The 288,358-nt window shown below is 47.6% G+C and overlaps 5 protein-coding genes and 2 long non-coding RNA genes across 16 annotated transcripts in view; 4 read left to right on the top strand and 3 right to left on the bottom strand.

Annotated features, from left to right (window-relative positions):
• LOC310681813 (tubulin beta-4B chain) overlaps positions 1–4,576 on the top strand; it is a 19,105-nt gene extending 14,529 nt beyond the window's left edge. For both annotated transcript variants that reach the window (XM_083449759.1, XM_083449760.1), the window contains exon 4: positions 3,514–4,576. In XM_083449759.1, coding sequence (XP_083305885.1) covers positions 3,514–4,574 — 1,061 coding nt within the window. In that variant the 3' untranslated portion in view covers positions 4,575–4,576. The remainder of the gene's footprint in view (positions 1–3,513) is intronic.
• Positions 4,577–4,721: 145 nt separating this feature from the next.
• LOC310681815 lies at positions 4,722–7,501 on the top strand. Of its 4 annotated transcripts, none has more exons than XR_014513645.1 (3): positions 4,722–4,833; positions 6,422–6,517; positions 6,752–6,840. It is a non-coding gene; the product is annotated as an uncharacterized lncRNA (long non-coding RNA). The 4 variants fall into 4 exon arrangements; XR_014513644.1 differs by lacking the exons at positions 4,722–4,833; positions 6,752–6,840 and adding exons at positions 4,862–4,920; positions 7,414–7,501; XR_014513646.1 differs by lacking the exon at positions 4,722–4,833 and adding an exon at positions 4,862–4,920.
• LOC310681814 (tubulin beta chain-like) lies at positions 5,585–5,950 on the top strand. The gene has a single exon (XM_083449761.1). It carries the CDS (start codon positions 5,660–5,662, stop codon positions 5,909–5,911), a length of 252 nt encoding a protein of 83 aa, XP_083305887.1. The 5' UTR covers positions 5,585–5,659; the 3' UTR covers positions 5,912–5,950.
• On the top strand, positions 6,978–7,270 carry LOC310681890 (tubulin beta chain). Its single transcript, XM_083449883.1, has one exon. It carries the CDS (start codon positions 7,030–7,032, stop codon positions 7,267–7,269), a length of 240 nt encoding a protein of 79 aa, XP_083306009.1. The 5' UTR covers positions 6,978–7,029; the 3' UTR covers position 7,270.
• A 127-nt stretch (positions 7,502–7,628) lies between the features above and the next one.
• LOC310681402 lies at positions 7,629–7,921 on the bottom strand. Its single transcript, XR_014513248.1, has 2 exons — positions 7,843–7,921; positions 7,629–7,663 (listed from the first exon to the last, which is right to left on the bottom strand). It is a non-coding gene; the product is annotated as an uncharacterized lncRNA (long non-coding RNA).
• A 6,151-nt stretch (positions 7,922–14,072) lies between these two features.
• Positions 14,073–33,808, bottom strand: GPR20 (G protein-coupled receptor 20). The gene is made up of 2 exons (XM_083449079.1): positions 33,659–33,808; positions 14,073–15,976 (listed from the first exon to the last, which is right to left on the bottom strand). The coding sequence occupies exon 2, from the start codon at positions 15,953–15,955 to the stop codon at positions 14,918–14,920; it is 1,038 nt and encodes a 345-aa protein (XP_083305205.1). The 5' UTR covers positions 15,956–15,976; positions 33,659–33,808; the 3' UTR covers positions 14,073–14,917.
• A 68,355-nt stretch (positions 33,809–102,163) lies between these two features.
• On the bottom strand, positions 102,164–223,906 carry PTP4A3 (protein tyrosine phosphatase 4A3). 6 transcript variants are annotated; one of them, XM_083449107.1, is made up of 7 exons: positions 223,636–223,906; positions 203,360–203,482; positions 139,885–140,736; positions 131,340–131,432; positions 113,090–113,220; positions 110,993–111,067; positions 102,164–107,845 (listed from the first exon to the last, which is right to left on the bottom strand). In XM_083449107.1, exons 3-7 carry the CDS (start codon positions 139,987–139,989, stop codon positions 107,728–107,730), a joined length of 522 nt encoding a protein of 173 aa, XP_083305233.1. In that variant the 5' UTR covers positions 139,990–140,736; positions 203,360–203,482; positions 223,636–223,906; the 3' UTR covers positions 102,164–107,727. The 6 variants fall into 6 exon arrangements, with proteins under 6 accessions (XP_083305233.1, XP_083305238.1, XP_083305236.1 ...); XM_083449112.1 differs by lacking the exons at positions 203,360–203,482; positions 223,636–223,906 and adding an exon at positions 198,548–198,654; XM_083449110.1 differs by lacking the exons at positions 203,360–203,482; positions 223,636–223,906 and adding an exon at positions 181,302–181,573.
• Positions 223,907–288,358: the final 64,452 nt, after the last annotated feature.

Genomic DNA, 288,358 nt, shown 5'->3' with positions numbered 1-288,358 from the left:
CATCCAGCCCGACCCCCATGGAAGGGACCATAGAGAGGGACGGGACCTCTCTACTTTAGGTCCTCCTGGCAGCGAGGAGGGGATCATAGAGACAGAATGCTCCGAATCCTAGAAGGCTCGAGCCAGAAAGGAAACCTCCAGGTCCTCCAGCCTGACCCCCTTGAAAGGGATTATGAGGCAACCATAGAAACTTGAAGGCACAAAGTCCAAGAAGGGCTCAGTCAGAAGGGAACCCTCCAGGTCATCCAGCCCGTTATTAGGGGACCATAGAGAGGGAAGGGACCTGTCTATATCCTCCAGGTGGTTCTGAGGGGATCACAGAGAGGGAAGGCCCAGAATCCTAGAAGGCTCGAGCCAGAAGGGAATCCTCCAGGTCCTCCAGCCTGACCCCCTTGCATGGGAATATTAGAGGACCATAGAGAGGGATGGGCCCTCTCTAGGTCATCCATGCGGTTATGAGGGGACCATAGAGAGGGAATGGGCCCCTCCAGGTCCTCCAGCCCAACCCCCTTGAAAGGGACCACAGAGAGGGAAGGGACCTCTCTAGGTCCTGCAGGTGGGGATCATAGAGACAGAATGTGCAGAATCCTAGAAGGCTCAAAACAGAAGGGAACCCTCCAGGTCCTCCACCCTGACCTCCTTGAAAGGGATCATAGAGAGAGGGAAGGGGGTCCTCCAGGTCCTCCAGGCGGTTCTGAGGGGATCATAGAGAGGGAAGGGACCTCCCGAGGTCCTCCAGCCTCACCCCCTTGCAAAGGGTCATAGAGAAGGAAGGGGCCTTCAGAGTCCACCAATGGGTGGAGGAGATGGATGGTGGTGGGATGATGGTCTTGATGATGATGATGGTGGTGGTCTTGACGATGATGTGATGAAGGCCATGATGATGATGATCTTGATGATGATGGCCTTGATGTTGACCATGGTGGTGACCATGATGATGCTGATGTCCATGATGATGATGATGATGAGGGCCATGATTCTAATGATGATGATGTTGACCATGAAGACCATGATGATCATGTTCTTGACGATGATGTTGATGGCCTGGATGTTGAAGGCCACGATAATGATGACCATGGTGATGATGGTGGTGGTCATGATGATGATGATGTTGGCCATGATGATCATGTTTTTGATGGTGATGTTGACCATGATGGCCATGATCCTGATGATGATATTGACCATGGTGATGTTGGCCATGATGGTGACCATGATGATGCTGATGGCCATGATGAAAGCATGGTGATGGTGGCCATGATCCTGATGGTGATGATGATGGTCATGATGGTGATGATTATGTTGACCATGATGATGACCATGATGACCATGACAATCATGTTTTTGATGATGATGTTGTTCATGATGACCATGATCCTAATGATGATGTTGACCATGATGATGATGACCATGATGGCCATGATCTTGATGATGATATTGACCATGATGATGATGTTGACCTTGATGATGATGATGACCATGATGGCCATGATCTTGATGATGATGATGTTGACCATGATCCTCATGATGATGATGTTGACCATGATTCTCATGATGATGTTGACCATGATGTTGACCATGATGATGACCATGATGATGATGATGATGATGATGTTGACCATGATGATGTTGACCATGATGGCCATGATGTTGACCATGATGATGATGATGATGTTGACCATAATGATGATGACCATGATAGCCATGATGTTGATCCTGATGGTGGTGATGATGATGATGATGTTGACCATAATGATGATGACCATGATAGCCATGATGTTGATCATGATGGTGATGATGTTGACCATGATGTTCTCCATGATGATGTTGACCATGATGATGTTCACCATGATGATGATGATGTTGACCATGATGACCATGATGTTGACCATGATATTGACCATGATGATGATGATGTTGACCATGATGATGATGATGTTGACCATGATGACCATGGTGATGATGATGTTGACCATGATGATGATGTTGACCATGATGTTGAGCATGATCATGACCATGATGATGACCATGATAGCCATGATGTTGACCATGGTGACAATGTTGACCATTATGTTGACCATGATGACCATGATGATGATGTTGACCATGGTCATGATGACCATGGTGGCCACGATCTTGATGATGATGATGTTGGCCATGATGGCCATGATGATGATGATGATGACCATGATGATACCTTCTCCCCCAGGCCAAAGCGGCGCCGGCAACAACTGGGCCAAGGGCCACTACACCGAGGGCGCCGAGCTGGTGGACTCGGTCCTGGATGTGGTCCGCAAGGAGGCCGAGTCCTGCGACTGCCTCCAGGGCTTCCAGCTGACCCACTCCTTGGGCGGGGGCACGGGTTCCGGCATGGGGACCCTCCTGATCTCCAAGATCCGAGAAGAATACCCCGACCGCATCATGAACACCTTCTCGGTGGTCCCTTCCCCCAAGGTCTCCGACACGGTGGTGGAACCCTACAACGCCACCTTGTCGGTCCACCAGCTCGTGGAGAACACCGACGAGACCTACTGCCTAGACAAGGAGGCCCTCTAGGACATAGGCTTCAGGGACCTGATCATGATCCTGATGGTGATGGTGATGATGATGATGTTGACCATGGTATGATAGCCATGATGTTGATCATGATGATGATGACCATGATGATGATGTTGACCATGATGATGATGATGATGATGATGGCCATGATGTTGACCATGATGGCCATGATGTTGACCATGATGGCCATGATGTTGACCATGATGATGATGTTGACCATGATAGCCATGATGTTGACCATGATGATGATGACCAAGATAGCCATGATGTTGACCATGATGATGATGATGATGACCATGGTGATCATGATGGCCATGATGTTGACCATGATGATGTTGACCATGATGATGACCATGGTCATGATGACCATGATAGCCATGATGTTGACCATAATGATGACCATGATGATGATGATGTTGACCATGAGGATGATGATGTTGACAATGATGTTCTCCATGATGATGTTGACCATGATGATGACCATGATGGCCATGATGTTGATCATGATGGCCATGATGTTGACCATGATGATGATGATGTTGGTCATGATGATGTTGACCATGATGATGATGATGATGTTGGTCATGATGATGACCATGATGGCCATGATGATGATGTTGACCATGATGACCATGATCTTGATGATGATGATGTTGACCATGATCCTCATGATGATGTTGACCATGATGATGACCATGATGGCCATGATGTTGAGCATGATGATGATGTTGACCATGATTTTGTTGACCATGATGACCATGATGTTGATGATGTTGACCATGATGATGATGATGTTGACCATGATGGCCATGATGATGATGTTGACCATGATGACCATGATCTTGATGATGATGATGATGTTAACCATGATCCTAATGATGATGTTGACCATGATGATGATGGCCATGATGTTGACCATGATGATGATGAACCTCATGATGATACCTTCTCCCCCAGGCCAGAGCGGCGCGGGCAACAACTGGGCCAAGGGCCACTACACCGAGGGCGCCGAGCTGGTGGACTCTGTCCTGGACGTGGTCCGCAAGGAGGCCGAGTCCTGCGACTGCCTCCAGGGCTTCCAGCTGACCCACTCCTTGGGCGGCGGCACCGGCTCCGGCATGGGGACCCTCCTGATCTCCAAGATCCGAGAAGAATACCCCGACCGCATCATGAACACCTTCTCGGTGGTCCCCTCTCCCAAGGTCTCCGACACGGTGGTGGAACCCTACAACGCCACCTTGTCGGTCCACCAGCTGGTGGAGAACACCGATGAGACCTACTGCATAGACAATGAAGCCCTCTATGACATCTGCTTCAGGACCTTGAAGCTCACCACCCCAACCTATGGAGACCTCAACCACCTGGTGTCCGCCACCATGAGTGGTGTCACCACCTGCTTGAGGTTCCCCGGACAACTCAACGCCGACCTCCGGAAGCTGGCGGTCAACATGGTCCCCTTCCCACGTCTCCACTTCTTCATGCCAGGCTTCGCCCCATTGACCAGCAGAGGTAGTCAACAGTACAGGGCCTTGACCGTCCCAGAGTTGACCCAACAGATGTTCGACGCCAAGAACATGATGGCCGCTTGTGACCCACGTCATGGGAGATACCTGACGGTGGCCGCCGTCTTCAGAGGTCGCATGTCCATGAAGGAGGTGGACGAGCAGATGCTCAACGTCCAGAACAAGAACTCCTCCTACTTCGTGGAGTGGATCCCCAACAACGTGAAGACCGCCGTCTGCGACATCCCACCGAGAGGACTCAAGATGTCCGCCACCTTCATCGGCAACTCCACCGCCATCCAGGAGCTCTTCAAGAGGATCTCGGAGCAGTTCACGGCCATGTTCAGGAGGAAGGCCTTCCTCCACTGGTACACGGGAGAAGGCATGGACGAGATGGAGTTCACCGAGGCCGAGAGCAACATGAACGACCTGGTCTCCGAGTACCAGCAGTACCAGGACGCCACCGCCGAGGAGGAGGGGGAGTTTGAGGAGGAGGCCGAGGAGGAGGCCGCCTAGGAGGACCCATGATGACCACCACAACCACTGTCCTGTTGTCCCTTCCATGCTTTCCTTTAGATGTTCCTCAGATGTTCCTCATAAGTTCTTCAGATGTTTCCTCCCATGTTGTCCTTCAGATGTTCCTCAGATGTTCCTCAAATGTTCCTCAGATGTTCCTCAGATGATCCTCAGATGTTTCCTTCCATGTTCTCCTTCAGATCTTCCTCTCATGTTCCTCAGATGTTCCTCAGATGTTCCTCAGATGGTGCCTTCCATGGTGACCTTCCATCTTCTTCTTTACATGTTCTCCAGATGGTTCCTTCCATGCTCTTCTTTAGATGTTCCTCAGATGCTTCCTTCCAATGTTCTTCAGATGTTCCTCAGATGTTCCTCATGTTCCTCAGATGGTTCCTTCCATGGTGTCCCTTCCATGTCCTTCAGATGCTCCTCAGATGTTCCTCAGATGGTTCCATGTTCCTCAGATGGTTCCTTCCATGCTCTCCAGATGTTCCTCAGATGTTCCTCAGATGGTTCCTCCCATGTTCTTCATCTGTTCTTCAGATGTTCCTCAGATGTTCCTCAGATGGTTCCTCAGATGGTTCCTCCCATGTTCCTCAGATGTTCTTCAGATGTTTCCTCCTCCCATGGTGACCCTTCCATGTTCTTCAGATGTTCCTCAGATGGTTCCTTCCATGTTCCTCAGATGTTCCTCAGATGGTTCCTCACATGTCCTTCAGATGTTTTTCAGATGTTCCTCATGTTCCTCAGATGGTTCCTTCCATGGTGTCCCTCCCATGTTCTTCAGATGTTCCTCACATGTTCCTCAGATGGTTCCTTCCATGGTGGCTCTCCATCTCCATCCTGACGTTCCACCTTGCTTCCATGTTCTCACCAGGATGTTCTTCAGATGTTCCTCAGATGGTTCCTCCCATGCTCTACAAATGTTCCTCAGATGGTTCCTTCCATGTTCCTCAGATGTTCCTCAGATGGTTCCTTCCTGATGTTCCACCTTCTCACCAGCTTCCATCTCCTCCTACTTTGTGGAGTGGATCCCCAACAACGTGAAGAGCGCCGTGTGTGACATCCCACCGAGAGGTCTCAAGATGTCCGCCACCTTCATCGGCAACTCCACCGCCATCCAGGAGCTCTTCAAGAGGATCTCGGAGCAGTTCACGGCCATGTTTAGACGGAAAGCGTTTCTTCATTGGTACACAGGAGAAGGCATGGACGAGATGGAGTTCACCGAGGCCGAGAGCAACATGAACGACCTGGTCTCCGAGTACCAGCAGTACCAGGACGCCACCGCTGAGGAGGAGGGGGAGTTGGAGGAGGAGGCCGAGGAGGAGGCCGCCTAGGAGGACCCAGGAGGTCCCAGAAGAGCCACAACCACCACTGTCCTGTTGGCCCTTCCATGTTCTCCTCAACCTGCTCCTTCCATGTTCTTCAAATGTTTCCTTCCATGTTCTCCTTCAGATGTTCCTCTGATGTTCTCCTGATGTTTCCTTCCATGTTCTTCTTCTGATGTTTCCTCCCATGGTGACCCTTCCATGTTCAGATGTTCCTCACATGTTCCTCAGATGGTTCCTTCCATGGTGGTCCTCCATACTGACCTTCCATGTTCTTCAGATGTTTCCTCCTCCCATGGTGACCCTCCCATGTTCTTCAGATGTTTCCTTCCATGCTCTTCTTCAGATGTTCCTCAGATGCTTCCTCCCATCTTCTTCAGATGTTCTTCAGATGTTCCTCATGTTCCTCAGATGGTTCCTTCCATGGTGTCCCTTCCATGTTCTTCAGATGTCCCTCAGGTGGTTCCTTCCATGCTCTGCTTCAGATGTTCCTCAGATGGTTCCTCCCACGTTCTTCAGATGTTCCTCAGATGTTCCTCAGATGCTCCCTTCCATGGTGGTCCTCCATCCTGACCTTCCATGTTCTCACCAGGATGTTCTTCAGATGTCCTTCAGGTGTTCCACAGATGGTTCCTCCCATGTTCTTCAGATGTTCCTCATGTTCCTCAGATGGTTCCTTCCATGGTGTCCCTCCCATGTTCTTCAGATGTTCCTCAGATGTTCCTCAGATGTTTCCTTCCATGCTCTCCTTCAGACGTTCCTCAGATGCTTCCTCCCATGGTGACCTTCCATCTTCTCCTTTCCATGTTCTCCAGATGGGTCCTTCCATGTTCTTCAGATGTTCTCCAGATGGTTCCTTCCATGGTGGCTCTCCATCCTCACCTTCCATGTTCCCACCAGGATGTCCTTCAGATGTTCCTCGGATCTTTCCTCCCATGTTCTCCATCCAACCTTCTCCAGATGCTTCCTTCCATGCTGCTTCTCCACCCTGACCTCCCACCTCCTCCCCACCCAAGTGTCTTCTCCACCATCTCCATGTCGGACCATCAGACGCTGAACATCCAGAAGAAGACCTCCCCAACAACGTGAAGACCGCCGTCTGCGACATCCCGCCGAGGGGTCTCAAGATGTCCGCCCCCTTCATCGGCAACTCCACCGCCATCCAGGAGCTCTTCAAGAGGATCTCGGAGCAGTTCACGGCCATGTTCAGGAGGAAGGCCTTCCTCCACTGGTACACGGGAGAAGGCATGGACGAGATGGAGTTCACCGAGGCCGAGAGCAACATGAACGACCTGGTCTCCGAGTACCAGCAGTACCAGGACGCCACCGCCGAGGAGGAGGGGGAGTTGGAGGAGGAGGCCGCTTAGAAGACCGGAATGACCACAACCACCACAACCCTCCACGTTCTCCTCAACCTTCTCCTTACGATGTTCTCCAGATGTTTCCTCCCATGGTGATCCTTCCATGTTTTCCTCTAGATGTTCCTCAAATGTTCCTCAGATGTTCCTCAGATGGTTCCTTCCATGGTGTCTCTCCATCCTGACCTTCCACCTTGCTTCCATGTTCTCACCAAGATGTCCTTCAGATGTTTCCTTCCATCTTCTCCTTCAGATGTTCTTCAGATGTTTCCTTCCATGGTGGTTCTCCATTCCGACGTTCCACCTTGATTCCAAGATCTCACCAGGATCCCCTAGAAGGTCACCTCTCCCCTTAGTCCTCCAAGGCATCCTAGAAGGTCACCTCTCCCCTCGGAAGGAACCTCTCCACGCTTTTCCTGGTTTCCTAGAAGGTCCTGCACCGACGGCTCCATTTTCCTAGAAGGTCACCTTTCCTTGGTGCTCCAAGGCAGCTTGTGTTTCCTAGAAGGTCACCTCTCCAGTCCTCCAGGACGTTCTCCTCCTGTTTGTTTCCTAGAAGGTCACCTCTCCCTCAGAAGGAACCTCTCAACGCTCTCCCTGCTTTCCTAGAAGGTCCTCCACGGTGTTCTCCGGTTTCCTAGAAGGTCACCTCTCAGTCCTCACATTCCCAATAAATAAATAAAATAAAACCTAGCTATCCTTCAACATTTGCATTTCTCTGAATTTTGTGATGCAGATCCCAGCCAGGATACAGATCCCAGCAAAAATGCATAGATTTGGTGAAGATTTGATGTTTTCATCCCCAAAATGTTTTTGATTTGAGTTCCTACTGAAGTGAGGCTGCATTTTAATGTTGTACTAAATCTTGTTTTTAAGTTGTATTTTAATCAATTGTTTTTACCTGGTGATAGCTGCCTGGAGCCCAGTCTTGGCTGGGGAGGGCAGGGTATAAATAAAAATTATTATTATTATTATTATTAGCTTAGTGCCCCCAAAATTGCATATATTAGGGGAAATAACATCCCACAAATGCATTATGTTAGGGAAATTGCTTTGCAGAAAGGTGCGAATCAGGCATACAAAAACGTGTATATTGGGAGAACTTTGCAAAACCATCATATTTTGTTTTTGTCTTGTGGACTTTTTTAAAAAAAGATTGCTAACTGATGCTGAGAACTGAGGAATAATAAGGAACAGAGAGAAACCAAAATTGACAGATTTGAGCACACATTTGAGTGTGTGTGTTTATTATACACATATGTCATACATACACATCCTCTGTCAGTCAGAGGAGACAATACTGTTAGCCACCTTCCCATGTTAGCCAAGTCAGTTCGTGACAAGGAAAAGAGTTTGCAATTCTTCCCAGCAGAGGGCAGCAGTATACATTCTTCACCATTTCCACTGCTCATACCTGCTAGAGCACAATCCGCCTGGACATTTAAGGCTATGAAAACCTGAAACGGGAACAGCAGTGTTCAGCTGCCTGTCGACTTCTAGCATCTAATCAGACTACGATCTTCTTCTTTGGCGATCACTCGTAGCTGAGTAAGATTGTCTTCCATAAACCATAGCTGTCAACTTACAGATTTGAAAATAAGGGACCAGCAGCCTCGAAAATAAGGGATCAGCAGCCAAAGTAAGGGATCAACAATTACTTTTGTAAAATTCATATTTTGTTGCGTGCAAATGGCTTTAGATACCTATTAGGTCCATAAATTACCATATAGCATATATTCAACACAAAAAAAACCAGCAACAATTTGTTGTTGACAAAGCAAGCTGGACATAGAAAGGGCCCCATTACCTTCAGTAGGTTAATTAAGAGACATCATCAATAAGGGACAGCAGCGGGACATGGCGCTGGAATAAGGGACTGTCCCGCCAAATAAGGGACGCTTGACAACTATGCCATAAACATGGTTGTAACAGTGAGTCCATAAGTGACTGTGGAGGCCAATTCTGGATCCACACATCCTTCCACAGTGGGGACATAGGTTTCCGGGAAGGAGTTGATCCTGGTGAGGATTTGCCAAGCGTGCCTTCCTCTTAGCATGTTTCTCCCTTTTGTCCTGAGTTAGAGTGTCTTCAAAGTCCATGACACCTTTGGTAAAGGCTGTTCTCCATTTGGAGCACTCGCAGGCCAGTGTTTTCCAATTTTCTTTGCTTATACTGCATTTGTGGTTAACAGATTGAGGTTGAATCCTGACAAGACAGAAGTACTGTTTTGGGGGGGGGACAGGGGATGGTCAGGTGAGGAGGACTCCCTGGTCTTCGGGTAACTGTGCCCCTGAGGGACCAGGTGTGCAGCCTGGGAGTCATTTTGGACTCACAGCTGTCCATGGAGGCACAGTCCAATTCTGTGTCCAGGGCAGCTGGTTATCAGCTCCATCTGGTACGCAGGCTGAGACCCTACCTGCCCACAAAGTGCCTCGCCAGAGTGGTGCATGCTCTAGTTATCTCCCGCTTGGACTACTGCAATGTGCTCTACGTGGGGCTACCTTTGAAGGTGACCCAGAAACTGCAACTAATCCGGAATGTGGCAGCTAGACAGGTGACTGGGAGCAGCTGCCGAGACCACATAACACTGGTCCTGAAAGACCTATATTGGCTCCCAGTACGTTTCCGAGCACAATTCAAAGTGTTGGTGCTGACCTTTCAAGCCCTAAACGGCCTCGGTCCAGTAAACCTGAAGGAGCGTCTCCTCCCCCATTGTTCAGCCCTGACACTGAGGTCCAGCACTAAGGGCCTTCTGGCGGTTCCCTCATTGCGAGAAGTGAGGTTACAGGGAACCAGGCAGAGGGCCTTCTCGGCAGTGGCGCCTGCCCTGTGGAACGTTCTCCCATCAGATGTCAAGGCAATAAACAACCATCTGACTTTTAGAAGACATCTGAAGGCAGCCCTGTTTAGGGAAGTTTTTAGGGAAGTTTTGATCTTTTATCATGTTTTCAATATTCTTTTGGGAGCTGTCCAGAGTGGCTGGTGAAACCAAGCCAGATGCGCAGGGTATAAATAATATATTATTATTATTATTATTATTATTATTATTATGCTCAGCTCCTGTGTTTGGGCTTCCCCTTGGGGCACCTGAGGCTGTGAAAACAGGGCATTGGACTAGATGGGACCTGGGCTCTCCTATTGCTCCTACCATGTCTTACCATTGGTCCACCTTGTCCACTATTGTTCGACTCAGATTGGCAGTGTCCAGCTCTCTGATCTGTGCTCAACTGGTGATGCCAATGATCAAACCTGGGACCCTGTCATAGCTTGACTTCTGAGCTCAGCTGTTTTCCCAAATAGTAAAAAGCATGGGTATTCCTTAATCAATCAAAGTGTGCCTACAGACAGAGCGAAGACTTTGAATCTGCATTGGTATGTTCAGGGCCGTCTTAAGCATATATGGCGCCGTGGTTCAAAGACCCCTCCGGTGTGCCCCCCCCCTTTTCCCAGAGTTGTCAACCTTTTCCCAAGCCTCTGCGGGGATCGCTCTCCTGCGGAGGCTTGGGAAGGAAGCTGCACGCCTGCCAGCCATATAGTTGGCAAGGCACAGCATCCATCCTAAGTCTCTTCAAGGGATCGCTCTCCTCCCGCGGAGGCTTGGGAGGCAAGCTGCACGCCCGCCAGCCATATGGTTGACAGGGCACAGCTGGCGGGCACGCAGGAGGGGAAGGGGAGGCCTCCTGCAAAGCCACGCAGCTCCCCCACTCATTGGGGTGCCCCTGAGAGGCCGCGCCCTGGCACATCTCGCCAGTAAACCCAATGGGAAAGACGGCTCTGGGTATGTTACTAGACAATAGCATGCGTTTCAGATTCATTAATCTGGACCGATAGAGTATAACTGAATGTCAGCTGGGTAAACTGGATTGTGCGACGTACGTACATGCTGGCTCATCAACTCTGATATATGCACTTGGGCAAAAAAAATGAGAGGCACAAATACAAGATGGGTGACACCTGGCTTGAGAGCAGTACATGTGAAAAGGATCTAGGAGCCTTGGTTGACCACAGACTTGACATGAGCCAACAGTGTGACGCGGCAGCTAAAAAAGCCAATGCAATTCTGGGCTGCATCAATAGGAGTATAGCATCTAGATCAAAGGAAGTAACAGTGCCACTGTATTCTGCTCTGGTCAGACTTCACCTGGAGTACTGTGTCCAGTTCTGGGCACCACAGTTCAAGAAGGACACTGACAAACTGGAACGTGTCCAGAGGAGGGCAACCAAAATGGTCAAAGGCCTGGAAACGATGCCTTATGAGGAACGGCTAAGGGAGCTGGGCATGTTTAGCCTGGAGAAGAGGAGGTTAAGGGGTGATATGATAGCCATGTTCAAATATATAAAAGGATGTCACATAGAGGAGGGAGAAAGGTTGTTTTCTGCTGCTCCAGAGAAGCGGACACAGAGCAATGGATCCAAACTACAAGAAAGAAGATTCCACCTAAACATTAGGAAGAACTTCCTGACAGTAAGAGCTGTTCGACAGTGGAATTTGCTGCCAAGGAGTGTGGTGGAGTCTCCTTCTTTGGAGGTCTTTAAGCAGAGGCTTGACAACCATATGTCAGGAGTGCTCTGATGGTGTTTCCTGCTTGGCAGGGGGTTGGACTCGATGGCCCTTGTGGTCTCTTCCAACTCTGTGATTCTATGATCCTATGAGTCTATATCTGATTCCCAAATATATAGCATTTCTAGTGCCAAGTCGGACACGACTAAACAACTGAAAAACAACGGTGTCATAGAGGCAAGGCACGTAGTTGAGGTCCAATCACTGGCTGAAATTGCAAGGCAACGGATCAGTTTCTGCCGCCCAGTGTTTGAAAGAGAGGGAAGCTGGGCTCCTGAAGTGGATTGCATGAGCTCCGCTGTATATAGTAGTAGGTCAATGGGGTCAGGCAACTGAGAACTTGGTTTGTGCAGTAAGCACAAACTGCCACTACCTGCTAAACAGGACATAACTCATGCCAACAGTTTCCCAGCAGTTGCTCAGAGCCGTTGCTGTGAAAAGGCCGCAAAGGTGGAGCAAAGTTCACTTGACTGAGGCCAGAGCACCTTGAGAGTGTTCAGGATGAAGCATGAATCAAAATGCTGCCGTTTTCCCCACATTCAACGTAACCCGTCAGCTCAGTCTGCTGCTTAGGAATGAGAAGGGTTAGGTGCAATTACTCCTCAGAGGTTCTAGCTCTTAATGGCTGCCTGATGGGTGGAAGCTCAACAGGTGCAGCTTCTGCTATTTTTTTTGACTGGATGGGGAAATCGGTGTCATTTTGCCTGGCATGATAACTGTTTAGAGACACAGAACCCCTCTTGGAAACTAAGAGGGCAACTCTTGGCCCTGATGCCTGATTTGACGAAGCAAAATCCTCTCCGTTTCGTGGCTTTTCCTCTCCAATGTTTTCCACTGGCCTGTTGCCACAATGGCCTTAGATTGTCAGGACAGTGAACAAAGCAGGAGGTCTATGGAGGCTGCCAGTTGTTTAATTTCCTGCTATTAATGGAGCGTAATCTAAACACCCATGGCAAATATTTACCTCTGCGCTCCCTCTGCTGAATGTCCTGATGGATGATGGACAGCCCTCCACTCCTCTTCCAATCTCAACGGTTGGACTTATTCAAGAACCCGGGAAGAGTGTGGGGCGAAGGCTTCCTCCCATCATTCAATTTTAAGACTGCCAACTCTGATTGTCAACTGAATTGGGCATGGGAAACTGGTCATGACAGCAGGGACAAACCAGCTTCCTTTGTTCAATTTTTTTAAAAAAGCATGATCTTTTAAAGCAGTGCTCCACTGGGCTAGCCATTGACATTTTAGATTTTCCACTATGCTCTATTTTGATGGGCATTTGGCGGGAAGGAGGTGAGGGATGGAGGCAGCCAGCAGGCTCCCTCTTTTTTTGTGGCAAAGTCCACCCCCACAATGGTCTTTGGACAGGTGCGGTCTGGCAAATCTTAGATGGCAGTGGATGACCCAAAGGAGAACTTAAAATTTACTTTGAATAGTGTCTGCAAAAGCATGTACCAGTTCAAGTTGCATTGCCCTTCTTTTTCTATCCCCCAGTTGCCCTCCTTTGTTCTCAGTGATGTCCTCATGAAGCCAAATCTAATTGTCTATGTCATGCAGTGATATCATCCCTTCACCGCTATGTGATCGCTGATTGGCTGGGTTTATGCTTTTGAATTTGGTTGAGGTGCTCATCTCGCTTTCAGGCCAAGAGAGCTTTCCAGGTCATGTGGCCAGCAGGACTAAACCGCTTCTGGTGCAATGGAACACCGTGATGGAAACCAGAGTGCACGGAAATGCCGTTTACCTTCCTGCCACAGCGGTACCTATTTATCTACTTGCACTGGTGTGCTTTCGAAAAGCTAGGTTGGCAGGAGCTGGGACAGAGCAATGGGAGCTCATACCGTCATGGGGATTGAAACCACCGACCTTCTAATTGGCAAACCCTAGAGGCTCAGTGGTTTAGACCACAGCACCACCACCTTTACCTTCCCTAACTACCCCCAACTGATTCCCTACAAGTTGACACAAGCCCTGCAGGGATGGAAATCAGCTAAGAAGGGAAACTGCAGCAAAAAAATCAGCAGGCAGAGAAGAGGTTAAGAATTCTCCCTCCCTCCCTCATTTCTTTGCGGAAATATCCTGGTTTTACTTTTTATCCCCAAAATAGTCCACCGGGGTCTTTCTTACATCTGAGTGCCTGAAAAACACTGTTTGCCCACAGCTATCTTGGGTGACTTTTTCCAGAAATAATAATATTCCTGAGAAACAAGTCTCATAGTTAATCGTGCTTATAAATCTCTTGTTTATTGCTCTCTTGACTTTTTGCATTCAGTTGGGATATACATTAAAAATAATAATAATACCACCACCAATTTCTCAAAATTGTTCATCTCCTTTATTATTATCCTTCAAAGTTCTAAGTCACTGGTTGCTTCCAGACAGCATCCATTCTGATTTATTTGTGCAAAGTTTGTCGAGTGGTGAGACCATAGTGACTGCTTATTGAGCATCCATTCTGATTTGTTTGTGAGGCGATTGTACAAACATTGCATAAAACAGTTGTTATCTCACACTCTCCACTGCCTTTCCCCATCAATCTCCTTATTGCATAAAATTAACGATTTTGGAGTGAAAAGTGGATTTGCTGCATAAGAAGGCCAAATCAGCTGAAATTTGCCGGTCCACGGCTGACTTCCACTTGAACATAGCAATAGTCTGGAAGCACCCATCGCTAACATTTCCTTCTGTCGTAGTTGAAACTGTCTATAGGAGTGGCATCTGAACAACAAAACAAAACACCCTTCTATGTTTCAAGTTCTCTCCAAGTGATTGTGGAGAAGTGGACAGACCTGCCAAAATATGTAGCTGCGACTGTCCTTTGCTCTGTGGTTCCCAGCTTGAGGGAGCTGGTGCTGCTGCAAAGTCGGGATGCAGACTCCGTCCTGGGGTGCAAACCCAGGAACTGGCAATGAAGTGGAGACCTCGCCATATCATTCCCACAAGAGAAAGCCAGCCTGCCATTCTTGGTGCCACTGGAGAACCCAAGGAGTGTTGCTTCATATTTGAAGGTCAACGTGATGTTCTAAATTACTCTTAGGAAAGAGAATAGTGTCGCATATTCTGACATTTACAACAATGTACATGGGGACGCACCAGCCTTTAGGAGCTCGCTGTACTATTTGGTGAGGGCAGGGCCAGCGGGGTCCCTACAGCATTTGAGAAGGCCATAATGGCATTCGAGCCCGAGCCCTTGTTTACGCTGATGATGTCTCCACTGGTCTGCTCTGGCTCAGACTTCCTGAAGATGTTCTTCATGGTTGACTGGAAGTTGTTGGTGACAAAGCAGTAGACGATGGGGTCCATGCAGCTGTTGAGGCTGCTCAAGGTGACCGTCACGTGGTAGACGATCAAGCTGATGTCATTGGGCATGGCTGGGTTGATGGAGATGGCCAGTTGGCGTACGTGAAAGGGAGTGAAGCAGATCATGAAGATGATGAGGACCGTGATGAGGAGCTGCACTGCCCTCATCCGCCGCTCGCGACTCTGGTGCATGAGCGTCGGCTTGGAGAGGGCGCACATGATCCTGGTGGTGAAGAAGGTGATGATGACAAGAGGGAACAGGTACTCGCAGACCATGAGGGGCAGGATCTGGGCGATGCAGCACTCTGAGAACTGCATGGCCATGGTGAGGATTGAGAAGGTGACCACTGTGGCAAAGACCCAGATGAAAATGCAGATGCCTTTGGCATAGTTGGGGTTCCTCCACCGGCGGGAGGCTTCCACCTGGACAATGGCCAGGTAACGGTCGATGCAGATGCAGGTGAGGAAGAGGATGCTGCAATACATGTTGACGAAGTAGGTGAAGATGTGGACGAGGGCACACCTCTGGCAGTTCCTGGCGCTATAGTGCATGATGATCCGGATGGGCAAAGAGAAGCCCACCAGCAAGTCGGTGATGATCAGGTTGATGGTGTAGATGACCGAGGTGGTTTTCGTCTTGGTGCGGAAGCAGAAGACGTAGAGGGCCAGAGAGTTCAATACCACGCCCACCAGGAAAATGATGGCATTGATCACCACCAGCACTATCCACAGGGTATAAAACGTGTCCGACAGTTCTCCATCGAGGTGGACAAATTTGTTGAACAGGCTGTAAGTGGTGTAATTGGACGACACTGTGGAGTCATTGGAAGATGCCATGGTCGAGTGTTTTACAGGCACCTGCAAGACACCAAGCAAAGAGTCAGTCTCAGTTTCACATTTGCACAGAACTGTAATGTCAGGACCAATTGGTGTTAAAGAAAGATAGAACCTTTTTTATGTACGCCACAACAGCAGCAAGAATACTCATTGCAAAGTATTGGAAGACACAAGAGCTCCCCAGATGAAACTGATGGACTGAATGGCAGATGAAACTGATGGACTACATGGAAATGGCGGAAATGACTGGCAGAATCCGAGACCTGGGAGAAGAGTCGATGGAGGAAGATTGGAAAAAATTCAAAGTATATTTACAGAAATATTTCAAAATTAATGAATGTTAGAAGAATATTGGAATGAACTTACATGGTTTTAGCACAAGTGTTATTAAGAACTATATGAATATTAATTGTAAATGTGTTAAAGTGGAATATTTAAAGTTAAATTGTGTTAGGATAAATTATAGAACAAAAATTGAAGAAGAGGGAAAGGATTTGTTGAATTAGCAAATTTGAACTAGAATACAAAAAAGGGAGGTGCGAGGAAGTCGAGGAAATAAGCAAATGAAAGATATAGACATGAAATTTGGATGTGTGTTTAAATGTTTTTGTTTTGTTTTTGTTGTATTGTTGTATTGTATTTTTTATTGTTGATGTACTGTTTGTTGAATCTATGTATTGTTTTTCTCTATTGTCTCTCTTTTCATAACTATAAAATATTTAATAAATATTATTTTTTAAAAAAAACAAAAGCAGAACTGTAATGTCAGATGCTGGTGGTGGTTGCTCGTGAGTAACCAGGCAGGACTCCGACCTGTCTTTTACAGGTTTTATTTGTGCAAACTATTTACAGTGCAGATCCACAAAGTTCATGTCTGTCTTAGTCACTTGCAGAATCTGGGCGTGGCCCCCTCTGGTTTCTCCCCCAACACAAGAACTTTGGTACCCCAAGCCTCCTCCTCCCCTCCTTGCGTTTCACCCCTCTGCGCAAGCTGGGCGACAGAAGGGGCATGCGTCCCTCCTGGCCAGCCTGGCTAGGTGAGGCGCTGGGGCTCTCAGCAGCATCCTCAAGCCCTTTCCTCGCTTGGCTGGCCCCTTTGTGATGGCCTGGGATTCGGACTCGGACGCTGAACCTGAGGGATCCCAGCCTGCACAGGATTCTCCGCCTCCAGAACCAGCTGAGCCGGGGCTGGGGCATGAGCCTGAAGGTTCCTCACCTGTGCTAGACCCTCAGGTGCAGGCACCAGCTGAGTCTACTCTGGCTCCTGAGGTGATGGAGGACCCACTGCCTGCAGGTTCTCCACTCTCAGCCCCTTCAGAGGAAGCTGAGGTTGCCTCTGGGTCCGGTAACCCTCCAGCCGCTCCTGAGCTGCAGAGAGGCGGAGGGAACTAAGTTCCCGCAGGAGGAGTGCTCGCCTCCAGGCCAGGAGAGGCGACTCACCAGAGGATCGGGGCTGCACTATGCCTCAGGGCAGATAAAAGCCAGCCAGCCTGCCCCAGTCCCAAGTTGCGGGAGCAACATTGTTGGTTGCTAGTTCCTGCCTGAACCCTGTCCTGCTTTTTGGACAGAGCTCCTGACCCGCCCTGGCTCCCTGTTTGCATGCCTGTTCCTGACTACACCCGACTCCCTGCCCTGCACCCAGCTTCAGCTACTACGGACTGCCTCCACGTTGCACCTTTGACCACGGACCGGACTTGGACCTCGCCTCTCGGGTAACCCACCGGACCAGCACACCCAAAACTCAGGAGTTTTGGAGGCTCTCCGTATCCCAACGGGCCCCTGCCTCCCTCCCCTGTTCCAATGGCAGTCTGCTGACATGTAATGACAGTAATTCATGTTGAATCCCATGATTCTTTTTCGAAGCTGGAGATGCGAGGACTCAAAGCCTAGCCTGGCCCTACCCTTATTTCCAGATATGTCTGGATGCTCAGTGGTGAGGGAAACAGCAATTTGCACATGCCCATGAAACTGTTGTTGCTGTTGCCATATTGTTCTTACAGGAAACAGGTTGCAGGGCTTTTGTAGGGAAGCTAGGCTCAAAATCAAATCCTGATTGTGCAAGGACTCTGGGCCAGACTCCACACAGGCAATTGAGCTGAACATGTGGTGCAAAATCCCTCTACTTCCATGTGCAAATCTTTCTGCCTGAATAACAGTGCATGATTTTCGTATAAGGAACTTAAAATGAGGAGGGTCAGTTGGGGACAGTGAGAAATGTCCCTATTTACCTTTCCCGCCCCAACCTGGCCACAGTGATCCATGCGGCGGTTACTTCCAGGCTTGACTACTGTAACTCGCTCTATGCGGAGCTGCCCTGGAAACTGCCCCAGAAACTCCAGCGGGTGCAGAATGCTGCAGCGAGGCTCCTCACGGGGTCCTTGCCATGGGAGCATATTCACCCAGTGCTCTACCAGCTGCACTGGCTCACGGTGGAGTATAGGGTCAGGTTTAAGGTGCTGGTTTTGACCTTTATGTTGGTTTCTGTTTTCCTTCACTGTGCAGCGAAAGGGCTTGTCACGAGACAGGTGTTTACATTCCACAGTCTGTACTGTACTGTTGGAGTTTCTCACGGGAAAGGGAGACTGGATGTGTCGTACACTGGTTTCCTGTTTTTCACTGTGTTGTTTTCTCTCCAAGCTGTCGAGGAGAGAGGATGCTTTTCTGCTCCGGCAGAGGCAAGATGTCTTTCTGTAATATAACTGCTTTGAACTGTAAATAAAGCAACCAAGAGTATGCAGCACGTACTCCTCATCCTTCCGCAGGGCACGGAACTCTGCTTTAACCAACACGTGGTTATGGGCTCCAGAAGTCGAATCGGAGTGCCGGCAAAGGATCGGAATGCAGAGGGACAGATCGGATTGGAATCTGCTCTGCGCATAAACATGATTGATGAGGTATGTTGCTACTGCTCCGGGCAGCCTGCCAGCTTCTAGTTAATGGCTTTATGGCTGGACTTTGAACTTTTAAAGCCGTTTTGCCGGGAATAGGAAAATGGCTCCCAGGCTCAAGTTACTATGCTGGGGAAATCGAAAGTAACTTTTAAGTGCGCTTTTGGAATAAAGCAGGTGCAGCAGTGACGCAGCAAGATTTAAAGCAGCATATATGACGCTGAAGGCTAATGCCAGAGTCATGATGGCCCTTCAGGATGCTTGTGGGATTCCTAAGCTCAACAAGAAAAATTATGCCGACTGGGTTTTGTATGCAGAGGCAATTCTGCGGAAAGAGGGTTTGTTTGAGGTCATTACAGAAACCCCCCCAGCTCCAGTTACAGATGCATGGAAAGTTAAGGATTCCAAAGCACGGGGAACACTTACATTGATAGTATCCCCAGAAGAGCTCTGTCTATTGCGTGATAAGACCTCAGCCAGAGAAATTTGGGATTCTTTGAGAGAGGCTCACTTAAGGACAGAAGCTGGATCTACTATGTTTTACTTTAACAAGCTGCATAATATGGCTCTTGCTGAAGGTGGAGATGTGCGTTTACATCTGATGGAGATGCAAAATCTGAGACATGAGCTGCAACAGAGAGGACTCAACTTTCCAGAGGCTGTGTATTCTTTCATGATACTACAATCTTTGGGTTCAGGTTGGGAGTCTGTTGCAACCCAGATTGCTGTGCAGCCAACAGCTCAGCTAACAGTGGACTTTGTTACTGCCGTGGTGTTAAATGAAGCAGATCGCCGGGGTGCTAGCTGCATGGGCAAGGGGGAGTCTTCACAGACGTCATCCCATAGTGCAGTGGAACCACCAGATGGCGCCAAAGCTTTGAAGGCAGTGAAATGCTACTCGTGTGGACGTCTAGGCCATATGAAGAGGGAATGCAGATATCCCAGGGCCAAGACAGAGCAGCGCAGCGAAAGCTCATCGCGTGGAAAAGGCCGAGGCAAAGGCAAAGGTCCGGTGTCTAGGACAACGCAGCACAAGGCTATGGTTTCACGCTTCACTCCAAAGGTTGCAGAGGTCCAGAAGACGTCTAGATCTTTCTTCGTTGTTGATTCGGCGGCGACCCACCACATGTGCAACGATAAGAGACTTTTTGTGTCTTTTACACCGCAGGAAGGTGCGATTCACCAGGCGGATGACCACACTATTCCCAGTAAAGGCTACGGAACTGTTGTTCTTCACAGTTTGGACTTATCGATACAGAATGTCCTTTACGTGCCAGACGCCAAACATAATCTGCTCAGCGTTGGACAACTGAATGAGCGGAACATTGACGTTTCCTTCAAGAACAAGAAGTGCATCATCACAAAGAAGAATGACTATGAATTGCATGCTGAATATGTTGATCGTTTGTTTGTTTTGTATTATGATGATGTTGTGCAGGATGACACTTGTTGCATTGCAGGTTCTAACAAAAGTTTGCATGCAGGATGTATTCATGATTTTCATCGAAAATTTGGTCATTTGCATTTTGAGGCAGTATCTAAAATGCCTGCCTTGGTTGAAGGTATGACTATTAGACCCTGCAGGTACCACATGAAGTGCAAAGCATGCGCAGCAAACAAGGTGAAAATGGCTGCGAAAGGTAAGGTGTCTAGTAGGCAAGCTACGGAACCATACCAGATTATTCATGCTGATTTGGTTGGACCACTAGCGCCCTCTTTGGGTGGAAATAGGTACTTCATGGTTCTCATTGACGCATTTTCTAGATATATTTTTGTGTACAATCTCAAGCAGAAATCAGAGGCTTTTCCTAGGTTCAAGGAATTCTGTGCTTGGTTGGAAAATGTGCATGGTAAGAAGATAAAGACTCTTTTCAGTGATCGCGGGGGAGAATTCACTTCTCAGCAGTTTGAAGCTTTTCTGACTGAGAAAGGAATTCAACACGATTTGTCTAGTCCTCGCTCGCCATGGCAGAATGGACTTGCGGAACGGGCAAATCAGACATTGCTTCAAGGGTTAAAAACCTTGCTGCATGATGCCAATCTTCCAGAGAGTTATTGGGCCGAATCTCTCTCGTGTTTTGTTTACAGTTACAATCGCAGGTTATCTTCAGCGATTGGTTGTACCCCCTATGAGAAGATGTTTGGCAAGAAGCCATACATCAAACACATGAAAATTTTTGGTTCTGACATGTGGGTTCATTCACCACAAAATTCAAAGTTAAACAAGCGTGGATTGCATGGTATCTTTCTAGGTTATCAGAAAGGGTCTTACAGAATAATGATGACTGACTCTAAGACAATTAAGCTCACGAGAAGTGTTGAATACAATGCAAAGTGGGGGGAGAATGTGGGAATTTTCCAATGTTATCCTGATGACAGTGATGAGACTGAGGATAGTCAGAAGCAACCACAACAACCCACACCCACTGATGAAGGTTCTGAGTCTGAATCTGAAACTGAATCGGGTGATTCAGAGGATTTCAAGAGTGCGAAAGCCTCTATGCGACCCTCTGAAAGCTCTGATCAAGAATTGGAAGAACCATTGTTCACAATAGGTCGTTTTTCTCCTAAGAAGGAAGAGGAGAGTGTTGAAGACTTAAGGCTAATTCGTAGGTCACAGAGAGCCACAAAAGGCAAACCTCCAAAGAGATTTGCTGATGAATTTGCTACGATAGCAGTAACAGCTGTTAAAAGCTCCAAGAAGGTATTTGAACCTTCAAGTTTCCAAGAAATCCAGGGTTTGGATTCAAAGGAAGCTGAACCATGGTTAAATGCCATGAAGACTGAGCTTGATTCCTTGGAAAGGAACAAAACATGGGAGCTAGTTCCAGTAGTTCCAGGAATGAAACTGCTTGGAAGCAAATGGGTCTTCAAAGCGAAGACTGATCAAAATGGCAAGATAGTCAGACACAAAGCCAGATTGGTAGCCAGAGGTTTTGCACAAGTACCAGGTGAAGACTATCACGAGACCTACTCACCCACAGTGAGGTATGAAAGCATTAGGCTTATGCTCAAGCTAGCTGCAGAGGAAAATCTACACATTAGTCACCATGATATTAATACAGCTTTTCTGTACGGATCTCTGGATGAATCACTTTATATGCTTCCACCTGATGGCGTGCAGGTAAAACAGGGATTTGTTTGTGCTCTGAAGAAATCCCTTTATGGTCTCAAACAAAGTGCACGGTGTTGGCACACAAAACTCACTGAAGTATTGTTTTCTCTAGGTTTTCAGCAAGGGAAAGCTGATCCATGTGTATTTGTCAAAGAGGAGGGGCAAAAGAAACTGTACTGTTTGTTTTATGTTGATGATTTATTATTCTTTTGGAAAGATGTCGCAATGTACAATAACGCCCTAGCTCAACTGAAAGAGCACTTTGACATGAAAGATCTTGGTGAGGTAAACAACTACCTATCTCTAGAAATAGAGAGAGATCAAGATGGTAACATTCTAGTACACCAGTCACGGAAAATTGCTGATGTGTTAAACAAACTAAACCTGATGGATGCTAACCCTGTGGACACACCGATGACAACAGGTTATCAGGTAGATGACACTGGAGAAGCATTTTCTGACTCTACACTGTACAGAAGTGTGCTAGGCAAGCTAAACTTCATTGCCAGATGTTCAAGACCAGACATTGCTGTTAGCTGTAATTTGCTAAGCAGACAAGTCAACAATCCTAGTGTCAAGGATTGGAAAGCTCTGAAACGCATAGCGCGGTATTTGAAAGGCACTATGCATTACAGACTGAGATTTAACAATCAGAAGTCTGGTGGTCTTGAGATATTTGCAGATGCAAGTTTTGGAAGTGACACTGAAGACAGGAAAAGTACGTCTGGAGTTTGCTACATGTACAATCAGGGTCTGTTTGATTGGTCATGCAAGAAGCAAACAACAGTTAGCTTAAGTACTTGTGAAGCTGAACTGAATGCACTGTCTTATTCACTTAAGGATTGTGAATGGTTGATACAATTGTGCAAAGATATGAAAATTCCTGTCAAATGTCCAATCCAGGTTTACCAGGACAACAAAGCATGTTTGGCTTTGCTGAAGTCTGAAGGTTGTAAGCAAAGCACGAAGCACTTGCAATTAAAATTGCAGCATGCTAGGGAATGTATTCAGAAGGGACTCGTAACGGTGTCCTATATGCCAGGTAATAAAATTCCTGCTGATGTATTATCCAAGATTGTATCAAGGGATCAACACTGTACCTATGTGCAGAAGTTGGGTTTGTACTGATATTGTACGAACACGCTGCCCAGTGATGTTCACAGAAAGGGGGAGGATGTTGGTTTCTGTTTTCCTTCACTGTGCAGCGAAAGGGCTTGTCACGAGACAGGTGTTTACATTCCACAGTCTGTACTGTACTGTTGGAGTTTCTCACGGGAAAGGGAGACTGGATGTGTCGTACACTGGTTTCCTGTTTTTCACTGTGTTGTTTTCTCTCCAAGCTGTCGAGGAGAGAGGATGCTTTTCTGCTCCGGCAGAGGCAAGATGTCTTTCTGTAATATAACTGCTTTGAACTGTAAATAAAGCAACCAAGAGTATGCAGCACGTACTCCTCATCCTTCCGCAGGGCACGGAACTCTGCTTTAACCAACACTTTAAAGCCCTATGCGGCCTAGGACCCTCGTACCTACAGGACCGCCTCTCCTGGTATGTCCCGCAGAGGACCTTAGAGGTCCTGGGCCCTAAGGAAGCCAGACTATCCTCCACCAGGGCCAGGGCTTTTTCAGTGATGGCTCCGACCTGGTGGAATGCTCTGTCCATGAGACCAGGGCCCTGCAGGACTTGATCTCCTTCCGCAGGGCCTGTAAGACAGAGCTATTCTGCCTGGCCTTCAATTTGAATTAGCTTGATCCTCTATTCCCTTTCCCCCTTTACTCTTCTATGAAGAAACCCTCTCTGGGACCCCATATTTAAATTCTTCTTTCTTTCTTTCTTTCCCAAAATGACCCCTGAATTTTAGAATTTTATTGATATTGACGCTGTATTTTATGCTGTTTTCAAGCCGCATTTTAATCAACGTTTTATATTTGCTGTTAGCCACTCTGAGCCCAGTTTTTAAACCCGGAAGGGCGGGGTATAAATAAAAAAATTATTTATTTATTTATTATTTTGGTTTGAGTTGTGTCGGAGGGTATTTGCCTAACCCAGAGACTGTGAAGATGTGGAGGTGCTCAGCTCCTGGCTTTTCCAGCTGCAAGGACCTTAAAAGGTAAAGGGACCCCTGACCATTAGGTCCATTAGGTCCATACCCTCCAACATAACTCAGATCAAAACAGGGACATCTCTCACTCTCCCCAACTGACCCTCCTCATTTTAAGTTCCTTATACGAAAATCATGCACTGTTATTCAGGTAGAAAGTTTTGCACATGGAAGTCGAGGGGTTTTGCACCATGTCCTTCAGGGTGGTTGCAGCTCCCCTTCCTGCCTGGCTCTGATTCCTTTCTCCCAGTTTCATGCAGAGAGTCTCTCTTCTGCTCTTCACAGCAGCCTCTTCTTCCTGCCTCTCAGCCTTCATCAGGGGCACTGGAGGAGCCCTCTCTGAAGGCACAGCCAGCCCTTCTCACTTTCCACAAAAGTAAAATACCATATTTGGCCAATCTGAGCTGGAGCAGAGCAAGAACTTGCCAAGAGACAAAGCGAACCGTTTGAAAGAAAGAAAGAAAGTTTTAACCCTTCATTTATAAATAAAATGATAAATCACTGGGAGAAAGTTTAAACACAGAGGTTTTGGAGAATTAAACAGGGTTGGGATTTTTTTTTTTGCCCAGCAGCAGGAGCAAGGAAGAGGTAATAATAGTAATAACTTTGATTCAAGTCTGGGAGATGCAGGAAGCCAGAAACATTAATGCAGACGATTTGTTTAAATTGCGCTCTTTTGAGTTTCCATGCCAGGAAAATGCATCTTTGTATCTCGCCTTCTTTCTCAGGAATGTAGGAAAATGTCTTATACTTGAGGCTGTGTTCCCACCATACATTGAATTCACTCCGATACCTTTTTAAGCAGTCATGGCTTCTCCCAAAGAATTCTGGGAGCTGCAGTTTGCTAAAGGAGCTGGGAGTTGTTAGGAAACCGCTGTGCCCTATGCCATTCTCAGAGTGGTCTTACAATCAATCCATCTAGTCCAGTGTTGTCCAATAGGGAGCTGGATATTTCAGGTCCTTAAGGTCGCGGGTGGCACTGTGGGTTAAACCACAGAGCCCAGGACGTGCCGATCAGAAGGTTGGCAATTCGAATCCCCACGACAGGGTGAGCTCCCGTTGCTCGGTCCCTGCTCCTGCCAACCTAGCAGTTGGAAAGCACGTCAAAGTGCAAGTAGATAAATAGGTACCGCTCTGGCGGGAAGGTAAACGGCGTTTCCGTGCGCTGCTCTGGTTCGCCAGAAGCAGCTTAGTCATGCTGGCCACATGACCCGGAAGCTGTACGCTGGCTCCCTCGGCCAATAAAGCGAGATGAGCGCCGCAACCCCAGAGTCGGTCAAGACTGGACCTAATGGTCAGGGATCCCCTTTACCTTTAAAATGTTTTTGTTTAGACAAGCCTACCTAGATGTTTAGAAAGCTGGTGTGAGTTTTAATCTGTTTTTCGTCTATTGTTAGTTTAACTTTTTGAAAGTCTTGTGTTGCGTTATTCTTGCTAAGTTTTCTTATCGATAATAGCATTGTTTTATCTTTTTTATAAATCGCTTTGCAGGTTGTTGTCCCCCCCCCCCTTTTTAAAGTCAAGTGGTGTACACATTTTATGAAATCAATCAACAACAGACGTCTAGTGTCCAGTACAACTTATTACCAAACTGAAAACTATGGAGAGACCTGGTCTGAATAGAGATATTGGATTCTTGTCTCATTATACATGCTAAAGCTATTTTTGGTCACCGGCATACTATCCCTTGCTTTTTCCTGTAGGACTAACTGCAGTCATTATCAGTCATCAACAGATTTACCACACCCATTGAGCCAATCACCCATCTCCTACTACCCTTCTGAGAAATACCCCACCCCACCCTCCCACTATATATAAGGGTCTGTTTCAGTGTATCTAAAGAAGTGTGCATTCACACAAAAGTTCATACCTAGATCAAACTTAGTTGGTCTTTAAGGTGCTACTAGACTATTTTTTTATTCAGTTCAAGGGAAGTGATAGTATCACTTTATCCTGCCTTGGTCAGACCACACCTGGAATACAATTCTGGACACCGCAGTCTAAGAAGGATGTTGACAAGCTGGAACATGTACAGAGGAGGGCAACCAAGGTGATCAAGGGTCTGGAAAGCAAGCCTGATGAGGAACAGTTGAAGGAGCTGAATATGTTTAGCCTGGAAAAGAGGAGACTGAGAGGAGATATGATGACCATCTTCAAATATCTCAAGGGCTGTCACATGGAAGAGGGAGCAAGCTTGTTTTCTCCTGCTCTGAAGGGTAGGACCTGAGAACCAATGGCTTCAAGTGACAAGAGATGAGATTTTGACTAGATACCGGTATATGGAAGAGATTTCTGGCAGTAAAAACTGTTTGACAGTGGAACAGACTCCCTTGGGAGGTTATGGACTCTCCTTCCTTGGAGGTTTTTAAGCAGAGGTTAGATGGCCATCTGACATGGATGCCTTAGTCGAGATTCCTGCATTTCAGGGGGATGGACTAGATGATCCTGGGGGCATAGCTGTCAACTCCACCCCCCTTTTAAGGGAAATTCCCTTATTCCGAATAGGATTCCTCGCAAGAAAAGGGAAAAGTTGACAGCTATGCCTGGGGGTCACTCCCAACTCTACAATTGTATGATTCAATCCATCAATCAAAATATCACAGAACTTGCTCCAGAACTTACCTTGCAAAAACCCGCTCTTTAAAGCTCAACTGGAGCAAACACAAATCTGTTGGGAATCCGGAATGGAAATTTGATCCAATTCAGCTTCAGAGAGTGGCTTTTTGCGGGAAAAGCTCTGATCCAAACAACCCACAGACTCAGACATGGAACATTAAAGTGGGGAGCTCTCCCTGGAAAGAGCAGGGAGTGTGGCTAAGTCCTTCTTGTTGGGTTGTGCATTTGGGGTTGTTGTTGTTGTTTTTATCTCCCAAGCTTTGTCTTCTCAGGGTACTTTCCTTGCTGAAGTCACAGCGGCTAAAAATATTCCCTTGATTTGAAGAGCTCTCTTAAAAGAGACACTGCGTCGGGGCTGAGTGGAATTGGTTCCTCACTCATCTCTATATTTATCGGCGCACACACTTCAAGCCTCGTAAAAAACATTTTATTGGGGAGGCTGGGACAATTATATTGTGTATACACATCCCCTCAGCTCCCACACACAAGCCCATCACAAGCTTTGGAAGGAAAAGTCAGATAGCAGCTCAGGGCCAAAACAGGACAGCCTCTAAATGTGTCACATTGAGCTAGAAATCTTGATTTTTCTTCCCAAAGTAGAGGTATACATGGGTTGGGCTGGGGGAGCAGGGAAGGATCTTAATAGGGAACACAGAGCGGGAGGAGACACATATCTCTTCCCAGCACAGTACAATTGATTTCAGTCTCCAAACCAGGCCAGGCACCAGTGATGGTCACCAACTTGGATGGCTTCCAAAGAGGATTGGACAAATTCATACAGGAGAAAGCTATCGATGGCTCCTTGCCAGGATGGCTGTGTTGTGCCTCCACTGTTGGAGGCAGCAATTCTTCTGAATACCAGTTGCTGGAAACCACAGGAGGGGAGAGGTCCCTTGAGCATGAATCCTGCTTGCTGGTTTTCTGCAGGCATCTGGTTGGCCACTGAACTAGGTGGGCCATTGATCTAATCCAGCAGGTTCTTCTCGTGTTCTATGACGAGAATGGGTCCAGATCATCCATTTTACGCAAAAACACTTGGAACCTCACGGCCACCACCTATCGGAACACCTTGCCCCCAAAAGGGAGGTTGACCATTGGCCAATAGTACCCCAGATCTCTTTCCCGCTATTGGCACCATTTGTCGATTGACTCTTTTATTTTGCTGCATTCCCATCCCACCTTCCCTGCAAGATCTCAGGGCAACTTGCATGGCTCTCCTCCATTTTATCCTCCCAACAACCCTGCGAGGTATGACAGACTGAGAGGCGGTGATGGATCCCTTGGACAAAAAAACAAGGACATCAGCCAGGAATACCAAAGCAAAACAGCAGCCAGTAGGCTTGGTCTTTATTGGAGACTGTCACGACAGGACTCCCACCTGCCACAAGGTGGAACAAGATGGAAGCCCTGAACAAAAGAGAACCCAAACTTTTATTAGCTGCTAATCTCCATGTTACACCCCCCCAAACCACATCACTCATACATCACGGTTACATCATGAAAGGGGAGGTCTGGTGGCAGTAATCTGAGCATCCTGGACCCTGCCCCATGGTTCTCCTTGCCCTCCACCAAACACCCATCAAGTGTAACAAAAAAGATCTTTACATTTCCCTGTTTCCCAGCCAAGTTAATCACACCCTTGTGTCTTCATCTGGGTTTGTTATTTCTGGAATGGCTACCTGTCTGGCACTCAGGTATCAGGATGCCAGGGATTATCACTCAGGCAGACGGGCTGCTGAGTAACTGAGCTCACATGTCTATATGAATTTCTGAAGTTTTCCCTGTGAGCCAGTACATAGATACATTGATCAGTGAATTCTTACATTTGATATCATGCAGCAGAGGCCCTTGGAACAGCTAGGAAGAAACTGTGATGAAGTGTTTTGTGGGGACAAATCACAAAAGTCACAAAAGTGATTGTGCTGATTTTGGTAGTGGGCTGCATGTGCATGATATCTGCTGGAGGGGCAACCCCCCAACCTATACATAAATTCCTGCAACACACCCAATGCCCTTCATTGTTGAAAGATTCAGTACACACATAAAAGGAACTGGTCCCCCCCCCCTGCAGTGCAGCAACTATGGAACTTCCTTCCCCAAGAAGCAGTGAGGGCCACCAGTTTGGATGGCTTTAAAAAGAGGATTGGACAAATTCATGGAGGAGGGGAGGGCAATTGATGCCTACAGGCCGTGATGGCTCTGCTCTGCTTCTGGGTACCAGTTTCTGGAAACCACAGAAGAGGAGAATGGTCTTGTGCTTGAATCCAGGTTGATGGTTTCTCACTGGCATCTGGTTGGCCATGGTGAGAACAGGATGCTGGACTAGATGGGCCATTGGCCTCATCCAGCAGGCTCTCTTCATATTCTTACATAGCACAAGATGCTGAGACTCCATAAGAAAACCAGAGCCCTGCTGAATCAGACCAAAGACCCAGCCAGTTTAGTGTCCTGATTCCTACATTGGCCAACTTCGCACCAAACACGAAACCCATCTAAGCCAATGAGAAGAAGAAGAGGAGGAGGAGGAGGAGGAGGAGTTTGGATTTGATATCCTGCTTTATCACTACCCGAAGGAGTCTCAAAGCGGCTAACAATCTCCTTTCCCTTCCTCCCCCACAACAAACACTCTGTGAGGTGAGTGAGGCTGAGAGACTTCAGAGAAGTGTGACTGGCCCAAGGTCACCCAGCAGCTGCATGTGGAGGAGTGGGGAAGATTATGAGTCCACCGCTCTTAACCACTCTTAACAACTACACCACACTGGTTCTCGGTGCTGCATCCTTTGGTACCGAATTCTGTAGTTTAACTATGCCAGGGGTCAGCATTTTTTTTCAGCAGGGGGCCGGTCCACTGTCCCTCAGACCTTGTGGGGGGCTGGACTATATTTTGAAGGGGGGGAATGAACGAATTCCTATGCCCCGCAAAGAACCCAAAGATGCATTTTATATAAAAGCACACATTCTACTCATGTAAAAACACGCTGATTCCCAGACCATCCGCAGGCCGGATTTAGAAGGCGATTGGGCCACATCTGGCCTCTTGGCGTTAGTTTGCCTATCCATGAACTATAAAGAGGTGGCTCCTTTCCCTCTCTCCTGCATCTCACTCTTGCATCAGAATAAATACAGCACTGTCTTTCAACCACCAACAGGGCATGAAGGCCATCTCTCCCAGAAATTTGGGCGCAGGGAATCCCGGCCTCTTGACGAAGAGGTTCCATCTCCCAGTTAAGAGCCGCTGATCCTCCTCTGTCTTCCCTTTGGAAGACGATGTGATGCTTAAACAATTTCCGCGCTCCCAGTTTTGTAGCACGGCATTCAATGGGGAGCGTGGCTTGTTGCCATATGGACAAGTTACCCGAATCCAGCTTTGAGCGGGGGGAGCGGGTAGCCCCCACCCTCACACCAAACTACATCTGGTCTCCTCGAGTGTAACGAAAGGTGTTTATTCTAAGGACACAGTGGCAAATACACACACTGTAAACATCCTCTTGCTGCGCTAATCCCCGGACAGATGTACTATTTATATAAAACTGTTAACTGCCTAATAAGGGTGAAATGACACCGGGGAAGATTTACAGACACCACACGCACTCTCTCCCTCTCGGCTGAGCTTTGAGAGGACACTTTGCAGTTGCTGCAAGGCTGCTGACTTAAAGATACAAGGCTGCTGTGTTAAGAAACAACAACACAAACATCAGCACCCACAGGTTCCTCTGAGCTTGAGCAGTTTCTGACGTACCCACAGCTGATTGCCTGGGGGGCAAAGATGGAAAGATTTAGAGCAGGCTAGCATAGTATAGTTAAAGCTATAGTTTTCCCAGTAGTGATGTATGGAAGTGAAGCTGGACCATAAAGAAGGCTGGTCGCCAAAGAATTGATGCTTTTGAATTCTGGTGCTGGAGGAGACTCTTGAGAGTCCCATGGACTGCAAGAAGATCCAACCTCTTCATTCTGAAGGAAATCAGCCCTGAGTGCTCACTGGAAGGACAGATCGTGAAACTGAGGCTCCAATACTTTGGCCACCTCATGAGAAGAGAAGACTCCCTGGAAAAGACCCTGGTGTTGGGAAAGGAGAAGGGGACGACAGAGGACGAGATGGTTGGACAGTGTCCTCGAAGCTACCAGCATGAGTTTGACCAAACTGTGGGATGCAGTGGAAGCAAGAGTGCCTGGCGTGCTCTGGTCCATGGGGTCACGAAGAGTCGGACACGACTAAACAACAACAACAACAAGCATTAATGGTGTGACCCTTCAAACCGAATACCTGCAGCGGATCATGCCCTTGACAGTCTCTCTGTTTGTCTAGGACCAAGATCTGCCTCACCCAGCACCTGCACACCAGGTGCCCAGGAAAGGTCACAACAAGGCATGTGCTAAAAACCCATTGCCGGGCACTTGAGGGCAAAAACACAACCCCAAAGGCCAAAGATGGAAGATCTCAAACACAGCCAAGTACAGGTATTTGGAGGCAGGGGTAGGATTCCAGACTAGTCCTGCTTCTGTAGCCCTCTTCCTCATCTCTTACAGCAGCTACAGCAACAGAAGCCAAACTCCCAGGAAATGCCATGGATTTGGACAGCTGGCACCTTCCTGTATTACTAATATTATTATTCCATTGACATTCATAGCCTTCAAAGAACCTCAGGACGTAGGCATGGATTTCCCCCACTAAATCTTATATATATATATGTATATACACACACACACATATCAATTCCAACAGTCATACAACTTAACTTCTCATCTTATACAACATTTTAGACTTCCGTCAACACCTCTGATGATTTTCGGTTCTCTATCACTAATTATGCATTTCTTAATTTCTATATTACATTTAATTATCTTTAACTAATAATTCTTTCTTGCAATATTTCAAATAGTTCACCTTACAAAGCTTCTTGCAATCCTACTAGCATAATCTGTTCATCACAATTGCTTTTCAAATAGTTCGTAAATTTACTCCAGTCTTCTGAGAATCTCTGGTCCCGCAGGTTTTGAATCCTTCCTGTGAATTTATCTAACTCTGCATAGTCCATCAATTTCATCCTTGGATTTCCCCCACTAAATCATCACAACTGCCCTTCTAGTTGCTAAGTTGGACTACCTGATGGTCCTTCAACGAGATTCATGGCTGGATGGGGTTGTGCACAGGTGAGGAGCCAACAGCATGTGTTTGTGTACAATGGGGAGGGAACCTTGGAAGGTGACTTGGAAACGACAACTAATCCAGAATGCGGCAGCAAGACTGGTGACTGTGGACTGTTGCCTGGACCATATCACACTGGTTCTAAAGGATCTTCACTGACTCCATGTACGCACAAGTCAAAGTGTTGGTGCTGACCTTTAAAGCCCTGAACGGCCTCAGTTCAGTAGACCTGAAGGAGCGTCTCCACCCCATCGTTCATCGTTCACTGAGGTCCAGCTCTGAGGGCCTTCTGGTGGTTCCCTCACTGCTAGAAGTGAAGCTAAAGGGAACCAGGCAAAGGGCCTTCTCGGTGGTAGAGCCCTCCCATCAGGTGTCAAGGAGATAAAGAACTACAGTGGTACCTCGGGTTACATACGCTTCAGGTTACAGACACTTCAGGTTACAGACTACGCTAACCCAGAAATAGTACCTCGGGTTAAGAACTTTGCTTCAGGATGAGAACAGAAATCGTGAGGCAGCGTGGCGGCAGCAGGAGGTCCCATTAGCTAAAGTGGTGCTTCAGGTTAAGAACAGTTTCAGGCTAAGAACGGACCTCCAGAACGAATTACGGTAAGTTCTTAACCTGAGGTACCACTGTACACACGTTTTAGAAGATATTTGAAGGTAGTCCAGTGTTAGGAATTCTTTTATGTTTGACATTTTATTATGTTTTTATATTCTGCTGGAAGCTGCCCAGAGTGGTTGGGGAAACCCAGCCAAATGGGTGGGGTAATAATAATAATAATAATAATAATAATAATAATATGATGCATGTTCTCCTCCACATGCAGGTGCAAGGCTGTTCTGGAAGTGGCTGTCTAACGTGCAACTCTAAACCATCTTCCTTGCATGACCCACCTGGTTGCGTCCCTGATTGGCTCACGGATGGAGGATCTGCACAAAAACTTACTTCTGGTTTCTGGTTGGCTCCCTGGAGAAAGCTTTGCTAAGGGATACTGAAGGGGAGCAGCTGGCATGGGGACCAGGGTTTAAAGGTAAAAAGGGATGGGTTATGATGATGCTTCTTGTCAAGGTGAGAGGTTTGTGGAGTCCCTGGTAGTTTCACATGGGATTTTAGAAGGGATTCAACACACATTGGCTACTGTGGATAAAATCAAACCATCAGCCCCCACTAGTCTGCTGTGATTTGCAGAACCTCTCTTCCGCTAGAGATGGGGAAGAAATTTGGTTTACCTGATTTGCACATCCTGAAACACCGTTCTGCATGTGGCTTTCAGTAATATAATACATTTTTTGCATATTACTATTGCTAACATAATGCGTTTGTTCCCCATATACCCCTGTTATACACATTTTGGAGTTGGGGAACTGCGTTGGAAATTTTGGAGAAATGTAGAAGCTGCATATTGCTTCAGCTAATAGCCAAATACTGGCGACGTTCTTTTGCATTATTATATATCTATTGTAAGTTGAACACACTATACCCTGGCCAGTTTAAGGGGGAGAAGTAGCAACAAATCAAAATGTAAATAAAAAAAAAAAAATCAAAACATTATTTTCCTTGGGGGGGGGGGATGTTAAATTAAAACCAGAAGTCATTTCTTAAATGGGAAACAGAAAGCAAGCTGAGGTCTCTGACCGGGGTCAGATGAGGACATTCTTTCCCCCAACCAAAGGATTCTGGGAACTGTAGTTCACCCCCACAAAGCTGCAGTTCTCAGCACTAACTACAGCTCCCAGGGTTCTTTGGGGTGAGGGGATGTGTGCTTTAAAAGACCAGTGTCCATGCATTCTGGGCTGTGGAGAAGCAGAGACAGTAAAAACAAGAATAAAATCTTACCTATGGAATCGGTGCTTTTCATTCAAGATGCTTGGGAGTTATTCCAAATGGAAAGTAATGCCTCCAGAAGAAGAAGAAAAATTCCCCCTCTCTTTTCTTTCTTTCTTTCTTTCTTTCTTTCTTTCTTTCTTTCTTTCTTTCTTTCTTTCTCCTTCTAAATATAGCGATTGGACGCAAAGACAGGCAGCAGAGTGTGGAATAGGCACTGGAAACCGAAAAGAGAGAGAGAGAGGGGAAAAAAATGAAACTCCTTGTCTTCTGTCAGTAGTCCAAACTGCTTTGCAAGTTCCTGGCTCGCTGCCTCAAACCTCTGGAAATTTATGAAGTGGCATGGGACTTGCTGAGTATTTAAGGCTTGTGGGGTGGCTTTATAATTTATTTATTTATTTATTTATTTATTTATTTATTTATTTATTTTATTTAGGGCCAAGGCGTGGAGGGGGGGGGTCAGAACCCTCTGTGTCCCTTTGCTTGTGAGCGAATATGCTCAAGGTGGCTTAGAGAGACACAGAGAGATACGAAGTTAAAACCCAATAAACATTAATCTAGAATCCAAACACACACACACACACACACACACACAATATAAAGAGGGAGGCAAGGCTTAAAATCTAGATTCCAGCAGCACGAAGGCAACCGGAAAAGAAGAATGTGCTTCTGGTTTTTCTGAATGGGCGAGTGAAACAAGACTGGGAGAGGGTTCTTTAAACAACGGGGGCCACCACTAAAAAGGCTTCTGTTCTGGAAGAACTGAAGTGAATCTCATCTCAGATGGTATTATATTTATTTTTATTTATAAACTGCCCTATACCCGGAGGTCTCAGGGCGGTTCACATAAAAAGATCACAACATACACAAAAGCATCTCTCACTGCGGAGGGTATTTGGGGGAATATGTTCTCTCAACTATCCTGAATCCATCACATCTTTCTTTTTTAAAGCAAACACTTTGATTTTAGCCTGGAAACTAAATGCTAACCAGTGGGATTCTTTAAAAACTGATGTCATGTGTGCTCAGCTCAGCATGAGAGCCATTTTGTCAAATTGCTGCAAGTCACATCACCACCTTGCATTTAAAGTACATTTATGGTGCTTTTACAGTCCTGGCTTCCCCCAAAGAATCCTAGGAGCTGCAATTTATCCTTCACACAACTACAGTTCCCAGCACCCTTAACAAACTAAAGCTCCCAGGACGTTTTGAGGGAAGCCATGTCCTTTAAATGGGTGTTGCCAAAGTTCCCGAACTGTCTCCAAGGGCAATCTCATATAGATCACATCACAGAAGTCAAGACGAGAAGTTAGCAAAACAATAGTGGGGTTTTTGTTTCCCAGGAAGGGGCATTGCTGGGATATTCAGCATTGGAAGAAAGAGTTTTTAGTCACAGTACTGTCTGTGCATTCACAAGCACTCTAAGACTCTCTCTCTCCCCCCCCCCCCTCTGTGTCTGTGTGGTGCAACTGTAAAAGGTAAAGGGACCCCTGACCATTAGGTCCAGTCATGGCCGACTCTGGGGTTGCGATGCTCATCTCGCTGAAGGAGCCGGTGTACAGCTTCCGGGTCATGTGGCCTGCATGACTAAGCCGCTTCTGGCGAACCAGAGTACAGTGGTACCTCGGGTTAAGTACTTAATTCATTCTGGAGGTCTGTTCTTAACCTGAAACGGTTCTTAACCTGAAGCACCACTTTAGCTAATGGGGCCTCCTGCTGCTGCTGCACTGCCGGAGCATGATTTCTGTTCTCATACTGAAGCAAAGTTCTTAACCCGAGGTACTATTTCTAGGTTAGCAGAGTCTGTAACCTGAAGCGTATGTAACCTGAAGTGAATGTAATCTGAGGTACCACTGTAGTGCATGGAAACGCCGTTTACCTTCCCGCCGGAGTGGTACCTATTTATCTACTTGCACTTTGACGTGCTTTCGAACTGCTAGGTTGGCAGGAGCAGGGACCGAGCAACGGGAGCTCACCCTGTTGCGGGGTTTTGAACCACTGACCTTCTGATCGGCAAGTACTAGGCTCTGTGGTTTAACCCACAGCGCCACCCGTGTCCCGGTCAGTAATAACACAGTCCAAAGTTGACATTGACTATTAGCCGAAACACGATCTTCACCGACTTGGTTGAGTGTCATTCCTAATGAGCACAGCAGCTCATTCCCAGTGGGCAATCATAGACTGCGCCAGCAGGCAGCCATCTCTCCTCCACCCTTTTCAGGCCTCTCCTGGTGCTGGGAGACAAGGTGGGTACGGGAGGAGAGGGAGACACCCATGACTCTTCATTAGACCGATTCATTTCTGCGTCTTCACTTCCCTCCTCTCCCTCGCCTGCTTCAGCTTCTGCCTCCCATTCTTGACTTCTCTCTGCCACAGACTCTCCCTGCTCACTAAACACTGTTGCCCCTTCAGCTTCTACCCCTTCTCCCTGTCTTCTCCCTCTGCCCACTCATTGTCATCCCACCACCACTCCCCAGGCTCTGAACCTTCTTCCCTTAGGGTTCCCCAGCTGGTTCCTCCCAACTTTCCTCTGCATCCAACCAGTCCATGACAGTATGCACCCCTTTCCAGGACAGATATATTTACTACCTCGGCAGCCAATGAAACAGCTGCTGTAGGCATCTCTGTATTGTAGGAAAGGAGATTCAGTTTATTCCCTTTCTGGTCCATTATTCCCTTCCTGCTCCACCTGCTTTTGATGGAAAGAGGAAACAGCTAGACTTCATCAGCGCTGCCCCCAAATCCTCTGATGATCTCTCCCAGTGGATTTATAGATTTACGGACTTTTGTCGGCAAGGCGATGTCTCTGCTTTTTAACATACTTAGGGCCCGTTAAGTCACTAAGAAACTTGCCTGGCTCCTTCAGCAATGGAATTCCCCCAGACTCACAACACTACTGTATTTTTCGCTCCATAAGACGCACTTTTTCCCTCCTAAAAAACAAAGGGAAATGTGTGTGCGTCTTATGGAGCGAATGCAGAGGGGAGGCAGGCGGGAAAAGCCCCCAAGAGCCGCAAACAAGCTCCGTGCAGCTCTTGCAGGCCACATCAGTCCCTTCTCCCACCTTGTAAAAAAGCCTGCAGGAGCTGCACAGGGACGCGGGTGGCGCTGTGGGTTAAAGCCTCAGTGCCTAGGACTTGCCGATCGAAAGGTCGGCGGTTCGAATCCCCGCGGCGGGGTGCGCTCCCGCTGTTCAGTCCCAGCGCCTGCTAACCTAGCAGTTCAAAAGCACCCCTGGGTGCAAGTAGATAAATAGGGACCGCTTACTAGCGGGAAGGTAAACGGCGTTTCTGTGTGTGGCTCTGGCTTGCCAGAGCAGCGATGTCACGCTGGCCACGTGACCCGGAAGTGTCTCTGGACAGCGCTGGCCCTTGGCCTCTTTGAGTGAGATGGGCGCACAACCCTAGAGTCTGTCAAGACTGGCCCGTACGGGCAGGGGTACCTTTACCTTTTAGCTCCCGTGGGCTTTTGTGGGAGGTGGGGAATACTCCCAGAGCTCCCCCCCCCCAGCCACGATAAACTCCTGAGCAGCTCTGGGGGAGCCCGTGAAGCCTCCGCAGGGCAGCGGGATGAAGGCTCGTTGCTGCCCTGCGGAGGCTTTGCGGGCTACCCCAGAAACCAGAACAGCTGGAGAGAGCACTGCACAGCGCTCCCTCTAGCTGTTTTAGCTTCTGCCTTAGTGGCGCAAAGCCTCCGCAGGGCAGCAACGAGCCTTCATCCCACTGCCCTGTGGAAGCTTCGCAGGCTACCCCAGAGCTGCTCAGGAGCTTATCGGGGCTGGCGGTGGAAGCTCTGGGAGTATTCCCCACCTCCCACAAAAGCCCACAGGAGCTGCGCACCCTTTAAGGAGGTCACTGATGGCTTGCCCTTCTCCCTCGGGGAAAAGCCCCCAAGAGCCACACACACACTCCATGCTGAAAGGGAGCACTGAGCAGAGCCTGTATGCATCCCAGGCTCTGCTCAGCGCTCCCTTTAAATAATATTTTTTTTCTTGAACTTCCCCTCTAGAAACTAGGTGCGCCTTATTATCAGGTGTGCCTTACGGAGCGAAAAATATGGTATTTTACAGGGCTGGAACCAGAACGTCTCTCTTCCAAGTTCTCGGAAAGTCAGATCTCAGAGAGTCACCAACAGCCCTGAGTTCCACAGGCCTGACTCAATATAAAAAAGACAATGTTGTGCCTGATTCAAAACAGCCCACCGACCTCTTGACTCTCAGCTTCTGTGAGATCCGGATGGCAAAGTGTTCTGTGGAACACCCTATAGAAGCAGTTTGTTGCAGCAATGTCCAAAGTTGGGCAGCCCCCATCTCTGGCGTTGCGTCACTTATTCCCACAAGTTCCGTCTTGCTTTTTTGTTACGACGAGCCATAAATATGCCTGGCTGGGATGTTGTTGTGGTCCACTCCTCACGGAAGGAAACCCAAGGGCTCTCGTTCATCTTAATTGGTGTCACTGAGGGCTCCCTCTTGCTATGTGCTCCAGAGGCAGCTAAGGACGGAGTCTGTTTACCCAACCAATTCCGATGCATGGAAATCCATTTATCAAATTGCTGCTACTGGAACTAATGCTGTGCTAACAGCCCCCAGGCGCTTCGCTGTCCTCACTTGATTTCCCAGTACAAACGGAGGACATTAGAAATGACCTTCTTTCTGTTTCCAGCCGTCTGCCCCTGGAAAGCTTATACAAAAAAGGAAGACTGTTCTCAACTACGGGCTCATCAACACTTACTTTCTGTCCTGTACTTTCTAAGCACAGGTCCATGTTTTCAAGCTCTGCACCTGACTGCTTTTTCTTTCCTTTCCTTGGAAAAACTGCTCTTTAATGCTGAATCGGAACAGCAATTCAGGTTATCCATGAATTGCCATTTGCTCCACTTCAGCAGTAAAGAGCAGGGTTTTTAAAGATCCTTAAATAATAGGGACACGGGTGGCACTGTGGGTTAAACCACAGAGCCTAGGACCTGCCAATCAGAAGGTCAGTGGTTCGAATCCCCATGACGGGGTGAGCTCCCGTCGCTCGGTCCCTGCTCCTGCCAACCTAGCAGTTCAAAAGCACATAAAAGTGCAAGTAGATAAATAGGTAGCGCTCCAGCGGGAAGGTAAACGGCGTTTCTGTGCGCTGCTCTGGTTCGCCAGAAGCGGCTTAGTCATGCTGGCCACATGACCCGGAAACTGTACGCCGGCTCCCTCGGTCAATAAAGTGAGATGAGTGCCGCAACCCCAGAGTCGGTCACGACTGGACCTAATGGTCAGGGGTCCCTTTACCTAAATAATAATAATAACAACATTGGACCATCACCATAACTTGAGACAATGGATTCCATATATTAATAACACCTTTGCAAAGGGCCCCAGGCTGCATGGATATGCACATGGCTGCATTGTTTTCACACAGCTGTGCAGGATTGTAACCTGGGGGAACAGCATTACAGAACTGCAGCTTGAGAATTTAGGGACGCGGGTGGCACTGTGGATTAAACCACAGAGCCTAGGACTTGCTGATCAGAAGGTCGGCGGTTTGAATCCCCACGACGGGGTGAGCTCCTGTTGCTCGGTCCCAGCTGCTGCCCACCTAGCAGTTAGAAAGCACGTCAAAGTGCATGTAGATAAATAGGTACCGCTCCAGCGGGAAGGTAAACGGCGTTTCCGTGCGCTGCTCTGGTTCACCAGAAGCGGCTTAGTCATGCTGGCCACATGACCAGGAAGCTGTACGCCGGCTCCCTCAGCGAATAAAGCGAGATGAGCGCCGCAACCCCAGAGTCGGTCACGACTGGACCTAATGGTCAGGGGTCCCTTTACCTTTAACTCCACAAATTAAAAATAGTTGATAAAATAATTGATTTTGTACCCTCAGGTGGTGCAATGGGTCAATGTGTTTGGCTGTTAATCAGAAGGTTGGTGGTTCAAGTCCACCCAAGAATGGCTGTGGGCAGGATTCTTGCATTGTGAGGAGTTGGACTTGATGACCCTCTGGAACCCTTCCAACGCCACAAATTAAAAAAAAAAAGTTGATAAACTCCCAGGAGCTGGGTGATTTGGGAAGCTGCAGTACCTCCTTCCCACCAGTCGCACTGGCGGTGCCCAAGAGCAGTAGGGCAGCAGCTCCCTCTTGTGGTGAAATGTCACAGTTGCAGCAGGAGCACAGAAGAGGAAGGGGGAGGGTTAAGCACCGGTGCTGTCCCAATGAAGAGTTGGCAAAGCTCCAAATGCATTTGGATTAGGGCTGCAAGCATGCGTCTCTTTGACAGGTAGACTGAATCCAGGACAGTGCAGGACACAGTATGCCAGAGCAGGCAGAAAAGGACTTCCAGAGACTAAATCAGGGATCATAGAGTTGGAAGGGACCATGAAGATCAATTAAATTAAATTAAATTAAATTAAATTAAATTAAATTAAATTAAATTAAATTATAATTAAAAGACGCCAGCTTCTTGGGAGAAAAGCGATGGCAAACCAACACAGCATCTTAAAAAGCAGAGACATCACCTTGCCGACAAAGGTCCATATAGTTAAAGCTATGGTTTTCCCAGTAGTGATGTATGGAAGTGAGAGCTGGACCATAAAGAAGGCTGATCGCCGAAGAATGGATGCTTTTGAATTCTGGTGCTGGAGGAGACTCTTGAGAGTCCCATAGACTGCAAGAAGATCAAACCTCTCCTTTCTGAAGGAAATCAGCCTCGAGTGCTCACTGGAAGGACAGATCCTGAAGCTGAGGCTCCAAGACTTTGGCCACCTCAGGAGAAGAGAAGACTCCCTGGAAAAGACCCTGATGTTGGGAAAGATGGAGGGCACAAGGAGAAGGGGACGACAGAGGACGAGATGGTTGGACAGTGTTCTCGAAGCTATGAACATGAGTTTGACCAAACTGCAGGAGGCAGTGGAAGACAGGAGTGCCTGGCGTGCTCTGGTCCATGGGGTCACGAAGAGTCGGACACGACTAAACGACTAAACAACAACATCAAAGTATGTTAGTAGAATAAAGGAAGTTGCCTTTTGCCGGAGGGCAAATGGATGGGCCCTCTTCCTCACCTGGCTGGTGTTGAGAAAGATTAAAGCCAGAATGTTATGTATGTGAGAGCTGTGCTAGGAGCAGGCTGCAGGCAGAAGCCTGAAAGTGAGAGCCGTGCTTGATTTCTGCTTGGTTCCAAGGCTGTAGCTTTGGGAGAAGCAAGATATGGGATGCTAATGCTGTGAGCCTCTCCATCAAAGGCTATATCTGTGTAAATAAACCATATTATCATAAAGACACCACAGTCTCCGCTGCCCCCCATTCCAAGGAAATAGAAATTTACTTAAACACTTGGAACCTCTAGAATCTCGTACCTCTGAGAGATTGGGGTAGTGTGCAACAATGTTCTGAGAGATGCTCCAGACTGAAGCTGGGACACTGGGCATGTGTATATTAGGAGAAAATCAGGCTAAAATGTCCTGGGTGTCAGAAAAGGTTATTTATGTATGCAACAACTGCAGACCGTGTTTCGTTAGCCCCCAAATGGAAAATGAGTGAGGTCCTAACCAAACAACTGAAGTTGACAGGGTATGCGCAACTTGCAGACTTAACATATTAAATAAGAGAAGAACAAGAAGAACATATGTTTAAAGAAGATGTGAAAACATTTATTGAATATGCGGAAAATAATTGTGTGCAGTTGAAAACGCTGGTAGCATTAAGACAAATTCAACAGGGTGAATAAGTTTTGATGGATGCAATAATGGAAAACCGGTTGGTATAGTTTTTGTAAAATATGCAGGGATTTAAGGTATGTAAAATGAACCATGGAAAGAGAAGAAGAGAAGTCATTGATATCTTAAGGATGTAAAATGTGTATTTGAAATTGCAAACAAGAAAATTTAATAAAAACTGTATTTTGAAAAATCAGGCTTAAACGCAGGTGCATTTTCATGTGGTTTCTTTGAAAAAAAATGGCAGATTTTTGCAGATATGTGGAGACATGAATTTAACATGAAAAACTGAGAGAAACTGGAATTAACAGAATCATCCATCCCTAGGAACCCTGGATCCATTTGTGGCTATAATTATTCAGATTTTCTGTGTCTGGGGAAAGTTTCTTAAGTTGTTACTGCCATCTCTTCCAGGTGGGCTGGAACCACCTGCCTGGCCCTGGTTCAGCTGGCCATCCACTCCCTCCTAGATTTGAGCAGCCACGAGGGATAAACACCAAACATGTACAAAGTTATTTACTCCAGTCCGGGTACCTCACCCCCATCCCAAAGCTGTAACAGCTGAAACTCGCACAACACAGCTTCGGACGGAAGGACAATTCTGGAATCCAGAGCAAGTGATGTTACAGTGGTACCCCGCAAGACGAATGCCTCGGAAGACGAAAAACTTGCAAGACGAAAGGGTTTTTCGTTTTCTGAGGTGCTTCGCAAGACGGATTTTCCTAAGGGCTTGCTTCGCTAGACATAACGGCCCTGCCTCTCGTGTCATGGCGACGGTCACTGCACGCACGCACGCTCGCTTCCCCGCTCCTCCGGCTCCCTCCCACCTTCCTGCTGATGGCTCCTCCGGCTCCCTCCCACCTTCCGGCTGACGGTTAGTGCCTCGCGCCGCTGCCCACCCCCCTCGCGCTCTCCCCTCAGAGAGCCGTTGCCGCCAGCGCCTCTCTCTCCCTGGAGTCGCGCTCCCGAGCCCCGCCGCCCTCCAGCAGCCGCATCGCACGGTGGCCACAACGTGCGGGTGAGTCTGAGGTACCAGCTGCGGCAGCTGCCCTGCTTCTCCCCGCCCCTCCCCGCCATTGTCAATGTTTAAATGCAGTGGTGCTTCGCAAGACAAAAAAACTCGCATAACGAAAAAACTCGCGGAACGAATTAATTTCGTCTTGCGAAGCACCACTGTATCCTCAAAATGCCTTGCACACAATTCATGGTGGGAAAATGACAACATTGAATTGGATGCATGGATAAAATTATGGTATAAAGGCATGAAATTTACGGCATGTATAGCGCTGAAAGAGAATTCAATGAAAATGATTTATAGATGGCATTTGATGCCAACAAAGTTGGCAAAAATGTATAGGATGAGGGATAAAAAATGCTGAAAATGTAAAGAGGCAGATGGAGAATACTATCATATGTAGTGGACGTGTGACAAAGTAAAGACATTTTGGGATTCGATCTATAACGAGCTTAAGAAAGTACTAAAATATACCTTCCCCCAAAAGCCAGAGGCTTTCTTACTCGGCTTGATGGGAAAGGAGGTTAAGGCAAAAGATCAAAGATTGTTTATGTATGCCACAGCTGCTGCAAGGACTTTGTTGGCCCAAAATTGGAAATCTAAAGAAGTTCCTACCATTGCAGAGTACCAGAAAAAAATGACTGACTATGCAGAATTGGCCAAACTGACGGGAAGAATTCGGACGATCAGAGATTCCAAGAAAATTGGAGTAAAATTATTGTATATTTAAAAGACAGCTGTACAAATTTAAGGACACTAGCAGGACTGAAGTAACTCCTACAATGTAAATGAAAGAAAATGAAAAAATAAAATACGTGAATGGATATGATATGGAATACCATGGAAATCAGCCCTGAGTGCTCACTGGAAGGACAGAGCCTGAAGCTGAGGCTCCAATACTTTGGCCACCTCATGAGAAGAGAAGACTCCCTGGAAAAGACCCTGATGTTGGGAAAGATGGAGGGCACAAGGAGAAGGGGACGACAGAGAACGAGATGGTTGGACAGTGTTCTCGAAGCTACCAGCATGAGTTTGACCAAACTGCGGGAGGCAGTGGAAGACAGGAGTGCCTGGCATGCTCTGGTCCATGGGGTCATGAAGAGTCGGACACGACTAAACGACTAAACAACAAAAGGCCGGTAAAGAAACTATAGTTAAGATACTGACAGGAATATTATCTGCGAAACCATAAACTTGTCTATGTTTGTAAAATAAACTTGTATTTTTGGTTCACTTTTAACAACTGACTGGACTCAGTGTTTTACCAGAGAGTAACTGGTTGGTGGCAGCGGGGAAGCAATCAGAGTGGTGGCACAGGGATAAACAGACCGTTAAACATCCGGGGACCCTGTGTGATCGCCACACCTGGCCTGGTGAAGACAGCACCACTGCCCCCATGTAGTCCTCCTGAAGTCCTTTAGAAAGGATTTGTGCACCCATGATGAACAGCTGCGCAGCTTCAATCTGGCTGTTGAGGCTCTGCCAAACGAAGGCAGGATTCCCAGGCTATCATGCCTGACAGATGCCAGGCATGTGGGAGGAGACAGAGACTCCTGATCTGCCCGCAGCTCCCAGGGCCGGGTGGGAACCGTGGAGGAGCCTTTGAGGGGCAGAAGGGAGCTGCTGTTGGAACATGGTCGCCGGCAATAATAGCTTCCAAGAGAAATGACTGATAGGGCTTAAAATACATTTCTTCCTGCTTGACTGAAACAGAGTCATATCCAGCAGTGTCTTGGAGATGTCATAAGGCAGTGTGTGTGTGTGTGTGTGTGTGTGTGTGTGTGAGAGAGAGAGAGAGAGAGAGAGAGTGTACCTTTCCCAGACTGAGGACCGCCTGGTCTATGGACACGGGTGTCGCTGTAGTCTAAACCACTAAACCTCTTTGGCTTGCCAATTGGAAGGTCGTGGTTCAAATCCCCGTGATGGGGTGAGCTCCCATTGCTCTGTCCTGGCTCCTGCCAACCTAGCAATTCGAAAACACACATAAAAGGTAAAGGGACCCCTGACCATTAGGTCCAGTCGTGGCCGACTCTGGGGTTGCGGCGCTCATCTGGCTTTATTGGCCGAGGGAGCCGGCGTACAGCATCCGGGTCATGTGGCCAGCAGGACTAAGCCGCTTCTGGCAAACCAGAGAAGTGCATGGAAACACCGTTTACCTTCCCGCCGGAGTGGTACCTATTTATCTACTTGCACTTTGACGTGCTTTGGAACTGCTATGTTGGCAGGATCAGGGACCGAGCAACGGGATCTCACCCCGTCACGGGGATTCGAACCGCCGACCTTCTGATCAGCAAGTCCTAGGCTCTGTGGTTTAACCCACAGCGCCACCCGCATCCAACATAGTGCAAGTCAATAAATAGGTGCCGCTGTGGCAGGAAGGTAAACGGCATTTCCGTGTGACTTGGCACTGGTCACAGTGTCCTGTTGCGCCAGAATCAATTTAGTCATGCTGGCCACATGACTTGGAAATCTATCTGTGGACAAACTCTGGCTCCTTTGACCTGAAAGCGAGATGAGTGCCACAACCCCATAGTCGCCTTTGACTGGATTTAACCATCCAGGGGTCCTTTTAAACTTTTTTTTTAACCACCTGGTCTATTCATGCCACCCACGTATGCAGGGCTGATGTACTGGGCGAATTAATTGGTTCAATCAATCAATTGAAAGAAATGTGCTCTTGCTGGTTCTGCTACCCTCATACGTTCAGGGTGGTGGTGGTGGCCCAGAGGGGAAAGGCCAGCTCTGTGGTAGCCCCCAAGTTGTGGAATTCCCTCTTCACAGAGGTGAGTCTGGCTTTTTCACTATACAGCTGTCGACTTCACTTTGACACCTGATATGTGTGTTTTTGACACCTTGCCAACAAAGGTCTGTATAGTTCAAGCTATGGTTTTCCCAGTAGTGATGTATGGAAGTGAGAGCTGGACCATAAAGAAGGCTGATCGCCAAAGAATGGATGCTTTTGAATTCTGGTGCTGGAGGAGACTCTTGAGAGTCCCATGGACTGCAAGAAGATCAAACCTATCCATTCTGATAGAAATCAGCCCTGAGTGCTCACTGGAAGGACAGATCCTGGAGCTGAGGCTCCAATACTTTGGCCACCTCATGAGAAGAGAAGACTCCCTGGAAAAGACCCTGATGTTGGGAAAGATGGAGGTCTGTATAGTTCAAGCTATGGTTTTCCCAGTAGTGATGTATGGAAGTGAGAGCTGGACCATAAAGAAGGCTGATCGCCAAAGAATGGATGCTTTTGAATTCTGGTGCTGGAGGAGACTCTTGAGAGTCCCATGGACTGCAAGAAGATCAAACCTATCCATTCTGATAGAAATCAGCCCTGAGTGCTCACTGGAAGGACAGATCCTGGAGCTGAGGCTCCAATACTTTGGCCACCTCATGAGAAGAGAAGACTCCCTGGAAAAGACCCTGATGTTGGGAAAGATGGAGGGCACAAGGAGAAGGGGACGATGGAGGACGAGATGGTGGGACAGTGTTCTCGAAGAGACCAACATGAGTTTGACCAAACTGCGGAGGCAGTGGAAGACAGGGGTGCCTGATGTGCTCTGGTCCATGGGGTCACGAAGAGTCGGACACGACTAAACGACTAAACAACTAAACAACAACAACAACAAATAGGTGAATATCAACAGGCAGGAAGTTCCAAAGAGTAGGTCCTGCTACACTACACGGTTGAATTATTACAAATACAGAATGGGTTTTTTGTTAGGGCTACCATTCCCGGACATTCCCAGGATTTCAAAGGTGGAAGTGACATCCAGGGGGACGTCTGGTTTGTATTGGATCTTTGGCATGTTAACTGAAAAATCGCAGGTCTTCCTACTTCCAACTTTTGGGGTGTCCTGGTTTTTTACTTTTTGAAATATGGCAACTGAAGAAGTGTCTCTACCCCCATCGTTCTACCTGGACACTGAGGTCCAGCACCGAGGGCCTTCTGGCGGTTCCCTCACTGCGAGAAGCCAAGTTACAGGGAACCAGGCAGAGGGCCTTCTCGGTAGTGGCACCCACCCTGTGGAACGCCCTCCCACCAGATGTCAAAGAGAACAACAACTACCAGACTTTTAGAAGACATCTGAAGGCAGCCCTGTTTAGGGAAGCTTTTAATGTTTGATGCATTACAGTATTTTAATATTGTGTTGGAAGACGCCCAGAGTGGCTGGGGAAACCCAGCCAGATGGGCGGGGTATAAATAAATTATTATTATTGTTGTTGTTGTTGTTGTTGTTGTTGTTGTTGTTGTTATCTTATGTGTCACCTGTAATGACGATGATAGCAACCACAACCACCACCAGCAGCTGGTTTCTTTTTAACTTATTTGCCAGCGACCTAGCAAATGCTGTTTTATTCCAAATTGTTATTGAATGCTGTCTTGTTGTTGCATAGGAATAGTGGTACAGAAGTAGGTGAATAATGAATTAGGGGACCTTAAAGATAAGTCATAAAGAGTACTCAGGCTTCCTCAGACGCCTTTAGTCGCAGTCCAAAGTGTCGATTGTAACATCTGGAGTGTATAAGCCAGATTCTGCTTAATCTTCTAGTCATAGCTGTCAACGTTTCCCCTTTTTAAGGGAAATTCCCTTATTCGGAATAGGATTCCTCGCAAGAAAAGGGAAAAGTTGACAGCTATGCTTCTAGTCAACAAACACCAACTATCTTCTAATTTTTACAGGAGTGTTAAGGGTTGTTGTTTTTTTGCAGCAAATGAATGAGAAAAAAGTTTTCTGGGATGTTAAAGAGGAAACTATTATAGCATGAGTATTCACGTTTTTCAGTCCCACCAGACGCACAGAGCGTTATCCTGAGTCATAAGAATGTAAAACACATGGGTTTTGGGCGGGGGGGGGGGGAGCGGTTGTAAAAAGTGAGGTCAGAGCGAAATGAAATCCAAAACAGTACAAACAGGGATGTGTACATACTTAGCAATTGTCATTCACAAGACAGTTCCTGTTGACAAAGCCATCCTAGGGTTGGTAAGCCTAAATTTGTTTTGGCTCAGTCCATGAGTGATATATTATTATTATTATTTAATTAAATGTTTATAACGTCCTGTACCACACAGAACTCCAATATAAAAGAAACAAGATACATAATAAAAACAAAAACAGAAACAACCCCAAAATCACCACTTCCACAATGTCTCAGGGTCCAGGTAGGTGGTCCTTAAGGTATTGCTGTCCTGAGCTGTAGGATTAATATAGGTTTGTGGGCAGGCTTATCTAAGCAAACATTTTTTGAATAGGTGCCAAAATGAGCTCAGTGCCTGATATCAATAGGCAGGGAGTTCCAGAAGTGCAGAAACGCTCAATGTATTGTAATTCACATTTTACACCCCCACAACCCATAACCCAGGATAACACTCCATGGATCTGGTGGGTTGTAGGCCGCGAAAGCTTACGCCGCCATCTATTTATCTCTCTCTTTTTGCAATATACCGTATTTTTTGCTCCATAACACTCACTTTTTTCCTCCTAGAAAGTAAGGGGAAATGTCTGTGTGTGTTATGGAGCGAATGCCTACGGATGGCGGGGGATCTGCTGCAGTCGTGAGCAGAGGATCCATGGTTCCCCTTCCTTCCCTCCTCCGTGGCTCGCTTTGAAACAGCCTGGGGCCACAGTGGTGCAAAAACGTGGTTACAAAGCATGGATCCCCATGGATCCTCAGGATTTTTGCATTGGGCTACCCCAAACTCACTGTCAGATCACATGTCTGTGGCCACAGCATGAACCACAAAAATCATACATCCACTGTTTCGTTTAGAATATATTTTTTCTTGTTTTCCTCCTTTAAAACCTATGTGCGTGTTATGGTCGGGTGCGTGTTATAGAGCGAAAAATACGGTATTTACCTTTAACCTTCTGCAAGACTCTATGTCTTTCTCCTTGCACTAACAGCGGCAATGATAAAAATTGCAATCCGTTCACAATTCCTTTTCACTGAAAAAAACTCTTGTCTTCCTATGAGACCCAAGTAGCAACCTCAGTTCTTAAGGAATTCAGGAATTAGGGCACAAGACATTAGGGCAATCTCCTCATTGCACTTTTCTCGTGATCTGATCTCCAACAACTTTCTGCTCGAGTAAATCTTTTCCACTCCACGGTGCACACGGCACGTTTAATGGATGTCCCCCAGCTTTGCTATCTCACACACCAGTGGTTTAGTGATTCAGATACCTTTCTACTAGTCCTTTGTACCTTAAATGATGAAAATACACAGCAGAGGATGAGGGCCTCCAGACTGTCAGTATTTCACAGAAAGCTCAATTGGTCAAGCACGAGACTCTTCATCTTGGCAGCGTGAGTTCGAATCCCACGTTGGGCAAAATATTCCTGCATTGCAGAGGGCAATATGAGTCTTGTTGCCCCTTCTGGCTTTGCTATGCTACAATTCTATGAAACGCACACCAGGAAATCCACGTCTGTGGCACACTCTGTCACCCTGGGGCAACACATACCCTTTTAAAAAATAAACTGACTTTCAGCAGTTTGGAAATTGATGGGGAAATGTGCTGGGAAATGTGGGGTGCATGAGTGACCAAATGTAGGATTGGGCCCCAATGGTCATCTAGTCCAACCCGCTTGCAGTGCAGGGATCTCAGCTAAAGAATCCGTGACAAGTGGCCATCAAAGCTTTGCTTAAAAATCTCCAAGGAAGGAGAATCCATCACTCCCCCCCCCCCAATATTTTTTATTGGTTTTCCAAGTTTATAACAAATATAACATACAAAAGAGAAAAAGAGAAAAAGAAATAAAAAACATACAAATTAACACTTAATCCTTCTAAAAATCCAATTTAGTTTTCGTTGTTAACTGACTTCCTCAAATCCCCCCCTAACTGAATTCCATTGTATCCCCTTGTAACAGTTTTCCAATATCTTCTTTCTAACAAAATTTACTTTTTCAAATTCCTTTCTTTACTTCTTTTCATAGTTTCTACCATAATGTTTTACAGTTTAATCATGTTCTATTCCTAAGCCAATTTGATAAATTCAGGTTGCTTCTACTTGTCTTATATTACAATATTTAGCTAAGTAATCTTTAAATTCCTTCCATTGTTCCTGGTGGAATCCACTGCTTTCCAAGGTAGCATGGGCGTAGCTGGGCGGGGGCAGGGGGAAGCTCCCCCCCCCCATCAAGTAATTAAATAAAAATACTTAACTAAATGTAGAAATTGCAGAAAGATTTTGACAGATTTTTTCCCCTGAGCACGCAAAAGAAAGTAATTTAAAACAACTGCTGTTGAGACATTTCATCATTTCGAAGCTGATGATGACTGAGGGGTGGGATCAGACCAAGGTCCCATCCAGTCCAGTGCTCTGTTCTGATATCGGCCAACCAGAAGCCCCCGAAGGAACCCTGCAAGCAGAAACATAGCACCACAGCACCTTCCCCACCTGTGATTCCCAGCTACTGTTGCTCAGGGGCTTCTTGCCTCCGACAGTGGGCTAGCAGTCTTTGATAGCCTCATCCTCCGTTTTTCGCTCTAATCCTCATTCAAAGGCCATTGCTGCCTCTTGTGGAAGTGAACTCTGCTGTTTAGCAAACCAGGATGAGCACAGGGTGAATGCCCCTCGCCCTTGCCACCTGCCCACGACCAAATCACACCAAATGCTCAGTACAATGGAACCACCACAAAACCAAGCAAATCAGCACAAACACTCAATAAACAAGTTTTCTGGTGCAGCCACTAATCTCTCCCTCTATTCTCCTCTTGCAAACCCAGCTCCCCACATACTATCCAGAGAAGATCACAGCCCTTACCTGTCTATTCAGCTTGATGGAGAAAGCTCCGCTCTTGCTTCCAGATCCCTGAGTCAGCCCAGCAGGAGTCCCCTGTTACTCCAGAGTGCTAACTCAATGCCGCCGCAGCAGCCAGACTCCTTTGGTTTACTTTGACATTGACGTCAGAGTCCTTTTTCTAGCGTCCAAAAAAACTTTGGCAAAAGGAAGGGAGGGAGGAATAAATATGCCTGCTGCAGAACCGCCTTTACGACTCTGAGAGACGTTCGGCCATGTGGGGGCATTTCCAGAAAGCAGCATGTCTAATCTCTCATGCAAAGGGTTGTTATTTATTTATCCTGTGCCCTGGTCTGCGGGGAAGTCAGAAGCAGCTTAGAGTGGGCTCCTTGGGCAGATTCCAGGCCCAGCCAGGGACCTGCTTAGTTTTAGCACAGTAACAGCTTTGTGCCGTTAGCAAGCCTTTTTTGTGGCAACGCATCTGAAAAATGCACTGCGTCAGAAAATATGGAGAGCGTAGTCCCGGAAATGGCAGAGGAATGGCCAACCCAAATGATCAGGATAGCTTCCTTATGAGGAAAGGCTGACACCTTTGGGGATTTTTAGTTTAATCGGGCAGAGGGAATGCCTGAGGCTGCAATCCCCTTCTTCTTTGGTGAACCCCCGTAGCCGAGTAAGGTTGACTTCCATAAACACGGTTTTAACAATGAGTCCGTAAGTGAATAAAGGTAAAGGGACCCCTGACTGCTAAGTCCAGTCCTGAACAACTCTGGGGTTGCGGCGCTCATCTCGCTTTACTGGCCGAGGGAGCCGGCGTACAGCTTCTGGGTCATGTGGTCAACATGACTAAGCTGCTTATGGCGAACCAGAGCAGCGCACGGAAATGCCATTTACCTTCCCACCGGAGTGGTACCTATTGATCTACTTGCACTTTGCCATGCTTTCGAACTGCTAGGTTGGCAGGAGCAGGGACCGAGCAATGGGAGCTCACCCCATCGCGGGGATTCGAACCGCCGACCTTCTGATCGGCAAGTCCTAGGCTCTGTGGTTTAACCCACAGCGCCACCTGTGTCCCTTCCGTAAATGAATGTGGAGGCCAATTCTGGATCCACACATCCTTCCACAGTGAGGACATTGGTTTCCGGGTGGGAGTTGATCATGGTGTGGATTTGCCAAGCGTGCCTTCCTCTTAGCACATTTCTCCCTTGCGTCCTGAGTTCGAGTGTCTTCAAAGCCCATGACACCTTTGGTAAAGGCTGTTCTCCAATTGGAGCGCTCGCAGGCCAGTGTTTCCCAGTTGTTGGTGTTTATACAACATTTTTTAAGATTTGCCTTGAGAGAGTCTTTAAACCTCTTTTGTTGACCACTAGCATTATGCTTTCCATTTTTAAGTTCAGAATAGAGTACAGTGGTACCTCGGGTTAAGTATTTAATCAGTTCTGGAGGTCCGTTCTTAACCTGAAACTGTTCTTAACCTGAAGCACCACTTTAGCTAATGGGGCCTCCTGCTGCCACCGCGCCGCTGCTGCATGATTTCTGTTCTCATCCAGAAGCAAAGTTCTTCACCCGAGGTAATATTTCTGGGTTAGCGGAGTCTGTAACCTGAAGCGTATGTAACCTGAGGTACCACTGTAGTTGCTTTGGAAGACGATAATCAGGCATCCACACAACATGTCCAGTCCATCGAAGTTAATGTTGAAGAATCATGAGGCTGCAATCCTAACCGTGTCTACACAGTCAGAAGCAAGGCCCACTGAATTCAGTGGGGCATCCTCCTTAGGTAAGCAAAATCATGAGCGCCGGCCGTATTTTTCTAACAAGTGTTTTATGCCCAGTGCTTTAATGGTTAAGCAGTAATGAATATTGCCAAGAAAGAGTGTAGAGAGGTTCCTTCTTTCTTCTCATCTCTAGGGAACATCTAGCTGGCCAGACCTGACCTGCCAGTGGTCCCAATGAAGCTCATGAGGCCTTTAGTCTCAAATGTAGTGGTGTCCGGTGATATTTTAAAGTGAGCTTCCAATTGCTGCTTTGCTTGGAATAAGGGGTGACCTCACTGTTCATCAGCTGAGAGGCAGAGAGGAGTGGGAAGCCTTTCCATCAAAACCGCTGCTAAATCTGAGATTTTTCTTTGCATGGCTTTTTGATGGAGGCACCCCCGCACCTGGAAACAGCCCCATTATCTTTCAACTGTGCTCCAATTTACAGCCACTTATTTAGATCTCTTTTATCTCTCTTTATTACACAAACTATATATTACGGGACGACAATCTGGAATGCAGGATATGTTTCTTGCTAGTCACCAGAATGGATTAATTTGCGACAGTGATGAAGTCCAGGAACTAGGCTGCAGTCATCTCATTTGCCATACTGTTCTCCTTTTGGCGGGTGGCGTTGTGGTCTAAACCACGGAGTTTCTTGGGCTTGCCGATCAGAAGGTCGGCGATTTGAATCCCCACAGCGCAGTGAGCTCCAGTTACTCTGTCCCAGCTCCTGCCAACCTAGCAGTTCAAAAGCACACCAGTGCAAGTAGATAAATAGGTACTCTTGTGGCGGGAAGGTAAATGGTGTTTCTGTGCGTTCTGGTTTCCGTTGTGGTGTTCCGTTGTGCCAGAAGCGGTTTCGTCATGCTGGCCACATGACCCGGAAAGCTGTCTGTGGACAAACGCTGGCTCTCTCAGCCTGGAAACTGAGATGGGAATTACAGGAACAGAACTACCCAAACTGTACAGAAACTTATTCATGTATGCTACTACAGCGACAAGAATGTTGCCCAAAAAATGGGAAGAAGAAGGAAGTCCCAGCAAAAGAAGAATGGATAAAAAAACTCATGGAATATGCAGAAATGGCGAAACTTACTGGGAAAATAAGAAACCAAGACAACAAACTTTTTATAAAAGAATGGGAACGGCTTATTGAATATTTACAAACAAATTGTCAACAGATAAGAACATGGACAGGTTTATTGCAGCAACCTGCAGTTTCATAAGAGTATATATTTAATGCAGATGAATAAAGGAACAAATTGAGTTAATCTGGATATGCAGAAAATATTAAAAATACATTTAAAGAGCTGGAGAATGAGGGGCGAAGGAAGTCAAGTTTTGAAATGTTAAAAGGTGTAAACCTGAAACAAACAAACAAACAAACAAACAAATAGTGAGATGAGCGCCGCAATCCCATAGTCGCCTTTGACTGGACTTATCCTTTTACCTAGCTCCTTATCGATGGGAGTTTCAAAGAGTGAAGAAGAACAGTTCCTAATCCTTGACTATTAGTTATTTAATTTATACTCCACCTTTCCAGCCAGTGTGGTGTAGTGGTTAAGAGCAGCAGTCTCGTAATCTGGTGAACCGGGTTCGCGTCTCCGCTCCTCCACATGCAGCTGCTGGGTGACCTTGGGCTAGTCACACTTCTCTGAAGTCTCTCAGCCCCACTCACCTCACAGAGTGTTTGTCGTGGGGGAGGAAGGGAAAGGAGAATGTTAGCCGCTTTGAGACTCCTGAAGGGGAGTGAAAGGCAGGATATCAAATCCAAACTCTTCTTCTTCTTCTCTTCTTCCTTGGAGGAAGCTCAAAGCAGCAATATTTGTGAAGGCAGGGAAGGAAGCAACAGTTTGGGGGCCGGGGGGCTGGCAGGCAAAGGGAGCCATTTAAAGTATGGTTACTAGATTTTCTTCAATGAATCCGGAGACACTTTTTTAAAAAAAAGCTGAATAGCAACAGGGAGTAGTAGTGGGGACAGTGAGGCAAAAGACTCTGGGCACAAGCACACACGCATATTGTATAAAGGGGCAAAGCCCTTCTTTCGCACCCTGTGAAACATAAATCCGCAGAGTTTTTTAAAAATTGGGCAACGGCCAGCCGCCCGCAACTCCCGAGCCTCCCCCATCAGTTAAAACAAAGTGGGAGGGGGCAGGAGATCTGTACCGTCAGACGTCTCCAGTTCCCCTTCTGCAGTGGCAGTCAGCAGTCAGCAGCCCAGAGCCAACCTGGTAGCGCAGTTGGCTCTGGCTGGCTTCTGGAGCTGCTTGCTGCCGTGGCGCCCACCATTTTCCCTCACTGGAAGTCCCCATATGATCTGTTGCGCACAAGACACATAATACAGTGGTACCTCGGGTTACATACACTTCAGGTTACAGACTCCACTAAGCCAGAAATATTACCTCGGGGTAAGAACTTTGCTTCAGGATGAGAACAAAAATTGCGCGGCAGCAGCGGGAGGCCCCATTAGCTAAAGTGGTGCTTCAGGTTAAGAACAGTTTCAGGTTAAGAACGGACCTCCGGAACGAATTAAGTATGTAACCAGAGGTACCACTGTATGGGGACCTCCGGCAAGGAAAAATGGCGGGTGCGAGCAGCTCCTGAAGCCAGCTAGAGCCAACTGCAAGACCAGACTGGTTCCAGGCTGCTGAGGCTGCCGCTGCCATGTTTCCCGGTGACAGATTTACAAATCCGGGGACATTCCGGGGACGGAATTTGTCCGGGGACAGATTTGCAAATCCGGGGACGTCTGGTAACCCTAGTTTAAAGGAGAGTAGGAAGTGCTTCAGGGCAGTGGCGTCGCAAGGGGTGTGTGGGGGCAGTGTGCCCTGGGTGCCATGTCTGGGGGTGACAAGAAGGCACCCCGCGGGGTGCTTGCCCCGTCACCCCTGGCCGCTGCGGCGCAAGCAGCCACCGTGCCACCGCTGCATGTGGAGGATCCCACCACCGTCCGTACGGTGCTCGGGCGCTGCCACCGGCAAACCACTACATACAACGCATGCACGGTGTTGCATCCAAGAGCTGTATGTAGCAGCGCCGTACATGCGCTGTACATAGTGATTTGCCGCCGGCACTGCCCGAGCACCGGACGGACGGCAGTGGGATCCCTCTGTTACCGCTACAGCTGTGAGCAGAGGTTCCCACCACCACACGCCAGTGTGGTGTAGTGGTTAAGAGCGGTAGTCTCATAGTCTCGTAATCTGGGGAACCGGGTTCACGTCTCCGCTCCTCCACATGCAGCTGCTGGGTGACCTTGGGCTAGTCACACTTCTTTGAAGTCTCTCAGCCCCACTCACCTCACAGAGTGTTTGTTGTGGGGGAGGAAGGGAAAGGAGAATGTTAGCCGCTTTGAGACTCCTTAAAGGGAGTGAAAGGCGGGATATCAAATCCAAACTCTTCTTCTACTCTTCTTCTACGTATGGTGCCCGGGCGGCAGCGCCAGCAAACCACTACGTACAACGCATGCGCGATGTCGCATGCATGCGCTGTACGTAGCGACGCTGCACATGCGCCCTACGTAATGACGCTATGCATGTGTCGTACGTAGCGGTACAACGTGTGCGCAACCGGCGGTTTGCCCCGCCCCAGGTTTCAGTTAGCCTTCGTTCGCCCCAGCTTCAGAGAGCAGTTTGGCAAAGCGCTCTGTGAAGCAGCCCCCCCAACCTCCTGTAAAAGGGGGTGGGGTGAGCTTTAGCCAAGGGGTCGGCAAGTTGAGTGAGCGGTGGCGGCAGCCCCCTAATATGTGTGTATTTCTCTGCTCCAGCTTTTGTCCGGGGATTTGCTTGCAGTGAAACTTGCTAAATATTGCCTTAAATGCTCAAACAAGTCTGCTGTTGCGATTTCATCCACAGGGTTAAAAAACAAAACAAAATGAAATGAAATAAGGAGACCACTACTATGTAATCCTTTTCTTTGCTTTAAGCTTTTTCTGTGATGAATTGCACCCCTTTGTGTTTTGCCATCTTAAACCTAAAACATTTGAGTTTATTGCGCTCTGCCAAAAATGTTATTACAGCAGCTTTATGTTTCAAAGGCAGTTTAATTCTTTTCTTCATAGTGACCTTTGGTTATTTTTAAGCAGATTTCCCCCCTCGCTCCCACTCTTGTCTGGCGATCGTCAGCTCCTGAAATGAAGCTTTCAATGCCTCTAGAATATTTTTGTAAGAATGGTGGGGGAAAGGGAGAGAATTTTCCAGGGTCCAAATTATGTATGCACTTCTTGTTGTGGCCAATAAAATGCTGACTCCAAACAAATCAAAAATAACCCCACCACCTCCACATATTTTTATTCCGCGTGCATGATGATTTGCGCTCATGATGGTATTGGAGTGGTTATATGTAATCCTGCTTTCATTTCAATTCCACTATTATTTATTTATTTATATTTGTATACAGTGATACCTTGGTTTGCTTATGTCTTGGTTTGCATACGTTTTGGATTACAAACAAGTCAAACCCGGAAGTGCATGTCCCGTTTCGCAACCTTTTTTTGGATTACAACCCATTTTTTAGGGGGATTACGAATAAATATTTTTGGGAGGCCCCATTGGCGAAAACACGCCTTGCGTTACAACCTGTTTTGGTTTACCAATGGACCTCCGGAACGGATTATGGTTGTAAACCAAGGTACTACTGTACTACCCTTCATCCAAAGATCGCTGGGTGGTTCAGAACATAAAAATACAGAACGGAAGCACAAAATATACAATATCAAAAAAGAAAAAGGAAAAAAAAAGAGCAAAGCAAAACAAAACAAAACGACAATATCTCTCCCTATCCAGTCTTCTTGTTGTTTTTTAGTCATTTAGTCGTGTCTGACTCTTCGTGACCCCATGGACCAGAGCACGCCAGGCACTCCTGTCTTCCACTGCCTCCTGCAGTTTGGTCAAACTCATGCTGGTAGCTTCAAGAACACTGTCCAACCATCTCGTCCTCTGTCATCCCCTTCTCCTTGTACCCTCCATCTTTCCCAACATCAGGGTCTTTTCCAGGGAGTCTTCTCTTCTCATGAGGTGGCCAAAGTCTTGGAGCCTCAGCTTCAGGCTCTATCCTTCCAGAGAGCACTCAGGGCTGATTTCCTTCAGAATGGATCGGTTTGACCTTCTTGCAGTCCATGGGACTCTCAAGAGTCTCCTCCAGCACCAGAATTCAAAAGCATCCATTCTTCGGCGATCAGCCTTCTTTATGGTCCAGCTCTCACTTCCATACGTCACTACTGGGAAAACCATAGCTTGAACTATACAGACCTTTGTTGGCAAGGTGATGCCTCTACTTTTTAAGATGCTGTCTAGGTTTGTCATTGCTTTTCTCCCAAGGAGCAGGCGTCTTTTAATTTCGTGGCTGCTGTCACCATCTGCAGTGATCATGGAGCCCAAGAAAGTAAAATCTCTTACTGCCTCCATTTCTTCCCCTTCTATTTGCCAGGAGGTGATGGGACTATCCAGTCCATGGGCTCAATGGCTAATGTTACAGACTCTGTAACACACTGCAGTTTTACCCTAAATGAGGTTGGCATGCGTCAGCCAAAGATCCAACAGCATTGCTCATTCTTGCAAGTCTTGAGAGCCTTGTGCAGTTCTTAGACCTGCGATCCAGGCACGGCCAAGGGCCAAAAATCACTTCCCTTGGTGGGGCGTGTCTCCTGTTGGTAAGACTGAGAAAAATGCAGATGAACTGAGACTGCTCTGGCCTTTTGCTATATATAGAGGATCCAATGGCTATTTTTAAGTTGATTATTTGGAAAAGAATGGTAGCAGCGAGTCCCCTCTTGGGAATGTGGTGGAGAAAGAATAATAATGAGATGAAGTGGAGATAATTTAACAATGGAACTTGGGGCAAAGGCTGCCACCTAAAACTTTAAACAGACGATCTTTCTTAGGAGACACAACCTAGATCTACTGGAGTGGCAGTCTTGAGAGTGCTGTCTAAAACCACTGAGCTGTCTAAACATGCATATGTCGGAGCTATGCTGTCCTATGCCCCCTGCATGGTTCCAGGTTTAAATCTCAAAGGTTCAAAGCCAATATTCTCCTGAGCTCACAGTGCCTATCTGCAGTGAAATATACTCAGAGTTGCAAAGTGATTTCATGCTCTTTATTCGCAAAGTGATTTCATGCTCTTTATTTATGGTGAGGAGGAATGAATGAAAGTCCCCTCAAAGTATCTGCTTTATATACATTATTTACACAATGGGCTGCACATGATTGGCTAATTCTGGAATTCTACTGTAAGCCAATCAGGTTGTGGATTCACTTATATATGGAGCATGATTGGGTGGTTCCTGCCAACCAATCATGCTGCTGCATTGTTCTAGGACCAATCAGACTGCTGCATTCTGAATCCTATTGTTCTAGGACCAATCAGACTGCTGCAATTTGGATCCTATTGTTCTAGGACCAATCAGACTGCTGCAGTTTGGATCCTATTCAACTCAGTACATAACATGCAGGCCTGTCTTACATGGCTGTTGTGACCAAGATAATGTACTTGAACTGTGTCGAGCGGACTTCAGAAATGATAAGGACGATTATGGAGTAGTTTTCACCCTGGCAGCATGGGAATGATATACAGTGGTACCTCGGGTTAAGTACTTAATTCGTTCCAGAAGTCCGTTCTTAACCTGAAACTGTTATTAACCTGAAGCACCACTTTAGCTAATGGGGCCTCCTGCTGCCGCCGCGCTGCTGGAGCACGATTTCTGTACTTATCCTGAAGCAAAGTTCTTAACCTGAAGCACTATTTCTGGGTTAGTGGTGTGTATAACCTGAAGCGTATGTAACCTGAAGCGTATGTAACCTGAGGTACCACTGTATTTTTTTTGTCCATCCTGAGGACTGTGATGATGATGATGATGATGATGATGATGATAATAATAATAATAATAATAATAATAATAATAATAATAATTTATTACTTATACGCTGCCCACCTGGCTGGGCCTCCCTAGCCACTCTAGGCGGCTCCCAACAGAATATTAAAAACATGTCAAACATTAGAAAAACTTCACTAAACAGGGGTGCCTTCAGATGTCTTCTAAAAGTCAGATAGTTGTTTATTTCCTTGATATCTGATGGGAGGGCGTTCCACAGGGTGGGTGCTACTACCAAGAAGGCCCTCTGCCTGGTTCCCTGTAGCCTCACTTCTCGCAGTGAGGGAACCGCCAGAAGGCCCTCGGCGCTGGACCTCAGTGTCCGGGGAGACGCTCCTTCAGATATAGTGGGCTGAGGCTGTTCAGGCAGGGCCATCTTACCCATAGGCCCTAGGGGTGCGGGGCACCCGGGCGTTGGGCTCTCAGGGGCGCCAGGCCAAGAGTCTGGGGCCCGAGAGTTGAGTCCGGGGAAAAGCCCGTCCGTCGGTCAGAGCGCCGCGGCAGGTTCTTCTGCTGCAGGCAGCTCTGCGCCGCAAGTTCAGGGGCGACCAAGCCAGTGAGATGCTGAGGCGGCCGGCTGGTTCCACCCTCCTACGCACCTGGGACTGGGCAACCGGGGAGGGGCACTAGGTGGATCTTTGCACCCTGGCGCCACATATGCTTAAGACAGCCCTGTGTTCAGGGTGTCAGGTGTGTGTGCAGGAGCCAGGCCCTGTGGCCAATCGGACTCTGCAGGACTGGGGCCTTCCTAAGTTTGTTCTGGAGAGGCCAGGTGCGGCCTCACAGGTGAGGCTGATTGGTAACTCACAGCACCTGGTGGCAAGAGCCAGGAAGGGATATAAGGTCAGCATTTCCCTTCGGCTCTTTGCCACAGCAACACATTCCCTACCCTGACTCCTTGCTTCTTGATCCTCAGACCCCTGACTTCGTGACTCCTTTCTTCTTGATCCTCGGACCCCTGATTTTGTGACTCCTTGCTTCTTGATCTTCGGACCCTTGACTTCATGACTCCTTGCTTCTTGATCCTCGGACCCTTGACTTCATGACTCCTTGCTTCTTGATCCTCGGACCCCTGACTTCGTGACTCCTTGCTCCCTGGCCCTCAAACCCTTGGTTTCTTGACTCCTGGCTCTCTGACCCTCGAACACTTGGCTTCTTGACTCCCGGCTCTCTGACCCTCGGACTCCTGGCTTCCTGACTCCTGGACTCCCATTCCTGCTCCCACCCCACCATCTTGCCCCCGGTTCTGACGTCCCCTGCCGGGACTTCGATCGCCCATGAACCGGACCACGACACACGGCTTTAAAAGTCAGCACCAACACTTTGAATTGTGCTTGGAAATGCCCTGGGAGCCAATATAGGTCTTTCAGGACTGGTGTGGCTCCCAGTGGCCTCTCCCTGTGGAACTTCCATCGCTTTTTACAAGTGTAGAAAACGAGCCAGCCAACTGCTGGGACTTGGGCTTGGAAGAAGGCTCGCCTCTTTCGAAAAGGCTTTACAAAGCATTTTCAAACGGGCTCCGAACCCCCATCCATCAAGAGGATTCAGCACTCCCGCCCGGAAAGTTGGCAGAGGCGAGGAGACCGGGATGATTAAGCAGTTGAGGCACCATTCAGATAGCACTAAATCACTGTTTAAGCCCCACTCCTTCCAGTGGGAGTGAGTTAACTGCATAGTTCATGTTCCCATTGAAATGAACAAGGCTGACGTGTGCTCTGGATTGGCCTGGATCGTGTCCCAACAACATTTAAGGGGCGGCCTTTGCTCTGCATTGGGCAGAACGCAGCAGGAGAAACTGCAGCCGTCAGGGTCAATAAGTGACATTCCAGGTATCTTAGGAGGCATTAAGACCTAGGCTGATGGTGCCAAAAGCTGTTCTCTTCTTCAGATCTTTAAATAGGCACTTGCATCAATTCCTCCCATTGTGATGATGATCTTCTAAGGTCAAATATGGCCTGTATGTGGCACTGGGTCAGTTGATGGGTTAGTGGATTCAAAACCTCCATATGTTGTTGCATTAGAACTCTCCTACTCCCTCGCCAGTCATTGGAATTGGGAAAGGAGTAAGACAAGACTGTATATTGTCTCCCTGCTTATTTAACTTATATGCAGAATTCATCATGCGAAAGGCTGGGCTAGATGAATCCCAGAAGAATTGCCAGAAGAAATGTCAACAACCTCAGATATGCAGATGACACAACCTTGATGGCAGAAAGTGAGGAGGAATTAAAGAACCTTTTAATGAGGGTGAAAGAGGAGAGTGCAAAATATGGTTTGAAGCTCGACATCAAAAAAATGAAGATCATGGCCACTGGTCCCATCACCTCCTGGCAAATAGAAGGGGAAGAAATTGAGACAGTGAGAGATTTTACTTTCTTGGGCTCCATGATCACTGCAGATGGTGACAGCAGCCACGAAATTAAAAGATGCCTGCTTCTTGGGAGAAAAGCAATGACAAACCTAGACAGCAACTTAAAAAGCAGAGATATCACCTTGCCAACAAAGGTCCGTATAGTTCAAGCTATGGTTTTCCCAGTATGGATGTATGGAAGTAAGAGCTGGACCATAAAGAAGGCTGATCACCGAAGAATTGATGCTTTTGAATTATGGTGCTGGAGGAGACTCTTGAGAGTCCCATGGACTGCAAGAAGATCAAACCTCTCCATTCTGAAGGAAATCAGCCCTGAGTGCTCATTGGAAGGACAGATCCTGAAGCTGAGACTCCAATACTTTGGCCACCTCATGAGAAGAGAAGACTCCCTGGAAAAGACCCTGATGTTGGGAAAGATGGAGGGCACAAGGAGGAGGGGAAGACAGAGGACGAGATGGTGGGACAGTGTTCTCGAAGCTACCAGCATGAGTTTGACCAAACTGCGGGAGGCAGTGGAAGACAGGAGTGCCTGGCGTGCTCTGGTCCATGGGGTCACGAAGAGCTGGACACGACTAAATGACTAAACAACAACAACTAAGGCTAGTGGGGATAGAATAATAGAATCATAGAGTTGGAAGAGACCACAAGGGCCATCGAGTCCAACCCCTGCCAAGCAGTCACAGTCCTGACATCTGGAAGTGCAAAGATCAGAGGATAACAGTGCCAAAAACAGGAGATAAGCCTCTGCTGAACAGGTGAAAGACATGTGACAACCATATGTCAGGAGTGCTCTGATGGTGTTTCCTGCTTGGCAGGGGGTTGGACTCGATGGCCCTTGTGGTCTCTTCCAACTCTATGATTCTATGATTCTATGGGTGCTAGAAAAGGGGCCAGTTCTGGATTTGACTCTCTGGCTGACAAAGTTTCCATAGTATAATTTTAAATTAATGTCCTGCTTGTCCTCATTATTCCTCTACTTCCTGTAGCTTCAGGTCTGCTGCTTGGTAGCAACTGGGGGGGGGGGAATAATTGTCACACGTGTAGAAGGCTTTACCCAGCTCATTCTGTTGAATGTTAACTAACCCAACTGCAATGGGTTAAAGCCTCAGCGCCTAGGGCTTGCCGATCGATAGGTCGGCGGTTTGAATCCCCGTGGCGGGGTGCGCTCCCGTCGCTCGGTCCCAGCGCCTGCCAACCTAGCAGTTCGAAAGCACTCTCGGGTGCAAGTAGATAAATAGGGACCGCTTACTAGCGGGAAGGTAAACGGCGTTTCCGTGTGCAGCTCTGGCTCGCCAGAGCAGCGATGTCACGCTGGCCACGTGACCCGGAAGTGTCTTCGGACAGCGCTGGCTCCCGGCCACTTGAGTGAGATGGGCGCACAACCCTAGAGTCTGTCAAGACTGGCCCGTACGGGCAGGGGTACCTTTACCTTTACCTTTTAACACTGGGGAACAATTTTTTTCATTTTCTGTGGCATGAGATTTTTGTATACACATTTTTGTCTACTTGAAGAAGCCATGGTCCGATCTGAAAAATAAAAATATTTAGGTTTCAAAACTGTAAAAATAAAGAAAAATTCATGATTAATTAATGTTTGCAGAACAATAATTACCATGTGGTTAGGATAGATCAACGTGTCAGTGTCCACTTATCCCCAGTGTAAATATGACATATCGGCAAAAGTTGGAAATTGGAAGATAGCTATAGCATGTACACGAAAATCGATTTCAGATTTAAAATCAGCATTGCAAGAACATGTAAGAACAGTTGAAAAATCTCATGCAAAAAAACAACAACCAATTGTTCCCCAGTACTGTATACTGTGTATCCCAAGGGAATACATTTTTTTTTTTTGCATACCTCCAACTGTACATAGATATACGTGTCATTTTCAATGCTATACATGTCATGTTCAATGATATATAAGTCACTTACATTTATACTCATATTGTACTACTTTGGCTATGTGTTTAATAAAATATTGAATTCTTGCATTGTGAAAAACAGATTATGGTGAAAAGTGAAAAACATGAATTGCAAAAAAGGTAGAGCTTACAGAACAAAACCAACTTCAGATATGAAATCAGCACATTGAAATTAGGTTAGAACAACTGCAGGTGTCAACGCAACAAATGTTTTGTTCCCCGGTGAGAACAAAATCCTTCCTTCCTTCCTTCCTTCCTTCCTTCCTTCCTTCCTTCCTTCCTTCCTTCCTTCAGCATATTTCTGACACTTATCTGAATCTGATAATTTTGGCCTCTAATTTTTCCTTAAGTTAATTTCTCCATGTTTCAACAACCGCTTGCAATAAATAAATAAAACAGTCCTCCTGAAAATTCACCAGCATTGTAGGGGAATTTCTCCGAACAGTTTGGTGTGCAATTTTTTGCAGAATATACACATTTCTGCAAAGCAATTTCCCCTTACCATAATGCATTTTTAGATGCCATTTTCACTCATATATGCATTTCTATGCACGCTTTGCCTTAGCACGTGCAAATTTCTGTACGTTTCGCTGGGCTAGAGAGCGGCGTTGCAAAATTAGGAGTGGTGCGAATTTTGAAGGATGGCTGTGTTTCAGTTCGCAAATTGCGAATTAGGTAGTTTCACTTTTAAAAGGGGGGTGAATTGAATCCATCCCAACTCTGAGGAAAGGTAGGTAAGGGGGAAGATGTGGGGAGGGTTTATCTTTCCATACCTAGGGGCCCCTTTTTGTCTAAAATTGTCTCTCCAACTCCCCTATTTTTTTTACATAGTTGGGGCTTGCTGCTTTTCCAACAGTTAAAATCTGGACCAGAAAGTTAAGCTTTTTGGGGGCAAGGCTGTTCTACCCAAAACTGTTGAGCTTTACAGTGGTACCTCGGGTTACAGACACTTCAGGTTACAGACTCCGCTAACCCAGAAATAGTACCTCGGGTGAAGAACTTTGCTTCAGGAGGAGAACAGAAATCGTGCAGCAGCGGCGCAGCAGCAGCAGGAGGAGGCCCCATTAGCTAAAGTGGTGCGTCAGGTTAAGAACAGTTTCAGGTTAAGAACGGACGTCCAGAACAAATTAAGTTCTTAACCTGAGGTACCACTGTATTGGCAAAATAATGTCGTTTTTTTAATGGAAAATCGGCAAAAACGGGACTGCCAACTTGGGCTACCATACTGCCAATTTTTGTACCAATTTCCATCCGGACACTGCTGACAACTGCAGTAATCCGGATATGTCCAGAAAGTCATGGACATATGGCAAGCCTATGCTTTTGTGACAAGTCTTGTGCAAACCTCCTAGAAGAGATTACTGTGGTACCTCAGGTTACAGACACTTCAGGTTACATACGCCTCAGGTTACAGACTCCGCTAACCCAGAAATAGTCCCACAGGTTAAGAACTTTGTTTCAGGATGAGAACAGAAATTGTGCGGCGGCGGCATGGCAGCAGCCCCATTAGCTAAAGCGGTACCTCAGGTTAAGAACAATTTCAGATTAAGAATGGACCTCCAGAACGAATTAAGTTCTTAACCCAAGGTACCACTGTAAAGGCAATGATTTTGCAGCAGGAAGAATCAAGAACCAACTCCCAGCAAAAGGATTTTGGGTTTTAGGCAGACTGTTGGCAGAGAGGTTGCTGAGTAGACCCTCAGTGGACGGGACATTTCGGCGACATGGAGGAAGGCTGTGCCTGCCGATCTCAAAGGCGATGGGAATTTGGATTAAGACTTTGCACAGGATTGCTTCCCGCAGACTGGATTCTTTATCACCTACTTGATCACTGCTTTTGCCAGAGAATTTGACAGAGGGTAGATATTTCTCGTTTCCCACCACCAACCCCTTTTCAGGCCAGAGGTTTCGTGGGACTGGGCCTTTAATGATGTCTGCTTGTCATTCACAGCTGAGCTTTCTTCCTAACTCTGGGTGGATTTCATGGAATAAAGGCCATTTATCAGTCTAGGTAAGTACAAGGCCTCATCTTGACTTCTTACAGAGTTCAGTCTCACGAGAAGCAGCGGGGGCCACCAAGTTGAGTTGCCTTTAAAAGAGGATTAGGCCAGTGGATAATCACAGGCGCCAGCGACAGTAAGCCCTTGATAACACTTGCTGGGAATCACAGGTGAGGAAAGTGCTGTGGTGTTAAGTTTCTGCTTGCAGGATTCCACCAAGGGCCAGGGCCTTCTCAGTGATGGCTCCAACCTGGTGGAATGCTCTGTCCCATGAGACCAGGGCCCTGCAGGATTTAACTTCCTTCCACAGGGCTTGTAAAACAGAGCTATTCCACCTGGCTTTCAATTTGAACTTGCCCTGTGTTATGGGCTAAAGTTCTCACCATGGGCCAGCAGGGGAAACTGTAGATAGTTTTCACTCAGGTCCACATATGCAAATAAGGGATTGAAAGTGACGTTCAGTGATTGGATAGTTACAGAAAGTGGTTACTGTTGCTTTGTAGTGGAGCTCTATATAAGCAAGCTGGCTGAACCCTTCAGTTCAGTTCTGTTCTGGCCTGTGAATAAACAAGAGCTGTTTGAAGAATCGCTGTGTTGTCTGATATGTTCACCCACAACTTAACAGCCTGATCTTTTATTCCCCTTTCTTCCCACCCTCTCCCCTTTTTATGAAGATTACCCGCTCTGGGATCCCACAGCTAATTCTCCCCTGGTCTCCTCGCTGGCCCAAATTGGACTCATTTAGCCAGCTAGCCCTGGTGATCATCTAATGTTTATTGGATGGATTTCCCCCCTAAACTGAATTTATTGTTATTCACATTTTATACTGTATTTTATGCTGTTTTTTGTTGCATCAATTAAGTGTTTTAAATTTGTTGCTAGCCTCCCTGAACCCGGTTTTCTGAACCAGGAAGGGCGGGGTATAAACAAAAATTTTATTATTATTATTTATTATTATTATCTGGTTGGCCACCATCAGAACAAGGTGCTGGACTGGATGAGTCATTAGTCTGATACAGAAGGGCTGACAGTAAGAGCTGTTTGACAGTGGAATGGTCTCCCTTGGGAGGTTGTGGAATCTCCTTCCTTGGAGGTCCTTAAGCAGAGGTTGGATGGCCATCTGTCATGGATGCTTTAGCTGAGATTCCTGCATTGCAGGGGGTTGGACTAGATGACCCACGGGGCCCCAACTCTACACTTCTATGATTCTATGACAAGCTCTGATAGATCTGATGAAGGATCCTTCCAGGGAAGCCCACAAACATGGTATGAACCCTGTCCTCCCGAAACTGGTATTCATTTAACTCAGGGGTCCCCAAACTAAGGTCCATGGGCTGGATAAGGCCCAAGGGACTCGTTTATCCGCCCCGTGGGCCAGATAAGGCCCGAGGGACCCATTTATCTGGCCCGCGGTGACCCCTGCTGCTCACTGCCTGCTCTTACTGGCGCTGCGCTGTGCGGCTGCCCACTTCCGGGTCGGAGGAGCACCGGAAATAGCTTGTGCATCTGCAAGCGTTATTTCCGGTGCACATCTGGGTCGGAGGAGGCCTGTGCACATGCGCACAAGCTATTTCCGGTGCTCCTCCAACCCAGAAGTGCGCCGGAAATAGCATGTGCACACTCGTATGGGCATGTGCTCCCCCGCCCTCCGGCCCACCGCGCGATCGGCACTGGAGACACTGGCCTGAGGCCGGTAAGTTTGCTGACCCCTGATTTAACTGTTGTGACTAGTACCTTCTCCACGAACTTGTCTTGTGCTTGAATCTTGCTTGAGGGTTTGCCAATAGAGGTATCTGGCCACTGTGAGAATGGGGTTTTGGACTAGACGGGCTTGATCCAACAGGCTGTTCTTATGTTCCCCGGAGCCGCAGCCACGTCCAGTGGTTTAAGGCTTCTTTGGTTTTGCTTTGCGTGTTTTCAAAAATTGAAATAAATAATTGGGGGTCCTTTTTCCTCAGCCCGATTTTCGCCTTCTACCTTGGAAGGCCACCTCTCGCCTTGCTTCAAAGAGCTCTCTGCCTACTCTGTGATGGAGTTTCGACACCGCTGTGAAGATCTGCCAGCTTCTCTGCAGCTCAGCCACAGGGCAGAAAACAGGGGCACATTCCTGGCCAGCCCAAGATAGAAAGTTTCCCATAACTTGCAGCCAGTGGGAATGCAGCTATTTACGAGAGCACCGCTACATCTGAAGTTAAAATAATCACAGAGAGAGAGTTGAGATCCACTGAACTTGTCATACGCAGTGTCTTTCCAAGTTCTTTCAAAATCATTCTATTTAGGAACAGAATATTGCCCAATATAAATGCCAGGGGAAGGGCAATAGCCCTGTGGTGGAGTATCTTCTTTGCATACAGAAAATCTCAGGTTTAATCGCAAGCATCTCTAGTTACCGGTGGGCAAATCTGTCAATCTGGGCTATTGTCAGTTTCTGACAGGAGTGAGCCAGTGGTAAATTACACTGAGCAAGTTGGAGTCAATGCCATGTTAGCAAAAACAGGATCTGCACAGGAGTGCTCGGCCTAATGAGCACAGCAGCTCATCTTCGTCAAGTTCTGCCCCCATGAAGCAGTTGCTGAGTTGCTGAGACTGAAAGTCCCTGCCTCTCCTCTCCAGGGTTTTCCCCAAGCTATCTGAGACTCCATTAAGTTCTCCTCTGCCCTTTAATGTCTCTTCTGCTTCTGGAAGACAAGTGAGGAGTAGAGCTTGTTGCAGTGGGGGGGACAGACACCCATGACTCTTCACCAGTCTGAATCATATCTGCCTCATTTTTTGGCTCCACGGTCTGTCAGTCAATGGCAATGGTGCGAGGTGCTAGGTGCTTTGAAGTCCCAAAATCGGGACTTCAAAGCACCTTGCAAGGTGCTGCTAAAATGGACTCTCCGCCTTCCGTTTCAGCAGGGTATTCCATACAAACCCCTTCCTAGAAGGGGAATTTGTTCCGTAGTTTGTTGATCTAGAGCGGTAAGACACGAGCAACGAGAACAAATGAGCAACGTGGTCGTGTCAGAGCCATTACTTCTCCATCTGGGCTGAGGCAGCACCGTTTGACGTCTCCAGCAGCCCCGCGACATCTTGCCGAATGCGGAAAGCTGTGTTAGGTTGCGACCTTGCGCGTTTCCTGCTTAGACAGGTTGTCAGGCAGACACAGAGCAGAAGAGAATTTCAGGGCTCAAAGAGTGAGAAAAAACACTGTTTACTGACAATGGCTTTGTCAAACAAGATAGGGGCAAGGCAGGCGGGTCACTGGGTCGGCTGCTTCAGAGGAAATGGTGATGAAAAAGCCAGTTCCCTTCCTATCAGTTGCTCCTGCCTGGGGACCTCAGAGAGAATTTGGGGCCCCTCAGGAGTCCCTAATGGAACAAATCTTGCATTTCCCACTGGACAGAGAAGAATGGGTTTATTTCCAGCGTTTGAACAGGTGTTTGGAAAATAACATTTCTCTGTTTCCTCTTCCTCAATTAATCTCTCACTTACCACGGCTGTTCTTCCAGAGGTGCCTTTGGTTTAAAATAAAATACAATCAATTGCTATTAATAATATAAATTGCACAAGGCGTTGTGGAAACTCCCATTCATACACATCAGCTCCGGAGAGAGATGCTGTGAATTTTGGCAGCTGTGGGAGAGCTGCGCATGTGTTTTGCTAACATTTTATTCTAGAAGGTATTGTGCGGCAGAGGAGGAAAAATGGAAACATCATGGAAAATGGGGCGGGAAGCTGATAAGACACAAATGTATTGCGTACTGAAGTATATATGTTAAACTTTTGAAAATTCTATAAAAAATGTATTATAAAATAGAAAAAAGAGGATAACATTTTGTTCTCTTGCTAATTAATCTAGCCGCAGGACCCTTCTTACGTTAACACTAAAAAGAAACAACCCTTTCCTGTTTTTGTTAGGTAATTCACATACTGTATATTCTGTCTTAATGAATGACAGATGCCAGGAATCAGCTTCATCGGAAGAACTCTGTTGCAAGGGATGGGATGTTGAGTGTTTTCCTCCTCAAGCTCTACACGCAACTGCTTGGGGCACGAGGGCAAAACTCCCGCACTGATTGCTCCTTAGAGGGGAGGAAGTGGCAGAAAGAGAAACGGTCATGGAAAAAGTGTATAGCCGCAGTTTCATTCGAGGGCGAAGGATGGAGTGTGAGAACCCTGGCAAGATGGATGTTGAAATAATAGACAAATGAGCCTGGGAACGTATAGAAGTGTGGAATGATACGCAGGATATCTTTCCCCCTACTGGGGTTTCCCGTCCATGAAATTTGCTTTCAGGTAAACAAGACAAATGTCTGGATGTTGTGCCGTTATTAGGGACTGATTGCGATTCCCCACCTCTTGCGAGGATTTACCCTGGGGCCAGCCCCGAAGGGACCAGCCTCAGTCCAAAATATCCGGGTTCTGTAAGTTCCAACTCTCCACTGACTTAAAGACAAATTCCTCCCACATTCCATCTCCTTGCGGAAGAGAGACACTTACTTATTTTTAAAAATGGGATTCGGACAGTCATGGTGAGACTCTCAAGGGGAAAGTCCCCTGGCTGTACCCAAATTAATTTGCTTGACGTCACAAGCCGCTGTCCGCAACAACCCTGGCACCATCGCAACTAGGCCTTTTGAAGATCTTGGGCGTAGATTCAACAAACAGGTTCTGCTAGCTGCAGCCTTTCTTAACCTGTGGGTCCCCAGATGTTGTTGAACTACAACTCCCATCACCCCTAGCTAGCAAGGCCAGAGCTCAGGGATGATGGGAGTTGTAGTCCAACAACATCTGGGGACCCACAGGTTGGGAACTGCTGGTAGCAGAAGGACTTGTGCAAGGACTTGCCGTGACACAATGGGACTTTCCTTCCTCTTCAACTCGCATAAAGGGACCCCTGACCATTAGGTCCAGTCGTGGCAAACTCTGGGGTTGCGGCGCTCATCTCGCTTTGTTGGCCAAGGGAGCCGGTGTACAGCTTCCGGGTCATGTGGCCAGCATGACTAAGCCACTTCTGGCGAACCAGAGCAGCGCACAGAAATGTCGTTTACCTTCCCGCCGGAGTGGTACCTATTTATCTACTTGCACTTTGACGTGCTTCCAAACTGCTAGGTTGGCAGGAGCAGGGAATGAGCAACGGGAACTCACCCCATCGCAGGGATTCGAACCACCGACCTTCTGATTGGTAAGGCCTAGGCACACAGTGCCACCCACATCCCTCATCAACTTGCATGGTCCCCTCCCCCCCCAAAAAAATTGTCTGTGGTGTGCCAGAAGAAGCCCTAGAACAACACACAGGAAGAGAAGAGGGGAGATCTTCTTAGATCTACATTGAATTCCTCTTCTTCTTGTTTAATTTTTTTCATACGAGAAATATACAAGAAGTTAAATATAGATATAAATATCATATTTCCCAAGTGCTCCAGAACAAAAAGGGACATCCCATTTTTTCACATGAGATCACAGCGGCCATTTTGGGTGCTCTGTTATACCTTGATCTCACACGGTTCCCCAAAATGTGCATCTTTGGGGCGCCTCACAAGATATCACCCCGGAAAAAGAGCTTTTCTAGATTGAGAGCACAGCATGGGTCACAAGACTCACCCAGGTTTTGGCTCCGGAAAAGTTGGAGGGGATGAAATACGAATAAATCACAGCTCTACACATTTAATACAGTATGTGGGCCTGATAAATATTGTAATGAACAAAATGTAAATATTTTAACCATCAGTCAGACATGAGCTTTCCTATCCCTACTCAAATAAATCACACAATTCAATTGACTTCATGTCTAAGAAAAATATTACCTGATCTGTACTCCCAACTGATTATATGGAAATAAACTTCCCGCCCCCTAGCAAAGGGCATAGATTTGCAGAATCCTGAATTTCATTCTCTCAGTAAGAAATAAGATCTTGTGACTTTAGTCCCTGTGGAATGAGGCTGGTGGTTTCAGTACTATGCTGTGCTTGTCTCTCTGTGCTGGGGTTTGACACAGGGTTAGGTTTTAAAGGTTTATTATGGATTTTCTATTGTATTACATTTTTAACCGATCCTGTATGCTGCACAGAGAGGGCTTTTTTTATGAGGTTCCTAGCAAAGTACATGCAGCCACGAAATTAAAAGACACAGCACATGGAAACGCTGTTTACCTTCCCGCCAGAGTGGTACCTATTTATCTACTTGCACTTTGACATGCTTTCGAACTGCTAGGTTGGCAGAAGCAGGGACCGAGCAACAGGAGCTCACCCCGTCGCGGGGATTCGAACCGCCGACCTTCTGATTGGCAAGTCCTAGGCTCTGTGTTTTAACCCACAGTGCCACCCGCCTCCCAGGATAACTCCATACCCTCCAACATTTTCCCAATAAAAATAGGGACATCCTGAGGAAAAGTGGGACATTCCGGGATCAAATCAGAAACCGGAACGGCGTCTCTAAATCAGGGACGTCCCTGGAAAATGGGGACAATTTGGAGGGTCTGCAACCCCCTTTCCAGGGCTACCTCCTTACCAACCGAAACCTGAAGCAGAAAAAAAAATTGGGTGCCATTACCACAGCGGGGAAAGTATAATGGCTGAATGGAACAACCAGCCAGTCTCCTTCCATTGCTTTGAAAGCATGCTGTGGAAGATTCTCCAAGACGTGAGAGCCGCACGGGGCCTCCTCGGCTGCGGTTTCCTCGCATTTCGGGTGCCCTGGGTTTATTTTGCTTTGGAAAGGGGATTTGTAAAGCCGCTGACATGGTTTACACAGTTTAAACCACAAGGAACACGAAGCGGCCGGACTCTCTTCCCGTTATGTCAAACGTTCACGGTTTGCTTTGACGAAATCTCTGCCGAGATGGGTCTCGCCCTGTATTTGAATAAACAGAGAGTGAGAGGGTGGGTGGAAAGGGGGGGAAACTAAATTCCTGCCCTCCTGAACCAGACAAGACAGAGGAACTAGACAAGGGAGAGGCACATGGAGAAAGCAGTGGCCACACAGACAGACTGCGGAAGGCATGGGCCTGGTATTTTATGGAAAGGGCCGCAGCGCATTAGCTTTAAATGCAGAAATTCCCAGGATCAATCCTTGTTGTTGTTTTTATTAAATATTTTAAATTAGTTTTTTAACATATCATTTTAAACTATTTTTAACTATTACATTTAAATATCATAACTCATATCTCTCTTCTTTGCAATATTTCATATATTCCTCCTTACTAAATGTTAAGTTGTGGATGAATATATCAGATGACACAGCGATTCTTCAAACAGCTCTTGTTTATTCACAGGCCAGAACAGAACTGAACTGAAGGGTTCAGCCAGCCTGCTTATATAAAGCTCCACTACAATGCAACAGTAACAACTTTCTGTAACTATCCAATCACTGAACGTCACTTTCAATTCCTTATTTGCATATGTGGACCTGACTGAAAACTATCTACAATATCCCCCTGCTGGCCCAGGGTGAGAACTTCAGTACATAACACTAAACTTCTTGTAGTCCTACTAGTGTAATTATTGATTACATTTGCTCTTCCAATAATGCGTATATTTCTTCCAATCTGCTGTGAATCTCTGGTCCCGCAGGTTTCGAATCCTTCCTGTCATTTTATCCAATTCTGTGTAGTCCATTAATTTCGTCTGCCATTCTCCTTTCGTCGGTATTTCTTCTTGCTTCCATTTCCGGGCCAACAATACTGTTGCCACTGTTGTTGCATATAAAAACAATTTAATGTCCTGTCTATTAATATCCTCACTTATAATGCCAAGTAAAAATGCTTCTGTGTTTTTTTTTAAATGTATATTTCAACATCTTTTTCATCTCATTATATATCATTTCCCAGAAGTTTTTTACTTTCTTACATTTCCACGACATATGATAAAATGATCCTTCTTTTTCTTTACATTTCCAACATTTATTACTTGTCTTATACATTTTAGCTAATTTCACTGGTGTAATATACCATCTATATATCATTTTCATCATATTCTCTTTCAAAGCATTACATGCTGTAAATTTTATTCTTTCTTTCCACAACCTCTCCCATTCTTTTAGCTGTATATAATATCCAAAATCTTTTGCCCAGTGTATCATAACTGATTTCACTTCAGGTTCAGTCCTTGTTGGTGGCATCAGTGGTAGACCTTGAGGTCTTCAGTTTCAGTGGCAATGCCAGAATTTCACCTCTCACCTTCCATTCTTCATCCTAGTCTGCTACCCCCTGTGGCTCTGCACCCATTGCGACCGAACCGGTTCCACTACCCGAAATCTGCCTCTCACTTTCTGTGTGTGCAGGTGTGTGTGTGTGTTATTGGGCTGTGGTTGACCAACCAAGCTGTCCTACTGGAGCCCTAGAGCCTTTCCTTATTGCCTCCTCACCCTTCACAATTCAAGGTGAATAGGATCTCAGAGCAGAGCTGGCGAATCTGAGAGGTCCACCAGCAGGATCTGACCCTCTAATGCAGAGGTAGGCAACCTAAGGTGCGTGGGCCGGATACGGCCCAATCGCCTTCCCAATCCGGCTTGCGGATGGTCCGGGAACCAGTGCGTTTTTACATGAGTAGAATGTGTCCTTTTATTTGAAATGCATCTCTGGGTTGTTTTTGGGGCCTGTCCATGGCTGTCAATGTTTCCCTTTTTTAAATGGAATTTCCCTTATTCCGAATAGGATTCCTCGCAAGAAAAGGGGGAAGTTGACAGCTATGGGCCCGCCTGGTGTTTTTACATAAGTAGAATGTGTGCTTTTATTTAAAATGCATCTCTGGTGTTATGTACTGAGTTGAATAGGATCCAAAATGCAGCAGCCTGATTGGTCCTAGAACAATAGGATCCAAAATGCAGCAGTCTGATTGGTCCTAGAACAATGCAGCAGTATGATTGGTCTGCAGGAGCCACCCAATCCAGCTCCAGATGGAAGTGAATCCACAACCTGATTGGCCTACAGGAGAATTCCGGAATTAGCCAATCACGCACAGCCCATTGTGTAAATAATGTATATAGAGCAGATACTTTGGGGAAACTTTCATTACTCTTCACCACTATGAGCTGAATAAAGAGCATGAAAACCACTCTCGACTCTGAGTATATTTCATCTGGGTTATTTACGGGGCATAGTAATTCGTTCCTTCCCGCCCCCGCCCCCCCAAATATAGTCTGGCCCACCACATGCTCTGAGGGACGGTGGACCGGCCCACGGCTGAAAAAGGTTGCTGACCCCTGCTCTAATGGAAAAGCAGCAGTATACTCCATTAGCTACGAGGACAAATTGCTGCAATTCATCTCTTTGACTCATTAGCATGCTGTCTCGAAAGAAGATGTTTAGCACTGAGGGTGGAAACTGCGTCCCTTTGCAAGAGGAAAAAATAATATATTTTCCTGGCCAGGATAAAAAGCAGATTGCTTGTCCTGCTAAACACAGGAGGGCGGAAGATTGATTCTGAACCTTAACTGCGCTAATATCCATCTCTTTGATCCATCAGTCTTGTGTAGTTCCTTTTTCTCCTGCTTGTTGCTAGAAGGGAAGTTGTGGGGGGAAGGCAGCTCAGTCGGTAGGGCACAAGGCTCTCAGGGCGATGAGTTCGAGTCCAGCGTTGGGCAAAAAGATTCCTGCATTGGACAAGATGACCCTCATGTCAAGGAACTGTGGCTTTTTGTTGATACACCATCATGGTACATCAGTGAATGTCACTGGGCCTGCCACTACTCTGCGGTGTTCTCTGCTTCCTTCATCCGCATAAGCTCTGCTGTTAGTTTTATATCATCCACCCATTCTCGTCTTCTGAAATTTTGGGGTCTCCATACCAACACTGCTTAATTCTACATGTCCTGCATATGTCCATTTCAACACCCTACATCCAAAAGTGTTGATCTTTGTTATATCCAATTATAAGTTGCATGTTCAGACCCAGAGATCTCCCCCCATAAATAAACACACAATTCACTCAAATTTAAGTTCTGGTTTTTGGCAGAATTTAGGCCACAACTTTATTGATTACAGAAAAGTGAGTGGTTGCATAGGCTCTGGTTCGACTAGCTCCCTGCACCCTTGCAGGTAGCTCTGACCCAGAGCTCAATCATAGGTCAGCCAAGGGTGAACACCTGAGGCAGGTGAAAAGCCCGGGAACAGACTCTGTTCACTCCCCAGATGCTTCCCTGGACTCAGACATGGGCACAACCTCCTCTTGGGGGTTGACCAAACCAAGTTGAGTCCCTGGATTCCTTTAACGGAATACCCTTCACATAGGGATGGCGAGAGTGTTCTCCCATCCCTATCACCTGAACCAGAGCCTATCTGCAACCTTACAAGTTGTGATGATTTGCTACGCGGCAGGCGAAACCCGATTGGCAACAGCCAATCAGCCAAGTGGGGAAAATTCCTGCCGTGCCCCTGTCCCAATGACAGACGACACACGACGGCATAGCAAGGTCAAGCACAACAAGCCCTAAAAGTAGGTAGAGATGGGCGGGTGTTCCGAATGCACGCGCCGAAAGAGGAAGCTCCGGGTCACGTGCATGGGCATAAATAGGTCCCTCGGTCTGTTTAGGCTGCGTCCCATTGGCCAAATTGTACCCAGCTTTGAGGGACCTACCAATCGGGTGTGGTGGCTGACCAGTTGTACCCACCCACAACACAGGGTGTCGGTTGTCCAGGTTTCACCGCAATTAGAATCATAGAATCATAGAATCATAGAATCCTAGAGTTGGAAGAGACCACAAGGGCCATCGAGTCCAACCCCCTGCCAAGCAGGAAACACCATCAGAGCACTCCTGACATATGGTTGTCAAGCCTCCGCTTAAAGACCTCCAAAGAAGGAGACTCCACCACACTCCTTGGCAGCAAATTCCACTGTCGAACAGCTCTTACTGTCAGGAAGTTCTTCCTAATGTTTAGGTGGAATCTTCTTTCTTGTAGTTTGAATCCATTGCTCCGCGCCCGCTTCTCTGGAGCAGCAGAAAACAACCTTTCTCCCTCCTCTATGTGACATCCTTTTATATATTTGAACATGGCTATCATATCCCCCCTTAACCTCCTCTTCTCCAGGCTAAACATGCCCAGCTCCCTTAGCCGTTCCTCATAAGGCATCGTTTCCAGGCCTTTGACCATTTTGGTTGCCCTCCTCTGGACACGTTCCAGTTTCTCCTCTTTAATTAGTGCCCTCTTTAAGGAAGAAAACCGATTTGCATTACCTGGGCAGCCTGGCCATTCTTTTCTGATGCTTAATACTGAAGAAGAAGAAGAAGAAGAAGAAGAAGAAGAAGAAGAAGAAGAGGAGTTTGGATTTGATATCCCGCCTTTCACTCCCTTTAAGGAGTCTCAAAGCGGCTAACATTCTCCTTTCCCTTCCTCCCCCACAACAAACACTCTGTGAGGTGAGTGAGGCTGAGAGACTTCAGAGAAGCGTGACTGGCCCAAGGTCACCCAGCAGCTGCATGTGGAGGAGCGGGGAAGCGAACCCAGTTCACCAGATTACAAGTCCACCGCTCTTACCACCGCTCTACACCACACTGGCTCTCGTTCCTGAATCCAGTTCACAGGCTCACTCTAGGTAAAGGGACCCCTGACCATTAGATCCAGTCATGGCTGACTCTGGGGTTGTGGCACTCATCTCGCTTTATTGGCCGAGGGAGCTGGCGTACAGCTTCCGGGTCATGTGGCCAGCATGAGTAAGCCGCTTCTGGCGAACCAGAGCAGCCCACGGAAATATTTGAGGTCACTGGGAGAGTCAAAATGGCTTCAGGTTTGCTCTCCCATACTATTTCAGACACATGGTTCATATATTTTGATATGTGCACATTTATGAATATTTATTCTGTATTTGAGACCTTAGAATTATAAGACCTTAGAGACATAACACCTTCACCGTGGGAATCTTGGGAGACATAAAATGGCGGCCACCAGCCACGGAAACCTGTGTGTTGTTGTCAGAATTGCAGACTTAGAAGGGACCATGAGGTTCATCTGTTCAAAGCTGGCTATGCTCACAAAGACCAGTTTCCTCTGGTGCCGGTTGTTCAGGTCTCACCGCAACACAGGCCCTCTTTTAGGGAGGACACGATTTGTAGGTTTTTTCCCTTTCAGCATGACATGTTGTGTTGTTCTTAAGCTGTTCATGCTTCTCTGTGTCCTGGTCCAGTCCTCATTTCCACAAGACATCACAGTTAACATGCCCATATTGAATATTTTTTGCTTCCAAATCTCGCCCAGCTTAATCAAACACTTTTATTAAATGGGACATAACCAGAATGATCTGCCAGAGAAGCTACTTCATTAAAAACACACCCACACATCCACTCTGTTTTTCAAAAATCACCCTCACTTTCAGAGCGGACCCTCTTCAGCTTTCTGAAGCTCTCTGGAATCCTGCCATGTTTCGTCTGGTCTTGTCTTGAATCAATCAGGGTCATCCTAACCTTCTGCGAAAGAAGCTCCACTCCAGTACTGCAAGTTACAAGCCAAGGCAGATAACAGCAGCTAAAGCATAAGCTGACTAAATTCTCTTGCCAATGCATGCTGAAAGTCAAAATCATCTGTATGGTTACGGATGCACATACAGAAGGCTCTGGAACTTCCACTTGGGGGTTATTTTTAGTGTTGGTGCTGACCTTTAAAGCCCTAAACAGACTCGGTCCTATATACCTGAAGGAGCGTCTCCACCCCCATCGTTCAGGCTGAGGTCCAGCGCCAAGGGCCTTCTGGCGGTTCCCTCCCTGTGAGAAGTGAGGTTACAGGGAACCAGGCAGAGGGCCTTCTTGGTAGTGGCACCCGCCCTGTGGAACGCTACCTTCAGATGTCTTCTAAAAGTTTGCTAGTTGCTTTTCTCTTTGACATATGGAGGGCATTCCACAGGGCGGGTGCCACTACCAAGAAGGCCCTCTGCCTGGTGACAGGTGCTCTTTACTCCTGTGTGTCCTTTAAGCCCCGGGATTCCCCAAACAAGGAAAGCAGCTTCTTCTTCCCCTTGACTATCCAAGAGAGCTTTGTCCCAGTGTGCAGTTCCACCCTTGCCAATTCGGATTCCCACCGTTGCCCGTTTGCACCGGCCACGTTTGGGCCTGGTGTTAAAACGGCTGCAAATTCTCCTGATGTTCAAGAAATGATTTCCTGTTATGGAGATTTCAGCCCTGGGTCTCCATGGGACACCGGCCAAGGATTCATTGCTGGGAGATGCTGTCAGGCTATAGTTGGGCTTTATCTATCCCCATGAAAACTGCTCACAGGCTACGGGCTCATCATGTACCAGCAAAAACTCTTTTCCTGAATCACTCTTTCCTGTCGGTCTCTGAAACATAGCACTAGCTTGAGTCCAGCAGGATACGGAGAGATGAGCGATTTATAACCTGGTACTATAATTTGGTACTATAATTTATAACTTGGTACACTAACGCGGGTGGCGCTGTGGGCTAAAGCCTCAGCACCTAGGGCTTGCCGATCGAAAGGTCGGCGGTTCGAATCCCCGCGGCGGGGTGCGCTCCCGTTGTTTGGTCCCAGCGCCTGCCAACCTAGCAGTTCAAAAGCACTCCCGGGTGCAAGTAGATAAATAGGGACCGCTTACTAGCGGGAAGGTAAACGGCGTTTCCGTGTGCGGCTCTGGCTCGGCAGAGCAGCGATGTCACGTTGGCCACGTGACCCGGAAGTGTCTCCAGACAGCGCTGGCCCCCGGCCTCTTGAGTGAGATGGGCGCACAACCCTAGAGTCTGTCAAGACTGGCCCATACGGGCAGGGGTACCTTTACCTTTACCTTTACCTTTACCTTTACCTTACTCTAAAGTGGGAAGGGTATTCCCCAACATCCCCAAGACTATCTCCGTGTTTTCAGAGAAGGTGCAGCATTTGAGTACTTTGGTACAGAGACCTCATTTTTGTGGAAGAAAGAGAGCAGGCTGGGAAAGGGCACGGATCCTGCTTGTAGACCACATTTCGGACTGTGCTAAAAAATATAAGATGCTAAAATATCCTAAAAGGCAACTCAAAGCGAGACTGGCTCTCTGCTTGTTTTTTTATTATTACAGTGGTACCTCGGGTTACATACACTTCAGGTTACATACGCTTCAGGTTACAGACTCCGCTAACCCAGAAATAGTGCTTCAGGTTAAGAACTTTGCTTCAGGATGAGAACAGAAATTGTGCCCCGCTGGCACGGCGGCAGCAGGAGGCCCCATTAGCTAAAGTGGTGCTTCAGGTTAAGAACAGTTTCAGGTTAAGAACAGACCTCCGGAATGAATTAAGTACTTAACCCGAGGTACCACTGTATTAAAGATTTTCTTGATTTACAAAGGTGTGTGCAATGTCTCTCTCCCGTATCCCCCCCCCAATCATCTTCATTTGTTGAGACATTAGGAAGAAAAGGGGGAAAGAGGTGGAGGGGGGGAGATGGGTCGGGGGGGTGTCAGGTGGCGATGTTTCTATTTTACTTAATATATGTGGGGTTTGGTGTCAGCGTTGCTTGTGCAAGTTATTTGCTGTTTACTTGTGTTCCCTTGGTGGGGAGAGAGGTTGGGGTTGGCCTAGGGTGTGGTTATTCATTTGTGGTTGGCTGTGGTGGTCTTTGTTTTCATGTGTGAGTGGGGTGGGTGGGTGTTTTGGGTCAGGTTAGCCATATTGATTTGTATGCTGTTGGTGGATTTTTGTCGTTGTCTTGTTGGGCTGTGTATGTGATAAAGGGGAGCCATACCGGGGGTGAAAGGGACACGGGTGGCGCTGTGGGTTAAACCACAGAGCCTAGGACTTGCTGATCTGAAGGTCAGCAGTTCGAATCCCCAGCCTGACTCATCTCTGCCTCTTGGCCTCCCTCATCCCTTTCTCCTCCTTCAGTTTCTACCTCTGCCACAGACTTTCCCTGCTCACTAAGTCCTATCCAGTTCCCAACACCTCTTTCCTCAGTCTGCTCCCTCTTCTCCCTCTGATCACTCATCATTGTCCCGCCACTAATCCCTGGGCTCTGAGCCTTACTCCCTCAGGGGTTCCCTAGCTGGTTTCTCCCAGCATCCCTCTGCTCTGTGAGAGCAGGGCATATTTCGCTTTCCTTCTTAGATGAACCGGATCATTCTGATCAGAGAGAGGATAGCAAATTCCTGGAAGCTGGGGAGAAGTTCAGCTCAGAGAAAGGAGGTCACGGAAAAGACAAGCATTTCAGAGGGATAGTTAGGTCAGGGGCTCACACATCTGGGTTTTGTGCCACATTGGGGAAGAATTGTGGAAATTCAGACACCACGGGGCAGTTTGGGAGTCTCTATAAGATGTTGTGAAAATTGTAGTAGGATTGAGGCAGAAGAGATCTGGGCAACATCAGTTCAATTCCAATTTCCTCTACACACATACACACTGGGTGAGCTTGTTGTTACTGGATGCAATCCACTAAAGTTTTAGCACTGACCATCTTCGATGTGCCTTGCCGTTTTATATCTTCTTGGATTGTTTTAAGATGCACAGGATCCTTTGAACCCAGAATGTAGGAAGTACAAAATAATTTTAAAAATTTCTTCCAGAAGCACCTTACTAATAACAAACTTAGTTGGTCTCTAAGGTGCTGTGGGTTAAACCACAGAGCCTAGGACTTGCCGATCAGAAGGTTGGCAGTTTGAATCCCTGCGACGGGGTGAGCTCCCGTTGCTCGGTCCCTGCTCCTGCCAACCTAGCAGTTCCAAAGCACGTCAAAGTGCAAGCAGATAAATAGGTACTGCTCTGGCAGGAAGGTAAATGGCATTTCCATGCACTGCTCTGGTTCGCCAGAAGCGGCTTAGTCATGCTGGCCACATGACCCGGAAGCTGTACGCCGGCTCCCTCGGCCAATAAAACGAGATGAGTGCCACAACCCCAGAGTCGTTTGCGACTGGACCTAACGGACAGGGGTCCCTTTACCTTTAAGGTGCTCCTGGAAGGGTAAAAAATTATTTTGTTTCGACTATGGCAGACCAACACAGCTACCTACCTGTAACTAGAACTGTAGGAAGTACATTAGGAATGTCCCATACTGGAGAGAACCCACAACCCAAAAGTGTGGGAAAAGTACTCCCCCCCCAACTCACAAATTAAACAATGTGCTCTTTTAAAAAATCCCACTTTATTTTTCTCCTTTTGAATTCCTGGGTAGAGCTGGACACTTCTGGCTAGCCTTCCTTTCTCCACATTTCTCAAAGGCTCTCCAGTCTGCCCTCCGTTGCTTTGCTAACTCTGAACTTCACCTCCTTCCAACATTTCAGGCTCCTCAAAGCAAACCCATGGAGTTTTTAAACAGTTATTTTTAACCAGCTGTCAACAACGACAGGAGAAAGAGAAGTGCGGGGGGGGGGGGTGGAAACCTGCCAGAAAACTAAACATCCGTTCATAATGCCTGTCCAAACGTGATGGCAATAAATTACTTCCATGTGTATCTTTTTCTTTTTCTTGTTAAAATAAGCAACGCGAGACACAAAACAGAGTAACACAGCATGAGTTGTGATGGCTGGCGCAAACACAAGGAGGTGTAAATTTTCTCCAGTTGCTGCTAAGAACAGCTCAGTAGACTCCGAGCTCAACTTAAAATGTAAAAGGACAGAAATACCTAAGGGGGTTTCGTTTTTGCCAACAGCCTCATTATTGACGTAGCCTCATCCTGCATCTTCCAAAACTTTTCCTAAAACACCTGGGTGGATTGCATTCTGCCCAACACCCCAGCTGATGATGTCGAGATGCATTTGCGTCTTCAGATATTTTCCTGAAATTCCTAAGTGGATTACGTTTTGCAAATGCCCTAGTGACGTAGCATCAACCTTATTATGGGACGCATCTGAATCTTCCAAACTTTTCCTAAAATACCTAGGTGAATTATATTCTGCAAACATCCTAGTTATTAACGTAGTGATGCATTTGTGCCTTCCAAATACTTGAAATACTTCCTTCTGCAACAGTAATTTAGGCCCAGTATACCTGAAGGAGTGTCTCCATCCCCATTGTTCAGGCCAGCACTGAAGTCCAGCACCGAGGGCCGTCTGGCGGTTCCCTAACTGCAAGAAGTGAGGTTATAGGGAACCAGGCAGAGGGCCTTCTCGGTAGTGGCATCCGCCCTGTGGAACGCCCTCCCATCAGATGTCAAGAAAGCAAACATCTACAGTGGTTCATGAACCTAATCCGTTCCGGAAGTCCATTCTTAAACCAAAGCCTTCTTAAACCAAGGCACGCTTTCCCATAGCAGCGGGGGACTCAATTTGCAAATGGAACACACTCAACAGGAAGCAAAACATGTTCTTGTTGTTGTTTAGTCGTTCAGTCGTGTCCGACTTCGTGACCCCATGGACCAGAGCACGCCAGGCACTCCTGTCTTCCACTGCCTCCCGCAGTTTGGTCAAACTCATGCTGGTCGCTTCGAGAACACTGCCCAACCATCTCGTCCTCTGTCACCCCCTTCTCCTTGTGCATGCGCGAGCAGCGAAACCTGGAAGTAACCCTTTCCAGTACTTCCGGGGCGCCGTGGGACGTATCCTGAAAGAATGTAACATGAAGCGGACGTAATAAGAGGTATGACTGTAAAGGCTTTTTGCCGTGTTCTCTTATAACAGGACATTATGGTAGCTACCTTGTGGTCCTCAACGGCTAAGTTCTACCTCCACCGCCGGAGGCAGAAGACCTATGGATTGCAGTTTCTGGGAATCCCACAGGAGAGAAGTTGCTGCACTCAGGTCTGGCTGATGGGCTTCCTCTTGGAATGTCTGTTTGGCCACAGTTAGAACAGGATTCGGGGCTACATGGGACTTTGGCCGACCCACAGCCAGATCCTCTCACGTTCTTGAGGAGGCCCAACCGATGAGGAAGTAGACTCACTGTAGAAGCTGAGCAGAACAGCCTCTTCTTCAAGGACCCTCCAAAAGCTGGCTGGAAAGATCCACGAAGCTGCATTTTTTTCTCTTGGCAAAATAAGACAGGCAAGGAACTAAGCACATAAGCTTCCCTTGCAATGATAACAGCCCTCAGGCCAACTGCAACCTTCTTCCCACTGCGCGAGCATCCCAGTGAGTAAACGACTCCTTTGCCAATAATTCTCAGGGAAACATGAAGCAGAGTAACCTCTAGCCTCTGTAGTCTGGAAAAACGTGCCCCCTCCCAAAACCCTGCTAACTTTGAAGTTGGTCACACTGGACTGCTGGAAAGAGCTTGAGGAGATTGGAAAGGGCAAACCGTTCCAACCTAGAGAGAGAGAGAGAACAATTTCAATGTACCATACGAGCTCTGTGATGTGAGAAATGTTGGCATCCTATTCTAAGAGCGAGTCGGCCATTTTACCTGTGTCCTTTAATTAGGCAGAGTGACTCTTTCAGTAAATCTTGATGTCTGGTTCATAACGGGCCAGCCAACGGGTCTGTATGCTAGACACCACAAGGGCAGATAAAGGAGGTCACACACTCCTTCCTAGGTGGGAACAAAGGCTAGCTTTTGACTTTGATCTGAGAGGGACAGTTTGACTTTGGCGAGAGAAGCAAAAACAGTTCGGAGGTTTGGAAGGAGTTTGAGAACAAGCCAGCATCTGAAATCATGGTTTGATCTTGCCTTGTTCTTACTAGACATTGTTTAAACAAGCCATGGTTTCTTAAATTTGGACATCACAGGGAACTGTGGTTAGCTTAAATTATGTGAAAACGGCTGCTCTCTTTTCTCTCTAAAGAGGATGAACACACAAGTTTACAGTGTCTTGAGGTCTCGTTTGACACAATGCTAGTCATAATACTGACATATTATGGCTCTCCATCATCAGAATGCCATCACACAAATCTACGACACAACTGCACAACTGTACAGTTCTGGTTGCTGAACCTCAGAAAGGACATTGTAGAGTTGGGAAAAGATTCAGAAAATGGAACCAAAATGTTTCAGGGGCTGAAGCAACTCCACTCTGAGGAATTGTTACAACATTTGGGCATTTTTAGTTTCGAGAAAATGAGAATATAAAGTTATTCATGGTGTGGAGAGTGGATTGGGAGAAGTTTCTCTCTCCCTCTCTCATACAATACTAGAACCCAATGGGACCATCCAATTAAGTTGACTCTTGGCAGACTGAGGGCAGCCAAAAGAAAGTACTTCTTCACAGAACATATAATTGAATGATGAAATTTGCTCCCACAGGAGAAAGGAATGGCCACCAATCTGAATGGCTATGAAAGCAGATTAGACCAGTGGTTCCCAATTTGGGGTTTGGGGACCCCTGGGGGGGGGGTCCGTGGAACGCCCCCAGGGGGTCTGTGGCCCCATCCCTTGTCTTCCCCCCAACTGATTTTTTTTTTTTGTCATTTTTGCATGGTAATATCACAGGTTTTATGGTATCAGAACACCGTATTTTTCTCTCTATAAGACGCACCAGACCATAAGACGCACCTAGTTTTTGGAGGAGGAAAACAAGAAAAAAAATATTCTGAATCTCAGAAGCCAGAACAGCAAGAGGGATCGCTGCGCAGTGAAAGCAGCAATCCCTCTTGCTTTTATGGCTTCTGGGATAGCTGCGCAGCCATAAGACGCACACACATTTCCCCTTACTTTTTAGGAGGGAAAAAGTGAGTCCTATAGAGCAAAAAATACGGTATATCAGAATATCAGAACATCGCGATGTTTAGCTGTTGATGTAACAAGATGTTGAAAACTAGGCATCGCTCAGCCCTAGTTTGTTTTTTGGTATACCTAAAATCTGCTTCTTAGGGACTACCCCACATTTTGTTCCAAAAATTGCTTTGCAGCGGGAACTACCGTAGAGTTATCAAAATGTTCAAAAGTAGGGGGTCCGTGGCTTGGCTTTTGAAAAATAAGGGGTGCTCAGTAATGAGCTAATTGGGAACCCCTGGACTAGACAAATGCATGGAGGTTAAGGCTATGGATGGCTATGAGTCACGAAAGCTGTGTTCTTGTTTCTGAGGCTGTATGGATTTGAATACCAGGTTCCTGAGGAACATGAGTGTGTAACAATTTGTACATTAGGGGAAAGTGCGCATGGATGTCTGGAAGAAACATACAAAAGTGTGTTCTGTTCGGGCCAGTTGCTGGCAAAAATGTTCATATTAGGTAGGGTTGCCATATTTCAAATAGTGAAAATCAGGCATTTGCTTTTTTGGCAAATTTGCAGAATCAAAATCTAGAAAAGGAGGAGAAATCATAGAATAGAATCATAGAGTTGGAAGAGACCACAAGGGCCATCGAGTCCAACCCCCTGCCAAGCAGGAAACACCATCAGAGCACTCCTGACATATGGTTGTCAAGCCTCTGCTTAAAGACCTCCAAAGAAGGAGACTCCACCACACTCCTTGGCAGCAAATTCCACTGTCGAACAGCTCTTACTGTCAGGAAGTTCTTCCTAATGTTTAGGTGGAATCTTCTTTCTTGTAGTTTGGATCCATTGCTCCGTGTCCGCTTCTCTGGAGCCGCAGAAAACAACCTTTCTCCCTCCTCTATATGACATCCTTTTATATATTTGAACATGGCTGTCATATCACCCCTTAACCTCCTCTTCTCCAGGCTAAACATGCCCAGCTCCCTTAGCCGTTCCTCATAAGGCATCGTTTCCAGGCCTTTGACCATTTTGGTTGCCCTCCTCTGGACACGTTCCAGTTTGTCAGTGTCCTTCTTGAACTGTGGTGCCCAGAACTGGACACAGTACTCCAGGTGAGGTCTGACCAGAGCAGAATACAGTGGCACTATTACTTCCCTTGATCTAGATGCTATACTCCTATTGATGCAGCCCAGAATTGCATTGGTCCAGGAGGAGGAGGAGGAGAAGAAGAAGAAGAAGAAGAAGAAGTAGTAGTTTTGAACCCTTTTTAAAAAGAAAATCGCTAAAAACAACACTGCCCACATAGGTTGCCATACATCCAGATTTTCCTGGACGTTTTAATGATTTCTGCCTGGACACTGCTTCCAGCTGTGATATTCTGGATATGTCTGGGAAATAACAGACATACGGCAACCCTATATTTGGCAAAATAGAAAACTACATATTAGGAAAAATCTTTGCTAAAATACAAATTTTCATGAGTTTTCTTTTGAAAAACACAAATAAAAAACTGATGAGGCAAACTGAACTTTGATTCAGCTATCCCTAGTAGAGGAGAAATCATTTTTACTGTAACAGCCTTCAACCGGTTCCTAAAATCATCTATGATAAAGGTGTGCATTTGCCTAAATCGGTGGACCATTAAAGCAACATCACTGCTCATCTTGTGTCAGCATTTTTGTAAATAATTCCCGTATTTTTCCGGGTATGAGATGATATTTTGTGCTTTAAAAGTTCATTCCAAAATTGGGGGTTGTCTATACACAGATGGTGTATGCAGAGGGGTTAAAAACAACAGCACTACTTACATCCCCTTGGGTGTTGTGAAGAAGCTCAGACTTATACATGGAAAAATACGGTATCTCCTTTTAGTCATGAACTAATGGATAGGACTCTGCTGCCACCTCTAGGCCATTGTTTGGAATGACACCCACAACCTTGGTCAAAGTTTTTCCTTCTCCACCCTCTGCAGCAGAATTATTATTAATACAACAACAACAACAACAACAACAACAACAACAACAATAATAATACCCTGCCCATGTGGCTGGGTTTCCCCAGCCACTCTGGACAGCACCCAGCAGAATAATAAAAACACGACAAAACATCATGTGAAAAGGATCTAGGAGTCTTGGTTGATCACAAACTTGACATGAGCCAACAGTGTGACGTGGCAGCTAAAAAAGCCAATGCAATTCTGGGCTGCATCAATAGGAGTATAGCATCTAGATCAAGGGAAGTAATAGTGCCACTGTATTATGCTCTGCTCAGACCTCACCTGGAGTACTGTGTCCAGTTCTGGGCACCACAGTTCAAGAAGGACACTGACAAACTGGAACGTGTCCAGAGGAGGGCAACCAAAATGGTCAAAGGCCTGGAAACGATGCCTTATGAGGATCGGCTAAGGGAGCTGGGCATGTTTAGCCTGGAGAAGAGGAGGTTAAGGGGTGATATGATAGCCATGTTCAAATATATAAAAGGATGTCACATAGAGGAGGGAGATAGGTTGTTTTCTGCTGCTCCAGAGAAGCGGACACGGAGCAATGGATCCAAACTACAAGAAAGAAGATTCCACCTAAACATTAGGAAGAACTTCCTGACAGTAAGAGCTGTTCGACAGTGGAATTTGCTGCCAAGGAGTGTGGTGGAGTCTCCTTCTTTGGAGGTATTTAAGCAGAGGCTTGTCAACCATATGTCAGGAGTGCTCTGATGGTGTTTCCTGCTTGGCAGGGGGTTGGACTCGATGGCCCTTGTGGTCTATTCCAACTCTATGATTCTATGATTCTATGAAAAACTTCCCTAAACAGGGAACTGGAGAACAGAATGTCTAGCTGCAAATTTTTTCTGCAGCATGCTATTGACAGAATAATAGATTTATTCTGCTTTGTTTGTTGTTCTATGGTGCTTCCCAACAGTAATGCCTTATTATTATCTGGAGGGCTTATAATGAAATGAAACCAGGACAAATAACTCTCCCCTAAATATTTGTGGTATGGAAGGTTGCGGCGTTTCAGCAAAAAATTACAGGACATGCACAGATTGGAAGTGAAGTAGCACCACATGAATACTAATACACCTGAATAAAATGAGCCAGTGTAGTGGTTAGAGCGTCGGACAAGGACCTGGGTTCGAATCTCCACTCTGCCATAAAGCTCCCTGGGGCCAGTGGCTGCCTCACAGCTCGACCTACCTCAAAGGGATGTTGGGAGAATTAAATGAGCAAGCAGAGCTCTTTGGACAAAAAAGGTGGGCTATAAATGCAATCATTGAGGTTGAATCCTGACAAGACAGAAATACTGTTCTTGGGGGACAGGGGGCGGGCTGGTGTGGAGGACTCCCTGGTCCTAAATGGCGTAACTGTGCCACTGAAGGACCAGGGGCGCAGCCGGGGAGTCATTCTGGACTCACAGCTGTCCATGGAGGTGCAGGTCAATTCTGTATCAAGGGCAACTGTCTACCAGCTCCATCTGGTACGCAGGATGAGACCCTATCTGCAGACTGTCTCGCCAGAGTAGTGCATGCTCTGGTTATCTCTCGCTTGGACTACTGCAATGTGCTCTGCGTGGGGCTACCTTTGAAGGTGGCCCCGGAAACTACAATTAATCCAGGATGTGGCAGCTAAACTGGTAACTAGGAGTGGCCCCCGAGACCACATAACACCGCTCCTGAAAGACCTACATTGGCTCCCAGTACGTTTCTGAGCACAATTAAAAGTGTTGGTGCTGACCTTTAAAGCCCTAAACGGCCTCGGCCCAGTATACCTGAAGGAGGATCTCCACCCCCATCGTTCTGCCCAGACACTGAGATCCAGCGCCGAGGGCCTTCTGGCGCTTCCCTCACTGCCAGAAGCAAAGCTACAGGGAACCAGGCAGAGGGCCTTCTTGGTAGTAGCACCCACCCTGTGGAACACCCTCCCATCAGATGTCAAAGAGATAAAAAACTACCTGACATTAGGAAGACATCTGAAGGCAGTCCTGTTCAGGGAAGTTTTTAATGTGTGACATTTTAATATACTTTTAATCTTTGTTGGAAGCTGCCCAGAGTGGCTGGGGAAACCCAGCCAGATGGGCGGGGTACAAATAATAAATTATTATTATTATTATTATAGCGGCAGAGACCTAAGATGTAGCAAAGTGCCATTGCAGCAGCTTCCAAACTCTTGAATTAGACAGTGACCAACACAGTTTGCTTCAAGGTTCAGTTCCTATTAAGGACTGGATATCACGGAAAGTTAACCTAGCCAACCAGCCAACCTAGCAGTTCGAAAGCACATCAAAGCGCAAGTAGATAAATAGGTACTGCTCTGGCGGGAAGGTAAATGGTGTTTCTGTGCGCTGCTCTGGTTCACCAGAAGCAGCTTAGTCATGCTGGCCACATGACCCGGAGGCTGTACGCCGGCTCCCTCGGCCAATAAAGTGAGATGAGCGCCGTAACCCCAGAGTTGGCCGCGACTGGACCTAATGGTCAGGGGTCGCTTTACCTTTACTAACACGGAAAGTAAGTGGGGAATGTTAAAGCTATGGTTTTCCCAGTAGTGATGTATGGAAGTGAGAGCTGTACCATAAAGAAGGCTGATCGCCGAAGAATTGATGCTCTTGAATTATGGTGATGGAGGAGACTCTTGAGAGTCCCATGGACTGCAAGAAGATCAAACCTATCCATTCTGAAGGAAATCAGCCCTGAGTGCTCACTGGAAGGGCAGATCCTGAAGCTGATGCTCCAATACTTTGGCCACCTCATGAGAAGAGAAGACTCCCTGGAAAAGACCCTGATGTTGGGAAAGATGGAGGGCGCAAGGAGAAGGGGACGGCAGAGGACGAGATGGTTAGACAGTGTTCTCGAAACTACAAACATGAGTTTGACCAAACTGCGGGAGGCAGTGGAAGACAGGAGTGCCTGGCGTGCTCTGGTCCATGGGGTCACGAAGAGTCGGACACGACTAAACGACTCAACAACAACAAGTGGGGAATCCTCTCTGGTTGTTCCTCTGCTTGCATGCAATGCTCATGTACAGCCGGGAGGTGGCATCCCTGAACTGTTATTCCGACACACCAAAGGTGAGAAAGGATGGACGTGAGGAGAGTCCTGCAGAATCAGAGCAAGACAGCATCCTTCTTCTCTAGCGGCCAAGCAGATGCCTCCAGGATGCCCACATAGGCAGAAGACCTCCAGATCAAAGAAGGAAATGGATGAAATCAGGCTAATTCCTGGAAAAGAGGTCTGTCAGTGGTTCCTAGCCAGGGTAGTTGTGCTCTCCTTCAGTGCGTCTGAATACTAGTTGCTGGAAACCACTGGAAGGGAGCATAATGCTTGTTTCCAAAGCTGTTGTACTACCAACCTTACTGCATGCTTGTGAAACGTGGACCACTTATAAACGCCATCTCCAGCTCCTCAAAAGACTCCATCAACGGTGTCTCCGAAAAATTCTACACATCACTTGGGAAGACAGGCGAACTCATGCCAGTGTACTGGAAGAAGCAAAGATCACCAGTGTCGAAGTGATGATTCTTCAACATCAACTTCGTTGGACTGGTCATGTTGTGCGGATGCCTGATTGTCATCTTCCAAAGCAACAACACTATTTCCAACTTAAACATGGAAAGCATAATCATGGCGGCCAACAAAAGGGGTTCAAAGACTGTCTCAAGGCACATCTTAAAAAATGTAGTATAAACACCAACAATTGGGAAACACTGGCCTGCGAGCGCTCCAATTGGAGAACAGCTTTTACCAAAGGTGTCATGGACTTTGAAGACACTTGAACTCAGGACGCAAGGGAGAAATGTGTCAAGAGGAAGGCACGCTTGGCAAATCCACACCGTGATCAGTTCCCGCCTGGAAACCAATGTCCCCACTGTAGAAGGACGTGTGGATCCAGAATTGGCCTCCACAGTCACTTACAGACTCACCATAACTGTGTTCATGGAAGACAATCTTACTCAGTTACCCATTCCCAGGTGGGGCAACAAAAGAAATTAATGGAGAAATCAGCAATGTCCTCATAACCAACACAAACTTCCATTACTAAACTTTATTCCCACACCGCCCTGTGTTAATGGTTAAATTGTTTGCCTCCTGCATATGTAAGTCAAAGAGAAAATAACTGTTTGCATTCATTTTATTGATGCAGACGAAAGCTTTTACATACCTAGAATGAATGAAAAGCTTTCTATAATAATAACTTCTGTAACAGTGCATTCTACTCAGAAGGAAGCCTAGTCAGAAGGAGCGTCTCCACCCCCATCGTTCTGCCCGTACACTGAGGTCCAGCGCCGAGGGCCTTCTGGCGGTTCCCTCATTGCGAGAAGCAAAGCTACAGGGAACCAGGCAGAGGGCCTTCTCGGTAGTGGCGCCCACCCTGTAGAACGCCCTCCCATCAGATGTCAAATCAACAATTACCTGACATTCAGAAGACATCTTAAGGCAGCCCTGTTCAGGGAAGTTTTTAATGTGTGAATTTAGTGTATTTTTGGTTTCTGTGGAAGCCACCCAGAGTGGCTGGTGAAACCCAGCCAGATGGGCGGAGTACAAATAATAAATTACTATTATTATTATAGTCTAGTTCAATATGTGCTACAGTCATAGTATGGTTGGGAAAGTTCTATGGTTGCACTCGGTTTATGCTCAGAGGTTTAGCTTTAAAACAAACTCTCAAGGTCAGCCTGGACCATAATATATATCTGTCAGTATATAAATCCCTCCTGGCTTTCAGGTAAGTAGGCCCAATGGTGTCACAGGGGACACAGAGCCTGGGAAGCTTAAGCCTAGTAGCGGCAGCTGAACATGCAAAGAGTTGATGTGGAAGGAAAAGAACTCACCTCAATGAGGGTTAGTAACTTGGAGAGTCAACGTGTACGAAACTGGGAGCATATATTGGATTCTAAAGGTAAAGGGACCCCTGACCATTAGATTCAGTCGCAGACGAATCTGGGGTTGCAGCCCTCATCTTGCTTTATTGGCTGAGGGAGCCTGCGTACAGCTTCCAGGTCATGTGGCCAGCATGACTAAGCCGCTTCTGGCGAACCAGAGCAGCACACAGAAACTCTGTTTACCTTCCCGCCAGAGCGGTACCTATTTATCTACTTGCACTTTGACATGCTTTCAAACTGCTAGGTTGGCAGGAGCAGGGACCAAGCAATGAGAGCTCACCCCATCGTGGGGATTCGAACCACTGACCTTCTGATCGGCAATTCCTAGGCTCTGTGGTTTAACGCACCGCCGTCCCTGTATTTGATTCTAATTCAGCTTAATTTCAGTCACTGGGTGGCCATTGTTGACTGTCTACCTATGGGCTGGATTTGGCCCAGCGGCTGCAGATATTTACTTGTTGCTGCAGTATTGAATTTCATTTGTAGACGGGCACTTCAAAATGAGCAGTTAGGAGACTTTGAATAACGTCCAGTTCAAGGCCTCTTTACCCAAAGCTGACCTTCCATTGCGGCAGCATTCCATTCTTTATTAAAGGCCGGCTTTGAACATCGGCCTAATGCGCTGGAACAGTCACGGTCCCCAGGAACGTCTCTCCTGTGCTAAGTGCTCACCGTGAGTTTGGCCTCGGCTGTCCCACACTTCCTAGCCATATGTTTCGCATCCAGGACTGAACAAAAGCTTCCTTTTTGCAGGCTGCGCCCTTGAAAGCAGGAAGGGCAGGCAGAGGTCTGTGTTGCGCACACAGAGGCATTTAGTGGAGGAGAAAAGGGGAAGATATTTCTCATGAAATCGGCTAGCCTCTTTTGCTGCCTTGAATGCAACACATGGCAGTGAGCAGTGACGGATTTATGTATAAGCTAAACAAGCTATTGCTTTCCTCCCAAGAAGCAGGCGTCTCTTAATTTCATGGCTGCTGTCACCATCTGCAGTGATCATGGATTTTAAAAAGTAGAGATATCGCCTTGCCAACAAAGGTCCATATAGTTAAAGCCATGGTTTTCCCAGTAGTGATGTATGGAAGTGAGAGCTGGACCATAAAGAAGGCTGATCGCCGAAGAATTGACGCTTTTGAATTCTGGTGCTGGAGGAGACTCTTGAGAGTTCCATGGACTGCAAGAAGATCAAACCTCTCCATTCTGAAGGAAATCAGCCCTGAGTGCTCACTGGAAGGACAGATCCTGAAGCTGAGGCTCCAATACTTTGGCCATCTCAAGAGAAGAGAAGACTCCCTGGAAAAGACCCTGATGTTGGGAAAGATGGAGGGCACAAGGAGAAGGGGACAACAGAGGACGAGATGGTTAGACAGTATTCTCAAAGCTACAAACATGAATCTGACCAAACTGCGGGTGGTAGTGGAAGACAGGAGTGCCTGGCGTGCTCTGGTCCATGGGTTCACAAAGAGTCGGACACGACTGAACGACTAAACAACAACAAACAAGCTATAGCTTAGGGCCCCACTCTCTTGGGGGACCCAACAGAAAAAAACACACCTGGTTGTACTTTTCCAAAATATAAGATAAAAAACATATAAAACAAACCTATATACAGCAACAGTGTTTTGTGATGTGTAGGCTCCTATGATGTAAGTAATGGTCTCCACCTGCTAGCCTGCTCCCTAAAATATCACTGGTTTGTTCATTTCTATATATAGGGTACCTACATTCTGCATTCTGCCGAGAAAGGACCGTATAGTTAAAGCGATGATTTTCTCAGTACAGTAGTACCTCGGTTTACAGACGCTTCAGGTTACATATGCTTCAGGTTACAGACTCCGCTCAACCAAAAATAGTACCTTGAGTTAAGAACTTTGCTTCAGGATGAGAACAGAAATTGTGCAGCAGCAGCGCAGCAGCAGCAGCAGCAGCAGCAGCAGGAGACCCCATTAGCTAAAGTGGTGCTTCAGGTTAAGAAAAGTTTCAGGTTAAGAACGGAGCTCAGGAACGAATTAAGTTCTTAACCCGAGGTACCACTGTAGTGATGTATGGAAGTGAGAGCTGGATCAAAACGAAGGCTGATCTCCGAAGAATGGATGCTTTTGAATTCTGGTGCTGGAGGAGACTCTTGAGAGTCCCATGGACTGCAAGAAGATCAGACCTCTCAATTCTGAAGGAAATCAGCCCAGACTGCTCACTGGAAGGACAGATCCTGAAGCTGAGGCTCCAATACTTTGGCCACATCATGAGAAGAGAAGACTCCCTGGAAAAGACCCTGATGCTGAGAAAGATGGAGGGCACAAGGAGAAGGGGACGACAGAGGACGAGATGGCTGGACAGTGTTCTCGAGGCTACCAGCAAGAGTTTGACCAAACTGCGGGAGGCAGTGGAAGATAGGAGTGCCTGGCGTGCTCTGGTACATGGGGCCATGAAGAGTCGGACATGACTAAACGACTAAACAACAACAAACAACAACATTCTGCATGGACTGGTTGCATGGCAACATGTGCAAATGGCTTTAGATACCTATTAAAGTTAAAGTTAAAGGGACCCCTGACCATTAGGTCCAGTCGTGACCGACTCTGGGGTTGCGGCACTTATCTCATTTTATTGGCCGAGGGAGCCGGCATACAGCTTCCGGGTCATGTGGCCAGCATGACTAAGCCACTTCTGGCGAACCAATGCAGTGCATGGAAATGCTGTTTACCTTCCCGCCAGAGCGGTTCCTATTTATCTACTTGCACTTTGACGTGCTTTCGAACTGCTAGGTTGGCAGGAGCAGGGACCAAGCAACGGGAGCTCACCCTGTCGCGGGGATTCAAACCTCCAACCTTCTGATCGGCAAGTCCTAGGCTCTGTGGTTTAACCCACAGTGCCAGCTGCATCCCAGATACCTATCAGGTCCATAAATTACCATATAGCATCTATTCAGCAACAAAAAACAGCGGCAATTTGTTGTTGACAAAGGACAGCTGGACATATAAAGGGCCCCATTACCTTCAGTAGCTTAGGGCCTCATCCAGCCTAAATCCAGCCCTGGTGGTGAGGACCCAGAACAGCACCCAAGCACCCAACCCACTCCTCCCCGGGACGTGGCTGGCTGCAGGAATGTCAGCCCAAACCTCCAGCCAGGTTTTCCTAGTGCAAATGGAGGACAGAGTGTCTGAGTGCAGTTGGCCCAGCAGAAAGGGCCTCTCCTCTCCCCTGCTTGCGATAGCTCTGGTGCCAAGCAGCACATGCAGCTCCTGCTGAGATTTAACCTCCATTTGACTTTTGAGTTTCCACCCTCTGATAACTTCAGCAGATGTGCATTTCTGGGTGGGACTTGAGAGTGGGGAAATCCAGCTCTGAGCGTTCCTCCGTCTTCCTTAACGGATTGAGGTGTGTGTGTGTGTGGAGAGCTCAAAGGGTCCACAGCGAACAGAAGGAGTCAGGTTTCTTTTTCGCAAAAGTCTAGTCATCTGAGGAAGCAAGAAAAACAAAAAGGAAGACCTAACCCCTTTGATGGACCACCACAAATATATAAAAAGGGCAGGTGATCTCCGCCAATCTGTTTAGTTCATTTTGAAATAAAAAAAAATTAAGGTCTTATATATATAATAAATGTTCATAAATGTATACCAAGCAAACACGTACATAAATATATAAACCACATGTCTGAAGCAGCACAGGAAAACAGCCCTGAAACCATTTTGACTTCCAAACTGACCAAATGTTTTCTCTGCAAGGTCGAAGGAAAATGTAAATGCCTCCCCATTGTCTTTTCCTTCACAAAGCCTGTCTTAAGGGTATGTCTGTGTATGAATAGGGTAAGCCTGTGACCTGGCTCAGGAACTAAGTATTTATCATTACAAAAGTCTGGCCAGGCTCCCCAGGGTATCCAATCAAGTGACCATTAATAGGTAACCTGCCAGACAGGAGATAAACAACGCACTCAGATTTCTGTTTTAGACCGCCTTTTCTGTGATGTAGGTATGATGTGTCTGGGGGGTGGTCTTGAGTTACACCCCTTCAGTGATGTATGTATGATGTATGGAGGGGTGGTCTTGCGCTCCAGGGAAGGGAATTTAAAATGTCTATACATATAAGGGCGGACACACCTTGGTTCTGGGTCCTCTCCTTTCCTTCGTGTGAGGGGAGCACCCCGTTGCAACAGATCAATAAAGATCAGGCTTACCAGCTGCTTTCTCTGGCTGGCCTCTGTTATTTTCTCCTACCAATAGGGAACCCATGTAAGGATTCCATATGGACTCTTGGGTACCCCATAAGGAGAAAAGGGCAGATTTTGTTTACAATAGCTCGAACCACCAATCTTCTGGTTAACAGCTTGCTGCACTGACCCATTGCACCACAGAAGCACCAATCGTAGCGTCGTAGAGTTGGAAGGGACCCTGAGGGTCATCTAGAGGGTCAACCCCCTGCAACACAGGAATCTTTTGCCCAACATGGGATTCGAACCCACAACCCGGAGATGAAGAGTCTCATTCCATACCAGCTGAGCTAAAAGGGCACAAAGTTTGGAAGTTTCTGGTGGTGGACAATCCGAGGTCAAGTTGCGGCGGGACATTTCTCTTCCCTGTCGTGGGTCCTGTTCTCCTGTTCAAGGCTATGTCCTTAAGGAAATGGATTCTGAACCATCTTAGCAGACATGCCTCTGGTTACTGCAGAAATTAAGGCATCCTGAGAGCCACCAATTGGTGGAAAATTGGGAACGGTGGTTATACGGAATAGATTCCAAATATCACTGAATTTGTGGATGGGAAGTCTGTGTTTGTATGCAAGATGTACATATGTTGCAAGTTTATATACCGTATTTTTCGCTCTATAAGACGCACCAGACCAAAAGACACACCTAGTTTTTGGAGGAGGAAAACAAGAATTATTCCCCCCCCCCCCCTGAATCTCAGAAGCCAGAACAGCAAGAGGGATCGCTGCGCAGTGAAAGCAGCAATCCCTCTTGCTGTTCTGGCTTCTGGGATAGCTGCGCAGCCTGCATTCGCTCCATAAGACGCATACACATTTCCCCTTACTTTTTAGGAGGGAAAAAGTGAGTCTTATAGAGCACAAAATACGGTAAGTCTTCAATCCAATCATAAGAAGGGAGATGCATTTTTATTTTTCCAATTCACCAGGATCAATCTTTTTGCTGTGGTAAGGACAGAGAGAGTCCACTCGTATTGTCATTTTACAAAAGGTTCCATGCGCTACATATATAATTCAAGAGGATATTTTGCTCTGAAAATATAAGCTTGTTCCGTCCAGTTCTGTTGATAGTTTCAGTTACGAGTGATCGCCAAAGAAATCTCGCCCTGCTGTTTGGATTTCATTTGGCAGGGGTGGTATTTATTGCTAGGTGCAATATACTTCGGAAAAACAAGCACTTTAACCTCGGATTAATTTTTTTAAATGTAATAATAATAAAGAAATTTCTAGCCCGCAGCCTCACAATCTGACAGAGGCAGCAATCAAGGGAATTTTTAAACAGTAGGAGTGGTGAGGGAATAAAAGTTGAGAGCAGAGAACTGTGCCTGGTCGCTGAAGAATTGATGCTTTGAATTATGGTGCTGGAGGAGATTCTTGAGAGTCCCGTGGACTGCAAGAAGATCAAACCTCTCCATTCTGAAGGAAATTAGCCCTGAGTGCTCACTGGAAGGACAGATCCTGAAGCTGAGGCTCCAAGACTTTGGCCACCTCATCAGAAGAGAAGACTCCCTGGAAAAGACCCTGATGTTGGGAAAGATGGAGGGCACAAGGAGAAGGGGATGACAGAGGACGAGATGGTTGGACAATGTTCTCGAAGCTACCAGCATGAGTTTGACCAAACTGCGGGAGGCAGTGGAAGACAGGAGTACCTGGCGTGCTCTGGTCCATGGGGTCACGAAGAGCTGGACACAACTGAACAACTTGTTGTTGTTGCTGTTGTTTAGTCGTTTAGTCATGTCCGACTCTTCGTGACCCCATGGACCAGAGCACTGCCTCCCGCAGTTTGGTCAAACTCATGCTGGTAGCTTTGAGAACATTGTCCAACCATGCTGTCCTCTGTCGTCCCCTTCTCCTTGTGCCCTCCATCTTTCTGAGAGTCCTTCCAGCTTTGGCCCAGCCGCTTCATCAGCTCTGAATCTACTTGTACTTGTCCTCCGCTCTTCCCCAGTAGCATGTTGGACGCCTTCCGACCTGAGGGGCTCATCTTCCAGTGTCATAACTTTTATATGCCTGTTTTCTTTGTCCATGGAGTTTCCTTGGCAGGGGTACTGGAGTGGCTTGCCGGTTCCTCCTCCAGGTTTGGTCACGTTTGGTCAAAACTCTCCACTATGACCTGTTCATCTTGGGTGCCCTGCTTGGAAGAGTTGATAGCTTCTCTGAGTTATTCAAGCCCCTTCGCCATGGCAAGGCAGTGATCCATGAAGGGGAACTGAACGACTAAACAACAACAAACCTGACACCATCCGGGTGCTACTGAACTACAACTCCCATCAACCCTGACCATTGGGCCATGCTGAGGGTGATGGGGGCTTGGAGTCTGACAGATTCTGCACCTCTGTAATAAGGAACATGGCAACAAGTCAGATAAATTATGGGCAAGCTGCCTTAAGAATATAGAAGCAAGGATTACGGGCCAAACTGGATCTGCAGTCAGATTCCTGCAATGCTTGTTGCGTTATTTAAGAGCACCTGAACTCCGTAACTGGAAATCATAACACCTCTGAATTTTGAGATGGCATCTGGTGCTGAACAAACACTTTCAAGCACATATCATCTAAAATTATTGTTATTCTTCTTCTTCCGTATTTATTTATTTATACCCAGCCTTTCCCCATGATGGGACTCAAGGCGGCTTACGGATAAAAACATAGAAGAAACGACACCGAACAAGTAAACACGGACAGAAATAAAACTATATGCTTCAGACTATGTTTAAAACACACAGATAATTACTATAAAACTGCACCAGCCCTTTCATTAAAAGCAGCCAGTTCCTAACAGCCTGTTGGAACAAGAAGGTTTCACCTGCTGGTGGAAGGACAAAGAGGGAGGCAGTCTAGTGAAAATAAAAGACAGCCGATTCTGCACTTTTCCTGCTAAATTACAGTATATATCCAGTCTATTCCTGACCACTTTGAGCTAAGGTGCAGCATTTATCCTTATCACATGTGCAACCCCCTTGTGACACCTTGGCTGGGAGCCCTGCAAGCTGACCTGGAGTCTTGGGTCCTGGCTTGAAGGTTGGAGGGGCTGGAGAACACTCTCGGTGACGGTGCCACAATAAAAGTGCCGCAAATCAGGAGTGGAAAGACTGCTGGCAGTGAAGTTAACTCTTTCCTTGAGGAAATGGACGGACAACTTTGCAACCCTTTGCAGCAGGTCTTGCCCCCAGTGAGCAGCTGCCAGGACTTTCTAAGGTTCCTCCTCTTCCAGATGTTTCCCACGGAGGCGCAAGCTGGGTCTGTGCACCTCTGGCCTCTGTTGTTCTCCTTCTTCTGCACATTCTTGGAGACCAGTGAGGAGGGGATCTTGTCATAGCAGGAGAGGGAGATTCCCTGGATTCTTAAGCGGCTTCTTGACCCCCCTCCTCTGCTTCCAGTACCAAGGCATTTGACAACCAAGGTAAAGGATCCCTGACAGATAGCTTTCAATGGGATGTTTTTGGCAAATATTAGCGTGGGGACCCTGGCATCAATAAGCAGCATGCCATTTGTGTTCAGGTAAACTGTGTGACACTGATTGCACTTTGGAACACGTAGGATCTGAGGATTGTGGAGTTCGAAGGGAACCCCGAGTCATCTAGTCCAGCCCCTTCAACGCTAAAGAATATTTTCTTGTATGCAACAACAGCAGCATGTTGATAGCCAGTAATTGGAAAGGAAATTATGTTCCAACCAAAGAAGAATGCTTGAATAAATTATGTGAATACTTGGAATTAGCAAAGTTGACTGATTTGATAAGACAAAAACCCAAAAATATAATCCAGAAACAATGGGAATTGTCTGAATGATTATTTATGCAGACAAGGATCAAATGTAAGGTATTGGCTGTGTTTAGAATAGATTTATGAAAGATTTAGAAAACTTATTGATGAGAATATTTGTGTGAGATTGTATGGGAGAAATGCGGAATAACAGATACAACCTTGCTTAAAATGTATATAGGAAGTGCAGCGTAAGCGATGGAAGTCAGTCAATGAAATTTTATTATTATTTTCATATTGAGATATTTGTAGAATAAACTTGGAAGAAATTCTTCCAACCTTTCTTCTTTGCTCTTTATTTTTTCTTCTTTTCTCTTTTGTTTCTTTTTTCTTATATATGTGCTTATTTGAAATATATATGTATGTATTTGCAATATTTTGCTTATATTTTGTAACAATTATGTTGAATAAATTAATTTTTTTAATAATAATAAACAACTTGTAGAATAAACTTGGAAGATATTCTTCCAAACTTTCTTCTTTTCTCTTTATTTTTTCCTTCTTTTCTTTTGTTCCTTTCTTATATACCGTATTTTTTGCTCTATAAGACTCCCTCCCCTCCCCCTAAAATGTAAGGGGAAATGTGTGTGCGTCTTATGGAGCGAATGCAGGCTGTGCAGCTATCCCAGAAGCCAGAACAGCAAGAGAGATTGCTGCTTTCACTGTGCAGCGATCCCTCTTGCTGTTCTGGCTTCTGAGATTCAGAATATTTTTTTTCTTGTTTTCTTCCTCCAAAAACTAGGTGCGTCTTGTGGTGCGTCTTATAGAGCGAAAAATACGGTATGTGCTTATTTGAAATATATATTGTATGCATTTGCAATATTTTGCTTATATTTTGTAACAATTATGTTAAATAAATTAAAATTTGTAATAATAAAAGAAATCATTGACAGATGGCCATCGAACTTCAAAACCTCCAAAAAAAGTCTGCAAAGTATAGGATAAAGTTTCCCTGCTTCTCACTGCATGGCCCACACAGCATTATGACAAAGGAAAAGCAAAGGCACACCCAGAGATTTCAAGGATGCCTCTCCACATTCCAGCCCTCAGCCGTGCCCTGCAAAACAGGTGGGCATTATCGTCTGGGAAAATCAAGAGATGCCAACAGCAAAGCGAACTCTGGCCAGGCAGAAATGTGTTTGGGTTGGCAGCCAGAGCCCTGCAGCTGCTGAATGCAACTGACACGGAGCACAGAAGAGCTAGCCTCTGTCTGCGTTGTTGCTAGCAGACCAAGCGGCCTGCATTTTTTTGGAAGAAGCTGCTGTCAGGGGGAGTTGCAAATATTAGCCCCCGAGCAGGAATGGGGCTACTGCAACACAGATTTGCCATCGCTTTAAGGAAAAAGCAACAGCACGCTGTCAGATTAAGCAGCTGAAGATAGCCATCTTAATTGCGCTGCTCTCTGGGGGCGAGCAATGCCATCGCTGTACATGTGCGATCGGGAACCTTCCCACCCTTAAAAGGGCCTGAGTCACTTCTACTCATGTTCCACCTGGGCTTTCGGTGCATTCGAATTCCTGCTCTTCGCCTCCCCCCCCTCAGCCACCCACGCTGATCCTGAAATGACTCAAGGCTGCCAGTGTGGTGTAGCGGTTAAGAGCGGTAGACTCGTAATCTGGTGAACCGGGTTCGATTCCCAGCTCCTCCACATGCAGCTGCTGGGTGACCTTGGGCCAGTCACACTTCTTTGAAGTCTCTCAGCTCCACTCACCTCACAGAGTGTTTGTTGTGGGGGAGGAAGGGAAAGGAGAATGTTAGCCGCTTTGAGACTCCTGAAGGGGAGTGAAAGGCGGGATATCAAATCCAAACTCTTCTTCTTGCAATTTCACTTTCCTTGGCTTTCTGTACAACAGGGGTAGGCAAACTAAGGCCCGGGGGCCGGATCCAGCCCAATCACCTTCTAAATCTGGCACGCAGACGGTCCGGGAATCTGCGTGTTTCTACATGAGCAGAATGCGTCCTTTTATTTAAAATGCATCTCTGGGTTATTTGTGGGGCATAGGAATCCGTTCATTATTTTTTTCAAAATATAGTCTGGCCCCCCACAAGGTCTGAGGGACAGTGGACTGGCCCCCTGCTGGAAAAGCTTGCTGAACCCTGGGCTAGAACCCCGTTAAATCTCTACGACGACCCTGTGAGGTAAGTTAAGGGACTGTAACTGACTCCAAGGTTACCTCGTAGGTTTCACGACGGAGTGGGACTTTGAACCCTGATCTCCCAGTTCCTAATCCGACCCTCTAATCCAGCCTTTCTCAACCGGTGGGTCCCCAGATGTTGAACTACAACTCCCATCACCCCTAGCTAGCAAGGCCAGAGCTCAGGGATGATGGGAGTTGTAGTCCAACAACATCTGGGGACCCACAGGCTGAGAACCACTGCCCCCCACTGGCTTCTTAAGAGGATTTCTGCTATGGAGCAGTTCTATAAATTCAGTAAATAAATATGAGGAAAAGCAAAATGTCACATAGGAAAGGATCTGAAATATGAAGGTTGAATGTTATTCTGGATTTGTTTGCTGTGTTGCAAACAGCTTTGAGATTATCCCCCTTTAAAATATAAAGCGATATAGAAATGAAATGAACAATAATTATTATTTCCGCAGCATAAAAAAAATGGCACCTAAACATTCTGTTGTGGTGACCACAATGTAAGTTTTAAAGTGCCATTTGGCGATTAGCTGATATATCTGATTTTCTACCTAGAAGGAGCAATCAATCTATGATGCCTCTAAGCTCAGTGTTCAAACCACAATGACTTGGAAAGGAGTCAGATTGTGGTTATTTCAATGGACAGCTTCTAGTTTTACCGCAAGGGAAGGAGAGATAAATAAACACACTGCAACACAGAGTCTCATACAAAACAGTGAAGCCTTTTTATTTTTTAAATTTTCCTTTGTTGTTGCGGTCGGAGGCAAGGACAGCCTTATTACACTTTTAAGGAAACCTCTCACAACTAAAAAAAAAAGTGAATACTTTAAAAAAGGCATTGACAGTTTTACACAGGACTTGAGCAGAAAAAACAGACAAGTTTTCACTTATTTTATTTTTTTAATAATTCTTCTTCTTTTAAAAAAAGGTTATAAAGTGTCTGGACCTCGATGGCATCTGCCAAAGTGATGCTTGCCCGATATAAAAGCACTGGGTATAATAGTAAAAACCAACAATAATAATTTAGCTCTGGCTCAGAGGAAAAAACGAACAAACCAACAAATACCCCAATTAACTGGTCTCCGTCTACAACAGCCTCCTCCAACTTGGTGCTCTCTCCATGTTCTGAACTACAACTCCCAGAAGCCTCAGCCAGCTGAGGGCGGGGCTGATGGGAGTGGCAGGACGTCAAATTAGGGAAGGCAGGCCTATGAACTAATGGCGCACCGAGTTTTTTAAAAAGGGGGACGTGTAAAATCCCACTGCTGAAGGAATCAGAAGGATCGTCCGGTGTATCTTTGGGAAAACACGTTTCAAAAAGAAACAGGGTGGGTTGGGAAAATTCAGACACACATCCCAGAACACTAAAATATTGAAGCCAGGCATACCAGTCCGGAAACATGCTCCCTCAAGCAGGGATTAGAAGCTGCCCTCAATTAAAACATTAACCTTTCACCAGTGATTTCACCAAGGTTGAATTCGCTTTCCAGGGCCAAGTGGGAACTGTTTCTTCGTGAAGTCTTCCCACACTGGCCTGGGAGCATTGGTGTGCCAGGAACGCTCTGCATCGGGACCAACTGCATGGATGTCCCCCCCTTGCTTGGCCACTTGGGGTCGGCCGATGCTCAAGCTAGGACGCCACCCCGTCGCCTCGATAGTGCAAGAGCAGTGTTGGAAGAAGCCGGCGGAATTTAAGGCGCCCCCAGACCACTGGAAGATTAAACGGGGTGTGAGGTCGATGTGGTGGCAGCCGTTCCAATTTCCTTCCTGCCAGGTGTTCCGTTCCTTGGCCTCTCATCCAAAAAGGCTCTTTCGATGCCCCGAAAGATGCCACTGGTGAGGGCTTGTTCGACTCCACCGTGCTGCACATTCAATGCAATCAATTGCTTTCTGGTGGGAAAAACTTGCGCATGGGGAAACGTTGGGAAAATTGTATGCCCATCACTTCCGGGATGTTACATCAAAGGAGGGCCTGAGGAATTCTCTGGCTGCCTTGAGGTGGAATACATAGCTGTCAACTTTTCCCTTTTCTAGCGAGGAATCCTATTCGGAAAAAGGGAATTTCCCTTAAAAAAAGGGAAACGTTGACCGCTATGGTGGAATGAGCTTTGGAGTTATGCTGGAAGCCCTCTTTCTCCCCTTGAACCATAAAACCTCATTTCATTGCGGCGTTTGCATTAGCAATTGGGAACCCCCCCTCCAAAAAAACCACATTATCGTCGTTTTTAATAATTAAAAAAACCACACACACACATCATTTAAATTCACATTCCTGGACATTGTAATGAGCCATATCATACCAGAGCCAAAAGGGCGTTTCAAATCCCCACTCCGGGCTGCAATGCGGTGCAAAGCGCCTTGAGATCTGTGGAGGAACATGGATCGCTTTTGCTTTACAACAGTCGGGAGAGAGAAATCGCCTCTCCCAATACCACACACACAAAAACCACAAGAGGCATTGCAAATTTATATATATATATGTTTTCCCCCGCCTCCCTGCTAGAGGATACACGCAAGCCTTCATTTTTTAAAATTTGAATTCAAGATTTCCACACTATAAGGCTATTAAGAATGCTGGTATGTCTGTGTCTGGCTAAGCCAGTGCTCTGAAGTAAGGTCTGAAGACATTTTATGTGCTATGGTTTTTTAAAATTTTATTTTTTAAAAAAAGAGACCTATGGGGATTTCTTTTGCAAAGGGCGCACATTTGAGGGAAAGAACGGCGCTTTTCGGAAAGGATCTTTTAAAAAAGTTGGCGCTTGTGCCCTTTTAAAGAACATTCTTGATGCAGCAGGTAGATGAAAATAACTTTTCCCTGCCTGTGCTGACCACTGGTCTCCAGCCACCCCCCACAAGCTTATGGTCAGCACAAATGGTGGTCACTTTTAATCTGAGGGAGGGCACTGTGTTCCCCAGACACTAATCTTGGGCTCTGGGACAAGCTGAGTGGCCAGACTCTATTGTAAAGATGGCATCTCCAGGCTATGAGGTTTCACCACAATTGGGCACATTATGTGTTGATGGCAGAAGGTTGCTGACTAGGGGCCGAAGTGAGGAATGTGCTTCCTGAAGGATCCCCTCAACCTGGAGGCTGGCAGTGAAATATATAAACAGGCCCAATGCTTCTCGGAAGTGACAGCTACAAGCAACATTTAAAAAATAAAATAAAAAATTAAAACCGGGAGGGTCAGGATAAAGTTCTGTTGGCGTGATTACCTCTTTCTGAGACAGGCATCCCTGTCCTAATTTGCACCACTTGAGTCCGAGGGAAGAGGAAATCCAATTATTTGAATGTTTCACGTGGGAGAGAATCCCAGCAATGCACATGAAAGCCATTTGCCAGAAGGGGCATGTGGGGCAGAGTCTTCCTTCTCCCTGACATGCTAGCTGTCTACATGCAAGGGGCCAAGTGCGTGAAAGCTTCCGCACAACACAGTCTCTCTGCTTGCAGCCTGGAATCCTGTGGAAATGGTGCGATCCTGCTTCTGCCACAAGAGTTAGCCAACATTTGGGCGCAGGCGCAAAATTAGGCCATGCGTATTTTGTGCTGCGATCTGCTTGAGCCCACCCTAGTCAGCAAGGCTCCCCCCCCACAAATCTCTCCCCCCCCCAATTTGGTAGAAGCTCACTCAAAGCAGCTGCCTGCCTGCCTCCCACCAACTGTTCCCTCCACCAAGTCACGCCTTTGCAGGCTGAACAATTCCCACCCATCCTCCATCCCATAACCTGCTGGCTGCACACTTTGAGCTCTCAGCACAGGAAATCGCTCCCACCCACGCATGGAAGCTGTCAAGAGGACTGCACATTTATCGTCAACCGGAAGAAAGCTTTCCGGGCCAGGGGAGACGACCTTAAAAGTTTAAAAAGCAAAATGCTGAACATTTTTTGCTTGAAGGTATTGAAAACGCAACCGAAACTTTTGCTACACAAACAAGAGGAAAGCAGTAGCTGTGGAGTCTCTGTGGGCTGCGCATCTCAGATCGGGGCATGTTCACCTTTAGAGCGCTAATAATACCAAGGCTTACAGGGAGAGGCAGAGCGAGTCTATGCGCACGTTTGCCAAAAGCAAAGATCCTCGATTTGCTCATGGGGACTTTAATTCATCTATTTCCGACACGGATTACTGCTTCGGCCAGGGTGTTCTGCACGCAGATGGAATGTGTGCACCTGCAACCAGTTGCACGCCTGTGATTAACGTTGCATGCCATTCCCAAGCGCCAGAAAAGGAGGAGTGCACACAAAACATGGCTATGTATCCAGAACTCCCATTTTTGCTAGCAATACAGAAAAAGCAAGTTTCAGGATCTCATGACTTTTGAGCAATCCCTGCTGAAGATTTTCATAATTTGGAAGTGGGGCTTCAGCAGCCAAGCTGCAAAATAGGACTAGGGAAACCAGAATGAGGCAAGAGGGGCAGAATTATTATTCCTCACCCCCCCCACCGCAGTCCCCTGATTTCTTGACCCATAATGCATTGGGGGTAGAATTGTTACCATTGTTTTTTTGCACCGAGGGGCACACAGGCTTAGTCCTCTTTCAGGGAAGAGGCGGTGAGCAACTCCCTAGAACAGCCATTTCCCTGCTGAAGGGGGGGGGGGGGATTTGGGGGCTGTGATTTCTGCATGGCTTCGGTATAGGACCAGCCGCTGCTGCTACGCTCACGCAGAAAATCTGCAAGCACCCAGGCGGCAATGGCGCGATTTAGCTCCGCAAAGACAAAATCACCAGAAATAACTTGTGCGTTTAATAGCGATTAAGCATCAAAACCGAAGGTGTGGCTTGGGTGCTCTCGACAAGGGCAAAACTGCAGCATGGAAAACGGGTTTTAAAGCTTCCGGTAACCTCCTCACAACCTGTGAAGAGTCAGAGGAGATTTATTAGCCTGCCTTCTCCTGGGTCCAGCTACCTATGTCTCTTAAAACTGGACCCACAAGGTCCGGGGATCTCCCTGGGTGCCAAAACTACATCGCATGCTCATTTATTCTTCTCCCGCGAAGTGGAATCTCCTCGCAAACCGCAGGAATAGCTGCAAGGGACAGGAGCGGTTCCTTTCCCCTGGCCTGATAGGAATAAATTGTGCAGTCCTTTATGTCCAAATCAAATGTCGTTCCATGCATGAAACAGCTTTCTCTGTCCCACGGCTCTTCCCAATTCCTGAGCCCAATGCCAAACATTCCAGAAGCCCTCTGTTCTCAGACCAAAACCCATTTTTTACTAGCTACCTGCCTCCCCTGAATTCACTCTTGGTCTCTCGTGCAGGTAAGCCAAACTTTTGCCAATGAGCTACAACCCTAGGATGCCCTTGCAAGCAGAGGCAAGGATGGGAATCGGAGGATTTAAACGTGAAGGGACCAACTTCTGATCACACAAAGAGGAATCGTAGCACCTGGGAGACGGAATCTCACAAGCCAGAACTACGATGCCTTTGGCAGAAAGCCTGTTTGCTTTGCTGATGTGCATTGCAGAGAAAATTCCCTGTACCTTTCCCAAATGGAGCGAGGAAACCCCCTTCGTGGAGTTAGATCAAAGATCACAGCAGATTACCCAAGAAGACCAAAAGACTACCTTGCAAGAAAGACTACCTTGCAAGAAGGTGGCAACTAACCCATCACGCCATTACCCAACCAATGCCATCCCTCCGGCCAACTTGCCACCTGGGTTCCAGGCCTGGCAAAACCTGTGGTGCCCACCAAGTCAATTTCAGACCACAACCCCCAGCAGAAAGGGGGGGGGGGCAGTGGCAGGGTGGCACTGCCAAAAGACAGCTTTTGGCTTGGTGCGTCGGAAGCCACGCTGGCGTCAGAGAGACCGGAGGCAGTGGAAAGGGATCTGAGCTGCAAGAAGTCTATCCCACCCAAAGCAATCCCACTCGGCCACTGCTGTTACCTGCCCATGCCTGGAAAGGAGGTGTTTTTTTGGGGGGGCACGGAAGAGGGGCTGTGGTGTTCCCAGATATAGATACACCCCAGCGCCAAGGAACAGAAGCACAATTGCATTGTGGTGTGCCGTCGTCGCACTTGGCGAGTGTTCTGCGAGGAGAGGAGGGAAAACAACAACATAATTTCTAGTTTTTTTGTGGGGGGGGGGGGGAATGGACTCAGCCACCTTCCTTCCTAGGCTCAGATCCTAGCGCTGCCGGATTTGGCGCCGCAGAACAAGGGGAATCCTGCCCAGTGGGGAAAGTTGCCGCCTGGGACTTCAGAGGTCAAGCCCTGTGTTTGCGGAGTTTGTGTGTGTGTGTTTTGGCAAAAGGCTATTACTGAGGTTACATGATGCAGCATTTGTTCTTGTGGTTCTGTGGGTCCTTGAAACGCAGACGCTGTTTGGGCCGGTACTTTTCCAGGTACGTCAGCTGCTTGCTGTTGATGGCTCCGCGGCGCTTCCTGGCAAGGAGAGAGAGAGAGAAAGAAGGGAGGGAGGGGATAGAAAAATCAAAGTTTTGGTGTGCTGATCAAAAACACCTAGCAAGCGTTGAACACACACACACACGGCTTCTTGACCCCAAGTAAAACCTTCCCTGAGGTCCTGCCTACCAAGAGACCCTCGCATGCCGCAAGAAAAAGCTATCTTTGCCAGCCCCAGTTAGGTGCTTCCGAGGTTGTGCAGCAGCAAAACTCTTTTTCTTCCGCAGAGAGTCAGGGGAAAGGGCTGCGGGCTGGCCAGAGCAGCCCCAGCTGCGCCCTCAACTCCAGATGTGGGAGGGTGGGGCTTATAATCATAATAATGATAATAATAATAAAAATAAATTTTATTTATACCCCGCCCTCGCGGGCTCAGGGCGGCTGACACCAATAAAATCACAGTAAAAGGCCCTGGCCCCAGTAAAAGGCCCTGGCCCTGGCCCCGCTGTCCCCCGAGCTTTTGGGCTGCAGGCTGCTGCCCGCAAGCCTTGACAGCCCGTGGGACCTACCGCCGGGTTTGCAAGACTTGCGGATAGCTTCCTGAAGCCTGGGAAGCGAGAGGGGTCGGTGCGCACCGACCCCTCTCGCTCTCCAGGCTTCAGCGAAAGCCTGCATTCGCCCCATAGGACGCACACAGATTTCCCCTTCATTTTTGGAGGGGAAAAAGTGCGTCCTATAGGGCGAAAAATACAGTAACCACCTTGTGACCTCAAAAATGTTGTCATTTATGGACCTTGAGACTCTCCGTGGGGCATACCAGGAGAGGCGGTCCCGTAGGTCCGAGGGCGCATAGGGCTTTAAAGGTCAAAACCAGCACCTTAAACCTGACGCTGTGCTCCACCGGGAGCCAGTGCAGTTGGTAAAGCACTGGATGAATCTGATCCCACAGCAAGAAGAGACATTTCCGGCCATTCAGCCCCCTCCCCAAGGTCCTTGCTCCGCCAAGAGCACGAGGGAGAGACTGAAGGAAAAATCCCCGTTGCGTGGCCTTAGCAGAACAGGCTAAGGAGATTAGAGGAGGGATTGAGAGCAGGGCTGCAGCTCGTAAGCAGAGCTGGCGGCAACGAAGGGCTCACACAGCTATTACAGTTGCAAGCCAGGAGATGCGGCCAGATGGACCGTAATCCTCGCCGGATCCGGCCGGACAGTTTTCACTGGATTCCACCCCCCCCCCAAGGTTCATTTTAGTCCTTCCCTAACCCCAGATGACTTTCTGGCAGGACAACAAAGCCCCGCTCCCCAAGAATAACCCCCCTGAAAGCGAGAGGCAGGGTGGGGGGGTGGATGTGCCATGCGACAGCAACGGGATGCATATGGGAGGGAGATCAGTTGCTTGGCATGCAGAAGGCTCCAGGTTAAACCTCCCAACATCATCGGTTAGTGCAGAATCCTGCAGCGTCCCTCGTCACGGGTTCGAAACATCCCTGACTCAGACTGACTGGTTCTCAGCGCAACTCTCTCTTTAGGTACTGTTTCTGCTAGCGACGTGGGATTTGGGGAAGGGTTGGAGCTCAGCCGGAGAGCATCTGCTCAGCATGCAGAAGGCTGAGGGTTCAATTCCCCAAGAGCGTCTCCGGGTGCAGCTGGAAAAGACTCCCTGCCTGAAACCCTCGAGAGATGCTGCCAGCCAGTGTAGACAGCACTAAGCTACAGAAGAGCAATGGCCTGGCCTGTATAACGCAGCTTCCTGTATCGCTGTGGCGGTGCCACTGTTACAGGACTGCAGGAATCATCTTGCGGCTTTGCATGGGAAAAGTTAGCCTCTCAGGGAGAACAAGGCTAAGCTAAATCCTTCTTCTTGATATGCTAGGTAAAGGGACCCCTGAGCATTAGATCCAGTCGTGACCAACTTTGGGGTTGCGGCGCTCATCTCGCTTTATTGGCCGAGGGAGCCGGCGTCCAGCTTCCGGGTCATGTGGCCAGCATGACTAAGCCGCTTCTGGCGAACCAGAGCAGCGCATGGAAACGCTGTTTATCTTCCCGCCGGAGCGGTACCTATTTATCTACTTGCACTTTGACGTGCTTTCGAACTGCTAGGTTGGCAGGAGCAGGGACCGAGCAACGGGAGCTCATCCCATCACGGGGATTCGAACTGCTAACCTTCTGATCGGCATGTCCTAAGCTCTGTGGTTTAACCCACAGCGCCACCCACGCCCCTCTTGATACGCTAGCTTTCTCCATTTAGGGTTTCTGCTACCGTTGGAAGGGAAATTAGATGTGACACACTGCTTAGGACTATGAAGCGGTACAGCCACTGCTATGACTCCAGCAGAGTAGAATGATAGAATCTTAAGAGTGGGAAGGGGTGACGAAGGTCATCCAGCCCAACCCAGCCCTGCAATTGAGGAATCTCAGCTAAAGCATCCCTGACAGATGGCCATCCAACCTCTGCTTAAAAACCTCCAAGGAGAGTCCACAACCTCCTGAGGGAGACTATTCCATTGCTGAACAGAACCCTACTGTCAGAAAGTTCTTCCAGATGTTTAGCACCAGGACCAAAACTGAGATCATCGTCAGGTGTGCCGAGAGTCGAGTTGTTGAGGACGGGAAGATAAAGCCGAGTGGCATGTCATAATAAAAGCCTGCCCCTTAAAGTCAGTCCACTTACAACCCAAGCAGTATTTCTACCCATTACCTTGATCAACTATGGAAGACCGAGGCTGGGGTCCAAAAGCTGCGTCTCGAGACGCGGGAGTGCCCAGAAGCATTTTACTAAGTGTTTTTCAAAGTCCCCTCCGTAGCAGAAGAACAATTTTGGGGAGGGCGGGGGGAAAGACTGATGTTTAAATTTCCATGGGCCTTGGAGCCTGGCCATAAACAAGCAGATTTGCCTGTGTAAATTTGTAGGTCAGGTTCTGATTCATTCAGCTAAACCGAAATAAAGAGTTCATGAGAAGCGGGGAACACTTGTCCCAGCCTTCTCTTACGAGTCTGCACCCGATCGGCTTTCTGGGTGGAGCGCACCCATGCCAGTGAGCCGCACGCTTGCATTTTTGGTGCGTCCGTTAGGCCGAACGACCTCTGCCTTTCCGTAAGCAACCCCCGACTCCTCTCTCCACAAGTATCAAGCCAGTCTAGGAACGCCGGGCCACTAATCTGGATCTTAGCAGGCGGCTCAGAGGCACTTACTGTCTAATAAATTGAATGGCATCTTCATATTTCATTCCGCTCTCAATCAGCGCCAGCGCAACAAGAACCGGAGCTCTGGTTTAAAAGAGAGAGAGAGAAGATTAAACCATCACACTAGGAAGAAGAAACAGGGTTCAACTAGAGAATAACAGCTGGCATTTTTATTTTTGCAGAGGGAAGGAATGAGGAGGAAGAAGGAGCAAGACTTCATTCACAGCTTCAGTAAACATAATTAAACACCCCGCCTTCCTGACTTGAGCATTTAGATATTTACAGCTGGTTAGAGCCCTGGTTAAAGTGGGTGGCGCTGTGGGTTAAACCACAGAGTCTAGGGCTTGCCGTCCAGAAGGTCAGCGGTTCAAATTCCCAAATTCTGGTTTGCCAGAAGCGGCTTAGTCATGCTGGCCATATGACCCGGAAGCTGTACGCCGGCTCCCTCGGCCAGTAAAGCGAGATGAGCGCCGCAACCCCAGAGTTGGTCACGACTGGACCTAATGCTCAGGGGTCCCTTTACCTTTACCTTAAAGCCCTGCACAGGCCGTTGTCACTCTCCCTATAAGCCTAGCTGGTTGTCTCTTTGGTATTTTGTGCTATGCTTGCACCTCACACTTTTTAATCCAGGGGTGGGGAACCAGAGACCTGGGTGTGTGTAATAAATAATAAGAATAAGAATATTATTTATACCCCACCCATCTGGCTGGGTTTCCCCAGCCACTCTGGGTGGTTTCCAACCAAGTACAGTGGTGCCCCGCAAGACGAATGCCTCGCAAGACGGAAAACCCGCTAGACGAAAGGGTTTTCCGTTTTTCGATGCGCTTCACAGGACGAATTTCCCTATGGGCTTGCTTCGCAAGACGAAAATGTCTTGCGAGTCTTGAGATTTTTTTTTCGCTCCCCACCCCCTTTTTCTAAGCCGCTAAACCACTAATAGCCTTTTAGCAGCTAATCCGCTAATCCCTTAAGGCGCTAATAGGCGCTAATAGCCGCTAATAGCGCTAATCCGCTAATGGGGTTGCTTCTCAAGACGAAAAAACCGCTAGACGAAGAGACACGCGGAATGAATTAATTTCGTCTTGCGAGGCACCACTGTATTAAAATACAATAGTCTATTAAACATTAAGAGCTTCCCTAAACAGGGCTGCATTCGGATGTCTTCTAAAAGTCTGGTAGTTGTTGTTCTCCTTGACATCTGGTGGGAGGGCGTTTTACAGGGCAGGTGCCACTGAGGTCCAGCTCCGAGGGCCTTCTGGCGGTTCCCTCCCTGCGAGAAGTGAGGTTACAGGGAACCAGGCAGAGGGCCTTCTCGGTGGTGGCACCTGCCCTGTGGAACGCCCTCCCATCAGATGTCAAGGAAATAAACAGCTATCTGACTTTTAGAAGACATCTGAAGGCAATCCTGTTTAGGGACGTTTTTAATGTTTGGTGTCTTATGGTCTTTTTAATATTCTGTTGGCAGCCTCCCAGAGTGGCTGGGGAATGAATAAATTATTATTATATTATTATTACTACAGTCATACCACATGTTGCGTTTGCTTCAGGTTGAGCGTTTTCAGATTGCGTCCCACAGCGACCTGGAAAGGGTCAATTCCAGGTTTCGCCCCTCACGCATGCACTCAAAATGACGTCACGCACATGCGCAGAAGCAGCAGATCACGAACCACGAAGACGCGGATTGCGTTCTGCTCATGTTGCAACCAGGGCTCCAGAATGGATCCCGTTCGCAACCAGAGGTACCACTGTATTATTATTATTATTATTATTATTATTATTATTATTATTATACAATTACTTCCCTTGATCTAGTCCTGTGTTTCCAAAACTTGGGTCTCCAGCTGTAGTTGGACTACAACTCCCATCATCCCTGACCACGGGCCCTGATAGCTAGGGATGAAAGAAGTTGTAGTCCCAAAAAAGACTGAGAAGTTTGAGAAATCTAGTCTGACCCCTTGAAATGCAGGACTCTTCTGCCCAATGCTTGAACCCAGGACCATGAGATGAAGAGCCTCATGCTTTCCCGACAGAAGAATGGCCTGACTTAGACTGAGGGGAGCTCCATGTAGTCCCAGGCTCCTTTGAGAGCGCGGCGCTCCGGCTTACCGTCCCAGGCCAGCCACGCAATGGACAGCCACGCAGCAGCCGGGGTCTTCGCAGAACTTGGTCTTCAGCAGGTTGAGCCAGTCATCCACAATTTTGGTGGGTGGCGGAGCGCCGTCGTCAAAGGGCCAGTCCTGGAGGAAAGGGGGCACAAAGAGAGATAGAGAGAGGTTTATTTACCTCTTTTTTTAATGCTTTATGGAGTAAGAAGTAACAAACATAAGGGTTAATCAGGAAAAAGAAAAGAAAGTACCGTATTTTTCGCTCCGTAAGACGCACTTTTTCCTTCCTAAAAAGTATGGGGAAATGTCTGTGCGTCTTATGGAGCGAATGCATGGTCCCTGGAGCCGAATTGCCCAGGGGCAAAAAGCAGATCATGGAATGGCGCAAAAACAAAGCACGGATCCACATGAATTCTCAGGATTTTTGCATTGGGCTACCCCAAACTCACCATCAAATCATAGAATCATAGAGTTGGAAGAGACCACAAGGGCCATCGAGTCCAACCCCCTGCCAAGCAGGAAACACCATCAGAGCACTCCTGACATATGGTTGTCAAGCCTCTGCTTAAAGACCTCCAAAGAAGGAGACTCCACCACACTCCTTGGCAGCAAATTCCACTGTCAAACAGCTCTTACTGTCAGGAAGTTCTTCCTAATGTTTAGGTGGAATCTTCTTTCTTGTAGTTTGGATCCATTGCTCCGTGTCCGCAAAAAAACACAACGCAGGAAAAAAGCGTGCAGCCAGCCAACGCATAGCTCCATCCTTATTTCAGACATCGTGATATATCAGTACATCACAATGTTTAGCTGGCGATATATCGCAATGTTGAAAAACAGATATCGCCTAACCCTAACAGACGCAGACTTCCTTTGGATAAATAAAATGATATTTGGAGGGAGTTTTACACAAACTATATTAGTGTTTGCAGGGCAGCGGCTGAAGAAGGAGCCAAAAGGGGTTTCTTGTGAGTGTGATTCTTGTGGCTGATTAGCTGCTCTCCCTGTACAAAGGTCAGAGGGGGCAGGGTTTCTGTTGAGGCAGGTGATTAGCTGTGGGAGGAGCTTATCAGTGTTTGCAGGGCAGCGGCTGAAGAAGGAGCCAAAAGGGGTTTCTTGTGAGTGTGATTCTTGTGGCTGATTAGCTGCTCTCCCTGTACAAAGGTCAGAGGGGGCAGGGTTTCTGTTGAGGCAGGTGATTAGCTGTGGGAGGAGCTTATCAGTGTTTGCAGGGCAGCGGCTGAAGAAGGAGCCAAAAGGGGTTTCTTGTGAGTGTGATTCTTGTGGCTGATTAGCTGCTCTCCCTGTACAAAGGTCAGAGGGGGCAGGGTTTCTGTTGAGGCAGGTGATTAGCTGTGGGAGGAGCTTATCAGTGTTTGCAGGGCAGCGGCTGAAGAAGGAGCCAAAAGGGTTTTCTTGTGTGTGTGATTCTTGTGGCTGATTAGCTGCTCTCCCTGTACAAAGGTCAGAGGGGGCAAGGTTTCTGTTGAGGCAGGTGATTAGCTGTGGGAGGAGCTTATCAGTGTTTGCAGGGCAGCGGCTGAAGAAGGAGCCAAAAGGGGTTTCTTGTGAGTGTGATTCTTGTGGCTGATTAGCTGCTCTCCCTGTACAAAGGTCAGAGGGGGCAGGGTTTCTGTTGAGGCAGGTGATTAGCTGTGGGAGGAGCTTATCAGTGTTTGCAGGGCAGCGGCTGAAGAAGGAGCCAAAAGGGGTTTCTTGTGAGTGTGATTCTTGTGGCTGATTAGCTGCTTTCCCTGGTCAAAGGTCAGAGGGGGCAGGGTTTCTGTTGAGGCAGGTGATTAGCTGTGGGAGGAGCTTATCAGTGTTTGCAGGGCAGCGGCTGAAGAAGGAGCCAAAAGGGGTTTCTTGTGAGTGTGATTCTTGTGGCTGATTAGCTGCTCTCCCTGTACAAAGGTCAGAGGGGGCAGGGTTTCTGTTGAGGCAGGTGATTAGCTGTGGGAGGAGCTTATCAGTGTTTGCAGGGCAGCGGCTGAAGAAGGAGCCAAAAGGGTTTTCTTGTGTGTGTGATTCTTGTGGCTGATTAGCTGCTCTCCCTGTACAAAGGTCAGAGGGGGCAAGGTTTCTGTTGAGGCAGGTGATTAGCTGTGGGAGGAGCTTATCAGTGTTTGCAGGGCAGCGGCTGAAGAAGGAGCCAAAAGGGGTTTCTTGTGAGTGTGATTCTTGTGGCTGATTAGCTGCTCTCCCTGTACAAAGGTCAGAGGGGGCAGGGTTTCTGTTGAGGCAGGTGATTAGCTGTGGGAGGAGCTTATCAGTGTTTGCAGGGCAGCGGCTGAAGAAGGAGCCAAAAGGGTTTTCTTGTGTGTGTGATTCTTGTGGCTGATTAGCTGCTCTCCCTGTACAAAGGTCAGAGGGGGCAAGGTTTCTGTTGAGGCAGGTGATTAGCTGTGGGAGGAGCTTATCAGTGTTTGCAGGGCAGCGGCTGAAGAAGGAGCCAAAAGGGGTTTCTTGTGAGTGTGATTCTTGTGGCTGATTAGCTGCTCTCCCTGTACAAAGGTCAGAGGGGGCAGGGTTTCTGTTGAGGCAGGTGATTAGCTGTGGGAGGAGCTTATCAGTGTTTGCAGGGCAGCGGCTGAAGAAGGAGCCAAAAGGGTTTTCTTGTGTGTGTGATTCTTGTGGCTGATTAGCTGCTCTCCCTGTACAAAGGTCAGAGGGGGCAGGGTTTCTGTTGAGGCAGGTGATTAGCTGTGGGAGGAGCTTATCAGTGTTTGCAGGGCAGCGGCTGAAGAAGGAGCCAAAAGGGGTTTCTTGTGAGTGTGATTCTTGTGGCTGATTAGCTGCTCTCCCTGTACAAAGGTCAGAGGGGGCAGGGTTTCTGTTGAGGCAGGTGATTAGCTGTGGGAGGAGCTTATCAGTGTTTGCAGGGCAGCGGCTGAAGAAGGAGCCAAAAGGGTTTTCTTGTGTGTGTGATTCTTGTGGCTGATTAGCTGCTCTCCCTGTACAAAGGTCAGAGGGGGCAGGGTTTCTGTTGAGGCAGGTGATTAGCTGTGGGAGGAGCTTATCAGTGTTTGCAGGGCAGCGGCTGAAGAAGGAGCCAAAAGGGTTTTCTTGTGTGTGTGATTCTTGTGGCTGATTAGCTGCTCTCCCTGTACAAAGGTCAGAGGGGGCAAGGTTTCTGTTGAGGCAGGTGATTAGCTGTGGGAGGAGCTTATCAGTGTTTGCAGGGCAGCGGCTGAAGAAGGAGCCAAAAGGGGTTTCTTGTGAGTGTGATTCTTGTGGCTGATTAGCTGCTCTCCCTGTACAAAGGTCAGAGGGGGCAGGGTTTCTGTTGAGGCAGGTGATTAGCTGTGGGAGGAGCTTATCAGTGTTTGCAGGGCAGCGGCTGAAGAAGGAGCCAAAAGGGGTTTCTTGTGAGTGTGATTCTTGTGGCTGATTAGCTGCTCTCCCTGTACAAAGGTCAGAGGGGGCAGGGTTTCTGTTGAGGCAGGTGATTAGCTGTGGGAGGAGCTTATCAGTGTTTGCAGGGCAGCGGCTGAAGAAGGAGCCAAAAGGGTTTTCTTGTGTGTGTGATTCTTGTGGCTGATTAGCTGCTCTCCCTGTACAAAGGTCAGAGGGGGCAAGGTTTCTGTTGAGGCAGGTGATTAGCTGTGGGAGGAGCTTATCAGTGTTTGCAGGGCAGCGGCTGAAGAAGGAGCCAAAAGGGGTTTCTTGTGAGTGTGATTCTTGTGGCTGATTAGCTGCTCTCCCTGTACAAAGGTCAGAGGGGGCAGGGTTTCTGTTGAGGCAGGTGATTAGCTGTGGGAGGAGCTTATCAGTGTTTGCAGGGCAGCGGCTGAAGAAGGAGCCAAAAGGGGTTTCTTGTGAGTGTGATTCTTGTGGCTGATTAGCTGCTCTCCCTGTACAAAGGTCAGAGGGGGCAGGGTTTCTGTTGAGGCAGGTGATTAGCTGTGGGAGGAGCTTATCAGTGTTTGCAGGGCAGCGGCTGAAGAAGGAGCCAAAAGGGTTTTCTTGTGTGTGTGATTCTTGTGGCTGATTAGCTGCTCTCCCTGTACAAAGGTCAGAGGGGGCAAGGTTTCTGTTGAGGCAGGTGATTAGCTGTGGGAGGAGCTTATCAGTGTTTGCAGGGCAGCGGCGCGCGCCTATCGGCGCGCGCAATTTGAACCATCTTTTAGATTTAGGGGAGCTAGTCTCAAGCCCAACGACACATTCTCAAGATGGAGGGGGAGGGAACAGCTGCAGTCGCCTGCGGTTCCTGCGCAATGTTTGCCATCTTGCCAAAGGTTGCAGGCAGCTTTACGTGCAGCAATTGCATGTTGATTGCCCTCCTAAAAGACAAAGTCCAGCAACTGGAGGAACGTGTAGCTACGCTCCAAAGAATTAGAGAGCTGGAGCTCTTCTTGGAAGCAACAGAGCACACCGTCTCCACCAAGGAGGAGACAGGGGACTCCCCTGAGAAGGAGGCTAGTTCACCAACACAGGAGCCCGATATGTGGAGAAACGTGACTCAAAGAAGTAGGAGGCCCAGGGTTCGCTCTGATTGTCTAGAAATACACAATCGCTTTGAGGTCCTCTCCCCTAGCATGGAAGACGAAGAGCAGACTCCATTTGAGGATCTCTCCCTCATTACAGTCGATCACGTATATGAAGATGAGCAGCAAAGTCAGTCCTCAGGGAATGTGCAGGCGACCTTGGAACGGACCGCTCACGGAAGAACTCTGACCAAACCTAAGAGAAGGCGTGTAGTGGTGATAGGGGATTCCCTACTGAGGGGAACAGAAGCAGTGATCTGTGGGCCTGACAAGATGTCTCGGGAAGTGTGCTGTCTCCCCGGGGCTAAGATCCAAGATGTAACTGAACGACTGCAAGGAATCATAAAACCCACTGACAAATACCCCTTCCTCTTGGTTCATGTGGGAACCAATGACACTGCAAGAAATAGCCTCCAGAAGATCAAAAGAGACTACGAGGCTCTGGGCAGGAAATTGAAGCAATTAAATGCACAAATCGTCATCTCATCTGTCCTCCCAGTTGAACGACGTGGCCCAGGGAGAGAGAGGAAAATAGTGGAAGTAAACAGCTGGCTTCGCAAATGGTGTAAACAGGAACGGTTTGGATTCTTAGATCACGGACTGCAGTTTCTTGAGGATGGACTTCTGGCAAGCGATGGGCTGCACTTCACAACGGTTGGGAGGAATGTTTTTGCCAAAAAACTAAGAAACCTCATCAGGAGGGCTTTAAACTGACTAATGTGGGGGAGGGAGACAGTGCTCCTGAAGGTAGGAGTCTATTAATTGATGAAGATGATCATCCAAATGTCATAGACCAAATGGAGCAAACAGCAAGCAGACCTAGTGGTGGGAGGAAAAAATCCTTAAATAAGAGACACGGGGGAATGACTAATGGACTTCAATGTCTGTACACTAATGCACAAAGCATGGGAAATAAACAAGATGAGCTTGAGCTCTTGGTACAGCAAACTAAATATGACATAATAGGCATCACTGAAACCTGGTGGGATAAGTCCCACGATTGGAATGTAAAAATGGAGGGATACAATCTATTTCAGAGAAACAGACCAGACAAGAAAGGAGGAGGAGTGGCGTTATATGTCAGGGATGTGTATACCTGTGAAGAGATCCAAGATTTAGAACCTCAAAGCCAAAGTGAGAGCATTTGGGTCAAAATTAAGGGAGAGAAGAATAATAGTGACCTCATTGTGGGAGTTTACTATAGATCCCCAAGCCAAACGGAGGACATAGATGATGCCTTCCTGGAACAGATGGCCAAGCATGCAAAAGGAAGGGAGATAGTAGTAATGGGGGACTTCAATTACCCAGATATTTGTTGGATGTCAAACTCAGCCAAGAGCATAAGGTCAAACAGATTCCTCACTGGCCTTGCAGACAACTTCATTGTCCAGAAAGTGGGAGAAGCAACAAGAGGAACAGCCATTTTAGATCTGGTCCTAACCAATGTCGATGACCTGGTTAATGGGGTAGAAGTGGAAGGATCATTAGGCGCAAGTGATCATGCTCTTCTGAAGTTTACTATACAACGGAAAGGAGCAGCCAAGCATACTAGGACTCAATTTCTTGACTTTAAGAAAGCCGACTTCATAAAACTTAGGGAAGTGCTGAGTGAGATCCCATGGACAGTAATACTAAAAGGAAAGGGAGTTCATGATGGCTGGGAGTTTGTTAAGAGGGAGATAGTAAAAGCACAACTTCAGGCAATACCAATGAGACGGAAACATGGAAGGTGCCTAAAGAAGCCAGGGTGGCTATCTAAAGAACTTTTAACTGAGTTAAGATTAAAAAAGGATGTGTACAAAAAATGGAAAAGGGGGGAAACCACCAAAGAGGAATTCAAACAAATAGCCAGCACGTGTAGACACAAAGTCAGAAAAGCTAAAGCACAGAATGAACTCAGGCTTGCTAGAGAGGTTAAAAGCAACAAAAAAGGCTTCTATGGGTATGTTCGTAGCAAAAGGAAGAACAAAGAAACAGTGGGGTCACTCAGAGGAGAAGATGGTGAAATGCAAACAGGGGACACAGAAAGGGCTGAACTCCTCAATGCCTTCTTTGCCTCAGTCTTCTCTGATAAAGAAAACAATGCCCGACCTGAAGAATTTGGAGGAAATGATTCAGCAGAGGAAACACAGCCCAGAATAACTAAGGAGATAGTACAAGAATACTTGGCTAGTTTAGATGTATTCAAGTCTCCAGGGCCAGATGAACTGCATCCAAGAGTATTAAAAGAACTGGCAGATGTGATCTCAGAACCACTGGCAGTCATCTTTGAGAATTCCTGGAGAACAGGCGAAGTCCCGGCAGACTGGAGGAGGGCAAATGTTGTCCCTATTTTCAAAAAGGGGAAAAGAGAGGACCCAAATAATTACCGCCCAGTCAGTCTAACATCAATACCAGGGAAGATTCTGGAGCAGATCATTAAGCAAACAATCTGTGAGCACCTAGAAAGGAATGCTGTGATCACCAATAGTCAGCATGGATTTCTGAAAAATAAGTCATGTCAGACTAACCTGATCTCATTTTTTGACAGAATTACAAGCCTGGTAGATGAAGGGAACGCAGTGGATGTAGTCTACCTTGATTTCAGCAAGGCATTTGACAAGGTGCCCCATGATATTCTTGTAAAGAAGCTGGTAAAATGCGGTCTTGACTATGCTACCACTCAGTGGATTTGTAACTGGCTGACTGACCGGACCCAAAGGGTGCTCATCAATGGTTCCTCTTCATCCTGGAGAAGAGTGACTAGTGGGGTGCCACAGGGTTCTGTCTTGGGCCCGGTCTTATTCAACATCTTTATCAACGACTTGGATGATGGACTCAAGGGCATCCTGATCAAATTTGCAGATGACACCAAACTGGGAGGGGTGGCTAACACCCCAGAAGACAGGATCACACTTCAAAACGACCTTGACAGATTAGAGAACTGGGCCAAAACAAACAAGATGAATTTTAACAGGGAGAAATGTAAAGTATTGCACTTGGGCAAAAAAAATGAGAGGCACAAATACAAGATGGGTGACACCTGGCTTGAGAGCAGTACATGTGAAAAGGATCTAGGAGTCTTGGTTGACCACAAACTTAACATGAGCCAACAGTGTGACGCGGCAGCTAAAAAAGCCAATGCAATTCTGGGCTGCATCAATAGGAGTATAGCATCTAGATCAAGGGAAGTTATAGTGCCACTGTATTCTGCTCTGGTCAGACCTCACCTGGAGTACTGTGTCCAGTTCTGGGCACCACAGTTCAAGAAGGACACTGACAAACTAGAACGTGTACAGAGGAGGGCAACCAAAATGGTCAAAGGCCTGGAAACAATGCCTTATGAGGATCGGCTAAGGGAGCTGGGCATGTTTAGCCTGGAGAAGAGGAGGTTAAGGGGTGATATGATAGCCATGTTCAAATATATAAAAGGATGTCACATAGAGGAGGGAGAAAGGTTGTTTTCTGCTGCTCCAGAGAAGCGGACACGGAGCAATGGATACAAACTACAAGAAAGAAGATTCCACCTAAACATTAGGAAGAACTTCCTGACAGTAAGAGCTGTTCGACAGTGGAATTTGCTGCCAAGGAGTGTGGTGGAGTCTCCTTCTTTGGAGGTCTTTAAGCAGAGGCTTGACAACCATATGTCAGGAGTGCTCTGATGGTGTTTCCTGCTTGGCAGGGGGTTGGACTCGATGGCCCTTGTGGTCTCTTCCAACTCTATGATTCTATGATTCTATGATTCTATGATTCTAGGTTATTGATAACTATATGTGTATTAAGGACAGAGCATAAAAGAATAATAACCTGAAGGCAACCCTGCTTAGGGAAGTTTTTAATGTTTGATGTTTTATCATGTTTTTAATATTCTGTTGGGATCCACCCAGAGTGGCTGGGGAAACCCAGTCAGATGGGCAGGGTATAAATATTATTATTATTATTATTATTAGCCATACCTCATGTTACGTTTGTTTCATGTTTCGTTTTTTCAGGTTGCGTCCCACAGCGACACGGAAGTACCGGAAAGGGTTACTTCTGGCTTTCGCCGCTTGCGCAAGCGCTAAATCGCACATGGGCAGATGCGCCAAATCGCACCAAGCACCTGCGCAGATACAGCGCTTCAGGTTGTGGGCTTTTCATGTTGCGAACGGGCCTCTGGAATGGATCCCATTCGCAGCCAGAGGTACCGCTGTATTCCATAATAATTTATAGAAACGTAACTTTTTATTCTCTTTTCCATTCTCACTTCTTCATTCTTCTTTGTCACTCTATCTTTTCTTCCAATAAAATATATTTTTTGAAAAGCTTTGCTGCCATTCAGTGCAGACAAAACTGATCTAGACGGGACGTGGGCCTGTATATAACACACCGTTCTGGGTTTCTAGCTGCTATGTGGCATGGGATAAATCCATCTGGATTTCCCTGTGCAACCGTGCTGGGATCATCCACGAGTTCCGCAGTCGACAAAAGGACTTCAACCCTGGATTGATTCCACCCCTTTGCAAACAAGAGCACGCAGGCACACGAAAAACCTTCTGCACCATAAACGGCCGCCTGTTCTCGAACGAAGGAAGACAGGCTTGGATAGGAAAGGGAACAGGGAGAGAGGGGGCCAGCCAAGCCTGGATAAGGCCTTCCCCCTGGGGCCGGCGATAAATCCACTGGTTGTGCGTAATCGGCGAGGCACCAACCCAAGGAGGAGGTTTCACAGATGCGGCTCGTAAATAGTTCATTTCTAGGACGCGGAGCTGTCTCCTCTCCCGGCTACGGAGACCTGGAACGCAGGCTGGGCCTTTGCTCTTAGGATCAGCCTTGCAGCAGAGCCCGTTTTGCAAAAACGAGAAAGGAAAGCCTGTCAGCAACACCCCTCCCAAAAGCAAGATTGCACCCCCAAAGAGAGTTGCAGAGAAAGGGAAGACTCCGAGTGATCTGATTTTCTCTCTGCAGCCCCAAAGCTGCATCTTGCAAACAGGCTCTCTCTCTCTTTGCGTAGAGAAAAAATGTTTGCAAGCTGGCCGGAGTCCAGGAGCAGCTCTCGACAAGCTGCCCATTTAGAACGGGTTTGGGGTTAGGTGGGGGGGAAGAGAGAGACAGAGAGAGGAGTTTCACCAACCAAGCCTCCGCAAATCCTTTCCAAGGACCGGGCGGGTCGGGGAGGAAAAGGGCCATGCAAGGTAAATAGGACAGGCAGTTTTCAGGCTCCCGGCCGCAAAACGCGATGCGAGGCCGATAAGGAGGAAACCACAATGTCGCCTTGTTCGACGTGAAACGAGAACCATGCGGGGACGTAATCAACGGCACCCGCACAAAGCAGAAACAGATTCGGGCGCATGAAAGCCCCCTTTTGTTTCGTCTCTTAAGAGAGAAGGAATAATAATAAATTTTTATTTATATCCCGCCTTCCCCAGCCGAAGCCGGGCTCAGAGCAGCTAACAACAATATAAGTAACACAGCATTCTAAAATCAATTCATTTTAAAATCAGTTCAAAATCAAATTAATGGCAACCACTGGGCTAGAGATCTGTGAGGAGGGGGTCAGACTGTGCCTTGGCCAGAGGCCAGGCAGAACAGCTCTGTCTTGCAGGCCCTGCGGAAAGATGTCAAGTCCCACAGGGCCCTAGTCTCTTGTGACAGAGCGTTCCACCAAGTCGGGGCCAGTACTGAAAAGGCCCTGGCTCTGCAACCCGGGACCTCCAATATGTTTTTGTTTGAAGACCGTAAGGTCTTCCGTGTGACATACCAGGAGAGGCAGTCCAGTAGGTACGAGGGTCCTAGGTCATATAGGGCTTTAAAGGTTAAAACCAGCACCTTAAACCTGATCCTGCACTCCACCGGGAGCCAGTGCAGCTGGTATAGCACTGTGTGAATGTGATCCCGCAGCGAGGACCCTGTAAGGAGTCTCACCGCAGCATTTTGCACCCGCTGGAGTTTCTGGGTCAGTCTCAAGGGCAGCCCCATGTAGAGCGAGTTACAATAATCAAGAGGAGAAAAACGACAAGGAGGCAGGATGTTGAGAACGTGTGTCCAGTGAGAGTGAAACAGCTCCACGCGTCCAAAATTCAGTGGTGGACGCTGGGCTTTAAAATTTCAGCGGTGCCCAGTGTGACGCCAAAATTGGGTGCCTTCCCCTTGCCTGCCATTGTTGGGGCAGCTAGGGCAGGCAAAGCAGTCATGCACCCCCCTTATCTGCCTCTGCCAAAATTTCACTTGCTGTTTGTTTATTACATCACCGTTTTTCCATAAAGAAGGCTGACTGTCAAAGAATGGATGCTTTTGAATTCTGGTGCTGGAGGAGACACTTGAGAGTCCCATGGACTGCAAGAAGATCAAACTCATCCATTCTGAAGGAAATCAGCCCTGAGTGCTCACTGTAAGGACAGATCCTGAAGCTGAGGCTCCAAGACTTTGGCCACCTCATGGGAAGAGAAGACTCCCTGGAAAAGACCCTCATGTTGGGAAAGATGGAGGGCACAAGGAGAAGGGGACGACAGAGGACGAGATGGTGGGACAGTGTTCTCAAAGCTGCCAGCATGAGTTTGACCAAACTGCGGGAGGCAGTGGAAGACAGGAGTGCCTGGCGTGCTCTGGTCCATGGGGTCATGAAGAGTCAGACACGACTAGACAACAACAACAACATGGGGATTAGCAGCTAATAAAAGTTTGTAGGCTCTTTTGTTCAGGGCTTCCATCTTGTTCCACCTTGTGGCAGGTGGGAGTCCTGTCATGACAGTCTTCAATAAAGACCAAGCCTACTGGCTGCTGTTTTGTTCTGGTATTCCTGGTGTCCTTGTTTTTTTTGTCCAAGGGAGCCCTCAGATTTCTCCATTAACAACATGCCTCACTCACGTGTCACGGTAACTATGGCTTGCTGGCACCGGGAGGATGTGCTGGTTCCTTTTGCTCCTCCACTGTGCCCAGGAGAAGCTCGTTTCTTGCTCACCATGAGCTGTAGCTAGGAATAAGCCTTGACCTGGGGATCCCAACACCCCAAGTCTCCTTATTTATTGACATTTACAAACAACGAACCTGAAGGGTTCATTAATTATCAGTAAAGGTAAAGGTACCCCTGCCCGTACGAGCCAGTCGTGTCCGACTCTAGGGTTGCGTTCTCATCTCGCTTAAGAGGCCGGGAGCCGGCGCCGTCCAAAGACACTTCCGGGTCACGGGGCCAGCGTGACGAAATACATCATCATCATCATCATCATCATCATCATTATTATTATTATTATTACAGTCATACCTCATGTTATGTTTGCTTCATGTTATGTTCTTTCTGGTTACATCCCGCGGTGACCCGGAAGTACCGGAAAGAGTTATTTCCGGGTTTCGCCGCTCGCGCATGCGCACAAAAATGACGCCATGCGCATAAGCAGCAAATCGCAACCCGCGTGTGTGCAGATGTGCCGCTGCGGGTTGCACTCTTTTCATATTGCGAACGGGCTTCCGGAACGGATCCCGTTCACAACCAGAGGTACCACTGTATTATTATTATTATTATTGGGCAGATTGTGCAAATAAAAGTTAAAAGGGATTCTGCAGTCTGCCTCCGTGCCTTCTATTTTTACCCAAATCCTGCCCTGCCTTTGCTCCTTGACAGTTAATCGCCTTATGCCAGGCTCACAAAGCTGGCTCGTGCCTTCGGATGAAATCTTCGCTCCCAGCTACACCCTGGTGCCTTGGCTCATCTGCCAGCCACTCGTAACAACATCCCATCTTAAGGGATTTCTCCCTCTGCCCCGATAAGACTCTGAAGCAGGTTTCTCGTGCTAATTTTGCAGCATTTATCATAATCGATATTTATGAATCCTAACGAAGAAGAAGAAGAAGAAGAAGAGTTTGGATTTGATATCCCGCCGTTCACTCCCTTTAAGGAGTCTCAAAGCGGCTAACATTCTCCTTTCTCTTCCTCACCCACAACAAACACTCTGTGAGGTGAGTGAGGCTGAGAGACTTCAAAGAAGTGTGACTGGCGCAAGGTCACCCAGCAGCTGCATGTGGAGGAACGGAGACGTGAACCCGGTTCCCCAGATTACAAATCTACCGCTCTTAACCACTACACCACACTGGCTCTCGACCGATTGATTTTATTGCATTTATATCCCATATCTCCAAGGAGATCAAAGTTGCATGCTCCCCTCAATTCTCACAGCAACCCTGTGAGGTAGGTTAGGCTGAGAGGCCGTGACTTGACTCCAAGGTCATCCAGTCAGCTTCAATTTGAACCCTGGTCTTCCAGGTCCCAGTCCAACACTCTAACTGCTAAACCACCAGTGGCTCCACCTCTCTTGGGTGGGCGATCGGTGCCGCAAGTTAAAAATAAAACAAAAATTGTGGTACGGCACAGGTGCTTAAATGAAAAATATATAGGCAGCACAGCTGGCGAGATGGGCACCATAGAGGATGTTTTCCTACAGAAGCCAGATAAAACTCCATTCCTGGTGGCCAAGGGAAGTTTTGCAATCTGCTCTTGGACTGCAAAAAACGGTCTTTCACTGCATGCACAGGTCACAATTCCTCTGCAGCGCAAAAAGTGCATTGTGCACAGAATTATCAGCTAATCTTGGTTACTTCGAAAAGTGTTTGGAAGCTACCAAGTGCCAAGGGGCTCAGCTTTCACTCATACTTTTAAAAAAATTAAGTTTCTAGTCCATATGGCCATGGAGATATGCTTGAAGCTACTTGGGCGACGGCTGCTGAAATTGCAGGAAGCGAGAAATGGTTGAATAAGTTTTTGGGTGGTGGAAGGAGGGTTTTCATGCTCTGCATAGCTCTTCCCCAAAGACAAACTATTTTTTATTACAAAATAGTAAAGATTAAAGGAGTTTTAAAACCTAAGAAGAGACCTTAACTATTCTTAACCGGCCAGATACCACCTGGAATTCTGTGTACCATTATGGGCACCACAATTTAAGAAGGATGTTGACAAGCTGGAACCAGTGTTAGAAAACTGGGATAGGAATGCTAGGAGGCATGTGGAATCTCCCATCCAGTTTCAAAAGGTCGGGTTGCCAGTTATAAAAAGCAACTGGCGCCCAGGTAATTTCGAACACTGGGCATGTTTAACCTGGAAAAGAGGAGATACGATAGAATGTCTGGAGGGCTGTCACATGGAAGAGGGAACAAGCTTGTTTCTCCTGCTCTGGAGGGCAAGATTCGAACCAGTGGCTTCAAGTTTCAAGAAAGGAGATTCTCACTGATGGATTCTCCTTTCTTGGAAGATTTTAAGCAGAAGTGGGATGGCCATCTGTCAGGGATGCTCTAGCCGAGATTCCTGCACTGCCGGGGGTTGGACTAGATGATTCTTGAGTGTCCCTTCCAACTCTTAAGATTCAGAACTCCGGTTGTGGTCTGACCAAGGCAGAATAAGAGTGGCACTATCCCTTCCCTGAATCAGGACACAGCTCATGCCCTCGCCTTCTGAAGTTAGGCAGGCTGCCTTCTGACTTCTCAGTGGCTTGCTGACAAAAGATCTTTGCCTTCTTTTGCTACCCGGTCTTAACAGGAGACACCAGGGATTGAACCCAGGGCGCAAAGCTCTACCACCGAGCTGTGGCTCTATGATTCTATGAAACCTTCATGAATGATCAACAAAACGGATGTCTAGGGGGCCCCCAGAGACTCTTTTGGCAAACCCGCAAGTAAGTGTTTCGGTTTGCGAACATTTTTCGTAAGCCAAACAAGCTCCATTTTGAGTGCCGCACTTCCGTTTTGAATGTTACGCTGAGGTCTGTCTGCTTCTGCTATTTATTTTCACTTCTGCAGCTCTTTTCGTTTTGTTTTTGTGACTGTGGAACCCAGTTCAGCTACTGCAGTTATGTAACTGCAGTACATTGTTTATTGCTTTCATTTTATGGATCAATGGTCTTGTTAGATAGTAAAATTCACGGGAAACTGCTGTTTCAAGGGTTGTTTTTAAAACTCTGGAACAGATTTATCCATTTTGCATTGCTTTCTCTGGGAAAGCGCACCTTGGTTTTGGAACACTTTGGTTTTGGAACAGACTTCCAGAACGGATTAAGTTTGAGAACCAAGGAACCACAGTGGTACCTCTGGTTGCGAACGGGATCCGTTCCAGAGCCCCATTCGCAAACTGAGAGGAATTTAACCCGCGTCTGCGCATGCGCGGGTCGCGATTCGCCGCTTCTGTGCATGCGCGTGATGTCATTTTGCACGTCTGCTCATGCTCAAGTGGCAAAACCTGGAAGTAACCCTTTCCGGTACTTCCGGGTCGCCGCAGAATCCAGCCTGAAAAGACCTAACCTGAACCAAATGTAGAAAGAGGTATGACTGTGCTGCTTCTCAGATCTTACCAAAGCTTATGTAAAGAGACCTCCAGTTAAGTTAAAGGAAAAGGGACCCCTGACCATTAGGTCCAGTCGTGACCGACTCTGGGGTTGTGGCCTTCATCTCTCTTTATTGGGCAAGGGAGCCGGCGTACAGCTTCTGGGTCATGTGGCCAGCATGACTAAGCCGCTTCTGGCGAACCAGAGCAGCGCACGGAAACGCCGTTTACCTTCCCGCCGGGGCGGTACCTATTTATCTACTTGCACTTTCACATGTTGGTGCTGGTGGAGACTCTTGAGAGTCCCATGGACTGCAAGAAGATCAAACCGATCCATTCTGAAGGAAATCAGCCCTGAGTGCTCACTGGAAGGACAGATCCTGAAGCTGAGGCTCCAAGACTTTGGCCACCTCATGAGAAGAGAAGACTCCCTGGAAAAACAAAAATCCTATCTCCTCTCAGTCTCCTTTCCCAAGCTAAACATACGCAGCCCCTCAACCGTTCCTCATCAGGCTTTGTTTCCTAAGGAGCTGGGGGGGGGGGGGACTGCCTTATTATACCATTAGTTCAATGATTCTCGAGGATCTCTGTTAGGAGCTGCTAGGGATTGAACCTTTGACCGTCTGCTTGCAGGGCAGATAAGCCTGCCACTGAGCTATGGCCCTTCTTAGCACCTGGAGGTTCCTAATTCTTGGTTTTGAACAGTTTCCCAAAGTTGGGTCTCCAGCTGTTTTTGGACTACAACTCCCATCGTCCATAGCTAGTAGGACAAGTGGTGTGCGGTGATAGGAACTGTAGTCCAAAAAAACAGCTGAAGACTCGGGTTTGGGAAACACTGGTTTGGAAGGTTTGCGTTTCTTTTTAAAGTGAAAGGTGAGAATTCTCCCAATTTTGCAAATACTGCATTCCATTCCCTGGTGTCGCCTACATTTTGGTGAAATCATGTTACCCGCTAAAGTCCTAGGTGCAGAATCTGGCATGTACACCTCCTACAAGCCCTTTGGGTGCTTTTTCTTTTCTTAAAAAGCATTGCCGTCGAAGGTCTTTGTGTGTTATTATTGAGGGGAAGTGCGTGGAACAGGTCTCAGTGTTTTGATTTCTGGGAATGGAGTTGAGAGACGACCTAACCTGGGGAGAAAACAGCAAAGACCTGATGAAGAGAGCACAGCAGAGGTTATAGTTTCTGAGAATCCTCCGGAAAAACAATCTCTCAAAGGACCTATTGATGGCATTTTACCATTGTACTGTGGAGAGTGTATTAACTTATGGTCTGTGTGTGTGGTTTGGGAGCTGCACAGTCAGGGAAAAAACAATGCTGTCCAGGGTTGTAAAGACTGCGGAGAGAATACCTGGGTGCACTCTTCCCACCTTGGATCAAATCTATGCCACGAAGAGTCGGACACGACTAAACAACAACAACTTTGACGTTCTTTCGAACTGCTAGGCAGGAGCAGGGACTGAGCAACAGGAGCTCACCCCGGGCAGAGATTCAAACAGCCAACGTTCTGATCGGCAAGTGCTAGGCTCTGTGGTTTAACCCACAGCGCCACCCGCGTCCCCACCGGCGGTAAAGTTACCTCCCAACTTTGGGAAGCAAATTGCCCTGAGTCCGGGCTTGAAACTAGACAGAGCTGCCTGAAACTGATACTACTGATCTGTAAGCATGCATTCTGGAGCAGGAAGCAAAAATTACACCTGAGCGAAGCCACAACCTTCTCCCACGCCGTTCCTTGCCCTGAGCACAGAAGATTGTGTCTTAACGCCGTCTTTAATTATTTATTAAAAGGGCAGAACAGGCGCTTGAAGAAAACAAAACCCAGTTCTTTTCCTTTTGCTGACGGCTTCAAACAGTCAAAGGCAACTGCTGAAACATGCAGAATCTCATTCCTTCCCTGCGAGATAATCATAGAGGGTAAAGCGAGCAGCTGGTTTCATATCCAAGCCCCTTTAAAACTATCCACCATTCATTCCCTGCAGAAGTCACAGAGTGAGCCAGCCAGCCAGCCTGCCTGCCCAGGCATCTTCCTGCTTCTGGAGGGGGCAAGGTAGTTAGATTGGTCTCAACTTGGGCAAGGGCCTTTTCAGCACTGGCCCCGACTTGGTGGAACGCTCTGTCACAAGAGACTAGGGCCCTGTGGGACTGGACATCTTTCCCCAGGGCCTGCAAGACAGAGCTGTTCCGCCTGGCCTTTGGTTTGGACTCAGTCTGACCCTTATGTTTCCCTCCCCTTATGGTCTTGATCTATGGGCTACTATTAAAATGAGGCTGCATTTTAAATTGTATTTTAACTTGTATTTTAAATTGCCCCCCCCTTTCTATTGTAATTTTACTGGTGTTAGCCCCCGGCTCTGACCGGGGAGGTTGGGGTATACATAAAAAATCATTATTATAAAATTATTATTGGCTCTAGTTGATCCCATCTCCATTTATATTCATAGAATCTTAGAGCTGGAAGGGAATATCAAGGGTCATCTAGTCCAGCCCACCGCAATGCAGGAATCTTAGTTAAAGCATCCCTGACAGATGGCCGTCCAACCTCTGCTTAAAAACCTGCAAGGAAGGAGAATACACCACCTATCGAGGGAGACCGTTCTGCTGTCAGACAGCTCTTACTGTTATTCCAAATGTTTAGTCAGAATCTCCTTTCTTGTAACTTGAAGCCATGGGTTCGAGTCCTACCCTCCAGAGCAGGAGAAAACAAGGGCTATGTTTTCCAAAAACCCCAATGATTTTAATCTTGGAGGAGATCGATACCCGCATCAACCGTGTTTTACCTAATGGAGAAATGCTGTCATGTTAGGTAGGGGTGAGTGGTCTATCAATAAATCGCCTGAAACCAATTTGAAGTTCAGATTGCGATAATGGCTTCAGAATGACTGTATATTGCCACGAGGGGCCATTTCTGGGAAGGATCGACGGGAACCACTGGAGGGTTCTTTAGATCCTCTTTTGCTCCCTCCCTTCCTCCCCAGCCCAGGACCTCTGCATGATAATAATAATAATAATAATAATAATAATTTATTATTTCTACCCTGCCCATCTGGCTGGGTTTCCCCAGCCACTCTGGGCGGCTTCCAACGAAGTATTAAAATACAATAACTTATTAAACATTAAAAGCTTCCCTAAACAGGGCTGCCTTCAGATATAGTCTAAATGTCAGGGAGTTGTTTTTCTCTTTGACATCTGGTGGGAGGGCGTTTCACAGGGCAGGTACCACCACCGAGAAGGCCCTCTGCCTGGTTCCCTGTAACTTATACTGGTGTATAGCGATAGTGAAGTTTGCGATCTATCACAATGTTGAAAACCAGATTATCGCGGCCACAATACGAAGGCGTGAACAGAACAGAGCTAAAAAGCACTGTACACCGAAGCATTGTACGATGATACCTGTCCAATGGCCTGCGAAAAGTAAACCAAAATCCGCCAGGTTATCAGACCTGGAAACTTGAAGACGCTTGAGACATTTCAGCCTTCCCAAGGCTGTCTATGGGACCAAGGAACCTACCATGACGGTGATGCCATCTTTCTCCAGCGGAGTCTTGTCGTAGGTAACTTCGCAAACCCTCACGACTGTCGTCGCACCGTATTTCTTCAGGTCCTGCGCAGGGGAAGAAGGGGAAAGAAGACTTTAGCTCAGCTGGCCTGAATCATGGCTTCGTAGACTGACCACAAGGGCCATTCTGGTCTAACCTCCTGCCGCAAAGGAATCTTTGATACAGAACAACAAACCCCTGTGTTGCAAACTTGACACAACAAACAACACAAGCAACACGAAGACCAGTCAATCTTTGAAAGTCCGTAGAAGTATAATGTTTTCTTATTGCTGCAATATTGCTCTGTACCTTTAAATTGAATTACTGCAATTCAGTCTCCCTGTAATGAGCGCCACCTGGGAATGGTTACTTATGCTTCAGGTTTCATGCAACTGGTAGCAGTGGTTACATATCCACATGACCACTGCTCCTTGTACATTTTTCTAATGTACCTTTGTCCTTCTTATTGTAGTTGTAGCATATAATAATAATAGTAATTTATTATTTGTACTCTGCCTATCTGGCTGGGTTTCCCCAGCCACTCTGGGCGGCTTCCAACAAAGACCAAAAATACACTAAGATGTCACACATTAAAAACTTCCCTGAACAGGACTGCCTTAAGATGTCTTCTGAATGTCAGGTAGTTGTTTATCTCTTTGACATCTGATGGGAGGGCGTTCTACAGGGCGGGTGCCACTACCGAGAAGGCCCTCTGCCTGGTTCCCTGTAGCTTTGCTTCTCGCAGCGAGGGAACCGCCAGAAGGCCCTCAGCGTTGGACCTCAGCATCCGGGCAGAACGATGGGGGTGGAGACGCTTCTTCAGGATTGTAATATGTGGGTTGTAATGTGTGAAGTTTATATAGCTTTCATGTACACAAGTCATTGTTTCATATTTGAATTCTTTTGTAGTGGTGCTGAAGAAGATTCCAGCGAAACAGTCAGATTATAGAATCATAGAATCATAGAGTTGGAAGAGACCACAAGGGCCATCGAGTCCAACCCCCTGCCAAGCAGGAAACACCATCAGAGCACTCCTGACATATGGTTGTCAAGCCTCTGCTTAAAGACCTCCAAAGAAGGAGACTCCACCACACTCCTTGGCAGCAAATTCCACTGTCAAACAGCTCTTTCTGTCAGGAAGTTCTTCCTAATGTTTAGCTGGAATCTTCTTTCTTGTAGTTTGGATCCATTGCTCCGTGTCCGCTTCTCTGGAGCAGCAGAAAACAACCTTTCTCCCTCCTCTATGTGACATCCTTTTATATATTTGAACATGGCTATCATATCACCCCTTAACCTCCTCTTCTCCAAGCTAAGCATGCCCAGCTCCCTTAGCCGTTCCTCATAAGGCATCGTTTCCAGGCCTTTGACCATTTTGGTTGCCCTCCTCTGGACACGTTCCAGTTTGTCAGTGTCCTACTTGAACTGTGGTGCCCAGAACTGGACACAGTACTCCAGGGATCACTGTCCTACGTTGTTATCCACTTACTACTTCGGCACCATGAACACCTATGAAGTTTTACCACTTAGCCCACAGGACAGCATCTATTACTTCGTTTCAACCATAGACTCATTATACTTCTACGGACTTTCAAAGATTGACGTGTGTTCATTTGTTTTCAAATATATTAAGAGAATTTACAAGTGTACACATTTTGTTTTTGTTGTACTAAATCATGTCTATTACGCAATAAGAATTACGGTGCTATCTAGTATACTGGTCTACGTGTTGCTTGTTGTGCAAGAATCTTTGGCCCAACGTGGGTCTCGAACCCAAAACCCTAAGATTAAGAGTCTTGCGCTCTGCCGACTGGAAGCCCAGTTCAGAAAGCCGTTTTGCTTCAGTGAGGCAGGAGTCCCGCGATGGCTAAACAGAACTACTTCCTTCCTTGATGCATCCTTGCACAACTTATTAAAAACATTCTGCCCATGCTCCACAGGTATTGGGTGAAGCCTTCTCGAAACTGGTGCCCCCCCCCCGAGAGGTGTTACAGAGGTGTTTCTAGGCTGCCTCAACAGACGTACAGTGTCCCGATCAAGGGAAGTAATAGTAAGGTAAAGGGACCCCTGACCATTAGGTCCAGTCGTGGCCGACTCTGGGGTTGTGGCGCTTATCTCGCTTTACTGGCCGAGGGAGCTGGCGTACAGCTTCCAGGTCATGTGGCCAGCATGACTAAGCTGCTTCTTGCAAACCAGAGCAGCGCACGGAAACACTGTTTACCTTCCCGCCAGAGCGATACCTATTTATCTACTTGCACTTTGACGTGCTTTTGAACTGCTAGGTTGGCAGGAGCGGGGACCAAGCAACGGGAGCTCACCCTGTTGCGGGGATTTGAACCGCCGACCTTCTGATCGGCAAGTCCTAGGCTCTGTGGTTTAACCCACAGCACCACCCGCGTCCCAAGGGAAGTAATAGTACCACTCTATTCTGTCTTGGTCAGACCACACCTCGGAGTACTGTGTCCAGTTTTAGGTGCCACAATTTAAGAAGGCTGTTGGCAAGCTGGAGAGTAGGACTCGAACCCATGGCATCAAGTTACAAGTTACAAGGAGATTTCAGTTTAACATCAGGAAAAGCTTTCTGACAGTAAGAGGGTGATGGACTCTACTTCCTTGGAGGTTTTTCAACAGAGGTTGGATGTTCACCTGTCATGGATGCCTTAGTTGAGATTGACAACGCTATTCTACAAATCTAGGCTTCTATGCCCAAGATGCAGCTACAGTCATACCTCGTGTTGCGTTTGCTTCAGGTTGAACGTTTTCAGGTTGCGTCCCGTGGCGACCCGGAAATACCAGAAAGGGTTACTTCTGGGTTTCGCCACTCGCGCATGCGCAGACGGCGAATCGCGACATGCGCAGATGTGGGTTGCGGTTTTCTCAGGTTGCGAACGGGGCTCCGGAACGGATCCTGTTCGCGACCAGAGGTACCACTGTACTACCCAAAGTGGGGCCATCGACGACTGTCTTAAAATCCCCAAAGGGCTGCTACGAAGAGCAGGGCAAAGACTTGGCTCTCGGTAGATCTTGTGGGTTTTAAATACAGGATGAAGTTACTAGATCTCATGGGCCAGAGAGGGTGGTCTGGAAGGCTACACTTGGCTGAGGTCCGCCATCCTGGTCAAAGGCCTGGAAACGATGCCTTATGAGGAACGGCTAAGGGAGCTGGGCATGTTTAGCCTGGCGAAGAGGAGGTTAAGGGGTGATATGATAGCCATGTTCAAATATATAAAAGGATGTCACATAGAGAAGGGAGAAAGGTTGTTTTCTGCTGCCCCAGAGAAGCGGACACGGAGCAATGGATCCAAACTACAAGAAAGAAGATTCCACCTAAACATTAGGAAGAACTTCCTGACAGTAAGAGCTGTTTGACAGTGGAATTTGCTGCCAAGGAGTGTGGTGGAGTCTCCTTCTTTGGAGGTCTTTAAGCAGAGGCTTGACAACCATATGTCAGGAGTGCTCTGATGGTGTTTCCTGCTTGGCAGGGGGTTGGACTCGATGGCCCCTGTGGTCTCTTCCAACTCTATGATTCTATGAATCTATGATCCTTGGCCTAGTCGTTCCTCCTCCCAAGTGCTACTTTAGAGAAAGCAGACTCCAGCCAGGGAATATTCCTTGCTGCTCCCTCAAAGGTTAAACGAGGGCATTTATTTTTAATCCCGGTAGGTATGCTGCAAGTTCGCTGAGTTGCCCACGTAACCAGATCAACATCTGCGGACAACAGAGCTGTTTTGGGGGCCTATGGGGCGGGGGGGGGGGGGAGAGAGAAGAGAAGAACAGCTAAAAACAGCATCCTGGCCATAAGCCCAGGTATAAAGGGGAGGGGGGCAAAAGCTGCCCAGCAAATGTTAAGCAGATCTGGGTGGGCTTTAAAAACAAATACCGTATTTTTTGCTCTATAAGACTCACTTTTCCCCTCCTAAAAAGTAAGGGGAAATGTGTGTGCGTCTTATGGAGCGAATGCAGGCTGCGCAGCTATCCCAGAAGCCAGAACAGTAAGAGGGATCCCTGCTTTCGCTGCGCAGCGATCCCTCTTGCTGTTCTGGCTTCTGGGATTCAGAATATATTTTTTCTTGTTAACCCTCCTCCAAAAACTGGGTGAGTCTTATGGTCTGGTGCGTCTTATAGAGCGAAAAATACGGTACAAAAGGCAATAGGGACACAGGAAGGGACCTGTGGCAAAGCAGAGTGACGGAAGTACATTCATGCAAAATAAAAGCAAGGGGGGCTTTTGGGAGGAACAAGCAGCCAGACACCTGGTTTGGTTACCAGGTGACCTAATTCAGCATTCCCAAGGATCTGCCTGGGCAAGCTCAACCGCCAAAGCGGTCAGAACCTCCTGCCAAAATGTAGTCTCGATACTTGCATCTCAACCGCCCCTATAAAAATAAATAAATGGGGGGAGGGGGGAAACTATGGCTAAGTTTACACGATACCTTTTAAAGCAGAATCAGATCACTCCCCTCCGTACCAGCAAAGAATTCTGGGCAATGTAGTTTACCCCTCGCAGAGGCACAATCCCAAACAACCCTTGACAAACTACATTGCCCAGAATAATTGGGGGCGGGCAAATGTGCATGGAATGGGCTTTAAAGGTAAAAATGTGCACACAGCCTAAGAGAACAAAGTTGTGCCTGGTCGCTTCATAGAATCAGTTGGAAGGGATCCAGGGGTCATCTAGTCCAACCCGCTGCAATGCAGGAATCTCAATGAAAGCATCCATGACAGATGGCCATTCTACCTCTGCTTAAAAACCTCCAAGGAAGGAGAGTTCACAACCTCTTGTGGGAGTCTGTTCCACTGGCAAACAGCTCTTGCTCTCAAAAAGTTCTTCTGGATGTTGAGTCGGAATCTCCTTTCTTGTAACTTGAAGCCATGGGTTCGAGTCCTACCATCCAGAGCAGGAGAAAACAAGCTTGCTCCCTCTTCCATGTGCCAGCCCTTGAGATATTTCATAAATCATAGAGTTGGAAGAGACCATAAGGGCCATCGAGTCCAACCCCCTGCCAAGCAGGAAACACCATCAGAGCACCCCTGACATATGGTTGTCAAGCCTCTGCTTAAAGACCTCCAAAGAAGGAGACTCCACCACACTCCTTGGCAGCAAATTCCACTGTCGAACAGCTCTTACTGTCAGGAAGTTCTTCCTAATGTTTAGGTGGAATCTTCTTTCTTGTAGTTTGGATCCATTGATCCATTTAAAGATGGCTGTCATATCTCCTCTGAGTCTCCTCTTTTCCAGGCTAAACATACCCATCTCCTCCAACCATTCCTCATCAGGCTTGGTTTCCAGACCCTTGGTTGCCCTCCTCTGCACACCTTCCCGCTTGTCAACATCCTTCTTAAATTGTGGTGCCGTGAATTGGACACAGTATTCCAGGTGTGGTCTAACCAATGCAGAATAGAGGGGTGCTATTACTTCCCTTGATCTGGACACTAGACTTCTGTTGATGCAGCCTAGAATAGCATTAGCTTTGTTTGCTGCTGCATCACACTGTGGACTCATGTTCAGCTTGTGATCCACCAACACCCCTATATCCTTTTCACATGTACTGCTAGTAAGACAGGTGTTCCCCGTCTTTCATTTGTGCATCTAATTCTCCAGGCCCAAGAGCAGAACCTGGCATTTGTCCCTACTGAAATTCCCTGGGTTAGTTTGGGCCCAGTTCTCCAGTCTGTTAAGGTCACCCTGAATCCCTATTCTGTCTTCTGCAGTATTAGCTACCCCTTCCAGGTGCACTAGCAGCTCCCATGACTGAAAGACCCACATTGGCTCCTAGTACGTTTCCGCGCACAATTCAAAGTGTTGGTGCTGACCTTGAAAGCCCTCAACGGCCTCGGTCCAGTATACCTGAAGGAGCGTCTCCACCCCCATCATTCTGCCTGGACACTGAAGTCCAGCGTCGAGGGCCTTCTGGTGGTTCCCTCTCTGCGAGAAGCCAAGTTACAAGGAACCAGGCAGAGGGCCTTCTCGGTGGTGGCACCCACCCTGTGGAACGCCCTCTCACCAGATGTCAAAGAGAAGAACAACTACCAGACTTTTAGAAGACATCTGAAGGCAGCCCTCTTTAGGGAAGCTTTTAACATACTGCATTTTAATACTTTGTTGGAAGCCAGATGGGCGGGATATAAATAATAAATTATTATTAATTATTATTATCATCATCATCGTCCCTGGCCAGCAGGGCCAAGGATGATGGGATTTGTAGTTGAGTGCCCTTTCGAGAGGCTAAAAGGCTGACCACCCCTGTTTCAAATGGGCAACGTACTGTTCTGGGGGGGCTGAATGGAAACTCTCAGGGGTGAAGAATGATGACACTCTGAGCCCTTCCGCTGGCTCCATGCAGAGAGCTTTGACCTTGCTGGTCTAAATATTACCTTACTTTCAAAGCTAAACTGATTGTTGACTCTCCAGGCCCAGTCAATTACAATTCAGCCAAATAATCTTTCTGCGAACCGGATCCCTTGCCGAGCAAGGTAAGAATCACCTCCAGGAAAACAGGGAGAAAAGGTACTACCTGCTGGGAGGCACTGGGATAACCTGGTGGTCAGTGCTAAGGGGCAAGCGGGGTGCGGAATGAATTTCACGCTTTGGAAAGCTGGTCTTAATCCAACTAAACAGTTTTACTTGCATTCAGAATGAAAGCGCAATTGTTACTGTTTTGAATTTTATTGTGTTATTAACTTCCTTCAGTGGGCTGTGCAAACTGATATTCTGACCGACGCTTTTTCCATAGGGCAGGGCAAGGGGAATTTGGGGGTGAGTTTCTGGAACTGAGGAGGAAGAACCTCAAAGTGTCTGGGAACCACAGATCTATCCAAAATGGTTTTATTTTGCAGCCTACAAATGCGACGGCTGATACAGACACCGAGTAGACCCAAAGTTCAGCAAGCGGGTAACCTTTAAGTAGGCTAAACAAACAATCCCTCCGTCTAGGAGTTGGACGTGAAGACAGCAGAACCAATTTTCTGCAGGAGCCGCGGTGCCAAAAGTTTGTGGCTTATCTGAACCGCTGGCAGCCGAGGTCCTTCAGAATTTTCCAAGTACGTCAGAACTTCAGGTAATCTTCACGTACTCTGGAGCCGTCAGGAGCTCCTATGGTGACTAAGGAGGATTTCTGAACAAGGCAGCTAACATTCAGACTGAATCCCTCTCCAGTTAACAAGTTGAGAGAACGTCGGGGGAAAACACACCCTTCTTCGTTTGGCATGCAAGGATGTGCAAGCTTAAGAGTCTCACCCGCTGTCCTTAACCGAGATGGGAGACGCCCCAAATTCTACTCTACAGCTGCTCCAACTCCCTGAAATCTCTGGGAGCGCTTTTGGGGTGGGAGAAAAGAGATTCATTCTCTCCAGCTCTTAACTCGATATGCCCTTGACCTGTGATTGGATAGGGACCAGGAATCTCCCTTGCAACATTTCTGGAACAGACTCCTGGAAAAGTGATGTAGTCTTAACTTTTTGGGGTTGTATTCAAAGCAGTGACTATGGGATTCTCCCTTCCTGGTTATCCCCTAAATCTGTTCTGCGGTTTCCCAGAACCAAATAAAGCAGATTTGGGGGTGGCATCAGTGTCCCTCGTGCAGGTTCCTCGGTCCCCAAGCACAATTGTTTCGTTGGCAGCTGCCCTTTGCGTCCGTCCCCCTCAAAAACATCTGCTAGAGCGGAACGCCAACATATATGGCCTCGGTTCAGTATACCTGAAGGAGCATCTCCATCCCCATCGTTCTGCCCGGACACTGAGGTCCAGCGCCGAGGGACTTCTGGTGGTTCCCTCGCTGCGTGAAGTAAAGCTACAGGGAACCAGGCAGAGGGCCTTCTCGGTAGTGGCACCTGCCCTGTGGAACGCCCTCCCACCAGATGTCAAAGAGATAAACAACTACCTGACATTTAGGAGACATCTGAAGGCAGCCCTGTTCAGGGAAGTTTTTAATGTGTGACATTTTATTGTATTTTTAATCTTTGTTGGAAGCCGCCCAGAGAGGCTGGGGAAACCCAGCCAGATGTAAAAAGGTAAAGGTACCCCTGCCCGTACGGGCCAGTCTTGACAGACTCAGGGTTGTGCGCCCATCTCACTCAAGAGGCCGGGGGCCAGCGCTGTCCGAAGACACTTCCGGGTCACGTGGCCAGCGTGACATCGCTGCTCTGGCGAGCCAGAGCCACACACGGAAACGCCGTTTACCTTCCCGCTAGTAAGCGGTCCCTATTTATCTACTTGCACCCGGGAGTGCTTTTGAACTGCTAGGTTGGCAGGCGCTGGGACCGAACAACGGGAGCGCATCCCGCCGTGGGGATTCGAACCGCTGACCTTTCGATCGGCAAGCCCTAGGCGCTGAGGCTTTTACCCACAGCGCCGCCAGCGCCAGATGGGCAGGATACAAATATTGTATTATTATTATTATTATTATTATTATTATTATTATTATTATTACTGGTGGAACCTGCAAGAGGGCCTTTAAACCAATGGGCAAACGCAGAATCCGATTCGACCCCAATGTTTCCAATTTGCTCAGGCGGACTTACCTCAATAAAGGTGTTCATAGTGGCGTTGGTTGGGTTGTGAGTAATCAGGAATCTCATGTTCTTGTAGCAAACCTCCACAGGCGCCGGGCGGTTCATGCGGGCCATGGCGGAGGAAGGAGTGGGGGTCTCAAGATTGGTTGGAAGGGGGGGGGGACAAAACAAATGCGCGCACACACCAAAATCCAACACGCCCGCAAAGGAGGTGGGAAAAAAAAAGAGAAGATTTGCAGGGCGAAAAAGGAAATGGAAGAGTTTGGCAAAAGGCTATCTTTTCTCCCCTCTGACCAACACAAATGTTGTGCAAAATATTCCCAGCTTTGGGGAGAGCGCAGGGTGGATTCTCTAAACCATACAGTTAAGGGGGGGGGAAAAGGAACCCTGTGCTTGCTTGCTGCTGCGCAAAAAAACCCAAAACAAAACCAAAACCTGCTGTAGTGTCAATTTCCTTTGTGTGTGCAATTTTAGACGTCCTTTGCTGCTGCTTCGCTTCCCTGCCTGGGCTCTCTCTATCTCTCTCTTCCCCCTCTTTAGAAAGGCCTCTGCATTCGGTTAACCCCACCGGCGTCCGTCCTGCGCCATCACGTTACCCCATCTGGATATGTAGAATATTTCGGGGCAGTGATGGGGACCCGGGGCGGCTCAGGCTGGGGCAGCGGGCGGCAAAAGTCCTCCTCGGGCTGCAAGAGCCATGCACAGGAGACCTGAATGGTGAAGCCCGGCGACTCAGGGCGCCCGGTTTTGGGCGGGGCGGCGGCGTCCTTCCTTCAGCGGGCAGGATGTTGCGCGGGGCAGTGCTCAAAGCTGCACCCGGGACCCTCCATAAATCGACAGCCTTTCAGCATACGAGACAATCTGGAAGAAGGGGAAACGGGGGAGAGAGAAAGAAAGAAAGAAAAGGGTCTCCGGTCAGTGGGAAAGTCTCCATCGATAAGGACATGATAATGATAATGCTGATATTATTATTATTATTATTATTATTATTATTATTATTAATTTATTCATACCCTGCCCATCTGGTTGCGTTTCCCCAGCCACTCTGGGTGGGGATAATAATAATAATCATAATAATAATAATTTATTTATATCCCGCCCTCCCCAGCCAAAGCCAGGCTCAGAGCGGCTGACAACAGTAAAATAATACAGCATTCTAAAATCAATTCATTCTAAAATCAGTTCAAATCAAATGATGGCAACCACTGGGCTAGAATTCTGTGAAGAATTACCAAAGGCTATTAAACATTAAAAATAACCTATTAAACATTAAACGCTTCCCTAAACAGGGCTGCCTTCAGATGTCTTCTAAAGGTTTGGTGGTTATTTTTCTCTTTGACATCTGGTGGGAGGGCATTGCACAGGGCGGGTGCCACTACCGAAAAGGCCCTCTGCCTGGTTCCCTGTAGCTTTGCTTCTGGCAGTGAGGGAACCGCCAGAAGGCCCTCAGTGCTGGACCTCAGTGTCCGGACAGAACGATGGGGGTGGAGACGCTCCTTCAGGTATACTGGACCGAGGCCATTTATATTCAAGGGAAAGAAGAGTTATAGCACAAAGGTCAAAATTTAAAGCCATTGCGGGCATCTAGGACTTGTGGCTTTGCTGGCCTGCTTCATGAGCTACAGAACTGACTATCAGCCCAAAGTCCAAGGAATGGAGAGTCATTGCAAAGGGGAATCTAGCCCAACTCTCTCTCTCTTTTTATAGATCTAGTTAGAGATAGGTAGCCGTGTTGGTCTGCTGTAGTCGAAACAAAATAAAAAAATTCCTTCCAGTAGCACCTGGAAGGATTTTTTAAAATTTTGTTTCTTTTTATACCATTTTTATTAATTTTTCTAATTTACATTTCAAAATATTCAATTAAACAACCTTAAGTCAATGACCGCTTCTTCTCTTTTCGTGGTTCATTCTGTATACCGTAACATCCCTGCATGTTTTACATAAACCAGGCACCCACCAACCTTCAGCCCTCCTGATGTTTCGGACTACAATTCCCATCATCCCTGACCACTGGTCCTGTTAGCTAGGGATCATGGGAGTTGTAGGCCAAAACATCTGGAGGGCCGCAGGTTGGGGGTGCCTGACATAAACTAAACCATTCAGTAATCCATTGGTTACATGCACCGAAGCTTATTTACACTGTTGAATTTATCTTAACGCTACCAGGGTCTTTAAATGAACACAGTTTTCACCCATGTTTTCAGTAAAGTTTCGAGTCTTCTTTAAATGTACATTCTTCTCGTTCTCTTTTTCTATATGTTAAATCTGCAAGTTGCCCAACTCTCTCTCAATGCAGATGCCAACTTCCTTTTTAGGAAAAGCTTGTTTATCTATTACATTTTTATGCCTCCTTTTTCTCCAAGGAGTTTAGGGTGGTGTACGTGGTTCTTTCCCACTCCCCCCAAAACACGTGTTCGAAATTAGCCAGGCGCCAAGTGCATTTTCCACCCGGCTATCTATCAGCCACTGAAGATGCCAGGGCGCCAAGATGCCACCTAACATCTTTGCCATCTGGAGGTGAATGCCTGAGGGTTATTGGATATCAACCGTTTTTGCCCACTAACACTCCCAATAGTGTGTTTTTCGATCTGTTATATTTTATCCACACAACTGGAATGAATTTCAGGAAACCAAAATGCCTTTTCATTTTCAGGCTGAACAGGAAGCAGTCACCATTCAGGGGAAAAAAGGCCAATACAGTGGTACCCTGCAAGACGAATGCCTCAGAAGACGAAAAACTCGCAAGACGAAAGAGTTTTTCGTTTTCTGAGGTGCTTCGCAAGACGGATTTCCCTAAGGGCTTGCTTCGCTAGACGAAATGGCCCTGCCTCTCGTGTCATGGCGACGCGCACTGCACGCACGCACGCTCGCTTCTCCGCTCCTCCGGCTCCCTCCCACCTTCCGGCTGACGATTAGTGCCTCGCGCCGCTGCCCACCCCCCTTGCGCGCTCCCCTCAGAGAGCCGTTGCCGCCAGCGCCTCTCTCTCCCTGGAGTCGCGCTCCTGAGCCCCGCCGCCCTCTAGCAGCCGCGTTACACGGTGGCCACAACGCGCGGGTGAGTCTGAGGTACCGGCTGCAGCAGCTGTCCTGCTTCTCCCCGCCCCTCCCCGCCGTTGTCAGTGTTTAAATGCAGTGGTGCTTCGCAAGACGAAAAAACTCGCACAACGAAAAAACTCACGGAACGAATTAATTTCGTCTTGCGAGGCACCACTGTATAGGTGTGGATGGCCCTGGATCAAGTGGCTTTTCTTCTTTCAGTTCTCAAAGTTCTTAACCCACCTCAAGGTGGACTAGCCAGACGTTTTAACTGAGAATCAAACACAGTGAAGTCCATCATTTGGAAAACAAGATCACACAGTGGACGCTTGGGTTGCGAACGTAATCGGTGTGGGATGCATGTTTGCAACCTGCAGCATTCGCAACCTGCGTCTGCGCACGTGCGGGTTACGATTTGGCGCTTCTGCGCATGCGCGGCTGCTGAAACCCGGAAGTAACCTGTTCCGGCACTTCCGGGTTTCTGCGGTCTGTAACCCAAAAAAACGCAACCTGAAGCGGCTGTAACCTGAGGTATGACTGTATAACCATCTTGCCCCAAAATGGCAACCAGATGTTCCATTTTGGCGACTGCAACCTTGGTTTAAGGAGCCATTTGGCACCTAATATATATATATATATACACACACACACACACACACACACACACACACAGTGGTGCCCCGCAAGACAAATGCCTCGGAAGACGAAAAACTCACAAGACGAAAGAGTTTTTCGTTTTCTGAGTTGCTTCGCAAGATGGATTTCCCTATGGGCTTGCTTTGCAAGACGAAAACGTCTTGTGCCTTTTTTTAAAAACCGCCAATGCATTCCTATGGGAAACCGTCAATACACAGTGGTGCTTTGCAAGATGAAAAAACTCGTGTGTGTGTGTGTGTGGGAACTGCCATAGGAGCTGGAGGCGGAAAGAAGGCTCCAGAGGGATGCCGGAGAGCGTCCCAGCAGGGAGAGAGGCAGCCCATCCGCTGGGGAAGGAAATCAGTGTAACACCAGTGGAGAAGGGGGGCAGATGGAGACCAGCGGAGAGAGTACAGGTACTCCGCTGCCCACACACACCCTGCGCAGAAGACTTCCGCGCAGGGAGAGTAGGAGAAGACTGGGCGTCAAACAGCTTTTATGCTGGAAGAGGTTCAAGAAACGCCCACTGACGGATTCTGCCAGCGACTGAGGCAGCCACGAAACTTGAGGCTGTCCAGACAGAAAGGGTTCAACCAGGTAACCTAGCCAGGAGTGGCGGCAACTTACGCACGAGCAACCCCTAGAACCATTACAACATATATATATATATATATACTCATATATATATGAGTTTCTAACACTGGCTCTTATATACAGATATATAGTACAGTGGTACCTTGATTCTCAAACTTAATCCGTTCTGGCAGTCTGTTCCAAAACCAAAGCGTTCCAAAACCAAGGCGTGCTTTCCCATAGAAAGCAATACAAAATAGATCAATCCGTTCAAGACTTTTCAAAGCAACCCCTAAAACAGCAATTTAACATGATTTTTACTATCTAACGAGACCACTGATCCATAAAATGAAAGCAATAAAGAATGTACTGCAGTCCTACAATCAATCAATCAATCAGTAACTGAACTGGGTTCCACACAGTCACACACAAACAAAAAAGCAAAATAAACAGCAAAAACAGACAGACCCTGGCGCAACACTCAAAATGGAAGTGTGGAACTCAAATTGGAAGCACAAAACTCAAAATGGAGCATGTTCGGCTTCCGATAAAAGTTCGCAAACTGGAACACTTACTTCCGGGTTTGCAGTGTTTGGGTTCTGAGTTGTTTGAGTGCCAAGGCGTTTGAGAACTAAGGTACCAATGTACACTGGTAGTAAGCACTACCTAAACACTTCATTGAAAATAACAACAACAACAACAACAACAACAACAACGGCACCCACTTTTCTATCCAGTATGGAGGAGCGTTGCACAACAGATAATCTCTCTCTTTTTGCTAGGAAGTGGTAACCAAAAGGTTGACATCACTAGCCTGAACTTGTCCAGCCTATTCTGCTGTCACAGTATGTGACACATGAGGTCACAATATGGACCAGGGGAAGCCATCCTCTAGTCAGGAGGGAGCAAGGTCTTTTTTTCCAAACCTCTTTGAGGCATTTTGCAACCAAGGGGTGTACAAAGTTTATGAAATAAATAGGACTAAAATGACGGAAGAAGGGGGTGGGGAGAGTATAGGTGCCTTCCTAAATCTGCCCCCGTTCTTCTTCCTCCGTTAATCCTGCACTGGGAAGGAACTGGACTAGACCAGTGTTAGAAACTCAAAGATATATAAGATAGGAACCAAATGGCTCATTAAACCAGGGTTACCGTGACCAAAATGGAATGTCTAGCTGCCATTTGGGCCCAGGCAGCTTAAAGGTCGTATTTTACAATATGACTCTTCGGTTCCTCAAATTCATTCTTTTTTCTATTTAAATTCTTACTGGTTTTATAAACTTTACACAAAGTGCAATTCATACACTTTTCTTAGCGATTTGACTTCCTAGCCTTACATTCATGTGGTTTTTCCCTACAGACAAATTACCTGCTGTCTCATTAGAGATGGGAACACCTGGAAAAAAACCTGGGGAAAAAATTGGGGGGGGGGTCCAGCCCCCTCCCAGAAAAAAATGAAAAAAACAAACAGTTTGATATAGTTTGAATAATCCACAGAGTGTGTTTTTTCCCCTGGAAAAAAAGCACTTTGGGGGAAAAACCTGTTTCCCCCCATTCCGCCCCCCAAGGCCTTTCCATCTCTATGACTTATACACAATTCTTATTCTACTATAAATTTCTTTATTCCCTTCATTCTTACAATCCTTCCCTTGCGTAAACTTCCAAGACCTGCTTGCAATTTCAATTATTTAATTTTATTGGAATTTTATTTACAACGTAACACAAACCCCCCACTCCCCAATACACATTAAATGTGAACGTAACATACAACAATACAAACAACCAAATAACAGACTTCCTTTATCCTGCATCTGACCTCCTTATCTACTTCTTATAAACTGTTTCCTTTATGAATAATTATTAAGATTTTTCTAATTATAACTTAAATACCCACAAAGTCTCCTGCAGACATTAATCAAAACAAGTCCAGCTATGTATTTTAGGGCACTGTTTTGTGAAGTATTCCCTGCATTTCCCCCATGCTTTTTGAAACTCTCGTCTAGTGTGATCTCTAATTGCCTCTGTTAATCCAGCCCAGCCTTTCTCAACCTGTAGGTCCCCAGATGTTGTTGGACTACAACTCCCATCATGCCTAGCTAGCAAGGCCAGAGCTCAGGGATGATGGGAGTTGTAGTCCAACAACATCTGGGGACCCACAGGTTGAGAACCGCTGATAGCCAGTTCAATATACTCTAACAGTTCACCTTGCCATTCCTTTTTTGTTGGTGCAGTTTCTTTTTTCCAGTTTTTTAGCAATTAGGATCCTTGCCGCTCCACATTGTCCGTTAACTTCAAAATCCTTTCCTCTTTTGTTGGGGGTTCCTGACATTTGTTCTGACTGTGCAAATAAAATGTCACGGATAGAATTCTATGGGACGTGTAGTGTATGTGTGAAAGCAGCCAAGACCCAGGGATCTCCAGGCATGCACCTCCAGATGGTGGAGAAATCAAGTGCCATCTTGGTATCCGGGCATCTTCATTCATTCATTCATTCATAAATAAATAAATAAATAAATTCTATTATTTATATTCCACCCATCTGGCTGGGTTTCCCCAGCCACTTGGCAGCTTACAGCATAGATAAAAAGATAGCAAACATAAAGCATTAAAAACTTCCCGATACAGGGCTGCCTTCAGATATCTTCTAAAAGTTGTGTGGTTCTTTATCTCCTTGACATCTGAAGGGAGGGTGTTCCACAGGTGCCACCACCAAGAAGGCCCTCTTCACTTGGTGACAACCGGCCCGCAGCCAGGTGCAAAATGAGCCTGGCAAATTTCAACTGCTGGGTTAAGACACGTTGGAAATTTCACTCCACCTTTAGTTGCAGACGTGTGAGATTGTTACATGCCACATGTCTGTTTACATTCCAGCTGAGAACTTCCGTTGTGTATAGCTTTTGCCTCTCTCTCTGAGGAGATGGCAATGAGAGACGACATGTTTTCTTTGTCCTGATTTATGCCTAATAAATCCGTAGCTTATTAGTATGTTTCCACAAGCCTCACGCCTCTTCTGTTTGCGCCGTTTGCTCTGCTGATAAAGTGTGCTCAGGCTTTGAAGCCTGAGTCGCTGATTTACGCTGAGCCAGAGGTCGAGGGAGGGACGCGGGTGGCGCTGTGGGTTAAACCACAGAGCCTAGGACATGCCGATCAGAAGGTTGGCAGTTCGAATCCCCGCAACGAAGTGAGCTCCCGTTGCTCGGTCCCTGCTCCTGCCAAACTAGCACTTCGAAAGCACGTCAAATTGCAAGTAGATAAATAGGTACTGCTCCGGCGGGAAGGTAAACGGCGTTTCCGTGCACTGCTCTGGTTTGCCAGAAGCGGCTTAGTCATGCTGGCCACATGACCTGGAAGCTGTACGCCGGCTCCCTCGGCCAATAAAGCGAGATGAGCGCCGCAACCCCAGAGTCGGCCACGAGTGGACCTAATGGTCAGGGGTCCTTTACCCTAGAGGTCGAGGGATCATCATGACTGAAGGGCACGATCCAGCTGAGGGCTAGTCAGCTGGCTTCTCGGCCCCCAAAGGACACCGACAAGATGACCCTTGTCGTCCTTTGTAACTCTACAATTCTATAATGAAGGGGATCAGCAAATGATCCGAGAGCTCAGAGAATGCAGGGAATGGCGACAGCACCATGTTTTAATGAGTCTGCGTGTCGAAGCAAGAGGATTTTGAGAGTCTGAGTGCAACTTCTTCCATGAAGCTACTTTATACCAGATCAGATTATTTGACCGTCTAGTGCTGTCACAGTCAGACTGGATGGCTAGCAGCTTAATAATAATAATAATAATAATAATAATTTTATTTATACCCTGCCCTCCCCAGCCTAGATCAGGCTCAGGGCGGCTAACACCCAATATAAAACAAATAGATTGAAAAACAACTTAAAAGCAAGCTTAAATTACAACATTAAAACATGAAAATAAAGCCTCATTTCAATGGAAACAAATAAAAAAATTTGGGGGGATGAAAACGTTGAGTCTCCACCAAGGCTAACTATCCAGGCTGGTCCTACATGGGCCAGAAAAAAGTCAGAGAAGTTCCCAAATAGGAGTTCTCTAGCCAAGGAAGGTTTTTCTCAACACCTTCTCCCTGGTCCTTAGATGCCTCAAGCAGTGTGATGTGACCTTCGCCAGGAAGGAAAGCACCTGGACCAAGCATCTTGAGAAGGTTGCCTGTGGATCTCGCCCCTCTTCCCTTCTTGCCCCTGCCTGCTGCCAGGCGTATGGCATGGGCTTCCCAACTGCACCCGGAACCTGAAACCTGCAGCGCTAGCAGCTTGGAGCCGACTCACACATATACAAGCATCGGTTGCAAACAGCCGTTACTGAACAACTTGCAGCTGAGTATTGTAAACTGCTAACTCAGAAAAGAAGGGTGGTTCAGTGACCTCGGGTGATTTTAAAGTTTTCCCCGTGGTTCATCAACATGCATGGACTCGCTCTTGTCAGGGATTGAAAGGATGAGGAAATAAATATGTCGCCGGATGTGGGGCTGAGGCACTACACTCGCTTCCTGGCAGGTGAGCTGCGGCTGTTTGCAGGGGGAAAGAGGAGGAAGGAAGAGGAAGAGGAAGAGGAAGAGGAAGAAGAGTTTGGATTTGATATCCCGCTTTATCACTACCCTAAGGAGTCTCAAAGGGACGTGGGTGGCGCTGTGGGTTAAACCACAGAGCCTAGGACTTGCTGATCAGAAGGTCAGCGGTTCGAAACCCTGCGATGGGGTGAGCTCCCGTTGCTCAGTCCCTGCTCCTGCCAACCTAGCAGTTCAAAAGCACGTCAAAGTGCAAGTAGATAAATAGGTACCACTCCGGCGGGAAGGTAAACGGCGTTTCCGTGCACTGCTCTGGTTCGCCAGAAGTGGCTTAGTCATGCTGGCCACATGACCCGGAAGCTGTACGCCGGCTCCCTCGGCCAATAAAGCGAGATGAGCGCCGCAACCCCAGAGCCGGTCACGGTGTAGTGGTTAAGAGCGGTAGTCTCGTAATCTGGGAAACTGGGTTCGCATCTCCGCTCCTCCACATGCAGCTGCTGGGTGACCTTGGGCCAGTCACACTTCTCTGAAGTCTCTCAGCCCCACTCACCTCACAGAGTGTTTGTTGTGGGGGAGGAAGGGAAAGGAGAATGTTAGCCGCTTTGAGACTCCTTAAAGGGAGTGAAAGGCGGGATATCAAATCCAAACTCTTCTTCTTCTTCTTTCCCTTCCTGCCCCACAATAAACACTCTATGAGGTGAGTGGGGCTGAGAGACTTCAGAGAAGTGTGACTAGCCCAAAGTCACCCAGCAGCTGCATGTGGAAGAGCAGGAAATCAAACCCGGTTCACCAGATTACAACTCCACCGCTCTTAACCACTGAACCACACTGGCTCTCAGTGGAGGTCTGTGTGGCGCGAACACACTGGCAGAGCCTCTCTGGTCCGCCTGCTGCTGCTGCGTTTGCACCGAACTGACTTCCCAGCCACCTCCCCGCTGTGTCCACCTACTGGGAAAAGAGGGCCGTATTTTCCTGCTGCTGTGTGCATACACACCAAGACCAGATCTGCCCAGAGCCGCCCTGTTTCCTTTCAGCGAAGGAAGGAGGCAGCAGTTTCTGCAACTGAGGCATTGGTAGCAAGGCAAGCACAGATGAAACAATTTCAAGACGGCTGGCTGGAGTCACACTCTCACCTGGCAAGCACACAAATCTCAGCTCCACGTTCAACAGAATGGACCACCTGCCCATTTCCAGATGGTGTCCACGCAAGCCCACCTGGGTTAAAAACCTGCTCAGGTAGCAGCACACCTGAGATTCTTCTCTCTGGGCCTCTGAGTGGGATTGTGAACAGAAGGAGCTGAAACAGTTCCTATGACTGTGCTGGGTGACCTTCACAAACCCCAAGGAGCCACCCCCAGAGCTTGGCATCCACCAAGGTACCTCCTTTCCCCGGTTCCCGAAAAAGGACCTGACCATAAGACGCACCCTAGTTTTTAGAGGAGGAAAACAAGGAAAGAAATATTCTGAACGAAACAGTGGATGTATGTTTTTGTGGTTCATGCTGTGGCCTGATGAGATCTGATGGTGAATTTGGGGTGACCCAATGTAAAAATCCATGGGCTTTTACCTCCCCCCCTCCCAGGCAGCCTCCGCTAGGGTCCCTGATCTCTCTCGCGATCCCACCGATCAGCTATTTCCTTTCAACACCCCCTTCCCTCCTGTTTGCCTTAGTGTCTTTTTCTTAGCTGGAGCAGTTTTTTGCTCCTCCTTTTCTTCTAATTTCTCTCCTTATTGCTTTAGTCTTCCTGTTTCCCCCCTTTGCAAGTTTGCTGTCTTTACCTCCCAGGCAGCCTCCTTTATCTCTAGCGTCCCTTATCTCTCTCCCCGATCAGAAAAACGATCAGCGGCTTTGTTTGAACACCCACTTCCCTCTTTCAAAAAAAAAGAGAGCACGATCTGCTTTTTGCAATTCGGCTGCAGGGACCACACATTCGCTTCATAAGATGCAAAGACATTTCCCCTTACTTTTTAGGAAGAAAAATACAGTATCTTCTGCCCCTTGTTTCAGGAAACTCTCTGAGGTCCGAAGTCACCCTCCTTTCCATAGCCACCAGAACCTGCCTGGTCCATCAGCAGGAGGCACGCAAGAGAAAAAGCTTTACCTACTTTGTCTCTTCTTACCCTCCTTTGTCTTAAGAGTGCACCAGAGGAACACCTGGTAAAAGCACAGGAACGTATTGCATGAATTCTGCACAGTGGCAGAGCTCATGTTTTGAACGCTCAATCGCTGGCGTGGAATCTGCAGCTAAAAAGGACCAGGTAAGGAGCTGGTGGGAGGGCCTCTGCCCAAGTTTGGAGAGCTGGAGTAGACAAGTAAAATAGTATGATCTGCTGCAAAGATGGTGTCCCAGTTATCCCTCGCTTGGACTACTGCAATGCGCTCTTTGTGGGGCTACCTTTGAAGGTGGACCGGAAACTACAACTAATCCAGAATGCGGCAGCTAGACTGGTGACTGGCCGCCGGGACCACATAACACCGGTCCTGAGAGATCTGCATTGGCTCCCAGTACATTTCCGAGCACAATTCAAAGTGTTGGTGCTGAGCTTTAAAGCCCTAAACGGCCTCAGTCCAGTATACCTGAAGGAGCGTCTCTACCTCCATCATTCTGCCCGGACACTGAGGTCCAGCACTGAGAGCCTTCTGGCGGTTCCCTTTCTGCGAGAAGCCAAGTTACAGGGAACCAGGCAGAGGGCCTTCTCGGTCGTGGCATCCGCCCTGTGGAAGGCCCTCCCACCAGATGTCAAAGAGAAAAACAAGTACCAGACTTTTAGAAGACATCTGAAGGCAGCCCTGATTAAAGAAACGTTTAATGTTTAATAGGTTATTGTATTTTAATATTCTGTTGGAAGCCGCCCAGAGTGGCTGGAGAAACCCAGCCAGATGGGCGGTGTATAATAAATTATTATTATTATTATTATTATTATTATTATTATTATTATTATTAAATTTCCAATCTTCCCAATGACCTTATATCTTGTTCTGTCCCACTTTAAGCACAACGGCTTGCAGCACGGAGATGAGTTTGCCTACAGCCTTATTAAGTTCCGATTATCCCTCCCCTGCTGGAGAAATCCCAGGCCGGCAAAGGCGTGGCAATGATGGTATCAGACCACGTCGACGGCACCTGCAAGAGGGAACGTCCAAGAGCTTGTCAACGCCGCTTTGAACTTTTATCTCACTCTCTCGAGAGCCCTGCCAACAAAGCAAGATCTAGCTGCTGCCAAATTTCTTCCTTTGAAAAGATCTCGGTCCTGGCTACATGGCAGGAGATTTGCATCTCTCCACCGGGCCAAGAGACGGGGTGATAATGCAAAGCAGACCGAACAGCTTCTTGGACCGTCTACAACACAGCTTGCTCTTCTGGGAGAGATGCAAGCACTGAGAAACATATGCTCTACTCGGCAGATCCCAAATATTCTCACACACACACACACACACACACACACACACACACACCATAGCTGTCAACTTACAGATTTGAAAATAAGGGGCCAGCAGCCTCGAAAATAAGGGATCAGCAGCCAAAATAAGGGATTTTGCTTAGCTTATGCATGAATCCGGCACTGATGGAGCCACGCTGCTTTTGCTGCGACTGACTATGTTTTGCAGGGGGTTTGGACTAGATGATCCTAAGGGCCTACAACTCCGACCAAAGAAGAGTGGCAGACAAAACTGATGAACGACGTCGAGATGGCAAAGCTTACAGGCAGAATTAGAAACCAGGAAGAGGACCTCTTTAATAAAGAATGGGGAAAGTTTATAATTTATTTGAAAAGCTATTGCAAAGAGTTACATACATTGGTAGGATTGTCAGAAAACGTGTTGTAAAAATTTGAACTATGGATGGACAAATGATTTATAAAAATAGAGTTATGAAAGGGATGCAGAGGGGAAAATCACTACATTAAGATGCTGAACTGGTTGGAGGGTATGCTAAGCAGCATGTCGGGGCTGCCGTCGTCCTGGCGTGAGGAGTTCCATTGGCCTTTCTCTGCCCAAGAAGGAGGGAGGGAGACTCTCGCCCACGCCGCCCGTGAGCCTGGCATGAGGCGTTTGCGGCGGCGGAGCGGCCGCTGAAGCGGCGCCACGGCCGCTGAAGCACCGCCCTTCTGCGTCCCTCCCCATCCCCTCCTCTTCTTCCTCCCCCAGGCCACCTCAGCTGCCGCCTCCGGCTTCCCCTGGCAGCAAGAGAGGGGCTGCCCGCCCGCAGCTACCCGTCTCCTCATGACGCGCCCCTGAGGGGGAAAAGGGAGAGACGGAGACACGACAGCTCGTGTGCAATCTCTCTCGCGGTGGAGGACCCTGAGCTGCTGCTTCCCTCCCGAGCCGGGCGAGCATGAAACCCGGGAAATTTAAGGGACATCATCAATAAGGCGCAGCAGCGGGACACGGCGCTGGGATAACGGCGTTTCCCACCAAATAAGGGACGGTTGACAGCTATGACACACATCCCTTCAGGAGAGAATTACTTTTACTGAGGCTCAAAAAGAGAAGCGTGGAAAAGCAGTCACACAACATGCCCAGAATACAAAACAAAACAACACAACAGGTTGCCTGATAGCGGAGGCTCCCAGCTGTGGGGAACGGGTGTGTCCTAAAGAATTTCCTGTCCTTTCCCTATTGTTCCCGAAATCAATCCTGGGCGAGGCTTTCCTACCACCCCATTAACAGCAGCCATGCCCTTCCTCTAGAAGATGCCAGATTACACACTGTAAATCTTCCAGAACAGGGGAAGCCAGAGTATGGCTTTGTAAAGTAAAAATGTATAGGGTTTTTCCTTTAATTAAACAAAGAAACCCACCAAATTTACTTACAACGAAGGATTTGGCACAATATGCCCCGCGGTGCTGCGCTAAGACAGGCCAGCTGACTTAGAAGCCAACAAACTTTGTGTCCCATTAACACAAGAGAAATAGAAGAAGATCAAGACATATCAAAAAAGCCTTGTTTCCTATCCGCAGTGTCGATAACCACCAGTGGGTGAGAAGGGGCTAGGTACATTTTGAGAAATCTCCAGCCTCATTTCCTTGCCAAACTGAGGAGATGGGATCGGGTTGAATAGAATTCAGTTTATTCTGTTGCAATGAAATGCGTGTAGCCTCCGTTTCCTCTTCTGTAGGCTCAGACATGTTTAGAACAGCTTTAAACCAAAGAACCTACAAACTACAAGCCGAAATCCAGTTTGCATAATGGTGGCAGGTCTCAGACCCATCTGATGTGAAACCTCTGCAATCGTATCCGAATCAGAGAGCACTGGATTGGGACCAATATTCATACAGTAATTTTATTGGTGCTTAATGACTACCCAAGCCTCGCTTTGCTTCTCAAAGAATGGCAGCTTTATTCCTTCCCTTGATGCTAATCTACACACACACACACACACACACCACACACACGCACAGCTGGCTTCCCACCGCTGAGGCAAGTCTTCCTTTTTTAAAAAAAGAAACAGGAGCTGAACTATTTTAGGTTCAATGTGCTCATTTTGCAACGAGATTTGCAGAGACAGGCCCATCCTTCTCAAGAGAGTGGGTGCCATTTGGACGAAACCACGCACCAAAAACGCGTGTGGGGGAAACGACAGCCGACGGATGCCTTACCTTCCCCTGTTCAGAGTTTCCCAACACAACGCACACCGAGCACAGGTGCGGCAAGTTGAGGCACGCACTACAATCCTCACACGGCTCCAAAAGCACTGGGCGAGCCCCGGGACGTGGTTCTGCGAGCAAGTTCTGGGTCCATCGAGGGCAGAAGGCTCCTAAACCTTCCCGATGTTACCTTCGCTTTGCGCGAAGGTGTTTATCCCACCTCCTCAAAGGCATTTTGCTTCCCAGTCACTGCCTCTTGTCTCTGAAGTAGGAGAGGCACTCCTGCGATCGGCCAGAAAGCCTGTTCGTGCGTGGCGGAAGGAGCACCGGCAAAGCGTGCGCCTCCGGTGCGCCGGGGCTGGCTCTGGCAGCGACTCAGGAGCTCTGAAGCTTGCAACGTGCTAAGAATAAGCCGGAGGCAAGCATCAGCCTTGCGCGCCCCTCCTACGGAAGCCTTGGGTGTGCCAGGCCTTCGTCACACTGGCAGTTTCCTCTTATTTCCAACCCAGAAACTGCTGTGTCGAGAGAGAGAGAGACGAGCGCACAAACATCCGCAGACCAGAAACACGCTGAATCGGAAACGGACTGGGATCGCTGCCAGCGACGCCTGCTCGCTTGGGTAGCCAAGGACAGGAATTGGGGTGTGTGTGTGTGAGAGAGAGAGTGGGCTGGTGTCGCTCTAAGCATCCCAGGGCTTTTGGGGAGGAGAACCCCACGCCTCGCAGATTCTAAGCAACAAGTGGGGATTGTGAGAAAAGACAGTCTTGAGAAATGAAGCCAAAACTTCCGGGAGTCTTGGGTTTAGACCAAGTCAGACCACTGGTCCATATAGATCAGCGTTGTCTGTCCTGGCTGCTAAGGGGTCTCCAGGTTTTCAGAGGCAGGGGTCTCTGGACTGAACCCAAGACTTCTTGTACACCATGCATAGGATCATAAAATTGTACAGTCGCAAGGGACCCCTGAAGTTCCTCTAGTCCAACCTGCTGCAATGCAGGATTCTCAACTACCACTGTTCGTTATCATAACTGTTCAGCGGAGTTTTTAATATTTAATGCTGTACTGTTTTTAACACTTGATTGGGAGCCGCCCGGAGTGGCTGGGGAAACTCAGCCAGATGGGTGGGGTATAAATTATTATTATTATTATTATTATTATTGTTAGAATCATAGAATCATAGAGTTGGAAGAGACCACAAGGGCCATCGAGTCCAACCCCCTGCCAAGCAGGAAACATCATCAGAGCACTCCTGACATATGGTTGTCAAGCCTCTGCTTAAAGACCTCCAAAGAAGGAGACTCCACCACACTCCTTGGCAGCAAATTCCACTGTCGAACAGCTCTTACTGTCAGGAAGTTCTTCCTAATGTTTAGGTGGAATCTTCTTTCTTGTAGTTTGCATCCATTGCTCCGTGTCCGCTTCTCTGGAGCAGCAGAAAACAACCTTTCTCCCTCCTCTAGGTGACATCCTTTTATATATTTGAACATGGCTATCATATCACCCCTTAACCTCCTCTTCTCCAGGCTAAACATGCCCAGCTCCCTTAGCCGATCCTCATAAGGCATCGTTTCCAGGCCTTTGACCATTTTGGTTGCCCTCCTCTGGACACGTTCCAGTTTGTCAGTGTCCTTCTTGAACTGTGGTGCCCAGAACTGGACACAGTACTCCAGGTGAGGTCTGACCAGAGCAGAATACAGTGGCACTATTACTTCCCTTGATCTAGATGCTATACTCCTATTGATGCAGCCCAGAATTGCATTGGCTTTTTTAGCTGCCGCGTCACACTGTTGGCTCATGTCAAGTTTGTGGTCAACCACAAACTTGTTGTTGTTGTTGTTGCTGTCAAACTCATTTCAGGTAGGAAAGGATCCTGTTTTTCAGTTGTATTTTTTGCGGGGGATGTATTTTTGAGATCACAGAATCCTAGAGTTGGAAGGGACCTTAAGAGTAATCTCCCTCCCCCCTTTAGAATTATTTTATTAAATCGTAAATGTACAACAGCTTCTTAACTCTACACACGCACTTAAATTTTTAAAAGGAAAACGTTACGTCTTATTACACCATAATGGTGGCTAATAGCTTTTCGAAACTTTGAGAAAACTCTTTTAAAAAAGGTTTCACAGAGGTAAAAGAACAGTTTCAGGTTTTTGAATAACATCGTTATGGAAACTTATCTCAGTCATGCATAAATATGCAGTGATATGGCAGAAGACACCAGAGCAGATGCAGAGAGCCATTTTGTGAATAGATCGGATTATTTAATACCTTATTGTGGAGGAAGGATTGTAAAAATGCCTTTGAGGCAGTTTCTTAGCTTTTAAATTTTTGTTTCTTTCTAATGGTCTTTGTAAGAGTGCAGAAGCATTCCTTTGATAATGTTAAATTTGTAAGTTTCAGGGACCCTAAGAGTCATCTAGTCCACCCCCCCAGCAATGCAGCAATCACAACAAAAGCATCCATGACAGATGGCCACCCAACATCTGCTTATAAACCTCCAAGGAAGGAGATTCCACAACCTTCCTCGAAGGTCCTACCCTTCGAACCAGCAGCAAAAAAGCATGCTCCATCTTCCATGTGATGGTCATGAGATATTTGAAGATGGCTGTCATATCACCTCTCAGTTTCCTCTCCTTCAATCTAAACATGCCCTGCTCCATTCCTCTTACGGGGCTCTCCTACAATGCAGATTCTCCCCTACTAGACCTTCCCAAACAGAAAAACCCACCTGAGACTCTGAAAATCTCCCCCCACATGGAAACTCCCCCCCCCAACGTATTTATTCCTGCTTTCCTTTTTCCGGAAACCCTACCAGCTTGCCGCCAACGTGTTGCTTTGACGAGCCGGCGAATTATAAATTTGGAAATCTGCAAACCCGTAGCTTAGGAAGAGCTGCGTGCTGAGATACCTGGGCTTGGTTAAAGGAAGGAAAAAGCAATTTTGAAAGCAGCTATAAGAAGGCATCGCCCATCCATGCATGAACCTCCTGTTGCAGGAAGTACAAAGCGTTCGTCCGAGGGTGGTGGGGAAAGAGGCTTGGGGAAATCGCTGGCTAAAGTTCTCCAAGAGGAGGAGGTAAACAAAACCAGTCCCTGGAGTTTGATTTCTCATACGCGAGGCTTACCTTTCCGAAGAGGAGAACCTCCAGGTTGCCCAAACGCCTCTTGCAGCCAGATTTTCGCCCTGCTGAGGACTGCTCAGTCCCCCTTTGAAGAGGCTGCCGGCTTGGCTAAGCCCGTGGCGTGATCTGCCTGACAGCTCTTGTTTTGCAACGCTTACCTTCGGCAGGGTCATCGGCTGCTTAGCACCGGGTGCACAGAGCCTCAAAATAGAACACAAGGGCTAAGCACATAAGTAAACGGGAACAGGGAAGCTGAATGATGCAAGGGACACGGCAGCTGGGGGGGGGGGGATGGACGGACGGACAGACAAGAGAGTGAATCTTTGTCAATCGCTCCCCCTCCCTTTGCACAAAACAGCAGCAGCAGCAACGAAAAAGGAGAAGGCAACTTTTTTCTTATAAAGAGAGTTTCGTGTTGTTGTTGTTGCTGCTGCTACAGGCTATTTCCTGCTCCTGGCAACTTTGCATTTTGGTGGGTGCCTGTGAGAGGCAGCCGATAAAGGCTTCAGAACGTGGCAGGCAGGCGAATGCCCAAGGAGACACCCTTTCCACTTTTGCAGCCCTTGGGAAATATTATTGTTGATATGTGTTTCTAAATCCCATTAGCTCTTAAGGACAAGCCCTGCTCATCTGGTTCACCCTTGCTACCAGTGTAGGTCATGTTAAATCTACACAAACACACACCACCAGCAACTGACACAAGCCAAGGCTCTAAGCTTGAAGCCCCACACACAAAGCCCCTGTCTGCACACTGTTCCAACTTGGATAGCGTTAACACAGCGATGCTGCTTAGATTTGGAAATCGAGGCACGCAATTCAGCATCCTGGGAGGTAGACTGGTGACTGGGAGTGGCTGCCGGTACCACATAACACCGGTCCTGAGAGATCTGAATTGGCTCCCAGTACATTTCCGAGCACAATTCAAAGTGTTGGTGCTGTCCTTTAAAGCCCTAAACGGCCTCGGTCCAGTATACCTGAAGGAGCGTCTCCACCCCCATCGTTCAGCCCGGACACTGAGATCCAGTGCTGAGGGCCTTCTAGCGGTTCCCTCATTGCGAGAAGTGAGGTTGCAGGGAACCAGACAGAGGGCCTTCTCGGTAGTGGCGCCCACCATGTGGAACGCCCTCCCTTCAGATGTGAAGAAAATAACCAGCTATCCTATCTTTAAAAGACATCTGAAGGCAGCCCTGTTTAGGGAAGTTTTTAATATTTAATGCTGTACTGTTTAAAACATTTGATTGGGAGCCGCCTAGAGTGGCTGGGGAAACTCAGCCAGATGGGCGGGGTATAAATAATAAATTATTATTGTTGTTGTTACTATCCACCTCTTTTTTTAGCATTGGAAAAATGGCTTTGAAAACCTACAGGCAACGCTTAGTAGGATCTCAGAAGCCAGGAACGGCTAAGGGAGCTGGGCATGTTTAGCCTGGAGAAGAGGAGGTTAAGGGGTGATATGATAGCCATGTTCAAATATATAAAAGGATGTCACATAGAGGAGGGAGAAAGGTTGTTTTCTGCTGCTCCAGAGAAGCGGACACGGAGCAATGGATCCAAACTACAAGAAAGAAGATTCCACCTAAACATTAGGAAGAACTTCCTGACAGTAAGAGCTGGGTTGGACTCGATGGCCCTTGTGGTCTCTTCCAACTCTATGATTCTATGATTCTAGGTCCGGGGTTTGTGTGTGTGTGTGTGTGTGTGTGTGTGTGTGTGTACATTTGCATCAGCATTTGTTTGCGGGGAGAGGGAGTGTTTCAGCGCTGCACAAATCTAACTGCCGTCTTCTGTGACTAAAAAGAGAACCTTGCAAATGAAGCTTACTCGTGCAGATATGCTTATTTTAGGTAACGCGTACGGGTCACGAGCAAATTCAGTGTTTCCCTGTGCAAAGATGAGCTCTGTGTTAGTGCATGTAAAATGTGAGAAGGCATGAGCATGCCTGAGCGCACATGCGCACACACACAAACTGTTCCACCAGCGGTCTCTAGAGTTATCCGTTCCCAGCAAGGCTGCATCCATATCCCATTTTACAGTAATCATGAGAGGTGCTTATAACAACTACAGTACCTTGGAGAGTTTTAAAGCAGCGATAGTAATGGAAAACCACTATTAAAAAATGCAAGCAGTCACTCCCAGCGGTGCTATACCATCACCTCTGGCAACTTAGGAATAATGTTGATAACCAGCAAGCCCCAGAGGCATAAAGGGCTTATAATGCTAAGGAAGAAATTATCCCTTGACCCGTAGCTCTTGATGATGTGATTAAACAGTTCTAAAGTGCAGGGGGGAGCAAGTCGGGCGAGAGGTTCTGGTACCCCCCCTTGGGAAAGAGGGGAGCAAAGCGAAGCTGCTTGGCCCGGGGTCTATTTATAACCCTAAATCACATTACGCAGAACCGCCAGAGCCAGGATGCAGCCGCTGGGCTTTGAAGAACATACCCTCATATCCTGTGCAAACTTCTCAGGGGCTGTTTGATAAACATCGGCGGGCTCCTCTCCCGCGACGGACACCTGCCCCACATCTGCTTGGCGCATACATCTGGCTTTTGTTTTCAAGATGGCAAGGGGGGGGGGAACCGTTGGGAGGAAGATTGCTTCGACTTTACGAAAACACTTAAAAGTAGCTAAAGCAGCCCTATTCGCTTAGACTGAATAAAATCCACTTGGTCCAGCATCCTGTTCCCACCACAACCCCCCCAAAGTGGGCAAGCCTATCCGGAAGCCAAGAAGACAAGCACAAAGGGGACGCTGTTCCCTCTTTGCTGGGCCCAGAATTGGAGAGATGGGACCCCCAGAGGTCATGTAGCTCAACCCCCTACTGCCTGTAATCCAATTGTGTCTGGGTTCTCCCACGCAAGCAGCCTCCTGAAAACCCAAGTGCGCTTGCACAGACCAGTGGACAAACCTGCTTTGAAAACTTCATCAGGTCGATAAAAACAGGAAACAGAGCGCTAGTTGGCTCAGCCGCCAGCCTCTCCAGTTTTGGAAAGGGTTAATTTGCTCCTTCGCCAACCTAATTTCATCTGGGGCAGCCTCTGTTCTTTTTCCAGCTAGCCTGCCCCCCCCCCCATACAGATGTATGGGGTTTCGTAATCCCAGCCAAACCAACAAGCGCCCCTTTCCCCACAGTGCTAAGCCTGCGAACATTCCGCTGACAGTTCTATTGGTCACAGAATGCCCACAAACATTTCAACGTCACTTGCGGTGCAACAAACCAGTGTCCGAACGCTTCAACGCCGGCAATATGAACATTGCGCAGGCGGGCACAACACACACACACACACAGGCCAACAATGACGCCAGCTCACCACCTGCCAAGCTATTATTCATCTGGCAGCTCTTTGTACGCATCACAGAAGGAGTAAGCGCTCAGGAGGATTTAGGGAAGGATCACAGGGAGATCAAACTCTTAACCAACTTGATCCAGATTTCAAACACATCGAAAGCTACTGGAGTGGAAAAGGCTACGGAGACACCTTCACCCCACCGTTCTCTGGGGAGAATTTCACCCTGAAACGTGGACTGGGGACCCCGGGGAATGCACGGCACATGTGTTTCTTTGCACCGCGTACATTGCGTCGTGACTCCCTCCTCAGGAAGCTGTCTGATAATGGGAAGCAGTGATCGAAACTCCAATTGTTCCAGGAGCATTTTGCAGCTGGGAATTTCATCAGCGCGAGCAGTTTCTGAGCTCTGGGATCAGTACTGCACCTAAGATTTCAGATTAAAACTGCAGAGTGGAAGGAAAGGAGAACCTTTTTCTGCCTCCCTACTTCCAGCTGCTCTCTGAAGACTGGAGAAGAGACCCTCTTAAGAATATTAGGGGGGTGGGCAGGGGAAGGACTAGACCGTGTGAAAAAGGAACATAATATTTTAGCTGCATTTCATTCATTTTCAGCTTTGTACAGTGGTACCTCGGGTTAAGTACTTAATTCATTCCAGAGGTCCGTTCTTAACCTGAAACTGTTCTTAACCTGAAGCAACACTTTAGCTAATGGGGCCTCCTGCTGCCGAAGCATGATTTCTGTTCTCATGCTGAAGCAAAGTTCTTAACCCGAGGTAATATTTCTGGGTTAGCGGAGTCTGTAACCTAGAATCATAGAGTTGGAAGAGACCACAAGGGCCATCAAGTCCAACCCCCTGCCAAGCAAGAAACACCATCAGAGCACTCCTGACATATGGTTGTCAAGCCTCTGCTTAAAGACCTCCAAAGAAGGAGACTCCACCACACTCCTTGGCAGCAAATTCCACTGTTGAACAGCTCTTACTGTCAGGAAGTTCTTCCTAATGTTTAGGTGGAATCTTCTTTCTTGTAGTTTGGCTCCATTGCTCCGTGTCCGCTTCTCTGGAGCAGCAGAAAACAACCTTTCTCCCTCCTCTAGGTGACATCCTTTTATATATTTGAACATGGCTATCATATCACCCCTTAACCTCCTCTTCTCCAGGCTAAACATGCCCAGCTCCCTTAGCCGTTCCTCATAAGGCATCGTTTCCAGGCCTTTGACCATTTTGGTTGCCCTCCTCTGGACACGTTCCAGTTTGTCAGTGTCCTTCTTGAACTGTGGTGCCCAGAACTGGTCACAGTACTCCAGGTGAGGTCTGACCAGAGCAGAATACAGTGGAATCTTTGAAGCCTGGAGAGGAGAAGGGTCGGTGCGCACCTACCCCGCTCGCTCTCCAGGCTTCAGCAGAAGGCATCCCGAAACCTCCCGAAGCTTGTGGGGCTGGCGGTGGGGAAAGCCGAGCTTCCCTCACTTCCAGCCCTGGGGAGCAGGAGAGCTTGTCGGGGCTGGCGAGGGAAGCCTGCCCCCCGCCCCAGCGACCACACATTCGCTCCATATGACGCACAGACATTTCCCCTTAGGTTTTAAGAGGGAAAGTGTGTCTTATGGAGCGAAAAATACGGTAAATATGGGGGAAGCCAAATGTCTCCAAGGCCCTAATCCAGCACTCTAACCATCACACCACAAACACCATTGCTAGGGAAAGAAGTTGCAAAAGGCTGTATTTCAAGTTTCACACAGTGGAGTCTGGGACATATTCTAGGGTTCACGAGCAGCTTACACAAAGCCCTATGGCCTAGCCTTTCATGTCTCCACACCAGTGGCATAGCGTGGGTTGTCAGCACCCGGAGCAAGGCAAGTAATTTGCGCCCCCTAACCCGTGGATTTGCGCCCCCTAACCCTAACCCCCAGATGTTGCGCCCGGTGCGGCCGGCCCCCCCTGCACCCCCCACGCTACGCCACTGCTCCACACTACTGTCTCCTCACTCCACACATGTCTCCCCATGTGAACTCTGCATGAATCCTGCAACATGCACAAAAATCGCAAGCGTGCACTGGCGGGGAAAAAGCTTGCAGTGGCACGGAAGGTGTCGATTTCTCGTTTCTCTCTGGACATGTGGCCATCGAGATCAATACCTTTTAAACATTTGCAGAAATTACGGTGCTCATCATCAGCACCATGGCTTTCCCTGCTGAGCCCCGTTCCCACCAACCACTTCCGAAGTTCAGAGACAGAAATCTGGAGGAACGGAAAGGAAACATCTGAAGGTACTGGAATATTTTAGCCCTGGAGGTCTGGACCAGTTTGAACATGGCTGAGAGGAACCCATTCTGCCTGCCTGCAGAAAAAGCTTTTCATCAAAGGCTGGAGGAAAACTCACCACCTGGAAAACAGGTAGGGACTGTCCCTGTTTTGCATGCAGAAGAACAAGTTTCTGGCAGAGTCAGGAGGAAAACTGAGGACCGCGAACCCTGTGCTTTGTCGCGAAAGGCGTTGGGGGAACTCAACACAAAGGGACGTGTGTGTTACTTCACACAACGCATTAGGATTAAGAAATCCAAAAGCATCTAAGAAACTCAGAGGACATGAACTATTTGAAAAGTAATTGTGATGAACAGATTATGCTAGGACTGCAAGAAGTTTTGCAAGGTGGATTATCTGAAATATTACAAGAAAGAATTACTAGTTAAGGACAACTGAATGCAATGTAGAAACCAAGAAATGCAGAATAAGTGATAAAAACGGAAAATCATCAGAGGCGTTGACGGAAGTCTAAAACATTGTATAAGATGAGAAGTTATGCTGTAGGAGTGTTTGAACTGGTATGCTAAAAAAATTAATAAAAATGTATTTTTAAAAGAAAGAAAGAATACAAATCCAAAAGAAGGTTCATCTATGGCAGCTGGAAGTTTCTACACGGATCAAAAAAAGTCCTTCTTCACGCAGCTCTTAGTTCAACTATGGAACTCACTTCCTCAGGAGGCAGTGGTGGTTTTAAAAGATAAGACAAATTCTCTATTAGCAACGGCGGCTATGCTCTTGTCTCCACAGTTGGAGGCAGCAATAATAATAATAATAATAATATATTTTATTTATATCCCGCCCTCCCCAGCCGGAGCTGGGCTCAGGGCAGCTAACAACAATCAAAATAATCCAGCATTCTAAAAACATTCATTATAAAATTAATTAAAATCAAATTGATGGCAACCATTAAGCAAAATTCTGTGCAGATTGCCAGAGGAGGGGGTCAGGCTGCGCCCTGACCAAAGGCCTGGTGGAACAGCTCTGTCTTGCAGGCCCTGCGGAAAGATGTGAGGTCCCGCAGGGCCCTAGTCTCTTGTGACAGAGCCTGTGAGGAGGGAGTGGCATCAGCATGGATGTTGAAGTCCCCCAATACCAATAGGTTAGGGAACTCCAAGGCCCAGCCGGCCACTGCTTCCAGCAGGCCTGACAGGGTGGCTGCTGGTGCGCTAGGTGGCCGGTACACCAGCCAGACAGCCATGCTCACCTCGGAGCCCCACACTAGGCCAACACATTCAATGCCGGGGATCGATGGCGATGGTAGAGCCCTGAAAGAACAATTTTCCCGGATTAATAATGCCACCCCTCCCCCTCCCAGCCCACAGTCCGCGACTGGTGGAGGACGGAGAAACCCGGGGGCGCCATCTCTTGTAAGGTAACAGTTTCCCCTTCGCGCACCCAGGTCTCCGTCACACAAGTCAGGTCGACCCCCTGCGAGGTGAAGAAATCTAGCAGGGTGGCGGTTTTGCTGCCTATAGACCTGGCATTGCACAGCACCAGTGATGGAGGTGAGTAATCCTTGCTCACCCTACCTTCGTCCCTCGGGATGGGGCGCAGATTGGAAAGGGTATGAGCATATCCGTATCCGATGCTTCTGTTGGGAACTACAGGTGCAGAGAATGCTTTGCGCTAGGATCCGGCATGTGGGTTTCTCACAAGGCATCTGGTTGGACACTGTGAGAACAGGATGGCCAATGCTCTGATTCGAATCAGAATCCTAGTTTCTTTCTATGCACAGCAGTGATGCTGCAACATACAGTTCACCGGACCACACTGCCTGGGACAGCCATAGGCATAGATCCCTGCAACTCTCCCAAAATAATAATAATAATAAAATTCCTTTTGGGAAATGATTTACAATGAACTTAAAAAAAATTTCAAATATACTTTTCCCAAAAAGCCTGAAGCCTTTAAGTTAGGAATGATGGGTAAAGAAATTAAAAAAGAAGGTAAGATACTATTCTTATATGCCACTACAGCCGCAAGAATCTTGTTAGCGCAAAACTGGAAAACAGAAGTTATACCCAGTATAAGTGATTGGCAGGTTAAGTGGATAAATTATGCCGAGCTCGCTAGAATAACAGGAAGATTAAGGGATCAAGACGAACAGAAATTTCATGACAATTGGAATAAATATTTGACTTATCTTGGAACTAATTTTCAGACGACACTGGCGGGACTGAATTAACTCTAACAGTAAATGATACAGGATTAAAACGATAAAATACGTGAATTCAAATTTATCTGATACTTACCAAAAGTGTGGAAGGAAGTCTACGGCTCGGCGGAGCCTAAAAGAATTTTGTGTTGTATTTTTGATTTGTTGATTTGATGTGATAGGCGCAAGTTATGGTATAAATTTTGTATTTGTGCTTATGTATAAATGAGCAATATTAATAAAAATGTACTTGCAAAATAATAATAATAATAATAATAATAATAATAATAATAATAATAATATTCCTTCCAGTAGCACCTTAGAGACCAACTACATTTGTTGCTGGTTTGAGATCCAGCAGCTCCTGCTTAGAGAACTGGATGCCAGCGTTAAGTCCTGAACAGTAAACAATGCTCAGTTTGACAGGTGAGGCGTGGGAAAGCCAGCAGCCCCAGAAAGCATGACGCCACCTTGCACCTTGGCGGTGGATGACTTAAGCCACCCTGGAAACTAATCGTCAGCCTGACAGCTGCTGCAGATGTCGGCGTGTCCCTGTAAACAGAGGCAGCCTCGCTGGGATAATTGCAAGGTGATGGCTGTCTAGGCTTTGCACCAAGGATATAGAGGGTATGAGTGATGCTCGGCAGTTTGCAGAAGGAGCTATAAAGCTGTTGCCTTCTAACGTACAAACGTTGGTGATGACTTTCGCTGGGTCTATCCAAGGTTCATGCGGGTGCCCCTGAACGAGGTGGAAGTAGGAACTTAAACCACATCAGACTGCAATTAGGGGAGATATATAATAATAATGGGACGCTGGTGGAGCTGTGGGTTAAACCACAGAGCCTAGGGCCTGCCGATCAGAAGGTCGGCGGTTCAAATCCCCGCGACAGGGTGAGCTCCCGTTGTTCGATCCCTGATCCCGCCAACCTAGCACTTCGAAAGCACGATGTGCAAGTAGATAAATGGGTACAGCTCTGGTAAACGGCGTTTCCATGCACTGCTCTGGTTCACCAGAAGTGGCTTAATTATGCTGGCCACATGACCCAGAAGCTGTACGCCGGCTCCCTCGGCCGATTAAACGAGATGAGCGCTGCAACCCCAGAGTCGTCCGCGACTGGACCTAATAGTTAGGGGTCCCTTTACCTTTACCATAATAATAATAATAATAATAATAATAATAATAATAAAAAATTTATACCCCGCCCATCTGGCTGGGTTTCCCCAGCCACTCTGGGCAGCTCCCAACAGAATTAAAAGCACAATAAAACATCAAACATTAAGAACTTCCCTAAACAGGGCTGCCTTCAGATGTCTTCTAAAAGTCAGATAGTTGTCTATTTCCTTGACATCTGACGGGAGGGCGTTCCACAGGGAGGGTGCCACTACTGAAAAGGCCCTCTGCCTGGTTCCGTGACTTCATTTCTCACGGTGAGGGAACCGCCAGAATGGTCTCAACGCTGGACCCCAGTGTCTGGGCTGAACGATGCGGGTAGAGACACTCCTTAAGGTAAACTGGGTCGAGGCCGTTTAGGACTTTAAAGGTCAGCACCAACACTTTGAATTGTGCTCCGAAACGTACTGGGAGCCAATGTAGGTCTTTTAGGGACCGGTGTTATATGGTCTCGGCAGCCACTGTCAGTCACCAGTCTAGCTGCCGCATTCTGGATTAGTTGTAGTTTCTGGGACACCTTCAAAGGAAGCCCCATGCAGAGCACATATATATTTAAATGAACCCCCAAAACAACCGGGGGAAAGTTTCCATCCCAGCCTCTTCCTTGCAATGGTCTATGGTCTGCAAGGTCCCTCCAAACTCTAAAAATTATTTGATTCTATACTTGCAGGGAGGAATGACTGTTTTTAACTTACTGTGTTCCTATAACAGAGCAAGATCAACTATTCTGTTCCCAATAGCAAACAGATGGGTACAGCACTGTACATTTACTGCTTTGAACACAAAAAGGTACAATGCTTCTTTGGAAAACACAGCCCAATGATGCAAGAGGAAGTTTACCATTGTGCCAGTCTTGCTTTAAAAAGTGTAAGTTCATGCATCACGGTAAGCTATGAACCACGGTTTACTGTACGCCAGGAAACTGAATCTGCTCAGCTTCTTGCGTCTGGGAGGAGGAAACAAACCGCGATGCCAGGCTTAGCGATATGCCCAGAGGAAGGATTATGACCTGTAGCCAAGGTGTGTTCTTGGCTTAATGATAGTGGGGTTGTTGGAAGGGGGTACGAACCAGAACCCCCCTGGCTCAGACACAAGGCTGAAGTCAGGCATTGTGGTTTCCGAAAAGCCCCGGTGATGTGTGTTCACAGTAAACCGTGAACTGTTAGTGTGATGTGGGCTCTGGTAAGGTTTTTTAGGCAAATGAGAAGGTTACGTACTAAAAGAAAATGGGGTTCAGGCCAAGGTTAGCTTACGAGCAAATTCCAGGGTCAGCAGGCAATTCTTAAATGCAGGACAGGATGAGAGTCGCCACACACAAATTACATCAACCCCTTCAGAGCCTAGAAATTACAATTAATATATTTTTATTTATATCCCCACCTTTTCCCCGGACAGGGACTGAAGGTGGCTTACAGATACAGTGGTACCTCGGGTTACAGACTCTTCAGGTTACAGACTCTGCCAACCCAGAAATAGTACCTCGGGTTAAGAACTTTGCTTCAGGATGAGAACAGAAATCGCCCGATGGCAGCGTGGTAGCAGCAGGAGGCCCAGTTAGCTAAAATGGTACCTCAGGTTAAGAACAGTTTCAGGTTAAGAACGGACCTCCAGAACGAATTAAGTTCTTAACCTGAGGTACCACTGTAAAAGAAAGAAGAGCTAAAAACACAGGGGTGAAAAACCATTAATTGAAAAGCAATTAAGTCACGTTCCTTGCACTTTTGCCTTTCGGGACACACAAGCAAGGCGGAAAAGTTAAGCTCCCTTGGTTTTTTTCTGCCACTGCCAGGAGGTGTAATGCATTTCATGTAACCTTGTTATGTCTATATTGCCGAAACATTGGGCTTTTTTGGCCGGGGGGGGGGGGGGTAGCTTTGTCATATTTGCTGTTGTGTTGTTCTACAGAACAACAAACCCCGTGTTGCAAACATATTCCCTAATATATTTGAAATCAATTGAACACATGTCAATCTTTGAAAATCTGCAGAAGGGAGAAAGGTTGTTTTCTGCTGCTCCAGAGAAGCGGACACGGAGCAATGGATCCAAACTACAAGAAAGAAGATTCCACCTAAACATTAGGAAGAACTTCCTGACAGTAAGAGCTGTTTGACAGTGGAATTTGCTGCCAAGGAGTGTGGTGGAGTCTCCTTCTTTGGAGGTCTTTAAGCAGAGGCTTGACAACCATATGTCAGGAGTGCTCTGATGGTGTTTCCTGCTTGGCAGGGGGTTGGACTCGATGGCCCTTGTGGTCTCTTCCAACTCTATGATTCTGATTCTAAGTATAATAATATATTGGAGAATGTACAAGCGCACACATTTTGTTTTTGTTACTAAATTGTGTATATTATGCAATAAGAATTACAGTGCTATCTAGTATACTGGTCTGTGTGTTGCTTGTATTGTTTGTTGTGTTGTTCTACAGATGCTCAAACAGCTTTCCCCCAGCCTGAAACCGCACAAGTGCTTTTGCCTTCAACCAGCCTGCAGAGCCGCCGGAATCTCTCATAAAAGCCTGTAAGATTCTGGCATCAGCAGGACAATTTTATACCTCCTGATTTATACAGGCACAAGCAGTAATTTTCAGGTACGGACCAAGTGAAACTCCAGGAAATGCCGAGCCTTTCATTTTCTCCTTAACGAAAGGCAACAGACAGGCTGCTATTAAGTTTTGCCGCGAGCTCCTTTACCAGAACCCTCAAATTGGCCGTAACTCCGGAAGCCGCGAGCAGGACAGGACAGGGGAGAGGCAGAGAGGGGGTGCCATCTAAAAGCAGCCCGCTCACCCTGTAACTAAAAAAAGGTAAAGGGACCCCTGACCATTAGGTCCAGTCGTGGCCGACTCTGGGGTTGCGGCGCTCATCTCGCTTTATTGGCCGAGGGAGCCAGTGTACAGCTTCTGGGTCATGTGGCCAGCATGACTAAACCGCTTCTGTCGAACCAGAGCAGCGCACGGAAACGCTGTTTACCGGAGCGGTACCTACTTATCTACTTGCACTTTGACGTGCTTTCGAACTGCTAGGTGGGCAGGAGCAGGGACCGAGCAACGGGAGCTCACCCCGTCTTGGGGATTTGAAATGCCTAGGACAAGACCAAAGGGTGAATCTTCAAGTTTTCAACTTCCTGGAGAAGCCTGGGAAGAGTTCCAATTCCTAGCACCCCAAACTAAAGCTCCCAGGTGTTTGGTATCTTTTTTTCCCCCCTTAGGGGGGTGGGAGGCCTAAAGGAGGAAAGCCTCATCCCCACACTTCCAAGAATGGCAGAACAGTCAGGAAAGGGGGCAGAAGGCAACCAGGGGGTGGGCATCTTGCCAAAAGCATAACCTGCAAATCAACCTAGATTTGGGTGCTCCTAAGCCATCAAATTGCCAACAAAGGTCCGTATAGTTAAAGCTATGGTTTTCCCAGTAGTGATGTATGGAAGTGAGAGCTGGACCATAAAGAAGGCTGATCGCTGAAGAATGGATGCTTTTGAATTCTGGTGCTGGAGGAGACTCTTGAGAGTCCCATGGACTGCAAGAAGATCAAACCTCTCCATTCTGAAGGAAATCAGCCCTGAGTGCTCACTGGAAGGACACATCCTTAAGCTGAGGCTCCAATACTTTGGCTACCTCATGAGAAGAGAAGACTCCCTGGAAAAGACCCTGATAAGATGGAGGGCACAAGGAGAAGGGGACAACAGGGGACGAGATCGTGGGACAGTGTTCTCGAAGCTACCAGCATGAGTTTGACCAAACTGCGGAAGGCGGTGGAGGACAGGAGTGCCTGGCGTGCTCTGGTCCGTGGGGTCATGAAGAGTCGGACACGACTAAACAACAACAGCAACGAAAGCCATCGAATCTAGAGCACAGCTGGGGGGCGTCCAGCGGCATTAGCTCTCTCTTTCACCTCGCCCAGGTACAGCCGCATCTTGCAAAAATCCTAGGATTAGATTGCTCACTGGAGATTAAACTGTTGTGTCACAGCACGTCTGCTCATTCCTACTTGAGCTCCGATTCCCCTTCCTCTCGAAGACGGCTTCCTTTGAGATGAAAGAATTATCACCCTAAAGCTGTCACAGCCCAGTCTGGCGAGCTGCATCCTACTCAGGGTGGATATGATTTTTTTATTTTTAAAAATCAGATTTTTGTTAATCAGATTTTTTTTTAATTTAAATTGGATTTTTAAAATAAAATGCTTTTGCCGGAAAAATCTTTCTAAAGATAGTTTTCTATTTAGGTTGCATTATAGTCCAAAGGCTATACATCAGGAAATAAGGATTTGTTTTAAGATTTGCAAGTGTGCTGAAACTCTAGGCTAGGGTTTTTGTTTTTTTGTTTTTAAAGTTTAACTATATCAGTTAACAAACATGGATGCGTATGCTATAATGTTATTGTTTTAGTTAAATAAATTGTTTAACATGTTACTAAGGATTATATTTCTCATTCTAATAAAGTACAGCAGAAAAGTTGCCCAAATAAAAACAGTTAACTTATTAAACCTCACAATAATTTCATAATTACATCAATATAATTCTAGTAGCATAACCAAATCAGTAATTTTTGATGTAACCGTAAAAGCTACTCTGCAAATTTATTATTCCAAAAATGAAACCTTTATCTGGTTGCAAATATTAAGATTATACAGTGGACGCTAGGGTCGCGAACGGGATCCGTGTGGGATGCACACCCGCAACCCGCAGCAGCGTGTCTGCGCATGCTGCGATTCGGTGCATGTGCAAAGCGCAATTTAGCGCTTATGCGCATGCGTGACTGCTGAAACCCAGAAGTAGCCCGTTCTGGTACTTCCGGGTTTTGGCGGTCCGCAACCTGAAAAAACGCAACCTGAAGCATCTGTAACCCGAGGTATGACTGTACCAGCAAAAAAAAAAAAAAAAAAAAAGCGTTTAGCCAAGTCTTACTGACTAGTGATTTAAATCTATTTGATTTCTTTTTTTTTATTTAAAGTTTTTTTATTTATGCAACAAGAAAAACAAACAAAAAACACAAATACCAAATTATACACAAATTACAAAAATAACCATAGACACATAATATTCTTAGCAAATAATAAAACATCTATTGGTCTTAACACTAAAGACCCAACCTCCCGTCTATTCCATACTTCAAATTCATATTACTTATTGCCAATACACATTTTTTTTAATAATTAAACTTATTCTCATTAAATCTAATTTCTTATATCTACCTTACAACTATTACTCAAGTTCCTCGAATGCTGCAACAGAATTTAAACTACTATATTTATTTTTCAGATATTCTTTAAAAACCTCCCATTTAGAAACAAATTCCTGTTTTGATTTATTCTTTATTTTTTCTGATTAAACCATCTAATTCAGCATATTCTGTCAGCTTTAGGATCCAATCTTGAATCGATTTGATTTCAATCAAAACCTCCCTGGTCCTATTTCTCGCTCAGGTGCAGGGAAAACGGAGCCACCTTGGCAAACTTCACCTCAACCCCATCTCAAGACACAGCCTGGAGTTCACCTTTCGTTGTAGGACGGCTGCTGCGTTACAAGGCCAGAAAAGTAATAAGTTACAGGAACATCCTTCCTTTCCCCCTCTATCCTGCTATAAGGAAAAAGGATACCGTGCAGCTGGAGAAGGTTCAGAAAAGGGCCACCAAAACGACCAAGCGTCTGGAAGGCAAACTAAGGCCTGGGGCCCGGATACGGCCCAATCGCCTTCTAAATCTGGCCCGTGGACGGTCCGGGAATCAGCGTGTTTTTACATGAGTAGAATGTGTCTTTTTATTTAAAACGCATTTCTGGGTTATTCGTGGGGCCTGCCTGGTGTTTCTACATGAGCAGAATGTGTGCTTTTATTTCTGTAAAAAAAAGAAGATTTAAATCCAGTCTTACTGACTAGAGATTTAAATTGATTTGATTTAAATCAAATCCACCCTGCTGTACACCCAGATGAGACCTACATGGACAACAACAATTAAGGCGGCATTTTATTTAATCTTTTCTTGCTAGCACAACTTACTCTGTTGTTGTTGTTCAGTCTGTCAAAGGGGTGAGGAGTTCTGGAGGGGGAGAAATCGGTCCTGCCTCCAGCTATGAATAAACTTAATTCAGGTGCCCTCTCGACTTCTGCGGTTTACCACAGGTTGCCTACACGTTCCCCAAATATAGCAATCGCGATTAAGGCGAAAGATGGCCGGTTCTTAATTTAGGGGACTTGGGGCAATTGGCGGTTCCTGCGACAGTTCCTCCCACATCACTCTGTTCATGCAAAAATTCAGAAGCCTTGCGAGAAGATCCACACTGACTCTCCTTGCTACCTCTTCCTCTTTGCCCTGCATTCCGGTCTGCTTTTATCAATAATAATAATAATAATACCGCACCCATCTGGCTGGGTTTCCCCAGCCACTCTGGGCGGCTTCCCGCAAAATATTAAAATACAATAATTCATCAAATATTAAAAGCTTCCCTAAACAGGGCTGCCTTCAAATGTCTTCTAAAAGTCAGATAGCTGTTTATTTCCTTGACATCTGATAGGAGGGTGTTCCACAGGGCAGGCGCCACTACCCAGAAGGCCCTGTAACTTGGCTTCTCGCAGTGATGGAACAGCCAGAAGGCCCTTGGCACTAGACCTCAGTGTCCGGGCTGAACGATGGGGGTGGAGACGCTCCTTCAGGTATACTGGACCAAGGCCATTTAGGGCTTTAAAGGTCAGCACCAACACTTTGAATTCTGCTCAGAAACGTACTGGGAGCCAGTGTAGGTCTTTCAAGACCTGTGTTATGTGGTCTCGGCAGCCGCTCCCAGTCACCAATCTAGCTGCCGCATTCTGGATTAGTTGTAGTTTCCGGGTCACCTTCAAATGTAGCCCCACATAGAGCGCATTGCAGTAATCCAAGTGAGAAATAACTAGAGCATGCACCACTCTGGCCAGACAGTCTGCGGGCAGGTAGGGTCTCAGTCTGCATACCAAATGGAGCTGGTAAACACCTGCCCTGGAATTGACCTGTGCCTCCATGGACAGCTGTGAGTCCAAAATGACTCCCAGGCTGCGCACCTGGTCCTTCAGGGTCACAGTTACCCCATTCAAGGCCAGGGAGTCCTCCACACCCGCCCGCCTTCTGTCCCCCCAAAACAGTACTTCTGTCTTGTCAGGATTCAACCTCAATATGTTAGCCGCCATCCATCCACCAACCGCCTCCAGGCACTCACAGAGGACATTCACCGCCTTCACTGGTTCCGATTTGAAAGAGAGATAGAGATGGGTATCATCCGCATACGGATGAACACCCAGCCCAAACCCCCTGATGATCTCTCCCAGCGGCTGCATGTAGATGTTGAAAAGCATGGGGAAGAGGGCAGAACCCTGAGGCACCCCACAAGATGACCCTCGGGTCCTTTCCCCACTCCTCATTTCCACGATCTGTATCTTCTCAGGCTTTTGTTCACCGCGGTGATTGCGCAGGAAGCTGTCTTGAGATATGCGGATGTTTTGGAGGGAGAGGGGTTCGCTCATCTCGCGACCAGCTTCCCAAGGAGGGCATGCAGCAATCTCTGAAATTAAATTCACAGCCTCCCCTAGCAACCATGTTGGTGGACCCTTGGAGACAATAACGCGAGCGCTCTCTCATGTGCTGCTCTCCATCGTGGATGGAGCAATGGGTGCATCCCTGCATTTACCATATTTTTTGCTCTATAAGACTCACTTTTCCCTCCTAAAAAGTAAGGGGAAATGTGTGTGCGTCTTATGGAGCGAACGCAGGCTGCACAGCTATCCCAGAAGCCAGAACAGCAAGAGGGATCGCTGCTTTCACTGCACAGCGATCCCTCTTGCTGTTCTGGCTTCTGGGATTCAGAATATTCTTTTTCTTGTTTTCCTCCTCCAAAAACTAGGTGCGTCTTATGGTCTGGTGCGTCTTATAGAGCGAAAAATACGGTATTTAGTGCATGCATTCCTGCATACATTTATCCCCTCCACTCCCTTTCCTCTTTCTAACCCTCCCTTCTGCAACCCACTCCAGTCCTTTCTCTCCCTCCGGCTCCTACAGAGCAACAAAATTCCCTCCCTGCTCCTTTCCAATGCATGGATTTTTTCCCCACTTGCTCCTGAGTGCCAGAGGTTCCGGTTTGTGAGTAATCGGGAGGTGTACGAGTCTTTTCCTCCTCCAACCTTTTAACCAGGTCACTGTGAGCACGCGCTGGCCTGCCTTTGTGGGTTCGCTGTTGTTCTTGTTGCTTTTTAAGAAAGAAAGCCAAAAACCCAAAGGAAACAGAGGGAGAGAAAGCGGGGGAAAGGAAGACAGGAAGGTGAACTCCCGGAATGTGCATTTTTGCGTCCTTTTTATAGCAGATGCCGTTTCCTTTTGCTTCCAAATGCAGAAGCTCTTTTAAGAGCGCCCCTCTCTTTGGAGCCGTCCTGCACATTTCCTGCTGGAGTGGCAGATGTCTGCGGCTATTGGTGGCTTTTGTTCATAGAGGGGGAAAAAAAAGTCTGGGCGGATGACACTCTGTTGCTTCCTCTCGCGCTCCCTTCCCATCTTTCCGGCTTCCACTTGGCCCCGTATTCATGCAGATGTTTGGGGCGTCCCCCCACCCTTCCCTGCCTCTCCTCCTCCCTCTAACCCTTTCATCTTCCACATCCTGCTTCTCCACACCCTTCCACCCACTGGGAATTGGGCGAACTTTGCTTTCCTGTTGCTCCTTTCCTTTGTGCCAGACGCACCCAGCTGCTTCGCTCTCTTTTCTCTCCCCCCTTTTCTTTTGTCTGGAAAACAGTCCTCGAAATTGCAAGCGGGGGAATCCGGCCGCTGCAGTGAATTCAAGCAGAGGTCCCCCAATAGAGTAGGCTGGGGTCTGATCTTTTGCTGCTGCTGTGCCGGCTCTTAAACCTCCCCAATTTGGTTTCTCTTTTTTAAAACAACAACAACACTAAACGTAAATTTTATTATGCCTATTAACACACACACAAATACATTCAGAATTGAAGAGGGTGATCTACACACCAAATAGTAAATAAGTATTCGATCTCCTCTTTCCTTTAACGCAACTCTCTGTGCATTCTAAATATGCAGTTGCGTAAATAACCCAAACGTCATTGTCTTCTGTAAATATTGGAGCAAAAGTATGGAATTGTCAGTATAAATTTGTGTGTCTGATCAGGGTTAAAAGGCATGCCAGTAAATAGATAAAGAGGCTAAATTTCATTTGCGCAATGCCCTCTTAAACCACATGCTGTCAATTTTTATCCCCATCGCTCCTAATTCTTTCAAGAGATGATTCGTAACTCCATTTATTTTGTATTCCACTGGAGGTTACTATCCTGTCTTAACCCTGTGGTTCACTTTATTACTTCTGGCTTGCTTTCCCTGCTTTATGACTTGGTGTAGAGCCTTGCCTCCTGGGCTTCACTAGAATCTTAGAAATTTAGAGATGGAAGGGACCCCAAGGGTCATCCAGTCTGACCCCGTGCAATGCAGGAATCCTACCCACAGCTACCCCTTGGGTGAACTCATACCACCAACCTTCTGGTTAATGGCCAGATGCACTGAGCCATTGTGATTAGTGTCTTGAATGAACAGGGTGACCCCTCCAAAGGAACACCCCTATATATCAATGGATTTTTGGGGGGTGCGTGTGAATGAGTAGCAGTGGTCGAGCTGTCTTTTGTGGGGCCTTGCCCCCCATGATTAAAGTTAGAGAGGCTCCAACACTTATTTTCTTTGGGTGCAAAGAAAACCCCATCCATTTCATTTGAACTGGCTTTTCCAGAAAGACGTGTCAACTTGTGGACATTGTTCTCTCCCCCCCCCCGAAAACTGCTGTAAATTAGCCAGATGTTTAACTGAGAATCAGCCACAACCAGTCCATCATTTGGGAAATAAGACTTGAAGTGGTTCTCGGACCTGTGGGTCCCCAGATGCTGTTGGACTACAACTCCCATCATCCTTGAGCTCTGGCCTTGCTAGCTAGGGGTGATGGGAGTTGTAGTTCCACAACATCTGGGGACCCACAGGTTGAGAAAGGCTGCTTTAGAGCCATCTTGCCCCCAAATGGCAACTACACACTTCATTTGGTTGAGTGTAACCTTGGTTTAGGGAGGCGGGTGGCGCTGTGGGTTAAACCACAGAGCCTAGGACTTGACAATCAGAAGGTCAGCAGTTCAAATCCCCTCGACGGGGTGAGCTCCCATTCTTCGGTCCGTGCTCCTGCCAACCTAGCAGTTTGAAAGCACCTCAAAGTGCAAGTAGATAAACAGGTACCACTCTGGCGGGAAGGTAAACAGCGTTTCTGTGCGCTGTTCTGGTTCTCCAGAAGCGGCTTAGTCATGCTGGCCACATGACCCGGAAGCTGTACGCCAGCTCCCTCGGCCAATAAAGCGAGATGAGCGCTGCAACCCCCGGGTCGGCCACGACTGGACCTACTGGTCAGGGGTCCCTTTACCCTTTACCCTTGGTTTAAGGAGCCATTTGGGGCCTAGCTTATATATCTATCCAACAGACCCATTTTTTATGGCAACACAGGAAACATGCATAGGATTCCCACATACAGTGGTACCTCGCAAGACGAAAAACTCGCTAGACGAAAGGGTTTTTTGTTTTCTGAGTTGCTTCGCAAGACGAATTTCCCTATGGGCTTGCTTCGCAAGACGAAACGTCTTGCGCCTTTTTTTAAAAAAACCGCCAATGCATTCCTATGGGAAACAGTCAATACACATTGGTGCTTCGCAAGACGAAAAAACTCGTAGAACGAAAAAACTCGCAGAACGAATTAATTTCATCTTGCGGGGCACCACTGTACTTCCCCCTCTGCACCCTTTCCAGACCCAGAGATTAGGGGACCAGACACAACTCAGCGTGTATAGCCCATGCGTTGAATGCAGAAGCTCCCAAAATTTCAGATGAAGGCGGTCTCCAGTAAAAGGGCCTCAGGCAGCATGGGACAGAGGACGGTTTCTGCCTGCAGAACAGTCAACAGGCACTAGGCGGACAAATTGTTTGCCTGGGTTAAGAGCTTCTGACATATCCATTTGGCTTCAGCAAGTTTGCAATACCAGGTAAAATTAGACAATGCCCAATTTTGACTTACATGCCGTTAGCATGTATGACAGAGTTTAGCAGGCAAAGGGGGGGGGAGCCCAGGCCCTCCCCCCCTTCCTCTTTCCTCCCTGGTCCTGAATGGGGTAACTGTGCCCCTGAAGGACCAGGTGCGCAGCCTAGGAGTCATTTTGGACTCACTGCTGTCCATGGAGGCACAGGTCAGTTCTGTGTCCAGGGCAGCTGTCTACCAGCTCCATCTGGTACACAGGCTAAGACCCTACCTGCCCGCGGACTGTCTTGACAAGAGTGGTGCATGCTCTGGTCATCTCCCCCTTGGACTACTGCAATGCGCTCTGTGTGGAGCTACCTTTGAAGGTGACCCAGAAACTACAACTAATCCAGAATGCGGCAGCTAGACTGGTGACTGGGAGTGGCCGCTGAGACCATATAACACAGGTCTTGAAAGACCTACACTGGCTCCCAGTACGTTTCCGAGCACAATTCAAAGTGTTGGTGCTGACCTTTAAAGCCCTAAATGGCCTCAGTCCTGTATACCTGAAGGAGCGTCTCCACCCCCATCGTTCTGCCCACTGAGATCCAGCGCTGAGGGCCTTCTGGCGGATCCCTCCCTGCAAGAAGCGAAGTTAAAGGGAACCAGGCAGAGGGCCTTTTCGGTAGTGGCACCCTGCCTGTGGAACACCCTGCCATCAGATATCAAGGAAATAAACAGTTATCTGACTTTTAGAAGACATCTGAAGGCGGTCCTGTTTAGGGAAGCTTTTAATATTTGATGAATTATTGTGCTTTTAATATTTTGCTGGAAGCCGCCCAGAGTGGCTGGGGAAACCCAGCCAGATGGGCGGGGTATAAATAATATATATATACATATTTTTCATTATTATTATTATTATTATTATTATTATTATTATTATTATTTGCAGGGATGAGAAGCAACAGTCCACGCTCTGTGTTCTGCTGCTGCTTCCATTCCACAAACTTGACGCCAGAATCACACTGTTCTGGTGTCAGGTGGTGGCAAATCCCCAGTGGGAAATTTGAACCCAGATCTCCCTGGTCCTAGTCTATCACTCTAACCCAGGCATAGGTAAACTCGGTCCTCCAGATGTTTTAGAACTACAACTCCCATCACCCCTAGCTAAAAGGACCAATGGTCAGGAACGATGGGAATTGTAGTCTCAAAAAACATCTGGAGGGCCGAGTTTGCCTATGCCTGCTCTAACCACTAGACCATCCTGGTTTCCTAGACTTCTTCTGCTATGGGCCAGCTATATAAATGAGGCAGGTGGCTAAATATGGAGATAGCAAACTGCCACTTAAAAGAAGGATCTGAAATATTTTCGTGGAAGCTTGAATTTTGTTTCATTCTGGATTGTTTCTTTTGGTGTTTTAATGTGTTGTAAACTGCTGTGAGATTCCCTCCCCCCCAAAAAATATATAAAGCAGTGTAGAAATGAAAACAACTCCACTGGGGGGGGGGGCACCTAGACATACCGTTGTGGCAAGGTTTAAGGTGCAATTTGGCAATTAGCTGATATATTTGGCCTTTGGTCTGGACTCAGTCTGACCCTTATGTTTTCCCTCCCCTTATGGTTTTGATCTATGGGCTGCTTTTAAACTGAGGCTGCATTTTAAATTGCATTTTAACTTGTATTTTAAATTGGGTTTTCCCCCCTATTATGTTTTTACTGTAATTTTACTGGTGTTAGCCACCCTGAGCCCGGCTCTGGCCAGGGAGGGCGGGGTATAAATAAAAATATTTATCATCATCATCATCATCAGGCAATTAGCTGAGATTCCTGCATTTGAAGGGGGTTGGAATAGATGACTTTGGGGTCCCCCTTCCAACTCTACGGTTCTCCGATTCCATGATCCGAGTTTCTATTGTTGATGATCACTTATGTTGAAGCTCTCTGAACAATGAAAGCTCTACAATGCAAATAAAAGAAGGTTTGCTGATGAAACTTGCCAACCCAACAGGCTCACTCCTCCCCCCCCCCCCCGATCAATAAAAGCAAAAACCATAAAATATTTGGGTGGCCGGGAGCAGGGAGGGAAATCCTCTGGGTGCCTTCACAACAAATAAGCAACAGAGAGCAAAGCGGATTAAGACAGTGAACCAGAAAACACAAAAAAAGGAATATAAATACAACAGTAAAGGGATCTCCCAGCAAAACTCAATCCCTGTCCATTTTATCAATCTAGCACATCGATTCTCTTTCATTTGCAGTCCACCTTTTCACCATTATGAAACCCATCTCGGCAGGGAGCAGGTGCAGACCTGCTTGGCTTCAGCCAGGAGGTGTGGCGTGGTGCAGATTCACAGGATTGCAGAATGCGGAGGGGACCCCAGCGGTCATCTAGCCCAACCACTTGCAATGCAGGAATCGCAGTTGAAGAGACCCTCTCTGGAAAGATGGGCACCCAGCCTCTGCTTAGAAGTCTCCACCACCCGCTTCCAAAGGAGTCCGCCCTACCCTCCAACAGCTTTTCCTAATAAATAATAATAATAAAATTGTATTTATACCCCGCCCATCTGGCTGGGTTTTGCTGTCATCCAACCTTCTCTGCGACAGAGACCGCACCTCCCATCTCCTTCCTGTACAGCGCCTAGCACGGGGCCAACGTTAAGCATCGTGCAAGTGGCTGTAATGCTTAATAATAATAATAATAGTAATAATAATAATAATAATTTATTAGTTGTGCCACGCCCATCTGGCTGGGTTTCCCCAGCCACTCTGGGCGGCTTCCACAAAGACCAAAAATACACTAAGATGTCACACATTAAAAACTTCCCTGAACAGGGCTGCCTTCAGATGTCTTCTGAATGTCAGGTAGTTGTTTATCTCTTTGACATCTGATGGGAGGGCGTTCCACAGGGCGGGCGCCACTACCGAGAAGGCCCTCTGCCTGGTTCCCTGTAACTTGGCTTCTCGCAGTGAGGGAACCGCCAGAAGGCCCTCTGCGCTGGACCTCAGTGTCCGGGCTGAACGATGAGGGTGGAGACGCTCCTTCAGGTACACTGGGCCGAGGCCGTTTAGGGATTTAAAGGTCAACACCAACACTTTGAATTGTGCTCAGAAACATACTGGGAGCCAATGTAGGTCTTTCAAGACCGATGTTATGTGGTCTCGGCGGCCAACCCCAGTCCCCAATCTAGCTGCCGCATTCTGGATTAGTTGTAGTTTCTGGGTCACCTTCAAAGGTAGCCCCACGTAGAGCCCATTGCAGTAGTCCAAGCGGGAGATAAATAGAGCATGCACCACTCTGGTGAGACAGTCTGCGGGCAGGTAGGGTCTCATCCTGCATACCAGATGGAGATGGTGAACAGCTGCCCTGGACACCCAATAGACCTGCACCTGCATGGACAGCTGTGAGTCCAAAATGACTCCCAGGCTGCGCCCCTGGTCCTTCAGGGGCACAGTAACCCCATTCAGGACCAGCGAGTCCTCCACACCTGCCTGCCCCCTGTCCCCCCCCCCCCCCAAGACAGTACTTCTGTCTTGTCAGGATTCAACCTCAATCCATTAGCCACCATCCACCCTCCAACCAGGGCATGGTTGAAAGGGAACTTTCTGCAGCATGCATTTATTTCTTCGACTGCTCCAGCTTGCAAGAATTAAGGTTGATACGGCAAAGGCACGCACAGCTCTGGCAACTTCGCAGAGCCTCGAAGTGCGTAACGTCAGGTCTTTCCCCTTTCTGCCCATTTCCAAGCGTCTTGGTGTCTCCACTTCCTCCTCGCGTATCCCCAGCCCACCCCGGCGGAGAGGGAGTGGGGAGAAACCCTCATTTTCTGGGATTTCCCCCCCAACACCCCCCTCCTACTCCGTGCTTTGAGCCAACAGCTGCAAGTCCTCAACCTCAAAGGGAGAAACTTTCCCAACCCGGATAACTCTCAGTGCAACGAAGCCAATAAATTTCCCAGAGTTTCCAGGAGGCTGTGGACGAACGACCCGGGAAAAACCTTGCAGAGAATTACCTCCTGACGTGGCCAAAACAGGCGTCCGGACCTACCTTGCGAGTCGCCCCCGCTGCGGACAGCTGTCGCTTCCCCCCAAAGCAGAGTGTCGCCTTTGGGGACGGGAATCTGGGGACGGGAGTCTTCCAGAGAAAAGGACGGGAACGCGAGGCGTCTCTGTCCCGGGCGGCGATGTCTGCCTTCAATTAGCAATCTCAAGTGCCAATTTAAGAGGAAAAAGCAGCGCCGAGGAGGGAGAGGAGAAGGGGGAAGAGGGAGGCCAACTCTACGGGGAATCGTAACATAATCATTTAAACTGGCAGCTTTGCAAAGAGTGCTCCAGCTCTGGGTGGCAGCCTGCCAAGGCCTGGAGCAGCAGCAAGGAGAGAGAATATGTGAGCTACCAAAGGGGCCTGGCAGGGGAAAAAACACACCAAGGCGGGGGCAGTTAGTTTGTCTGGCACTGAACTGGGGTATTTGAATGCAGGACGCTGGATTCAAATCAATATGCACCGAGAGAACGGAGGAACAGGCCAGTTTGTTGACATGAGATCAGCCTCCACAACTGGACAAACTTCCGAATCTCACTTGCAGGACACCAGCTCTCGCACTCGAGTCCTGCTTGATTATGGTGTACAGCTGATGAAAACCCCACTAACTCCAGCCTCAGTCCACTCCTTGTGAAAGTCCCCAACACGTTTGAAAGGTCTTTTCTTGACAATCCTCTCCAGGCTGCAGTCATCCCTGCTGCTTGTGCACCATTTTCTTCCACACTTTCCCCTTCCGCATCACTTTCCATTAATGTGCTTTGATACAGCACTTTGGGAACATCCAACTTCTTCAGCAATTACCTTTCGAGGCTTTCCCTCCTTATGGAGGGTCTCAATGATGGCTTTCTGCACAGCTGTCAGGTCAGCAGCCTTCCCCATGATTGTGCTTCCTGCTGAACCAGACTGAGAGACCACTTAAAGGCTCAGGAACCCATTACAGGGGTTATGGATTGAATAGCTACTGCACCTTTTCACAATATTCTAACTTTCTGAGATTGTTAATTTGGGGTTTTCAACAGCTGTATGCCATGTATGCCATGACATTTTAAAAAGTAGAGACATCACCTTGCCAACAAAGGTCCGTATAGTAAAAGCTATGGTTTTCCCAGTAGTGATGTATGGAAGTGAGAGCTGGACCATAAAGAAGGCTGATCGCCGAAGAATTGACGCTTTTGAATTATGGTGCTGGAGGAGACTCTTGAGAGTCCCATGGACTGCAAGAAGATCAAACGCATCCATTCTTAAGGAAATCAGCCCTGAGTGCTCACTGGAAGGACAGATCGTGAAGCTGAGGCTCCAATACTTTGGCCATCTCATGAGAAGAGAAGACTCACTGGAAAAGACCCTGATGTTGGGAAAGATGGAGGGCACAAGGAGAAGGGGACGACAGAGGATGAGATGGTTAGACAGTGTTCTCGAAGCTACGAACATGAACCTGACCAAACTGCGGGTGGCAGTGGAAGACAGGAGTGCCTGGCGTGCTCTGGTCCATGGGGTCACGAAGAGTCGGACACGACTGAACAACTAAACAACAACAACAATGCCATGATCATCACAATTATAACAAATAAAGGCTTGACATATCTTGTTTTGCATGTCATGAGTCTATCTCATACATAAGAGAAAGGTAAAGGGACCCTGACCGTTAGGTCCTGTCGTGACCAATTCTGGGCTTGCGGCGCTCATCTCGCTTTATTGGCCGAGGGAACCGGCGTACAGCTTCCGGGTCATGTGGCCAGCATGACTAAGCCAGAGCAGCGAACCAGAGCAGCGCACGGAAATGCCATTTACCTTCCCGCTGGAGTGGTACCTATTTATCTACTTGCACTTTGACGTGCTTTCCAACTGCTAGGTTGGCAGGAGCAGGGACCAAGCAACGGGAGCTCAGATTCACCTTTTAAGTTGAATTACAGTGGTACCTCAGGTTAAGTACTTAATTTGTTCTTAAGCTGAAACTGTTCTTAACCTGAAGTACCGCTTTAGCTAATGGGGCCTTCCGCTGCTGCCGCACGATTTCTGTTCTCATCCTGAAGCAAAGTTCTTAACCCGAGGTACTATTTCTGGGTTAGCGGAGTCTGTAACCGGAAGCGTCTGTAACCTGAAGCGTATGGAACCCGAGGTACCACTGTACTGAAATAAATGAACTTTTCCATGATATTCTAATTTTTCGAGTTTCACCTGTACATCAGTTCCCAAGCTTCCCAATGCCGTAATTAACGTGTCCAGGCCTCTCTTTCTCTGCCTACTCGTGTTATTCCTTCCTCTTTACACCCGGAGTGTCGTTCCAACATGCCAAGCCATGATCTGGACTTTTCCAATGCCAAACTCACCGTTCTCCAGACCAGCTTAGCCACACCAATGCAAACAAACGGAAAACGCCCCTGGTTTGTCCCTACGTTTTGCTTGCCATCTCCCAAACTATATTTGCTAACCATCACCCCCTTCCAACTTTGCAAGGTCTAGCGACTTTGTCATAGTCCCAACTTCAAAACTCCACTGTGGGAGGGAAAACGGGGCCTGCATTCATTGCTTGCCAAGTGTCTCTCTGTTTCTGAACTACTCAACTCTGGGAGCCAGCGAACAGCTAGGCAGCTCAAGAGGATGAGGAATGGAAGTTGGCTTCCACCAGAGATTGTGGAAAACCCATCCTTGGTTTGCCACAAAAAAGGATGTTGCAGAGCTGTGAAAAGTTCAGAAAAGGGCAACCTACATTATCAAAGGGATGGAGCAAGCTTCGCTATGAGGAAAGCTTGCAGCATTTAGGAATTTTTAGTTTAGTGAAAAGGCGAGTAAGGAGTTTATGGAAAGTGGATAAAGGGAAGTTTTTATCCCTCTCTCCAATATCTCTAAGCTCTTTAACAGCACATTAAAACATTCAATGAAACGATCCAGAATGAAACAAATTCAAGCTTCAAGGAAAATATTTCATATCCTTCTCTAAGTGACATTTCGCTGTCCCCAAAGAGAAGAACAAATACAAGACTTTTAGAAGACATCTGAAGGCAGCCCAGTTTAAGGAAGCTTTTAATGTTTAACAGACCATTGTATTTCAATATTTTGTTGGAAGCCGCCCAGAGCGGCTGGGGAAACCCAGCCAGATGGGCGGGGTATAAATAATCATCATCATCATCAATATCTACTTAAACTGACAGAGCTGCCCAACAGCAGAAGGGCTCTAGGAAGTCACATGTGGCACAGTGGAATAGGACCTGGGAGATCAGGGTCTGAATTCACACTGCGTCATGAATCTCAATAGGTGACCTTGAAATCAGTCACAGCCTCTCCTCACCTACCTCACAGGGTTGTTGTAAGGATTAACTGAGGAAGGGGGTGGACCATGTACTTCTTGGAGGAAAAAGTAGGATATAAACGTAATAAATAAGTTATTCTGCTTGCCTGCTTAGGAAAGCTGGAAGGGCCAGCCAGATGGAGACATCTGTCGCCAACTTGGCATCCCAGAGATCTCCACGTGGCCGCAAACGGACCTGTGCCATTAGCAAAATGCTCCTAATTTCAAACACTTATGCAGAGTTGGAAGGAACCCCAGCGGTCATCTAGTCCAACCCCCTGCAATGCAGTAGTCTCAGCTAAAGCATCCATGGCAGATGGCCAGGCGATCTCTGCTTAAAAACCTCCAATGAAGGAAAGAGTCCACAACCTCCCGAGGGAGACCGTTCCACATCTTAAAGATAGCATCCATCATTACATTTTGCAGCTGAGAGATCAATCCTTACTTGATTTTCTCGGTCACCTAGACCAGGGGTCAGCAAACTTTTTCAGCAGGAGGCTGGTCCACTGCCCCTCAGACCTTGTGGGGGGCCGGGCTATATTTTTTGGGGGGAAATGAACGAATTCCTATGCCCCACAAATAACCTAGAAATGCATTTTAAATAAAAGCACACATTCTACTCATGTCAAAACACCAGGCAGGCCCCACAAATAACCCAGAGATGCATTTTAAATAAAAGGGCATATTCTACTCATGTAAAAACACACTGGTTCCCGGACCGTCCGCGGGCCAGACTGAGAAGGCGATTGGGCCAGATCCGGCCCCTAGATTGCCTACCCATGCTCTAGACTCAACGGAAAGGAAACTTCGTGGAAGAAGAAAGTGCTAGGTGGGAGAGTGCAAAAGACAGACAGACAGATAGATAGATAGATATTGCACCCCTCCAAATGTTGGTGAAAATATACCAACCTCTTCTCTGCTCTTCTTCCCATAATGGGCACTTTACCGGCACAGCGGTGTAAGTGAGTGTGTACTATGTTTATTATATAACCCATTTTGCAATATCTAATTAAATCACAGACCACATAATTAAAACAAAGCCCAGGCTGCAGAAGTAAAACTGCACCAACCAATAATTAGGGCACTCCTGTGAAAGCCGGGCGAAACAAGAAGGCGTTCCTGGGTGCTTGCAGGGCCAGGAAACTGAGGCAGAACTGGGTTTTCAAGGCAGAACGTGCAAATCTGTGGTTCTGCAAAGGGCCTGCCAGTGTGGCGTAGTGGTTAAGAGCGATAGACTCGCAATCTGGTGAACAGGGTTCGCGTCTCCGCTCCTCCACATGCAGCTGCTGGGTGACCTTGGGCCAGTCACACTTCTTTGAAGTCTCTCAGCCCCACTCACCTCACAGAGACTCCTTCGGGTAGTGATAAAGCGGGATATCAAATCCAAACTCTTCTTCTTCTTCTTCTTCAACATCCAGCTGGAAGGGACTCGCAGGGCAGAGCATAATGAATTGGATGGGGGCCATTAAAAAGTTAAAGGTAAAGGACCCCTGGACGGTTCAGTCCAGTCAAAGGTGAATACGGGGTTGCGGCGCTCATCTCGCTTTCAGGCTGAGGGAGCTGGCGTTTGTCCACTGAGAGTTTTCCAGGTCATGTGGCCAGCAGGACTAAACCGCTTCTGACGCTACGCAACACCGTGACGGAAACCAGAGTGCACGGAAACGCCGTTTACCTTCCTGCCACAGTGGTACCTATTTATCTACTTGCACTGGTATGGTGCTGGAGGAGACTCTTGAGAGTCCCATGGACTGCAAGAAGATCAGACCTATCCATTCTGAAGGAAATCAGCCCTGAGTGCTCACTGGAAGGACAGATCCTGAAGCTGAGGCTCCAAGACTTTGGCCACCTCCTGAGAAGAGAAGACTCCCTGGAAAAGACCCTGATGTTGGGAAAGATGGAGGTCACAAGGAGAAGGGGACGGCAGAGGACGAGATGGTTGGACGGTGTTCTCGAGGCTATCAGCATGAGGTTGACCAAACTGCGGGAGGCAGTGGAAGACAGGAGTGACTGGCGTGCTCTGGTCCGTGGGGTCACGAATAGTTGGACACGACTGAACAACAACAACAACAACAACAACAACTGGTATGCTTTTGACCTGCTAAGCTGACAGGAGCTAGGACAGAGCAACAGGAGCTCACTTCGTCGCAGGGATTTGAACCGCCGACCTTCTTATCAGCAAGCCCAAGAGGCTCAGTGGTTTAGACCACAGCGCCATCCGCTCCCTTTGGATGCGTGCATCCTGTATGGAGAAGAACTGGTCAAGTTCACAGAGACTTGGCCCCAAAGCCAATGGGCCACCCATTCCTGTGACCCAGTGTTTGTATCAGACATATACAGTACACATGTACACACACCCACAGCAGAGACAAAAGACCAACCTCAATGACCCATCTCCAATTTAGGAATGTCAAGCAAACCCATCCGAGGCGCAAACTTCCAACGAAACTCTACATGACGTGCTCTCAGCTGGCAGAACTTTCAAATCACCCACTGAGAAGAAGTCTTGAGGGCTGTTCTGCCTGGGCAGGATCCAAATTGGAAGCTTACTTCCCATGCTAAACTGACTCTGATTAAACCACACTTTGCTAGCCAACAATGAGCATGCTGCAATTTTCAGGTGCCTGAGTAAGCAGGCGCCTGGGGATTTTCCAACCCGGGTAATTCGTCTGCTATATATTCTGGCAGGTCGTGGGCTCTGCATTTGGACACCTCTTTTGGCATGGCGCCTCCTGAGAGGAAGGGGCAGGTTTCTGTTTCCATTCTTGATACAACCGGGTGCCAATCTGAATCAAGATGGCGGAGGGAGCTTTTCAGAACGGCACTGGTTTTCACCGGCGATTTCAAAATCAGATCTTCTGGTTTCTGGGAATTCCCATGCGATGCCAGGCACAAGGCCGCCAACTGAATAAAAATAAATAAACTGGTAAGAGCAAGAGACTTTGCAGACTGTCTCAAAATGGCTTGGTTCTGGTTTAAGAGCATGCTCTGAAGGGGCAGAACAGGCCTGAAAATCACATCCTCCTTTCAAATAGTTCATGGGATTTAATAGGCAAGAACAAAACGAAAAGCAAACGCAATGCTTGACCCAAAACTGCGAAGTTTAGGGGTTTTTGTTTGTTTGTTTGTTTTTTGCATACACACATCTTTAACTTGGCATATAACTACAGTGGTACCTCGGGTTAATTACTTAATTCGTTCCGGAGGTCCTTACTTAACCTGAAACTGTTCTTAACCTGAAGCACCACTTTAGCTAATGGGGCCTCCTGCTGCTGCCGCGCCGCCGGAGCACGATTTCTGTTCTCATCCTGAAGCAAAGTTCTTAACCTGAAGCACTATTTCTGGGTTAGCGGAGTCTGTAACCTGAAGCGTATGTAACCTGAGGTACCACTGTATACTGAACTAAGACTGCTGGTGTCTATTCGTACCAAAGATTCCAAGATAGGCTGCGACAATTTTCATTTAAACGCACACTGTGCTATAGGAAGGCGGAGGAAACACACAGGCAACAGCCCACCTCTGGCAGTTTCACTGACATTTACGGCTGAACTCAGTGGTCGAAAGCAATATCCCTCACGTTGTTGACTTCAACAGCACACCTGCTAGGGTTTATTCTGGTATTAGTAACAGATCTGCAGTCCTGAGCTTCTCGGAAGGCTACCTGTCAAACAAGGCTTGGACCCTGCAAGACGTATTAGTTATTTCCCCCCTGAATTCCTGTAGAAACGCGAGATCACCTTGCACTCTTTATCTCCTTTCTCAAGGCCTTGCAATGAGATTAAACACGGTGGCCAACTTTCACGGTTCTGTGCACACGTCACTTAAATATAATCGCTTCCCACACAGTTGCAAATCAGTATTTCTGCCAATAAGCTTCCCACTTTCTGAATGTTTCTGCTGACGCAGGAGGTAGGGGGTTGTCAGAAAGCTGAGACGGAGGCAAAAGTAGGAGGCGATGCCCATCGCTGCTAAAAAACACGGGGGGGGGGGGGGGGAGAGAATGCCATTTCCTGCAAAGTTAGGAACAAAAGCTGCCTTTGTGCCAGCAAAACCACTCCACCAATCCCTGGCCTCATCTCAGTGCTTTTTGCCTGAACAGAAACCAAGGCAGAATGGCAGCCATGTTGAACAGGCCCAATACCAGGATGTCAAGAACAAAATATCAGCCCAGCAACCACAGTGGTACCTCGGGTTACATACACTTCAGGTTACCGACTCCGCTAACCCAGAAATAGTACCTCGAGTTAAGAACTTTGCTTCAGCATGAGAACAGAAATCGTGCTCCGGTGGCGTGGCGGCAGCAGGAGGCCCCATTAGCTAAAGTGGTGCTTCAGGTTAAGAACAGTTTCAGGTTAAGAACGGACCTCTAGAACAAATTAAGTTCTTAACCTGAGGTACCACTGTATCTACAAATGCAAATGGCACCAACGTGACTCGCTGCCTGGCATGTTCACAGAGTGGGTGATAGTTACAGAGCAAGGAGCTGAAGGAGGCAGCATTCTGTAGACTTGATCTCAGGGTCGAGGGTTCAAGCCCCACGTTGGGCAAAAGATTCCTGCATTGGGGCAGGTCGAACTAGATCAGGGTTTCCCAAACTTGCGTCTCCGGCTGTTGTTGGGGCTACAACTCCCTAACTCAGCAGGACCAGCGGTCAGGGATGATGCAAGTCGTGAGGCAGACATCAAAGTTCTGAAGATCCAAAGCAGCAGGGCTGTTTCTGGCCTTGCAAATTCCTCCGTTGAACCTAAACACAATAGGGTAAAGGTAAAGGGTAAAGGGACCCCTGACCATTAGGTCCAGTCGTGGCCGACTCTGGGGTTGTGGCACTCATCTCGCTTTATTGGCTGAGGGAGCCGGCGTACAGCTTCCGGCTCATGTGGCCAGCATGACTAAGGCGCTTCTGGCGAACCAGAGCAGCGCACGGAAACGCCGTTTACCTTCCTGCCTGAGTGGTACCTATTTATCTACTTGCACTTTGATGTGCTTTCGAACTGCTAGGTTGGCAGGAGCAGGGACCGAGCAACGGGAGCTCACCCCATCGCGGGATTCGAACCGCCAACCTTCTGGTCGGCAAGTCCTAGGCTCTGTGGTTTAACCCACAGTGCCACCCGCGTCCCACAGCGCCACAGGCTGCAAATGACTTTCAAAAACGCCCATCGTAAAAATAAAATACTTAGCGTCGCAACAAACTCTCCTGAGATCCAGAACACTAAAGAACGCTGCTTGGGACATTTTGCGGACTCAAAGAGGGAGAAGAAAGACTGCAAGACAGAGCACAAAAATAAATTGTAGGGGCCGAAGATTTGGGGTTCGGTATTGCTTCCTTCAAGATAGCTTGCCACAGCTCCTCAATCTCTGCCACAGTGAATCCCAACCAAAAAAGGTGACCCACTGCTACTTTGAGTCTTTTAATCTGGAAGCCATCCATTGAAGCTGAACTTTGGAAGAATCGTGACAGATAAAAGGAAGTACCGTATTTTTCACTCCATAAGACGCACCTTTTTCCTCCTAAAAAGTAAGGGGAAATGTCTGTGCGTCTTATGGAGCGAATGCGTGGTCCCTGGAGCCGAATTGCCCGGGGGCAAAAAGCAGATCATGCTCTTTTTTTTTGAAAGAGGGAAGTGGGTGTTGAAACAAAGCCGCTAAGCAGCTGATCAGCAAGAGATCGGAGGGAGATAAGGGACAGTAGTGATAAAGGAGGCTGCCTGGGAGGGGGGAGGTAAAAGCCCATGGATCCTCAGGATTTTTGCACTGGGTCACCCCAAATTCACCGTCAAATCACATATCATGTCTGTGGCCACAGCATGAACCACAAAAATCATACATCCACTGTTTCGTTCAGAATATATTTTTTTCGTGTTTTCCTCCTCTAAAAACTAGGTGCGTCTTATGGAGCGAAAAATAAGGTAACTCTTCATGTGGAAATTGCTCGTCTCAGTCTCCTCTTTTCCAAGCTCAGCACAGCCAGCTCTCTCAACTGTTCCTCCTAGCTGGAGTTGCCAAACTTTTCCCCCCAAAGAGGGCCAGATTTGATGGAGAGAACATGCATGAGGGCCAACCAAAGCTGTTGAGCTTTTTTTTTTTAGGATTTTACCCCAAAGTTGACCATCTTGGTCCCACCTTGTCTGAACATTCCAGCTTGTCGACATCCTCCTTAAACTGTGCCGCCCAGAACCCAGAACTTGGCGCAGGTCTCCAGCTGGGGTATGCCCAAGGTGAAATAGAGAATGAGAATGAGGGGAGAATCATAGAATTGTAGAGCTGGGTCATCTTAGTCCAACCTCCCTGCAGTACAGGAATGTTCAGCTGTCCATAGGGGGAATCGAACCCATGACCATGGCATTAACCAGGCACTGTGCTCTAACCGACTGAGCTATCGTTTTTTGCCCCGTCCCAACATGGCCACCTCGCACCTTGACGGTTCCCCAAAAAAGGAATCCAACAATCTGCTGGAGGAAGGAAACTTTTTCACCATTTCTTTTGGCTAACTGATCCAAAAGCTTCAGGGCTTAGGAGAACATTAGGTCCAGAAGGAAAAGTCATTGGCAGGAACAGCTTCTTCTAACCCACCCAGACAGCGCTTTTCTCCTGTGATGCAACAGAGCACCCTTCGTTTAATACCGCGAAAGGCACAGGGGGGGTCACGCGAGGTGAAGAACGCTGGCGTCCCGTTCAGAAAGGGAGAACCTGACTCAAGCTAATAAAATTAGAGGGTGGGAATACAGGTGGGGAGTACCCTCCCTTGTGAACATTTGCCTGCTTAGAGGAATATAGCCGACGGGGACTAGGTCAGACAAGGCCAATTTTTGGATAATCGAAGGTGGGTAGTATTCCACGTTGCAAAATAGGCTCTGAAGCAGTATTCTGCAGCTCCAGGAATAATAAAAATAATACTCGTATTTTGCTTCTTTAATCCAGCAGGCAAAAAGCATAAAACAGGATTATCTTCCTGCTGTGCTGCCAAAATGCAACAAGTTCGGTCAGGAATAATAAAGATGATGCACTGCTCGCTGCTAGGGGTGCCAAGTGACTGGAGTCCTCGCCTTTATTCCTAGATCTAAGGGCAGAAACTGCAGGGTTCTAGCCCAGGGGTCAGCAAACTTTTTCAGCAGGGGGCCGGTCCGCTGTCCCTCAGACCTTGTGGGAGGCCGGACTATATTTTGAAGGGGAAACGAACGCCTCCGTGCATCACCCGGCGAGATTTCAAATTTGGGCGCCACAGCAGAGCTGTGAGAAGCACCACCAGCTTCGGGGTCCCGCGCCCTTTCAGCTGCACATTGGTGGCGCTTGCCGTGACGTTGGCAGAATTCCAAGTTCCCCGGGTAGGAGCGCATAGTGCGCCTGCCTGCCGCATTAAAATCAGAAGCGATCTCCGGTGACATTTAACTTTTGAGGCCGCAGCGCTCCTCCTCACATAGACACAAGGAACATGCTCCGCGCATGCAGAAACCATGCCAGTCTCCCCGACACGCAGGCCGTCCAATCCTACGCCCTTGACAACGGACGGCAGCGCCAAGAACTCAAGAACGGCTGCCTGTTTCTCTCTGTCTCTCTCACACACTGGCTGTTTGCAGATTTCCTGGTCTGCATCTGGGCTGTCAACCAGAAACGGAAAATAGGTTACTGTCTCATCATCCGCCCGGGCCTCTGACTCGAATCTTCAAGTGCCTTTTGCAATTTAGCCGGAGCAGCGCTCACAGCGACAATGAGACCGTGAGGCCGCAAAACAACACAAACACACAAAAGCTGCTGCGATTTTGCTTTCTTCGCAAGCCAGGAATATTCATGTGGAATATTTTAAAGGCAGCAAAGGCAGGCAATGTAGATTTTGCAAATTCCCATGCAAACCATACTTTGAACTCCTTTTTTTATTTTTATTGGAAATTTTATTTACAACATCACATAAACCCCCACCCCCCAATACAGAAATCCACCCTCCTTAAACGTGAACATAACATACAATGAGCATAACATACAACAATACAAACAACCAAATAAAAGACTTCCTTTATCCTGTATCTGGCCTCCTTATTTACTTCTTATAAACCATTTCCTTTGTGAATAATTGTTAAGATTTTTGTATCCACAAAGTCTCCTGCAGACATTAATCGAAACAATTCCAGGTATGTATTTTGGGGCACTGTTTTGTGAAGTGTTCTCTGCATACCTCGAACTCCAAATGTGCTCTGATCGGAACAGAATCGCGTTTTGAATTTTGAACTTTTTGCGACACGATGCGGCACTCAAAAAAGTGCGCCCACCCCCAAAACAAAAATCCCTATTGGGGAAAATTACGTAAAGAAATGCACACGAGGAGGGAACTGTGTTCAGTTCTTTGCTGCATCCCATGGCCCATCTAGTTCAGCAGCCTGTGGGAAACCGGCTACCAGGATTCGAACACAAGACCTCTCCAGTGGTTTCCAGCAGCTGGTATTCAGAAGCATCGCTGCCTCTGACGGTAGAGGCAGAATGCAGCCATCCTGGATAGCAGCCACTGAGAGCCTTTTTCTCCTCCACAATTTTCCCCAATCCTCTTTTAAAGCCATCCAAGTTGGAGCTGTCCTGTGGGAGGGAGTTCCGCAGGTTAACGATGCACCTAATTAAGCTTCCAGCAGGCTCACAGCTGTGGGCTGTGCTTCTTGGAGCGAACATAAGACGTGTTACCTTCGAGGATCTTGAGTTGATGTGCATGGTGATTCCCCTTCCTTGTTAAAACCCAACAACAGCTCTGTGAGTTAGGCTCAGAGAAGACAGCCACTGGCCAACAGCCACCCAGCGAGCTGCAGGCCCGAGTGAGGACTTGAACTCTGGTCTCCAAGTTCCTGCTGCGAAAACTCTAGTCACTACTCAACACCTCCTTCTCACTTTTCACAGATACCTGGTGCTTGGCAAAACACAGCCCTCCCTCGAGTTCTCCACAAGCAAAGGTGCCACACGACACTTGGTCCGCATTCGCAAAAAAGTGGCCTGACAATGTAGCAGCTCCCATTACCCTTTGGAACTCCCCGCCACTTGACTCCAGGTAGGGATCTTCCGCAAACTCCATTCGTCGCCTGCTAAAAACATTTTTGCTTAGGCAAGTCTGCACAGATATTCAGAATCTTTTGTGTTTGTGTGTGTGTGTGTGTGTGTGTGGTTTTCTTAGGTCACTGCTGGCTTCAATTCTGTGAACGTTTCATTTTCACTAAAAATTTTGTTTTATAATTAAGTGTTTTAAATTCGTTGTTAGCCACCCTGAGCCCGGATTTTGAACCGGGAAGGGCGGGGTATAAATAAAAATTATTATTATTATTAGTAATAATAATAATTTTTTAAAAACGCATTGAGGTTGTTGGTTGTTTTCTTTTTTTAACAATCAAGCAGTATGTAGATTTTATGAAATAAATCAGGGGTCAGCAAGGGGCTGGTCCATTGTCCCTCAGACCTTATGGGGGGGGACTATATATTTTTTGGGGGGTGGGGGAATGAATGAATTCCTATGCCCCACAAATAACCCAGAGATGCATTTTTAATAAAAGGACACATTCTACTCATGTAAAAACACACAGATTCCCGGATCGTCTGGGGGTCGGATTTAGAAGGCGATTGGGCCGGATCCGGCTACCCGGGCCGGATCCTACCCATGAAATAAATAAATACAGAACAGTGTGGAGGGTAGAAGGACAAGCACAGGTCATGGGGGTTACCTGTTCGGTCAAGATATGCGGGCACCTGGAGATATAGATGGGGCCAGTGTGTGCGGGGATAAAGACAGTTTCATGTCTGTAAATACACCAATGGTCAGATTAGCAGAGAGCAGAGGTCTGCCACCTCATGACCTCTCAAAGCCCTGGAATGCCTCCAGGATTCAAGGAGATACCAGCATATTTGCAAAGCTGCTGAATGTGATTTCTTAAATGCTAGCAGCTCTTATCTGGAGAGAGACAGAGAAAGGGGGGGTGGGACAAGAGAGAAAAACAGGATGAAACACAGATGCTGAAACCCTCTGTGGCTGCAGACCCTTGATAATTGCCGGTTAAAAAGCAAAAACAGGAAACTAACAGCTTATACCTGTGTGTGTGAATGGTGCTGTTTCTTTCCTCTGTCCAAAAAAAGAATCACACATACAGCTGTTAAGAGACTTTTGTCAAGGCAACTGCCACCCAGAACGCCCCCCCCCGCACACATTTAAAAACCACTTCCCCTTTGTCACAGCCAATTCTGAAATGCAAAACTCTTTTTTTTCTAACGCCGCACATCTGCTTACATTTTTAATTCTATTTGCATGAAGAGCAGAATCCTTGGAGAAATGCAAATATCTTACGGGAAAAGAAGCTTAATCGAGCGGAGCAGAACTCTGAAAAGGCGGGGGGGGGGGCTTTGCTTTTGCGATGATTTCGGCGCTTACGGTAAAACCCGGCTGGTGTAAAAGAAATAGAAAAAGTCCCTGCAAATGTGGGGTGGGCGTTTGAGGATGTCACAACTGAAGGGGGGCGGTTAATGAGCGCCTGACACAGCTCGGTGTCTGATTTACTTTTTGATTCATTCAGAATATTGTTTCTATTTAATATCAGGACCTGCTGATGGCATTGGGCAAGGATCTCTTTCCCCGCCACCCTCCACAACAGCATTGCAAAAATAGCCATCTCAACCCACTTCCAAAGTTTACGCTCATGCAATGAAGGGTTAGGGACGCGGGTGGCGCTGTGGGGTAAACCACAGAGCCTATGGCTTGCTGATCGGAAGGTTGGCGGTTCGAATCCCTGCGACGGGGTGAGCTCCCGTTGCTCGGTCCCTGCTCCTGCCAACCTAGCAGTTCGAAAGCATGCAAATGCAAGTAGATAAATAGGTACTGCTCCGGCGGGAAGGTAAACGGCATTTCCGTGCGCTGCTCTGGTTCGCCAGAAGCGGCTCAGTCCTGCTGGCCAGATGACCCGGAACCTGTACACCGTCTCCCTTGGCCAATAAAGCGAGATGAACGCCGCAGCCCCAGAGTCGGCCACGACTGGACCTAATGGTCAGGGGTCCTTTAATGAAGGGTTAATCCGAAGATGGAATAAGGAAAAGGCAGCTCCAGGGGGTTTACCCTGTCTTGTGTCTAGTGAATTTGCTGGACCTTGAGCCAAAACGTCGAGAACTTTTAATGCCATGGCTACGTACAACGGCAGGTGTTTAATCTCGTTGCAGGCGCTTCCGAACTACAACTATTTTGGGGTGGGAGTTCAATCACATACAGTAGTACCTCTAGTTGCGAATGGGATCCGTTCCGGAGGCCAGTTTGCAACCTGAAAGGAAAACAAGCCGCGTCTGCGCATGCGCGGGTTGCGATTTGCCGCTTCTGCGCATGACGTCATTTTGCGCATCTGTGCATGCAGCGAAACCCGGAAGTAACCCTTTCCGGTACTTCCAGGTCGCTGCGGGACGCAACCTGAAAAGACGTAACCTGAACCGAACGTAACAAGAGGTATGACTGTACCAGCAAAACCAGGTGGCAAAGCTACGAGTGACTGGAAGGTCTTGAGCAGGGGTCGGCAACGTAAGGCCCATGGGCCTCAAGCAGCCCATGGGAGTCGTTTAACTGGCCCACGATCCGCCCCCGAACCGAGCCGCCCGCTATGGGAGTCCCTGCGCACTGTGCTAAACCGGCACAGTGTGGCGCGGTGACTCGCTTCTGCGGCACCGGAAATCGCGTCTGAGCAGCCGCCAGAAATTGTGGGTGCGGGCGCAATCCGGCCCACGGAGGGATCTCTGCTAGAGTGAACTGGCCCAGGTGAGGTACACCTTGCCAACCCCTGGTCTTGAGCAAAACAACAACAAACCTCTGGGTACGTGAAACATATTCAATAAGCACACAAGACATAACCGGCTGTATGTTTGAAAAAATAATGCATACTATTCATTGTATTGAATTGTAGTTTTCAACAGAAACAGCTCATAAAGTTCAACGAAAAAGGTAGAAGACCCAGTTCATTCTCTAATCAGCTTATGCATAAGGTCCATATATGTGAAAGCGTCTATTCCACCTGTCTGTTCATAGAGTCGATGATATATAGATGATTTGATGTTCATATTTTCTGAGAATATTTTTGAACCGTTTAACCGATGGATCAATGGTGTAAATCCACACCTGACCTTTGAAGGAATATCAAGTTCGCATCATTTTACCTTTTCTCAATTTAGAAATTTTTGTGGATGAGTCAAGAATTAAAGTATGACCTTATAAGAAAAGTACGGCTAGAAATCTCTTGTTACATTATAGATCTAATCATCCCAAACATCTCTGTGATAACCGTCCCATAGGTCAGTTCCTAAGACTAAAACGCAGTTCATCAGACCCAAAAGACTTCAAAACCCACTACTTTTTCGTTGAACTTTCTGAGCTACTTCTGTTGAAATCTACAATTCAATACAATGAACAGTATATTTTATTTTTTCAGACGTACAGCCGGTTACGTCTTGTGTGTTTATTGACCCCTGGTCTTGAGCAAAAATCCCACGTCCCCAAAAGATGATTTTTTTTGCAGGAAGGAAAGCGACAGAGAAAATGTACAGCATCACAGTCACTGCATCACAGACCAGAACAAATGTGTTCTCTCTAAACAGTCAACTAACCCAGTGGTTCCCACTGGGTTTTGGGAGCGATGCCCCTTCGGTGCCATAATAAGCATCATCATTCAAAACGGCAGTTTGCACAAGGAAGCGAGTGACACAAAATTTCAAGCAGTAACAATTAATTACACATTTATTCAAAATCCGAACAAAACTATTTAATTATAGTTTCAGTGACAAGGATTCTGAAGCCTGCTAGTCGCTGACACCCCCCGGCAGCCCCCCTCCGCCACACACTTGCCTCTCAGCGCCCCCACTACGTAATCCCATGGCACCTTTGGGAACCACTGGTCTACTTCCTTGAAAACCAAACTTGGCCCTCCAGCTGTTTTGGGACTACAATTCCCACCATCCCTGACCACTGGTCCTGTTAGCTAGGGATGATGGGAGTTGCAGTCCCAAAACAGCCGGAGGGCCAAGTTTGGTCGTGCCTGCTGTAAACAAATGAGGATGAACACTCTGTAAATAAGAACATCGGAGGACCTTGCAGGGTCAGGTGAATGGCCCATCTGCTCCGCTGTACTCCACCCATCCTCTTCTCACAGTGGCCAACCAGAGGCCTGCAGCAAGCAGGATTCGAACACATTTCTGGAAGCATTTCTGCCTCCAACTGTGGAGGTACACAGCACAGCCATCACGGCTAGTAGCCATCGATAAGACCTCTCCACAGAGCTCTCCAATCCTCTTTTAAGCCAATTGGGATGGCTTTAAAAAGCAATGACAAACCTAGACAGCATCTTAAATAGCAGAGACATCACCTTCCAACAAAGGTCCGTATAGTTCAAGCTATGGTTTTCCCAGTAGTGATGTATGGAAGTGAGAGCTGGACCATCAAGAAGGCTGATCGCCGAAGAATGGATGCTTTTGAATTCTGGTGCTGGAGGAGACTCTGGAGAGTCCCATGGACTGCAAGAAGATCAAACCTCTCCATTCTGAAGGAAATCAGCCCTGAGTGCTCACTGGAAGGGCAGATCCTGAAGCTGAGGCTCCAGTACTTTGGCCACCTCATGAGAAGAGAAGACTCCCTGGAAAAGACCCTGATGTTGGGAAAGATGGAGGGCACAAGGAGAAGGGAATGACAGAGGACGAGATGGTTGGACAGTGTTCTCCAAGCTACCAGCATGAGTTTGACCAAACTGCGAGAGGCAGTGGAAGGCAGGAGTGCCTGGCGTGCTCTGGTCCATGGGGTCACGAAGAGTCGGATACGACTAAACAACTAAACAAACAACAGTTGGGTGGGCCCCTCCTGCAGCAGCGAGTTCTGCAGATTAACCACGCGCTGTGAAAAGGGGGATATTCATTTTTCCTGTCCTTGAATCTTCAGCATTCAGCTGCCTGCATCTCCCCTGCTTTCTCTTCCCCGAGCCTTATCACTTACCTGCAGATTTGCAGCCGTCTGCATGCTTTCGATCCAACGAGAAAAAGAGACTTTCCCTAAGAGTCAGACGAACAGCCCTGCTCTTCCAGCTGCAGTGGGAGAGAAGGAGAGCCTACAGGCGTGCGAGAGAAAAAGGGGAGGACACCGGTCTAGCGAGATCCTTATCGGAAGGTCATTTGTTTGCCTCTCGCAGGAGCAGCTGTGGGAAAGAGAGCGCACCTCCTGCGCACTCAGCCTGCGCCGCCAACAGCGACACGGCCTCCCTGCCTCTGGCACCAGGTGCGAGGCTCCAGTTTGGCAGCTTCCTGGCAGGGCAAGAACCTGTTTGAGGTTCTCCTGCTTCCCCCACCGAGCCGCAGAGAGATCGGCACTTTGATCCCAGGCCTGCCAACTGCACCTCGGAGTCTGTGGCAAGCGAGAAGCCAGCCCTGTGGCTGCAGATCCCGGATGAATGGATTTAATCAAGCCCGGTCATATTTGGCAGAGCTCGCTGGCACACGGAATGCTGCCTGTTTCGAAAGGCCGGGCGCGCATTGCAAACTTGAATTGATGAGAGAGAACCTGATTATATACAGTGGTGCCACGCAAGACGAATGCCTCGCAAGACGGAAAATCCGCAAGACGAAAGGGTTTTCTGTTTGCAGAGGCGCTTCGCAAGACCAATTTCCCTATGGGCTTGCTTCGCAAGACGAAAATTGACGAAAGTTTTCGGGGGGTTTTCCGCTCCAAAACCCCTTTTTCTGAATCGCTAAGCTGCTAAAAGCATTTTAGCAGCAAAACCGCTAATCCCTTAAGCCTTTTATAGCCGTTTTTAGCCCTTAAATTGTCAATAGCGCTAATAGCGCTACTCCGTCAATGGGCTTGCTTCGCAAGACAAAAAAACCGCAAGACGAAAAGACTCGCGGAACGGATTCTTTTCGTCTTGTGAGGCACCACTGTACCAGTCCATGGAGGCGCAGGTCAATTCTGTGTCCAGGGCAGCTGTTTACCAGCTCCACCTGGTACGCAGGCTGAGACCCTACCTGCCCGCAGACTGTCTCACCAGAGTGGTGCATGCTCTGGTTATCTCCCGCTTGGACTACTGCAATGTGTTCTACATGGGCCTAGATTTGAAGATGACCCGGAAACTGCAATTAATCCAGAATTTGGCAGCTAGACTGGTGACTGGGAGTGGCTGCCAGGACCATATAACTCCGGTCCTGAGAGATGTTCATTGGCTCCCAGTACGTTTCCGAGCACAATTCAAAGTGTTGGTGCTGACCTTTAAAGCCCTAAACGGCCTCAGCGTCTCCACCCTCATCGTTCAGCCCGGACACTGAGGTCCAGCGCAGAGGGCCTTCTGGCGGATCCCTTCCTGTGAGAAGTGTTGTGCTGTAGACTGTATGACTATGGAGAAGCTCATTCAGGCACTTATTCAAGAGTGGTACAGGGATCCGAAAATCAACAGCAGCTGTTCAAAACTAGTAGAATCCATGCCAAACCGTGTTCAAATGCTGCTTAAAAATAGCAGAGGTCATATCCACTACTAATGTACGTATATGTGAGTTTTGTACATGTGTGAGTTCCGTAGAATAAACTATATTGTTTGTTTCATTTAATTTGCACAAGGGTGTAACTGGGGATGGGCAGAGAAGAAAAGCAAGAGTTGGGGATGGAGGGGGAGGGGAGCAAGACCCCCCCTCCACGAACATACAACCCCCCCCAAAAAAAGTCTCTTAAAGCCCCCCCAGCAGAAAGGGCCTCCGTTAATCCCCCAGCAACTGAGGCTGTGTGGAAGTATTTAAGTATTTAAGCTCTCATAAGGGACACATTTTGCCAAGTCTGCTATTCCACAGCGCTGTTCCAATTTAATGCTGCGCCCCCTTTCTCTCCCTGCTTTGGTGCTGCGGCTGCATTTCTGATGTGGCTTAATAGCTTGCTTTGGAATTCAAACCACCAGCTGAGTCAAGGGGGGTGGTCCCTTGCGTCCCAGGACCCTTCCACAGCTCTGTTACGTGCGCTGCAAAATGACGCACAGGAATTTGTGTGTTCCCTTAAGCACATGTGATGCATTACACACAAACAACGCCACACGCCTGCTTTCAAATTTTCAATGCATCCCTTCCTTACCGGACCCGTAACTGAATACACAGGAAGAGATACGCTAAATAGACACAACCTCCATCTTGTTTATTTCTGTTCCGAGCTAAGCAATTTTGCCTTTTGCACACTGTATCGGCAAGTTTCTCAAGTCAGCACGGTTGTCTTTGCCCTAGGCTTGGCACAACTATCAGCAGAAAGGCCACATATTTCGAATTGCATTGCCCTGCTCAGTACTTTGCTTGATCCATCTTCTAAAATGGACTCCTTCAGCGATTGCCACTTCTATCCCTGTTCCAATTCCATTTTTTAAAACAGAAAATGACAACTTAAGTTATTTCTTACGTATCCAACCCACCTCCAGAGACCTCAAGATGGTGCATATCATTGTCCCCACTTCATTTTAAACTCACAGCAACCCTGAGAAATGGGCTGGACTGGAAGACAGTGGGTGACGATTCAAACCCTGGTCTTCCAGGTCTTTAGTCCAGGATGTTTAAATATTAGACCACCCTGGCTCTGGCAGGCTGACGACGTGGACTCTCCAAAATAAAAATCGAAAGAGAAGAACTGCCCAGGGGATCATTCACAGGAACTTTGTCTAACATTCCTAAGTTATATTTTCCAGCTCCTTGCAACTGTTGATTTCTGTGTTTCACAATTAAGCTGGTTACAAAAATCAAATAAGTTCAAGCGCCCAGGCTGCTGAGGATTCAATAATCTTGTGCGTTGCTCCAATATAGTTAAGGCTTTTAAAAAACACTTGACCAAATGATTTTGGCTTGTATCCACCTCGCAATGCAATCACCACTGGTTCCCACCAAAGTCGTCTTCCTTGCTCCAACTCTGACATTCTTTAGAAAACTGACACACAAGGCAGGTCCACGAAAGTTAAGGCACGGTTACTAACCCCTAGGAACCAAATACCAAGCCATTTGTTGTGCAGGGGAACAAAATCACGTCGCGCGTTCCTGACCGATAACCCGGAGAATATTCCGCTCGCCTTAGACGAGCGACGTAACAACATGGAAGCACTCTTGAGTATTTGGGATGTGTGGGGAACCTACTTCGCACCGGGGGCCACATTCCCTGATTGAAAACCTTCTGAGGGCCGAATGCCATGGGCAAGGCCGGAGGCAATAGTGTGTGGGACAATGAATTGAAGCTTTTTCCTAAGTAGGCTAGTTTCCACAGACTACAACCACGGAGCTACATCAGAAAAAGAGCAATCTCTGCCCCAAGCTGCATACAAACTGGAATCCTGACACTGAGGGAGCCAGGAAAGGATAAGGGAGGAATAGGAAAGGGTCGCAAAGGATGAGTGCAAACCTGTCGTGGGGATGACTTTTAGATCAAGGGCCACATCCCCCCCCCCCAGGGGCCAGATGTCAGAGGCAAAATTCAGCACAGCAACGTAGGTCCTGAATGGGGTAACTGTGCCCCTGAAGGACCAGGTGTGCAGCCTGGGAGTCATTTTGGACTCACAGCTGTGCATGGAGGCGCAGGTAAATTCTGTGTCCAGGGCAGCAGTTTATCAGCTCCATCTGGTACGCAGGCTGAGACCCTACCTGCCTGCAGGCTGTCTCGCCAGAGTGGTGCATGCTCTGGTTATCTCCCGCTTGGACTACTGCAATGCGCTTTGTGTGGGGCTACCTTTGAGGGTGACCCGGAAACTACAAGTAATCCAGAATGCGGCAGCTAGACTGGTGACTGGGGAAGGCCGCCGAGACCACATAACACCGGTCTTGAAAGACCTACACTGGTTCCCAGTATGTTTCCAAGCACAATTCAAAGTGTTGGTGCTGACCTTTAAAGCCCTAAAAGGCCTCGGTCCAGTATACCTGAAGGAGCGTCTCCACCCCATCATTCAGCCCAGACACCGAGGTTGAGTTCTGAGGGCCTTCTGGTGGTTCCCTCGCTGCAAGAAGCCAAGTTACAGGGAACCAGGCAGAGGGCCTTCTCAGTGGTGGCACCCGCCCTGTGGAACGCCCTCCCACCAGATGGCAAAGAGAAAAATAACTACCAAACTTTTAGAAGACATCTGAAGGCAGCCCTGTTTAGGGAAGCTTTTAATGTTTAATAGGTTATTGTATTTTAGTGTTTTGCTGGAAGCCGCCCAGAGTGGCTGGGGAAACCCAGCCAGATGGGCGGGGTATAAATAATAAATTATTATTATTATTATTATTATTATTATTATTATTATTATTATTAAAATCATTTTTCATTGGAGTACTTTCAACAGACCCAAGCATCTCTATTCTTTATATGGGGGGGGGGGGAGAGGGAGGCATGATCAGAGCTCAAGGACACCTTCCAGCCAGGTAGAAACCTTCAAGGAGGATGTGAAGCTGGAAGATGGCCAGGTACAGAAGCCTAAAGGGCCACATTTGGGCGCTGGGACCCCTGCTTTCGGCCCTTAGGAACATGGCACACCTTCAGATTGGTAAAAATACCTCCTAACACCAATACACAGGGCACCGCATTTCAAAACTTCCTCCTACTCTAACACCACAGAGTCAAGACAGGAAATGCCCTCGAATCGTTGCCCAGAATGCTGACCGTGGGCTGGACCCAAAACGACAAAATGGCAAGCAAAGGAAAGACGTGCAAATGTCAAAACTCCGTCAACACAGGGCATGCGCATAGGAATGGCGTCAGGCGTGCTCCAGAGGCAGCTTGGACCACAACCATGTTGTTTTAATAATATAAATAATAAAAATAAAAGTTACTTACCTAAATCAGCACACGCATCCAAGAAATCTCCCAACAGATTCAAAAGCCGGGAGCAGTAAATTCATCTGCCTCCAACAAATTCCATGCTCAGCAGTTTCCCAGGTCACCATCCAAGCCCCACACCTGTAAAGATATTGACAACAGGAACAATGATTTGTATTATTATTATTATTATTATTATTATTATTATTATGTTTTTAGATATGCTGTAAGCTGCCCAGAGTACCTGGGGAAACCCAGCCAGATGGTCGGGGTATAAATAAAATAATAATATCTGCTAGGATGGATCTTTAGGATTATCTTTAAAATCCACCTGTGCCCTAACCACCTAACCTGGCTCACTTTTCTGATCTTGCTGTTCTCAAGCACATCACTGCCAGTTACAGACCAGTAGATAGTGCACTAGATATTGCCTCTTGCTGCACCAAGCAGCCAAGTCCATTTAAAGGTTAGAAGAATTGCTTAAATTTAACACCTGCAGAAATCCTGGCGTCCCAAAACGTATATTTAAAACTACCATGCTCTTTTTTGGCTGCAAAGATTCTTTAACAAACTGCGAGGCAAATGCATTCAGCACCATCCTAAGTTAAAATACAGATTTGCAGGGAGGGCAGAATGTACACGGATGGCAGATGAGAAAGAGACACACACAACTTTTTAAAAATGGACACGGAAGCTGCCTGAGATTCTATGGCAGACAACAACATAGAAATACTCAAAATTTGCTGTGGATTGCGGATGACACATAATTTCCTGGAGTTAAGTAAGAAGACTCAAGGCTCTGCTTCACGGCAAAGTTCCTAAGCACAGGAAAACTGTTCAGAGCACACAACGTTTTGCATATTATGTTCTATTTTGATATGGTGACTCTTGTCCCTAAGTTTAAGTAGTCGAGCGAGAATCATCCCCATCAGGTTTCTGTTCTGCGGAGCCCATGATCTCACCTTACGTGATGCTATGGTGAAAGCTGGGAAGTCAGATGAAGCAATACTTGCAAAACAACCTACAGCAATATAGCCAAACAGGAAGAGGCTAGATAAAAGCAAGAAACACAGACTGCAATCCCTAGCAGAGCCACGTTCATCAGAATCAGAGCCCCCTTATTTTACACTTGAAAAGTAAGACTTTAGAGCAATATGGCCCAACTAGACATTTCGTTTTGGGAGCTTCAGCCACCTAGCACCAAGCTTATATCTCCGAGTTTCTAACACTGTTGGTTTCTCATTCTAGGCTTGCTGCCTGGTTGCAAGCCAGGGTTTACCCGTTCAGACACCAAACTGTTGTTGTTGTTGTTTAGTCGTGTCCGACTCTCCGTGACCCCATGGACCAGAGCACGCCAGGCACTTCTGTCCTCCACTGCCTCCCACAGTTTGGTCAAACTCATGCTGGTAGCTTCGAAGACACTGTCCCACCATCTCGTCCTCTGTCGTCCCCTTCTCCTTGTGCCCTCCATCTTTCCCAACATCAGGGTCTTTTCCAGGGAGTCTTCTCTTCTCATGAGGTGGCCAAAGTATTGGAGCCTCAGCTTCAGGATCTGTCCTTCCATTGAGCACTCAGAGCTGATTTCCTTCAGAATGGATAGGTTTATCTTCTTGCAGTCCATGGGACTCTCAAGAGTCTCCTCCAGCACCAGAATTCAAAAGCATCCATTCTTCAGCGATCAGCCTTCTTTATGGTCCAGCTCTCACTTCCATACACTACTACTGGGAAAAACCATAGCTTTAACCATACGGACCTTTGTTGGCAACTTAACAATGGTGTGGACTGATGCCTAGATTGGTTTACTGAGCTTGGTCTGCTTCTTTGCATAGCTGTCAACTTTTCCCTTTTCTTGCAAGGAACCCTATGCGGAATAAGGGGATTTCCCTTAAAAAAAAGGGAAACGTTGACAGCTATGCTTCTTTGTGAAAGAAAGGGGACAAGATAGGTCTTGTGTCATTGCATCAAGTTATAAGCATTTATTCCTGTCAACGGAACATATTGATTGCTTTAAGACACAAGTCATTTTAAACTTGCAATGGCTTCAGAGGGAGAGAAACGGGAGTTTGCTTTAATCGCTCACAGGAATCAGTGGTATTTAAATAGCCCTAAGTCCAGTTGAATTATGGCCATACTCTGTCTCATAGAGAAGCACTGGCACCCAATCCAGCCTGCTATGACTAACTCTCTTTGAAAGCAGTGGAGGCGAACTTTATTTTCAACTAACCTCCATCAATTCAGCCTTTGGGACTTTGTTGTTATTAATCTTTCTTGGACTGAAGCCACTCTTTTGCCAATTGTCAACCCGCATGTAATAAAGACAACGATTTGTTGACTGACGATTCTGCTTGCTGTCCATGAAAACATACGGAGACAGACAGAAATCCTTTAATTTCATAATTGCAGCTTGTCTCTAAACAGATACTTCTCTAGTGCATGGCCAAACGTTTTGCATTATGCTCCTACCTTGTGAAAGAGGCATGCCGAGTCAAAACCTGCCCAAGACACATGATCTACCCACCCGGGAAGAATGGCAGATGAAGCTGATGGACTACATGGAAATGGCAGAAATGACTGGCAGAATCCGAGACCAGGGAGAAGAGTCGATGGAAGAAGATTGGAAAAAAATTAAAGTATATTTACAGAAATACTGCAAAATTAAGGAATGTTAGAAGAATATTGGAATGAAATTATATGGTTTTAGCAGAAATGTTATAAAGAATTAAGTGAAAACTGATTGTTAATGGGCTAAAGTGGAAAATTTAAAGTTAGACTGCGTTAAGATGAATTATAGAACAAAAAATTGAGAAAGAGGGAAAAGATTTGCTGAATTAGCGAATTTGAATTAGAATACAAAAAAGGGAGGTGTGAGGAAGTCGAGGAAACAAGTAAATGAAAGATAAAGATATGGAAATTGGATGTGTTTTTAAATGTTTTTGTTTTTTCTTGTTGTTTTGATGTATTTTTTTTCTTTCTATTCTCGATGTATTGCTTGTTAATCTTTTATTTTTTTTCTTATATTTCTTTTCTGTAACTATAAAACTCCTAATAAATATTTTTTTAAAAAACAACAACACACAAAACCTGCCCAGTGAGCATGCATATGCAAATACAGTGGTTCTCAAACTTTATTCTCAGGACCACATTTTCAGAATAAAAATCAGCTTGCACCACGCCAATTTTTTTTATTGATAAAAAATGCACTTGAAAACAGAAAAGCAGGAACTCTTAGCAATGCTTGATTTATAACATAGAACACAGTGACTTTATAGTATGATCACGGGACACCCAGAAAGTACAAAACAATGCAGCTACTTAAGAACATGAACCATTTCCAAAATATAAGTATAAACGAGTCATCTCTAGCGCTCTGTTTGAAAGGCGATTCTGGGTCACAACCGGGACTGCAATCAGTATCACCTGACACTCTCTGCTCTCATTTTGAAAATAAATATTTCATTCATGAAAAAAATTTCATTCTGAAAATAAATAAAAAATATGGGCAAGGACCAATTTATGCACAGCCACGCACGCACGCTGAATCCAAAAGTGACTTTAAAAATGGCAAAAACGCCCCCCAAATAGCCCAGAAAGGTCAAAATAATGTGTAAAAAAGTGCCTAGTGATCCCACAAAGCTTTGCAATTGCAGGGGTCCTTGTACTGACCATTGAGGGCTGTGGAGAGTTGGGATTTTGTGCAAGGAAGTTTGGAAGGAGTGACTGTGGCGATGTTGTGCAAGTTGGATTTCAAAGGGGCAGAGGAACCAGAGACCAAATTGCAAACATGCGCTGGATTATGGAGAAAGCTAGAGAGTTCCAGAAAGACATCTACTGCTGCTTCATTGACTATGCAAAAGCCTTTGACTGTGTCGACCACAGCAAACTATGGCAAGTTCTTAAAGAAATGGGAGTGCTGGGTCACCTATGGACTGCAAGAAGATCAAACCTCTCCATTCTTAAGGAAATCAGCCCTGAGCGCTCACTGGAAGGACAGATCCTGAAGCTGAGGCTCCAAGAATTTGGCCACCTCATGGGAAGAGAAGACTCCCTGGAAAAGACCCTGATGTGGGCAAAGATGGAGGGCACAAGGAGAAGGGGATGACGGAGGACGAGATGGTTGGACAGTGTTCTTGAAGGTACCAGCATGAATTTGACCAAACTGTGGGAGGCAGTGGAAGACAGGAGTGCCTGGCATGCTCTGGTCCATGGGGTCATGACACAAGAATCAGACACGACCAAACAACAACAAACTTCTTCCAAGACAATAATGCCCACTTACACCACAAAGAATTCATAACCCACCTACTTTCAGCAGCCAGAAGCACCATAGCCAGACACTGGAGAGACCTGTCAGGAGTAAGCCTGGACCAATGGTCCTAAATAGTATGGGAAACAGCCCTACTAGAAAAATTAACCAATAAACTGAAACTGACAGAGGGACAAATAGAAGAAGACGCCTTTAACACATGCACAGCCCAACAAGACAATGACAAAAATCCACTAACAGCATACAAATCAATATGGCTAACTTGACCCAAAACACCCACCCACCCCACTCACACATGAAAACAAAGACCACCACAGCCAACCACAAATGAATAACCACACCCTAGGCCAACAACTTTAGGGACGCGGGTGGTGCTGTGGGTAAAAGCCTCAGCGCCTAGGGCTTGCCGATCAAAAGGTCGGCGGTTCGAATCCCCGCGGCGGGGTGCGCTCCCGTTGTTCGGTCCCAGCGCCTGCCAACCTAGGAGTTCGAAAGCACTCCCGGGTGCAAGTAGATAAATAGGTACCGCTTTCTAGCGGGAAGGTAAACGGCGTTTCCGTGGCTCGCCAGAGCAGCGATGTCACGCTGGCCACGTGACCCGGAAGTGTCTCTGGACAGTGCTGGCCCCTGGCCTCTTGAGTGAGATGGGCACACAACCCTAGAGTCTGTCAAGACTGACCCGTACGGGCAGAGGTACCTTTACCTTTACCTTTAGGCCAACCCCAACCTCTCTCACAACCAAAGGAACGCAAGTAAACAGCAAAGAACCTGCCCAAGCGACCCTGACACCAAACCCTACATATAGTAAGTAAAATAGAAACATCGCCACCCGACCTCATCCCCACTCATCTTTCGCCCTTTTCTTCCCAACGTCTCAACAAATGAAACTGATTTGTAAAAATGTTACATGGGGGGGAAAATATACGCGAGCGAGAGATTGCACACGCTTTTGTAGAACAAGAAAATCTTTAAGAAAAAAGAAAGCATCCTTTGTATCGCTAGACAAAAAGACGTAGAAAGCACCTCTTGAAACCAGCATCTGTTGCCCCGCTCAGAAGTCTGCAGCTGTCTCTTCGAGGCCCGATAAAAGTGGGAGCTGCGTTCTCGAGTGCTGGGCCAAAGCGTTCCTCCCCTGCTAAGCCGCTACTACTAATCAGTTCAGCTCATTAATGGAGCCTCAGATCTCCCAGGTTTCCCAAGCTTTCCTCCCCGCTGCGCAGCAACAAGGACGCAGCTTGCAATTAGAAAGTTAAGGCAGCCCTGAGCCTCGATTGAGTGTGGCGGCGCTGCAATGAGAAAAAGCTGCAGAGCGCGGGGTGTTTTTAGTTTAGAGGAGACGAAGAGGCAACAGGTTTGCGTGTCAACGCCCAAATAAAGACACAGTTCACACACCACTTTTGTTTTGGTTTTTGGCATAAGTTTGGCCACAACCTTATTGAATTACAGTATGTGAGTGGTTGCGTAGGCATTGGTTAGCGACTATCTGTTCCCACATAGAGGTAGGAACAGAAATAACAACTGTAAGCCTGCGGAAGTTAGCAAGGGTAAACATTTTTGGGGAGAGACTACAGCTGAGTGCCAGGCTCTCACCTCTACCCAAATGTTCCCAGGGGCTCTTGTGTGGTCCTAGCCCCTTGCCAGGGGATCGGACAAGAGCATGACGAGCCCCTGGATTCCTTTAATGGAATATTCTTGCAGCAGCAGCATTGGAGGGGCAGGCACAGCCAACCACATCCCCTCCACCAACCGAAATTAACCAATGCCTAACTGCAACCTTGGGGCGCGGGAGCCGGCGTACAGTTTCCGGGTCATGTGGCCAGTATGACTAAGCCACTTCTGGCGAACCAGAGCAGCACACGGAAACGCCGTTTACCTTCCCGCCGGAGCAATACCTATTTGTCTACTTGCACTTTGACGTGCTTTTGAACTGCTATGTTGGCAGGAGCAGGGACCGAGCAACGGGAGCTCACCCCGTCGCGGGGATTTGAACCGCGAACTTCTGATTGGCAAGTCCTAGGTTCTGTGGTTTAACCCGCAGCGCCACCCGTGTCCCTCTCTAATTTCTAGCTTTTTCTAAATAACACCACGTTTCAGCCTTGTTTTAGAATTTATTTATTTTTAAAGTCACAGCCAGTGTTAGAAACTAGGAGAAAAAAGCTAGGAGCCAAATGGCTTCTGGGTCCTGGGCTTTAGGCGCCAAAAAAGAATGTCTAGTCACGCGTCAGTAGCACTTTTTATTTTCCCCTAGAAAGTAATGCAAAATGGATTAACCCGTTCCAACCCCTAAAATAGCAATTCAACATGAATTTTACTCTCTAACGAGACCATTGATCCATAAAATGAAAGCAATAAAGTGTACGGTAGTCACACAATCGATCGGTCAGTAGCTGAACTGGGTTCCACACCATCACAAAAACAAAACAAAAAGCCGCAAAAACAAATAAGCAAAATAAATTGCAACAACAGACACACCTCTGTGTAACACTCAAACCAGAAGCGTATCACTCAAAACAGAGCATGTTCGGCTTCCAAAAAATGTTCACAAACCAGAACATTTACTTCTGGGTTTGCAGTGTTTTGGGTTCCAAGTTGTTTGAGTATCAAGGCATTTGAGAACCAAGGTACCACTGTATTTGAATTTTCTTCACAAAGCTGAGATGCTCCAGATGTTTTAGACTATGGCACTGCCAAGGGTTGGGCTAGATGACCCCTTGGGTCCCTTCCAGCTACAATTCTTTTTATTCCCATAGGGCTATAGCCCCAAACATCTGGAGGGTGCCAAGTTGGCAAAGGCAGGGCGGTACAATGAATTCCGCTCCTCCCCACCCAAACCCCGATTTCAAAGACACCTGGAAACAAAGAACAGAGGAGAATTTAGACAGCAAGACAGTAAATTGAAGCTGGTGGTGGACATGAAAAGAGGATGTAAAGAAATCTAATTACCCCCCCCCCAAAAAAAGCAATTTTAGAATCATATATTGAAGAAGCGAGAGAAACGCAGGACAGTAGCCTTTTCAGCAAGCAAAGTGGGCAGAACTACAAACGAACTGGGAGATTGCAAAACTGTTATGCTTACATGGGGAGAAAAAAGCAATTTGGAGTCTTAAAGAAAGAATAATGCGGAAAGTCTTAATGCCTGAGAACAGATTCAGAGAACTTGTTCCTCTGTCCAGCGTTCGTATCCTCTACCTCCTACGACTGGCTTCCATTTTGCTACGGGAAAATCCGACATCAACTTCAAACAAATTTGGAAAAATAGCACTAAAAAAGAAGGGCCATGGGGAAGACGTCGTAATGGGAAAACGAAATGAAAAATCCAAATAGGAAATATGCACGGGTTTGCTCAAATAAGTGTCATCTTTGCAAACAATGCATTCCACTCCGGCTCTACGGCGAGAGCGAGGAAAATTAGCTTCAGGTTATTATGTGGGAGAGTTTGCTAGCGGCACGGGATGGAACAAGAGGAGGGGGAAAGTGGCTTCGAATGTTCTGTCTGATTACATCCAATGATGACATCAATTTTGGAGAGAATGAAGTCTCCGTCCTCCCGGCACCCTGGGAGAAACCGTCGTTCCTCCAGCAACAGCAGAAATTAGCAATCGACAGGCTGGAGAGGACCCTGCAGGGTTCAGAAACGAGCTTCCCAAAGGTAGGAATGAAATTGTGACTACATCAAAGGCTTCTAATAGAGGCAGAAGCATGGCCATGGGAGAAGAGACGGTGGAAGAAGACTGGAAGAAATTTAAAGATTATTCACAGAAATATTATAAGATTAACGAATGTTAAAATGACATCAGATTGAATTTAAAAGGTTATTAGTATAAAAGTCGTTAAATGTAAAGATTTAATGATTTAAGATTTTAAGGAGATTAAGTTATATAAAAATGTTAAAATTAAGACAAGGATTAATTGAGACAGACGATAGGGATTTGCTGATCAAATAGGTGTTTTGGAATACAGTGAAGGGAGGTTTGGGGAAGTCGGCAAATAAGTAAATGAAAGAAATATTATAAAGATGAAACTGTTTTTATTAATGTTTTTTCTTTCTGATCTGTTTTGTACTATGTTGTTGTTTTTTGTGTTTTTGTATTGTGTATTTTTTTCTTTTTTAGTTCTGTTTTGTTTTACTTTTTGTGTAAAAAACCTAATAAAAAATATTATTAAAAAAAAACAAAACCAGAAGCATGGCCATGGAGCAGAAAATCAAGTGTGGGAGAGGATAACTAAGACAGGGACACAGAAAACCTGGACAGCTTGGATGGTTAGAGCGTGGTGCTGATGTAAAGTGGATGCTCAGGTTGCGAATGTAATCCGTGCGGGGAACACGTTCGCAACCCGCAGCACCCCGTGTGCGCACACACGTTGCAATTCGGTGCTTCTGCGCATAGCGCAATTTCGTGCTTCTGTGCATGCGCGACCGCCGTAAACCAGAAGTAACCCGTTCTGGTACTTCCAGGTTTCGGCGAGTCATTAACCCCAAAAATCTACAACCTGAAGTGTCTGTAACCCGGGGTTTGACTGTACAGTGGTACCTCGGGTTACAGATGCTTCAGGTTACAGACTCCGCTGACCCAGAAATAGTACCTTGGGTTAAGAACTTTGCTTCAGGATGAGAACAGAAATCGCGCTCTGGTCGCGCGGCAGCAGCGGGAGGCCCCATTAGCTAAAGTGGTGCTTCAGGTAAAGAACAGTTTCAGGCTAAGAACGGACCTCCAGAACGAATTAGGTTCTTAACCCGAGGTACCACTGTACTGCCAAGGTTGCAGGTTTGATCCCCGTATGGGGCAGCTGCGCAGTTTTGCATTGCAAGGGGTTGAGATTTAAGAATTATGCCATAAGGGAATGCAAGCAATGCCACAATGTCAAAAATCAAGCTTTCTAGTTTAGCCAAGCAGCTCAGCAAAAATCAACACAAGATATTCGAACAGGTTAAATCCAAACTTTTTTTTTCAAAGAGGGCCAGATTTGGTGAAGTGAACATGTGAGAGGACCAACCTTTTTTTAAGGATGGATGATGTTGACCTTCTTTTAGGATTTCCCCCCAAAGTTGTTGACCTTTCTTTTTTTGGGATTTAAGTTGTTGACCTTTTAGGATTGCTCCCCCACGAAATAAACCGCCAAAGGGGCCGGGTTAAACCGATGGGCGGGCAGGGTTAGGCCCCCGGGCCGGACCTGGGACATGCTGGGTTAAATGGTGTCAGCAACAGTTACACCCCATTAGGGGACAAGCACGAGACAGGATGAGGGACGCAGATGGCGCTGTGGGTTAAAGCCTCAGCGCCTAGGACTTGCCGATCGCATGGTCGGCGGTTCGAATCCCCGCGGCAGGGTGCACTGCCGTCGTTCGGTCCCAGCGCCTGCCAACCCAGCAGTTCGAAAGCACCTCTGGGTGCAAGTAGATAAATAGGGACCGCTTACCAGTGGGAAGGTAAACGGCGTTCCGTGTGCTGCGCTGGCTCACCAGATGCAGCTTGTCACAGTGTCTGCAGACAGCGCTGGCTCCCGGCCTATAGAGTGAGATGAGCGCATAACCCTAGAGTCTGGCAAGCCTGGCCCGTACGGGCAGGGGTACCTTTACCTTACCTTTACCAGACAGGATAGGTGCACACTAAGATACATGACCTCAGCAACTTTGAATAGGGAACACTGCAGGATCCAAACTCCTTTGGCATTGTCTTTAAACCCTTTCCCAGCGTGGGAACAGTATACCTGCTTTATGAACCTATGGGACCCAAATGGCACTTTAAATGGTGAGATGCAAACATTTGACAAAATAACAGAGCTGTTTTCTAAACATCAGGTGTATAACCAGCATACCCATCTTTGGCGCTGGAGTGAACATGCGAACCATGAGGGCATTGCATCACAGTTTAATGATCTGATGTGGTGGCGCAAATTTATTTGCTGATTTTGCAGGTCTTGGGAGATGAAATGCGGAACAGCATGCAGGTAAGCTAGAGAGAGGCAGCGGAAGCATCACCGAACGCTCAGCATTTCTTGCATGGGAACCGATTTTCCAATCGACATGCGCTCTCGCGGAAATGCAGTATCGTTTGCAGATACGGGTGGCATTTGCGCAGCTCAGCATCAAACAAACCCACAGCTCCCTGTGCTCAACAAAACCACAGAGATGGGAGGGAGCGCGCTTGTAATGCAAGCTCCTGGCTGATGCAGAAAACCCAGAGCTGGAGCATCCCTCTTGCGGCTCAATGTGAATTAGCCTGATCCTCTATTCCCTTTTCCCTTTCCTCTTCTATGAAGAAACCCTTTCTGGGACCCCATATTTAAATTCTTCCTTAGTCTCCTTGCCGGCCCTAGTAGGACCAACTTGGCCAGTTAGCCCTGGTGATCATTTGATGTCTACTGACTGGTTTTTGTTGTTGTTTCCCCCCAAAACGACCCCTAAACTTTTGAATTTTATTGATATTGATGCTGCACTTTGTGTTATATTTTATGCTGTTCTAAGTCACATTTTAATCAGTTTTATATTTGCTGTTAGCCGCCCTGAGCCTGGTTTTTAAACCGGGAAGGGCAGGGTATACTGTATTTTTCGCTCTATAAGGCGCACTTTTCCCCTCCTAAAAAGTATGGGGAAAATGTGTGTGTGTCTTATGGAGTGAATGCAGGCTGCGCAGCTATCCCAGAAGCCAGGAGAGCGAGAGGGATTGGTGCTTTCGCTGTGCAGCAATCCCTCTTGCTGTTCTGACTTCGCTTCGCTGGAGAGGCGCTGGGCAGAGAGGGAAAGAATATTTTTCTTCTTGTTCTCCTCTAAAACCAGGTGCATCTTATGCTCAGGTGCATCTTATAGAGTGAAAAATACGGTAAATAAAAATTTATTATTATTATTAATGTGTCAAGAGAATCTCTGGCTGCTAACCAGGAGGCTGGTGATTCGAGCCCACCCAGGGAAAGGCTTTGGGCAGGATTCCTGCATTGCAGAGGGTTGGACTAGATGACCGCAGAGGTCCCTTCTGACTCTACAACTGCGATTCTATTATCTCCATCAGATGGCTCTCCTGCCACATTTCTTCCCTCTTCTGTGTGACTTGAGCCCCTATCACCCCTGCTTATTCCCAGGCTTGGTTTTCCAGGAGACATTTGCGATATAGACGCCACAGCTGCGAAGCCAACTCCCTTATCTCCTTAACCCTGGGATTTAAGAGCAAGGCGCTGGACAGAGGCTACAGCTGCCAAGGAGTTTAAAGCGATGGTGGGATTGTAAGAAAGTGAAAGGTTTCTGGGAGATGATATATAATGAAATGAAAAAGATGTTAAGATATACATTTGTAAAGAAACCAGAGGCTTTTCTTTTAGGGATTACAGGAAATGAAATAAAAAGAAAGGACTGTAAACTTTTCCAATATGCAGTTACAGCAGCAAGAATTCAACTGGCCCAGAAATGGAAACAAGAAGAAATACCAACGATAGAACACTGGAGAATGAAACTGACAGATTATGCAGAACTGGACAAATTAACTGGAAAAATTAGATATCTTCGAGACCAAAAGTTCATCGAGGTCTGGGGAAAGTTTGTGGAATATCTGAAAAGTATATGTGAAGTTCAAACAACGTTAGCGGGGTTTCAAGAAGCACTGTGAAATTTGAGATATATTGTTAAAAAGAAATAGAGAGGGAGAGGAAAAACTAACAGCAATACTAAACATAAGAAATGTGTAATTGAGAGATAAATATGGATGATTGTCAGAGAAGCTGAAGGAAGTCCCAAATGAGATAAATTTGTGAAAATTTGGATAATAATTGTGTATTTATGCTAATAAAATTATTACAAAAAAAGTAGTTTAAAGCGAACCCCCTAACCCACAGCTGTTCCTTTCGGTGCGCAGACAAGTCTTGTGATTGACACCCAATTCTAGGTCTCCCACGGTGCCCATTTGGCACTTAATGCCATCAGCAGACAGCGCAGGATGTACTACAATACGATCTTTATTGTCGCTGTCCCATACAGAACAACGAAACTGAAAAATCTACATAAGAAAATTCAAAAGCCAATAAGCCTGCTATCCCAGCTATCCCAACCTCATTAGCCCCCTAAAAACTCTGATACCCCATTTTTTAAATACAATAAACTCCCATAGAGGGGACACGGGTGGCACTGTGGGTTAAACCACAGAGCCTAGGACTTGCCGATCGGAAGGTCGGCTGTTCGAATCCCTGCAACGGGGTGAGCTCCCGTTGCTCAGTCTCTGCTCCTGCCAACCTAGCAATTTGAAAGCATGTCAGTGCAAGTAGATAAATAGGTACCGCTCCGGCGGGAAGGTCAACGGCATTTCCGTGCGCTGCTCTGGTTCGCCAGAAGCAGCTTAGTCATGCTAGCCACATGACCCAGAAGCTGTACACCGGCTCCCCCGGCCAGTAAAGCGAGAAGAGCACTGCAACCCCAGAGTTGGTCATGACTGGACCTAATGGTCAGGGGTCCCCTTTACCTTTTTACTCCCATACAGACTCCTTACACTGAGTTTAAAACCAAAATCGCATTTGGATAGAAACTGTTTCTCAGGTGGCTAGTCCTAGTCTTTATAACCCTGTACCTTCTTCCAGAAGGCAGAAGCTGAAAGAGATCATTTCCGGGGTGCGCACTGTCCTGCACTATCTCTGCCGCTTTCTTATGGCACCTGGAAGCGTAGATTTGATCCAAGGTGGGAAGAGTGCACCCAATTATTCTCTCCGCAGTCTTTACAACCCTGGACAGCATTGTTTTTCCCCTGACCGTGCAGCTCCCAAACCACACGCACAGACCGTGAGTTAATACACTCTCCACAGTACAATGGTAAAATGCCATCAACAGGTCCTTTGAGAGATTATTTTTCCGGAGGATTCTCAGAAAATATAACCTCTGCTGTGCTCTCTTCATCAGGTCTTTGCTCTTTTCTCCCCAGGTTAGGTCGTCTCTCAACTCTTATTCCCAGAAATCAAAACACCAAGACCTGTTCCACGCACTTCCCCTCAATAATAACACACAAAGACCTTCAACGGCAATGCTTTTTAAGAAACAAAAAAAGCACCCAAAGGGCTTGTAGGAGGTGTACATGCCAGATTATGCACCTAGGGCTTTAGCGGGTAACATGATTTCACCAAAATGTAGGCGACACCAGGGAATGGAATGCAGTATTTGCAAAATTGGAAGAATTCTCACCTTTCACTTTAAAAAGAAACGCAAACCTTCCAAACCAGTGTTTCCCAAACCCAGCTGTTTTTTTGGACTACAGGTCCCATCATCCCAGACCACTTTTCCTGCTAGCTAGGGACGATGGGAGTTGTAGTCCAAAAACAGCTAGAGACCCAACTTTGGGAAACACTGTTCAAGACCAAGAATTAGGAACCTCCAGGTGCTAAGAAGGGCCATAGCTCAGTGGCAGGCAAGCAGACGGTCAAAGGTCCAATCCCTAGCAGCTCCTAACAGAAATCCTCGAGAATCATTGAACTAATGGTATAATAAGGCAGCCCCCCCCCAGCTCCTTAGAAAACTAAGCCTGATGAGGAACGGTTGAGGGAGCTGCGTATGTTTAGCTTGGGAAAGGAGACTGAGAGGAGATAGGAATTTTGTCGTTTAGTCGTGTCCGACTCTTCGTGACCCCATGGACCAGAGCACGCCAGGCACTCCTGTCTTCCACTGCCTCCCGCAGCTTGGTCAAACTCATTCTGGTTGCTTCCAGAACACTGTCCCACCATCTCGTCCTCTGTCGTCCCCTTCTCCTTGTGCCCTCAATCTTTCCCAACATCAGGGTCTTTTCCAGGGAGTCGTCTCTTCTCATGAGGTGGCCAAAGTACTGGAGCCTCAGCTTCAGGATCTGTCCTTCCAGTGAGCACCCAGGGCTCATTTCCTTAAGAATGGATCGGTTTGATCTTCTTGCAATCCATGGGACTCTCAAGAGTCTCCTCCAGCACCAGAATTCAAAAGCATAGGAGATAGCATAGCCATCTTCAAATCTCTCAAGGCCATGGACAATGTAGCAAGCTAGGCCTGATGGGAGATGGCGTTCAACGAGATCCGAAGGACATGCTCCCTGCTCCCATCAGATGTCAAGGAAATAAGCAACTCTCTGACTTTTAGAAGACATCTGAGGGCAGCCCTGTTTAGCGAAGTGTTTAAAGTTTGATGTTTTATCAGTTTTTTAATGTTCTGTTGGAATCTGCCCAGAGTGGCTGGGAAAAACCAGCCAGATGGGTGGGGTATAAATAATAGATGATGATGATGATGATGATGATGATGATGATTCCTATTCTAGACCAGCTGTGAAGAATGTTTGAAAGCATGCAAGAAATGTGTGCTAAGGACGAAAGAAGAATGGCAGATAAAATTAATGGACTATGCAGAATTGGACAAAATGACAGGAAGGATTTGAAACCTGCGGGACCAGAGATTTACAGAAGATTGGAAGAAGTATATGAACTATCTGAAGAGCAATTGTAATCAACAAATTACGCTAGCAGGACTACAAGAAGTTTTGTAAGGAGAAATATGTGAAATGTTACAAAATAGATAATGAACAGAGATGTAAGTTATGAGATTTAAATGTAATAAGGAAAATAATAAATGTATACTAAGAGATTAGATTAGACAGGATTGATGGAAGTCTAAAAAACTGTAAAGATGTAAAAGCATGTTTAATTACTGTTAAAAATGGTATGTTAAAAAATTATTATATATATATATATATATATATATATACACACATAAAAAAGTGTGCTAAGGACTCAGAAGTCAGAGCAGGCGACTAAATCAGACAAGGAGGAGAGACTAACAGTTCCTAGCCTTTTGCCACAATTACTAAAAGCATGTCAACTGTGCAACCCTAAATGCTTTCACTGTTATCTTGCGATGCTTGTGCATAAATCTCCGTCTGCACACCCAACATCCAAATCAACCCCCTTCTCCAGTTTTGGTGGCGTGGGCTTTTGGCGGGGGAATCTCTCCAGACAAACTAGGCTTGCATGGGAAAATTTTCTGATGCCCTAGAGAGTAATCCAACTCGGCGTGTTTGTTTTACTTCTATTTAGTAAACAAAGCTCCAAACTTTGCAGTGGACAAGCTTGCCAGATATTGCAGTAGCAGCTGCTGGCAGCCACTCATTGCTCCTAACGAACTTATGAAATGGAAAACCTTGCACAGAAAAATTAAAAGCCCCGGAAAATTTCCTGCTCTCAATCTGGAGCTGGAAAATGGGCAGTGTTAGAAACACAGGCATATAAGATCATCGCCAAATGGCAACTTAAACCTACATTATAGTCGCCACCACAGAATGTCTAGGCGGCCTCCCCCCCCGCCCCGCATGCGATTTATTAATATTATTCGTTACGTTTATATTCTACTTTATAAAGAATAAAAAAATCTCAAAGTGGTTCACAACACATTAAACCAGCGAATAAAACGATCCAGAATAAAACAAATTCAGGCTTCAAGGAGAGTATTTCAAGCCCTTCTCTTAAGTAGCATTTGGCGTTCCCCATACAGTGGTACCTTGGGTTAAGTACTTAATTCCTTCCGGAGGTCTGTTCTTAACCTGAAACTGTTCTTAACCTGAAGCACCACTTTAGCTAATGGGGCCTTCCCCTGCTGCCGCCGGAGCACGATTTCTGTTCTCATCCTGAAGCAAAGTTCTTAACCTGAAGCACTATTTCTGGGTTAGCGGAGTCTGTAACCTGAAGCGTATGTAACCTGGGGTACCACTGTATTTATTTGCCTACTTGATTTATAGAGTGCCCCATAGCACTCTATGGCTTGAGAGCAGTACATGTGAAAAGGATCTAGGAGTCTTGGTTGACCACAAACTTGACATGAGCCAACAGTGTGATGCGGCAGCTAAAAAAGCCAATGCAATTCTGGGCTGCATCAATAGGAGTATAGCATCTAGATCAAGGGAAGTAATAGTGCCACTGTACTCTGCTCTGGTCAGACCTCACCTGGAGTACTGTGTCCAGTTCTGGGCACCACAGTTCAAGAAGGACACTGACAAACTGGAACGTGTCCAGAGGAGGGCAACCAAAATGGTCAAAGGCCTGGAAACGATGCCTTATGAGGAACGGCTAAGGGAGCTGGGCATGTTTAGCCTGGAGAAGAGGAGGTTAAGGGGGGATATGATAGCCATGTTCAAATATATAAAAGGATGTCACATAGAGGAGGGAGAAAGGTTGTTTTCTGCTGCTCCAGAGAAGCGGACACGGAGCAATGGATCCAAACTACAAGAAAGAAGATTCCACCTAAACATTAGGAAGAACTTCCTGACAGTAAGAGATGTTCAACAGTGGAATTTGCTGCCAAGGAGTGTGGTGGAGTCTCCTTCTTTGGAGGTCTTTAAGCAGAGGCTTGACCACCATATGTCAGGAGTGCTCTGATGGTGTTTCCTGCTTGGCAGGGGGTTGGACTCGATGGCCCTTGTGGTCTCTTCCAACTCTATGATTCTATGATTCTATTCTATGATTCTAAATGTCTTCTAGGAAGCCGGTAGGGTGTAGTGGTTAGAGTGCCGGACTATGAACTGGGAGATTGGGGTTGAAACCCCCACTCCATCACGAACCTCAATGGTTGACTTTGAGTCATTTGCAGCCTCCTAACCTGCCTGTCGGTATAGAGATTAACTTGGGGGGGGGGGCGTGAACCATGTAGTCCTTGGAGAAAAAGGTGGGATTTAAATGCAATGAACAAGCTCTTCTGCTGACCAGAGCTTAAGAAAGGTTGCGGTGTCAGCCAGGTGGACAGGTCAGTCGCCAACCTGGCAGCTAAAGATCACCAAGTGGTCGCAACTGGGCCCGTGCCAGTCGCAAAACACACAAGGGATTTTTTTGAACTTTTTTCCTTCAAAATTTACAGCAGCATAGAAATGAAATTACTCTACTACTAGTAAGAATACCAAGTGGGTGGCACTGTGGGTTAAACCACAGAGCCTAGGACTTGCCGATCAGAAGGTTGGCGGTTCGAATCCCCATGATAGGGTGAGCTCCCGTTGCTCGGTCCCAGCTCCTGCCAACCTAGCAGTTCGAAAGCACGTCAAAGTGCAGGTAGATAAATAGGTACCGCTCCGGTGGGAAGGTAAACGGCGTTTCCGTGCGCTGCTCTGGTTCGCCAGAAGCGGCTTAGTCATGCAGGCCACATGACCTGAAAGCTGTACTCCGGCTCCCTCTGCCAGTAAAGCGAGATGAGCGCCGCAACCCCAGAGTCGGCTACGACTGGACCTAATGGTAAAGGGTCCCTTTACCATTTTAATACTAATTATTCACATGGCACCCAGCCAGGGGTCAGCAAACTCTTTCAGCAGGGGGCCGGACCACTGTCCTTCAGACCTTGTGGGGGCCTGGACTATATTTTGATTTTTTTAAAAAAATGAACGCCTTCCTATGCCCCACAAATAAGCCAGAGATGCATTTTAAATAAAAGCACACATTCTGCTTGTGTAAAACCAGGCAGGCCCCACAAATAACCCAGAGATGCATTTTAAAGAAAAGGACACATTCTACTCATGTAAAAACATGCTGATTCCCAGGCCGTCCGCCGGCCAGATTGAGAAGGCGATTGGGCCGGATCCGGCCCTTAGTTTGCCTACCCACAATTAAAACTATTGAACATGCTCCCACACCAGGCAGGGACGGCCACCACCCTCACTTAGAGAAGGATTTGAAATATTTTCCTTGACGCTGGAATTTGTTTTATTTTGAGTTGTTTTGTATGATGCTACAATATGCCATTATAAGACTAGTGAGATTTTTTCCCTTGAAATGTAAAGCGGTATGGAAATGAAATTAATAATATTATAATAATACCCATTTATGGTGGGAGGCGGGTGGCGCTGTGGGTTAAACCACAGAGCCTAGGACTTGCCAATCAGAAGGTCGGCATTTCGAATCCCTGAGACAGGGTGAGCTTCCGTTGCTCGGTCCCTGCTCCTGCCAACCTAGCAGTTCGAAAGCACATCAAAGTGCAAGTAGATAAAGAGGTACCACACCGGTGGGAAGGGAAACGGCGTTTCCATGCGCTGTTCTGGTTCTCCAGAAGCGGCTTAGTCCTGCTGGCCACATGACCCGGAAGCTGTACGCGGGCTCCCTCGGCCAATAAAGCGAGATGAGCGCCACAACCCCAGAGTTGGCCACGACTGGACCTAATGGTCAGGGGTCCCTTTACCTTTTTACCCATTCATGGAGAGAGGGCTGTAAGCCACGATGGCTATGCCACAGTGAGAGGCAGCAATGCTCCCAAACGCCAGCTGCTGGAAACCACAGGAGGGCTCTTGGGTTCAAATCCTGCTTGCTGGTTTCTCACTGGGGCATCTGCTTGCCACTGTGAGAACAGGATGCTGGCCTGGTCCAGCAGAGCTCTTCTTATTCTCTTAAACTAAAGTTCCCCCGAATGGCTGCAAACCTGAGCCAGACGGCTTGTTCGGCGCATGGAGGGCATGGAAAACGTCCATCTGTTTGATGCTCAGTATGAACTGAACTGCCAACAAAGGTCCGTATAGTTAAAGCTATGGTTTTCCCAGTAGTGATGTACGGAAGTGAGAGTTGGACCATAAAGAAGGCTGATCGCCAAAGAATTGATGCTTTTGAATTCTGGTGCTGGAGGAGACTCTGGAGAGTCCCATGGACTGCAAGAAGATCCAACCTCTCCATTCTGAAGGAAATCAGCCCTGAGTGCTCACTGGAAGGACAGATCCTGAAGCTGAGGCTCCTCATGAGAAGACTCCCTGGAAAAGACCCTGATGCTGAGAAAGATGGAGGGTGCAAGAAGAAGGGGACGACAGAGGACGAGATGGCGGGACAGTGTTCTCGAAGCTACCAACATGAGTCTGACCAAATTGCGGGAGGCAGTGGAAGACAGGAGTGCCTGGCGTGCTCTGGTCCATGGGGTCACAAAGAGTCGGACATGACTAAACAACAACAACATGAACTGAAGTGGGCCTTTGCTATCCATGCGCAGCAACAGCATGCATCCTGCAGGCAGCGGGGTGGCAAAGCAAAGAAGAACTCCAGATACCAGTTGGGTGCATCTCACGCCAACCCGTTGCCACATGGATGCCCGTCAACAACCCACATTCCAGGCGCTACAGGTTCGTAAAGGAGGCAAGCACTTAAAAGATGAGGAGCTTTCTGCCCTCCAGAAAATCCCCTGACCCCAAAATCAGGTCCTTTGCACTGATGGAGAATCACACAGGTGGCGCAAGGCTGATGCATTCCGGGATGAAGGGAAAGGAGCGCTTGGTGACAAAGACCTAGCATGCAAACTGGCTGTGGGTTGCATAGGCCCCAGTCACCCTCCCACCCTCTCTCCCCACAGCAGCGATCCTCTTTCAACCTTCACCTCACCCGATTGCGCACTCTGGAAAGCCAGTGGGGCGAGAGGGAAGGCGGAGGCCTGGGGGGGGGGGTGTTATCTGCAGGATCGCCTGTTTCCACCCCCGCCCCCTGTTTCTTGAGTGCACCGCATGGCACAGGCGCGCGCCCTCCCTCACCCCGCCGCTCCTCTCCTGCACGTCAGAAACGCACACGAGCCATTTTTATTTTAAATTTTGCAAAATCTCTTCTGTCTCTCTCGCTTGCAGTTTTGCAGCCCCGCCCAACGCTTCCGCGGCGCACCCTCTTCCGCGGCGGCGCCTTGCTTTTTTTTTTTTTGCAACCGTGCATGCCTTTCCTTTTCGGATTCTTGCAACCCGACCTGGGGAAATGCAACGCGGACAACGGGGCGTGCATTGCAACTGCAGACGGAGTCGTCTCCTCTTGCACGTGCGCGCGAGGCGCCCTTTGCCTTTGCAGCACACAATGCCGTTGCCGGGCGGACAAGGCGCAAAAAAAAAGCAGCGATGCGCGCGCGGTGCAGCAAACGATCCACAATGCAGCTGCACGGACTTATTGCAATAGATTGCAAAATAGATTGCAATAGATTGCAAAATGCATGTGAAATTGCTGCAATGCCGTGAAACACGGTGCAACGCTGATTTGCAAGGAAGGGGGGAGGGTAAAGGGGAGAGACCCCCACCCCCGCCGCCCCACCCCCACCCATGCACACAGCCCAGCTTCCACTGACCTGATTTGCCCGCTGCCTTGCAAGCCAGCCGGCCGCCCCAGCAACAGCAACGCAGCCTCGCGGCTCCCGCATGCCAGACCCGAGGAAAAAAAGACAGAGAGAGAGAAAGGGCGGCGTGTTGCGCGTGCGCGCGCCGGCCTCAGCGTTCCACGGCAGCGCGCTCCCGCCCGCCCGCCCGCGCAGGGGCGGGGGTGCGGCGTGGGAGGGAGAAACAGAGAGCCAGCCTGAGCCAATCAGCGCTCGCGAGCGCCCGCCCGCCCTCCTTTTCCGCGAAGGGACGGGGAAGGGGAGGGAGGCGGAGGAGCCAATCAGAAGTAAGGCGAGGGGAGGGGCGACTGTGGGGAAGGAGGGAGGGGGAGCTTCTCTCGCCTGCAGGCAGAAATCCAACAGGTCAGGCCAATCCCCACCACACACGCAAAACCACACAAAAAATTGCACACTCATTCACTTCCTCCCTCCTAAAGCATTGAAGTCGCAGTGGATGGAGGCGGGTTTGACCTGTTGGACTTCTGCCTGGCATATTGCTGTTAAAATGGAAGTGGGAAAGCCCCTGATTGTTATTATTGATATGTAGGTAGCAACAAACGCACACTCCTCAAACACAGAAGAACGTAAGTTTAAAGAAGGTTGGAAAACGTTTATTGAATAGATGGGAAATAATTGCGTACAGCTGAAAACTCCGGCAGCATTCAGATAAATTCAACAGTGTAAACAAATTTTTGATGGACGCAATAATGGAATACTGAATGGTATAGGTTTTTTAAAAATATGCAGGGATTTATGATATGTAAAATGAACCATGGAAAGAGATGAAAAGAAGTCATTGATATCTTAAGGATGTAAAAGGACTGTTTTGAGTTGCAAAAGAGAAAAAAATTATTAAAAATTGTCACGGCTAAAATGGCCGCTGTTTCTTTAATGCGAATAAAGCTGGGTCAGCATGACTCAGCGGTCTGCACCAAGTCGTATATATATGTGAGAAATGTTAGTTTGTGCTGAGGCTGGTGTTTGGGTTGGTTGGTTGATTGGTGCTGGTGTGTGTAGTTATTCAGTCGTGTTTTGCACAAGGACTTTTGAGAATAAAACTCTGCAAGGATATTCTCGTGGACTCCTTTTGTGCCGACAAGGGTCCGAGGAAAGAAAGGGAGGTCAGAACCCTTTCCTTCTTTTTTTTTTGCTTTTTACAAACACTGACAGGTTATGGGCCCAGTGTTTCTGAGCATGTGCAGAGTGCAAAACGACTGAAGGCATCTCAGCAGGGAGCTGGTGAGTCCTGGTGGTGCCTGGAGCCAGTGGCTGTGCGTTGGAGCAGTTGGTGGCAAGCTGTAACTGTCTGCAGTGACGCTGGAGCGGCTAGGATCTGAGGATCAGGAAAGCACTCAGCGTCGGCTACTGGAACAGTTTGAACTGCTGGAGGACCACAGTAGGCGACTCACAGAGCGGCTACACCAGTTGCAGAGCCAGGCGGGACCTGAGGGTCAACAGAGGCAGCAGCTAGAAGCCGGTGAGTGCCAGCCAGGACCATCCAGTTGGACTCTAAAGAGAGAGTCAGGAGAGATTGCTGGAGGCCCCGCAGAAGGGGCTCAGCAAGCACCAGCAGAGATGGCAGATTTCCAGTCTTCCCAAGTTGTAAATATTGGGGGAGGCATCCCTTTTGAACTTCTCTCAGAGAGCAACTGGCTGAGTTGGTCAATTAAAATGCAGCAGTTGTTAAGGAGAGATGGACTATGGGACTGTGTTGAAACTGAGGTTTTGAGGACTGACTCTGCTGAGAAAAAACGGCTAGATGAAAGGGCCCGTGCCCAAATTATGCTGTGTTTGAGCAACTCTCAGTTATTGCATGTAGCAAATGCCAGCACAGCGTTTGAGTGCTGGAATTTATTAAGGGCACTGCATGTCAGAGAAACTGCTGGAACTATAATTTCTCTGACCAGAAGGCTGTTCAGGACTGTTATGAAAGAAGGTGAGAGTTTGGCAACTCATCTTCAAATGCTGAAATCTCTGTTTCTTCAACTACAGCAGAGAGGTAAGCGTTATGATGAGACTGACCAAACATACATTATCCTTTCAAGTTTGCCTGAAAGCTGGTTGCCTGTGATTAACAGCATGGAGAGTATGCGTCCCCGAGATCTGACCCTTGAGTATGTGGTTGGAAGACTGACTGAAGAAGCAGAAAGAAGGTCAGATAGACAGGCTGAACTCCAAGAGCGGAGGAGTTACAGCAAAGGGGGCCAGCAGCAGAATCTGCCAATGGAGCAACGCCAAGGTTTGGACTTGGCAATGGCGGTGAGGAGGTGCTATAGATGCAACCAACCCGGGCATCTCCAACGTCAATGCAGGGCAAGACTTCCAGGAGACGACGTGGAGCAGAGACAGCAATTGATGCAGAAATGTAAGCAGAAGGGGTTCTCTTCAGGGAAGAAGAACACGCGTTCTGCTCAGTTTGTGTCTGCATTTTCTCGAGAGGAGAGAAAGATACCTCGAGGAACATGGTTGCTGGACTCTGGGAGCAGCAGGATTATCTGCAACCGTCGGGAGGACTTTAAGACCCTGGAGAAGCCAGCTGATGGAAAAGACTCAATCTATCTTGCTGATGGTCGCAGAAGCAAGATTGATGGCCAGGGAACATGTTTCCTGCAGTGCTTGAACACTACTCTACCAGAGACTCTGTTTGTCAGCAGTTTGGACTATTGTTTGCTGTCTGTAAGCTGTTTGATTAAAGCAGGGTATAGTGTTAAGTTCACGCAGGATGGCTGTCTGATAAAGAATGGAACTCAGGTATGTGGCCATGCAAAGTTGGAAAATGGGTTATATGTAATGCAGGACAAGCCTGTTAAAGCAGCCCAGGTGGTTCAGGATAATTTGCCAGTTCATAAGGGGTGTGTACATGAACTGCACAGAAAACTGGGTCACGCCAATTTCCGTGTGCTTTCAGAAATGCAAAAGGTGTGCAAGAACCTAAAAGTAAATAGCTGTAACTGTTTCCTAGATTGCAATGTATGTAAAATGGCCAAATCTAAGAGGAAGCCTGTGGCTTCTAAAAGTGATAGAGTATCTAAAGAGGTTTTAGAACTTGTCCATTGTGACGTGATAGGCCCTTTCCCACAGAAGACTGAAGGGGGCGCCAGATATGCTTTTCTGGTAATAGATGATAAATCACGTTTTAGTTGGTTGTTTTTGTTAAAGCAGAAATCTGAGTGTTTCCCCACATTCAGAGAATGGGTTGCCCAAGCTGAAAAGCTCTTCGCTCGCCCTGTTGTGCAGTTGCAAACAGATAGGGGCGGAGAATTTATGAACAAACAATTTGGGGCATGGTTGCGACGTAAGGGGATCACTCATCGTTTGACTAACCCTTATAGCCCTGCTGAAAATGGTCTGTGTGAAAGACGTGGGGCTGTAATACAGTCAGTAAAGGACTGCCTGCTAGTGGATGCAGGATTGGGCCACAACCATAGGCTGTGGGGCGAGGCTTTTCTCACAGCGAACTTTTTGATTATAGAACCTGGTCTAGCTCTATAAAAGATATACCTTATCGTGTATTGTTTGGGAAAGAACCAGAGTGGACAATGCTCCATAACTGGGGTGCTTGGGCACATGTAAACATTCCCAAAGCTCAGCGCCAGAAAGGGGGCGCTAGAGCACAGAAACTGCGGTTTGTGGGATACCAGTCCTATGGCAAAGGGTGGCGTTTCAATTTACGCCCAGGACGCGTGGTTCTGTCGCGAAGCGCAGACTTCGCTGACCAGGACAGATGGACTGCGATCCATGCCAACCCAGATTGCCTACTGCCCCTGCAAGTAAGAGAAGAGGCTTCTTCTCAGCCATTGGCAACACAGGAGCAGGATGAGGAGGAGGCACAGCTTTCCCCAAAAGATGTGGCAATAGATAATACTTCTTCTCTAGAGGAAGAGGAAGAAGAGCCAGAGTTAAGGGGGGAAGAAGAAGTAGTTGTGCCTAGACGCTCCCAGCGTTCAAACAAGGGTGTACCTCCTCAACGTTTGACCCTAGGAGGAGTGAGAGTATGCAATGTGAGTTGTGTGGAACCACAAAGTTATCATGAAGTCTTAGACTTACCCCCTGGAGAACGTGCTTTGTGGGAACAAGCCATGAAAGAAGAAATGGACTCTTTTAAACGTAACAAAGTGTTTGAGGTCATAATGCCGCCACCTGGTGGCAGAGTGGTGTCATGCAAGTGGGTTTACAAAAGGAAAACCCTTGCATCTGGGGAACCACGTTTTCGAGCCAGATTAGTAGCCAGAGGGTTCACTCAGATAAAAGGGGAGAGTTATGATGAAGTGTTTTCTCCCACTGTAAAGAGTGAAACTTTTCGTTTAATGCTTTCCATTGCTGCTGTAAGACAACTAGCAGTGCACCATTTTGATGTTGATGCTGCATATCTGCATGCAAATTTAGACCATGAAGTGTTAATGAGACAACCCCCTGGGTTTGAAGAGGGGAATGGTGCAGTCTGGCGTTTGAAAAAAGCTGTTTATGGTCTCAAACAAAGTGGAAGGTGTTGGAACCAGTGTTTAAATGAAGCCCTTGTAAAACTTGGTTTTAAAAGGAGTGTGGCTGATCCATGCCTGTACACCAAGGGGACAGGCAACAAATATCTAATGCTCTTAGTCTTTGTTGATGATTTGCTTGTGGCAGGGAGTTCCACAGATGAGATCCAGAAGCTCACAAATCAACTGGAAAAGAGGTTTAAGCTTAAAGCCTTAGGGCCTGTAAGCAATTACTTGGGAGTAGAAGTAAGGCAGGAAGCTGATGGAAGCTTCCTATTGAGCCAGAAAGAGAAAATTCTTCATTTGATAGAGCAGTTTGGCATGGAAAACTGCAAGCCAGTTCAGACTCCCATGACACCAGATTTCCCCAAGACAGTGTGTGATGATGAATTTGATCAGCCTGAGTTGTATCACTCAAAAATAGGATCACTGTTGTATTTAAGCCAGTGGTCAAGGCCAGACATTGCATGTGCTACAAATGTTCTGAGCCAACGTGTATCTAAACCCAGTACTGCTGATTGGTGTGCTTTGAAAAGGCTTATCAGATATCTAAAGGGGACATTAAATGTATGTTTAAAGATATCTAGTACACAAGACGAAAAACTAGAAGTATTTGTTGATGCGGACTGGGGAAGCTGTGTAGCTACCAGAAAATCTACAAGTGGAATGGTTATGATGTTTGCCAATTCCATAATTGGATGGAGGTCAAAGAAACAAGGATTTGTTGCGACCTCATCCTGTGAGGCAGAATATGGGAGCCTGTCGCTAGCATGCAATGAAATCATGTGGTTTATACAGATACTAAAAGATCTAGATTGTAAAGTAGACTTGCCTATCCAAGTGTATGAAGATAGCCAATCGTGCATTGCATTAGCGGGCTCGGAAATAATGAAATCCGCATCAAAACATATTGCTATCCGTCATGCGAATGTTAGAGATTGTGTACAGAATGGGGTAATCAAACTGGAGTATTGTCAGTCACAAGATAATATTGCTGATTTGTTTACCAAGCCTTTGCCAGCAACATGTCATAATGAATTGATGACAAAACTGGGTTTATGTATATAATGTATATATGTATTGTTTCTGTTGGGGTTTTTCGCATTTAAGAAACAGAAGGGGTGTCACGGCTAAAATGGCCGCTGTTTCTTTAATGCGAATAAAGCTGGGTCAGCATGACTCAGCGGTCTGCACCAAGTCGTATATATATGTGAGAAATGTTAGTTTGTGCTGAGGCTGGTGTTTGGGTTGGTTGGTTGATTGGTGCTGGTGTGTGTAGTTATTCAGTCGTGTTTTGCACAAGGACTTTTGAGAATAAAACTCTGCAAGGATATTCTCGTGGACTCCTTTTGTGCCGACAAGGGTCCGAGGAAAGAAAGGGAGGTCAGAACCCTTTCCTTCTTTTTTTTTTGCTTTTTACAAACACTGACAAAAATTATATACAAAAAGAAGAAGATACAGTTGGTGGAGGCATCTCTTTTGAACTGATGGGCTTCTGCCTGGCATATTGTTGTTTAAAAATAAGCAGGAGAACTCCTGTTTTGTCTTGTCACAAGTAGGTAGCTAACAAGTAGGTAGGTAACATTGTGGGTCACAATGTTATCAATCGCCCGTTAACAGATTTAAATGGAGTGAGCCAATAATCACAGGCAGTTTTTCCTTAATTCTATTTTTTTCTCCTCTCTCACACACAACTTTTTGCACGTGGCTTAAGACAGAAGACTCTGAGATTAGGACTCACCTGTCTTCTGTCCCAAACCATGTTGTCCCAAGGACTGGGGTGATGGAGGAGGAGGAGAATGATATGTTTGCAAGTATCTTGGGGTTGATGGTGATGGTGGTTCTGGGGTAGCATGAGGCTTCTAGGATTCCGGTGCCGTTATGTTGGGTCAGCACCGGAACCAAGCCTTGGCAGGTCAAAGAGCAGCTAAACATGAAAGGAAAAGGGGGAAAGTGTTATAAATTCCTTATTTCCTACCAGGGCTAAAAGAGAGAGGGCCTTTTTGGTGGTGGCTCCCGGACTGTGGAACACTCACCCAAGGTGCTAACATTACTATTTTTTCTGGAGCCAGTTCAAGACTTTCCTCTACTCCCAGTCCCAGGCATGTCGTCCTTCCTTTCTTCTCCTTTTGCTAGATGGGTTCTGTTAATTCGTTGTTTTAATGGTGATCGTGCTGGTGTACTAGGGCAAGGTGGGCTTAATTAATAATAATAATAATTTATTATTTATACCCCGCCCACCTGGCTGGGTTTCCCCAGCCACTCTGGGCGGCTTCCCAAAAAATATTAAAATACAGTAATGTATCAAACATTAAAAGCTTCTCTAAACAGGGCTGCCTTCAGATGTCTTCTAAAAGTCTGGTAGTTTTCTTCTCTTTGACATCTCGTGGGAGGGTGTTCCACAGGGTGGGTGCCACTACCAAGAAGGCCCTCAGCGCTGGACCCCAGTGTCCGGGCAGAACGATGGGGGTGGAGACGCCCCTTCAGGTATACCGGACCAAGGCTCTTTAGGGCTTTAAAGGTCAGCACCAACACTTTGAATTGTGCTTGGAAACGTACTGGGAGCCAATCCAGTGTTATGTGGTCTCAGCGGAATGAGTGTGCAATTACCTTTGAAAGAAGCCTTGAGGCTTTTGTGGCATAAGATGACGAATGAAGCAGTAGTAATATTGATATAATACAGGTTCAGAGAGCGACATTTCGGTACTGGATCCCATTAATTTTGGTGGACCCGCTTCCAAGGAAACATGGACAGGGTTGGTTTCAAGTATGCTGAAGACTAGCTGCCCAATCCTATTCAGGCTTGCTTTATTTACAGTGGTACCTTCGTTCTCGAACTCAGCCCGTTTGACTCCCAAAACAGTTCAAAAACCAAGGCGCGGCTTCCGATTGGCTGCAGGAGCTTCCAGCACCCAATCAGAAACCGCGTTGGACATTCGGCTTCCAAAAAACGTTCGCAAACCGGAACACTCACTTCTGGATATGCTGTGTTCGGCAGCCGATTTATTCGGGAGCCAAGCCGTTGAGAAACCAAGATACCACTGTATTTATTTTATGTATTAAATTTACAGAACCCTCAGGATCACAGAGCTGATTACAGTCTGGAAACACAAAAATGCATTATAATCAGTGTTGGGGTTTTTTGGGGGGGACGTTGGGGTACCCTAAATATTTTGTGAATCTTTGTACTTTTGTCCATTTAGTGTATTTATTTCCCCCGATTTGAACTATAAAGTGGTGATTTTCTTGAGTCAAAATGAGAGTACCCCTAAACATTTTTAAGAAGAAGAAAAAAAGCACTGATTATAGCAAACAAAACATTAACGTCGCCGAAACAGCAAAGCTCCTCAGTTTAGTCCATCTTTATTCACCAGTACTTAAAGGATACGGTTCTGTCTTGCATGTAGCAGCAGTTACCGTATTTTTTGCTCTATAAGACTCACTTTTTCTCTCCTAAAAAGTATGGGGAAATGTGTGTGCGTCTTATGGAGCGAATACAGGCTGCGCAGCTATCCCAGAAGCCAGAACAGCAAGAGGGTTTGCTGCTTTCACTGCGCAGCGATCCCTCTTGCTGTTCTGGCTTCTGAGATTCAGAATATTTTTTTTCTTGTTTTCCTCCTCCAAAAACTAGGTGCGTCTTGTGGTCTGGTGCGTCTTATAGAGCGAAAAATACGGTACGTACATGCAACCAAGGGAAGATGGGAGTGTGGAGTCCTGATTACCCGGCCAGCTGCCGCTGGATGATCTAATTTCATCCTGGCTGGCCTTGCATTGTTGAAGTTCACTCATTTTTGCATCCGAGGCAGACAACAGGCAGCTAAACGGTTCCACTGCTTGAGTCTGGACAGGTGTGCTAGTCCCGTGGGTTACCCGAGAGGCGAGGTCCAAGTCCAGTTTGTGGTCAAAGGTGCAACGTGGAGGCAGTCCGTAGTAGCTGAAGCTGGGTGCAGGGCAGGGAGTCGGGTGAAGTCGGGGACAGGCATGCAAGCAGGGAGCCAGGAGCTCAGGCAGGAAAGCAGGACAGGGTGCAGGCAGGAACTAAGGTAATGTAAAGGTTAAAGGGACCCCTGACCGTTAGGTCCAGTCGTGACCGACTCTGGGGTTGCGGCGCTCATCTCGCTTTATTGGCCGAGGGAGCCGGCGTACAGCTTCCGGGCAGTGGCGTAGCGTGGGGGGTGCCAGGGGTGCGAGCCGCACCGGGCGCAACATTTGGGGGGGCGCAATCGAGGCTTGGTTGGGGTGGGGGGTCGTCGTCTCCGTTTGGCCGGCCCCCCTCGAGGAAGCGGGAACCTCTCCAAGGCGCAGCGTGCCGTCGGTGGAGGGAAAAGAGCCGCGCAGCAGCAGCAGCAGCAAAGCCGGGAGGAGGAGGAGGTGGAGCAGCAAAGCCGGGAGGAGGAGGGCCCATCTAGAGTGGCCAAGCAGACGCATCAATGAGAAGCACTCAAAGCAGGACCGGGGCACAAGAGCGCTCTCCCTTCCTGCTGTTTCCAGGGGGTGGAAGCGTCACTGCCTCCAGGGGCTTCCGAGATACCCTGGGGTGAAGTCCCGCTTCACCTTCTTGGGATTCCCTCTCTTATGCTTTGGGGTAGCAAGGGGGAAGAATAATGATTTCCTCCACCACCAGCCCCAAATTCTATAGTAAGAGAAATTGGGGCCAAGCCAACTGGGGAAATGGTGAGTCTATAGAGCTCAGGTATTTAGGAGCAAGCTGGCTCTGCCCATAGGGAGGAAAAGCACTCTGTGCAAGCTCAGAAAACCCACGCTATGCCACTGCGCGCTCGCACTCGCAGCTCTCTGCCCCTACCTGGCTCACTCACTCTCTCTCACTGCAGTGCTGGCTGTGCGAATCCGATCCGAGCCACCGGGTCGCTGCCCACTGTGGAGGGGAGGGTGCCAGGGGTGCGGTGCGGTGCGGAGAGAGAGCGAGGGACTATCTGGGGGAGGGACAGTGCAGCGGGGGGGGGGGGGGCGCAAATTACTTGCCTTGCCCCGGGTTAGGGGGCGCAAATTACTTGCCTTGCCCTGGGTGCTGACAACCCACGCTACGCCACTGCTTCCGGGTCATGTGGCCAGCATGCCTAAGCCGCTTCTGGCGAACCAGAGCAGCGCACAGAAACACAGTTTACCTTCCCGCCGGAGCGGTACCTATTGATCTACTTGCACCTTGACGTGCTTTCAAACCGCTAGGTTGGCAGGAGCTGGGACTGAACAACGGGTGCTCACCCCATCACGGGGATTCGAACCGCCGACCTTCTGATCGGCAAGTCCTAGGCTCTGTGGTTTAACCCACAGTGCCACCCACGTCCCACAGGTAGGAACTAGCAACCAACAATGTTGCTCTTGGGAATGGGGCTGGCTGGCTTTTATCTGCCCCGAGGCATAGGGCGGCCCTGGTCCACAGGTGACTCGCCTCTCCTGGCCTGGAGGCGAGCACTCCTCCTGCGGGAACTTAGTTCCCTCTGCCTCTCTGCCCTGAGCCTCTGCAGCTCAGGAGAGGCTGGAGGGTTACCGGACCCAGAGGCAACCTCAGCTTCCCCTGACAGGGCTGAGAATGGAGCACCTGAGGGCAGACTCAGCTGGTGCCTGCACCTGAGGATCCAGCACAGGTGAGGACCCTTCAGGCTCAAGCCCCAGCCCCGGCTCAGCTGGTTCTGGAGGCGGGGAATCCTGTGCAGGCTGGGATCCCTCAGGTTCAGCATCCAAGTCTGAATCCCAGGCCATCACAACAGGGACTGGAACGAGATGTTTTTGCTGTACATAGAAAACGTTATTACATTAGTACCTGCTGCCTCAGCCTTGTTTACACTGGCAGGCAGCAGAATGCAGAAGGACAAATCTTTGAGATCCTATATAGGCAGTCTTGCAACAGAGCTTCACTGGGACGATGCAGAGATATATATGAGATATAACTAGGGGAGAACAATCTCCCCTAGAAATGGGTTGATTTGCAGTTACACCTCCTAGATATTCACCTGTTCGTGGCGCTGAGCAGGACCTACTCGGTGCCGGCACCTGCAGTGTGGAATGATCTTCTGGCAGAGATTAGGTGGCTGCTCAAATGGGATGATTCCTACAGGAATCGAAAAATGTGCTTGTTTACTCGGATGTATTCCTGACCGATTCTGCTGCTATTTATTATGACCATTATTATTTATTTTTATTCACAAACATATAAGCGAAGCACCAAGCTGAAAGTAAGGGGGTGGGGGAAGACAGTCATAAGGGCAGGAGGAATGAAATTGCAAGATAAAATAATCATCATTAAAAGCTTAAAAAAGAAAGAGCGGTATAAAATATATTCCATAGTGCAATGCAAGGTGCATATCTGCACCAAACATCAAATAATCATGCAGGTTGCCAAATAAACTCACATTCAATGCAAATATGCATGAGATTGTTTGGTGATGTAAATAACAAAGTTTCCCCAAGCAGAAGCAAAGTTGGAGGGGTCCATATCACCCCTGGCGATACGTATTTTATGAGTCAGGGTTCCCACCCTAGAAATGGCAATGATGATGACTTTTTGAAACCATAAAGGTAAAGGGACCCCTGACAGTTAAGTCCAGTCGTGACCGACTCTGGGGTTGCGGTGCTCATCTCGCTTTATTGGCCGAGGAAGCCGGCGTACAGCTTCCGGGTCATGTAGCCAGCATGACTAAGCCGCTTCTGGCGAACCAGAGCAGCGCACGGAAATGCCGTTTACCTTCCCGCTGGAGCGGTACCTATTTATCTACTTGCACTTTGACGTGCTTTCAAACTGCTAGGTTGGCAGGAACAGGGACCGAGCAATGGGCGCTCACCCGTCACAGGGATTCGAACCGCCAACCTTCTGATCGGCAAGCCCTAAGCTCTGTGGTTTAACCCACAGTGCCACCCGAGTCCCTTTTAAAACCATAGATCTATTTAATAACAAAATGTGTCCTTCCCAGGGTTTTTTGTTTTAGGGGGAATTCGCCAGAACACTCTAGTTCTTCTACTCTTTGAGAGATCACTAGATGAGCAGCAATCACTAGATATAAAATTGATTTTTGGGAAGTAAGATTCATCAGCACCATCAAAAATAGATACCATAGCCTAGTGTCCAATGTAACCTGTTGGCTGATATTGACTTAGTTTTCCCTCCCCTTTCTTTCTGCTGTTCTGATTTGGTTTCAATAATTGGGTGTTACTGATTATATTGTATATGCAATCATCCATGGAATCAGCAGGTGCCACAGAAGTAAAAAGACACATATAATTCCTCCAAGTAAATAAATAAAATCCTGCCGTGTTCTGTTCCCAGACCTTGATTTGTGCTCGTTTTGCTGCCAAACAATCCTTGCTCCTAATGAAGAAAGCAGAGTGAAGGTGCCGCTGGTTTTCAATAATTATCAAATGGCTACTTCCTTTTTTTAAAAATAAAATAAATAAAGCTTAAAAGAATGGGGCAACAAAGAGAGAGAGTGCAGTTGCCTTGGCAACGACCGGTACTTTGTTTAAGAAACCCAAGAATGCAAACGTGAATAAATGGATACCAGCATATTTATAGTGAAATTCCACGTTGGAAAGATTATGTGGTACAAACAGCCAGTTTAAAAGAATTCGTGTCCTCTCTACCTATTATGAACGCATCTTCAAGGTGTTATTTTTAAATATTCATTCCAGGAAAGCAAGGAGGGAGGGATAAGAAGAAGAATTGGGAGAGAAGGAAGTGTGCTCATAGCAAATGTCAGCCTGATGGAATAAAGATGAGCTGAGCAACAGATTATAGATACGCAGCCCATCAGGACAGGAGCAAGCAGCTGTTCGACAACAAACCTTCAGGACTGGACTTTGCAGGCAAGGAGAGGGCACAAGAGAACAGTGCCGCCATCTTTGAGGAAAGAGCTGCCAATTTGTTGGAAACAGTTCCTTCTGTCCCTGATACTCAGGATGTGAGTCTCATTGCTTGTGTAACCAAAACAGCACCATTCATACACAAACAGGGTGCAGGGAACATAATCTGCAGGTTCAAGGCAACCCTAAGGTTTGCTGAAGGGACACAGGTGGCGCTGTGGTCTAAACCACTGAGCCTTGGGCTTGCTGATTGAATGGTCGGCGGTTCGAATCCCCAAGAGGGGGGTGAGCTCCCGCTGCTCGGTCCCTGCTCCTGCCAACCTAGCAGTTCCAAACCACGTCAAAGTGCAAGTAGATAAATAGGTACCGCTCTGGCGGGAAGGTAAACGGCATTTCCGTGCGCTGCTCTGGTTCGCCAGAAGCGGCTTAGTCATGCTGGCCACATGACCCGGAAAAAATGTCTGCGGACAAACGCCGGCTCCCTTGACCAGTAAAGCGAGATGAGCACCGCAACCCCAGAGTCGTTCGCGACTGGACTTAACTGTCAGGAAACCTTTTTAAGGTTTGCCAAAGCACCAAAAAAATTGCTTTAGGGAAAATCCTTAGCTGCAGAAACACTCTGTGCTGCAACGTTTTGTTGCAGATCTCTCTCTCTCTCTCTCACACACACACACACACATTTCACTAATTTGAATAGACCATTCTGTTCTCTCTTCTCTTGCTGCAGCCTAAAGGATCTCCAGGAGAGAGATCCCTTCATCCAAAAGCAGCCCAAGGTGGGAAAAAAGATGGCAGTGGAAGAGATAACATTGGTAAGCGCTTACTGGGAGGTGAGGTTATGATGGAAATGTGCCCAAGATTGAAAGCCCTGACGCCGGCAATGGAACAGCATATTCTCCACAGACCCCTGAAGGCAGCAGACCAGGGTCAGAGGGCACAGGGCAGGCCAAGTGGTACACACAGCTCTGCCCTCCAGCCTCTCTCACCTGATCCCCACCCCCTGAATTTGCCACCCGAGGCAGCTGCCTCATTCTACCTAATGGCAGAGCCGGCCCTGGACAATTAAGAGATTCAGTTGTGCAGGACACAAGCAACTGCAAATGGGAGGAACTTTTGCTGACGCGGTTCATATGCTTCCAGATATTCACCTTTGTGAGGGCAAGAAGCTTCCTTAAAATCTAAATGTGAGGTTTACTCAAACAGTGCGCCGGATAAACAGGAATCCTTTGCGGGATAGGTTCAGGAAGACGCAGCGAGGTTTTCTCGCTAGCTTTAGCCAATGGGCACAGATTGCGGCGATTGGGAAAGGAGAAACCACACCAAATGTGACTGGGGGAAAAGGTTTGACCTCACTCTACACCGTAATGTCATTCCGTCTTCTAGCCTGGGATTGAATTATCTTTTCTTTGTCTCCTCTTGAAAGTGCGCCTATCTAGTATTTCACATAGTACAGTTGCATGATTGCAGGAGAGGTTTCTTTCTCTGGTGGGTATTTCTGTTTCCCTCAAGATAAGGACAAGGCCAGAGTCCCGTCAAAGCTCCCAGGCACTGGGTGTGCCATACAGCTTCTCACAGAGATCGAATTATCTTAAGCTTTGACCTGTGACAGCCTCAGAGACTTACCCTAATCTTCTTAGCTCGTTATGAAATGTGTGGCTCCTTACAGGCTTCTCCTTTCAGGGACAAGACCTGCTCCTCCTTTCACAGTTAATGAGAAACAGGAAAATAGACTGATCCACACTGGAATAATTAATGCCACCCGCTACAACACAGGATTTTCCTCTCTCTCTCTCTCCCAAGACAAGGGTTCTGGTGGCCGAACTTTTCTGAATCAGCTAATGTCATGTCCTTGTTTAGGTCCCTGGATTCATTCTATTCTGCCTTGGAATACTGTGTCCAGTTCTGGGCACCACAATTTAAGAAGGATGTTGGCAAGCTGGAAGGTGTGCAGAGGAGGGCGACCAAGATGATCAAGGGTCTGGAAAACAAGCCTTAGGAAGAGCAGTTGAAGGAGCTGGGTGTGTTTAGCCTGGAAAAAAGGAGACTGAGATGAGATATGATGGTGTTGTTTAGTCGTTTAGTCGTGTCCGACTCTTCGTGACCCCATGGACCAGAGAAGAAGAAGAAGAAGAAGAGTTTGGATTTGATATCCCGCCTTTCACTCCCTTTAAGGAGTCTCAAAGCGGCTAACATTCTCCTTTCCCTTCCTCCCCCACAACAAACACTCTGTGAGGTGAGTGGGGCTGAGAGACTGTGACTGGCCCAAGGTCACCCAGCAGCTGCATGTGGAGGAGCGGAGACGCGAACCCGGTTACCCAGATTACGTGACTACCGCTCTTAACCACTACACTACACTGGCTCTCAGCACACCAGGCACTCCTGTCTTCCACTGCCTCCCGCAGTTTGGTCAAACTCATGCTGGTAGCTTCGAGAACACTGTCCAACCATCTCGTCCTCTGTCATTCCCTTCTCCTTGTGCCCTCCATCTTTCCCAACATCAGGGTCTTTTCCAGGGAGTCTTCTCTTCCCATGAGGTGGCCAAAGTCTTGGAGCCTCAGCTTCAGGATCTGTCCTTCCAGTGAGCACTCAGGGCTGATTTACCTAAGAATGGATAGGTTTAATCAATCTTCTTGCAGTCCATGGGACTCTCAAGAGTCTCCTCCAGCACCAGAATTTAAAAGCATCAAATCTTCGGCGATCAGCCTTCTTTATGGTCCAGCTCTCACTTTCATACATCACTACTGGGAAAATCATAGGATAGCCCTCTTCAAATATCTGAAGGGCTCTCACATGGAGGAGGGAACAAGCTTGTTTTCTCCTGCTCTGGAGGGTAGGACTCGGACCAATGCCTTCAAGTTGCAAGTAGGAGGTTCTGATGAAACACCAGGAAGAACTTTCTGACAGAACTGTTCAGCATTGGAACAGACTCCCACGAGTGGTGGTGGACTCTCCTTCCTTGGAGCCTTTTAAGCAGACCTTGGATGGCAATCTGTCAGGGATGCTTTAGCTGAGATTCCTGTATTGCAGGGGGCTAGACTAGATGACTCTCAGGGTCCCTTCTAACTCTACAATTCTATGTTTCTACGATCCCACTCCAACTTCCTTTGAACAGAGAAGGACCATATAGCCCATGGAATGTTACTTCTGGGTGAATGTGACCCTCCATCTGAGAAAGATGCCTCTGGCTATAACAAACAACAACAACTTATTATTTCTACCCTGCCCATCTGGCTGGGTTTCCCCAGCCACTCTGGGTGGCTCCCAACAGAATATTAAAAACACAATCAAACATTAGAAACTTCCCTTCTAAAAGTCTTCTAAAAGTCAGGTAGTTGTTTATTTCCTCAACATCTGATGGAGTGCGTTCCACAAGGAGGGCGCCACCACCAAGAAGGCCCTCTGCCTGGTTCCCTGTAACCTCGCTTCTCACAGGGAGGGAACCGCCAGAAGGCCCTTGGAGCTGGACCTCAGTGTCCAGGCTGAACGATGGGTAGGCAAAGGGTTCTCCTTACGCAGCAGTAAAGCGATGGAAGAGTTTCAACTGTCAAATGTATGACATCCATACCGTGAGTGAAACTAAGCAGCAATGCATGCATTTGATTGCTTCTGCGGCATGATTTGCAGAAGCGACCCCCCAAAGTATCTCTCTTACAGAATAGTGCAATTTGGCTTTCCAGTTTACTGTGCAATAAAAGTCGGAGGGCAAAGAGAAGATTTTTACGAGGGCCTTAGGAAATCGCACCATCAGTGCAGGATTTTCTGGGAACAGTTAGAACATGCCGTTAAAAAAGTTATGGCATAATAAAAAAAAGTGACTTAGACTACCAAGCAGCCAAGAAGTAAAAAACTGCAGATCCTCAGAGCCGGAAAAGCCAGGATGCAAAGCAGATGTGGTCTCCCGTTCTCAGGGTCACCAACTTTCCAATTACTACTATCATTTATTAAATTTGTATATCACCTTTTATCTATAGATATCAAGGCAGTTCAAAGCATAGACATGCAAGATGAAAATACAAAATACAGAATAAAAACAGGAACGAAACAAAAAAAAAATCTGTGCTCCCTCTACCCATTCCCACAAACATATTATTAATATTAATAATATGATACTGTTATTATTAAACATACACTGAACCTGGAAGTGACAGAAAACGTCATTCAACATGTCTTGAAAAGGGGTAGGTGTTATGTACTGAAGTTCTCCCCCTGGGCCAACAGGGGGATACTGTAGATAGTTATGCAAATGAAGGATCGAAAAGTGACTTTCAGTGATTGGATAGTTTTAGAAAATGGCAACAGTTGCATTGTTCTGGAGCCCTATATAAGCAGGCTGACTGAGCTCCTCAGCCTAGTTCTGTTCTGGCATCTGAATAAAGAAGAGCTGTTTAAAGAATCGCTGTGTCGTCTGACATGTTCGCGCACAACTTAACAGTAGGGGTTGGGGACAGGGTCTGGTACGGTTATATGCACTCCACTGACGTACTTGGGGGCCAGGATGGAACCCCCATGCGAAATGGTTTTTGACTGTACTACACTGAAATGTTGAAATGTTTCTTTGCTTGTCCTTGAATCTTCCCAAATAATATTGGGAGCCCGAGAACATGTGTTTCAGCAGCAGCATCCTATGTATGTCTAATTAGCAGTACTTTCTCAAACCCTCCAAGTGTCCCTGTTTCCCAGAGACAGTCTTGGGTTTACAGAAGCCGTCTCAGTTTCTGATTTGATCCCGGAATGTCCCGCTTTTCCTTAAGATCTCCGTGTTTTCAGTGGAGAAATTTGGGAGGGTATGGAGTTATTGGACCCCCAAGCCGTCTGAAGGCAGCCCTGTATAGGGAAGCTTTTTAAAATGTTTAATGTATTATTATATTTTTATATATGTTGGAAGGCTCCCAGAGTGGCCGGGGCAACCCAGTAAGATAGATGTTGTAAAAATAGAAAATGATGATGATGATGATGATGATGATAACAATAGGATAAAAGTAAAGGTAAAGGGACCCCTGACCATTAGGTCCAGTCGTGGCCGACTCTGGGGTTGCGGCGCTCATCTCGCTTTATTGGCCGAGGGAGCCGGCATACAGCTTCCAGATCATGTGGCCAGCATGGCTAAACCGCTTCTGGTGAACCAGAGCAGCACACGGAAATGCCGTTTACCTTCCCGCCAGAGCGGTACCTATTTATCTACTTGCACTTTTGATGTGCTTTCGAACTGCTAGGTTGGCAGGAGCAGAGACCGAGCAACGGGAGCTCACCCTGTCGTGGGGATTCGAACCGCCGACCTTCTGATTGGCAAGTCCTAGGCTCTGTGGTTTAACCCACAGCGCCACCCGCGTCCCTATAATATAGGATAGGATATTCCTATTTTCATTGGGGAAATATTGGAGGGTATGCATTGTGTTAAATTCAGTGGCACTTACTCCAAGGTAAGGCTATCTAAGTACTGTCCCATATTTTTTATTTCAACAGGAAAGCTAACCACACGCTTTCGTTGAAACAATCACAGCTTTGCTTTGATAGCCATGGGGCAAGATCCAGCCCACTAAAACCAATGGGGCCCCCCTACCAAAATCGCTTTACCCTGGCTGATATGTTTCTTGCACTTTGATGCTATCCATGTTTACTTGCGGAAACCCCCGCTGAGTTCGGCAGGCCTGTTCTTCTGGATGTGAACATTGAGGACTGGAGCTGTCATCTTGCGCTCAGCAGCGAGGTCACGATCCGGACTGACATTTTCAGTCAAAGGGAGAGTCTCTCGGGCCTTCAAACGGCATTAGGTTTCCATGCGTTGGCATGGAGAAAGTTAAAAGGAAGAATTCTCACAGTGTATGTTACTGGGGGTTTATTTTAAGTCCCCCCCCTCCCTGCGAATTCTCAGGGTGGGTTATCCCGAGAAATGATCGGATGAGAACACAGATTAACAAGCAGCTGGGTCTTCCTCTTCTGAGCCTCTGGGACACAGGGCTGACGTCATTCCCCGGCGTGACCAGGGTCCACCACTGGCTCTGATGGCCCCAGTCTCCCCAGGGAATGTCTATTTACTGCCGTGCTCCCTCCAGGATGCAGCAAAGCCTCTGAAATCGGAGGATTGGGAAGGGCGAGCCAGCCTCCCGATGGGTCTGAAATGTCTTTTGAAGGGCCCTGCGAAAAAAGTGGATGTACAGTCATACCTTGGGTTACAGACCCTTCAGGTTGCGTTTTTTCGGCTTACAGATGTGCCGAAACCTGGAAGCACCAGAACGGGTACTTCGGCAGTCATGCATGCACAGAAGCGCTAAATTGCACTTTGCACATGTGCTGCGGCACTGTGGGCTGCGAACATGCCTCCCACACTTAAAATAATAATAATTATTATTATTATTATTATTATTATTATTTATTATTTATACCCCGCCCATCTGGCTGAGTTTCTCCAGCCACTCTGGACGGCTTCCAGTCAAGTGTTAAAAACTATAAAGCATTAAATATTAAAAACTTCCCTAAACAGGGCTGCCTTCAGATGTCTTTTAAAGAGAAGATAACTGCTTATTTCCTTCACATCTGAAGGGAGGGCGTTCCACAGGGCGGGCGCCCTCTGTCTGGTTCCCTGTAACCTCACTTCTCACAATGAGGGAACCACCAGAAGGCCGTCGATGCTGGATCTCAGTGTCCGGGCTGAACGATGGGGGTGGAGACGCTCCTTCAGGTATACAGGACCGAGGCCGTTTAGGGCTTTAAAGGTCAGCACCAACATTCTGAATTGTGCTTGGAAACGTTCGCAACCTGAGTGTCCACTGTAATTGTTTCAGAAGGCCTTCTTTTTCACTCATCAAAGCAGACCTGCCTGATGCTAAGCACACCTCTGTGGCTATCAGTGCCATAGAGAGAACGGGGCCCTTGAAGCTAGCAAATCCAATTTCAGCAGGGACAAATGTAAGGTTCTGCAATTAGGCAGGAAGAACCAGGTGCACAAATATAGGATGGGGGACACCTGGCTTAGTAGCAGTACATGTGAAAAGTATCTAGGGGGCTTGGTGGACCACAAGCTTGACATGAGTCAACAGTGTGATGCTGCATCAAAAAAGGTGAATGCTATTCTAGGCTGCATCAGCAGAAGTATAGTGTCCAGATCAAGGGACGTCATAGTCCCACCCTATTCTGCCTTAGTCAAACCACACCTGCATAGTCCATTAATTTCGTCTGCCATTCTTCTTTCGTCGGAAGTTCTTCTTGCTTCCATTTCTGGGCTAACAATATTCTTGCATATAATAACAGTTTGACATCTTGTCTATTAATGTCTTGGCCTATAATACCAAGTAAAAATGCTTCTGGTTGCTGAGTGGGGATTTGAACCCTGGTCACCACACTGGCTCATGCCATTGGCCCATCGACCCCAGTAATGTCTTCTACTCTGAGTGGCTCTTCAGAGTCTGAAGGTGCAGGGAGTCTGGGCACTGCTGTATCTGAGAATGGCTCTCCTGACATGCAGGAGTATATACGGCTCTTGCATATTTCCCACTGTGGTTCTAATATCAGGCTGGGTGGGATTTGGATTAGGAATACAGCACTGAACAGCTCCTGCCCAGTGCTTTACCCACTTGCTGGTCTCCACTTAAAAAAGCCACCAGAGAAGGGTGCTTAACCCTTTCTCGTTTCTTGTTCTCCACTCCAAATCCCCCTTAGATTTGGGATGGGGCTGAGAGTTGAGCAAAGAAGCTGTAGCGGGTTAAGTCCTTCCTTTCCTCTCTCGAGCTGCTTCTCAGTGCCAAGCGGTTACCTCCCAAGGCAGTTTTTCATAGACATATGTTGAAAAGCTGCTGGGAATTTCGTTCCGCCGCAGGCAAAATTTCTTTCCCAGCCCGGAGATTCTTTTAAGTGGAGCTTTCAGGAACTGAACCTGGGACGTGATGCACGTGAAGAATGTACTTGGCTACTGAAATCCGTCCCCTTCTCACGACCTCCTGCACCCTTCCCGTGGGCCCTTGACTGCTGAGTTCTCAATTCGAATCAGAAACTGAATCCCTGCACTTGTGGAAATGCACCGGAGCTGCTCAACATGTCCTTGAAAAGCACGTGGCTCTGCGTCAGAGTATAATGCCTGTTGCCTGTGATAATTCGCAGGTGTGCAGCATGACATGGGGGAAATGCCACGGGAATCGCCGTTTAAATTTTTGCTAGTGAAAAGAACGCCGTTAGGATTGCCTTGTGTGTTTCAGGAGTCAGTGCAGTGGCAGTAACAACAGGTTTCACGAGCATCAAAGTTCTCAGATTCTTTCTCCTTTCGATATCTTAATTTCAGTTTTTGAAAAACCCCAATTGTTTACTGTGTCCCATAGATAATAGCAGAAGCCGCCCATAACTGTATTACACCACGTCTTTGTTTCTGTAGTATCACTCTGGATTCTGTGCTTTGTCAAACTGCTGTTGTTTAGTTGTTTAGTCGTGACCCCATGGACCAGAGCACGCCAGGCACTCCTGTCTTCCACTGCCTCCCGCAGTTTGGTCAAACTCTTGCTGGTCGCTTCAAGAACACTGTCCAACCATCTCGTCCTCCATCGTCCCCTTCTCCTTGTGCCCTCCATCTTTCCCAGCATCAGGGTCTTTTCCAGGGAGCCTTCTCTTCTCATGAGGTGGCCAAAGTATTGGAGCCTCAGCTTCAGGATCTGTCCTTCCAGTGAGCACTCAGGGCTGATTTCCTTCAGAATGGATAGGTTTGACCTTCTTGCAGTCCATGGGACTCTCAAGAGTCTCCTCCAGCACCAGAATTCAAAAGCATCAAATTTTCAGCGATCAGCCTTCTTTATGGTCCTGCTCTCACTTCCATACATCACTACTGGGGAAACCATAGCTTTTACTATACGGACCTTTGTTGGCAAGGTGATGTCTCTGCTTTTTAAGATGCTGTCTAGGTTTGTCATCACTTTTCTCCCAAGAAGCAAGCGTCTTTTAATGTCGTGGCTGCTGTCACCATCTGCAGTCAAACTACTGTTTGGCAAACACTGAAGAACCATGAGGCAATCCTAAGCTAAATGCACCAGTGCCCTGACTTGATATAAGGGATATACAATTTTAACAAACAACACACAAACTGCTCCACTGCGGCAAAGGTTTCCATGCCTAAAGCATATTGTAAATGGTTTCAGGGTGCCTGATGGGAAGTAATTCATGTCTGAAACAAATGAACTAATATTAATCCTCCTTCTTCTTTGGCAATCACTTGTAGCCAAGTAAGATTGTCTTCCATGAACGTGGTCTTAACAATTTCAAATATCTATATAAGGGCTTGCACACCATTGTTCTGGGTCCCTCCTGCCTCCTGCTTGTGCTGAGTGGGGACCCTCTTGCAACAGGTCAATAAAGATCAGGCTTACTAGCTGCTTTGCTTCTCAATATTCTCTGGTTGGCCTGTTATTTTCTCCTACTGACAGAGAACCTACAGAAGGATTCTATATGGGCTCTTGGGTACCCCATAAGTGAAAAGGAGCAGTGTTTTCTTATAACAGTAGAACTAGAAGAGAAGATAGAAGCAGGAAGAAGTAGAGGAGGTTCTGGTCCAATTCCGAGCACAATTCAAAGTGTTGGTGCTGACCTTTAAAGCCCTAAATGGCCTCGGCCCAGTATACCTGAAGGAGCATCTCCACCCCCATCGTTCTGCCCGGACACTGAGATCCAGCTCCGAGGGTCTTCTGGCAGTTCCCTCACTGCGAGAAGCCAAGTTACAGAGAACCAGGCAGAGGGCCTTCTTGGTAGTGGCACCCGCCCTGTGGAACGCCCTCCCACCAGATGTCAAATAGAGCAACAACTACCAGACTTTTAGAAGACATCTGAAGGCAGCCCTCTTTAGGGAAACTTTTAATGTTTGACGCATTACTGTATTTTAATATTTTGTTAGAAGCGGCCAGAGTGGCTGGCGAAGCCTAGCCAGATGGACAGGGTATTAATAATAATAATAATAATAATAATAATAATAATAATAATATATGCTTTGGGTCATTTAAGTATGCAGGCCAAGGCTGTTTCACCCTCATATAATTTGGGTACATGTCTTTCTCTGACATTGCCTGCGTTCTAAGTGGCTTTTAAAAATCACCTAAGGTTCATTTTCCCAACTGCACGCTTAAGCGTCTAACTGCAAACTTGGAAAAAGAAAAGAAAGAACAGAAAAAGAGCCCTGCTCATTAAAACCAGCTCACATTACTTGCTGGACCCCCCAGGGCAAATAAATATGCTTTCACCTGATGGCAGAATGACATTGCAGCTGGTGCCAGGAGCTTTCTGCCAGCATCGGATGGGCAGGCAAATTGCCCGTGGGAAACTCCTGGCGAGGGGGAAAGCAGGCTTTGGCTTCAACCCCCGGATCAGCAGATGGGCGGAAGAGCCGCAGCCAGCTTTCTGCAGGCATTGGGTGCATGAGTGACTTCACTGCAGGGAAACTTGCTTGCACAGCTGATCTGGCAGAGTTTGGCTCAACTGCTCATCCGTTGATGGGCAGCAGAGCCAAAGCCCACCTTACAAGGCTGTTGTGCAATCAGGAGTTGTGGTGCAGTGCCAGATTTACGTACAGTGGTATCTCTGGATGCAAACGGGATCCATTCTGGAGCCCCGTTCGCATCCTGAAGCGATTAAGGGTGCCAACCCAACAGGGAAAAAGATCAGTTTTAACCAATAATGGATCTTCAGAATCTGGTCCATGGGGTCACGCAGTGTCGGACACGACTAAACTGTGATGGCCTGGGAATCCGATTCAGAGGCTGAACCGGAGGAACCCCAGCCTGCACAGGAGTCCCCGCCTCCAGGGCCAGCTGAGCTGGGGCAGGGCCTTGATTCTGAAGCGCCTGCACCGGTGCCGGATCCTCAGGAGCAGACACCAGGTGATTCCACTCTAGCTCCGGAGGTGATTGAGGACCCATTGCCTACAGGTGCGCCTCTCCCAGCCCTGTCAGGGGAAGGTGAGTCTCCCCCTGGGTCCAGTAACCCTCCAGCCTCTCCTGAGCTGCAGAGGCTCAGAGCAGAGAGGCGGAGGGAACTGGTTTCTCCCAGGAGGAGTGCTCACCTTAAGGCCAGGAGAGGCGGGTCATCTGGGGGCCGGGACCACCCCTGGCCTCAGAGAAGATAAAGGCCAGTCAGCCCGGTCCCAGGTTGCGGGAGCAACGTCGTTGAAGAGCTGTTTCGGCCAGCATCCAGTCCTGTTTCCCCAGAGTTCCTGTCCTTGCCCAGCTCCTCGCTGTGGACCCCACTTCGCCCATGGAGGACTGTCTGCCGACCCTCGACTCAGGTCCTGGACCTCGCCCCACGGTAACCTCCCCCCTGGACCAGCACATAAACAACTAGATCAAGGGAATCTAGATCAAGGGAAGTAATAGTGCCACTGTATTCTGCTCTGGTCAGACCTCACCTGGAGTACTGTGTCCAGTTCTGGGCACCACAGTTCAAGAAGGACACTGACAAACTGGAACGTGTCCAGAGGAGGGCAACCAAAATGGTCAAAGGCCTGGAAACGATGCCTTATGAGGAACGGCTAAGGGAGCTGGGCATGTTTAGCCTGGAGAAGAGGAGGTTAAGGGGTGATATGATAGCCATGTTCAAATATATAAAAGGATGTCACATAGAGGAGGGAGAAAGTTTGTTTTCTGCTGCTCCAGAGAAGCGGACACGGAGCAATGGATCCAAACTACAAGAAAGAAGATTCCACCTAAACATTAGGAAGAACTTCCTGACAGTAAGAGCTGTTTGACAGTGGAATTTGCTGCCAAGGAGTGTGGTGGAGTCTCCTTCTTTGGAGGTCTTTAAGCAGAGGCTTGACAACCATATGTCAGGAGTGCTCTGATGGTGTTTCCTGCTTGGCAGGGGGTTGGACTCGATGGCCCTTGTGGTCTCTTCCAACTCTATGATTCTATGAACTAAACGACAACAAAAACCTTGTGACTTCAATAGTTTATGTGACGTCTTGGCTTGAGGAAAGTTAGACAAAGCCCACCGTTCCCATATTTCTGGCAGACAGGAGAGTTGCAAACCCCTGAGGATGTTCCACTTATTGCTCCCTTCTTGAAGAAACATTTTAAATATGAGTTAAGGAGTTTTTAATCCACATGAGAGCAAGTAAGACATCGGGATATCTGCTCCTAAGTCCTAAATCCCCAAACATCCTGGATAATCACAGGCAAGCAACTCAGCTTCTCTGTCTTGTCTCGTTGGTGCCAAAAGCATCCTTCTTCCTGTCTCTAAGAAAACGACGCAGCTGGTTTTACACCTCACTTGGACTGGCAAGGTGGATGCCGTCTCCTCCCTGGCTGGTTGCTCCCACGAACGCCTGGAGTAACACCAGCATCTTCTGCTTATGTGGTTTGGGTGGGTTTTCGAAATTATACTGACTGCACATGGGTGGCGACGCGGGTGGCGCTGTGGGTAAAAGCCTCAGCGCCTAGGGCTTGCCGATCGAAAGGTCGGCGGTTCGAATCCCCGCAGCGGGGTGCGCTCCCGTTGTTCGGTCCCAGCGCCTGCCAACCTAGCAGTTCGAAAGCACTCCCGGGTGCAAGTAGATAAATAGGGACCGCTTACTAGCGGGAAGGTAAACGGCGTTCCGTGTGCGGCTCTGGCTCGCCAGATGCAGCTTGTCACGCTGGCCACGTGACCCGGAAGTGTCTCCAGACAGCACTGGCCCCCGGCCTCTTAAGTGAGATGGGCGCACAACCCTAGAGTCTGTCAAGACTGGCCCGTACGGGCAGGGGTACCTTTACCTTTACCTTTACCTTACTGACTGCACCTCCTAACGCTGTAAGCTAGTTAAAGACATACTTGCTGATTAACTGTGTGAGTTTCAATAAGCTAACTGAGCAACTGAGATAGGGTTGCTGTACTGTATGCCCAGAATTTCCTGGACCTATCTGGAATACTGTGAGTAGCGTTTGGGCGGAAATCAGTGAAATGTCTGGGGAAATCTGGACGTATGGCAGTCCATGTCAATGGTGTGGTTTTTCCTGGTTTTCCTCAGAAATAGCTCAAAAACGTCAACTGGAGACAAAGCCTCTCCTTGTATGCCCCGCGGAGGACCTTAAGGTCCGCGAATGACAACACTTTGGAGGTCCCAAGTCACAAGGTGGTTAGATTGGTCTCAACCAGGGCCAGGGCCTTTTCAGTACTGGCCCCGACTTGGTGGAACACTCTGTCACAAGAGACTAGGGCCCTTGACATCTTTCCGCTGGGCCTGCAAAACAGAGCTGTTCCTCCTGGCCTTTGTTTTGGACTCAGTCTGACCCCTATGTTTCCCACCCCTTATGGTGTTTGAACTATGGGCTACTATTAAAATGAGGCTGCATTTTAAATTGTATTTTAACCCTTACAGTGGTACCTTGGGTTACAGACACTTCAGGTTACAGACTCTGTTAACCCAGAAATAGTACCTCAGGTTAAGAACTTTGCTGCATAATGAGAAGCTGAGGCTCCAATACTTTGGGCACCTCATGAGAAGAGAAGACTCCCTGGAAAAGACCCTGATGTTGGGAAAGATGGAGGGCACAAGGAGAAGGGGACGACAGAGGACGAGATGGTGGGACAGTGTTCTCGAAGCTGCCAGCATCAGTTTGACCAAGCTGCGGGAGGCAGTGGAAGACAGGAGTGCCTGGCGTGCTCTGGTCCATGGGGTCATGAAGAGTCGGACACGACTAAACGACTAAACAACAAGGTGCTACTGGAAGGAAATTTTTTGTTTTGTTTTGCTTTTTTAAAGTTACTGAATGATTCAGTGTGAGGTATTATCCAACCTATGCCTGATGCTCTGTGAGATGAACTACAGAACACCTTGGTTAGGAAAAAAAAAAACATTGAATGTACCTTGGATAGATTGACAGGACTTGTGTTGTGAGTGTTGGAAAAGGTGGTACCTTAAGCACTGGTGCCACCTAACGTCCATTTTTCAAAAAGCAGACAGGAAAAAATCAGATTCACTATGCATGTTAGAGATATACGAAACTTCCAGACCACTGGCCCATCCACCTCTGGTTGGCTGTGGCTCTCTAGATAGGCATCTTTTTGGGTGCTGTGTCCAACTCTCTAGTTCAATAAGGCTAGAGTGTGGAGACATTGCTTCAGCAATGGAGCAGCTCAGACTCGGAGCTTATATATCCACTGGGGATTGCACTCCTTTCTGGCTTTCAGCCAAGCCCTGATCTGGGCAGTTGATGCTCCCCCTGTTTCTCCTCACAGAAGGTAGCGACATGGGTGGTGCTGTGGTCTAAACCACTGAGCCTCTTGGGCTTGCTGATTGTAAGGTTGGCAGTTCGAATCCCTGCGACGGGGTGAGCTCCCGATGCTCTGTCTCAGCTCCTGCCAACTTAGCAGTTTGAAAGCATACCAGCACGAGTAGATAAATAGGTACCACTGTGGCAGGAATGTAAATTGCATTTCTGTGCGCTCTGGCACTCGTCACAGTGTCCCGTTGTGCCAGAAGCGGTTCAGCCATGCTGGCTGCATGACCCGGAAAAGCTGTCTGTGGACATACGTCGGCTCCCTCAGCCTGAAAGCGGAGATGAGAGCCACACCCCACAGTCAAATTTGAATGGACTTAACCATCCAGGGGTCCTTTACCTTTACCGTTACCTTACCTCTGAGAAGGTACAACAACAACAACAACAATTTATTTATACCCCGCCACTCTGGGCGGCTCCCAACAGAATATTAAAAACACAATAAAACATCAAACATAAAAAACTTCCATAAACAGTGCTGCTTTCAGATGTCTTCCAAAAGTCAGATACAGTGGTACCTCAGATTAAGTACTTACCGGTAATTCGTTCCAGAGTACTTAACCTGAAACGGTTCTTAACCTGAAGCACCACTTTAGCTAATGGGGCCTCCTGCTGCCGCTACGCCGCCGGAGCACAATTTCTGTTCTCATCCTGAAGCAAAGATCTTAACCTGAAGAACTATTTCTGGGTTAGCGGAGTCTGTAACCTGAAGCGTATGTAACCTGAGGTACCACTGTAGTTGTTTATTTCCTTGACATCTGATGTGAGGGCGGGCGCCACTACCGAAAAGGCCCTCTGCCTAGTTCCCTGTAACCTCACTTCTCACAGTGAGGGAACCGCCGGAAGGCCCTCGGAGGAGGACCTCAGTGTCTGGGCTGAGTGATGGGGGTGGAGGTTTTGGGGTCTGGGAAGGGCCAAGCACTGACATGCCTCCACCCAAGATCCAGTTCTGGGTGGAGATGGCAGGGAATGAACTTGAGATTTTCTGCATTCAAAATGTGCCATCTCCCATTGAGCTAGGAACTCCAGCCCACAGCAACTCGACTCTGTGTGGGGGATCTGCTGCTGGGCTGCTTCTCCTTTCCCAACTTTCCACCAGATGATTCTTTCACTCTTCCCAGCATCTGTTCCAGGATGGATGCTGCTGTCCCTATGCAAGCCCATGATCTCTAGAAGATGGTTTCTTGCCTCGAGTGCTGCTGCTGCTACTGGCACTGCTGTTGCCAGCCTGCAAAATGAAAGCACCACCAGTTCCTTGGCATGGCCAAACCTGGCCCTCCAGATGTTTTGGGACTACAACTCCCATCATCCCTAGCTAACAGGACCACTGGTCAGGGATGATGGGAATTGTAGTCCCAAAAACATCTGGAGGGCCAAGTTTAGCCATGCCTGCTTTAGATTAAGGATGAGGAAATTGTGGACCTTCAGATGCTGTTGAACTACATCTCCCACCACCCCTTACCACTGGCCATGCCTGCTAGGGATGATGGGAGTCAGAGTGCAAGAACATACAGAAGGCCACTGGCTGCCCATCCCTGTTCTAGATGTTCCAAGATGGTGGGAGAGAGTGCAGACTTCCACATATAACAAAATTAATTTCAATAGGGACAAATGTAAGCTTCTAGGTTGGAAGAACCAGCTGCACAAAGAGGAGATGAGGGACACCTGGCTTGCAGTAGTACATGTGAAAAGGATCTATGGATCTTAGTAGACCACAATCTGAACATGAGTCAACAGTGTGATGCTGCAGCAAAAATAGGGGATGCTATTCTAGGCTGCATCAACAGAAGTCTAGTGTTCAGATCAAGGGTAATAGTAATAGGTAAAGGTAAAGGGACCCCTGACCATTAGGTCCAGTCATGACCGACTCTGGGCTCATCTCGCTTTATTGGCCAAGGGAGCCGGTGTACAGCTTCCGGGTCATGTGGCCAGCATGACTAAGCCACTTCTGGCGAACCAGAGCAGCGCACGGAAACGCCGTTTACCTTCCCACCAGAGCAGTACCTATTTAGCTACTTGCACTTGGACATGCTTTTGAACTGCTAGGTGGGCAGGAGCAGGGACCGAGCAACGGGAGCTCACCCTGTCATGGGGATTCGAATGGCTGACCTTCTGATCGGCAAGCCCTAGGCTCTGTGGTTTAACCCACAGTGCCACCCTCGTCCCTAATAGTAATAGTCCTGCTTTATTCTGCCTTGGAGGATGTTGACCAGCTGGAACATGTGCAGATGAGGGTGACCAAGATGACCAAGGGTCTAGAAGCCAAGCCTTATGAGGAACGGTTGAAGGACCTGGGTATGTTTAGTCTGGATCAGAGGAGACTGAGTGGAGACAAGACACCCATTTTCAAACATCTGAAGGGCTGTCCCATGGAAGATGGAATCAGCTTGTTTTCTGCGCCAAAGGTTGGGGCCCGTACCAAGTTAAAGAAATCAAATTCTGGCTCAACACCAGGAAGAACTTTCTGACAGTGAGGGACGCTAGACAGTGGAATGGTCTCCCTTGCAAGGCTGCGGACTCTTCTCTTGGAGGTTTCTAAGCAGAGGTTGGCTGGCCATCTGTCATGGATGCTCTTGTCAAAATCCCTGCATTGCAGGGGGTTGGACGATGAACACCGGGGTCCCTTCCAACTCTACAGTTCTGTGATTCTATGACAGCGACTCTGCACACCCCACTAAAACAGGGACTCTTAATTGGCAGGCATCCCAGGCAGTTAACTGAAGGCTAATGAAACCTAACGACAATGTGGGATGCTCAGCAGGGACGCTAATTCTCTTCAGTGCTGCCTTAATTCACAGCGTAAGATTTACCGGCTGCCATTTGCTCCTCTGGCCTCCTGCTTGGCGGTGCTTCGCCGTGCTACCAGCTCCGGGGTGCCCGCAGACGGTGCCAGCTTGACTGGCAGGTTGACAAATGCCACTCATCTCATCTTCTTGGTGCAAAAGGTCGCCATGAGCACTGCTGTCGCAGCCAAGATAGGAAGATGGGATGGAAATCTGGGCACGCTGGCTTTGTCTATGACTCATTGCCATGCAAGCTGGGAACCTAGAAACCACCTTATGCCACCTGCTCTGCCTAGCTCAGTATGGTCTATTATTATTTAATTAAAAATATTATCCTTGGGGGTGGGGGAGGGGAGGGGGTTATTGCTTTGTTTCGTTCTTGTTTTTCATTATGTGTTTTGTGTTTTTATCTTTGTTAACGGAAAAATCCGAGGGCTCCCTTGGACAAAAACAAAGACACCGACCAGGATAACTTGGAGCAAAGCAGCAGCCTGTAGGCTTGGCCTTTATTGAATACTGTCATGACAGGACTCCCACCCGCAACAAGATGAAGCAAAATGGAAGCCAGAACAAAAGAAGACCCCAATAAAGCGAGATGAGTGCCGCAACCACAGAGTTGGTCACGACTGGACCTAATTGTCAGGGGTCCCTTTACCTTTACCTTTTACTGGGAGCAGTTACGTTGTTTTGCATAAAAATGCGAACTGACTCCAATTCCCGCCCCCATCCCTAATCTTGCATTGGTGGCAGGATCCGAAGGATGACCTCTGGAGAAGATTTCAGGGTCTGAAGATTGAGGTATGCTGAGCATAAGCCACATGGGGCTTTAGCAAGTCAGAGCCAGCACTTTGAAGTGTCCCTGGAAGTGGGCAGGAAGCCAATCCGGTCAGGCTGTCTTGAGTGACAATGTGCCTTCATTCAGAAGACTCTTTTTCTTTTCTTTTTTTCTTTTTTTGAATTTGCATTTTATTTATTTGTTATTCTTATATTACATCAGTAAATGTTGTCATATTACGTTACAGGACTTACTATAATTTCCTACATGTATACATAAATTTTATACAAATTTTATATACCTAGAAAGAAAATGAAACAAATAAAAGAAAGAACAAAGAGAAAAAACAAAAACAACCCCCCCAAATCATATACATACCTACACACTAGACTTCCTGTCTTTCCCGTTGTATATTCCTTTTTTTTTTTTACAAATGAATGTACTCTTATTATTGTATATTTCTTTACATATTATCCAATACATTCCTATATCAATATGTGCTCTTAGTCTTATTTCTCAACTCAGTCTCACTCCAACGTCAATCAAATGCTAGCATAGGTAGTGAAACTTTACTGTATTTTTTAACATGTGTTTTATATCTATCCCACTTTCCCACAAATTTTTGTTTTAAATTGCCTCTCGGGGTATTTGTTAACCACGCCATTTCAGCAAATTCCTGCAGCTTGTCATGCCAGTCTGTTATAAATGACAATAATAGAATACTCTTTCTCTGATCGCTGCGCCTCTGAAATGCTGAAACTCAGCTAACTTCTGGCTCCCATCGTCGTCCACTGGAGGGCACTGGAGGGCTGCGTCAAAGCAGACACACTCAGTTGCCTGCCCTCATTTCCCCCCTGCTAAAGGTTTAGCCCGAGGGGGTATCTCAAGAGCTGCCTGACAGCATTAAGGCGGGCACCACCATTCTCAGAAAAAGGGGGGGCAGGAAGATTCCAAGGAGAATGCTGGGAGAGAATGGGAACTGCAAGGAAACCTGGTATTGCAATGAGAAAGAACAAAAGGCAGAAGTTTAATGGAAGCATCTTTCCAAGAGCAGCAGATAGAGGAATTGAAATATACTCGGAGTCGAGAGTGGATTTCATGCTCTTTATTCAGCTCATAGTGGTGAGGAGGAATGGAAGTTCCCCCAGAATGTCTGCTTTATATACATTATTTACACAGTGGGCCTCACCTGATTGGCTAATTCCGGGATTCACTTGTAGGCCAATCAGGTTGCGGATTCACTTCCACCCGGAGTTGGATTGGGTGGCTCCTGTGGACCAATCAGACTGCTGCATTCTGGACCCTATTGTTCTAGGACCAATCAGACTGCTGCATTCTGAATCCTAGTGTTCTAGGACCAATCAGACTGCTGCATTCTGGACCCTATTGTTCTAGGACGAATCAGACTGCTGCATTCTGAATCCTATTGTTCTAGGACCAATCAGACTGCTGCATTCTGGATCCTATTGTTCTAGGACCAATCAGACTGCTGCATTCTGGCCCCTATTGTTCTAGGACCAATCAGACTGCTGCATCCTGAACACTATTGTTCTAGGACCAATCAGACTGCTGCATTCTGGACCCTATTGTTCTAGGACCAATCAGACTGCTGCAATCTGGACCCTATTGTTCTAGGACCAATCAGACTGCTGCATTCTGAATCCTATTGTTCTAGGACCAATCAGACTGCTGCATTCTGAATCCTATTGTTCTAGGACCAATCAGACTGCTGCATTCTGAATCCTATTGTTCTAGGACCAATCAGTATGCTGCCTTTTGGATCATAACAGGACTAATTCTAGGAGCATCAGGCAAGCAAGGGCCGGGAACGCAACAGAAATGCATTGTTTCTGCTAGTTCAGAGGTGGGGAGCCTGTGGCCCTCCAGACAGAATAATAAAATCATGGAATTGTAGAGTCGAAAGGGACTCTGAGCGTCATCTAGGTCCATTCGTGGCCGACTCTGGGGTTGCGGCGCTCATCTCGCTTTACTGGCTGAGGGAGCCGGCGTACAGCATGACTAAGCTGCTTCTGGCGAACCAGAGCAGCGCACGGAAATGCCGTTTACCTTCCCACCGGAGTGGTACCTATTTATCTACTTGCACTTTGACGTGCTTTCGAACTGCTAGGTGGGCAGGAGCAAGGACCGAGCAACGGGAGCTCACCCTGTCGCAGGGATTCGAACCGCCGACCTTCTGATCGGCAAGCCCTAGGCTCTGTGGTTTAACCCACAGTGCCACCCGTGTCCCTTACCCCCTGCATATTCAACCAATCGCTGCAAGCTATCTGCGCTCCATAACAATGACATCACCAGAAGTCTTCTCACCAGCTTTATTGAACCCTCCCATCTTCTCCCTGCCCCTGGACATCATTCATTGCAGGAATCACTTCAAATATTGATTCTTCCAGAGCGAACAGCAGCGTTCTGGGGAGTTTAGCTGTAGCAGCCTAGAAGAGAAAGAAGTTTTTATGCTTAAAATTCATTTACCAGTTTGAGAGGCCCATTTCATTTAAGCAGCAGTGATAATTGCAGCTAAAAGCACCTCGCCATTAGAGCGCGTCTCATTAATCACCTTGGCCTGCCAGTATGGAGTGGAGGAGGCATCTATCCGTACAGAGGACGGATCGGTACTGCTCAGCCTGGCCACCATTCATAGTAATTTGATAAGGAAAAGAAAAGAAAAGCACATTTATCTCAATTAACGGCAATGAGCTGTAAATTATAGGAATTTGCTTCTCCCCCCCTCCCCGGCAGAAATGTTTTCTCCCCAATTACTTTTCAAGTGGCAATTTATTCTGTTAAGAGGTTGACAACAAGACTTGCTCTCCTTTGGACTAGTTTAAGTGCCCCCAAAACACAAGCAGGGCAGCTCTACGCCAGAAGCATTACTTGGTTGCATTTGCATAGCAGCAAGAAGAAGAAGAAGAGTTTGGATTTGATATCCCGCCTTTCACTCCCCTTCAGGAGTCTCAAAGCGGCTAACATTCCCCTTTCCCTTCCTCCCCCACAACAAACACTCTGTGAGGTGAGTGGGGCTGAGAGACTTCAGAGAAGTGTGACTGGCCCAAGGTCACCCAGCAGCTGCATGTGGAGGAGCAGAGACGCGAACCCGGTTGACCAGATTACGAGACTACCGCTCTTAACCACTAAAAGGTAAAGGTAAAGGTACCCCTGGCCCGTACGGGCCAGTCTTGACAGACTCTAGGGTTGTGCGCCCATCTCACTTAAGAGGCCAAGGGCCAGCGTTGTCCGGAGACAGTTCCGGGTCACGTGGCCAGCGTGACAAAGCTGCATCTGGCGAGCCAGCGCAGCACACGGAAACGCCGTTTACCTTCCCGCCAGTAAGCGGTCCCTATTTATCTACTTGCACCCAAGGGTGCTTTCGAACTGCTAGGTTGGCAGGCGCTGGGACCGAACGACGGGAGCGCACCCCGCCGCAGGGATTCGAACTGCCGACCTTTCGATTGGCAAGCCCTAGGCGCTGAGGCTTTTACCCACAGCGCCACCTGTGTCCCTTCTTAACCACTACACCACACAAATAGAATATATTAGAAGATCTTTGGGGGAAACAGCCTTTTGCGCTGAATTTGACCACCTGGTGGTTCAGGAGGGGCCTGAGGCATGGATTTTCTCCCCTCCCCCATGCTAGAGGCCCCCCCCCCCAGAAGCCCACCACATACCCTTACTTCAGGGTCTATCTGGTGAGTCCGTACTTTCCTGAGAAAAGGACGACAGAGGAGGACAACCAAGATGATCAAGGGTCTGGAAACTAAGCCTTTTGAGGAGCGGTTGAAGGAGCTGGGTGTGCTTAGCCTGGAAAAGAAGAGACTGAGAGGAGATAGGATAGCCCTCTTGAAATATCTTAAGGGCTGTCACATGGGAAGAGGGAACACACTTGCTTTCTGCTGCTCTGGAGGGTAGGACTCGAACCCACGGCTTCAAGTTACAAGGAAACAGATTCCGACTAGACACTTGGAAAAGCTTTCTGACAGTAAGAGAGGTTTGACAGTGGAACGGAGGTTCTAAGCAGAGGTTGGGTGGCCATTTGTGATGGATGCTTTACCCGAGATTCCTGCTTTACCAGGGGTTGGACTAGATGACCATGGGTCCCTTTTAGCTCTTAGATTCTACAGTTCTCTTCTCCTGAATTCAGGACTGGCCCAAGACATTTTGCTGCCTGAGGCAAAGGTAGAGGTGGTGGACCTCCCAGGCAATGCACAAAAAGATGTTTGGATTGGCAACTGAATCTGACTTTCATGCTGCTGAGCGGCTACATTCATATGGCAGTTCATTCCATTTCCTCGTTCCTCTGTTAATTCCCACGTCATATTTGAGCTTTCACACAATGTGAAAGCCACTTCCAGAAAACTAAGAGACTACAGTGGTACCTCTGGTTACGTACTTAATTCATTCCGGAGGTCCGTTCTTAACCTGAAACTGTTCTTAACCTGAAGCACCACTTTAGCTAATGGGGCCTCCTGCTGCTGCTGCGCTGCCGGAGCACGATTTCTGTTCTCATCCTGAAGCAAAGTTCTTAACCTGAGGTTCTGGGTTAGCGGAGTCTGTAACCTGAAGAGTATGTAACCCGAGGGACCACTGTATCACACAAGTTTAACACTCATTTCTTTGTATTTTGGATTCCAGGAGGTGGGGAATGTTTGCAGCCCCCTTAACCCAGAAACCACAGGAGTAAAGTGATGAACTATGGGGTGATATACCAGTATACAGCTCTGTATTCCTGAGGACCACATCGGCAAGGGCCGAGAGGGGTGGGGGGCTTGTCATGTGGGCAGCCCGGGAGCTCCATGCAAAATGCCCAGGTTTGTGATGTGGAGATGTCACTTTGCTGCTGCTAACGCAGCAAAAACAATAGAGGATGCAGCAGTTATGAGTTGCCGGTCTCTGCAGCCACAGCAGCTGCTGTGATTCTCCAGAGCAGGCACCCCCAAACTCGGCCCTCCAGCTGTTTTGGGACTACAACTCTCATCATCCCTAGCTAACAGGACCAGTGGTCAGGGCTGATGGGAATTGTAGTCCCAAAACAGCTGGAGGGTCAAGTTTGGGGATGCCTGCTCCAGAGGTTTGACTTCACCTCCAGAGGTGCACTCCATTGCCTCTTGAGACAGGCGGATGCAGACCCTCCTAGTGTTTCTATTTTCCAGGGGCAGTCCCTGATTTAGAGAAGTTTTCCCGGTTTCTAATTTGATCCGGAATGTCCTGTTTTTCCTTAAAAGATAAAGGTAAAGGGACCTCTGACCATTAGGTGCAGTCGTGACCGACTCTGGGGTTGCGGCGCTCATCTCGCTTTATTGGCCGAGGGAGCTGGTGTACAGCTTCTGGGTCATGTGGCCAGCATGACTAAGCCGCTTCTGGCGAACCAGAGCAGCGCACGGAAATGCCGTTTACCTTCCTGCCGGAGTGGTACCTATTTATCTACTTGCACTTTGATGTGCTTTCAAACTGCTAGGTTGGCAGGAGCAGGGACTGAGCAATGGGAGCTCATCCTGTCGCAGGGATTCGAACCGCCGACCTTCTGATCGGCAAGTCCTAGGCTCTGTGGTTTATCCACACTGCCATCCGCGTCCCCTGTTTTTCCTTAAGACATCCATATTTTCATTGGAGAAATGTATGGCGTTATCCAATCCTTGCGCCGTCTGAAGGCGGCTCTATATAGGGAAACTTCTTTAAAAATTGTTTAATGTCTTATTATGTTTTCATATATGTTGGAAGCCGCCCAGAGTGGTTGAAACAACCCAATCAGATGCGTGGGGGTATAAATAGTAAAATTATCATTATGGAATGGAACGTCCCCATTTTCATCACAGAAATGTTGGAGGGTATTCAGATGTCATCAACAAATTTCATGGGGGAACAGAAGCATGAATGTGCAGCAGGGCCAGAGGAGTAGCTATGTTGTCCAATGATGTCCGTCACTGTGTCAGACCATGGACACAGGTGAGAATGAAATTTTAGCATGGCATGTTGGTAGGAAAAACCACAGTTCTGTAATACAACAGATACTGCGGTATGAGAGCAACAACAACAACAATATATAATAATAATTTATTATTTATACCCCGCCCATCTGGCTGGGTTTCCCCAGCCACTCTGGGCGGCTTCCAACCGAATATTAAAAACACAATACAGTGTCAGACATTAAAAACTTCCCTAAACAGGGCCGCCTTCAGTTGTATTTTAAAAGTAAAATAGTTGTTTATTGCCTTGACATCTGGTGGGAGGGCGTTCCACAGGGCAGGCACCACTACCGAGAAGGCCCTCTGCCTGGTTCCCTGTAACCTCATTTCTCGTAGGGATGGAACCGCCAGAAGGCCCTCGAGCTGGATCTCAGTGTCTGGGCTGAACGATGGGGGTGGAGACGCTCCTTCAGGTATACAGGACTGAGGCCATTTAGGGCTTTAAAGGTCAGCACCAACATGTTGAACTGTGCTTGGAAACATACTGGGAGCCAAAGCAGATCTCTCAGGAGTGGTGTTATGTGGTCTCGGTGGCCGCTCCCAGTCCCCAGTCTAGCTGCCACATTCTGGATTAATTGCAGTTTCCGAGTCACCTTCAAAGGTAGCCCCACACAGAGTGCATTGCAGTAGTCCATGCGGGAGATAACCAGAACATGCACCACTCTGGCTATCTCCCGGGCAGGTAGGGTCTCATCCTGCGTACCAGATGAAGCTGGTAGACAGCTGCCCTGGACACAGAATTGACCTGCATCTCCATGGACAGCTGTGAGTCCAGAATGACTCCCAGACTGCACACCTGGTCCTTCAGGGGCACAGTTACCACATTCAGGACCAGGGAGTCCTCCACACCAGCCTGCCCCCTGCCCCCCCAAAACAGTACTTCTTGTCAGGATTCAACCTCAATCCGTTAGCTGCCATCCATCCAACCGCCTCTAGACACTCACACAGGACCTTCACCACCTTCACCGGTTCTGATTTAAAAGAGAGGTAGGGCTGGGTATCATTGATGAACACCCAACCCCCAGCAGCTGCATGTAGATGTTAAAAAGGTAGCTAGACATGCTAGCATTGTAGTCAGGAAAGCTAAAGCATGTCTAAGTGCACCCAGTGTCTTGCATTGCACCTGAGAGCAATGGCATAAAGCTGCCATTGATGGTCTCTGCTCTACAGCATTTGCCCCCGAGGCGGCTGTCTCACTCTGCTTAATGGTCGGGTGCCTATGCTTTGAGCGGAGGAACGCGTATATGAATCGCGTCCAATTTACCGTATTTTTCGCTCCATAGGACGCACTTTTTCCCCTTCAAAAATGAAGGGGAAATGTGTGTGCGTCCTATGGAGCGAAGACGCCATAGCCCCGCGACCCTCTCCCGGCTGGAGAGGTGACGCGCAGGAAGCTCTATAGCCGCCTGTCACCTCTCCAGCCAGGAGAGCGCGCACGGGGCTAAAGCAGCCCCCCGCGACCCTCTCCCGGCTGCAGAGGTGACGGGCGGCTATAGCAGGAAGCTCTATAGCCGCCTGTCACCTCTCCAGCCAGGAGAGCGCGCACGGGGTTAAAGCAGCCCACCGCGACCCTCTCCCGGCTGGAGAGGTGACGCGCAGCTGTGGCAGGAGCCTCTTTAGCTGTGCGCCACCTCTTCAGCTGGGGAGCGTGTGTGGGGCTAAAGAAGCCATAGCCGCGCGACCCTCTCCCAGCTGGAGAAGTGACGTGCGACTATGGCAGCAGCCTCTCCGCTGCACCTTTCTGCTGCTCCCTGACCTGCTCTTTGGGGCTGGTGGTGGGCTTCCCCCCGCCAGCCCCAAAGAGCAGGTCGAAAGGAACCTGAAGCCTGGAGAGTGAAAGGGGTTGGTGCGCACCGACCCCTCTCGCTCTCCAGGCTTCCAAGGTAGCCGCCTGAACGCACCTTAAACGACACCTTGTTTTAGAGCGGGAAAACAAGAGTGGGAAAATTCTCCCTCTCTCTGCGCAGCGCCTCCTGCTGCTTCGCTGAAGGGGCGCTGGGCAGAGAGGGGGAGATTTTTTTCCCCCTTGTTCTCCCCCCTCTAAAACAAGGTGCGTCCTATTGTCCGGTGCGTCCTTTGGTGCGAAAAATACGGTAAGTAACTTGCCTTGTTTGTGGCGGGCTCCTTCCCCCCTCCCAACCCCAGCTCAAAAGCCACACCGACTTCTCCACTTCCTGTCAATAAAGCAGCTGGGGAGGTAGATTGGCATTAATGATTCAGAGCAAACAAAAAGCAGTCGATAGAAACCTTGTTGGTAATTGCACAACGAGAAATCCAGTAGTCCTCTAATTTGTGCCCCAGAGCTCTGATTGCTCCTATTAGCAGGGCCTTTGCCCCCGCGAAAGAGTTTCTTTCCACTGACTTAACTGCTGCCACATTGGGGCTGGGAGCTGCGTAAGCTCAGTTTCAGGGTTTGCATTCCGAGTATACTTAAAACTAGGCAGCTCGCCTTGAGCCAGGTTAATTTTACTCTTTGGCCAATGCGTTGTTGTGCTTATAATCCTGATGAGTTTGGAGTGGATAGCGTCATTATACAGTTTAGCCAATAGGTGGCACTGGACTTAGCTGAATAAGTTCGTAAAGAACATAAGAAGAGCCTGCTAGAACAACAACAATGGCGACAATTTATTTATACCCCGCCCATCTGGCTGGGTTTCCCCAGCCACTGTGGGCGGCTTCCAACCAAATTTTAAAAACAATACAGCGTCAGACATTAAAAGCTTCCCTAAACAGGGCTGCCTTCAGTTGCCTTTAAAAGTAAAATAGTTGTTTATTTCCTTGACATCTGCTGGGAAGAAGAGTTTGGATTTGATATCCCGCTTTATCACTACGCTAAGGAGTCTCAAAGCGGCTAACAATCTCCTTTCCCTTCCTCCCCCACAACAAACACTCTGTGAGGTGAGTGGGGCTGAGAGACTTCAGAGAAGTGTGACTAGTCCAAGGTCACCCAGCAGCTGCATGTGGAGGAGCGGGGAAGCGAACCCAGTTCCCCAGATTACGAGACTACCGCTCTTAACCACTACACCACACTGCCTCCCAGTGGGAGGGTGTTCCACAGGGCAGGCGCCACCACCGAGAAGGCCCTCTGACTGGTTCCCTGTAACCTCACTTCTTGCAGCAAGGGAATCGCCAGAAGGCCCTTGGTGCTGGACCTCAGTGTCCGGGCTGAACGATGGGGGTGCAGACTCCCCTTCGGGTATACAGGACCGATGCCAATGGCCTATCTAGTCCAGCATCCTGTTCTTTCCATGGCCAACCAGAAGTCTCTATTGGGAAAACCTTAAGCACAAGGGCACCCTTGCCGCCTGTCGTTTCCATTAACTGGCATTCAGAAACAGAGGCGCCAACTTCTCTAGAGGATCGTGGGGTGGGGTGGGGGGAGACACAACGTCGTGCAACATCCTCTGAATATTGAGGGGCCCGCCCCCTAAAAAAAATATTCAGGGACCCAAAACAGCCCCTCGGCTCCTAGGAGTCGGCGGCTATGTTCAGAACCATTACTGTGTCTGAGCATGGAGGCAGACCATAGCTGTCATGGATAATGGCTGCTGAGAGCTTTCAGAATTAGTTTAATCTTTTTTAAAAGCCATCCAGTAGCAAAAGGGTAAGGGGGCTTGTGCTGTGCTGTTTTTATTGCAATTATTTCTATGTTTTTAATAGATCTTGTATATTTATATATAGTTTGAATTTTTTTGATGTTCATGTTGATGTTCATTTTTTTAAAAAAATGGTTTTTCTCTCTGTTTTTAGCTGTTCTTATTTTGTTTGTAAGCTGCCTTAAGTCCCTGTAAGGGAAAGAGGTGGGTATAAATAAATAAATCATTGAGATCAGGGCTATTTTTCTAGAAAAAATGCAACTCGCCATAAACTCCTCCCTTGTACTCATATAAAGAAGGTAAAGGTAAAGGACCCGTGGATGGTTAAATCTAGTCAAAGGCAACTATGGGGTTGTGGCGCTCAACTTGTTTCAGGCCGAGGGAGCCAGTGCTTGTCTACAGGCAACTTCCTGGGTCATGTGGCCAGCATGACTAAACTGCTTCTGTCGCAATGGGACACTGTAATGGAAACCAGAGCGCACAGAAATGCCGTTTACCTTCCCACCACAGTGGTACCTATTTATCTACTTGTACTGGTGTGCTTTCGAACTGCTGGGTTGTCAGGAGCTGGGACAGAGCAGCGGGAGCTCACCCCGTCGTGGAGATTGGACCGCCGACCTTCCCATCGTCAAGCCCAAGAGCCTCTGTGGTTTAGACCACAGCGCCACCCATGTCCCTCTTGTTCTCATATAATGGCAGTGGCGCCGACCTGAGAGGTGATGTGTCGCAGTCCGGTTCATGGGCGATCGAAGTCCTGGCAGAGGACGTCAGGACGGGGGGCAAGATGGCGGGGTGGGAGCAGGAATGGGGGTCCAGAAGCCAGGAGTCAGGAAGCCAGGAGTCTAAGGGTCAGAGAGCCGGTAGTCAAAAAGCCAAGGGTCCAAAGGTCAGGAAGCAAGGAGTCATGAAGTCAAGGGTCCGAGGATCAAGAAGCAAGGAGTCAGGAAGTCAAGGGTCCGAGGATCAAGAAGCAAGGAGTTACGAAGTCAGGGGTCCGAGGATCAAGAAGCAAGGAGTCAATAATAATAATAATAATAATAATAATAATAATAATAATAATAATTTATTATTTATACCCCACCCATCTGCCTGGGTTTCCCCAGCCACTCTGGGCAGCTTCCAAAAAAATATTAAAATACTGTAATACATCAAATCTGAAGGGCTGCCTTCAGATGTCTTCTAAAAGTCTGGTAGTTGTTGTTCTCTTTGACATCTGTGGGATGGCATTCCACAGGGAGGGCACCACTACCAAGAAGGCCCTCTGCCTGGTTCCTTGTAATTTGGCTTCTCGCAGTGAGGGAACTGCCAGAAGGCCCTCGGTGCTGGACCTCAGTGTCTGGGCTGAACGATGGGGGTGGAGACGCTCCTTCAGGTATACTGGACTGAGGCCATTGAGGGCTTTAAAGGTCAGCACCAACCCTTTGAATTGTGCTCGGATACGTACTGGGAGCCGGTGTTATATGGTCTCGGTGGCCGCTCCCAGTCACTAGTCTGGCTGCCGCATTCTGAATTAGTTGTAGTTTCTGGGTCACCTTCAAAGGTAGCCCCACGTAGAGCGCATTGCAGTAGTCCAAGCGGGAGATAACCAGAGCATGCACCACTCTGGCGAGACAGTCCACATACAGATTGGGTCTGAACAAAGCCAGGGGTCCAAGGATCAAGAAGCAAGGAGTCAAGAAGCCAAGCACAACAGGTCAGGGAACACATTGCTGTGGCAAAGAGCCGAAGGGAAATGCTGACCTTATATCCCTTCCTGGCTCTTGCCACCAGGTGCTGTGAGTTACCAATTGGCCTCACCTGTGTGGCCACGCCTTGGCTCTTCAGAACAAACTTAGGAAGGCCCCAGTACTGCAGAGTCCTGTAGGTCACAGGGCCTGGCTCCTGCACACACACCTGACTGGAACTGAGTTCTCTTCTGGCTGAAAAACACACATCATCATCCTCACCATCATCATCATCATCTTCACCAGACTGCAGAGAGGATTCCCTGCTTTGAGCCTCTTTGCCCTTAAACATGGCAGAGAGGACACAGATCCACTGACTGCTTTTCTGATGCCAACAGCCCCACTTCCCATGAGTGGCTGCTCTGTATCCAGAATCCCTGAGCCAGCAGGACGTTTTGACTTTAATGCTGATGGTACATGACTCATATTCTCTTGCAGGGCTCCCCAGGGACCCATTGTTTCCTGATTACCAAGGTGGATGCCAGCCCAAATGGCGAGGTGATTAACACCTGGGTCTGGGCCCCAGTGATGGAATCCTCAGCTGGGATTTTTATCAGCAGCTGTTGGCAGTAAATTGTGGCTAATGCAAGTGTATTAAGGAGGCGTGAGGACACTGCGGAGGGGAGGGGGAAGCGGACTGAATCTTGCAATCAGCCAAATGGGATGGGCATGCATTTGAGGGGGGAACAGGAAGGTTAAACATTTTGCGAGAGAAGGAACGCTTAATCCCTCTGCCCCACATCAGGAGTGACCTCATGCAGATCTCCTCCTTTCAGGACGGTTCAAGACAATCCTGCCGTTCATTGCTTCGCATAACTCTTGCTGAAGTGATGGCCATGATAAATGCAAGCCAACGTCTCCATGGGACACTTTGGAGTCAAAAGATCAATTGCTTAAGGATTTTGGCTAGGCAGAATGTTTTAGGTCACCGGGGATGAAGGACTGCAGCTGAAGCTTTTGGCTTAGCGGGCAGCTTCTGGATTAAGGAAGATGTAGGTTTGGTAGCAGAAGTCCACCTCCCCTTAATTCCTTCTCTGTGTGGAAAGAGGATGGGAGTCAGGGTTTTTTTGGGGTAGATGGTGCAGTGGGTGACTAAGAAAACCAGAGCAGACACATTAGAGGATGAGAGAAACTCACGGAGGATAAATCTGTGCATGGCAAATGAAATCTCCCATTCAGAGGCTGCATATCTCCGATGGCCAGATGATGAGGAGCAAAGGCCTGGAAACGATGCCTTATGAGGAACGGCTAAGGAAGCTGGGCATGTCACATAGAGGAGGGAGAAAGGTTGTTTTCTGCTGCTCCAGAGAAGCGGACACGGAGCAATGGATCCAAACTACAAGAAAGAAGATTCCACCTAAACATTAGGAAGAACTTCCTGACAGTAAGAGCTGTTCAACAGTGGAATTTGCTGCCAGGGAGTGTGGTGGAGTCTCCTTCTTTGGAGGTCTTTAAGCAGAGGCTTGACAACCATATGTCAGGAGTGCTCTGATGGTGTTTCCTGCTTGGCAGGGGGTTGGACTCGATAGCCCTTGTGGTCTATTCCAACTCTATGATTCTATGATTCTAAGGAACTGGGAACAGCCGCCTCATTAGTGGCTTGCTTATAAGGTTTCTGAGGAGTGTGGCTTGCTGCTGTTGGAGCCGTAGTGCCATGCCAGGTAGACCTTTGGTCTAATTTGGCAAGAGGAATCACAAAGCATCTATGAACTGGGGGGGAGAGATAAGGAACCAGGAGCAGGGCTACCTTCCATAAAGACTCAATGGAGGAATGCGAAGCAATGGGGAAAGATTCAAGAGTTTCCCCTGGGACTTTTCTGCTTCTGGGGGTGCCAAGCTGGGGTTTATTCCTCCAGATCGCCACACAAAACCAATGGTGCCAACAAAATAATAATAATAATAATAATAATGTATAACCCGCCCATCTGGCTGGGTTTCCCCAGCCACTCTGGGCGGCTCCCAATGGAATATTAGAATCATAGAATCATAGAATAGAAGAGTTGGAAGAATCTCTTCCTGTTTTTATGCCAAGCAATTCAGAAGTTGTGTGAGTAACCAGCTTTGAACAGGGTAAACCCTCACTCCTTCCCGACTAGTATCATCAACCAGATTGAAAAGGGTTAGATAAAACCTGCCTCACAGGGAAGGTGTGATAATCCCATAAATTTTGCTGGAAGACCAAGTCCATCAGGCTATCTCCTACCCTTGAACTCTTTCTGTGCCAGCTGAATCGTAGGATCATGGAATTGGAAAGGACCCCCGGGTCATCCAGACTAACCCCCTGCAATGTAGCAATCTCAACCAAAGCCTCCATGACAGAATGCCTTCCGACCTCTGCTTAAAAGCCTCCAAGGAAGGAGAGTCCACAACCTTCTGAAGGAATCTCCTCCATGGTTGAACAGAAACATCTTCCTGATGTTTAGTCGGAATCTTGAGAGACATCCTGGCTGGTACCTCTTGATTAATCTTGACAATAAAGCTGCAGACCTGTCTAAAGCCTAAGTGAAGGAAAGGAAGACTGTTTCCTCTTTCCAAGGGACCATGCATCTTAAGAAAAAGAAGCATTTCCCTGCTTCCCGGAAGCATCCTGAAAGGCTGGATCACGATGCACTAAAGCAGCCTCCCCTGGAGAAATCTGAGGCTGAATCTACACGCATATAAAAAAACGCTCAATGAAAATGCCTTTTAAAAAGTTTTAAAATATTTATGGAGTTTCCCATTAGCTCACCAGCACCATCTAGTGTCGCATTTGTATAATGCACTTAAAACGTTATATTTTCAGCTGTGTAGCTGAGTCCTCGATGAGATCAATGTGGGGCAGTTAGAGTGGAGGGCTGAACCAAGCAGGAATGCCTTGTGCACCCAGTTATTGTCAAAGGGCCCCTTTTCTTCCACCAGATCCAGGATTGAAATGTTGGAGTGAAGTTGCATAACCAAAAGCACAGATGAAGAGTTCCTGAGACTTCCTGCATTAAGTTAATTAACTGTCGTGCCGCAGGGTGAAAGAGAGAGCTGCCATTGGGATGTCTCTGCCCAGTCAATCTATTTTGAGTTAAGGTGCTCTTGCCCTGGTGACAAAAGGGGGTGAGCTTGGAAGTTCTTCAGAAATGCAAATAGAATAGACCTGCCCTGATTACTAGAGTCTATTAGCAATGTGCCCTTGCCTCGCTGCAAGGGGACGAGTTTTGCATTCTTAGGCAGGGCAGAAGGAATTTTTGATTTAATGAGGATGAGGTGTGCTTTCTGACTGATAACAATTTATTCCAAATGGGGATAATTTGCTGAAATAAGGGCTTTGCTCGTAATAGATTTTAAAGCGGATTCTGGAACTGGGGCAGGGTGCAACCTCCTGCTGTCGCTTGCCGTGTACTGGGATTGTCACTCGTGCACCGGGGTGTTCCCAGTCTGCCATAAAGTTATTGTTATGGCTCTGAGCCAAATCAAATTGCAAATGTAGTTTCAGGGCACGTGCAAAGTTCTACCGGAACCAAGTTTCTTGGTAAAACCCACCTTCTAGAATGGGGCGAGCACCCTGTAACCTGGTCCTCTCTGTATTTTTGGACCACAACTCCCACAATCCTTTGCCAGTCAGTACTGGGGCTGATGGGATTTGGAGTTCGAATCATTGAAGGGCACCAGGGGAAGGCCGCTATAGAGTTTTGTGTATCCAAGGTGTGTCATGGAAGGGTTACCTATCCTTTGCAAAACTGAGGACTTGGGACAATCAACTGCTAGTTTCCTACTGGGAGCTAATGGTTGTAAAATGTTAATCTGGATGTAGCTTTTGGTAGTAGTTTATCAGAGGAAGAACACCCTTGTATGGCCATTGCAAATTCGGAAGTGTTGCAGGACTGGTGGTTGTGCTTCAAGAACTTGTTTGCTTCCACTATATTCTGCTTGTGTACACAAGGGCCTATATTGATCCGAAATCCAGTATCGCCTGAGCTCTGTGAGTGCAGCTTTCTCCCAATTGAAGTGCGGAGTGTTTGAGGACCGAAACATTCGCAGGGAAACCGAAACGCTTGTTTACAAAGCTATTTTACTACCAACCTTACTGTATGCCTGTGAAACACGGACCACTTCTAAATGCCATCTCCAGCTCCTTGAAAGATTCCATCAATGGTGTCTCTGAAAATTTTTACACATCACTTGGGAAGACAGGTGAACTAATGCCAGTGTACTGGAAGAAGCAAAGATCACCAGTGTCGAAGCAATGATTCTTCAACATCAGCTTCGTCGGACTGGTCATGTTGTGCAGATGCCTGATGATTGTCTTCCAAAGCAACTACTCTATTCCCAACTTAAAAATGGAAAGCGTAATGCTGGCGGTCAACAAAAGAGGTTTAAAGACTCTCACAAGGCAAATCTTTAAAAATGTAGTATAGACACCGACAACTGGGAAACACTGGCCTGCGAGCGCTCCAGTTGGAGAACAGCCTTTACCAAAGGTGTCATGGGCTTGACACTCGAACTCAGGACGAAAGGGAAAAATGTGCTAAGAGGAAGTCACACTTGGCAAGCCCTCACCATGATCAACTCCTGCTTGGAAACCTATGTCCCCACTGTGGAAGGATGTGTGGATCCAGAACTGGCCTCCACAGTCACCTACGGACTCATTGTTTAAACCGTGTTTATGGAAGACAATCTTACTCGGCTACGAGTGATCGCCAAAGAAGAAGATGGATAGTTTAACAAAGACCCTGTAAGTCTCCCTCCACACAGGGAAGCCAGTTTGGACCCCAACTGTGCAGGGGGAGCCAATGGACTCCTCTTTGTAAGTGTGTCGGTATCAAACGTCAGATGAATAGTTTTGCAAATTGCTGTTTCATCTTTTAGACCGCAATGAAAGCCTGTAAATAAATGCACATACCATCGATACAATATTTGGCTGCAGTATGTGTGTATGTTTTAGTGCTTAGAGTAAAGCTCAGATATGTTGAATTGTATATTAAATTGTATATTAACTATTAAACTGAACCAAAAGCCTTCATAAGTGCCAACGGCAGTGATCTTTCTTTAAGGAATCATTCTCCACTTTAACCTCAGCATGAAAAGGAGACATTTTGAGTCAAGAGATACTTTTTTTAATTTTTTCTTTTTAATGACAGCTTTATTACCGGCATTTCTCAATGGTGGGATCAAGGGCATTATCAAATATAATTTACTTTTTCTCATTACAGTTCAAAATTGGCCCTCATTTGGAGTGAAAATGGGTGTTCGCTGGCAGAATCTATAACTGTAAATCTGCAGCTCATCAAATGAAACTGTCCCCAAGAAATCTGCAAATGCCATTTTCTGAAACAAGGAGCGTCAACAGAGGCAGGAGACACTGCATTTGGGCTAATATTAATGTATTTTATGGCCAATAATTCATTTTATTGTAGGTCGGAGCTATCAACAGTGAATTAACTGAGCAGTCTAGATGGAAACTCCATGTCCAAAGGCAGCATACCCTCAAAATATTAGGGGAAGATAAAACATGATGTGACTAGGAGCTTCTGGAGGCATCTAGCTGATCACTATCAGGGGGACAACCCACCCCCTGATTCCTCACGCCTCATTGTGCTCATGCTTATAAGTGTACAACATGAAACTGACTCTTGTGGACAATGCTACTTTTGCTAGGCTACTGGAACGGTGAACATTATGCCTTGAGTTATTGGATGGCCTTGTAGGGCCTACAACGGAAAGCTCCTGAAATCATAGAATTGTAGAGTTGGAAGGGACCCGAGGGTCATCCAGTCCAGCCCCCTGCAAGGCAGGAAAGTCAGCTAAAGCATCCATGCCAAGTGGTCATTCAACTTCTGCTTGAAAACCTCCAAGGTTGGGGAGTCCATCCCCTCTCGAGGGAGTCCTCCATTCCACAGCTCTGGCAGTCAAAAAGTTATTCCTGATATTTAGTCAAAATCTCCTTTCTTGTAGCTTGAATCCATTGGTTCCAATCCTTCCCTCCAGAGAAGGAGAGAACAAGTGTGATGGCCTGGGACTCGGACTCAGAACCAGAGGAGTCTCAGACTGAATGGGATCCTTTGCTTCAGGCATCATCTGAACCAAGTCTGGGGCCTGGTCCTGAAGAGTCCCAGTCTGTACAGGTTCCCCTGCAACAAGCACCAGCAGGGCCGAGTCAGGGGCCTGAGCCTGCCCTGGCTCCAGATGCGGGGATTCCCTTGTTGCCTCCAGCTGGGCCATCACTTACAGCTGCTCCACTACCAGTTGGGTCAGGAGAGGCTGAGGAGGCCCCTGGGTCTAGTAACCCACAGACGTCTCTTGAGCTGCAGAGACTGAGGTCTGAGAGAAGGAGAGACCTGAGTACTCACAGGAGGAGTGCTCACCTTCAGGCGAGACAGGGAGGTGAGTCACCGGGGGATCAGGACTGGCCCCTATCCCGACAAAGGCTGTCGGACCCTGCCCCAGGTTGCGGGAGCAACATTGCTGTGTGCTAGATCCTGCCTGAGATCCTGTACCTGTCCTTGTCTGGTTTCCTGCCTCGTGTCCTGCCTTGGCCCTGTTGGACTGACTCCTAGCGGAACCTCTGGACTGGTCGTGGACCGTGTTTCATGGGTTACTCCCAGGCCCAGCACAACAAGCAAGCTCCCTCCTCCATGTGACAGCCCTTGAGATATTTGAAAATGGCTATCATATCTCCTCGCCTGCCAACCTAGCAGTTCGAAAGCACCCTCGGGTGCAAGTAGATAAATAGGGACCGCTTACCAGCGGGAAGGTAAACGGCGTTCCGTGTGCTGCGCTGGCTCGCCAGATGCAGCTTGTCACGCTGGCCACGTGACCCGGAAGTGTCTTCGGACAGCGCTGGCTCCCGGCCTTTAGAGTGAGATGAGCGCACAACCCTAGAGTCTGGCAAGACTGGCCCGTACGGGCAGGGGTACCTTTACCTTTACTATCATATCTCTTCTCAGTCTCCTCCTTTCCAGGCTAAACATACCCAGCTCCTTCAACCATTCCTCATAAGGCTTGGTTTCCAGACCCTTGATCATCTTGGTCTCCCTTCTCTGCACACCTTCCAGCTTGTCAACATCCTTCTTAAATTTGTGGTGCCCAGAATTGGACACAGTATTCCAGGTGCGGTCTGACCAAGGCAGAATAGAGTGAGATTATTACTTCCCTTGATCTGCACACTATACTTCTGTTGATGTAGCCTAAAGTAGCATTAGCTTTTTTTACTGCTGCATCACACTGTTGACTTATGTCAAGCTTGTGGTCTATTAAGACTCCTAAATGCTTTCCACATGTACTCCTGGTACACCAGAAGGGATGATTTGTAAGAGCTGCAGAACCGACTCCCTCTGAAGGTGCTTTTGAATCAGAGATTGCATAGCCATTTGCCATAGATGCTTTGGTTGAGATTCCTGCATTGCTCGATGATTCTTGGGGAGTTTCATCCAACTCTCCAATTCTGTAATTCTATGGCAGCTTCTGGAGGACATCCGACTGGTGAAGCCTGGCTTACAGAGTCGAGAGCATCAGTTTTGCCATCAAGGAACCCCTAGCCTTTAAAACAGCACCAGCAAGAATCCCATTTACGACATCGCTTGTATGTACATGATTGTTCCTTTGAAGGTCATTATTTTTCTGGGCTCCATGGAAGATTCAAGACCTTCAGCCATCAATGGAGACATTATTGCTGTTATTCAATTACATTTCTATCTGATTCCCAGCCGTTTTGAAGGAATTTGACTCAGCTTTAATGAGCCGATCGCTAAGCAAACAGACCGCTTAGGCCTCGTCAGGCTTCCCTTCCAATATGAGGCATGTCACTTGAATTGATAATTGGGATTTTTTGTTATCTGCAGAGCTGGAACGAGCTGAAGCATGAAAGGAAGGGGGGGGAAAGCCTAGTGATGACTTTTCTCTTCCATATCTGGAGGCAGTTGGAGGATGGATGGTGGCTAACAGATTGAGGATGAACCCTGACAAGTCAGAAGTAATGTTTTGGGGGGACAGGGGGCTGGCAGGTGTGGAGGACTCCCTGGCCCTGAATGGGGTAACTGTGCCCCTGTAGGACCAGGTGCGCAGCCTGGGGGTAATTTTGGACTCACAGCTGTCCATGCAGGCTCAGGTTAATTCTGTGTCCAGGGCAGCTGTTTACCAGCTCCATCTGGTATGCAGGCTGAGACCCTACCTGCCCGCAGACTGTCTTGCCAGAGTACTGCATGCTCTAGTTATCTTCCACTTGGATTACTGCAATGCACTCTACGTGGGACTACCTTTGAAGGTGACCCGGAACTAGACTGGTCTCTGGGACCACATTACACTGGTCTTGAAAGACCTACATTGGCTCCCAGTACGTTTCCGAGCACAGTTCAAAGTGTTGGTGTTGACCTTTAAAGCCCTAAATGGCCTCGGAAAAGTATACCTGAAGGAGTGTCTCCACCTCCATTGTTCTGTCCGGATGCAGATGTCCAGCACCGAGGGCCTTCTGGTGGTTCCCTCATTGTGAGAAGCAAAGCTACAGGGAACGAGGCAGAGGGCCTTCTTGGTAGTGGCACCCACCCTGTGGAACGCCCTCCCATCAGAGAACAACTACTACCTTACATTTAGAAGACATCTGAAGGCAGCCCTGTTCAGGGAAGTTTTTAATGTGTGACATTTTAGTGTATTTTTTGTCTTTGTTGGAAGCAGCCCAGAGTGGCTGTACCCCAGCCAGATGGGCAGGGTACAATTATTATTATTATTATTATTATTATTATTATTATTATTATTATTATTATTATTACTAGTTATCTCCCACTTGGACTACTGCAATGTGCTCTACATGGGGCTACCTTTGAAGGTGACCCGGAAACTGCAATTAATCCAGAATGCTGCAGCTAGACTGGTGACTGGGAGTGGCTGATGAGACCATATGATGCCAGTCTTGAGAAATCTGCATTGGCTCCCAGTACGTTTCCGAGCACAATTCAAAGTGTTGGTGCTGACCTTTAAAGCCCTAAATGGCCTCGGTCCTGTATATCTGAAGGAGCATCTCCACCCCCATTGTTTAGCCCGGACACTGAGGTCCAGCACCAAGGGTCTTCTGGCAAAACTGAAAACTCAAAACAGAAGCCTCAATACAGAAGCCGTTTGGCATGTTTGAGTTTCAAGGCTTGTTTGAAAACCAAAGCATTTACTTCCAGGTTTATGGCGTTCGAAAACCAAAACGTTCGTCAGCAGAGACGTTAAAAAACCGAGGTACCACTGTACTTGTTTACTCCCATAATGCCCCTGGGAGAGTATCAGTGAACACATACACACTGCCTCAAAAGTCACTCCTGAATTGCGAAACGGGAGGCAGCTTGTCGCCCATTTTGCTGCCGCCTCTGCAATTCAGGCTGAGCAGAATTACATAAGAAGAGGCCCTCTGGATCAGGCCCGTGGTTCATCTAATCTAGCATCCTGTTCTCACACTGGCCAACCAGATGCCCATGGGGAAACTGCAGTCAGGATCAAAGGACGTGAGCCCTCTCCTGTGATGGCCTGGGACTGGGGCTCGGACTCGCAGCCAGAAGAGTCTCAGTCCACACCGGATCCTTTGCCTCAGGCATCATCTGAACCTAGTCTGGGGCCTGATCCTGAAGAGTCCCAGTCTGCACAGGTTCCCCTGCAACAAGCACCAGCTGGGCCGAGTCAGGGGCCTGAGCCTGCCCTGGCTCCAGATGCAGGGATTCCCTCTTTGCCTTCAGCTGGGCCATCACTTACAGCTGCTCCACTAATGGTTGGGTCAGGGGAGGCTGAGGTGGCCTCTGGGTCTAGTAACCCACCGACGTCTCCCGAGCTGCAGAGACTAAGGTCTGAGAGAAGGAGAGACCTGAGTACTCGCAGGAGGACTGCTCGCCTTCGGGTGAAACAGGGAGGTGAGTCACCGGGGAATCAGGACCGGCCATTACCCCGACAGAGATAAAAGGCTGTCGGACCCTGCCCCAGGTTGTGGGAGCAACATTGCTGTTTGCCAGAACCTGCCTGTGATCCTGTGCCTGACCTTGCCTGGTTTCCTGCCTTGGCCCTGTTGGACTGACTCCTCGCGGAACCCTTGGATTCGGGACCAGACCTGGACCGTGTTACTCGGGTTATCCCCGGGCTCAGCACACCCAGTAACTGGCATTCAGAGACATGCTTCTTCTGACAGTGGCGGTAAAGGTAAAGGGACCCCTGACCATTAGGTCCAGTCGTGACCAACTCTGGGGTTGCGGCGCTCATCTCGCTTTATTGGCTGAGGGAGCCACCGTACAGCTTCCGGGTTATGTGGCCAGCATGACTAAGCCGCTTCTGGCGAACCAGAGCAGCGCACGAAAACGCCGTTTACCTTCCCACCAGAGCGGTACCTATTTATCTACTTGCACTTTGATGTGCTTTCAAACTGCTAGGTTGGCAGGAGCAGGGACCGAGCAACGGAAGCTCACCCCGCCGCGGGGATTCGAACCGCCGACCTTCTGATTGGCAAGTCCTAGGCTCTGTGGTTTAACCCACAGCGCCACCCGCATACCTTAACAGTGGCGGTAAAACATATTAAATGCTAATAAAATGCTACCAACCCAGGAATTCTTGGAAAGAAACTGTGGAACAGACGGACCTCGGGGCCCATCCAGTAGGATTCTTCTTGTATAAATTTGGGAGGAGGTGGTGATGAGGAGGAGAAGGAGAGGTTTGGAATGGCAGTTTCCATGCAGCGCACTGATGTGTTACATTTCTCCCGTTAAAAATAAATAACCCTCCAGCTATTGAAAAGGCTACATTGCTTTTTTCAGAACTAAGCCGCAGTTTTCTTTTTATATTTTATTCCACCCCACCCCCCAATATTGACATTTCAATTTATGCTAATTTATAGCACTTAGGGAGGGGGAAAAAGCACATGCATGCACTAACACACACAAAACAAAACAAAATATCAACTGAAACTTCCAGGCAGGCTTGGAGAGAGAGAGAGTGAGTGCGAGGAAATTAAAATTATATGAAGCTGACGCTTCTTCTAAGATCACACACCATGCTCTCCGCATATTTGCAATCACTGGAGCGTGGATTCGGCTTGTATGGTACTTAATTAGTTTCCCCAACAAGTGGCTCCAATGCCTTTTCAAAATCCGAAGACCTTTGTTGATGCTCAGCCGGCGCCGTGCGCCCACACAAGGAAATAATCAGGGACTTGGCGCCATCTGGAAACCTGAAAGGAGTATATTTTGCAAAAACGTCCTGAAGATGTTTGAACACAGATGTAGCACCCACAGCTACTCTCAGTCTGTGCTCTCTCTCTCCCTCTCTCCACCCCTCTTCTTAAAGAGCTCTTGCAGGTGTCGGGCATTTTGGCATTTTAACGTGCAAAATTATGTTGGGTGGAGTTCTGCAGCCTCTGCGGAATGCTAAATTCTGTGACTTGCGTACAGCATGCAAAATTGAGAATATATTATTTTGCATAATATATTACCCATTCTCCCTCTTGTGTCTGCGAAATTCATTCAGTTTCATTTTTATTTGTTAGTGATGAGTGGGAGATAGACCCTGAAGCACCGTCCCTAAATACTGCAAATCAGATTTATCCACTTTTCCTCTCCTCCTGGTCTTGGAGAACAATTAAAAGTGGTGTGTGCGTGTGTGTGTGTGTGCGCAAAAACGTAGTTCTGTTTATATGGAAAATAAAATCCCTGCACCAAATGAAGGAAACGGTGACGCTGGTGTTGTAAACAAAATCTGCCCTTTTCTCCGTATGGGGTATCCAAGAGTCCATATAGAGTCCTTACGTAGGTTCCCTATCAGTAGGAGAAAATAACAGAGGCCAACCAGAGAATATTGAGAAGCAAAGCAGCTAGTAAGCCTGATCTTTATTGATCTGTTGCAACAGGGTGCTCCCCTCACACGCAGGAAAGGAGAAGGAACACAGAACAATGGTGTGCAAGCCCTTATATAGACTTTTGAAATTGCCACCCTGTAGATCAAGACCACCCCCAGAAACATCATACATACATCACAGAAGGGGTGGTCTACAGCAGAAATCTGAGTGCTTTGTTTACCTCCTGTCTGCCAGGTTACTTGTTTAATGGTCACTTGATTGGATTGCCTGGGGAGCCTGGCCAGTCTTTTGTAATGATAAATACTTAGCTCCTGAGCCAGGTCACAGGCTCCCACCCTATTCATATCTTAAATGTGCCCTTAAGACAGGATTTGTGAAGGAAAAGACAATGGGGAGGCTTTTCCATTTTCCTTTGACCTTGCAGAGAAATCATTTCCTCAGTTTGAGGAATAAAAATGGTTTCAGGTCGGTCTTCCTGTGCTGATTGATGTACGTGCTTGGTTGGTACACTTATGAACATTTAACATATATCTAAGACCTCAAAATTCCTATCACACTGGCAGACAAAGCTCTTCCTATAATTTTGAAGGAAAAGCTCACCGATGCTGCTTTAAATTATTTCATTGCAATACTTCAGCCGTTTCTTAGGAAATGATTGGAGTGTTTATTCCTTTATTGCATCCCTCCAACATTTCTCCAATGAAAATAGGGACATCCTAAGGAAAAGTGGAACATTCCAGGATCAAATAAGAAACCGGGACGGCTTCTCTAAATCAGGGACGTCCCTGGAAAATAGGGACACTTGTAAATGGAGCCTTACACTGTCTACTCAGAAGGAAGCCCCACTGTATTCAATGGAGCTTACTCCCAGGTAACAGGGTAAAGACTGGGCAGCCTTCCACTGCAATCCGAACCATTTTCACGCAGAACTAAGTCCCATTGAGTTCAATAAGAATCTCTGGTATGTTCATTGTCATTCCCACAGTTTCCATTATTATTCTTATTATAATTACCCAGTCCCCCCCCCCTTTTTAGCAGCTTCCTGCTAAAATTTTATTTCCTTCCATTTATCTGTCAAATTTGTCGCCCACTGTAGGGATAACGAGGACAACGACGGGAGGTTGGATGCAGGTGAGCTGTGCAGAAGCACACTGGCAAGCATGCTCCAAGCAGGCTGCCAGCTAGCTCTGTAGAGGCTCCTTTTATTAGCAGAAGTCAAAAATTGGAAACAGTAGTGAAACCACAGTGGTACCTCGGGTTAAGTACTTTATTCATTCCGGAGGTCTGTTCTTAACCTAAAACTGTTCTTAACCTGAAGCACCACTTTAGCTAATGGGGCCTCCTGCTGCTGCCACGCCGCAAAGCGCTTAACCCGATTTCTGGGTTAGTGGAGTCTGTAACCTGGAGCGTATGTAACCTGAAGCGTATGTAACCCGAGGTACCACTGTATTTCCATCTAAGCACATTTCCAGTGTTAGCAAATACACGTATCAGCAGGTGTTTCCCTAAAATGTTTTCCCTGATACAGTGGTACCTTGGGTTACAGATGCTTCAGGTTACAGACTCTGCTAATCCCGAAATAGTACCTCGGGTTAGGAACTTTGCTTCAGGATGAGAACAGAAACTATGCAGCGGCAGCAGGAGGCCCCATTAGCTAAAGTGGTACCTCAGGTTAAGAACAGTTTCAGGTTAAGTACGGACATCCAGAATGAATTAAGTCCTTAACCTGAGGTACCACTGTACTTGATTACATCTGCGTCCCCTGTCATGCTCCAGCCAAGCGTTATGTCTAGTAACCAAATCTGTGAGAGGGCAAACTGTCAGGGGGAAAACCCTGTCTTCTAGCCAAGAGGCAGAAGTTTAGGGAGCGTGGGCATGACACTCCTTGGCACACTGTTGCGTGCCTGGTGCGAGGTTTGCCTCAGCACACGTGGAGCGTTACCTCCACAGCCCACAATTCCTTCCTTTGCTCCTTGTTTCTTTACTGCAAGGTCGGTTCAGTGAAGAGGTGGCAATTGGCTCAAGGTGACCGAGGTCGATGTGTGCACAATGTCGATGTTTGTGAGAAGAGCAAGCATGAGGGAAGCTTCCTGGTATTGAACAGAATGTCCTTGTTTCCATCTATGGAATGTTGGAAGGTATATACCATCATGGCTAGCGGCCAGTAAGCTTAACCACGAGGAAAATATTGACAAATAAACAGGAGCCGTGGAGGAGTTTGCAGAGCAACTGTTATGTACTGAGTTGAATAGGATCCAAAAGGCAGCATCCTGATTGGTCCTAGAACAATAGGATTCAGAATGCAGCAGTCTGATTGGTCCTAGAACAATAGGGTTCAGAATGCAGCAGTCTGATTGGTCCTAGAACAATAGGATTCAGAATGCAGCAGTCTGATTGGTCCTAGAATAATAGGATTCAGAATGCAGCAGTCTGATTGGTCCTAGAACAATAGGGTTCAGAATGCAGCAGTCTGATTGGTCCTAGAACAATAGGATTCAGAATGCAGCAGTCTGATTGGTCCTAGAACAATAGGATTCAGAATGCAGCAGTCTGATTGGCCCTAGAACAATAGGATTTAGAATGCAGCAGTCTGATTGGCCCTAGAACAATAGGATTCAGAATGCAGCAGTCTGATTGGTCCTAGAACAATAGGATTCAGAATGCAGCAGTCTGATTGGTCCTAGAACAATAGGATTCAGAATGCAGCAGTCTGATTGGTCCTAGAACAATAGGATTCAGAATGCAGCAGTCTGATTGGTCCTAGAAAAATAGGATTCAGAATGCAGCAGTCTGATTGGTCCTAGAACAATAGGGTTCAGAATGCAGCAGTCTGATTGGTCCACAGGAGCCACCCAATCCAGCTCCAGGTAGAAGTGAATCCGCAACCTGATTGGCCTACAGAAGAATCCCGGAATTAGCAAATCATGTGGGGCCCATTGTGTAAATAATGTACAGTGGTGCCTCGCAAGACGAAAAGAATCCGTTCCGCGAGTCTCTTCGTCTTGCGGTTTTTTCATCTTGCGAAGCAACCCTATTAGCGGATTAGCACATTAGCGCTATTAGCGGTTTAGTGGCTATTAGCGGCTATTAAAGCCTTAAGGGATTAGCGGATTAGCTGCTAAAAGGCTATTAGCAGCTTAGCGCCTTAGAAAAAGGGGGTGGGGAGCGAAAAAAAATCTCAAGACTCGCAAGACATTTTCGTCTTGCGAAGCAAGCCCATAGAGAAATTCGTCCTGCGAAGCGCATTGAAAAACGGAAAACCCTTTCGTCTAGCGGGTTTTCCTTCTTGCGAGGCATTCGTCTTGCGGGGCACCACTGTATATAAAGCAGACATTCTGGGGGAACTTCCTTTCTTCCTCAACACTATGAGCTGAATAAAGAGCATGAAATCCACTCTCGACTCTGAGTATATTTCAGCACCGCTCCCTCCCAAGAAAATCACAGTGACATCAAAAGGGAGAGGGAGCTGGGAGAACAGCCCTGATGGCAAGGCAGGATCGGGCCCTCTCTGTCACACCGCTCTTGTTCTGGGAAGGCAGAGTCATGTTGCACCATCTGAATTCACACTTCCTTTTGAAAGGCAGCATGACAAACTTTCCTTTCATCATCCTAGGACTGTCACTCATCTGTTTGCTTCCTTGTGTGTGGAAAAACATATTCATTATTTACCGGCGATACTGCACATCCAAGCCCACATCTCTCTATTTTCTCTTTCAGTCTCTCGCACGCTTCTGGCCAGGCTGGTTTGTTAGCTCTGCCGTTTCCTCTGCCTTTACGAAATGTTGGCAAAAAGCAAGTATTGCACCCCTGGATTTGCTAATGCCAGTCAAAACTAGCAAAAGCAAGAACTCAGACCCTACACATCCCATCTCAGGCTTTAACTTTTATATGAACCTCTTGCCCTGTGGCGGGACGCGGGTGGCGCTGTGGGTAAAACCTCAGTGCCTAGGACTTGCCGATCGTATGGTCGGCGGTTCGAATCCCCGCGCCGGGGTGAGCTCCCATCTTTCGGTCCCAGCTCCTGCCCACCTAGCAGTTCGAAAGCACCCCTAAGTGCAAGTAGATAAATACGTACCGCTTTATAGCGGGAAGGTAAACGGCGGGAAGGTTTCCGTGTGCTACGCTGGTGCTGGCTTGCCAGAGCAGCTTCGTCACGCTGGCCACGTGACCCGGAAGTGTCTGCAGACAGCGCTGGCTCCCTGCCTCTTAAGTGAGATGAGCGCACAACCCTAGAGTCGAACACGACTGGCCCATACGGGCAGGAGTACCTTTACCTTTACCATTTACTTGCCCTGTGGCTGCCAAGACCATATAACACCAGTCTTGAAAGGCCTACACTGGCTCCCAGTACGTTTCCAAGCACAATTTAAAGTGTTGGTGCTGACCTTTAAAGCCCTAAATGGCCTCGGTCCAGTATACCTGAAGGAGCGTCTCCACCCCCATCGTTCTACCCGGACACTGAGGTCCAGCTCTGAGGGCCTTCTGGCGGTTCCCTCCCTACGAGAAGTGAGGTTACAGGGAACCAGGCAGAGGGCCTTCTCGGCAGTGGCACCAGCCCTGTGGAACGCCCTCCCACCAGATGTCAAAGAGAACAACAACTACCAGACTTTTAAAAGACACCTGAAGGCAGCCCTGTTTATGGAAGCTTTTAATGTTTGATGTATTACAGCATTTTAATATTTTTTTGGAAGCCGCCCAGAGCGGCAGGGGAAGCCCAGCCAGATGGGCGGGGTATAAATAATAAATTATTATAATATTATTATTATTATTACACATCCCATCCCAGGCTTTAACTTTTATCCACATTGGGCCTGGCGCAAATCGTTTATTTTTGCATTGAAGCTGCTGCTGGGCTTTTTTATTTATTAAAATCTTGTCTTCCTTTTTTATAGCCGAAATGAATCTGGAGAAATTTTCTTCCTTAACTCCTCGCGTTTCACAACATGTGTTTCTAAACCCTCACTTAACGATGGACTAAATCTACAACTTTTCCAATGTGGCATCTTGAGTTTTCAATAATCTCATTCCGCTTTAACAGAATGGCTTTTAATGCCAGCTAAAGTAGTTTTGAGCAATTTTTAAAATGCCACGTTTTATCCTCTTAAAGTTTTGTAAGTCATGTAGTGACTCCTTACGTCATAAGCGACTGATGAAATTGCAAACAAAGAGAGTGGTACCAACATTTCCACTTTCTCCGACATTCAGGCACTCCTTCCTTGGAGTTTTTGGAACAGAGGCTGGATGGCCATCTGTCATGGATGCTTTAGTTGTGATTCCTGCATTGCAGAGGGGTGGGCTCTATGGCTATTGGGGTCACTTATGACCCTATGCACAGAGCCTAGGACTTGCCAATCAGAAGGTCGGCGGTTCGAATCCCCGCGACTGGGTGAGCTCCCGTTTCTCTGTCCCTGCTCCTGCCAACCTAGCAGCTCGAAAGCACGTCAAAGTGGAAGTAGATAAATAGGTACCACTCCAGCGGGAAGGTAAACGGCACTTCTGTGCACTGCTCTGGTTTGCCAGAAGCGGCTTAGTCATGCTGGCCACATAACCCAGAAGCTGTACACCAGCTCCCCCGGCCAGTAAAGAGAGATGAGCACTGCAACCCCAGAGTCGTCTGCAACTGGACCTAATGGTCAGGGGTCCCTTTATGACCCTACAATTATGACTCTATAAATGTGTGTGTGTGTGTGTAGAAATCAAGGAGGAAAATAAAAACTCCACAAAAACAAGCATAAAGCATTTAACTCCTTCTGTAGAAGCTATTCCACAGCTTTACTCCTAAATTACAGAATACAGGTTCTGTGAAGAGCACTGTGAACACATCCCATAATTCTCTGGTGTCGAAGGCATCACCCCACTGCCAGAAAGAAGCACTTGGTTTCCACAAAGAAGTGGTGGAGCCACTACTTAGTGGTTTTCCATCACGGTCAACCACCATTCAAATCCGGAGCCAATTGGACTCACTGATGGAAAGGCATTTGAGCCTGCAAAATGAAGGGGAAATGGGATTGCATTCCTGCCCCACACTTCCAAGGTCCTAGCATAGCTCTGTCTCAGGAGACATGAGACGTCAACAGGCTCAACCAATAAAATCTGGCAGCTCGATCCAGGCAGAACAATTATATAAAATGTTCATTCTCACATACAATCTTCTTCTTTGGCGATCCCTCGTAGCCGAGTAAGATTGTCTTCCATAACCACGGTTTTAACAATGAGTCCGTAAGTGACTCTGGAGGCCAATTCTGGATCCACACGTCCTTCCACAGTGGGGACATTGGTTTCCGGGCGCGAGTTGATCATGGTGAGGGTTTGCCAAGCATGCCTTCCTCTTAGCACGTCTCTCCCTTGCGTTCTGAGTTCGAGTGTCTTCAAAGCCCATGACACCTTTGGTAAAGGCTGTTCTCCAACTGGAGCTTATACTGTACATAGAATCATAGAGTTGGAAGAGACCACAAGGGCCATCGAGTCCAACCCCCTGCCAAGCAGGAAACACCATCAGAGCACTCCTGACATATGGTTGTCAAGCCTCTGCTTAAAGACCTCCAAAGAAGGAGACTCCACCACACTCCTTGGCAGCAAATTCCACTGTCGAACAGCTCTTACTACTCTTACTACCCCAGCTCTGCACAGAAACAGGGGCATTGGTGCAGAGGGCTACTACAGCTTTGAGCTACAGTAGCCCCTACCCCACCCCAGCCTCTTCTTCCATGATATCATTCTGGCTCTATCATTTGAGAAGGATCTGACTCTCCATGATTCCTTCACATTAACCATAACAGAAGAAGACAGTTTGTCATCTTGCAGATTATCATATGCCACAAGCAAGAGGGAAGGTCTGAAACGTATCCTTGACATGCCTGTAGGATAAATGATGAATTTAGTAAAATAAACAAGAGCTGAGCCCTGCTGTGAGACAGGATTTTTTTAAAAAATAAAAAACCCCTTTCCAAGCCACCACCAAACACCCAGTTCTCAGCCATAAATATAGCTGCCAGGTCCCCAGTGTCAAAGGGAATCTCATCTCTTGACTCTTTGTAACTGAAGAACAGTTCCCAGGATCCGAGGCTGCCTCGAATCCATCATGCATATTCAGTAGCGTTTGGGGTCTCCAGAGTCAGTGCAGGGTCTGGCATAGCAGAAGGGAAGACCTGGGCTGCCCTCTTCCCAAGATAGCCTTGGCACAGGCTTCCAGGCCTTGGCGTGCAGAACTGTCGCCATCCACTCCCGCCTGTTTGGCCAACCTGCCAGCAGCAAGGTCTAAGATGGTCTGGTTGTCAAGGGAGCAAGACTGCTTAGCAACTTCTTGCACAGGAAAGTCACCCACACTAAACAGTTCTTCAGTAAGGCCAGCCGAGCTTCTTGGCGTCCCCCAGGTTTCCCTTCCTGCCACTACCAGGGAGGCGCTGTTGAGCAGCAAGGCTCATATAACAAAGGGGCTCCATGGGTCATCTAGTCCAACCCGCTGCGATGAAGGAATCTCCTCTGTATGTAAGCTGCCACGGTCTGTAGAGGTAAAATTAGGGCAGAAAATACAGAATTCTGCAATCGTTAACGCTTCTGCAAATGGGGTGTGTATGTTGCTTATTTATCTATCGAAAGGAATCCCTGACATATGGCCGACCAACCTCTTGTTAAAAAAAGCTCCAGTGAAGGATAGCCCACAGTCTTCCAAGGCAGCCCATTCCATTGTCAACAACTCTTCCAGAGCACGAGAAAACAAGCTTGCTGCCTCTTCCATGGGACAGCCCTTCAGGTATTTGAAGATGGCTATCATTGTGAGAGATTTTACTTTCTTGGGCTCCATGATCACTGCAGATAGCGACAGCAGTCACGAAATTAAAAGACACCTGCTTCTTGGGAGAAAAGCAATGACAAACCTAGACAGCATCTTAAAAAGCAGAGACATCACCTTGCCAACAAAGGTCCGTATAGTTCAAGCTATGGTTTTCCCTGTAGTGATGTATGGAAGTGAGAGCTGGACCATAAAGAAGGCTGATCGCCAAAGAATTGATGCTTTTGAATTATGGTGCTGGAGGAGACTCTTGAGAGTCCCATGGACTGCAAGAAGATCCAACCGATCCATTCTGAAGGAAATCAGCCATGAGTGCTCACTGGAAGGACAGATCCTGAAGCTGAGACTCCAATACTTTGGCCACCTCATGAGAAGAGAAGAGTCCCTGGAAAAGACCCTGAGGTTGGGAAAGATGGAGGGCACAAGGAGAAGGGGACGACAGAGGACAAGATGGTTGGACAGTGTTCTGGAAGCTACCAGCATGAGTTTGACCAAACTGTGGGAGGCAGTGGAAGACAGGAGTGCCTGGCATGCTCTGTTCCATGGGGTCAGGAAGAGTCGGACACGACTAAACGACTAAACAACAACAACAATCATTGCTCCTCTCAGACTCCTCTTTTCAAGACTCCCTCAACTGTTCCTCATAAGGCTTGGCTTCCAGAACCTTGATCATTTTGGTCGCCCTCCTCTGCACACGTTCCAGCTTGCCAATATCCTTCTTAAATGGTGGTGTCCAGAACTGGACACAGGACTCCAGCTGTGGTCTGACCAAGGCAGAACAGAGTGAATCATAGAATCAAAGCATTCTAGAGTTGAGAGTGGGACTATTATTTCATTTGATCTGGACACTGAATTTCACTTGCTTCCCATTCTTCCTTCTTACTGGAAAGTTAAAATGTCCCCCCAGCTTCATACACCTCTCTTTCTCTCTCACCACCTCCCTACATTATTCCTGCACGCAACTGCAAAGCCAGGAATTGCCTATTCCGAGCAATGACACAGTCATTAAATTGGGATTACAGGAAAACTCCCTCTTCCTTGCAGTAGCGGCGGCTCTGCTCTGAACTTCCATTTCTTTCCCAGTAGGTGTTGCTACAGGTCTGTGATTCATACCATTTCTCATGCTTCAGTAATAGGAAAGGATGGAGAAATTAAAAACAAGGTGAAGCCCCTAAAGTATGCGTACGTGTGCAGAGGACCTCACTTATTTCCTTTATTTAGAGGGCTTTGAAATAGAATTAGACCAGTTTTTGGAGGGTAAGGTCATCTTATGGCTGTTTGCTGCCAACAAAGGTCTGTATAGTTAAAGCTATGGTTTTCCCAGTAGTGATGTATGGAAGTGAGAGCTGGACCATAAATAAGGCTGATCGCCGAAGAATCGGTGCTTTTTAATTATGGTGATGGAGGAGGCTCTTGAGAGTCCCATGGACTGCAAGAAGATCCAACCTCTCCATTCTGAAGGAAATCAGCCCTGAGTGCTCACTGGAAGGACAGATCGTGAAGCTGAGGCTCCAAGCCTATCTTGATTTCAGCAAGGCATTTGACAATGTGCCCCATGATATTCTTGTAAAGAAGCTGGTAAAATGCAGTCTTGACTATGCTACCACTCAGTGGATTTGTAACTGGCTGACTGACCGAACCCAAAGGGTGCTCATCAATGGTTCCTCCTCATCCTGGAGAAGAGTGACTAGTGGGGTGCCACAGGGTTCTGTCTTGTGCCCGGTCTTATTCAACATCTTTATCAACGACTTGGATGATGGACTCAAGGGCATCCTGATCAAATTTGCAGATGACACCAAACTGGGAGGGGCGGCTAACACCCCAGAGGACAGGATCACACTTCAAAACGACCTTGACAGATTAGAGAACTGGGCCAAAACAAACAAGATGAACTTTAACAGGGAGAAATGTAAAGTATTGCACTTGGGCAAAAAAAATGAGAGGCACAAATACAAGATGGGTGACACCTGGCTTGAGAGCAGTATATGTGAAAAGGATCTAGGAGTCTTGGTTAATCACAAACTTGACATGAGCCAACAGTGTGACGCGGCAATGCAATTCTGGGCTGCATCAATAGGAGTATAGCATCTAGATCAAGGGAAGTAATAGTGCCACTGTATTCTGCTCTGGTCAGACCTCACCTGGAGTACTGTGTCCAGTTCTGGGCACCACAGTTCAAGAAGGACACTGACAAACTGGAACGTGTCCAGAGGAGGGCAACCAAAATGGTCAAAGGCCTGGAAACGATGCCTTATGAGGAACGGCTAAGGGAGCTGGGCATGTTTAGCCTGGAGAAGAGGAGGTTAAGGGGGGATATGATAGCCATGTTCAAATATATAAAAGGATGTCACATAGAGGAGGGAGAAAGGTTGTTTTCTGCTGCTCCAGAGAAGCGGACACGGAGCAATGGATCCAAACTACAAGAAAGAAGATTCCACCTAAACATTAGGAAGAACTTCCTGACAGTAAGAGCTGTTCGACAGTGGAATTTGCTGCCAAGGAGTGTGGTGGAGTCTCCTTCTTTGGAGGTCTTTAAGCAGAGGCTTGACAACCATTTGTCAGGAGTGCTCTGATGGTGTTTCCTGCTTGGCAGGGGGTTGGACTCGATGGCCCTTGTGGTCTCTTCCAACTCTATGATTCTATGATTCTATGATTCTATGACTTTGGCCACCTCATGAGAAGAGAAGACTCCCTGGAAAAGACCCTGATGTTGGGAAAGATGGAGGGCACAAGGAGAAGGGGACGACAGAGGACGAGATGGTTGGACAGTGTTCTCGAAGCAACCAACATGAGTTTGACCAAACTGTGAGAGGCAGTGGAAGACAGGAGTGCCTGGCGTGCTCCGGTCCATGGGGTCATGAAGAGTCGGACATGACTAAACGACTAAACAACAACAACAACAACAACAACAACAACAACAACGAAAGAATCAGGGACAGATGTTTCTGAATGCCAGTTGCTGGAAGCTACAGAAGGGGATGTTCTCGTGCTTAACCCCTGCTTGGCAGTTTTCTACAGCTGAATTTGGCTGGCCACTGTGAGCCCAGGATGCTGGAGTACATGGACCACTGACCTGATCTAGCAGACCCTTCTTATGTTCTAATGGCAGCATTCCTTTCTACCTGTTGCTGTGTTGCACCTGTAGTCTTCATGTAGGCATCTCACTGGTCACCATGGGAAACAGAGTACTGTGCGTTGGATAGGTGTAGTATTGGTCGGACGGAATAGGCATAGTCTTGGTTGGTTGTAAACTCTGCCTGGCCCCTCTGAAATGGGGCATCCCATTAAAGGAAACCAGGGGAACCATGCTTCTGTCTGGATGCCCAGGTAAGGGCGAGGGGCTACAGCGCTCCCCAGTTGCAATCCAGTTATCAGTGACTGGGCAGAGGAGGAATGGTGGAGACCGCCTCCCCATCCTGACCCTGCCAGGGAGGAGGAAGAGGGTATAGATTTACAACGGGGGTTTGAGGGAGGTCTCAGCTCAGAGGCAGATGAGGGGGAAAGCTGGGAAATCATGGGAGAGCCAGAGCAATACCGGGTTGACACGTTGTCATTAGAAAGCATTCCAGATCCTCCATCTCCCAGACCCCGGTGAGCCTTAAAAGTAGGAGAGCAAAGAGCTCAAAGACAGTGGGTGTCACGGTCCGGTTCACGGGCGAGCAAAGTCCCGGCTGGGGACGTTGGGACCGGGGGCAAGATGGCGGCGTGGGAGCAGGAATGGGAGTCCAGAAGCCAGGAGTCAGGAAGCCAAGAGTCCAAGGGTCAG

This window comes from Podarcis tiliguerta, assembly GCF_965153285.1.
Source record: "Podarcis tiliguerta genome assembly, chromosome: 7".
NCBI lineage: Eukaryota > Metazoa > Chordata > Lepidosauria > Squamata > Lacertidae > Podarcis > Podarcis tiliguerta.
This window is presented reverse-complemented; position numbering and strand designations above follow the sequence as displayed.

What these genes read in the sequence shown, in the direction of transcription:
- LOC310681814 (XM_083449761.1), top strand. Translation starts at nt 5,660, where the DNA reads ATGTCCGCCACCTTCATCGGCAACTCCACCGCCATCCAGGAGCTCTTC.
- LOC310681890 (XM_083449883.1), top strand. Translation starts at nt 7,030, where the DNA reads ATGTCCGCCCCCTTCATCGGCAACTCCACCGCCATCCAGGAGCTCTTC.
- GPR20 (XM_083449079.1), bottom strand. Translation starts at nt 15,955, where the DNA reads ATGGCATCTTCCAATGACTCCACAGTGTCGTCCAATTACACCACTTAC.
- PTP4A3 (XM_083449107.1), bottom strand. Translation starts at nt 139,989, where the DNA reads ATGGCCCGCATGAACCGCCCGGCGCCTGTGGAGGTTTGCTACAAGAAC. An exon ending in AAGATGGCATCACCGTCATG is followed by an intron (nt 113,221 to 131,339) that starts GTAGGTTCCTTG and finishes CCTTTCCTCCAG; the next exon opens with GACTGGCCCTTTGACGACGG. An exon ending in GCCATTCAATTTATTAGACA is followed by an intron (nt 107,846 to 110,992) that starts GTAAGTGCCTCT and finishes TCTCCTTGCCAG; the next exon opens with GAAGCGCCGCGGAGCCATCA.